This window comes from Cricetulus griseus, chromosome 3 (genome assembly GCF_003668045.3).
Source record: "Cricetulus griseus strain 17A/GY chromosome 3, alternate assembly CriGri-PICRH-1.0, whole genome shotgun sequence".
In the NCBI taxonomy this organism is placed as follows: domain Eukaryota; kingdom Metazoa; phylum Chordata; class Mammalia; order Rodentia; family Cricetidae; genus Cricetulus; species Cricetulus griseus.
This window is the reverse complement of record NC_048596.1, coordinates 218,191-444,940: the sequence shown is the minus strand read 5'-3', so window position 1 is coordinate 444,940 and position 226,750 is coordinate 218,191. Positions and strand designations below refer to the sequence as shown.

At 44.3% G+C, this 226,750-nt stretch overlaps 1 protein-coding gene across 5 annotated transcripts; it reads left to right on the top strand.

Moving 5' to 3' along the window:
* The first annotated feature begins 5,595 nt into the window (after positions 1-5,595).
* Grk5 (G protein-coupled receptor kinase 5) lies at positions 5,596-208,600 on the top strand. 5 transcript variants are annotated; one of them, XM_035441693.1, is made up of 17 exons: positions 5,596-5,804; positions 98,215-98,310; positions 139,069-139,181; positions 147,782-147,814; positions 155,793-155,870; positions 179,824-179,924; positions 180,594-180,686; positions 184,764-184,827; positions 185,777-185,917; positions 187,205-187,395; positions 189,959-189,996; positions 191,926-192,015; positions 193,782-193,990; positions 197,866-198,003; positions 202,446-202,583; positions 203,024-203,155; positions 204,583-208,600. In XM_035441693.1, the coding sequence occupies exons 1-17, from the start codon at positions 5,753-5,755 to the stop codon at positions 204,679-204,681; spliced, it is 1,806 nt and encodes a 601-aa protein (XP_035297584.1). In that variant the 5' UTR covers positions 5,596-5,752; the 3' UTR covers positions 204,682-208,600. The 5 variants fall into 5 exon arrangements, with proteins under 5 accessions (XP_035297584.1, XP_035297585.1, XP_027262643.1 ...); XM_035441694.1 differs by lacking the exon at positions 98,215-98,310; XM_027406842.2 differs by lacking the exon at positions 147,782-147,814.
* Positions 208,601-226,750: the final 18,150 nt, after the last annotated feature.

The window sequence follows — 226,750 nt, the reverse complement described above, 5'->3', positions numbered from 1 at the left end:
AAATCTGCATATCATCTAAACAATATTTAATATTTTCTTTAAACCTGCTCACTTTATAAAACACAAATGATCTTATTTGAAAAGAAATGTTAAACAGGAAAATCATAGAACAGTATAAATAGAAGGTAATAATAAACACACTAAGGCAAAATACTGCAAAGTTCCAGCTAGATACAGTTACCTGCTGAAAGTCTGAGTTTTGTTAAAAAGAGAGAGGTGGTCAGGGCATTCTCTTCCAGACTCACGGAGAACCTTTTCCTTTGTGTGGCCAGGGGACTGAAAGAAAATTCAAAACACACTTTTAACTTTCCCATGCTGAGATTTTATGTTATTATTTATTTATTTTCTCCCCACTATTCCAGAAGGATATTTCATAAAGCTGTCAAAAACAGTTCACTTGTTATTTGTAGTACCAAGAACTTTTTTTTTTTTTTTTTTTTTTTGAGACAGGGTTTCTCTGTGGCTTTGGAGGCTGTCCTGGAACTCACTTTGTAGACCAGGCTGGCCTGGAACTCACAGAGATCCACCTGCCTCTGCCTCCCGAGTGCTGGGATTAAAGAACTCTTAACAGATAGATGTAGCTTAAGAAATATGGCAACTTCTCTGTCATGTTTGGTTTTTACATTTATTGTGTGCATTCATGTGGAAGTCAAAAGACAACTTTCCGGAGTCTTATCTCCAACCACCATTTGAGTTTCAGAGATCAAATTAAGGTGATCAGGCTTGGTAACAAGTACCTTTACCTGCTGAGCCACCTTGCCAACCCTGTTTTTTTTTTTTTTTTTTTTTCTTTTTGGGGACAGGATTTCTTTGTGTAGCTACTCTAGCTGTCCTAGGACTCACTCTGTAGACCAGGCTGGCCTTGAACTCACAGAGATATGCCTGTCTCTGCCTCCCGAGTGCTGGGATTAAAGGTGTACACCACCACTTGCCCAGCTTTTTTTTTTTTTTTTTAATAAGATTTATTTATTATGTACAGTGTTCTGGTGCACAAGACCACCAGACCTCATTATAGATGGTTGTAAGCCGTCATGTGGTTGCTGGGAATTGAACTCAGGACCTCTGGAAGAGCAGCCTCTTAACCTCTGAGCCACGTCTCCAGCCCCCATTGAGTTAAAACCAGTTTGTTTTGATTCCTAGTTTTAAAGTTGGATGACCACAGAACTACTGGCTTGGCAGCAAGAGACACAGGTGCAGCTGGAGAGCTGGAAGTCTGAAGAGAGACTGGCTTTTGCTTTCTAGAAAATAGGGACATTTCTATAACATTGGATTGGGAGGCCAGTGCAGCCCCACCCTTCTCCATTAAAGCCTGATCCACAGGGAGGTAGAGATTTAGATAGCTACGGAGCATGATTTAACTAGTACCCTTCAGGACTCTGAGAGAGCAGAAACTTATCTATATTGGAGCTTCTTACACTTTTCCACTTGGCTCCTTTTGTCCAAGAAATCTTTAGGTAACATGGGTATAAAGGCATATAAAAGTTATATAGCTGGGCGGTGGTGTCGCACACCTTTACTCCCAGCACTCGGGAGAAAGAGGCAGGCAGATCTCTGTGAGTTTGAGGCCAGCCTGGTCTACAGAGTGAGTTCCAGGATAGCCTCCAAAGCCACAGAGAAACCCTGTCTTGAACCTCCTCCCCTTCAAAAAAAAGTTATATAAACCTAATATTTAGGGCTGGAGAGATGGCTCAGAGGTTAAGAACATTGGCTGCTCTTACAAAGGTCCTGAGTTCAATTCCCAGCAACCACATGATGGCTCACAACCATCCAAAATGAGATCTGGTGCCCTCTTCTGGTGTGCAGGGACACATGCAGACAGAACACTGTATACATAATAAATAAATCTTTTTTAAAAAAAGAAATAAACCTAATATTTACTGATAAAAATAATAAAGTAGTTTCTTATTCATGTTTCAAAGCTGTCATTAGTTACTAAGACATTATGAATTATCACCTTCACATCTCCCGGTGAGGACTGAGTATTGTAGCTCAGATGGTAGCGTGCTTGCCTCACACATGCAAAACCCTGGGTTCCTTTTCCAAGACAGGGTTTCTCTGTGTTGCCGTGGCTGTCCTGGAATTTACTCTATAGACCAAGCTGGCCTCGAACTCATAGAGATCCTCCTGCCTCTGCCTCCTGAGTGCTGGGAGTAAAGGCGTGTGCCACCAACGCCCAGCAATCTCAACAATAAATCTTACTCCACAGAGTTTGTAGCCCAACTTGCTTTCCTGCTGGTGAAGGAAGGTGCCTATACTCTCTGTAGTGCTTGGCAAATTAGTAAACATTGAAAGAAGAGACTAAAAAAATGGAATTTCTAATTCCAGCTGTTTCCTGCGGACCTGGAAGTTGAGAGGCCATAAGGATAAGGACTTCAATTTTAGTAGGATCCAGAAAGCATATGTAATTATTGAGGTACAAGGAATGTTTACTTTAGAATGAAGATAGATTGTAGTCTTCCAGAATAGCTCATTTCTGTTTACAAAAACTCTAACCCAACAGCTTTATCCATGGGAGATAGGGGTGCCCCTGGAAGAATAAGAGTCCCTGTTTCTTTTGCATTTTTATTGTGCATGATCCTGTGTGCAGTTTGTCAGCCTTTGTCTTTCCCATTCCTTGCATCCTCACAGGAATCTCATTTGGATTTCCATTCTTGCTCTCATCTCAGCTGGGTGTCAACAATTCCCTAATTAGTTACTGAAACTTGATAGATGACTTTTTCTCAAAACAAACCAATTTTTCACGGGGGACTGTGAGTTGTTATTGCAGCTAACTGAAAGGAACGAAACTATCCCAATGGAATTATGAATGGGAACAGAACACTCCCTAAAGTCTTGACCTGTTAGTCAACTGCCTGCTTTGTCTTCTTACAAGTTCACTCTGGCAACAAAAAAGAATGTTCAGAACCAAGTTGTAGTGTTCAGTCTGTGGCAGGCAGAGATCAATACACAAACTCCAATCTGCTTGTCAGTTTCAAGTCCTAGGACTTTTACTTACTAGTGTGTAATACCAGGCAAATAATAAAACCTCATCTATGTTTCCTATCTCATCCGGATGTTGTGTTCAAGTTGATAATCATGTCAAACAGCTAGCGCAGGCCTGATTCCCCACTGGGTAAATGCTATCATTGTTCCTTTCTTGCATTGGAATGTTCTAATTTCCTCACAGAGGCACAGATAACTTGACCTATAACCATTTATTTTGTAGGAAGGTTGCATCACCCTGTAGTGGACAGAGAACTGGGCAGGGTAAGACCTATTTGCTGTGTCTACTGGGACTTGCTCTTGATGGATCTGTTTCCTATCTATAAAATGGAGACAGGCAGGGCTTTACAGAGTTGCAAACAGGAATGTTTCCATCTACCAGAGAGGTAAAACCCCTACTGACTTGGGCTGGATATAAGAAAGTAGAGGGTGGTGGGGTTTAAAAGTACCAGAGCTTTGCTACTCTAGAGGGTGGTTGTCTGCAGGACTTTTCTTGCAGGACTGACAGAACACTGGAGTCTGTCAGAAACAGAATTTCAGGATCTGTGACAGAGCCATATCCGATTTTTAATCAGAATATGTACTGTTAAAAGATCTCTACGACGGGTAAACACAGAAAGTATGTGAACAGGTTACTATGTGAAAACATCCAAATTACTTCTTAAAAAATGTTATGGAGCTAGGCAGTGATGACACACACCTTTAATCCCAATACTTTGGAAGCAGAGGTAGGCGTATCTCTGTAAATTCGAGGCCAGCCTGGTCTACAGGGCTAGTTCTAGGGCAGTCAGGGTTACACAAAGAAACTATCAGAAAAAACAAAACAAAACAAAACTAAAACCAAGTAAAAATGTTATGGAGTTGAAGAGATGGCTTTGTGGTTGCACTTGATGCTCTTTCAGAAAACCCAGGCAGCAGACCAACCTGGGTTTTTTGAAATCCCCATTTAAAAAAAATAGTGAAAAAATGTCATTGAAATAATAAAACGTTGGGTTGCACCTGGCCTAGGCGCCTGACAAATAGCCACTGTAGTTGGGCTCTATGGTGATGCCTACTTTTAAGAGTTTCTCTTCTTTTTGAGACCCTTTCATCACAGGTTAGGGTTCTGGGCATGAGAGTATGTAACAAAGACTAAGCTTGGGTTGCTTAGAACAGCAATTCCTGTGGCACTTGGTGCTCAAGTTGTTTGCTCAACTCCCTGCCTTCTGACAAGCACTTATAAACTCGCGAGGCCCACTGACCCAAATCTAGACATGAGGAAGTGGTGGTGGCAGTTTTACCCAGCAGGAAAGAAGACATTCTAACACCGGCTGTTAGAAGCAGCATTAGTCGGATGACCACATTCTGGAAACGCCGTTAGTTCCTTTATATTCTGCAATGCTTAATGACTGCTCTCCATTTCTCTCGGCACCTCCCTACTACTTCCTGGCAGCTCTGGGACAGACAGTTTTTCCTTCTTTTGGACACAGAAGCCTCAGACCTGGTTTCAGAACGGATATCCGGCCCTCAAGGCCCAGAGGAGGCAAAGGCCTCATTGTTCCCTGGGGCCTGGCAGCCCCACCCCCAAGTCCTTAGCATTCTCCTCGCAAGACCCCAGGTGACCGAGAGCCAGTTTCCCAGGGTTGGGGGCCTTTGGGTGCAGAGGAGCTGGGACCACATCTGGAGTCCGACGTTCTTAAAGAGTAGGGAGCCAAGTGCTCCAAGATAAACAAGGCTGGAATTGGAATACTTTTCCACGCCGCCTCGGCGCTGGCCTGGCTTGTTACTCCCACAGCGGCCTCACACGGTACCTTACGGGTTTTTAGTAACTCGAACACAACGAGCTTGGCTGTAACGAGAGTCGTGGAGTTGCGGGCCCCGCAGGCTTGCGAAGCTGCTCCGCACGCGGGGATCCCGGGAATCCCAGGCGCCCGCGGCTTGATTCGCGAGACACGCCGCCGCCAGGGGGCGCTCAGACCACACAGCCAGGGACGCGCCGCCGCCGGCTCGCTCGGGCTGGCGAACCCCTTCCTGCCCGGAAACAAAGTGCACCTTTGTCAGCGACCTGGCGCGTGCGAGCGGCGGACGGAGGCAGCGCGGGACCCCGGGGGCGCGCCTTCGCCCGGTCTCAGTGCGCACCTGGGCCTCCCACGCCGGCGTCCGCCGCCGTGGCTTGTGCTCCCCGCCTCCTGGGATCTTGGCGGGCTGAGACTTTCCGCTCCGCCTCGGCTGAGGCGTCTGTGACTCTCCTGCCGGCAAGACTGGGCTGCCTGGGCGCAGCGCCACATCGGCGGCACTCCCGTCCCACAGTCCCCGCTCAGAAGCGCCCCCGCCTCGTCAGGCCCCGGACTACAACTCCCAGCCGCCCTGCGCTCAGAGAGCGCGGTGGGCGGTGCCTCCGAGCAGGCGTCTGCGCGTTCCGGACTCCAGCCTGGAGTACCACACCCCCGGGAGGGGAACGAGGGGAGGCTGAAGCATCCGAGGCATTAAAGCATCCGCGGGAGCCGGAGGGGAGGAGAATGGAGTGACAGAGACACGCGGAGGGTGGGGGGTGGGGGGAGAGTGTTGAGGGAGGGGGGAGGGGGACACAGAGGGAGGAAGACGCGGCGACGGCGGCTCCTCGGTGCAGAGGGGGAAACTCCGCGGGCTCCGACAAGAATAATGCGGTAGCAAGGCGGGCTGCTTGCTCCCGGCTCTGGCATTAGCGGCGTCCGCCCGAGCAGCGGCAGCGGCATCACCCCAGGCGCTGACAGCCCCGCCGGCCGGCTCCCTCGCTGACTGCCGACTGTCAATGGAGCTGGAAAACATCGTGGCCAACACGGTGTTGCTGAAAGCCCGGGAAGGTAAGCTCGGGTGGTCCGGTGCGTGCATGGCGCATTCACCGCGGGCCGGGTTGCGGGTGCCGAGAGTGCAGCGGGCGTGCAAGGATGCTTGCGGTGAGTTGGTGCGAGCGGTACAGCTCGGAGGTCTGTCTGCAAATGTTCGGGGGAGGGGGGGGTCGTGCTTCTGCCCTTGAGCTCAGAAGATTAGGATTGGGGCAGAGACGGTTGCAGGGACGAGTTAAGATGCTAAAATACCCTCTAGTTTCCAGCTGAACCTTAGAGACCGTGCGATCTCTGCAGTTGTTGAAAGGTCAGTTGGGAAAGCATTCTTTCAGGAGAGAGAGGCAAGGAAACGGGCCAATAAAATAGCCTCTCGAGTTGTCCCGGGATGGTTTTGAGAGTGTGAACTCCCCCCGCCCCCGGTGTGTGTGTGTGTGTGTGTGTGTGTGTGTGTGTGTGAGTGTGAACTCCCCCCGCCCCCGGTGTGTGTGTGTGTGTGTGTGTGTGTGTGTGTGTGTGAGTGTGAACTCCCCCCGCCCCGGTGTGTGTGTGTGTGTGTGTGTGTGTGTGTGTGTGAGTGTGAACTCCCCGCCGGTGTGTGTGTGTGTGTGTGTGTGTGTGTGTGTGTGTGTGTGAACTCCCCCGCCCCGTGTGTGTGTGTGTGTGTGTGTTGTGTGTGAGTGTGAACTCCCCCGCCCCCGGTGTGTGTGTGTGTGTGTGTGTGTGTGTGTGTGTGTGTGTGTGTGTGTGTGTTGTATGTTTGGAATTAGCAGAAGCCAAGTCTTTGCGCAGGCTGAGTTGATAAAGACTATTGGTGGGAATCATCCTCTGGGAAAATTTCTTAGGGAAATCCCGTCGTCCTGTGGAAGAAAGCCTTTTAAAGGCAAAGTAAGATGTTGAGGAATTAGCCAGTTTATAGAATAATGAAAGGGTGGCTTTACAAATCACCGAGAGAATAAAAAATGTTCAGGGTGGGTTGTTATTAACCACCCCCACCCCGCGGTAGGTAATTGTTCTGTTTTGGATCAATTAAAGGTAAGTGGGCTGCTGTTTAGATGCATTTTTGTATGCATCTTACTAAATCTCCTGCATTTAACTTTTAGGAAATATCATCCGAGTGGACAAGATCCTTAGGAATACCTGTTACTATGTATTTTGACTGTTTCTTGAGTTGAAAAAGTGTGTGTGGGGTCAAAAACTTAGATGTCCTAAAAGGTTTGCGGTGCATGAATGTAAACATACATATTTAGGAAAACTTGGGTTTTATGTAACATCTCATTTGACGGGGTTTGGAGTCTGGTGTGCAACCTTTTTGTAAGAAGGGGAAATTTTTTCCCTTGCCTGAGAGGAGGCAGTATTTGATATCCAGGACAGACTGAGTAAGGTTTTTCCCTTTACAAGGATTCTCGTAAGCAGCCCATGAAAACGCCATCCCTACTTCTTAATATTTTCATTCACCCATTTTGATGAATGAAGGAAGAATTTCTGGCCGGCAATAAAACGCCTCATGTTTATCCAGCCTTTTCCATCACCCTCTGGCTCCGTACATGGTGTGTAGCCAGTAATTTACAGCCCTCTTTGGGCTAGGTTTCAGCAACTCATCTTGGTCTTCATGATGTACTTTCAAGTCACTTGTCACCCTAAAGCAGCCACCTGGAAGGCTTGTTTTGGAAGTGCCCAAAGGAGGCAGTGCTCTGAAAACTGAGTAGAGTTTCAATATTCAGGTCTCCTCTACTGTCCTTCATTCAACTTTTTTCGGGGGCTGGGAACTATTATTACTATTACTATTATTAAGGTGACTTTATAGGTTTTAAGACCCTGGATTTTAGCCGGGCGTTGGTGGCGCACGCCTTTAATCCCAGCACTCGGGAGGCAGAGGCAGGCGGATCTCTGTGAGTTCGAGGTCAGCCTGGTCTCCAGAGTGCCAGGATAGGCTCCAAAGCTAGACAGAGAAACCCTGTCTCGAAAAACTAAAAAAAGAAAGACCCTGATTTTTATTTTTGTTTGGTTTCCTCACCTCCACTAACTTGATGTTGTAAGTGAAGTAGAGCTAGGTGTGGAGGCTCTTCCTCGGGCCTGGAGGTCGAGAGAGCTCCAGCCTGCAAGCCTTTGTAGCCTGCCTCCTCATGGTGGGATGTGATGGTCCATCTCAGGACAGGGGTTGGGCAAATTGATTCTGAAGTTATTTTGATTGTTTTGATAATTGACCCTCTATTGATTCTGAAATTTCCCCCTCCTCTCTTTGAGAGACAGGGTTTCTCTGTGTAGACTTGGCTGTCCTGGTGAAATTATTTCTTGGGGAATGTCTGGGTATAATGGTCCTGGAGGCATTTGCATGTTTCCTATTGCTCAGGGAGTCAGCTCCCTAAGGATTCAGTAGGCTACACATTTGTTTATTCTATTCTCAGCACTGACGCTTTGAGTTTGGAAAGTTTTCCCTCCTCCTAGTTTTTTTTTTTTAATTTTTTTTAAAGATTTATTTATTATGTATACAGTCTTTTGCCTGCATGTATTCCTGCACACCAGAAGAGGGCACCAGATCTCATTATAGATGGTTGTAAACCACCATGTGGTTGCTGGGAATTGAACTCAGGACCTCTGGAAGAGCAGCCAGTGCTCTTAACCTCTGAGCCATCTCTCCAGCCCCTCCTCCTCCTAGTTTTTATTCCCAGTGTTTTTACTGAAATGAATTTACTGGCTGGTATTTTGTGTCAGGTTAGAATATAGGTTTTTCTGGGGTCTTAGTGAGGGGAGCTGTGGACTGAAAGTGTATGCTGAATGATGGATTACCATTGGGGCTGAATTACTGTGATTGGAAGTGCTCAAGAATGTGCTCTTTGCTTTTTTCCTTTTAAAGTCTTTCAGTTTTTCTGTGAGAGTTCAATAGACATTTCCTGGTGAGAAACAGCTCTTGAGAATGCCTTCCAAATGAGAGATCTTTGCCTGCAAGGAAACAGAGAGATTGACAAGTTAGTGGTAAATTAACAGTGTACATGGGAGCTCATTTTAAAATTTGCATTTAGACCCCCTTTATGTCTAAAGAGAATCAACATTTTTAAGTGCTTCTATCCAAAAAAGGCAGGGACTTTATTAAAGTTTTGAGCTTATCCTCATTAACATGGAGGAGCCTAGAAATAAATGCATGTTCTCTTTAAGTTTTCTACTTAAAGTCGTCATATTGAATTTAGTAATTCTCCAAATAACTGTATTATCTAGGTATTCAGAAATGAATGTTGCAAGATGTAGAATTCTTGCTTAGCATGCAGGAGACCTTGATTTGGTCTCTTGCACTATCTCTTCGTTCACAAAAAAGAAGGAAGAAGCCAGGCGTTGGTGGTGCACACCTTTAATTCCAGCACTCCGGAGGCAGAAACAGGCGGATCTCTTTGAGTTTGAGGCCACCCTGGTCTACAGAGCCAGGTCCAAGACAAGTTCCAAAGCAATACAAAGAAACCCTATCTCAACTCCCCTGCCCCCCCCCCCAAAAAAAAAAGGAAGGAAGAAAGAAAGAAAAGAAGGGGAGGTAGAGGATGGAGAAAGATAGGAAGAGAAATATAAAAAAAAGAAAAAGAAAAGAAAAGCAAGGATATACATAGTGTTTGCCTGGCATACAGCAAGCCCAGAGTTTGATTCCTAGCATGGAATAAACTGGGCATGGTTGTACATGCCTGGTCTCTGAGTTTGAGGCCTCCTTGGTGTACATGGAGGGTTCTAGGCCAGCCAGGACTATGCCTTGTGGGACTTGCTTATTTTATTTTCTCATTTTGCTTCTTCCTTTTCTTCCTCCTCCTTTTCTTCTTCTTTTTAAATTAAAAAAAATTTTTTTTCGAGACATAGTCTCACTGTGTATCCCTGCTAATTGACTTTGTAGCTCAGGCTGGCCTCACAGAGAATTGCCTGCCTCTAAGTCCCACCTTTGTGATAGTTGTTTTGAAATAACAAAATATGGAGATCTAAGTTCAAAGTGCTAAACCTCCTGAATTGTGTTTTGTGACTTATTTGTCCTGATTTTGTGAGAAAGTATTAAGTTGGTTTTGATCTCTCAAAACTTTAGCTTTCCTAAGGAATGGTTAAGTAACAAAGAAATAAGTTGACACAGAATTTATGCCAGTTTATGAAAATGAGCTAAGTGATTAAGCATTTAATGAAAAAGGGACCCAGACCAAGTTCTTCTATCTGTTTACATTTCAGAATCTTGGAAAATTGGCAGTCAATCTCCTGTTGAAATACTGGTAGAGAGTGAGAGTGTTTGCAGAATGCCTTTTTCGTATTTCTTTTTGGTTTATTGCAGTAAAAGTGCTCCCCCCCCATGCAATCTAGATCTGAACAGTACTGGTGAGAGGAACATTTGCAGGAATTACCTGTCTTTTCTTCCCAAGCTATGGCTCATAGTCCTATCTGATCAGTAAAGACCATGATTTGGTCTTTATTTTACACACATTCTTTCCTTTGAGTTCCTAGCAAGTGCTGGAATGTCATGACTATGCTATTTGTCACAATTTCTGAAAACCAGAATGTACAAGAAACTTTTCGTAGATAAGGCTGACTTTTTGCCTGTATCTGTCTGATGATCAAGATTAGGGACCTGGGAGAAGGTGAACCTCAGGGCTGGGAGAGGCTAGGGAGGCTAGCAGGAGGAAATGAGCCAACATCTAGAGCTGGGAGAAGTAGTCTTTGCTTTGATAGGCTTGGCATTCTATGGCAGATTGTGTCCTTAGTTCCTGATGCTAAGTTGGTTGGGCTAAGTTGTCAGAAGATGGGGGTATTTCTGAAGCTTATAGTCCACTACAGTTCTGAGGAGGCACAGTTCTTCTACCCAAAGCTTCTTTCTTTAATCTGAGGATGCAGAAGAGTGACAGCTTTCATCCTGGCAGCTGGCATGTGTGAAAGCAGTCTGGCCTATTAAACACAATACTGTTAAGCTGTTAAATGAAACTGCCTCTTCCTGTAGTTTCCTTTTTAGTACCTTCAGCATAGAGCTAGAGAAACCAAAAGTAACATTCAGAAGGCCTAACTTTTCAGCAGAAGATTTTCAAATGATGATTGTGCTTCATCTAGCTGCCTGTTTTAATAAGCATCAGATAAAGGCCAACAAGACTCTCACCTTTAAGTTGTTTAGTTGCTGCTTGTCAGATTCTAAACTATAAAAGTTAGTGATCTTTTAGTACTCAAACTAATCCTTGATTAAGTTATGTCTTCAAAAGCCAGAACTCTTGTAGTAGCTTGCTAAATGATGGCCTTTTGGTCTCACCGCAGACTTTAAGAAAGCCCACGTGGGTTTCAGAAATGGGTTCTACACTTGACCACATTTGCCTTTTCCAAACATTGTTCAACTCTCAGCCTATGCCTGGGGACTGTCAACATTATGAAATCATCCAGGCCTGTAAGCAATATTCAAGATTAATATTTGTTGCCAGTAAATTTGTGGCTTAAGATAAAACTTAATACCTACACTTTTTTTTTTTTTTTTTTTTTTTTGACATATTTGCCTGTGATTCTCTGAGTAGCCCAGACTGGCCTCAGACTTGCAGCAGTCCTCCTGCCTCAGCCTCTCAAGTGCTGAAATTACACATGTGAGCCACTATACCTGGTTATAACATCTACATATTCCTAATGAAGAAGTGCTATGGTTGAGATTTATTTTTAGAAAATGAAGAGAATGTTGTTCCTTTAACTCTCATTCAGACCCTGGAGGACACATTCCATTTGTATAAATCATGCTACTTAAAAAAAAAGAAAGCAATAACTTCCTGATTGAATTCTATTCCCACTCTCATTTTTAAGAAATCATTCTTGAATTGTCTTCTGAACACTTACAAGAGTAACATTGGTGTGTACATTCATTTGTCAATGGATATTTTATGGATCCTTGGCAAAGGTGAGGCTTTGGATATCAGCCTTGGATAAACACAATTAGGTCTGGGGTGGTCGTGCATACCTTTAATCTCAGCACTCTGGAGGTGGAGGCAGGCAGATCTTTGAGTTAGGCCAGCTTGGTCTTTGTAGTGAGTTTCAGGCCAGCTACATAGTGAGACTCTGTCTCAAAAAAAAAAAAAAAAAAAAAAAAAGACAATTTGAGCACTCCGTTTATTTTATTTTTTTTTTGGTTGTGCTTGGGATTGAACTCAGGGCCTTGCACTTAGGCATGTACTCTACCACTGAGATCTCAACCCTTTTTAGGATCTTTAAACTAGAAAACTAGCTATAAGCAGGACTGGATCTTTTCTTTTACAAAAGATTTGCAGCTGATTAGGGTGCCAGCTCTGCAACTGAGTAGACTGTATGGACGCTGTTGTGTTTAGACTTTGGACAACATCCAGAAGGTCCCACATGTGATTTAAAGATGAATTTAAAATTGTACTTGTACCAGGTGAGGCTCATGTTTATAAGAGACTGCCATGAATTAGAGAGCAGCCTACACTACTAAGTGAGATTCTCTCTAAAAGAAAACCAAAACCAAAATCAAGTTTATGCTTGAGGGATGGGCTTGAATCTGGAAGAAAACTGCTGTTTTTTTCTGGGGTGTAGTGCTTTTGTTAGGATCGGTGGTGGAGCATGTCTTTAATTCTACTACTGGTCTCTTAGAGTTTTCCAGGGCTACACAGAGAAAGCCTATCTCAAACAGGCAGCAAGCAACAATCAAAACCAAAACAAAACAAAAGATCAGTTCTTTTAGATAGAAATCACCAAAAACAAAACAAGAAAACCCATTGGTTGGGGTTGGATAAGGTCTCATGGAAGAGCAGTTTGCAGTTCCTGACTGAAGGTGGAGGCTACCTGGTTCCTTTCTGGATTTCTATTAAGATTGAGTTGTGTGCTCTGACAGTGAACTGAAAGGGACACAAAGGAGAAAGTGGGCTGGCCTGCATCCAGGTGGATATGTGGAGCTTGGGACCAACTCAGTTTATTTATTCAGGAATGGTAGTGGTGAGCCACCGTGTTTCCCCCACTCTTTATATCTTGTTGGGAAATTTATCTAAATTGAGCAACTGTCTTTCCTGATTTAACGAAAAGTATGGTATAAACACATGTAGAACCTCATGTTCCTTTAAAGATTTTTAACTTATTTTCGTTATTGTGATAATATCTAACTATGTAGCTCAGGCTGACCTCAAACTGGTGATCTTCCTTCCTCAGCTTCCTAAGAGCTGGGCTTACTATGTCCTTCGTGTTTCCATGTTCTTTTTTGAGATTTGTATTGTAAGTATATATTGAAATGGTCATTTTTTCAAGAGGAAAAAAGTATGTTGTGTAAGGTGTCTTAGTTACTGTTCTGTTGCTGTGAATTGACACTGTGACCAAGGCAGCTTATGAAAGCATTTGATTGGTGACTTGTTACAGTCTCAGAGGGTGAGTCAATGGCCATCATTTTGGATAGTGCAGTGGTGGCAGGTAGGTGTGGCACTGAAGTAGTACCTAGTAGTTTTTTTTTTTTTTTTTTTTTAATTGAGAAAGGGTCTCACTGAGTAGCTCTGGCTATCCTAGAACTTGCTATGTAGACTAGGCTGGCCTCATACTCCTAGAGATCCGCCTCCAAGTACTGGGAGGCATGTGCCACCATGCCTGCCAAGAGCTTACATTTTATCTACAAACATCAGGCAGAGAGACTGAGCCTGGCCATGGGCTTTTGAAACCTCAAAGTACACCACCAGGGACACACTTTTTCTAACAAGGCCACATTTAATCCTTCCTACCGACTGGGAACCAAGCATTCAAATATATGCGCCTATGGGGGCCATTCTCATTCAGACCACTATGCAAGGACAGAAGAAAAAAGACTTACATAGACTTCAAAGAAGTGACTAAAGTGAGGGTGAAAATGGGGCAAAGCAATTTGAAGTGTTTCTACTTCTTCCCAACAGACTAGACTGAGAAAAGAAAGAAGTCAAAGTCAGGTGGTGATCACCTTTAATCCCAGCCCTCAGGAGGTAGAGTGAGATAAATCTCAGAGTTCAAGGCTAATACGGTCTACTGAGTGAGTTTCAGCACAGCTGAGACTACACAGAAATGCTGCCTTGAAAAAAGCAAAACCAAAACAAAAAAGATGTCAAAGTCAGACTGTGCTTACAACAACTTAACAGTGGTTTTTCCCTAAAGACTGTTTTTGAGACCTTTTTTAACAATAACTCATTTGGGTCATACTCATAAAGGAAGGAAAGCATTTGAAATAGTAAAATAATTGGTTAAATTGTTTTTCTTGTCTGAAGCAAGGAACTCTATTTGAAATGGTGCCAGAGTTAGCCAGAAGATCCTCCTGACAGAGACTCATAAATGTGACCACTTTTGAGAGGGTTCTCTGTGGCTCTAGGAACTTGTAATCTGTGGAAGGTCAGTATTTTTAAAAAGACAAAGATGAAATGAACCTCTAAGGACAGCTTCCAGGGCCTGTTCAGAAAGCAAAAGGAGATAAACAGATAAGAACATTCCAACCTGAGTAAGTGTTGGAGACCTGCCTTCCGTCTGCCTGTTTCCAGAAGAAAGGTCACTACTGGCTTGATGTTTGTGCAAAAGAAGAGGCAAGAAAGGGCCGCACTAGCCCGAAGTCATTTGAGCTGTGGACTTTACAAGTAGACCTACCATATTCCTAAACAAATTTCTCTTATCTTCTGTGAAATAAAGCCAGACTGACTTAGGGTGGAGTGTTTTCTGTGTCCCCCTCCCCACTATGTAGCCCAGGCTGGCCTTGAACTCAGAGATCTACTTGCCTCTGCCTCCTGAGCTCTGGGATTAAAGGTGTTCACCACCACCACTACCACCCCACTGCTTTGTTTTTTTCAGGAGCTCATGCTTGGCTTCATTGATTGAAGAAATTAAAAAAAAAAAAATCACATTTCCTTTAGTGTGTGTATGCACACATGCATGTGCCAGTGTGCACATGTGGAGGTCAGAGAATCAATTCTTTCCTTTTTTTTTTTTTTAAATTTTATTTATTTCTTATGTATACAACATTCTACCTCCATGTTGCCTGCATGCCAGAAGAGGGCGCCAGATCTCATTAAGGATGGTTGTGAGCCACCATGTGGTTGCTGGGAATTGAACTCAGGACCTCTGGAAGAGCAGCCAGTGCTCTTAACCTCTGAGCCATCTCTCCAGCCCCCAATTCTTTCCTTTTACTATGTGGGCCCTGGTGATTGAACTCAGATTGGCAGGCTTGGTGGCCTTTACTGGCCAAGCCATCTTGACACCTCAAGGTTTTTTTTTTTTTTTGAGACAAGGTTTCTCTGTGGTTCTGGCTGTTCTGGAACTAACTTTGTAGACCAGACTGGCCTCAAACTCAGAGATCCACCTGCCTTTGTTTCCCAGATGCTGGGATTAAAGGTGTGTACCAACACTGCCCAGCTTTTTTTTTTTAGTTCTTATTTTATGTGCATGGGTGTTTTGCCTGCATATATGTCTGTATACCATGTGCATGCCTGGTGCTTAAGGAGGTCAGAAGAGGGCATTGTATTCCTTAGAACTGGAGTTACAGATGATTGGGAGGCACTATGTTGGTGCTAAGAATCAAGGCCAGGTCTCTGGGAGAACAGCCAGTGCTCTTAACCGCTAAGCCATCTCTCCAGTCTGTAAGGTATGTTTTTAAAATGTAAATCCCACAAGGTTGTAATGGTAACAGAAAGTAGCCTTCCTGTCAGCCTTCCCAGAGAAAGGGACACCTGGGAATCATAACTTCTCACCTAGACTTTGATGTCAGTTAAGTGCCAATTTAAGATTACCTAGGTTGAGTTATTCATTTTAGGTGGTGAATGGCCCATGGGGAAATCTTTGTAGTAGGTGATTCTAACTGAAAAGTTTAACTGAGGTTAGAGTGGTGGTCTTGTCATTATTCCTGTCATTAAACTTCTTCTTTTGCATGCATGAGTACCAGAGTTCAATTCCCAGAACCCACACAAAAATATCATGTGTGAAGACATGTAGATCTAATGTCAGAGCTGGGAAGTACAGGCAGGTGGAAACTTACTAGCCAGGCAGTCTAGCCTAATTGGTTAGCTCCAGGCTGAGAGAGACCCTGTCTCAAAGGAGGTGGATATTGTTCTGGGGATGACACCTAAGGCTGTCCTCTGGCTTCCATATATACAAGCACATACATGCACTTGCACATAAATAATCAGTAAAACTCCATTCCCTTGCCTGGGGGGGTGGTATCTGTGTTTGAAGTGGGTGGGATATGTACAAGTATGTAAAAACGCACACACACATGAACACATGCATGTCTGTGTCTATGACTCTACCTGTGTTTTTTCTCTGCCTGTGTCCTGCCTAGCGACGCTAAATTATCAATTACACCTGCTTGGTATTTTTTTTTTTTTTTTCTCTTGGTGGGGCTACTTGCTAAAAACTCATCCCTAAAGAACAGGACATCAAAGCAGATGGGGGCTGTAGCATGAGTTCTAATAGGTCTTATTAATAATAAAAACCCAGAGTCATGCTGGGCGGTGGTGGCGCTCGCCTTTAATCCCAGCACTTGGGAGGCAGAGACAGGCGGATCTCTGTGAGTTCGAGACCAGACTGGTCTATAAGAGCTAGTTCCAGGACAGCCTCCAAAGCCACAGAGAAACCCTGTCTCGAAAAACCAAAAAAAAAAAAAAAAAAGGAGTCATATATCGGGGAAAGGTCAGAGAAGTAAAGAGGCCAGCCACAAGAGAGACCTCTTATCTCTACTGAATCTCCAGACCAAAGGGGCAATCCTGTCCCTACGAATCCTCAGACTGAATGTCATCTCCACGAAACCTCAGACTGAATGCAATGAGCTCCTGTTTCCTCCTGCCTTATATTCCTGTCTCTGCCCAGCCATATCACTCATGTCTTCACCTCTCTAGTTCTGGGATTAAAGGCGTGTGATCCCAAGTGCTGGAATCAAATGTGTGACCTCTGTTTCTGTTTTAGACTGGATCAATCTGTTGTAGTCCTGGGTGGCCTTGAACTCATAGAGATCTGCCTCTGCCTCCCAAGTGCTGGGATTGAAGGTGTGTGCTGCTGCTGCCTGGCCTCTATGGCTAACTAGTGGCTGAGCTCAGCACTCTGATCTTCAGGCAAGCTTTATATGTTAGATCACAAACAGAGTATCACCACATCACAGGGGGCAGTGATAAGAGGGCTACGTCATTGGCAGTAGTATGTCCTTGGCAGAGCTGGGAGGTGGGCAGTGGGCAAGCTAGTTGGCTGGTGTGGGCCTACTCTGTCCTGCCTCTGCCCCTCATACCTTTATTGGGTCATGTTTGTCTGTAGACTCTGCCTGAGGGTGACATCTTAGGCACAAGCTCAAGTTCCTGCAGTTTTCTTTAATACAGAATTGAATGAAAGCTAGAGTGGGGTAGGTAGGTAGGTCCCTTCTTCTTCCAGAAATTGGAGCATGACGTGGTTTTTTTCTCCAGCAAAGTTTTTGCAGGGTCAATCCCTTTGTCCTCTTCAACACCAACTTTATGAGTACTTGCATCCAGAGTTCTTGTCAATCTCTCTCCCTCTCTCTCCTTCCCCTCCCTCTCCCTCCTTCCCTTCCTCCTTCCCTTCTCCCTCTCTCTGTCTCTCTGTCTCTCTCTCTCTCTCTCTCTCTCTCTCTCTCTCTCTCTGTGTGTGTGTGTGTGTGTGTGTGTGTATACTTTTTGTTGCCGTCCTTGGGGATCAGCTAGCTATCAGACTTAGACTCCTAGCCAAAAGTAGTATGATGTCACTGCTTAATAATGAGTGATGGGAAGCCTTACCTTTTCCTTTGGTTGGGTATGAAGGAGCTCTGCATTTACCCACCTCAGGCAGGGGAGAGATGAGGGATTACTCAAGCATAGCACAAAGGGAGCCTGGGCAATGCCATTGATAAAAGGTGCTGTGATACATCATATGAATAGAATTCCACTGTGGTTGAGTCTTGGCAGCACTTTTGAAGTGGAAACAGGCTGAGAAGGGTCAGCAAGTGACCAGGAAAAGCAGCTTTCATGGGCTGATGCAGAAACAAGTTTTGCTTTTTCCAAATGCTGTCATTAATGTGGCCAGATCATGCAAACAATATCTGTGAGAAGGAACCAAGCTCTAGGAATAGTGGGGAGTAGAATGAGTGCAAAGAATTGGGATGTTGACTTGATTGGCGTAGGTTACTTAGGTGTCTTCCTTATCCCTGGCTTGAGTGTTGTGGTTAGATGCACACAGGCCTGTGTTCATGGTGTGTGTGTGTGTGTGTGTGTGTGTGTTTTGGGGAGGTGTTAGAGGAGGGTGTGCCTGTAGTGTCATTGGTGTTCAAAAGAATTTCCAGAATAAGTTATGGTGCTGTGCCTTTGTTGTGGAAAGGAGAACTGGAGAGTAGAGTTCCTTAAGGAAGCAGGTGATGGGACGGGGGACCCATGTGAACATGGTGAAAAGCTAGGTGAGTAGTGCTAGGGAGCAGAGACAGGCAGGTCTTGAGCTCACTGGCCAGCTAGCCAGCTTAACCTTGTCTCAAGCAAGCAAGCAAGCAAGCAAGCAAACAAACAAACAAACAAGAAAAAAACAAGGTGTACAGACTAGGCATGGTGGCACACACCTTTAATTGAAGCATTTGGGATGCAGAGGCAGGCAGATTTCTATGAGTTGGTGGCTAGCCTATTCCACATAGAGAGTTCTAGGCCAGCCATAGTGAGACCCTGTCTTAGAAATAACAACAACAACAAAACGAAACAAAACAAAAAAGCAAGGTGGATGGCTCCTAAGGTTGACCTTTGGTTTACACATTCATAGACACACATACACAACGGACACACACAAAAAGACTCCATGTCACAGCACAGTAGATGATAAATTAGGAAATGTTTCACCATGGCAAAGAAAGATTACATAAGGGTAGACAACCAATGGGAAAATGTTTTCCAAATGTTTGTCTTAACTGTGAAAAATGTTTGGCAAACTCACCCTTCCCCCTGAGTTGGAAGTGGTTTGTTTTCGTTGTTTTCACAGAAATAAATATTTGCATTCGACCAAATGTTCAGGGCAAATAGTTGTCCCTGGTTCTGAGTCTGTGTTAGTTGAAGGAGTTGCTTCATCCTGACAACCTCATCCCTCTTTTGGCCAGATCAAAGTTAGCTGAGGATGGGATCTTCACTTGCTTTTCATGTCACTGCTAGAATGAGACTGAGCAGAAAGGAAAGAAAATAGGAAGCTAGGCAGTGATTCTTCTAGACACAGGGTGGCTGAGACCTGGTATTTGAAGGATGGCTTTCGGCTTACAGGCAGTAAGACTGGATCCAATTACAAGGAAAATGTATGCTAACTCAGAGGAAAAGTTTTTAAACAGTCAATTCTGTAACTTCTCTGAAGAGGAGTCCGGCATGATGGAGCTTTATGGATGATGCCAAACCCCATGATATATAATAATTAGTAACCACCATGCACTCATTCCCCAAACCACTAACGATTGCCTGGTTTGGAGTGCACTGGCCCTAGATACTTGCCCTAGATGTCTTCCCATTAGTACTCTCCAATTAGAGGGAACAAACAAACAAACAAACAATAAAGCTGGGCTTAGAGTGTGTAGAAAGGTGTGTAGTACACACCTTTCTAATTCCAGCACCTGGGAGGAAGAGAGAGGCAGGCAGATCTCTGTACTTCTGAGGCCAGCCTGGTCTACGGAGTGAGTTCTGGGTCAGCCGGAGCTACATAGTGAGACCCTGTCTCAAACAAACAAACAAACAAATGGAAAACCTCAGACAAAACAATAGCAACAGAAAGCTTAATTTTTTTTCTTTTTTACAGCAGATAGCAAAATGTCAATTCAGGAATGAAAAGCTGGATGTCCTCAAGTGACTGAATGTGTTACTAAGGTGAGGGTGAGCCTTTGGATACTGTTGAAGCAATCTCTTGGGTTACTCTTTAGTAGTTGTCAGAGAGCTGATGGTTTTATATCATGGTGTTTGGTATTCTTGCTCATTTTTTTTTTTTTTTTTGTCAGTTTAAAAACATTTCAGGAATGATTGCTGAGGAGATAGGGTTTGAAGGGCTCAGGCTGGGTCAAGTCCTTCCTCATTAAGTGCTGATAAGTGAACCGTGACTGCTCTGAGTGGGCCTCTGTACACTGAGTACCTTCCTAGGATAAAAAAGCAGGAGGGTAATGGAAGCAGAGTTTTGTGCACTAGGCATCATCATAGCCACTGAGGGAAGGAGTGGGTGGACAATGGGCTTATGCTTTCTAAGAAGTAAACCCACACATACTACTACTACTACTACTACTACTACTACTACTATTAAATTGTGTGTGTGTACCATGTGGAATTCAAAGGACAACTTAGGGAAGTTCTCTTTCCTTCCACTCTGTGGGTCCTGGTAATTGAACTTAGTTGTCAAGTTTGGTGACCAGTGCCTTTATTCATGGAGCCATCTTGAGAGCCTAGGGTATCTTCTAAAGCAGCCTGTGAGAATCTAGAATCATCTAGGAGACAAATCTCTAAGAATGTCTAGGAGGTTTCTAGGTTAGATTAACTGAGGTGGGAAGACCTGCCCACTCAGGGCTGGAGAAAGTGAGCTAAGTACCAGCATTCCTCTCTCTCTCTGCTCCTGGACTGCAGTGTGATCATCTGCCTCATGTTCTGTCACCATGACTTACTCACCCATGTGCTATTGAACTGTGAGCCAAAATGAACTCTTCTATGGGCTGAGAATGTAGCTCTGTCAGAGTGTTACCTTGACTACACAAGCTCTGTGTTTGATCCCCAGCACCATCTAAAACTGGATGTGGTGGTACACACCTGTAACCCCACTGAGGAGGTGGAGGCAAGAAAATTGGAAGTTCAGTGTCATTCTTAGTTTTACAGCAAGTTTGAAACTAACTTGGACTATTGTAAGGTTCTCAAATTTGAGGCCAACTAGGGCTATGTATGACCCTCTTTTAACAAACAAGCAAACAACAAACTCTAAAAACAACCAACCAACCACCAACAACAAACCACTAAACCCTCCTACCTTAAGTTGACAGGTATTTGATAACATCAGTAAGAAAAGTATTATTTAGCAGGTGGTGGTGGCACATGCCATTAATCCCAGCACTTGGAGGCAGAGGCAGGAGGATCTCTGTGAGTTCGAGGTCACCCTAGTCTACAGAGTGACTTCCAAGACAGCCAGGACTGTTTCACAGAGAAACCCTGTCTCAAAAAAACAGCAAAACAAAACAAAATACCAACAACAACCCCCCCATAAAAATCAAACAACCCCCCCAAACAAAAAAACCCACTAAACAAAAAAAAAACAAACAAAATTACCAAGCCCCTTTTGACCATTGTTTTTGTTCATTTTTCCTGTTTCATGAATCCTTTGATTTATTCTTCTCCATACTACAGATGAAGACTCTGAGGCTCAAGAAATTATTTATACCACAACACCCAGCTAGTTCAGAGCCTGGAGCCTGTGCCTTCAGGTCTGATTCTGTATTGTCACTGCTGCTGTTCTCAGTCACCTGTCTATCTATTCAGGACATCAGTGTTAACCTACATGGGACATTAAACATTGAACTGAGTGAGCAGTTATGACCCGCTATGTAATAGGAGCCATTCCAACTTATTTTTAAGGTTTTAGATAAGACTTGTTTTCTCATGAAAATTTAAATGAGGCCTCACTGAGGAATTATTACTCATCCTATGTACACCTGCTGCCAGTCCCATCAGTCAGGCCACTCAGAGGTGATACTAGGTAGCTTTTCTTTAAAATTTGTTTTGTTTTTAGAGACAGGGTTTCTCTGTGTAGCTTTGGAGCCTGTCCTGGAACTCACTCTGTAGACCAGGTTAGCCTCAAACTCACAGAAATCTGCCTGACTCTCCCTCTCGAGTGCTGGGACTAAAGTGCACCACCACAGCCTGGCCTTATTTAAAATTTTTTGGTATGAATATGTATTTATATATGCCAGGTCAACCTTGGGTGTCATTCCTCAGGCACCATCCACCTCAGATTTTGGAACAGGGTCTCTCAGTAGTTTGGAACTCACTAGGGTAGGCTGGCTGGCCAGAGAACTCTGATAATCCTCTTGTCTCTGTCTCAACAGCTTTGGGGTTACAATTGTTTGCCACTGTTGTTGGCTTCTTCATTTCTTTACTTATTTATTGAGACAGGGTCTCTCTAAACTGTCCCTAGCTGTCCTGGAATTTGCTGGCTTCAAACTCAAAGAGATCTACCTGCCTCTGCCTCTACCTCCTTTGTGCTAGAATTAAACGCATGAGCCACCATGCCTGCCCTTTACTGGCTTTTTTTTTTTTTTAAGATTTTTTAAAAAAGATTTTATTTATTTATTACGTATACAACATTCTGCTTCCATGTGTATCTGCACACCGGAAGAGGGCACCAGATCTCATAACAGATGGCTGTGAGCCACCATGTGGTTGCTGGGAATTGAACTCAGGACCTCTGGAAGAGCAGTCAGTGCTTTTAACCTCTGAGCCATCTCTCCAGCCCTTTACTGGCTTTTTAAATGATGGGATCTGGAGATTGAATGCCAACCCTCATGTTTACAAGGTAAGTACTTTATGGATGAAATTATCTCCCTAGACCCCCTCCCCAAAAGGCAATTTTTAGGTGGTCATGTTCCCAGCTCCTTGTCCATAGATGCATAGAAACATTGAATAAGAACATGGAATTTTTTTTTCATGGTTCCTCTCATTCATGCTGTTCTGCAGCTGTTTTTAGTCAACAGCATGTTGTGGAGACTTCTCATTCTGTGTTTATAATTTCTCACGAAATGAGTGGGTGTGGGAAAAATTGTCTTCAGAATCTGCGTGTTGCAGTGGAGTGCTGGGTATCTTCTAACAGACCCTTAGGAGTCTGTTATCCATTTTTAAAGAAGTGTCTTTGGTTGTCTTTTTTGTCTCTGAGCCCCCATTTGGGCTTTCTAAATTTCAAGTATCAGCAGTGTAGAAATAGCCTACTTATTGTATTTTTTTCTGCATTTATTTTAAAGATTTAGTCTCCCCCCATGGGAATACCTGCCTAATGACATCCTCCCCTGTGGGAAGAATAGCTGTAATTTCTGTAATGGGGTTAAGTGACCTGAGAGTTCTTGAGAGCACATTTTCTTATGCGAAAGGAGAGTGATGCCTGTGATGTGACATTTTTGAGAGCTTTGGGATTTAACATCCCTCACCTCTGTGTAATCAGTCATCTTTCCTTACAGTATTCAAAGCTTGGATTAGAGAAGTCAAGGCTGAATTAAAAGACTACTTGCCCATGACTTTGAATGTGTAAACAGACAGGAAATACAAGCTTGGAAAACAGACCCACAGCATTTAGCATTAGGTGGGGGGTGGGAGGTGGGGGAGGAGGGAGGGAGGAAGAGAGAGGGAGAGCTAGAGAGAACCTGTCACAGCATGTTCATGGAAGATAGGATAATCTACCTTGTTTTTGGGTCAGGGCCTCTTGTTTCTGTTGCTCTGTGTACTCTAGGCTAGCTGGCCCAAGAATTTTTGCCAAGTCTCTTGTCATTGACTCTCATCTTGAAGTAGAAGTACAGGGATTGTAGGTGTGTGCCACTGCAAACATTTTTTTTAAAGTTCTGAGTTCTGAGGATTTGATTGAAATTGTTGGGCTTGAGTTACCTGCTAAGCCATCTCCCTGTCCCTGGATCCACAGCTTTTCATAGTGGTCCATCACACATCCCCTATTTATTTATCTAGGCAGAGTTTTACTGTATAGCCCGGGTGACCTTTAATTCTAATTAGCCCTGGCTGACCTAGAACTGAAGATAGCCTTGCTTCAGCCTTCCAATTGCTGGAATTACAGGCATATGCTATATCCAGTTATTTTTCTCAACTTTGATCATCACTACCATCCTGGGAAGCAGACCTGGGAGCTGTGGTTGGTGTTAAAATTCCAAGCTGGAAGCCAAGTGTGATGGCACATGCTTTTAATTCCAGAATTTGGGAAGCAGAGGAAGGTGGATCTCTGTGAGTTTGAGGTCAGCCTGGTCTACAAAGTGAGTTCTAGGACAGCCAGGGCTATAAGAGAAACACTGTTTCAAAAAAATCCAAACCAAACCAAATCAATCAACCAAACAAAAAACCAAGTTGGGCTTGGTAGTGGCGCATGCCTTTAATCCCCGCACCTGGGGGTGGAGGGGGGGCGGTGGGAGGACAGGGCAGAGGCAGGCAGATCTCAGAGTTTGAGGTTAGCCTGGTCTACAATGCAAGTTCCAGGACATCCAGGACTACACAGAGAATACCTGTCTCAAAACAAAAACAACAACAACAACAAAAATTAGTCTCAAGTAAGGAAGGAAACTAAGCTCAGAGAAGTGCAGTGATTTTTCTAGGATCACACAGCTGGGGCGTCCCCTTCTTCCTCTAAGTATAGTGGTTTGTTCTCCTTTGGGGGTTGAATGACCTTTTAACAGGAGTCTCCTAAATACATTGGAAAACACAGATATTTATATTACAATTCATAACAGTAGCAAAACTATGTTTATGAAATAGCACCAAAAGTAATTTTATGGTTGGTGGTCACCACAACATGAGGAACTGTATTAAAGGGTTGTAGCATTAGGAAGGTTGAGAACCACTGCCCTAGTCCTAACTCACCTCAGGGTTCCCACCTCTCAGGGCTCTTGTTTTTGCTGTATGGTTCAAAACTTTTCCTATCCTAGGGGTAGAGGGATAATAAATACATCACATCTGGATCAGAAACTGTCTTAAGGATTGGGTGCCCTTTCTTAATCCCCTCTGGGATATGTGTGGACTGGTTCTGGCTCCACTTACATCTTTTATGCCTGACTTCATTTGTATAGTATTTTCTTCTATGGGATTTTATGACTCTTCAATTGCTGCTTACTACTTTGGTTGAAAGTTTGCATATGATTTATCCAGGCAAGGGTGATAAGATTTCCACCCAGAGAATTAAAAGCTCAAATTAAAAGCGTGGCATGAGGCAGAGGCCAAAGCCTAGGTCTTTGATAACTCCGTAGCTGTTGGCAGGAGTCACACTTTCTTCCCAGAAACATTTGTAGGCATGTGAGTTAGCATTCTGGCACTCAGCAGACTATGTGGAAAAAGGCCATGGATGCGGTGTGGACCTGATGTCACCAGCATTGCCCCTAGCACCTTTCTTCCCTGGATCTGAAGTATGATGCAGCCCATTAAGATGGCAATGGAAAGACAGAAGCAGGTTCTAAAGCTCAGTATCTGTCACCTAACCAATTCCCGGGCTGGGCTGGTCCCCTGGAGCTTCTGTGACAATGGATATAAACAGGCAACGTAAAAGAACAGAAATGCATTCCTGCACAGTTCTAGAGGCCAGAAGTTCAATATCAAGTACAGGCAGGCTACCCTCTCCCTGGAAGGTGCTAGAAGGATTTGTTGCAGGCCCCTCTCCTTAGCTTGTCATTTTCTCCCTGTGAGTCTTCCTATGACCTCCCTCTTTGTGTGTGTGGTTCTGTGTAAGGATACCAGTCATGTTGGATCACAGCATATCCTGAAGAACTCACTGGAACTCTGTAAAGGCTCATTTTCCAAATAAGGAGACATTCTAATGTTATAGGGGTTAGGACTCAAACACAGGAATCTTGTGGGAACATAGTTGAACCTAGCATGGGTCTTGCCCATGATGTATTATGTTAGAAGCTATTGGAGAAGCCAGGTACCTGTGTTTGACACCTCCTCCCCCAGGGTGGCTCTGTGAGAAGCCACACCACCTTACTGCTTCTCACTTTGAATGTTACCTGAGACCTTCCTGGAGGTCTGGAAGAAGACCTCCAGCCTGGTCCTATAGCAGGCCTCTGCTGTGTATTGAAAGGGCAGCTGGTACCTGCTGTCTGCTTATACCTTGCCAGTGGTGGGAACTACACACTCTCTCAGCAGAATAGCCCTTCCTGAGCTCCTGGGTTAATGCTCCCAGTGCTTTACTAAGGAAATTGCAAAAATTCCCTGAAGGCTGTGACTGAGGATTTAAAAAAATATATATCTTTTAGCCTTACTAGGTACTAAAGATGTTCCAAGTCTGCCTGTAAAGGCCAGCTATACCAGGCATGGCATCAACCATGAGGCTCTGATTTTGTTCTTTGGCGACATGGCAGGTAGTGCTCTATGCTTTGCTGAGGGTACCTTCTAAGATCAGACACCTGCCATGTCTGCTGCAGGGAAGACTGTATTAATTGCTTGTTGCTATGACAAAAAGCAATGCAAAGGGTACGAAGTCTTTATTTTTGTTCAGGGTTTGACTTAGGGTACAATTTGTTAAGATGGGAAAGTTATGACAGAGATCATGCTAGTAAAAGTGTATGACTGGGACTCTACATCATGATGGATCTGGAAGCAGAGAGAAGGAAGCTACACTTACTTGGCTGCCTCCTTTACCCCTTTTTATTCAGCCTGGGGCCCCAACTCATGGAATAATGCCACCAACATTCAAGACAGATTTCCCCCACACCCTGTTCAGCCAATCAATCCCCTTAAGGAAAGGTGTGTCTTTCATTCTCATGCCGTGTGTGTGTGTGTGTGTGTGTGTGTGTGTGTGTGTGTGTGTGTGTGTGTGTGTGTGTGTGGATTCCTAGGAGTTGGAGTGGTTGTAAGCCACCCAATATGGGTGCTGGGAATCAAACTCTGATCTGTAAGAGTAGCAAGTGGTTTTTTTTTTTTTTTTTTTTTTTTTTTTTTTTTTTTTTTCCAAGACAGCGTTTCTCTGTGTAATCCTGGCTGTCCTGGAGATCACTGTATAGATCATTCTGGCCTCAAACTCAGAGATTCACCTGCCTCTGCCTCCTGAGTGCTGGGACTAAAGGTGCCACTATACCTAACCTCTTTTTATTTCTCCTCCTCCTCCTCCTCCTTCTCCTTTTCTTCCTCCCCCTTTTTGAAACAATGTCTTTCTATACAGACTTGGCTGTCCTGGAAATCACAATGTAGTCCAGGTTGGCCTTAAACTCAGTAGACATCTTCCTGCCTCTGCCTCAGGAGTCTGGGATTAAAGATATGTGCCATGGCCAGCTTCAAGCAAATACTCTTAACCACTGAGCTATCTCTCTAGTCCCCACCTGGAATTTTTTAATCCAGTCAAGTTGTCAGTAGAAAATAATTATAGGGACTAAAGCTGGAACACCTGTCCCCAGATGGCCAGGCTGGTTTTGTTGTTGTTGTTGTTGTTGTTGTTTTGTTTTGTTTTGTTTTTTCGAGACAGGGTTTCTCTGTGGCTTTGGAGGCTGTCCTGGAACTAGCTCTTGTGGACCAGGCTGGTCTTGAACTCACAGAGATCTGACTGCCTCTGCCTCCCTACAGGCTGTGGTTTTACTGGGTACTACTGTCCATTAATAGACATTTTCATTTTAGGATCACAATCTGCTGACAGTGGGAATGGTGGTGTCTGGCAAACTCAAGGATGTCAGGGTTTAATAACGGCATAAGTGGGATCTAGACACCCACTGTTTTTCTTTTTGAGGTAACATGGTATTTTTTTTTTCTTGTTAAATATATTCAGCTAATAGGTTTCAATTCCCACCGAAAGTATTATTGATGGTTCTGTGAAACTTTGAAGAAGGGAGAATGTGCTACCAGTTTGATGTTTCCCATAGGCATGCAGCTTAAATTTTCTGAGCCAAACTTAGCCCAGTCCTATAAATGTTCATGTTAGTCCCAGTGGTCTCTGGGGCTCATTTCACTCTGCCAGTCTTGAGAATTTGTTAGTTCAAATTCACTGTGGGCACTTAAAGTAATGCTTTTTAAATTAAATTTTAAAACATTTTTATTTTATGTGTATTTGCCTGGTGTTTTGCCTGCATGTATGTCTGTGGAGGCCAGAATAGGCTATCAGATCCCTATTGGAGTTACTAGCAGATTTGTGCTGCCAAATGGGCCCTGGAGCATTGAAATCCCATTCTTTAGAAGAGCAGCTAGTGCTCTTAACCACTGAGCCATATCTCCATCCCTCTTTGATAGTAATTAAACTGTGGGTTTCTCCTAATAGAATTTGAAGATCAGGCATTATACATGAAAATAAAAATTATCCCTGAGGATGGAGTTAGAGCTAGGAGGGGTTATACGTGTAATAGAAACAAACAGGATAAAAATCTACTGCAGCTAATTTAACTGCCTCCTGCACTCTAAGAAAGGGGCATGCGTAGTTCTTGTATTTTCTTTAGTGGATTGTAGAAGGAAAAATTACACAAAAATAAACAGTTTGATTGTTCTGCACTGTATTATCCTAATAATCTGTCTTCCTGGAAAATTTAAAAATACACAGTCCTTAATCTGGTTAAAGAAAACAGTTAGTAAATATTTTGGAAAAAAATAGAAGAATTTTCCATCCAAACACAAGCAACGGAAATATTGCCATGTGGACTTGAAGACATCCCCAAAACTCAGATAAAACAGTAGTGCCTGCTTTTCTAGTTGTTTGGGGAATCTTGTCACCCACAAGAAAAGGAGCAAGAAATTTGAATGGTACTACAGAATACTCCTGGCATCCTGCTTCACCCCTCTACATGTTGGTCTAGATACTGTCTTATATTGGCAGGTGGTACACTCCTTTAATCCCAGCACTCAGGAGGCAGAGGCAGGAGATCTCTGAGTTCTAGACTAGCTTGGTCTATAGAGCGATTTCCAGGATATCCAGAGTGCACAGAGAAACCCTGTTTCAAAAAAACCAAAACCAAACCAACCAACCAACCAACCAACCAACCAACCAAACAAACAAACAACCAAACCAAACCAAACCAAAACAAAACAAAAATAACCACAAAAAAATCTTGACAGGTGACAGGTGTCCAGGACCTTAGGACAGAATAGTTGGTGCTCTTTTACACAGTTATTTGCAGCTGGAAGTTGTGGTTGGAGTTCACTGTTCAGGCTTTTTTCAATGACATGCCTAAGGAAGGCTACAGGCTGAAGGCACAGCCTCTCTTGTCTTTAATCATCCACTTAGGGATAAGGCCTTGTTGATCATAGACATCCAATAACAGTAAAGATGAAATCATCTGGATTCAGATCCAAGTGGTAGTAAAATATCAGCATAGAGTAACACAAACATTCAAATCTTCAAGATGTGAGCAAGGACTGACTTCAGCATTTCACCATGGGAGTGTTATATGATCATTGCATCTCTGCTAAGCCAAGGATTCAGGAAATCATTCTTTGGTCTCACTGTTAACTAGCTGAGTTGATGCGATATGTGAACAGGCCTTTACACTTCAAGTGTTCACTTGATCTTTGGGAAAATCCTGTAGTTAATGAATGAATATTTTGTGCACAAGTGTGTTGATGGAAAGTTTTCTGGCCTGGAGGGTCGCACAGCCCTTGAGCCCCAAATAAACACACAGACCCTATATTAATTATAAAACTATTAGCTGGTGGCTTGGGCTTCTTATTGGCTATCTCTGTCTTAATTGTTAACCCATTTCTATTAATCTATATATTTCCATGTGGTCTTGGCTTACTGGAGAACACCTAGAGTGTCCTCTTTGCGGGCTCTACATGACGACTCTGTCTGCCTGCGTTTCCTAGAATTCTCCTCATCTCCTAGCTCTGCTTATACTTCCTGCCTGACCAATTAGCCAATCAGTGTTTTATTCATCAACCAATAAGAGAAACATATATATACAGAAGGGCAACCCCCATCACATGTATGTGTGTGTATGACCATGGGTCAGCGTGTGCCACAGCATGCATGTGGGGCTCAAAGGACAACTTTTGGGGAGTTGGTTCTCTTCTTGTTTGAGGTAAAATCTCATTTCTTCTGCTCTAGTAGGTACTCTAGCTGGCCACAAGTTGCTGGTGGGTTCTCCTCCCATCTCTCTGTAAGAGTGCCAGGATTATAGGTGCACAACCCCATATCCAGCTTTTTACGTTGGTCTCTGGAAATCAAATGAAGGTCATTAGACTTATGCAACAAGCATTTTTATACTCACTGTGTCATTTCCCCTAAAATTCTTTTTTTGTCTTTCTTGATGCAAAGGCAGACAGAAAAATTGGAACTGGTGAGTAGAACGCAATAAGGAAGAATGGACGGGACCTCCTCCACAGGGTCAATATTGCCTTCCTGGTACTCATGTGTTAGGCTAGGCTCCACTTGGTGTGCAGGTGCATGCATGCTTTTCTGTACATCACATACTTTATTTTATAACAAAATGACAGTTGGTAGGAGGTGAGCACCAACTCTTTCAGTAAAGCTGGGGAGCTGATGGAGAAAGAGTGACATTTAGAAACTAGAAAGTGCCATCTAGAAAACACAGGAATGACTGATGATCAGAGGTGCTTTGGGATGTTGAAATAAATAAACACTGGGAAAGCACTTCAGGAATGCTAAGACTGATACTGCCCTCCCCTTTAGACATTCCACTCTAATTGGAGGAAAAGCAGCTACTTCACCAAGTCCATCATAGTCTCTAGGCGCAAAGGCTGCCTTGATAAAGGATAGTAGTCAGCAGAGCCTTCATCAGAGAAATGGACACTAATGGCTGGTGGCAATGATGTACCATCTACAGTACTATTACCAGTTGCATGAGCAAGGAAGGCTTCATAGTGATAGGTGTGAATTTCCATACAATTTGATGTATTAGTGGTCATTGAAAATCCATCAGGGGCTGCAGTGCTCTCTCCAGGTTTGTGCTTAAGTGTGGCTCTCCAGCCAGTGAATGGGCAGACTCCAGAGTGAGGTGACTGGATGGAGTGTGGAGGTGACTGGGGGAATAGCTTGAGGCAGCTTTGTTCCCTGGTATGTATAGTTTAGGGGAACAGGCAGTGGGCACACTGGAGAAGATGGTCTTATGGGGAGGCCTTCCGAATGCCAGGCTGAGAAGTTGGGGGTTCCCATTTTAGGCAGAAGGGAATCTTTGAAGGGAGAAGTGTAACATTCCCTAAAATTGAAGACAGGAGACCAGGCAGCAGAGGCTCTGGCTTGTAATGGGCAGTGAGCTCTGAGAAGCACCTGGAGGTCCAGGCTCTGCAAAAGAGGAGTGACCCGGTGAGAGTAGCTTTGGGCTGGTTGAGTCTACAGAACTTGGCACTTTTGGGACATGGAGGCAGATGGAAAGACAAGCTATGAAGAGTGGTTTAGAGATGTTGCTGGCTTTGGGGATAGGTGTAAGCTTGTTCTGGGCCTCTGAGTGACAGGGTTGACTCATGTGGAGCTTGAGGGATGTGGGGTGTTCAGGGCAGAGGCAGGGACATAACAGCAGCTCCAAAGAATCTGTGAGCAGATGGTATTTGCTGTTTTCCTGCACCCAGCCTCCACTACTCTTCTGATAACAGAACCTTCAGGTTTTTTTTTTTTTGGGGGGGATACTGCCCTCTATATACTTAATGCCTAAGATTCAGTAGGGTGATGTCTCATTGGCTCCATCAATGAGCATATGAGCCAACTCTGACCAGTCAGAGCCTTGATTCTTGGTTTTCCTGTAGAGATTGTTTCAGTATGAGGGTGTATGTGATTCCTGGTTCAGGGGGCTACTTTTTTGCTGAGAACACCATACTTTCTTAGGGACATCATAGAATAAAGGCAACACCATACAATGTGGAATCAAAGGTTGAGGAGTTGAGGGAGGAGAGGAAGAGAACAAAGAGATAATGGTGAGATTGAGATTCCTTATCACTGATTGATTTTGGTAGCCAGAGGTGTGTTCCTGGCTTCCTGTTGGGCAAACTGATGATTTGCTTACAACCAAAGAGTCTTGACTCAAGCACAGGCCAAAGTCAGATGAAGAAAAGAGCACCTGAGTCCAGGAAGGCTAAGTGAAAACATGGGTTCTAGGTTTTGTATAGGGACAGCTTTATTTGTTTTCCCAAAGAATTCAGTTCCTACCTGGATACCCTTGTTGGACTTTAGTTATAGAAAAAGAAAAGAAAGAAAAAAAAACCCCAAAAAACAAAACCTAAAACAGGATATAGGTAAACAACATTCCAGTTGCTATGGAAATGTGAACCCAAAGTGTTAGGATTGATAGCTGTGTATAAGTCCGGAAATGGGTTCTGTCCATATATTGATCTGATCCTAAATCTGTTTGCTCACGGAAGTCTGGACATGTCCATATCTCATTGTGTAGCCAGCTCCTCCAGGGCTAGTGACACCTCCAGTCAACTTCAGTTTCATTATCACCACATGAGCCATAAGCCAAATCTGCATTCGAGACTGCTTTCTGCCTCCCTTTGGGCAGATGCTATTTTTGTCCTAACTGTACATGGGAGATAATGGAGCTCATAGAAGTTCCTTAACCTTTCCAAAGCTGCAGTAAGGAACAAATGAGATGGAATTTGAACCCAGGCCCTTATGTCTGTGCCCTTTTACCATCATGGTTGACTACATCATGTTGGTGAGAAAAACATATCAATAAAAGTAGTTCAGGGCTGGGGAGATGACTCAGTGGGCATTGCCATAAAAGCTTGATGACCTAACCTCTGACCCCGAGAACACACAGGAAATCCAAAAGCAGTAACATATGCAACTACTGGGAATAGGAAAGCCATTTACCTACTGGGAAACAGGAAGCTGAGACAGGAGCATCTCTGAAAGCTTGTGGGCTGGCCAGCCTGGCATACCAAGCAGCACGCTAGGAAAGAGTTCTATACACAAGGTGGGAGGTAGGGATCAGGAGATACTTGGTAGTCCTTTGACTCCCCATGTGCCCTGGTGCCCATACTCACACACAGACACACTCATGTACAGATAGACACAGTCGCACACAAACACACTTGAATGCAGTCATACACAGACACTCATATACACACAAATAGCTTTACCTTACATGTTTTTTAAACGTTTAAATGTATTTTTAAATTTATATGTCTATGTCTGTGAGAGTGTGTGCCATTTGTATGGGTGTCCTCAAAGACCAGAAGAGGGAGTCAGATCTCATGGAGCTGGAGTTAGAGGCAGTTGTGAGTTCCCCTGTGTAGGAGCCGGGAACCAAACTTGGGTCCTCTAGAAGAGCAGCAAGTGTTCTTAGCCAATGACATAACTTTTCAGTCCGACCTTTCATGTATGATTTCATTTACTCCCTGCCATAAACCATTTAGGTAGGTTCAACTGGCTAGTCTTCTTTTATAAATGAGGAAACTGAGGCACGGATAGTTTAGGAATCTTCCCAGATTCCACTGTGGGTAGGAAGCAGAAGTTTATTTTAGGATTATCTTTTTTCAGCTGGATTGGAAATGTTGAAGTGTCTTCAGCTTAATTTGGAAGGCTAGGGTGGGTGATAACTGTGATTTCTAAAGCCAGCTCCCATCATTCTTGGTGTCCGTCAAGTGTAGACTCATGGTGGAGCACCAGATTGGCAGTGAGCTGACACTGGATGAAGAATAATGGCAACTTGATTTGTCTGTGTCCTGGAGTTTACCAGTGTGTAAGGGATTGGACAGGGTTGAAAACAAAGGTTTAAGAGCATATTCACACCATTAAGTCTAATGCAAATTGGTTGCTCAGGGAAGAACTAAATGTACTACTGTTTGTGGGCTGTCTGCATGTGTTACAAATGTCTTGCAGTGGGAGTGTGGAATTTTTTTTTTTTTTAATCAAGGGCTTGTTACAATACACACTTCAGATGCTTTAGCTCCTTTAAGCTTATGAATTGATTCTAGAACAAAAAGCATGAATCATTTTAAAGTGAAGATGCTGGGATGTCAGCCCAAATCATTTCTAGTGCTGTTTTTTACTTACTTTTTGAAAACGTGTTATATGTAGGATTTGCTGTTTAAAATAATCTGGGTTTGGGGACTGATGACCTATAAGTTTCGTGAGAACAGTCTGTGTGCTTATTGTTGCTGTTTCTTAAGATTTATTTTTATTTTATGTGTCTGTGTTTGTGTGGGTCTATCCACATATAAGTGCAAGTGCCCATGGAGTCCTAAAGAAGGTGTCAGATGCCCTAGAGCTGGAGTTACAGGAGGCTTTATGTTCCCCAACATGGGTACTGGGAATAGAGCTTGGGTCCTCTGCAAGAGCAAAGCATGTTTTTAATGTTGAACCATTTTTCCAGCCCTTCATTATTTACTTTTTGCCTTTATATAGTAGGCGCAAAATAAATGTTTAAAAAAAATGATGCTGGGAGGTAGTGGTACACACATTGAATCCCAGCACTCAGGAGGCAGAGGCAGGCGGATCTCTGAATTCCAGGCCAGCCTAGTTTACAGAGTGAGTTCCAGGACTGCCAGGTCTACACAGAGAAACCCCATGTCAAAACCAAAAAGAAAAAAAAAAAAAAAGGAAAAAAACAGATAACCCCAATGTCACCTATGTTTTCCCCCATAACAAGTCTTCTGCCTTTCTTGGGAGGCTCTGATTTAGGGGCTAATGAGAGCTGTGGTGAGGATCCAGCTGGTGAAGGCTTTAGTCATCTAGACAAGGTAGCCAGTATGGAGGCCAAACATTTTCTGCCCCCTGAGGCCTGGTTCTTACCATCCAGACAGAAAGACCAAAAGTTCATCTCAGAAAGAGCAGGTTCCAGGGTCAGGAGTTGTCTTCATCATCATCATCATCATCACCATCTCATAGTAGTATTGGGCCTTAGTTCTCCTAGAGCTTTGTGGTATTGAAACACTTCTTTCACTCTGTGAGACCTCTACATCCTCCAGGCCTACACTGTGAAGGGCTGTGTAAATTCAATTCCAATTTTTAATTGTTCTGTGAAGAACATTTGCACAGGTTACTTTGTCCCCCTCGATGGGCTTTCTTATTTATTAAGAGAGGTGTCAGAAGTGCTGCAGTGATTGTCCTACTTTATGTGTTAACAGGACCCTGAAAATGGCTCAGCAGGTAAAGGCACTTGCTAAGGACATCTCTAGACCTGAGTTCAATCCCTGTAGTTCATCTAACAGTGGAAGGAGAGAACTAACTGCACAAAGTTGTCCTCTGATTTCCACATGTACATTCTTGCCCTGTCCACATTGTGCATATACACAATAACATTTAGGTAAAATAATTTAAAGAATGAAAAAAGGAGTGGTGAGAAGGCTGGGTAAAGGCACCTGCCACCAAGGCTGACAGTCTGAGCTCGATTGAGTGGCCCACGTGGTGGAAGGAGAGAACCAATGCCCACATGTTGTCTGCTGATCTCTACATGCATGTTGTGGCTCATGTACCCATAAGAATTTTAAAGCAAAAAAAAAAAAAGTGTTTGAATTACTCCTATTTTATTTCAGAGGAAATTGAGTTCTAGAGATGGCAAATGGCCCAGTAGTGTGAATACTCTCAGTTGTAAAAACCATGTACAGATGTATGATTTTGCCTAAGTTTTTGTTTTAAGACCAGGCGTACCTCTAACTCCTGGTGTTCGTTCTTGCCTTCACCCCTCCAAGTGCTGGCTTTACAGGTGTATGCCACCAAGCCCTGTGGAACATGACTCTTACAAGTCCTTTTCTTTTGCTTTGTTTTTCTTAGCCCTGTCTGGGACCTACATCCTGGTGTCAGATTTGGGAGGAAGGTGTAAGCTTTTGTCTGGTAGTCCAGTCTGCTGGATTACTGGTTTTGCTCAGTCACTGGGGCCTGTGAGCTGCTGGAGGACTTCGTGCTTAGTGTATCTTAGTATTTTTACCGAGAAAAGCCCACTGCCTGTCATATTTCCTAGAGATCTATTTCAAAAGCTGGTTGTGAAGGGAATTTTTGGAAAGTGAATGGGAGTAAAATTAGTTCAAGTGAAGCAAATCCCATTTTTGTATTATTTACAGCCCAAAGAAAATAAGATTGCCCCCAGAAAGGATCCCAGGAGGCTGCAGTCTTCAGAGGAGCTGGTTTGAGATGGGTTGGGGACCAAGGCTTTGCTATTCCCATGACTGTCTTCCTGGGCCATGGACATGCTCTGGGGACAGTATTCACTGTGCAGATGTTCACAGTACCTTGGATGGTAGTAGGGGCTTCTTATTATTGTCTAGCTCAGAGTTTATGAACTTAGAAAATGTAAAATCAGAAAATTTCATATGACCTTTCTGATTTGCAGCGTGTCAGAAAATTGGAGGTTTGGTCAATATGAGGTGATTTTCTTTTTCTTTTTGAGACATACCCTGTTTGTCCTGGAATTCACTATGTATACCAAACTGTCCTTGAACTCACAGAGACCCTCCTGCCTCTTTCGCCCAAATGCTGGAATTAAAGGTGTACACCACTACACCTGGCTTATAATTTTTATTTGTTTAGATTTTTCCTTTCCAATTTTTTCTCTATGCCCCACCCTCACTATTTCTTCCCCACTTTGTGTTTGCTTTTTTAAAACCCACTGAGCCACCTGGGAGGTGGTGGCACATGCCTTTGATCCCAGCACTTGGGAGGCAGGCAGATCTCCATGAGTTTGAGGCTAGCCTGGTCTACAGAGCTAGTTCCAGTACAGCCAGGGCTGTTACACAGAGAAACCCTGTCTTGATAAAACAACAACAACAACAACAATAACAAAACCAAACCAAAAACAACCCCTCCCAAAACAAATAACAACAAAAACCCTATTGAGCCCACTCAGTGCTACATGTATGTACATGAGTGTAGGACAGTCTACTAGGACATGGGCTGCGTCCTTGAAGAAAACCGAGTCTTCTTTCCATAGTAGAGATAGTGCCTCTCCCTGGTTTAGAACTCACTAGGTTATGCTGTCTGGCCAGAAAGTCTCAGGGATTTGCCTCTCCTGCTCAGTGTATTTCCCCAGCCTTGAAAAAGTCATTTCTGTGGTCCTCTAACATGAAGAATAGTTCTAAGCCCCATATGGATGCTTAGAGTCAGGCTATAAGGGTGGAAGGGACACCAGATATCTCCTGGGGCCTTCAGCAGACCTAGGGGAGTAGCTTCCTTGAAGGCTGAGATGCAGAGGCAATGTGTATGTGTACATATGTTTGAACTCCAGGTGTACAGTATATAAGGAGGGAGGAAGTGAGGCTAGAGAGGGTCCTCCCATCAGTTATGATGCCCCCAGTATATTATGGCAAAGGGAGTTGGACACTATCCATATTTACTTAGTTGGAGGGGAGCTCTCTACTGGTCCTTACAGGAAAACCATCACTGTCTGTGAGGAGCACATGGCATGCCAGCCGAGTTAGGGGTAGAAATAGAGCTTTGCTTTTGTATTTCCTGTTTATAGTCTGCACAAGGCTTAGAGGGCTGGGGCCTGGCACATCAGGGAAGGAGAGGGTTTTGTTATATGTACACACAGGTCTGGCTTGGGTTCTGGATTTCTAGGTCCAGAGAGGGCTTTCTGGGCCCAAGCAGAGGACATACCCCAAGATTTCTTAAGGGGAGCATCAAGCTTTGGGGTTTTCTGGGTAAAAGAAGGGTATACCAGAAGGAGGGGACCCTGGCACTGTAGATCTCAATTAAACTTTGGACTAGGTCACTCAAAAAGGTGGTATCATTTCCTCTGGAGGTTTAAAATAAAGAGCTGAGGTTTGATTCCCTCTGGAACCAGGGTTGTGACCCTCATCATGCTGGGGTAGAACCTGTATCTCCAACCTTCTTTGTTCAGATGTTAAACACTCTCTGTATTCCTTACCTGTATGTGTGTGTGTGGGGGGCAGAGGGGGGGCTTCCCAGGACTGAAAGGCTCCTCCTTGGTGCTGGAAAGCCAGCATCCTACCCCGTTGGTATTTAGAGCAGCAGAGTTAGGATATACTCTGCAATCTACAGGAATGCATGCATACTGAGTGCCACTGTTCCATACAGCAAAAAAAATTGTCACTTTCTGCAGCTGCAAGGTGTAGATATATCCCAGACTTGAGAGTCATATACCCTACTCACTGTCTACAGGGATAAGCCACATCTGAGCTAGGGCAAGAGATGACCCCAGAGCAGGTGTGTGGTTTACAACTGCACAAGAATTGACAGTGATGCGGCCGGCGTTGGCGGTGCATGCCTTTAGTCCCAGCACTCAGGAGACAGAGGCAGAGGCAGGCAGATCTCTGTGAGTTCGAGGACAGCCTGGTCTACAAATCGGGTTCCAGGACAGGCTCCAAAGCTACACAGAGAAACCCTGTCTCGAAAAACAAAAACAAAAACCAAAAAAAAAAAAAAAAAAAAAAGAATTGACAGTGAGCCTTTTGCTATTAGAAGAGACCCTGATTAGTACATTATGCAGTCACTCCACTATGAAAGAGCTCAGCAGCAAACTTGATTCCAGTAGATGGGAGACAGTGAAACTGAGGCAAATGGAAAACATCATTTTCCATCTCAGTAGACATATATCTATTTATATATGTTTTCTTTTGTGTAATCTAAATGAACACAGGCAACTTGCAGAACCTCACTCCATACAGAGAAGAAAAGAAATCTTGTTTTGGAGAAGCTCATTTTTAAAAACAAGTAGACTATGAGAGCTGTCCCTGTTGACAGAGACTGGCAGCCTTGAGGATGCAGAGTCAGAGGCTCATGGCTGCATAGCCAGGCCAGAGGCAGGACCCTCAGTCTTTACCTAGGTCCTCCTTGGTCCATTGATGACCTCAGCTGGCTGCAAAATGTCAGTGTTTGGGATTGAAGAAATCCTCTATGTAGTCCCAGATGCCATTTCTTGTGCAACAGTTCTCCTTTGGTATCTTATCTATTAAGACTTGAGGTGCTGACACTTTTTCCCAGTATGTTCAGAAAGGGAAACAAAAGACAGCAGTAGCTGGGGTGAGCTATGCCCTTGGTGGGCTTTCTCCCTTGACCCTCGGGCTTTGTTCCTTATGACTCCCAAGCTCCTTCATGTCTGGGATGTGGGGCAGATGTACTTTAGTGTGCTTTGTTCCTAGCCTAGTCAGCAATTGATGTAAGGCTTAGCCATAGAGTATAGCTTGCATTTTTTAAAAAATTTAAAACACCTGAACAGATTTTTTTTTTTTGGGGGGGAGCAGATGTTAGAGACATATAAAAAACAGTTATATGCCAGCAGTGTAGTGCAAGCCTTTAATCCCAGCACTTGGGAGGCAGAGGCAGGCAGATCTGCAGGTTTGAGGCCAGCCTGGTCTACATAGTGAGCTCTAGGATAGCCAGGGCTACAGAAAGAAACTCTGTCTTGAAAAAAACAAAATTAAAAAAAGAAAACAGTTACATATACATAAGTTCCATTATGTATCATAAGACATAGAGATTGACAGATATCTAGATGATCCCATACATTTAAAGTACACATCTTAGGATGCTAATAAGTTATATCTTATTTCCTATATTTTAAATTCCAGTGCTTTCCAAAAATGTTTCCAAATTAAAGATATGTGTGTATAAACATATATACACACCCTCTCACTTTGATGTATATATATTTGTTTCATTGTATCAAGGTGTTCAGTTGATTTTGTTTTATTGTTCATTTTCTATCTTGGAAGTCTTCTATTTTTCTTACTGGAATAAATATTTGTTCAATGTGTTTTTAAACATTAATGTGCTTTCCCTTCAGTTCATATTAGGGAAAACATGCATTTTCATATATTTATAGTGAGTATAACATCTGTTTAATGGTTTAAATAAGGCTATTTGACAGTATAGAACAAACAGCATTTAAAATTACATATACCTATAGAATCAGTTTGTACTTTTCAACAGGGGCTGCCTTCAGATTTTGCCCTATACTGCTAACCACAGGTTCTCTGAGAGCACATCTCTTGCCAGGATGAAGCTGGCAGAGCTGTGGCAAGCAGCCTTTTGAACATTGTACTGTGGCTGGCTCTTTCACTTACCTAATGAATGTGTATTGAGCCCTCCACTGGACTCAGGCATGGAGACCTGGGAGGTAAGGAAGATGAGCAGAAATGCATGGTATTGGCTTGATCATAGAACAGACCTCCTTGAGGGGAGCCTACAAATGGCAGCATAGAAACTGTCTTCTACCTTCTCAGGTTCAGAGTCTACGGGCTACAAATTAAAATAACTAAAGTCAGATTAAGGGTGGGAAGGGGAGAGGGAGTGGAGGGAGATGTCTATTTAACTCACTTTTAGGCGTCGGAGCTCACAAAGAAACATGGCTCAAAGTGATACTTAGAATTTGGAGTTTATATGCCATTTTAGGATAGGTGAAGCAAGAGGGCTTGGGACTTCTAGGAGGCAAATTGCAGCTCTGTAAGGTCTGTCTAATAAACCAGAGTCACATGAGGTGCTCAGTGTTGACTGGCTCCTTGCTGTGAAAGAGGAGAGAGATCTTTACAAATGGATAGTCATGCTCAGCTTTTAGGAAGAAGGTGGGAGGGCAGAGTGCTAAATCATTTTAGCTCAGAAGAATTCTCAGACAATGTGGAGTGGTGTGTTCTGGTCTCCTGTCTTTGATTTAGCACAGAATAGAAAACTTCACTGCCCCATGGGGAGCAGATCTGTCAGAGGCTCGGCTCTGACGGGTGAAGTCTGGACAGGGGAGAAATGGAGTAGGTTTGATATAGCAAACAGGCATAACTTGTGTCCTTTTGATATTGTATCTTAGCATTGGTGCCTGCCTGACTGCTTATGTGAAGTTTGTTAGGTAGCTGGGTCCTGGTTAGCTGGAGGTGTTGAAGGGCTGGGCAGATAGCATTGCCTGCTGCATACAAGATAGATTGCTTGTGAATGATGGTAGGGGACCAGGTTAGGTTTGTCCCATCTGCCAGGTTTTGTATCCAGTGAAAATGAAAGTTATTAAATATATATTATATAAATATAAAAATGAATTAGTTAAAAATTAAAACAAATTAAAAAATAAATATATTTTTAAAATAGTAAATAAAAATAACGTTAACTTTTAGATGCAAGGAAAGAACATTAAAAAATTTCTTTCTGGGTGTGATAGCTCATGCCTTTGGTCCCAGCACTCGGAAGGCAGAGGCAGGTGGATCTCTGAGTTCGAGGCTAGCCTGGTCTATAGAGCAAGTTCCAGAATAGCCAGGGCTACACAGATAAACCCTGTTTCGAAAAAGGAAAAAAAAATTCTGTCCTGTTGCTCAGAAACCCTTTGGCAGTTCATGATAGAATCCAAATTTAATTAGCTTAAGCAAAGATGAAAATTTGTGAACTTGTATCTGAGAATCTAGTTCATTCCTGGATTTTGCATCCAAGGATTCAGAGAATGTCCAGTTTCTTCTCTCAGCCCTAATTCATTCTTGGTTGGGTAAGGTAACAACTAGCTTAGCGATTCCAAGGCACTTCAAGGGTCTTTTCTGAGGCTAGCAAGACTTAAAAGGGACTTTTTAGTGACATCCCATCATTTGCTTGCCCCTGCTTGGAGTTGGAGATTGGGAAAATAGTTGGGATCATATGGAATGGGTGTGACTGAAGCAAGGGATGATTGAGTGTCACACAGTCTTGCTCTTGTCTGACTCATCATAAAAGAATGAGCTGTGCGGAAGTGGCGCATGCCTTTAATCCCAACACTTGGAAGACAGAGGCAGGCAGATCTCTGTGAGTTCGAGGACAGCCAGGGCTACACAGAGGAACCCTGTTTTTATTTTATTTTATTTTTTTAAAGTGTCCCAACAGACACAGAGATCCACCTGGCTTACCTACTTGGGTGGCAGGAAAGTAAGTGAGTGTGTGTGTGTGTGTGTGTGTGTGTGTGTCTCCCCAGCACTGGGATTACAAGCATGCACCTCCATGTCTGGCTTTTTAGGTGAGTTCTGGTAATCAAACTCAGGTTCTTCTGCTTGCAACCATTTCCCCACCAAAGAATAACATGTTATAAAATTTATTTTACATACATTAGTATAGAGAGTAATTTTAAGTAGTGAGCTCTACCCTCTTAAATCTTGTGACCTGTAGTGTGAAGTTTTTATAGCTAGATACAGCATTGCATCTTCTGTATCTGTGAGTAGGTGACTATCTCGGCACCCTGAATCTTGGGGATCTGTGTGACCATCCTAGGTCATCTAGTTCCAGGCCCAGGAAGGGTGGAAACGCTAAGAACATTCCATTTGAGTAAGATGAATTTAATAAGAGCAATGGAAAATGGCAAACCTGGTCAGCTTAGGGAGAAGGAATGTGCTCTTCGATACAAAACAAACAAACAAAAAATGTGACTGTGAATCTTCCAACATATGAAAGGGCCTGGAGGCTGGATTTAAAAATTGGCACTGAGGGAAATCTCATTTCCACAGGGATCCGTCCAGCAATGCTTGTGTCTGTGGAACAAACCAAAATACTTCCAAAAGGAGAGTTTATGCAGTGGTGATGGTTTTGCCTAAACTGTAACATCCCAGATGAGAACTTTGGCTGCACTTAGAACTAATGACCTTGGTTCTAAGGTTGATGGTGTCTGCAGAAAGCTGGATCACACACAGTGCAATTAAAAATCACTGAAGATAGTAAAAGAGAGTTCTAGCTTAAAAGGAACTTTTTAGTGATATCCCATCATTTGCTTGCCCCTGCCTGGAATTGGAGAGAGGGAAAAATAGTTGGGGTGCTAGGGAATGGATGTGACTAAAGCAAAGGATGACTGAGCGTTCATCTCGTTATACTGCCTCTGTTTATTTTTCCCTCTTGGAAGAATGCGTTGTCCTATTTAATTAATTGTAACCAGCTTTTGTACAGGTTGGGGTATATGCAAAAGGGCTCAGAGTGCTTCAAATATTCCTAGGTTTTATATGGCTAGAAACACTGTTTTTTTTCTCTTACTATGCAAGAAAAAAGGATGCATTTGGGATAGAAGAGACATGAGAGTCAGGGTTGCATCCAAGCACAGATGCAGGCCCCTCTGCCTTCTGTGGTTGTTGAAGTTTGGTGGTGTGCCAAAATATTGAGTGTTTAAATATGTGAGAATATGAATGTACACACACACACACACACACACACACACACACACACACACAATTAGTGTCCATTCATTTGTGCATGCATGTATGCATATAGTACTTGTAGACGGAAGTTTCTGTCCTGCCCAGTCCTGCAGCCGTTTAGTCCCAAATAAACACACAGAGGCTTTTTTAATTATGAACTGTTTGGCCAATGGCTCAGGCTTCTTATTGGCTAGCTCACTCTTAATTATTAACCCATTTCTATTAATTTATGTATCTTCACATGGTCTTGGCTTGTCGGTGATGCCTGGGTCTCTTTCTTCCTTGACAGCTACATGGCAGTCTCCCTTGAGACTCACTCCTCATGCTCTTCTTCCCAGCCTTCTCCTACTCTGGTAGCCCCGCCTATACTTTCTGCCTGACTACATCCTGCCTGTCCATTGTCTGAAACAGCTTTGTTCATCAACCAATAAGAAAAACATATATTCACAGAAGGACATCCCCCATCAAGTACTGGGCATGGAACTAGAGCCTCATACATATCAGAGAAATCTTTTTCTCAGCAAGGTCTCCAGCCCTAGCTTTATTTTTAAAATCATTAACAGGATCCTGAAGTGTGCATTGGTCACAAGCTTGTTTTCTTCACTTGTATGTACAAAACTATCATGTCAGCTTATGTAGTATAGCATTCATAATATGGATTCTATTCGTAATTGACTAAACCATTTCCTTCCTTTTTCTTTTTCACCTACCCACCCCCTTTTTCTTCCTTTCTTCACTGGAGATCAAATCCAGGGCTCTTCTCATGCTAGTGGAGTGTCTTTCATTGTATTACTTGGGCATCTCTATGACTGTAATACTTTTTTCCCCTTTACTCTGTCCCTTTTTATTTATTTACATTTTTTCTTTTATTGAAAATAGATTCCTTTTTTTTTTTTTTTCTTGAGACAGGGTTTCTCTGTTTTGGAGGCTACTTTGGAACTTGCTTGTAGACCAGGCTGGCCTCAAATTCACAGAGATCTGCCTGCCTCTGCTGGGATTAAAGGCGTGCGCCACCAATGCCTGTCTTGAAAGTAGATTCTTTTCTCATACAACATATTCTGATTGTAGTTTCCCCTTCCTCTACTCCTCCCAGTTCCTCCCTACTCCCTTCCCTTCAGGATCCACTCTCTTTCTGTCTTTCATGAGAAAAGAACAGACTTCTAAGATATAACAACCAAAATGACAAAATAAAATGTAAGAAGATGAAACAAGATGGGTGGTGGTGGTGCAGCCCTTTAATCTCAGCACTCCCGAGGCAGAAGCATGTGGATCACTGAGTTCAAGGCCAGCATGGTCTATAGAGGGAGTTCCAGGACAGCCAGGGTCACACAGAGAAACCCTGTCTCAAAAAACTAAAAAGCAAGCAAGCAAACAAACAAACAAACAAAGACAGGAGAAACTATGATATCGTACTGCATCCCAACAGGAGGAAAGAGCCCCAAAGCAGACACAAGGGTCAGAGATCCACTTGTTCTCACAGTCATGAGTCCCATAAACATATTAAGCTAACAGCTATATTGTATATGCTATTAGGACCTGGTGCTGACCTGTGTAGGCGCTGTGCTTGCTGCTGCAGTCTCTGTGAGTTCATGTGCACCTTGCTAACTTGATTTAGAGTGTCTTGTTCTCCTAGTGTCCTCCATCGCCCACCTCTTCTATGGGATTCCCTGAGCTCTGAGGGGAGGGATTTGATAGAGACCTCCACCATATGGACTCTTTCTCTGCATGTCTGGCTGTGGGTCTCTGCATCAGTTTCCGTCTGCTACAGGAAGAGGCTCCCCTGACGGTGACTGAAAAAGGCACAGTCTATGAGTGTAGAGTGTAGCAGAGTATCATTAGGAGTCATTTTACGGATTTTTTTTTAATAGACCAGTAGAATTTGGTTTTAGCATAGTTCTCTGAGCTGCCTAGTTTCTGGTTCTTCGTTACCCAAGCAGTTTCCGTTGTGTGTTCCCTTTTGTGGAGTGGGCCTTAAGTCAAATCAAACATTGGTTGACTACTCCCACAATTTCTGTGCCACCACTGTCCTAGCATATCATGTAGACAGGACAAATTGTAGATCAAAGGTTTTGTGGCTGGGTTGGTGTCCACGTTTTTCTTTTAATAGCCTGCAGAGTACCTTCCTATACTAAAGAGAACATAGGGGTGAGGGTTCCATGTAGGCACCAACTTGACTTCTCCATGTTCAATGAGTTGTATGGGTGTTATCCTCAGCAATGGGGCCCTGCTATCAGTTTGCAGAGAGCAATATTTTGTCCCAGCAACAGCTAGGTTGGGGATTTCTGTAGGACCCTCTTGACCTACTCAACTGAATGCAATCTAGTTCCACTACTAGAAGCCTGGCCTGGCTATGAGAGATGATCAGTGAGGCTCCGTATCCCTCATTAGGAGTCCTCATTAGGATCACCATATAGATTTCAAGAAGTTTCCCTAGGTTTCCACACTGCCTCCAAGTTCCTTCACCCCAGTTCCAGCCATCTTTTCTTTCACTCTCTCCTTTTACCCTATCCTCCCCATTTCCTGATTTTCCCACTCCCATCCCCACTCACCCCCAGTCCACCCATAAAATCTATTCCATTTCTCCCTTCCAGAGAGATCCATGTGTCCCTCTCCCCAAACCCCTTTTCTTTACTTAACCTCTCTGGGTCTATGGATTGTAGCTTGGTTGTTTACTTAATGGCAAATGTCCCCTTATAAGTGAATACATACCATATTTATCTTTTTGGGTTTGGGTTAGCTCACTCAGGATGATTTTTTTCTTTGTGGCCATAATAGTTAACAACTTACATTGGCTCACAGTTTTCAGAGGGTTTTAGCCCATCGTGTTGGAAAGACATGTTAGATTAGAGTTCATGGAGGCAGGAGTACCTGGAGAATGAACAAGACTTCTCATATGACCGTGAACCAGGAACTAGATGTGAATGTAGTGGGGGAGTAATGTCTGATATAAGCTTCAAAGGCCCACAGTTAGTGACCTTCCAGCTGTTCCCCAACACCTAAAGGTTCTACAGCCTACCAAAAATAGTGCCACCATCTGGAGGATAAGCATTCAAAACATAAACCTGTGTTGGGTCATTTCAGATTCAAACCATCACTGAGTCACATCCCTAGCCATATCTGCCAGCAGTCTCCTGTTATTCTTTTCTTTTGCTATTAGATGACTAATGATAAGCAAGAAATGGTACAGGCACCAGTGCAGACTGTTTGGCTTTGAAGCAGGACTTCCAGTGAATGCTCTGAGCAGGGTTTGGCACACTAGCCATGTCTACTCTCCTCATGTTTTTTGTATGTCCTGAAAGTTGAGAATGATTTATTGATTTTTAAATGGTTGTAATGACAACACAAAAACAAATTAAAGACAGTTTTCTGTGCAGGAAATTCAGAATTAAGCCTCATAAGTAGTTTGTTGTGACAGAACCACATTTACTTGTTGAAATGTTGTCTGTGAGTTTCAGGAGAAGGGTTGAGTGGTCAGTATAGAGACTTCATGGTCCACCTGTACCATTTGGTTTATTGTAGAAAATATTTGCTAATTCCTCACCTAGGACAAGTAGTACTTGTAATTTAGTGTTAATTGTCAACTTGACAGAATCTAGAATCACCTGGGAGATGGGCCTCTGGGCACACCTGTAGAGGATTGTCTTAGTGGTATTTGTCTTTGTGGAAGACTTGCTCATTGTGGTTAGGAACATTCCCATAGTGGGAACTGTGGACTGTATAAAGTAGAGAGAGTGAGCTGAACACTAGGACTCATTGCTCTCTTCTTTAGACTGTCAGACATGCCCATCGCTAACACCCAGAAGCAGCCCTGCTGGTGAATGGCATGTTAGTAGGTTCTACAGACCCCCTTCCACAGATCTGTTTCAGAAATGGATCTGGACCTCTGTCTGACTTTTCAGGCCCACAGTTCCTCTCAGAACCTCCTGCCCAGACTTTGGGTGCATCTCCTGAAAATTCTTTCCTCTAGCCATAACTCGATTCTCTTTTTGTTGAGAGAAGATCTCTGCTTAGCGCCCCCCCCCCCTCCAAAATCTTAACATTTACAGATGTACAAACTGATGGGTTCATAGAAAATGAGCTTCATTGAGGTCTGGAAGCTAAATGCAAAAACTGGGTGTGTGGACGAGGGGTTTGTGAGGCTTTCTGCTCCACCCACCCTGCTTCCAGAAAGGTTGGAGAAGGTGTCAGACATGATACATTTCCCATCTGCATAGTTTCCAAATCAGCTTGATTTGGATCTTGATAACTGGGTCAAAGCCACGTGAAAAAGCAGAAGTGAATGTCAGAGGGTGTGGCTTAGTTCCTTTCCCTGGTTCTGAGTCAAGGGTATTTGGAATGGTCATATTGCTGTGTTTTCTGGATCTCCCCAGCCCCCATCACAGTCTGTGCTGCTCAGTCATGCTGAGAATGATGCTGTTGTAATAGATAAGCCTTCTTGAGGGAAAAGCCTATTCTTAGGTTTGTCCCCATGCCCTGTCATGGGCCTTTTTAACAGCCCTTCTCATGCTCCAATGGCATGTCTACAAAACAAATTCCCCCACATTCCTGACCTTGGGTAGGAGGGAAAAATGTTTCTGGGTTTGTGTGTACTTTCAGAGAAGAACATTTGCATTCTTTCCTCCTCTTTCTCTGTCATTTTTTTTTTTTCATGGTGATATTAAGAAAAACAACAAAATGTTATTTGCCCTGACTGAATTTTAAAAATTGGACTCTTAATTTGCATAGACAATAGTTCTCTATGTGAAATGTAAAACATTTGACAGGATTTCCTGGAGGAACAATGTACCGTGATTCCTTGATTAAGACCACATTAAAACAAAAAGCAGAGTACATCCTACACATCCAAGACTGGTGTCTTATTTAACCATATTCTGAGGACAGCCTAAGCTGTGTGTTGATGGCATCATGGTTGTTTGGTTATTTAGGGTGCCCTTGGAATGTCAGTCTAAGCCTGTCTACATGCTTATCTGTTTCCCAAATTGTGAACCTTTCCTTTTATGGAACAGTTACTGTAGCACAAAAGCTAGCACTCCATCAGGTCCTGAGTATTCATTTGCAGTTGTAATTGTTACACTGCTATGTTATTTTCTTTCTTGTTGCACTGGCATAAAGACCTGAGTTTGGATCTCTAGTAGCCATGTAAAGCCTGGTTTCATGGGTCTGTAATTCCAGTGCTGGGAGGCAGAGACAGGCAGATTCCTGGAGCTAATGGGCCAGCTAGCCTAGCCACTTGATGAGTTCCAGGTTTAGTAAGAGTCTCTGTCTCAAAAAATAAGGTGGAGAGCCATGGAGAAAGATGGCTACTATTGATTTTTGGCCTCCATATACATATACACATAGTTCACTTTCATATACACAAACACATATATACACACATACACCAAATACATAACCACATAAAGATACCACAAGACTGCTCTCTAGAGATCATGTGTTGGGAAGGAAAAAATTGGGACAGGGGTCTTTGATTGAGCCTGGCTGATCCAGATAATGTTCAGGTGTTGGCAGTTGATGGATTTTTATACTCCTGACTTCTTGCTGCCCTGGCCTCTATGAAAATATTCCACTTTATCCTTTTCCTGATTCAAGGAAAGAAGCAGGAATGTAGACCTGATGCCTTCACTTTTAGTTCCTGGTTCCTGACTTGGGGCATTGGTGAGGATCAGTCAGTGGCTGTTGCTTCATGGTTGTGGGAACCCTGGATAGCATCCCCCCCCCCCCAAGAACACATCATTAAATGGGACAATGGTGGGAGATATGGGCTAGGAAACCTGCCCAGATTTCCCTGGCTAGTCCTCGTCTTCTTCTGGGACCAGGGTGCCTATCCAGAAACATAGGAGGCCACAAGGAGAGCCTCCAAGGGTTATAACCAATGTAGATTACAGAGACTCCACCCCTCATCCCCCCCCCCCCAGATAGGGTTTCTCTGTGGCTTTGGAGGTTGTCCTGGAACTCACTCTGTAGACCAACCAGGCTGGTCTTGAAATCAGAGATCCACCTGCCTCCTGAGTGCTGGGATTAAAGGTGAGCGCCACCACTGCCTGGTGACTCCACCCCTCATATGTAGTGTTCTGAAGTAGCTTCGACTTCCTTGGCCATGTGAGTCCTGTACCAGCTCAGTGGTGACACCTCGGGTGACACAGTGGTGCCCCTACTCCTAGTACTTTCTGAGCACAGCTCTGGGATGGGGTAGGGGGGCAGTATTGAGATTATGGTAGCCCTGACAAGAATCCTAAACTTCCAAGAGAAATATCCATGGCTGATGTCAAGTTCAGCATCAGTCAGGCCACTGATCTTTGTTTTTCCTTGTACAAGGGCCTTCATGTTCCCTGAACTTGGCTGTGCCTGTGGCTAGGGCTAGGGTTATCTATTTGTCCCCTTTATTTATTTTAATTTTTATCTTTTTTATTTTTAAGCTGGAATCTTGGACACATTGATACAGCTGCCCCCCCCCCCTTTTTTTTTTTAACTTTTAGAAACAGGGTTTCTCAGTGTAGCCCTGGCTGTCCTGGAACTCAATCTGTAGACCAGGCTGGCCTTGAACTCAGAGATCCTCCTCTGCCTTCTGAGTGCTGCTATGCTAGGATTAAAGATATGTGCCACTACTGCCTGGCTAGCAACCACACTATTTTTGTGCCCAGTTGATTGAAGCTAGCCTCAAGGGGCTACATATCCCTACATGTTTTCCATGTACAGCTGTGCTAGGCTGGGCCAGCAGCCTAGGCCCTGTCCTTGTCTAGCCCATCCTTTACTGTGGCCTAAATGTGAATGATGACACAGTTCGAGAAAAATACAACATCTCCCAGAAGCCTCTACAAGTCTTCTGTGATGGGGTGGGTTGGGGGATGGGGTTCCTGGTTCTGGGTGTTTGAGTTCCTGGTGGTTCTTTGCTGTGTAGGTTCATGTGCATCTGTGGGCATGCTTTTTCACGGGAATAATGATTTCTAGATGCAAACATGGGCCCTTTGTAGTGCTTCCTGGAAAAAGGAGAAAGTTCAGGAAGCTAGACACCTGAAAGAAAAATCTTATGGCTTCATTAACTGGGCAGTTTCTCCCAACTTCCTTTAGCTCAGACCAAAGCAGAGTGGGAAAGGATGAGCCACATGTGGGGCCTGCTGAAATGATACTCCTGTAATTCTGAGTGTGTAATTTCACACTCACCTGGTGTCTTGAGTTGGAGGCTCTCAAAGGTCTTTGTGGCTTATAAGCCCATTGTAAAGGAAGGAGAAACTGAGGGAGCAAGAGACCATGACTCATTTAAGTCTTGAGTCAACTCTTGATGCCCAGAAAGGATTGGTCTCCTTTGCCCACCTTTTCTTTGCAGACAGTATATTGTGATGGTTTTAGATAGTTACTTTTTTGTTTGTGAGTTAGGGTCTCAGGGGGCCCAGACAGACCTTGAACTCTCTACCTAGCTGAGGATAACTTTGAACTTCTGACCCTCCTGCCTTTGTCTCCTGAGTGCTGGTATTACAGGCATGCGCTAGCTACCACACGTAGTTGATTTTTTAAAATTGATTTTTGAGTTTGTGATATAATTAATTTCTCCCTTTCCTTTTATCTCTTCAAATCTCTCCCTGCTCTCTTTCATGGCCTCTTTTACTTATTATTATTGCATGCACATATATTCCTAATATAGCCTGTTAAGTCTGTATGATGTTACTTGTATATATGTATGTTTTCAGGGCTGACTATTTGCCACGGAACAACCAAGTGATGTATTCTTCCCTGGGGAAGACCACTTCTCCCACACCCAGCTTTCCTCAGTTGTCTATATAATTCTTTATGTAGTGTTGAGGACGCATGGGCTTTTCCATGTCCAGCTTGGCATGTCTATCTTTATTCAGCTCATGTTTAGGCAGTCATGTTGGTGAGATTTTTTGGATGTAGCTTCTAATGTTACTAGAAGATAGAATCTCACAACCAACTCTCTGATCTCTGGCTCTTAATAATCTTTCTGCTGCCTCTTCTGCAATATTCCTTGAGCCTTGGGTGTGGGAATGTTTTGTTGATCTATCCATTGGGGCTGGACTCTACAACTCTGCATTTTGATTGGTTGTGGTTTTCTGTGATGGTCTCTGTTACAAAGAGCAGTTTCCTTAGTGAGGGGTGAAGAAGACTACACTTGTCTGTGGGTATAAGGACAAATGTTTATAGATTGTTGATAGGGATTATACTCGTTTCATAAATTAGAGGTTGTAGATTCTCATTCAATAACCATGACCTCTCTAGAATTAAGAAATTAGCTAGGTTTCTAGTACCAGACATGGTTTCCCTCTTGTTGAATATCTTAAGTCTGGTTCCTTTCACTCCAGAGAGCATTTGAGGTTGGACCCTATTGCTGTACCCAATCCTTTTGGATACTGAGTGGCAGTCTTTTGTTTCTCTCTTTTCCAGTTGAAAGACATTTGGATTGTTTTCAATTTTTTTGGTGATTATGAAAAACTGTTATAAACATTTGCAAAGAGTATTTTGTGCAAGCATGAGTTTTTATTTTGACTGGGTAAATACCTAGGAGTGGGATGCTTGGTCCGTTAGTAGGTGGATGTTTAACTATGGAAGGAACTTCCAAGCTGTTTCTTTAGGAGTTGTGCAGTCTGCATGCCCATCAGTGATGTATGAACTGTATCTTTTATTATCTTCCTGTTGCCCAAACTCCTTGTATTTGGTTATTTAGTTGCAAGTACAAGGATGCACTCTGCCTACCATACCTGTTTTAGTTTGGGTTTCTCAGAGACAATACTTTGAATATAAGTACTATATTGTTTTGTTTTGTTTTTTTGAGACAGGGTTTCTCTGTGTAGCTTTGGAGCCTATCCTGGCACTCGGAGACCAGGCTGGCCTCAAATTCACAGAGATCCTCCTGCCTCTGCCTCCCGAGTGCTGGAATTATAGGCGTGCACCACCAACGCCCAGCAGAAAATAAGTAGTGTATTTGGAGGTAATATCTCAGGAAATGTAGTAGGGGACTGGAGAGTGAAGGAAAAGAAAGGATGCCAGTAAAGGGGATATACTCAAGTATGTTAACCTTTTGGGTAACTGTCACTTTAGTTCCCTGGGAACTGAGAAATAACTTCAAAGTCTTCTTCCAACCTAGGTCTATGGACCCTTGTCTCTGTAAACCAGTCATCAGCTGAGGCTGCTGTGGGGCTTATTCTTTCTCTTACAAACCCTGTGTAAGGGAAGGATGGCTCTGGCAACTGGTCATGATTGAAGGGTGTTTGCAGGTCTGACTCAGGTGTGGTGGATTAGGTCCTCTTCCTAGGTACTAGATGATTCTCTTCACCTGCTCTTCTCCAGGCTTCCTTTTACGGTGTGGCTCTCTCCACAGGTGCTTCCTCATCATTTTTACTTATGTGTCTCAGCCCATGCTCCCCTGCCAGCCAGTTCACTGTGTCCCATGACTTTCCCAAGGGATTATCAGTGGATGGTAGTCCTTGCTCTTGGCAGAGTCCTTAGTTGATGTCAAATGTAGCTACAGTGGGCCGTTGGCTGTGGGCCGTTGGCTGTGACCAGAGAGCTATGCCATAGAGCTAAGAATAGTGTTGTCTTAATAGAATCTTTAAGGATGATGGACTATTCTGTGTCTACCCTGATTGTTGAGGAAGTAATCACCAGGTAGATCTAATTACTAGATATTTGGAACATGGCACTGAATTTTGATTGACTTACCAGCTAGGGAAAGAAGGATCTGAAATTCATATATATATTTATTTTTTTTAAAGGCAGTCTCACTCTTGAACGGTAGATCCTTCACCCTACAGCCATGTGTTATCAAGACTGGGTCAACTTTTCTAACTCGTTAGGATTAGGCTCTTAACCTTTCTTTGTAACTCTATCTACTTGGTTTTTCAAGACAGGGTTTCTCTGTGGCGTTGGAGGCTGTCCTGGAACTAGCTCTTGTAGACCAGGCTGGTTTCGAACTCAGAGATCCGCCTGCCTCTGCCTCCTGAGTGCTGGCATTAAAGGTTGAGCCACCAACGCCTGGCCTCTTTGTAACTCTTTCTTAACTCTCCTAAAGTATTTAATCTAATGGGGCGAATTAGTATGGATCTTCTCTTCCTTCATGGGCATAGTGAGAGAGAAGACAGATGGCAGGAGGACAGCTCTCTCAAAATTGATAGGCCGGTGGAGGCTCTGTGATGCTGTCACTATGAGTTGCTTTCATACTGCCTCCTGGACTCACTGTGAGCAACTGCATCTTGTTTCTGTGTCAACTCACAGCCTGATTTTTCTGAAGTCCAGCAAGTTGACTGCTGGGTAAAGCTTGTCCCTGTAGAAGTGACAGGAATTCAACTCCAGCTGGCTTCAGTAAACAAACAACTCTAGGGAATTTGGCTCCTGCTTAGCTGTGGGTGGGGCTAGTGATGTCATCTGTTGTCTCTGGTTTCCCCTCTTGTCTCCTGAGAGCTCCTGGCTCTGCTACGCTGTAGTGTTGGCCCCTTTCCCTCCCACTCCACTTTCCTCATCATGGAAAAGATGGCCAGCTGCTGTATGTCCTTAGATCTTGACCTTGGACTCCAGCCTCTGGAATTGAGACCCACAGCTTCCTGTTTTTTAAACCCTGGTGACTAAGGCAGCTGAGAGCTGATGGTCACCACCATTGGAGTGCCTGGGTCCTGCTGAGCTAGAAGTGTGGGGGCCTCTGGTCCATCAGGTAACTGTATCTCTAGCAGACACAACCAGGCATAGATCCCAGTCTGAAGCACTGGCCCGAAGTCCTCCTCGCTGCTTGAACTGCCACGAGGCCTCTGAAGCTGTTTGGGTGTTCCTATCTAGGACTAAAGTCAAGGGCCCTGACCTCAGGGACTTTGTGGTTTTGAGGCCCTTTTCTGGGTCCAGCAGGGAGATCCTTTGAGCCTTTCTGGTCCCTTAATGGGAGTGAGACCACCTAGAGACAGGGTTGTCCTTGGGAAGTGTTTTTGAGGGTGTTGTGTGGCTCCAAACAGTCTGATTTCTTTTGTGGGGAGGTTGGGGTGAGGGATGAGACATGGTCTCATGTAATTCAACCTGGCGCCTGTGTACTGCAGAAGGTGAGCTTGGATTCCTGATTTTTTGTCTTCATCTTCTAAGTGCTGGGATTACACAGCACCTGATTCACAAGTAGTCTGATTTTTACCCTTTGTTAAAAACAATGCTGGTTGTTTCTTACTGAGGAATGCCCTGTAAATGGATTTTTCTTTTGGCCACCAGTTTGCAAAAAAAAAAAAAAAAAAAAAAAAAAGGACACACAGACTTATTAATTATGGAAGCTTGTTCCTAACTAGTTCTTGTAACTTAAATTAACTCATATATTTTATGTGGCTTGGTTACCTTTACTGCCCATCCTGCCCTGCTTCCCCTCCATGTGGCTTCCTTCCTTCCTTCCTTCCTTCCTTCCTTCCTTCCTTCCTTCCTTCCTTCCTTCCTTCCTGGGTTTTTCTCTGTGTAGCTTTGAAGCCTATCCTGGCACCCGCTCTGTAGACCAGGTTGGCCTCGAACTCACAGAGATCTGTCTGCCTCTGCCTCCTGAGTGCCGGGATTAAAGGGACCCACTTGCTTTCTTTTTCCTAGAGTTCTCTCTCTGCCCTGAAGTCCCGCCTATACCCCCTGCCTAGCTATTGGCTGTTAAGCTTTTTAGTACACCAATACCATCCATACATTTTCACAGATCATACAAATATCACACATTCTCCCATTTTATCTAAATAAAATGGAAAAATTTCAATTCTAATACACTAAAATTATATACAATAAGGACAACAATCAAGTAGGAAATACACTTACAAAGTCCAGTCCATTCGTATTTGGCAGATTCAGGGAAACTACTCTATTATCTATCCTATCTTGGTGAGTCCAAAGTTTGGAATCTAATATCTACTTTCTATCCTAACTTGTATTACTAACCCCAAACTATTTTTAGACCTGAAAATTTTTTTTTTAAGACAAACAACTTAAGCTTTTATGTCTCCCAACCTTATGTACTTTATACCTTTTTTTTTTTTTTTTTTTTTTTTGAGACAGGGTTTCTCTGTGGCTTTGGAGGCTAGCCTGGAACTAGCTCTTGTAGACCAGGCTGGTCTCAAACTCACAGAGATCCACCTGCCTCTGCCTCCTGAGTGCTGGGATTAAAGACGTGCGCCACCACTGCCCGGCTTTTATACCTCTTTTGTGAGTTTCGTTTTTGAATATGGTAACAAGGAAAACTGTAACTATAACTATCTCATCTTCAACTCTATCAGAGACCCGAGAGGGATATATTACCTGAGTAAACAGGAAGTGCAGAGCAAACAACTTCTAAAACTAAGAAATGACAGAAAATAGATGGCTGCCAGGAGAGTTGCCCAAGTGCCTCTGCAATGTTGGGCATTCATCTTTAGCCTGCAGGCCTAGAATAACTGACAGACTTTTCTGTGAAGCAGGAATTTTGAAGGACTGTCCCACCTTGTTTTGGCAAAGTTTGGCAGTTGCTTCCTTTTGTGTCCTGCTTGTCCAATTTGGACAGCATGCTGTCAGCACTGGAGGCAAGGGAGGTTTCTTGCCAAGTGGCTCCATATGGAGGTTCTTTGATGCCCGTCATCTTCTCTGAAGTAGATTGGTGCTGCCAGGAACATACGTGTCTCATTGTCATGAAAAGCCTTATGTTATCAAAACATTTTAAATGCCATATTCTGTAGGTCTCTGAAGTGTTTGAATATTGCCTGTCTATCTAAAATGTATCTCTGTTTGACCTTGAAAACATACCCAACAATACTAAGTTTGATTGTTATAGGTGACTATTAACCTGCATATATTGTCCTAAATTGTTTGTAATAACTTTCAAGGACTAAAACTTTACATTAAATTTTTAAATGAGATGCATAGATACAAATACCTTAAACAAGACTAGAAACACACACACACACACACACACACACACACACACACACAGAGTATAACAAAAATAATCTTAAATTTGTATCAGTATACAAAAATCCATAACAATGTAAAGTATTTGAGACTAGTGGTTGTTCATTTTATTAACCCTCTTATCACCTCATTTCTATACTATACCCTCCCTTTCCCTCCAGAAAGAGATTCCCTGAATCTAATTTCCTTTGTTCAGCTTTTTTCCTAACCATGACCAATAACTGTAACTAACCTGACTAAATGAATCCATAACCCACTGAATGATCAAAAACTACCCACGTGTGTATGTCATGTTGTCTAGACTGCTCCTGGTTGTCTGGGGGTGATGGCATCTTTAGGGGTCCCTGAGAAAATTGGGATGATGGTAAAGTCCTGGGAGAGCTAGCTGTATCATTTGTTGTCCCATCCCCAGTGACATACTTCCTCCAACAAGGCCACACCTTCCAATAATGCCACTCCCCATGAGCCTATAGGGGTCATTTTCATTCAAACCACCAGAGGCTATGTGGGCTACAAGAGATCCTGTCTCCAAAACAAACCAACAGGGCTGGAGAGATGGCTAAGAGTGGTTAAGAGCACTGGCTGAGTTCCAGAGGTCCTGTGTTCAATTCCCAGCAACCACATGATGGGTCACAATCATCTGTAATGAGATCTGGTGCCCTCTTCTGGCCTGAAGGCATACATGCAGGCAAAACACTGTATATATAATAAATAAATCTAAAAAAAAAAAAACCAACCAAACAAACAAAAAAACAAAACAAACCAACAAAACCAAACAAAAGTAAAACAAAAACCTGAGCTGCTGCTTAACAAGAAGTGAACCCAGGTAGAATTGCATCCTTTTAGGTCCCAAAGAAACCAGGGACAAGAGGCTGAGATGCCTATTAACATGAAAGCCAAAGCTTGCTTGGCTCTCTGGGAGCAAGTGATTGTTATGGAGCCCTGGCTCCTTTCAGCATCTCTCACTGCTGCCCCCTACTCTAAACCTCTCAAGCCCTGAGTTTCTCTTCTCCTCCCCCAGTTTCTGACTCCTATATAATCCAGCAACTTTGGCCATATACTCTCTTGGTTGGTTCTCTTTGCCCTCTTGGTGTTCTTTTGTCTCTCTCTTTCATCCTCTCTCCCTCCCCAACCCTGAATGGCCTGGTCTATTCTGGCCATGTTCAGTCTGGATCCTTCCAGATGCCTCTGGCTGTTCTTTCCCTCATATCTACAATAAAAACCTTCTCTTCAACCACACCTAGGAGAGGTCAGGCCTTCATTTTTATTCACAGCTGACTTGATTCTGCAGACCTGAGGGAGAGGCTAAATTTTCATCACTGGTACTAATCCAGTTGATTGACCTAAGACCTTGCAAGGTTTTGGACCTGTGGGTATGTCACTTGGTGCTGAAGAGGTGTGGCATCCTTGAAGATTTTGCTCCTGATAGTCTCACCTCTATCCCTGCCCTTTGTCCCTGTGTGCCTCCAGGTATTTTTCTCAGTTGTGTTTTTTCATCACTGGGGGAGTTTTTGCAGGAAATTAGATGACTTGACACGTGCTCCCCATTGTTGAGGTGTTGAAGCATTGTGGCCTCTTCTCTCACAATTAGGGTGACTTGCAAAACAACAAACAATGGGTGGTGTAGCATCCTGTGAAAGGGAAGAATGGGTGCAGGTGGGTGGCCAGAGCCACCGTCCCCAGCACAGTGGTTTCCTGAGAGCATCCTGTGCCCTTAACATATGCTCCAGGGTTGCTCAGCTGATGTAGTGTAGTGCCCTGTACGCTCAGCCTTGTAATAAGCTGATGTTGTGGAGGCTTCCGTGATCTGGCCCTGTTCATATGTTTGGCACTGTACTTTAATTCTGGAGAAGCTGTCAGGCTGACAGGAACTGCCGATTCTGTTCTCCAGATCTCATGTTCTAGCCGGGGTATTGACTGCCAGCTGCCCGATGCCAGCCTTCTGTCTTGTCTGTTCTGCCATTAGCCTTTGAGTTCTTTGAATGTGCTCACTGACCTTCGTGGATTGACACAAATATCCCCATTTCAGGGACACTTACACTGGCATGATAAGTATCCTAGCCTCTTTATTCTTCCTTGTAGCCCCTGTTCCTTTCTTGTCCAATACTCAATTCCGAATTGCACATTCCCTTTTGTACTTGCTTGCCTCTTCCTCCTAACTCCCCAATTCTCAAATAAGTGGGTTATTCACTGCTGGGTGTGGCTTACTCCACACTATCCATAACCTTCTTTACTGAAGATATTTAAATGCCAGGTACTTGGATGTGTGAATTGGTTGGTCTGGGTCTCTAGGAGATTTCAGCAGTTATTGGGACAAATGGGAGGTTAAGTGTGGCTTAGGTCAAACAATAGGCCTTTTCCTGCTAGCAGCGCAAATATCAATGTGATTGGCATAGTTTAAAAAAAAAAAAAGTCCCTTGAGCTTTTAAGAAATCTCTGGAAATTGTATCTGTGTTTGAGTGAACTGGCATGCTGTGCCTCCAGGAGTACAACTCTAGAATTTGAACTCTCCCCTACCTCAGGAGAGCCAGACTGAAGGAGAGGACAAAATCCTTTGAAATGTCACCAGTGTTATTATTAGTCATAATCTTATCTTTGTTAGTAATAATAAGACCCACCTAAATGGTAGACAGAAACTTCCGTAAGCTACACCATCAGGGTCAGATAGCACTGAGGACCTGGGGAGGCGCCAGGGTGAGGGATGGAGTATTTTCAGGAAACCCCACCCTGCCCACACATGTACAGCTACATCCTCCACACCCTTTGGGGCACCGTTCAATTGAAGCCTGGAGCTCCAGCAGCCACTTGCACAGTCTTCTTGAGGCTTTCATCCTTTGCCTGAGATACAATAGGATCTGTAGGTTTGGGAACTCTAGGGTAGTTTCTTGTGCAGAGCTCTCTAAAGCCTTTTCCCTTCTATTGTATGTGGGCCCCAGAGATGCCTGAAACAATGTGTTTCCTACAGATTCTGTTTGCCTGCTCTGGCTTTTTTTGTTTTGCTTTAGTAAACAGACATTTAGCATATACAGATCTGTATACTTGACAAAGAGAAATCTGGAGCCCTGGACAGGCAGCTAAACTGAGTCATTTATTCCTTTAACTTGTAGACTTTGGATGGTCAAGAGTTTGTAAATGACTCATACCATGAGTGCTGAGTTGGGTGTGGGGACTTCTGTTGCCAGCTGCAGCAGCAGGGGGTGACCAGACTCTGATTAGCCTGGGGAGAAAGATTCTTGGGTCCTAGGTTATGATAGGTACAGCTTATAAACCCTGGACTTAACTTTCAAGAGTTCAGGTCTGAGTTCCTGTACTTATAAAGCACACAGTACTTTATAAGCTGTGCGATTTTGCAGAAGCTGCTCATCCATGAGTGTTCTTGGTGAGAACAGAACTAGTCCTGGGGATCTTTGGAGATCATTTGGCACGAGCCTACTCTTCATGCCTGTTACTCTGTCGTATGTGCCTCCTGTGTCTCAGTGATTTTGCTGGGAAGGACTTTTCAGAGGTTCCATTTGACTCAGAATGGAACCTGGCTATCCATCCCTGTAGGCTGATGTGTAGATATAGATATCTGTATAGATATAGTAGTGCTGTCCCATTAATCAGAAATGGTTCCAAATGTTTGGGACTTTGCTTTACCTGGGCGTTTGTGCCTGCTCAACAGGGCAATAGCCAAGGACACAGATGCCAAACTGAATAGACCTGGGTTTTCACACAGGTTTATGACCCCTCTAGCTGTATGAGCTAAAGACTGGCTATTTAACTTCTCAGGGTATTTCTCATAAACACAATCAAAATATCATACAACATCCCCCCTTTTTGTCAAAATAAAAAACGAAGGATTTAACTGAAATAGAAAAACTATATACAATAAGTATAATAACTGTATGCAAATATACACAAGTAAGAATTACATTCTCAATGTTCAGTCCATTTGCATTTGGCAAATTCAGAGAAAATACTCCATTATCTATCCCATCTTGGTCAGTCCAAAGTTTTGTACCTAAATCACTTTATATCCTAACTTGCATTACCAACCTAAAGTTATCCTTTTTTGTCTCTTAACCTTATACACTTTACACCTCTTTAATGAGTTTTTTTGCTGAATATGGTAACAAGGAAAACTATAACTATCTAGTATTCAATTCCATCAGAAGCCTGAGAAGGATATAATATTACCTGAGTAAACAGGCAGTACAGACAAGTGACTGCCAAGACCAGGCGGGGCAGTACTTTAAAAATCCAGCTTTACCTACGAGAGTGAGAAGGGAAGAAAAGAAGGATGCAGAGGTCATGAGGAAGCAGAAATTTTGAGTCAGGTGTAGATTAGAAGAAAGGACATATGATAGGCAGGATTTTAGTTGGGGGGGTGGTAGAGGAGGAAAGGAGGAAGAAGGGAACTGGGATTGCCGTGTAATTCAATCTTGTTTGTAATTCAAATATATAAAAAATAAAAAACTAAAAAAAAAAAAAAATCCAGCTTCACAGAAAAGTCTGTCAGATATTCCAAACCTGTAGGCTAAGATGGATGCCCCAACGTTGCAGTGGAACCTTGGGTGACTGTCCAGGCAGCTAGGTTTTTTTTTTTTTTTTTAAAGATTTATTTATTTTTATATGCATCGGTATCTTGCCTTCATGCATGTCTGTGCAAGGGTGCCAGATACCCTGGAAATGGAATTACAGTTATAAGCTACCATATGGATGCTGGGAATCGAACCTGGATCCTCTAGAAGAGCAGTCAGTGCTCTTAACCGCTGAGTCATTTCTCCAACCCCCTGCAGTTTATTTTTATTGTGAGAAAATTGCTATAGAAATACTAAGATCTTTCAGTAGGGATCAATATTGTGGTTAAAGAGCAGGGATCTGAACTAGGATTTATCCATTTGTTAATTTTCAGACACTCATTCTCAGGGTATTTGCAGTATTGGGCTTCATGGAGTTTTTTCTCCATGGCTTCCAAATATCTTCTCTCCTGTTGTGTCCTTTTGTGTTCATAGATGTCCTTATCTCTTAAACAAGACACCAGTCTTGTTGGATTAGGGCCTACCCTGATGTTCTCATTTTAACAGTTTCTTTGAAGACACAGTTTCCAAGTGCAGTCACATCTTAAGGCACTTGAGATTGTAAACATATGAATTAGGAAGGACACCAAGTCATCCCAGATGCTTGGGCTAGGTACTCATAACAGAAAGATGAACTGGGCAGTGCTGTCATCGGTAGAGCCTGGCATTAGGACAATGGGGATTATGGCGGTGGTGGCATGAGGACCCAATGAGGGACAGGTAGGCTTGGGCAAGTGGGTATGTGGAATGATGGTTAACACAAACTTGGCACTTCAAAGTTCTCAGACCCCTGTGTTTGTTTGTTTTGTTTTGAGACTGTTTTATCCCAGGCTCTAAACACCAAGATGCCTAGTGGATGCAGTGCTGGAGATTAAGCCCAAGGCTGCCCCCCCCCCCTTTTGAGATAGGGCTTCTCTGTGTCACCCTGGCTGTCCTAGAACTCACTCTGTAGATTAGACCTCTCCCTCCCAAGTGCCTGGGCTGTGCCACTACCGCTTAGTGAACCCAAGGCTTCTTAAATGCTGGGCAAACACTCTATCGGCAGAGCTACCTTCTGAGCCGCAAGCCCACTGATGTTCTGTAGCTAAGGCCAGCTTTAGCCTTTGGGGAGAGACTGTGTGACTGTGTGATAGTTCTGGTATACATGCCAGTGTTTTCATGAGCTGTGACCAATGTTTGCATTGGAAAGCATACCCCTTTCTGTGCAGCCATGAAATCTGATTTATTGCTGGAAAAGTTGTTACCTGTCTTGTACATGCCTAGTGGTAGAGCGGATGTTGAGTCCCAGGTTTTTGCTGCACTGGCTCTTTTGGCTGCTGGATTCCTGAGTTTTGTGTTTGAGACAGGGTGGAAAAGCCTTGAATGCATATGTGGGTCATGTTGAAGCTTTACCTACGGGCAACCTTAAGTCTCTGTGTCCACAGTGCTAGAGGCTGTACCCAATTAGTAAAGAATGAAAGGGATTTGAAATTTGGAGGAACAGTTAGGCGGTGGTGGCACCTGCCTCAGTCCCAGCACTCAGGAGGCAGGTGGATCTGTGTCACTTCAGGGCCAGCCTGGTCTACAAAGTGAGTTCTAGGACAGCCAAGACTACTCAGAGAAACCCTGTTTCAAAACAAACAAAACAAAACAAAAGAAATTGATAGAGTGACAAGTCACATTTAGTTTTCCCAGCAGGTTTTGTCTAAGGCAATGCTGCTGCTGCTGAGCTAGCTTACAAATGGGGATTTTCTTGCTGGCTTTGCTACCTATACACATAGGAATGTCAAGCTGGGTGATGGTGGTGCATGTTTTTAATCTGAGCACTTGGGAGGCAAAGGCAGGTGGATCAGTGTCAGTTCAAGGGCAGCCTGGTCTACAAAGTGAGTTCTAGGACAGCCAGGACTTACACAGAGAAACCCTGTCTCAAAAACAAAACAAACAAAAAATAAGAAATATGAAATATGAACATCAGCTTTCTCTGGGTAGCCAAGCTGTTGGAGGGTTGGTCTACCACACACAGAAGAGGGTCTGATAGTTTTGGAATGCTATTACCTCCCATCTAATTCCCTGCCTTTGTAGGGTCACACCTATTCCTCTGCACCCTGCTCGTGTGTGTGTGTGTGTGTGTGTGTGTGTGTGTGTGCTAGAGAGGTCAGCCTCATCTATGCTAGGCAAACATCCCACCACTGAACTACATCCCTACTCCTTGTGTCTTAGAGTTTCTATTGCTGCAACAAAACACCATGACCAAAAGCAAGTTGGGGAGGAAAGGAAGTATTCAGCTTACACTTACACATTGCTGTTCATCACCAAAGGAAGTCAGGACAGGAACTCAAGCAGGGCAGGAGCCTGGAGACAGGAGTTGATGGGGGCCATGAGGAGTGCTGCTTGTTGACTTGTTTCACATGGCTTGCCAAGCCTGCTTTAAATAGAACGCAGGGCTACCAGGCCAGGGATGGCACCACCCACAATGTGCCGGGCCCTCCCCAATTGATCACTAATTAAGAAAATGCTTTACAGCTGGATCTCATGGAGGCCTTTCCTTAACTGAAGCTCCTTCCTCTCTGATGACTATCTTTTGTCAAGTTGACACAAAATCAGCCAGTACACCCTGTTTTATTCTTTTACTAATATCATAGGAGCTTTAGGACTTAAATAGGTGTATACCTATTTAAGTCACAATTTTTAATTCTTTGGACAAACAAAAGACATAAACGTATGATGGGAGACTTGGTGGGAGGAAGATAAGAGAAAGTTTATTAGCTTTCCTACAGCTCCTCCTCCTAACCCCCAGACAGGGTTTCTCTGACTAATCATGACTGTCCTGGAACTTACCTGGAACAGGCTGGCCTCGAACTCAGATCTGTCCTCTTCTGCCTCCCAAGTGCTGGGATAAAGGCATATACCACCACCACCTGGCTTCCTTCAGATTTTAAGAAAATAGAAATATTTCCATGGGCTGGGTATGATGACTCACGTCTTTAATCTCAGCACTTAGGACAGAGGCAGAGGCAGACAAATTTCTGAGTTGGAGCCCAGCCTGGTCCACATACTGAATCCTAGTCAAAGGTACATAGCAAGACCTTGTATCAAAGCAAATCAACAAACAAATAAAAAAACCACCCTCAATATTTTTTTAATGGGTCCCTAAAAGTATGGTGGATCCAGTTTCTGTGCCTAAAGAGCCTGTGGATAGCTTGGCCTTTTCTGTAAAGATTTTGGATGCAGTTTGTCTCTTGAGTGGTTAGTTCTGTCCTTTAGACAGAACCCACTTTTGTATCTTCTAGTTTTCATAGCATTCCATGTTACCAAATAACCACTACACATTTATCTGGCATCCTTAGAACATCTAAGACAGAAAATCAAGGATTCCTGTTTGCCTAGGTTATTAGAGGAGTTCTGTTAAATGAGTTTCTCTAGCCAAATAAAGCAAACATTCCTTCATGTCTCCCTCGAAAGGGGCTCCCCAGAGGAGATCTGTTTTGAGGTGCTACCCTGCCATTTTCTTTTTAGAATGTGGTGTCTGCTGCTTGCCTGCAGAGTGGAACTTCCAGGTTGTCTCTTGAAGTCAGGTCTTCTCCAGATTTGGCTTCAGCACAAGGCTCAGCCCTGTTTAGACTGATTGGTGTCTTCATGTTGCCTGCATTTGGGTCGGGTTATTTGTTTCATCTGGGACACTCCTTCCCTCTGAGGGACTCAGGGCACATCTTTCCTCATGACTCCTTGGGAAGGAGTTGTTCCTTCCTGCCACTCCCAAGCAGATCTTTAATGTCTGGCCACTGGCCTTAAGCCTGGCTTACTAAGTAGCTGGTTGGCTGTAATACATCTTTCTTTAGACTGAAAGCTTGGCCTTAACTTAGGCTTGTTACCACCTAGCTCTTAAATTTTTTTTTTTTTTTTTTTTTTTTTTTTTTTTTTTTTTTGGTTTTTCGAGACAGGGTTTCTCTGTGGCTTTGGAGCCTATCCTGGAACTAGCTCTTGTAGACCAGGCTGGTCTAAAACTCACAGAGATCCGCCTGCCTCTGCCTCCCAAGTGCTGGGATTAAAGGCGTCCGCCACCAACGCCCGGCTCTAGCTCTTAAAACTTAAATTAACCTGTTTATATTATTTTACCGTTTGCCTCATGGCTCGTTACCTCTCCTCATACTGTATGTCCAACTTCTTCCATGTCTTGCTGGTGAATCTCTTGCCTCAAATTTTTTTCCCCAAAGTTCCTATCTCTGCCCAGAAGTCCTGCTTATCCTCTCCTGCCTAGCTATTGGCTATTCAGCTCTTTATTAAACTATTTAGAAGTTGCCTTAGGCAGGTGAGGTAAAAGAGGGGCACGTCTTCATACACTATAGAAAAAGATCATCCCATCAGTTGGCAGTCTCTGCCTTTAGGTATGGAACACCTGCTTACTGTGGTGATGCCAGTGACTGCTACCTGCATACAAGCCTCTGTTTGCCATCACCATCCCCCATGGTGTGGTCTTTTTTACAAAGAGGAATCTGGCTAGCCTCAGGTGTCAGTGTGCTGAGGCTTCCTTGTTGGCAGACTGCTTTGATTCCTGGGGTGGTGATTGGCCACCTCCCCACTTTGGCTCCTGCCTGTTTGGAATCTTGCCTTTGATTGCTGCAACCCCTGATTCAAGTCATCAGGTCATCTGATCCACAGAGACAGTTGAGAAGTCTGCCTGACTGCCCCCACCATGAACTGGTATTGATGGAGAGGCAAGCAGCTGGTCACTGAGCTTTGTGGACAGATTCAACAGAGACTAGTGGGTTGTCTCATCAGAGTCTCTTATTGCCTAAAGCTGGAAACCACAGCCTCTTGTCTTAAGGCCCTGCTTCTTACTCACATTGGTGATCACAGTCCCTGTCCATCCCTGATTTGCCCCTTATCTCTTTATTTCCTTTTCCAGTGTAATGCCCCTACTCTACTCTGTCCCTTAGGATCTGCCTTGTCCTTCAGCACCATTGTTTTCCCAGCAAAAGCTGAGCCTTGTCTCCAAATCATGGACTTCATTAGTGGGAGGATTCAGCTCTGTCTTCTGGTGTAGGAAAGGCTGACCCAGGTAGTCCTTGGGAGCTGTCAGTAGGGTCCCAGAGTCTCTTCAGAGGTTCTGGGGTGGGGCACTTTGGGATGTTTTCTGCAAGCCTATGAGCTCATCTGATAGCTGTGTCCTTATAAGACAGCAGGAAAATGTGAGGCATGGTTATCCTGGATGGGCCCTTCTGTAAAATTGAGATGTATTTTGGGGCCTCTCCAAGATGGTGAGAGGCTTGGCCTGCTTCTGATTTTTTGGTTGGTTTGAGGTCATCATTTTTTTTTTTTAATGCAAGGATAAGGCTGTAATGATACAGTATTTTAAACTAGTAATCTTTACCAATATGAAGCTCTTAAAACAAAAACTACATAGTAATATAATTTATTCTAGCCACAAAGTGATGGTAGGATGTTTAAGAAACCCTAATGTGCTCCAGGCAGGGTGGGGCTGTGATAGGACTGAGTTCCCTGGGCTTGTGGCCTCAGTAGTTCCTCTGTTTGGAGATGATAGGGAATACTCACATCTCCCCCTTCCGACACCTCCACTTTTCTTCCTTCTTTTCCAGAATTCAAGGTAGGGACAAGACACCAGCTGCTGTTTTTTTATTTGTCAAGTCTCAGGAATCCCATCCTTGGGCAGAAATGGTTCATTGAAGCTGGGTATGGTAACTGCATGCTTGTATTCCAGCATTTGAGGAGTAGAGGCAGGAGGATAATACATTAGAGGCCAGCATGGGTTGCTTAGTTAGACCGTTTCTAAAAACAAGTTTTAAAAAAGAAACTAAATAGGGTGGAAAGATGGCTCAGCAGTTTGAGTGCATACTGCTCTTTGCAGAGGATCAGAATACAGTTCCCAGGACTACAGCTAACAACTACCTCTCACTCCAAGGGCTGGAGTGAGAGGTAGAGGTAGGTAGGTGTGTGTGTGTGTGTGTGTGTGTGTGTGTGTGTGTGTGTGTGTGTGTATGTGTGATACTTCTGGCCTTTGTGGGCACCTGAAATCATGCACACATACTCACTCACATAATAAACAAAAATTAAAAATCTGAAAAAACCCCAGAATAGCCCTATTACCACAAAGGCTTGTGCTTGTGGTGGAGCTAGATCAGCTGCCCCCTGGGGTCTGATGCTTTGCTAATGGCTTTTGTGTGACCCAGAGATCATCAAGGCCACTTCAGACTGGAGCATGAGCCTTGCTTCCTAAAACATGGATTGTTCAAGTCACAAAAGGTCATAACAAAGCTAAAATAGGAACCTAGTTCTTCAAGGTCTGGGTTGTTGATGATTCTGTCGGAAAAATGTTTCAAAGAACATCTTTGTGTCCCTAGGATTAAATGGACCTGGATGATCCTCTGGGAAATTGAAGTCTGTGGCAATTGTGCTAATTTATGTGATGTTAGTCCCTTTCCCAAATAAGGTGCTTTGATCCCCAAGAGCCAATGAGAAAGGAAAGCACAGCTAGCTGTCCATTAGTAATTTGGCATAAATCTTTCATTTAAGGATAAGGAAACACCACTGGAGAGTTCCTCATTAAAATGCTGGTGTCCTCTGGCTTGCAGCCTCCATATCTGTTTTTCTTCCTGGAAAGGCTTATTACTATCCTCAGGGCTTTGTTCAAATGACAGATCATTTTTTAGAAGTTCGGGACTTTGGCAAGATGTTCCACTCCTAGCCGGGCGTTGGTGGCACACGCCTTTAATCCCAGCACTCAGGAGGCAGAGGCAGGCGGATCTCTGTGAGTTTGAGACCAGCCTGGTCTACAAGAGCTAGTTCCAGGACAGACTCCAAAGCCACAGAGAAACCCTGTCTCGAACCCCCCCCCCAAAAAAAATGTTCCACTCCTATGTGCATCCTACCCTGGTCCTCTGTTTCAGGTCTGCTCTCTGGTTTGGGTTGTCCTCTTGTGGTAATGGCCTTTTCCTGTGTCTCCTGATCCCAGTGTTTTCTTGGTGCGAGGAGCTGAGTATCTGGTCTGCAGTTGTCAAATGGGGGTGCCTCCTCCAGGGCTGGCTGGTATTATAGTCAGTCATGTGGATCTGTTCCCTGTCTTTGGAGTTTACATACCTGTGGGGGCAAGGGCATGGATTGCCCAGTGCCTCTTTATGGCTCAGAACACATTGGTGGCCAGCAAAGTTGGCAGTAGGGTCTAGTAGGGAAGGGAAGGCAAAGGAAAAAGTGAAAGGTCTCTGAGCATCTGAATATCAGTCTGTTTGTTGGACTTGTCTGTCCGCTTGCTGTACTTCCTGTTTGTTTCAGGGGTTAGAAAAGAGTAGGTACTTAATGTGTTGAATAGATAGATGATCTGCAAACTCTACACCCTACTTCCCCAATGTTGGCCCGGTTGTGGGTTGTCTTATACTGTAGAGAGATGGGTGGGCCAGGCCAAGACCATCCAGGGTCCTTCCTGAAGTGGAAAACCACCCTACTGCCTCTCACTGTGTCATTGCCCTGATGACATGATGCATTTCTGCCTGTTCCTAGTCATGAAGCATCTTTCATCACCGGCAGTGTGCTACTTGCTTCCACTCCTTCTTGGACTCTTTCAGGCACTGGGCTCAGGCTTCTGCATCTCCTAGACACTCAAGTCCAGTCATGGGAGGAGACCACAGTGTTTGTGTTACTAATCCATACTTTGGATGTGCCCTTGACCTTTTTTTAAAAACAAGGCTTTTTGTCCCCCAGCCTTCCTTTGGGTCACATTCCCAGAGAGTCTGAAGCTGAGGGCCAAGGCTATTTGTTCACAAAGCATGCTTTCCCCCACCCCTCTTATGACTTTAACAACCCCCCCCCCCCACTGCCCAACACTTGTATTTTTAACTTCATGAGAAAATATAGGAAGGGAGCAGATTTTATTTTCAGAAACTATCATTTTTCCAAATTCTTTTTACTTACAAAAACAAGTTCTGGGGTGGAGTGAGAAGACTGACTAAAGAATGTATTAATTACTCTTCTTGTTTTTGTGACAAAATACCTAACAAAGCAACTTAAGGAAGGAAGTGTTTGTCTTGATTACTGTTTAAGGGCACAGTCAGTCATGGTAGGAAAGATAGGAACTTGAGGCAGCTGGTCACATGGCATCCACAGTCAGGAAGCAGAGAGATGAACGCTGATGCTCACTTTGCTTCTTCCTTTTATTCGGTCCCAGACTCCAGCCCATGGGATGGTGCCCTTTTCTATGTCTCCTGATCTCAGCTGCCCATATTTAGCTTAAATCTTTCATAGACATACCCAAGAGGCCATATTTTCATAGTGATTCTAAGTCTAATGAAATTGGCAGGGAATATGAACATTCAAAGGTTTTTGGTTCTTATTTTGATGTTGAAAGGCTTACCCAGAGCTGTGCTGTGGGTATATGCCCTGTCTACTGCTCTTCCTCAGCTTCCTGCATGCTGTGTTTGTGGCTGTCATGCTTATTGTCATGATGGAAGATTTCTGAGTTTGTTCATTCATTCATTCATTCATTCATTCATTCATTCATTCATTTGTTCCTTCCTGCTCTCCTTTTTTTTTTTTTTTTTTTTTTTTTTTTTTTGAGACAGGATTTGTATAGCCCTGGCTATCCTGGAACTCACTCTGTAGACCAGGCTGGCCTTGAACCCAGAGCTGCCTGCTCTGCCTCCTGAGTGCTGGGTTTAAAGGCCTAAGCCACCACTGTTCTGGCCTTCCTTTTTTTCTTAAGACCTAGGACTGGACTAGGCCCAGAGGTATCTGGAAGAAAACATTTTTATTCGTAGCATGAAGTATTCATTGTCTTTGTATTAGGGTAGAGTAGAGGAAAGTCTGAGGACCAGAGCGGGCTGGTAACCTGGCCATAGTTTCACATCTGCGTGGGCCATGGTAGATGGAGTGGCAAAGGGAAGGCTTCCTGTGTCCTGGGCCTTCTGGTATTTATCTTCATGGCCTCCCTGAAGGCTGTTTAAGCAGCAACTCCTGTGGCCTGACCCAGGCAGTCTGGGTATGCGCCTTTTTGTGTACCCAGATCCTTGTTTAGCCTTCTCAGGATTTGGGAGGTTACACACGTGTGTTACAGCTTGTTTCCAGCATTTAAAACTTGGAGCTCAGCAAGGGTTCATGGGTGAAGAGTGATGATCTCAGGCAGTGTGTGTTTGCTAGAAAAGGGGGATAATGAGAGATAACTTTGCCAACTCAGCTGTCTCTATAATTGGTGTCTTCCCTCAGTACCGTCTATCCCACGTCTTCTTTGGTCCTGGTTCATGCTTTTTCCACCCATACATTGGACAATGTCCCCAAGGTGCCCTCTTTACTGTGTTTGCCAATACCCTGAGGATTCTGAATCTGCCTTGATCTTGTCTGCCTCCCACACAATGGCTCCATCATCTTCCCCAGTCTTCCTTCTCCTTTCTAGGTTCCCTGAAGACCAGGACTCTCAAGGTCCTTGTGGTACATGTCCTTCAAGCTGTTCTTCAGATGACCCTGAAATTCCCTCTTGTGGGGATGCCAGTTGTCATCCTGGCTCTAATGGGACTTACAGGCTTTGGTTGAGACTTGGCCATCACTCTCTTGTTTGTTTGCTACCTGTACTGAGCCTTTCTGTGTTGGGCAACTTTCTTCCCTCTGTTCATAGCAGTGAGAGTAAGGCTGTTACTTGAAGGATTGCAGGGTAGCAGGGAAGAAGAGAGAGGGTACCTGGCCATAGCAATAGGTGGTTTGCAGAAGGTTGATATTTGGCTTGATTTTTGAAGAATGAGTAGACCTTTGAAGTCCAAAGTGATGGAAACTCCTGGCCTGGCTTTGGGCATATTGGAGTGAGGCAGCTGGGATGGAGCTAGGCACCACTTTGCCTCCATGACTTTCTGGTTTCTCTTGAAGTTTCTGAAACCTGACGTTGGAGGCACAGAAAGGTTCCTTGGAGCTTCTGCAGTATTACCTACATAGCCAGAAGCTCAGTGAAGCCTCTACCCCTTTTTAGCAACAGCAGGGTTGGGTTCTGTGTGGCATCTACATAGTCAGTATCAGGGCACAGGGTTTTCTGAGCTTCTGGAGATGAGAGCAAAGGTTATCTTGTCTACCCTGGAACCTGGCACTGAGCTATACTGGTGGGCCCTGGGGGTCAGGGCTGTTCCTGCCAGGAAGTCAGGAAGCAAGTGTCTGCTCAGGGCATGTCCCCTTCTACTTAGCCTCACCAAGTCACTGGATGTCTTGGCTTCAAGGCACACTCACCACCTCATTGTATTTAGGTTGGTAGCTGTTTGGGAAGTCTTTTAGAGAACTCTTAAAAAACAAAACTAAAACACTACCCTAAATCTACTTACTCTCAGGGAAAAACATTTTGAGCTTGTGCATAAACTTTGGGGCAGCTATTTGTTGGACAGGCTAGGGTTAGAGTACAGTTCTCAAGTGGTGTTGGTGTTACTGTCAACAGGCAGCTTCTGATTGCCTGGTCTGGGCATCCCTGAGTTTCTGGTTACTAGAGCTGTTAGAATCTGGTTAGCACCTGGGCCCCAGCAGCTTTAAACGGCAGACTCTGTGTTTGTCCTCATTAAGGACAATTAGAGACAAGTCATGGTGAAAAGCAGAGAAAGAAGATTATGCAGTTCAGCCACATTGGGAAGAGGAACAAAGAGGTCCAGTGATCCTCAAATCCATCTTTGGGTTCCTGACATGAGGTATAGGTTTATGAGGTAGAGGGCCAGTGGCATACCTAACTGAGAGTCCTGGTCAAGGTGTTGTCCCACCCATCACTGCCCCTTTATTACCTGGCTCTAGTCTGTTTTGTAAGATGGTCTGACAAGTTGACAGACCTGGGTGAAATCTCTTTCTTGGAGACAAATCTCTCCCTGCAGCTGGCACCAGGGCTCAAGGTTTTTCCTTTTCCAGAGTAAAATTCTAATCCCTAGGGACCAATGTCTTCATACTCTGATAGCAAAAGGGAGGACACAGTGTCTTTTTAGAATACCTTCATTCCTTTTGAAATGGTACCACTCAGGCCAGGCTCTGCTCTGGGTCCCAGGGAAGCACCTCTTTTCACCTTCTGGACGTCTCATGGGCAAGGCTGAAGGTGAAGAAGTCATGTTCAGTGTTCAGGACGGTGGCATCACATAGCTTCCTCTCTCTGAACCTTACTTTAACCCTGTGGATTGTGTGGGGATGAGTTTTATGTCCCATTTAGCAGATGAGTATTAGAAGTCAGAAGTACACCCATTTTATACCCAGGCTGTGATTTTCCCTTTTATTCTGTCTTTTCTCCCTCTTCCTGCTTCTTTCTGTCTCCATCCCCCCACCCCATAGAATGTAATTCAGGGCCTTGTGAGTGCTCTCTGTTACTGAGTTGTCCCCCAACCCTAGGCTCCTGTCCTGATCTGATCAGAGGCTATATGTACCCTGCACGTTGCCTATTTCATTGACTGATTACATGCCAAGCTTGTCCTGAAGTAATTCAACAGAGGCACAGTAATGGGTGCCTAACAAACATACTACATAGTCAGTGAGGTTTTCAGCCACTTATCTTCCCCTTATCCTCTTGGTATACTGCCCTCCCAACTGTCTCCTGCATGACCATGGGTATCGTGGGCCAGTGTCAGGTCCCAGGGTTCAGGTGAATCCACCTCCTTGCCTAGAAGGTTTGGTGTTAGTGTCAGATGGGGGTGTGTGATGGCCTAGAAGCTGGGCAGTATATCTTCTGTCTAGAGCAGCATCCAGTGTGTGACACTCATTAGTACTCTGCTGAGTGGTAACCCAGAGAGGGTGGGAACAATACTCTATTGTTACATTCAACCTGAAATAGACAAGAGATGGGGGAGTGCATGGTCAAATGGTGACAGAAGCACTTTTTCTTTTCATGGCTTGACAACCACCTGCTAATCCCCAGGGTCTTACCTGTCTAGGTGGAGCTGGAGCAACTGGAGGCAGTAGTCGCTGTTCCCCTTGCTCTCAGCTTGGATGTAGGGTGGTGTGTTTGCGCTTGACCCTTCCTGGGGGTGGGAAAGGGCAGCTGGGCCTCAGTGACTGTGTGTAGTTCAAATCCTAGCTTTGCCCTCAGGTACATTTCATCACTCATTTTTCTCTAAGTCTCTTGTTTCTTTGAATGGCTAGATCTAGGAGATGCTCTTGGACTCAAGGCCTGTGCACCCCTCCTCTCTACTGGACCAGAAATTGAGGGATGGACTGGGTAGCAAGGAGGCTCTTGAAGGTGAGGGCTGTGAGAGTTGTTTGTTCTTTTTGGCCTCATGGGGGACTAGTTTCCAGTCTGAGAGCCCAAGCTCCAGACTCTGCTCCCTTGTCACTCTTGTTTTTGTAAATTGCCAAGACTCACATGTAGAACATCAATTAGGAACAAAGGGGAGCTGTGTTTCAGACCTGTTAGGGTCCTAGCTGTCACTGTAACTTACAGGGCTCCTGGGTGTGAAGGGGGAGTGTAGAAACTCAGAGAAGTTGAGTTTTGAGAATATAGGTTGGGACCAACTATGGCCCTCAGGCTGTATCTGGCACAAATTTCTGGTTTAATAAATGAAGTTTTATTTTGGCACACAGCTATGCCTTTGTTTATGTATTGTCTGTCATTGATTTACTCTACAGCAGTAGAGGTGAGTCATATTGACAGAGATCATGTGATCTTTAAACAGATGCCCTTTACAGAAAGTTTGCCAACCCTTGATTTGGACTATAACCCTGACAACCAAGAACTTGAGGCTGAGGAAGTAGTTCAGTTGGTACAGTGTTTGCCTAGCATACAAGAAGCTCTGGGTTCAGTGCCCAACATGGCATTACATGGGCCTGGTGGTACATGCATGTAATCCAGGCACTAAGGAAGTGGAGGCAGGAGGATCAGGAGTTCAAGGTCATCCTTGACTGTATATTAGGTTTGAGGCTAGCATGGGCTACATGAAAGCCAATTGAGAAGAAGAGGAAGAAGATGATCATGACAGAGAACACATATTGTTTATAGGGTTCTAGACTCAGCTCTAGACAGGGTATAGTGGACTCCTGAGGTAACAGTTGAAAACGCAGCAGAAAATGCAGCAGAGTGACTTGGGCTTCAAAGAGCAGAGCTGGACTACAAATGATTTAAATAGTAATAAATACTACATACTAATCATCTCTTATAGTGGGGAGCTGAGTGAGCCTGGGACCAGCGCAGCAGTACTATCCAGCCAGCATTATCTTCAAGTCTTTGACTTGGTCTTTAAATGTCTCATCCTGTCATCCAGGCATCACATCTACTTCCATTTGATGTCCAGCTGGAGAAGGGATGCTTTCTCTTCTCTGTTTTTTTGTTTGTTTGTTTTGTTTGTTTGTTTTTTTGAGGACACTCCCCAGATCATCTTCTAGCTTAGTGGCTAAGAACACAGCACAGTCCATGATCTAGTTGCAAAAGAGGCTGGAAAATGAGTGTCGGGCCTTTTCTGATCTATTGCTCGAAGTGGATTCTATACAAGGATGAAAGGCAGATGAAATTCTAGTTTTTGATGTCCCTCATCAGCCAGGAGAGAGAGGCCTCCCTGTTATTGGTGAGTGGCAGAGGAGCCTTTGGGGGGTGAACTGGGATAGGGGGTAGGGGACAGGATAATCCATCTCAGGCCAGATCACCATAGGGACCATGGAAAGATCATAGATTCTGTCAGCTGGTGTAACACAGTTTCCATGTCTAGCCAATTCTGATGAGCTTACCTCACAGGCTTGGCATCTCATAGTATTTTCCTGACCCAACTCACTGTCCCATCCTTCATCCTGTTGGTTCCTCAGAACAACTCTTCAGAGTAGGCAAGTAGGGTTCCAAGAAGTGAAGTGATTGGGTATAGGGTATAAGGCCACCCCAACATACCTCTACCTCCTAAGAGGGAAAGCATCTGTCTTGTGGGCAGCCTGCTGACCTGCAAGAACTGGATTTTTTGTTAGCATCTTGTGACTGTGCTTTCAGCCAAACTAGTGGCAACAAGACATATGCAAGTCACCTGGATTCTGTGTGGAGTAGGTGCAGTCCAGCCTCCTAGGGGAGCCTTATAGGCAGTGCCAGGGGCCCCAGAGGGACTTGGAAGAATATATAGAACTCATTCCTCTAGCATGCTTCATGGTACTTCTGTGGATCCAGCTGTAGGCTTTGAAGTAAAAGCTGCATGGGAGACTTCCTGGTGTGTCACTGTTTGTTTCAAAGATTTATTTTATTTTAAAATCATGTGTATATGTGTATCTGTATGTGAGACTGAGCACATGAGTGTGGAAGAGACTGTCAGATCCGTTGGAGCTGGAGTTAACAAGCACTGGTGAGCCACCTGATGTTGTGGGATAATCTTTTTGTACACTGTGAAGATGTGTCTTCTGCCAAGGCACCTTCTGATTGGTTTAATAAAAAACTGAATGGCCAATAGCTAGGCAGGAGAGCATATATATATATAGAGAGACAGAGACACACAGAGAGAGGAGAGGAACTCGGTGGCAGTGGGCAGGCGGGGTGGGAGGGGGCACAGTGAGAATCTGAGAGACTGAGATTTGCCAGCCAGACATGGAGGAAGTGAGAAGGGGGACCCATGGTACTGAGTAGAGGTAACACACGATGTGGCAGAACAAAGGTTAATGTAAGTGGGATAATTTAAGTTTTAAGAGCTGGTTGGAATAAGCCTAAGATAAGACCAAGCTTTCTTACTCAGTAAGAAGTCTCTGTATCATTATTTGGGAGCTGGTGGCCCAAAGAAATCCTGACTACAACCTGATGTGGGTGATAGGAGCTGGTTAGGTCCTGTGCAAGAGCAGTATGTGTTCTTAATACTAAATTCTCTCTCCATCCCCTTGTGTGTCATTTTAAAGACACAGCAAGCAGGTTAAATGTTTCACTGCTGTGATGTTGGCAGAGAATAGAGCCTAACATCTAGAAAGGGCCTAGTTAACAACAGGGCAGTTACTTCTCTTGTTGTTATTGACACTGCCACCCCAGTGACTTCAGGAGGATCCTGGTGGCCAACAACAACATGAGTGTTTTGGTGTCTCTCCTTTGCAGAAGACAGCCATCTATCTCTTGTGATCCACAGTCTGCTCTGGTGACAAGCATCCTGGTTGAGCCTATAGGAACATCTCATTCTGACTGTGTGCGCTCTCCACAGCATTTGAAAGTGATGAGCTGTCTACAAAAAACCTGCCTGTTTCCTGGGGGCCCCAGTGAGGCATCCCCTTACATCTCTAACAGTGTCTTTCTTTTTCAGATGTTGGCAGCCCTGAGCTTAACTTCTCCTCTATCATGCAGTGCTGCAGGAGATACCTGTGGCTTACATTTATTGATCACTTACTCGATACATGCTATGGGGCATATTGCATCTATCTTGTTTAGCCTCTCACTGCAGCCAAAGGCAGTACCATTTGCTCAGTCATTCACTCATTCTTTCATTCCACAAACTCCTGGTACATGGTGCATGTCAGGCATAATTCCAGAGGACTGAATAAGGCAAGATGTTCATGTGTCTGAGAGCCCGTAGCTAATGGGAATTAAAGGAAAACTACAGAAGAACTGGAGCTTTTTAATTAGTCCCATCTTGTAGGCAGAGAGAAGGGCCTTTCCTACCAGTGAGCATGGAACACTCTACCTCCAGTCTAGACCTAGACTTCTGTCTGTCTGAACATCCTTAGCTTACCCATGTTTCAGGCTTTCTGAGTTTAGCTCTCTCTCTCTCTCTCTCTCTCTCTCTCTCTCTCTCTCTCTCTCTCTCTCTCTTCTGCCTCTCTCTGTCTCTCTCTTCCCTTCCTTGTATGTAGTACATATATGTGTGCATGTGTGGGGTAATACCCAGAGACAGATACTGGGGTTAAAAATAAAGATCAGAAAAGCAAAGCGGCCAGTCACTAGAGAGTTTTCACCCCTACCAATGCTCAGACGGAAAGGGCAATCCTGTCCTCAGACTGCATCTCCAGACTGCACTGCTCCTCAGACTGCACTGAGCTCCTGTCTCCTCCCCGCTTATATTCCTCCCTAGTACTGGGATTAAAGGCATGGGATCCCCAGTGCTGAGATCACCTTAGTGTGAACTGCTTCTCTTTTACACTGGATCAATTTTGTGTAGCCTCTGTCCCCCAAGTGCTGGGATTAAATGTATGTGGCACCACTGCCTGTCCTCTATAGCTAACTAGTGTGTCTCTAGCTTTTTACTGTGATCATCAGGCAAGCTTTATTTGTTAGATCATAAACAAAGTATCACAACTGAATGTGAACCTTTCCATTTTGGCTGATTATCAAACTTCCATGATTTAGTTGTCTGCTCTGCCAGTGCTGGGATTGCAGGGGTGCACTGCCATGCCTCGCTTTTACATGGGTGTTGAGATATGAACTCAGGTCCTCATGTTTGCATAGCAAACACCCATTGAACTATTTTCCTGGCCTAAACTTAACCATTTCTGATGCAGCTTGAGTTTTTTTTTTTTTTTTTTTTTTTTTTTTTTTTTTTTTTTTTTTTTTTTTTTTTGGTTTTTCGAGACAGGGTTTCTCTGTGGCTTTGGAGGCTGTCTTGGAACTAGCTCTTGTAGACCAGGCTGGTCTCAAACTCACAGAGATCCACCTGCCTCTGCCTCCCGAGTGCTGGGATTAAAGGCGTGCACCACCAATGCCCGGCGCAGCTTGGGTTTTGTTCTCTGTATTTTCACTCTTCTTCATTGGCTCTCAACAAATGGCTGGAGGGTAATCCTGATTTTAGCCCTCAATTTAATTATTTCTTGTCATCTACTCCTCCTGGGTGAGTTTGCTTCTTTTTGTTCTAGAGCTTTTAGGTGTGCTATTAAGTTGCTAGTGTAAAATTTCTCCAAATTCTTTATGTAGGCATTTAGTGCTACGAACTTTCCTTTTAGCATTGCTTTCATAGTGTCCCATAGTTTGGAAACGTTGTGCATTCATTTTAGTTGAATACTAGGAAGTCTTTAATTTTTTTCTTTACTTCTTCCTTGACCCAGTGGTAATTCAGCTGAGCATTATTCAATTTCCATGAATTTGTAGGCTTTCTGTAATTTGTGTTGTTGTTGAATTCTAATTTTAAGCTATTTTAACTTTAAGCCAATTCTAACTTTAAGACACAGGAGGTTATGTAGGGAGACACCCTAGCCCCGCCCAATAGTCCTGGGACAGGTACCAGGTGGACCCCGGACTCGCCCATAAGGGCGTGGTGAAGGAAAGCCGGGGTGACGTAAGAGAGCTTTTTAAGGGGCTGCACGTGGGGACCCTGGCCCCTTTTGTTCTGGCCGCGCTGGCTGGGTTCTATAACCTAGCTCTGGCCTGTGTTTTACCTTGGTGTCTTCTGGAATAAAGAGACCTTAATCCTACAAGGTTATTCCATTTTTTTTTTTTTTTTTTTGTATCTGTTGAGATTTGCTTTGTGACTGAGTATGTGATCAGTTTTAGAGAAGGTTCTGTGAGGTGCTGAGAAGGTATATTCTTTTGTCTTTGGGTGAAATGTTCTATAGATATTTGTTAAGTCCATTTGAGTCATAATATCTGTTAGTTCCCTGTTAAGTTTCTCTGTTAAGTTTCTTTCTGACACACCTCTTCACAGACAAGAGGGGGGTGTTGAAGTCTCCCACTATTAGTGTGTGGGGTCTGATGTGTGATTTCAACTTTTAATATTTCTTTTACAAATGTGGGTGCTCTTGTATTTGGGGTATATGTGTTCAGAATTAAGACTTCATCTTGATGGATTTTTCCTGTGATGAATATGAAGTGTCCTTCTCCATCTCTTTTGATTAATTTTGGTTTGAAATCATTTTTTTTTTGATATTAGGATAGCTACACTTGCTTGTTTCTTAGGTCCATTTGATTGGAAAAATGTTTCTCAATCCTTTACTCTGAGGTAATGTTTGTCGTTGCAGTTGAGGAGTATTTCTTGTATGTAGCAGGATGGATCCTGTTTTTGTATCCATTCTGTTGTGTGTGTCTTTTTATAGGCAAATTGAGTACATTGATATTAAGGGATATTAATGACCAGTGATTGTTAATTCCTGTTATTTTTTGGTTTTGTTGGAGAGAGAGAGAGAGAGAGAGAGAGAGAGAGAGAGAGAGAGAGAATGAGTGAGTTTCCCTTCTTTGGGATTTGCTGCCATGAGATTATCTATTGCATGTGTTTGTATGGATTTAGCTAATTTCCTTGGGTTGGAGTTTTTATTCTAGTACTTTCTGAAGGGCTGGATTAATAGATAGGTATTGTTTAAATCTGGTTTGGTCATGGAATATCTTATTTTGTCCATCTATGGTGATTGAAAATTTTTCTGGGTAAAGTGGTCTGAGCTGGCATCTGTGGTCTCTTAGTGTCTGCAAAATGTCTGTCCAGGACCTTCTGGCTTTCAGAGTTTCTATTGAGAAGTGGGGTGTTACTCTGATAGGTTTGCCTTTATATGTTACTTGGCATTTTTTCCTTTGCAGCTCTTAATAATCTTTCTTTATTCTGTATATTTAGTATTTTGATTATTATATGGCAAAGGGACCCCTTTTTTGGGGTTTAGTCTATTTGGTGTTCTGTAAGCTTCTTGTATCTCTAAAGGCATGTTCTTCTTCAGGTTGGTAAAGCTTCCTTCTATGATTTTGTTGAATATATTTTCTGTGCCTTTGAGCTGAACTTCTCCTTCTTTTATCCCTATTATTATTAGGTTTGGTCTTTTCATGGTGTCCCAGATTTCTTGGATATTTTGTGTTAATACTTTGTTGGATTTAATGTTTTCTTTGACCTATGCATGTATTTCCTCTATTGTATCTTCAATGCCCGAGATTCTTTCTTCTATCTCTTGTATTCTGTTGGTTAGGCTTGCATCTGTAGTTCCTGTTCATTTACCCAGATTTTCCATTTCCAGAATTCCCTTGGTTCGTGCTTTCTTTATTCCTTCTATTTCAATTTTAAAACCTTGAACTGTTTCCTTCACCTGTTCGATTGTTTTTTTTTTTTTTTTTCATTCTTGGTTTTCTTTAAGGAATTTATTGATTTTTTTTTCCCCAAGTTTTTTTTGTTTGTCTTTGATTTGTTTAAGGGAATTTTTCATTTCCTCTTTAAGGGCCTCTGTCATCTTCATAAAGTTATTTTTAAGGTCGTTTTCTGCTTCTTCATAGTAGGGATGTTCAGGTCTTGCTGTTGTAGAACCACTAGGTTCTGGTGGAGCCATTTTGCTCTTTTTGCTGTTGGATGTATTCTTACACTGCTGTCTACTCATTTGGGTTTGGGATAATTATATGTATAGGTATTGATTCTTGTGATGTCTTTGTTGGATGGGTCTTTTGTTCCTTTATCTGTTTCCTTTATTGTCTTTTGGCCTGTATGGGCAAGGATTCTGGTGATTGGCTGGTTGTCAGGTCCAGTAGGGTTGTCTTACCTGAGCTTTGTGGGGGATTTGGGTGCCTAGATCCATCTAGGCACCTAGTTCTTCTGGCTGGTGTGGGTTTTACTTTTGCCTATGGGGTCTGTTCTTCCAACTGGTGTAGGTTTTGCTTGTGCCTGTTCTTGTAGCTAGTACGGGTGGTATTTGTGCCTCTGGGGTCTGCTGATGTTGCTGGAGAAGGCTGTTCACAGGGAGGCTCTTCTTTGATTGGTGCAGGTCGTGCTAGTGTCTTTAGGGGCTGCTGGTGTTGTGGGGGATGGTTGACCATGGGGAAGATGATGAGTTCATTGGTTTGGGGCGTGGAATGGGTCTGGTAGGTTATAGAGTCCAGTGGGTGGCGGTGGTGGTGGAGTGGCCTGCCTGCAGGAGTATTACCTGCTGACCGTCAGCCTCACTCCTGGTTTTGGAATCCTTGTATATGCTGGTCCCTCTGCTGGGCATCTCTTTTGCCCCAGCCACTCTCCTTGCCCTGGCACACACCTTTTGTGATTCTCATGGACACTACACTCCCAGACCCTGACCTGCTAGATGCTGGCATGGCTCATTATCAGTGTCTGGAATAGCGGGTGTTTACTGATCAAAGGAACAAATGAATGAAGATCAGAACATTTTTCTGATAGAGGCCAAGGAATGCTGATTATCTTTCATATGGGGTTTGACAAAAGAATCCCTCAGATATAGCTTAGTGATAGAGCACTTGCCTAGCATGTACAAGACCCTGGGTTTAGTTTAGTCCTCAGTATAATACACACACACACACACACACACACACACACACACAGAGAGAGAGAGAGAGAGAGAGAGAGAGAGAGAGAGGAGAGAGAGAGAGAGGGAGAGAGAGAGAGAGAGAGAGAGAGAGAGAGAGAGAGAGAGAGAGAGAGAGAGATCCTAGGGTTCTCTTGCAGATCCTCAAATTCATCTAATTCTGTGTTGCCAAATTTGTATGTTCTATAAACTTGAAATGTCCTGTTTCAGTGGGTTTTAAGGAGTCCCTGGGGATCCCTGCAGGGTCCCAGTGAAGTTTTGTCAAACACTGGCCTAGTTCACACCCTCATGTGCATCTGGGAACACTGCAGCTGGAGAAGAAAAGCATGAGGTGCTTTTGACATCCGAATGACGACCTTGTTCCTGTCCCCTGAGGGTCTTGGTTTAAATAGCCACTGATCTCAGGGTGTAGTGTCATCCTTTTGGTGAGCTCAGCTCCACTGCATTGGACGCCTGCTATAGAGGTTGTTTTTTTTAAAATTTCAAGTGTCATTCCTTGCAAAGAGACAATAAATAGGGAAATGCGCATGCCTTGAGTCCAGTGCTATCAGAGTTCTATAAGAGTTGGAGAATATATTTTTAAATTGAGAGGTAGGGTGAGGAGATGGCTCAGCAGCTAAGAGCACTTGCTACTTTTCAAGAAGACCCTAGTTCTGTTCCTAGCACCCATGTCAGGTGGTTCATAACCTGTGGTAGTTTCAGTTCCAGATGCCTGTGGCCTTTGCAGGTTCCTGCACACACATACATACATACTCCATATATACACATAATTAAAAATAAAAAAATAATTTTTAAAGTGAGAAGTGTGGTTAGGGGTGTAGCTCAGTTGGTACAGTGCTTGCCAGGTATGCAGAAAGCTCTGGGTCCAATCTTCAGGGTCTCTAGACCAGGCTTGGCTTTGAAATAGGTATGTAATGGAGGATGATACTCCTGCTGGGATTAAAATTGTGTGCTACCAGTCACAGTTAATGTGGTGTTCTGTGTGAGTTTATTTTCCTGGCAGGGGTCTGTGGCTACCAGGAACAGGGTGGCTGCCACCTCAGCTGGCAAAAGCTGGTTGTTCGTTTTCTTCCTGAGACATCAGGGTCGGGGAGCCAGGGGAATCAGAATGTCTCCTGTAGCCGGGCTCCCATGATCCATACCTCCATTGTTGCATGGCATCCTTTCCTGGCTCACAGTACCACCCCAGGACTACTGATTCTTAACCTTCCTGGATCCACAGGGCAGGAGGGTGTGGAGTACTGGGACTCTGGGAGCCTTGGAAACTCATGAGTTTCGGCTTTATCTTTTATGTATTTTGATGTGACTGAGAGGAAGGTGTGGGCAGTGGAGACTGATAGGTGAGGCACCAGGTAAGGCTATGGTGCAAGGGAGCTATCATCGGGGAACGTGGAGGAGAACATATAGCTTGGTTTTTTTTTTGCTCATCCCAAGGCCCTGGAAACTTGCAGATACCCACCAAACAGTGCTGAAACATTTCCATGAGTGCTTGTGTGCACTGAATCTTCCCCATGTTTTCTGTTATTCTTACAATTGTGGGTTGTAGAGTAGATGTTTTCTTACCATTTTGTAGATGCAGAAACAGACTTGTTTACTGGCTGGGCAGTGGTGGTGCACACCTTTAATTCCAGCACTTGGAGGCAGAGGCAGGTGGATCTCTGTGAGTTTGAGGCCAGCCTGGTCTACAGAGTTAGTTCCAGGACAGCCAGAGCTGTTACACAGAGAAACCCTGTCTTGAAAAAAAAAGTTGTTTACTCAAAGTTCACCAGCTAGTAAGCAGCTGAGATTACCTGTGCAGCACTTACCCAGCTGCCATGGGGCCTGTTCTCATATTGTTTACCTGGGGCATGAGGTATCGTGCTAGAGACACACAGTGTCCCTGAGGTGCTCATCCCAAGGCCCCTGGAAACTTGCAGAAAGAACAATTTCTTTAGAGAAAAGTGTTTGGAAACTCCTTTTCTCTTTCTCTCCTTTTCCTCATTCCCTTCTTTCTTTCCATCTTTCTCTCTCTATTTTTTGTTGTTGTTATCTCCATTTGGACAAATCTTCTGGAAGGCTTGATAAAGAATCCAGGGCCTGGTGGGAATACTAGGAGCTCTGAAGTCCTGCCTTCTCCATTAGGCGTGGTAGAAAGGCCTGTGGTTGCCTGGTGTAAGGTACAGCTCACCATCTTCCACTTGGGCTTTTCAGTGGGACATTGAACTGGCTCCATCATCCCCTTGTTCTTTCAGTGGCGTGGTGATAGTGAGACTTCTCCACTGTGTTTGGACCAACTCAGTGAACTCAGGGCCCAGGGACAAGCACCATTCTAGGTCACTGTGTTTTTCTTTAGCAGGGAAGAGGAGTAGTGTTTTGTAAGAAGGTATTAAATATCCACATTTTCTATACCTCATATTGGATGTCCTAGCCTGACAGCTAACCACTGTGTCCTTGTGGGGACAGGATGTGGGACACTGGGACTTTGCCAGAGTGGTGTGACCATTCGCCCATATCTCCTACCCTGAATGTCAGCCTGTGGGAGAAGGGGCTGCTTTTGTCTTATTCAAAGTGTGCCTCACTCCAGTCCTTTGCCTCACTTTTTGTAAGTGGTGTAAATACTAGTTGAAAGCTCAAGTGAGCGAATGACTAAATGAGTAAATGACTGAATGAATGGATTAGTTAATCAATAGATGAATGGCTTAGTGAGTGAATGGTAAGTGACCAAAGGGATGGATGTGACTGAATGAATGAGAGACTGATTGAATAAATGAGTTGAATGAAGGAATGAATGGATTAGTATCTGAATGAATGATTGGGTAAGTGAATGACGGGGTGAATGAACGGAGGAGTGTGTGAATGAGTACATGTGCTGCTCTTGGTCTCCTGATGTTTCTCTCGGGCTTAAGGCCTGTACTGTCATAGGAGCTATTGGCACCTGTGGTCAGGGAGTCTGTGCCAGGGTATGTCGAAATACACAATATACTTTAGATTTTAAAGACAGTATAAAAACATGCACAGTGTCTCATTTTTATACTTATTTCATGTTGAAAATGGTAGTGTAACACGATAAATAAAAGACCCAGAGACTGACTGATATTGGGGTTCAAACTTCAAGTTGAAGATCAGAAAAGCAAAGCAGTCTGCCACTAATCCTTACCCCTACCTCAGGCTGAAAGGGTTGATTCATGAGCTCTCCTCAGTGTGCTGGAGACTTCAATGTCTTCCCATCCTCAGTGTGGCTGGAGAATGAATGCCTGATACTGACCACTGAAGACCTGGCTCCTATCTTTTATACCCCTCTAGTGCTGGGATTAAAGGCATGTGATCCCAGGTGCTGAGATCATCTTTGTGTGAGCTGTTTCTCTTTAGAATTGGATCAATCTTGTGTAGATCTGGTGGCCTTGAACTCAGAGATCTATCTACCTCTTTATCCTGAATTCTAGGATTAAGAACCTCCTAGCTTCTGGCTGCTGGGATTAATAGTGTGTGCCTGGCTTCTATGACTTGTGGCTGACTTTGCTTTCTGAATCCTCAGTCAAGCTTTAGTGAATCATAAATAATATATATCACCACATGGTATTATTTTAGAAACATTAGGTTAAATAAATTGTTATTGAAATTAAATTATTTTTCCTTTTTATAATATAGACACCTGTGACCCTGCATTCTATTTTGATTGGACACTGAGGTTTTGGACTATGGTGTTTGCCTTTCAAGGTTAGAGAGACCTGGGTGTAATCCTTGCTTCTCTGTTTCTAATTGTTACAAAAGACAAGATTTTTGAGCCTCAGAATCTTTGTTCAGTCAGATCCCTGTGCTATACTTCAGTGAGCCTGTGTGAAAAGTTCTTACTGTTACTGTAGGAGTTAAGTTGACTCAGGCACAGAGTCTGTCACTGTGACACTGAAATGGGAAGGAGAGAAACTGAAGTAAAGTGACCATGCATCAGGAAGCAAACATGCTACAAGGACAGATTGCACAAAAGGAGGCTTCCTTCAAGGACTGCTGGGCAGGGCAGGAACATGAAGCAGGGATGGAATGATTGCCACCCATCATGGGGATGCTGCCTACTCTTGCTTCAGTCAGTCATGGCCTGGGCTTTTCTGTGGTAGCAGATGGTCACATGGGTGTTTGTCAGCAGCCCCTGTGTCTGAAGAAGCTTCTAAGTGTATGATAGAAAATATGGGTGTGGGAGTGTGCCAACATGTGAATGTGTGGGTATATGCCTGTGTATATGTATACACGTGTGACTGTAAGAATGTAAGGATAATGCTACAAGGCAGTTGAGGCTACTTTAAAAAATAATTTCTGTAATGAGTCTTTCTCTGTCCCACAAGTCACCTCCCAAATAATGACACAGAAACTACTATTAATTATGAAAGCTCAACCTTAGCTTAGTCTTGTCCCACTAGCTCTTATAAATTAAATTAACCCATTTATTTTAATTTACATTCTGTTACATGGCTCATTATTTCATCTCTCCATACTGATCATGCTGTTTCCTTCTTGTCTGGCTGGTGATTCTGCCTTCTTCTTCCAGAGTCATCTCTGTCTCTGGAGGTTCTGCTTAACCTCTTCTTGCCTATTGATTGGCCATTTAACTCTTTATTAAACCAATCACAGCGATATATCTTCACACAGCACACAAATATACCACAGCATCTCCCCTTTTTTGTCTAAATAAAAAGGAAAGGTTTTAATTCTAGCATAGTAAAACTATATACAATAAGAACAATTTTCAGGGGGATGGTGAGATGGCTCAACAATTAAGAGCCCTGGCTGCTCTTTCAAAGGACCCAGGTTCAATTCCCAGCACCCACATGGTGGCTCACAGCTGTCTGTAACCCCAGTTCCAAGGGACCTGACGCCCTCACATAGACATACATGCAGGCAAAACCTCCCAATGTACATCAAATAAGTAAATCTTAAAAAAGAACAATATTCAAGTATGAATTACATTCACAATGTCCAGTCTATTTGTATTTGACATATTCAGAGAAAATATTCTATTATCTGTCTTACCTTGATGAATTTAAAGTTTTATGCCTAAGCATTTTCTATCATAACTTGTATTACTCTCCTAAAACTCAAAACATTTTAGACCTCAAAACATTTTTTAGATAAATACTTTAAGCTTTCTATATTTCAACATTATAAACTTTATACTTCTTTCATGAGTTTCTTTTTGAAATTTGGTAACAAGGAAAATTGTAACTATAAATATCTAGTCTTTGATCCCTATTAGAGACACAAGAAGGGTAAATATTACCCGAGTAAATAGGGAGTGCAGAGCAAACAACTTCCAAAATTAAGAAATGAAAGAAACAGTTGGCCAGGCGTTGGTGGCTCACGCCTTTAATCCCAGCACTCGGGAGGCAGAGGCAGGAGGATCTCTGTGAGTTTGAGGCCAGCCTGGTCTCCAGAGCGAGTGCCAGGATAGGCTCCAAAGCTACACAGAGAAACCCTGTCTCGAAAAACCAAAAAAAAAAAAACCAAACAAACAAACAAAAAAACCGAAAACAGTTGGCTGCTTGGACAGTCACCCCAAGGTTCCCCTGCAATGTTGGGGCATCCATCTTTGGCCTATGGGCCTAGAATGTCTGATAGATTTTTCTGTGAAGCAGGAATTTTGAAGAACTGTCCTACATTGTCTTTGCAAAGTTTGGCAGTTGCCTTCTTTTGTGTCCTGCTCATCCAATTTGGACAGCATACTGTCAGTAGTCAAGGCAAGGGCAGTTTCTCGTCCAGTGGTTAGCTTTGCCATATAGAAAGCAAACTCCCTGTGGAGTTTCTTCAATGCCCATCATCCTTTTCTGAAGTAAATTGCTGTTGCTAGGAGCAGATATGTCTCACTGTCATGAAAAGTCTTTGAAGTATTTGAATACCATCTATTTAAACTATATACCTGTTTGATCTTGAAAACATATCTAACATGACTATAAAAGATTGATTATTATAAGTGACTAACTACTAACCTGTATTTCTTTATTATCCTAAATAGCTTTTAAGGATTAAAACTTTACATTACATTTCTAAATGTAGTGTAAGTTGTATGAGCTTCATAGGTACAACACCTTAAACAAGAGTAGAAATATATGCACAATATAACAAAACCCTCAAATTTATATCAATATACAAAACTCTATACCAGGGTAAAATATTTGAGCCTAGTAGTGACTTTTTTAGTTTACAAGTAGATTCAGTAATCTACCCTTTTATCCTGTTATTTCTATGTCTCCCCTTTTTCTTTTCAGAATGAGATCTCTGGATCTAATTTCCATTGTTCAGCTTTTTTCCTGACCATGACCAATGACAACTGTAACCAACCCCGTAAACCATGACAAACATCCATAACCTACTGAATGACCAAAACTACCTAACCTACCTCTTGGGAATGTGGGCATCATGTTCTCTAGACTACTTCCTGTTGTCTGAAGGCAATGGCATTTTTAGGGGACCGTGAGAAAATTGGGATAATTGTCAAGTCCAGGGAGAGCTAGCTGTATTATTTTTTGTTAGTCTTTGTGCGATGGGAAAGAGCTTATCTGACGTCTTGACTGGGTAGTCTGTGAGTCTGGACCATCTCAGCTAGCAGCTTTGAAGATGTCTGGATCAGAATTTTGAGGAAACTGCAACAGAAGCATTCTGAGAGGCTGGATCACCTGGGCTACTTGTCTTTTTTGGTATCTGGTTCTTTTTTTCTGAAAACACACAAACTTTTAAAGCTAAGCACAAGTATCTGCATCAACACAAATATGGAATTTGCAGTGTGTGCAAGTCAGTTAAAGATACTTTTTTGCTTTATGTTTTAGCAGGTAAATGGCATCTTTTTAAGTCTATTTGGACTGCATAATCAAACCTCTATCCATGCCATAAAAGGATGGCATGTAATAATAAGTCATGAGGACTCTGTAGCCAACAACATTTATCATGTCTCATCCAGTCTCAGAGCTGTTCCCATGTTGAGGGATCAGCATATACGTCACCTGTCCTATAATCTTTCTTGGCTTTTTCCCTCATGCCTGCAGCCAAGATCCTCAGGAGGTCTCCCCCAATTTATTAATTTTGAAGAGAACCATAACTTCTTGTTTCCTAGGGAAGCAAAGACATAACCTTTCCCCCAATACAACATATTTTTTGACTTTCCTTTTGAAGTTAAGACATTTGAAATATATAGGTTGGTTTAATTTAGCAGTTCCCATAATCCAGTGTCCCTGAGCAGCTATTTTTTTATATTAGCATTTAAAAAATTCAAAGTCATCAAAGCACCATACAGGAGCCAGATACCCTTTTAGACTATTTTTTAAAAAATAACTCTATACCCAGTTTTTACTGTACTTGTTTTGAGTTTTTTTTTCCCCCCCAGTCTGGACTGCATTACTGCATGTCTGCAGCCCTCTCTGACCACATGAGCCAATCCTTAAGCTTGCTGCACAGGTCTGCGCTGGCAGCTGACCCCATCCCACTCAGGTCTGTGAGAACTGAGCCTTATGCCCACAGCACCAGCAGCATTTACTTGCTCCAGCTCTGGGAATTTGCTGAGCCCAGGCTGTTTCTACTTAGTGTGCTGGCTGTTGAAGTAATTGCTGTACAGCAGCCACACCTCTGTAAGCTGTAAGGGCAGTGTTTCTAGGAGGCTGTGTCTGATTTTATTTTTTATTTTTTATTTTATTAGTTCAAATTAGGAACAAGCTTGCTTCAGATGTCAATCCCTCCCCCCCCTCCAACATCCCACCTGCCCCTAGCCATCCCCCTGTGTCTGATTTTTTTAAAAAAGATTTCTCAGTCCCTGTGTGGAAATATGTGCCCCATGTTGGGTGCTAACTGTCTTTCCAGCTAGATCCCAAATAATGACTCGGAGAATTATTAATTATGAAAGCTTGGCCTTAGCTTAGGCTTGTCCTACTAACACATATAACTTAAATTAACCCATTTATTTTAATCTGTGTTCTGTTGTGTGGCTCTTTCCCTCATCTCTCTGTAATGCTCACACTGCTTCCTCCTTGCCTGGTCTTCTTCCCAGAGTCCTCTCTGTACCCGAAGTCCTACCTAACCTCTTCCTGCCCAAGTATTGGCCATTCAGCTCTTTATTAAACCGGTTGCAGCAAAGTGTACAAATATCTTCACACAGTGCACAAATATCGCATAACAAATTTGTTTTCAGATTATAATTATAATTACATAGTTTCCTTTTCCCTTTCCCCCCACCAAATCTTTTTATATACTGCTCTTTATTCTTTTTTCAAATATATATATATATATATATATATGTGTGTGTGTGTGTGTGTGTGTGTGTGTGTGTGTGTGTCTATATATTATACACAGACCTGCTCAGTATATATAATGTTACTTGTGTGTATGTTTTTAGGGCTGACCACTGGATCTTAAACTGATGTGTTCTTCCCTGGAGAAATCTAGTTCTCTCACTCTCAGCATTCTTTAGGTACCTGTTGTTTTTTGTGTTGGGTTGAAGCCTCCTGAGCTTTTCCTTACCCATGTTAGTGTGTCTATTGGTGTCATCATTGTTCACCTCATGTCTTGGCAACCATGTTGGTGAGACTTCATGGATGTAGCTTCTGACTACATTGTGTCCTAGAAGACACAATCTTACAGCAAACTCCCTGTTCCTCTGGCTCCTACAGTTTTTTCACCCCCTTTTGCGGCCACTTTTTATAGTTTAAGTTTTCTTGGAATATAGATGGTTTATGTGTTGTCTCTGTGGCTCACACACCCACTGTAACCCTTTATAGAGAAAGTTTACTGACCCCTGAGCCACAGCAGAGTCCTTAGATGCGAGTATCCTCAGAAAACTGAGGAACAGTGAGAAGAAGGTGGTGGGGTGGGGTGATGTGGTGTCTGAGAAGTTGTGGACTGTACTGCACAGTGCCTGCCTGACTTCTGTGATACACCCGGCAGTGCTGGGACAAATTGGACATCATGATGATGGAGTGTGTATGTATTGGGGCAGGGGGTGAATTTGAAGTAGGGATATGGTAAGGTAAAGACATGGGTAAACTTGGATTTAGAAAATTTAATTTGAGATCTAGTGTTTGTCTCATATCAGCTGAGTCCTTGGTTCTGTCATTCACAAATAGCTTGATCAAGTAGTGACAGAAGTGTGGTAGTAATGGTAATTATAATGGGAGCGTGATGGTGATATGGTGGTCATTATGATGCAGACAATAGTGGTAGTGATGGTGATGATCGTAGGAAGGGGTGGTGGTGGAGGTGGAGGAGGTGACGTTGATGGAGATGGTGTTATTGCTGGTAGAGGTGGTGAAGATGGAGATGGTGGTGACTGCCATAGAGTGGCACCTACATTGTGCCAGGTATTTTGAACTTAAGGTGCTGGTTTGCAGCATAGCAGTGCAAGATGATAGCAGCAGTGTCTATGTGCAGGAAAAACACCGAGTGACTTAGCAATGGTAAGCTCAGCACAGTGGGCATCATTCATAATGCAATTTAGAAGCTGTGGGGTAGCTGTTGTGTAACAGCATTAACAGTTGCCCAAGGATGCTGCCTCCATCACCAGCACTGTCCTTGGGTGAAGGTTTCCCGAGGGGCCATCCTCAGTTGTGCATCTCTTCCAGGTTGTTCCGGAATCTTCTCTCAGGCTCAGTGTGCTAGTGCTGAGGAGCCCTGTCTCCATGTCCCCATGGTGACCAGTAACCAGGCCTTGTATTGGTTTGGGTTTTTCTAATTTGAGGTTGTGGGATCCCCTGGTGTGGCTGAGGTTTTTTGCTCTGGAAACCCCAACTGTGGTGGCTATGAGGTGGGGCCTCGGAGATGCTGGAACCTGCTACAAGCCGCAGGCCCCACATGCCCTGGGCAGTATACCATGCCTCTGCATGCGTCTCTCAGGAAGTTTTGGGTTCCTCTAGCTGGAAATTGTGGCACCATGGAATTTTCTGGGGTTAGAACTGTGTGTCTTTGTCTCACCACATCCAGTCCTGCAGAGTCGAGGACTGCTGCTGGGAGGCCTGGGGTGTGCTGAGGCTCCTGGCCCCACCACAGCTTCTGCCTATTCATTAAGTGAGATCTTCTGTTACAACGGAAGCCCCCGATAAAAGTGCCAATAAAAGAGCCAACTACTACACAGATGAATTGGCTCAGAAATAGTTTCTCCTGCCTGTAGCTCCTCCGACTTCTCTCACCACCTGCCCAATCCCTGGCTTATTGAGTTTTGTCAGGCTGCTCTCTGACCTGATTCTTAATATTATCTGAATATCAGGAACATCAATGGAGTGAGACTGATCTAATCTTATGTGACTTGGGTCCCTTCCTCAGTCTCTGAGCTGGTTCTTCTGGATAATCAGGGTGGACTCTGCCATGTGATTCAGTTGGTGGTGGGAACAGACTTGGAAAGACATATTGGGTAGGATGCTGTTATTTGTCCCCAGACCTTTCTACTTCTTTATCCTGCCCATCTCTGGAGTCATATGTCTAGCTGGGAAGGCCCCCAAATTCTCAGACACCAAGATGGTGATAGTTTGAAGGAGAATTGCCCCCATAGGTTCATAGGTTTGACTACTTGATCCCCAGTTGGTGGAAATGTTAAGGAGGGATTTGGAAGTGTGGCCTTGTTGGAGGTCACTGGGTATGGGCTTTGGTATTTCAAAAGACTTGCAACATTCCCAGTGTGATTTTTCTGCCTCATGCTTGTAGATCAAGATGCTAGCTTTAAGCTGTTCCTGCTACCATTTCCTTTGCTCTGCCATCATGGATTTTCACTCCCTGAAACTTAGCCCAATTAAATACTTTCTTTTTTAGGTTGTCTTGGTCATGGTGTTTTATCATAGTAATAGAAAAATAGCTAAGACAAAGGCTATGGCTTCTAAGAGCTCCTGGTAGTCCTTGCCCGAAAGAGAATGGATTTAGCTACTCAGAGTCCCTGGCCTATTCTTGCTTAGGATACTGTGGTACATGCATGCATTTGGCAGCCCCTTCTCTGAGGGTTTCTTCTAAATAGGTTCATCTCGGGTAGTAATGGTATGTGGGTAGCTGAGTCCTGAGAACTCACCTAAGTAGAGTCTAGCTGCACACACTTGTCAGGCAGCATTGTAGCATTGCTGTCTAGGGGTTGGCCAGGTAGGTCATTGCATTGGCCTTTTGTGTCTGGAAATGCAATGAAGTGACTATGGCACAGTCATTAGGGCATGTAAGAACCTCTCAGACCATGGTCAGAATATCATCAGGACATCTCTTATTCCTACAGCTTTCCTCTCTGGTATGTAGTCTGTTATAAAGAATGGCTCAGCATGATGAGAATCTATAACTAACTGGGCCCCTTGTGTAGGCATAGCATAGACCTTACCAAACCATAGGCCTTTAATTCGTGGGTGGGGTCCTGGCAGGAAGTCTTTGGGTCTGTGTACCCTGGGTCTCTATCATCAGTATTCCAAACAACTTTGGAGGATGAGCTGATGGCTTCTGTGGCTCTCCCATGTCACCTCTAGTCACACCTGCAACCACTGGTACCTTTGTTCAAGCTTGCTTGCATGACCTCCTTTCCATCCTATCAGTGATGGAACCTATCAGACTGTCACAGACTTCAGGAAAGACCATGATGCATGGCCTCAAGAGAAGATGAGACAGTAGATTGGATTTGTTCTTCAGGGACGTTACAGCCGGGGCAGGAAGACCAAAAGCTGGTGAAAGGTCGTGAGAACTCTGTGGATTTGATAGTGACCAAGTATCACGTGACACGAGGCAGGGAAGACACAGAAAAATGGGACTGTTGTCATGACAAGTCAAAGTCCTGATTACCAAATTTTGGAATTGGGACGAATATTTTCAGCAGACATGTCCAAGCTCTTGTTTTTCTACAGATCCTCTTTAGAAGTTGGCAGGGTGATAAGAAATCAGAGAACGAGAAGTTTCAGGACGTTCAGGTGGTTTCCCATATCTCTGGAGCTGCTCACGGGTTTGACATCAGCTCACAGGCTTCTGGTCCCTCTGATTTCATCAACGGAAACATTCTTTCTTTTAAATTACTTACTCATTTTTATTTTATATGCATTGGTGTTTGACCTGCATGTATGTCTGTGTGTGTTGGATCCTTTGGAACTGGAGTTACAGACAGTTGTGAACTGCCATGTGGCTGCTCTTCCAGAGGAAAACAGGTCCTCTGGAAGAGCAGCTGGTACTATTAACAACTGAGCTATCTCCCCAACCCTGGAAACATGAATTTCTAACCAGGCCCTTGTGCTGCTGCTCCAACAAGCACTGTAAGAACAATAGAAGAGCAAGAGGAAAGCTCCTTTCCACAAAGCTTTCCTCAGCTTCCCCAGAGGGGAAATAAACATCATCCTGAGAGTAAGTCACCTGAGCCTTTGCTGGAGTTGTGAAAGGCCAAATTGTCTAGTAGCTTGAGGCTCTATTTCCCCATCTGCAAAATGGATTCAAAACCTGGGATCTATCACTAGGGTTAGATGGTAAGGTGCGTAAGAAACATCACATCTATTTAACTTCCAAATCAAACAGGTGGGCGTGGAAGCATGTGCTTTCATGATTCAGTGGCAGGCCCATCTCTGAGTTCAAGACCAACCCATAGAGAGTTCCAGGCCAGCCAAGGCTACATAATGAGGCTCTGCCTATAAAGCAAAACAACCAAAGAAAGGAAAAGAGATAGAAAGGGTGACTGTTACTACTTGGCAAGTCCTGTACTATATTCACTGCTGGGGCATGCCCTCCCATTGAATGGTTCATGTTTTTTGTTGGTCCCATCCCTCTTCCTGCCACTCTCTAATCAGAGGGCGCCTGCAGCAGTGTCTCCAGAGACTGCACCAATGAAGGAGCTGGATGGAACTTGAAATTCCTGACTCAGGAGACACACATACTTTCCTAGTGTTTCTCTTCCCCACTCCCTGTCTTCCTCATTCAAGCTTAAGGTCTATCCCCTTGATCCTTTGGGGCCTTCCCTACAGCCATGAGTGAGCAGAGTTCAGCTGGCACCTTTGCCCTACATCCTGTCCCTTTCTTATTCAGTGGCAGGAGCCATCCTGCCTAGCTCTTGGCCATCCTCCTGTCTGAAGCCACCCTCTTTCATGCTCCCTCTCTGACTCTGACCACTACTATCTGGTGTTCCTTGAGCTTTAATGTTTGGAATTCGCTTTTACCTTCACACCGACAGAGACTGGGTTGTCTTTACAAGCCCTTAAGGCTAGAATGGAGCAGCCCATAAAGCCAGAGAGAGGCTCAAGGTTGCTCGCATTATTAGATGTCTGTGAGCTAGTGGATGCAGTTGTGACAGTGTCAGTTTGATGAGCTTCTCTCACTGAGCCCATAATTTTCATCTGTAAGTGGGACTCAGGGTACAGCTAGTGCAGAGGCCTGCAGCAGAGGAAAGGTTGTTACCAACTCCTAGAAGCAATCATTCATTTTCCTGTTCAGCTGGCATGAAGAAAACTCACCCTTAGCAGGTATTGTTTTAACTAAATCATTGTCTCCCCTCACCTCTTTAAGGTGGCTGAGGGCCAGACAAGGCTTTGCCTTTCAAAGGTACTATGGAAAAGAGGTATTGGCGCTATACTGAGAGGCCAGGTGGGGCTTTGGCAGATAGAGGGGTAGGAAAGTGTATTGCTGGTAGAGACTCTAGTCTGCAAGAAACATGATATGTGCAGGTGCCTAAGACAAAGCACACATTCACATCTAATAACCAGACACTTGAGTATTTACCACAGACTGAGAATGGTGGAAAATGCAAGACTGGGTCTCTTTTACTGTATTCCTGCTGTCAATATGGGCAGGCATACCAATGCATACAATGATATCTATATATTGTGAGCACAGCGCTACCACTAGTGGTCACTTCACTTGTAGTGCTCAAATGGGTCAGTGGAAATGTGCTGAGAGAATGGATGTGTGTTCTGTGAGCTGATATGTGTGTTCAGAAGAAAGACTGAGCAAATAAGCAAAGCTCCTCAAACTCTGCCAAGCCAAGTGGATAAGGTGGAAAACAGATGTCCTTCAGCTGACCAGGTAGAGAAGACTTCCAGGATGGTGGTACAAGTTGAGACTGGAAACAGGAGTGAGAAACACTAAGAAAAGCAGGAAGGGGGTATTCCTGGTAGAACAGTGAAAAAGCCCCAAGATCAGTGGTTCAGAGGGAAATAAGGCTAGGGAGAAGATAATGTAGGATTGAATGTAGCCAAGGAAGATGAGCTGAGCCTGTTGGTTCCCAGGTGGTAAGGTCTGAGAAATAACTAGCTGTTTCTGCCGAGGCCTGTCTGGCCCTATGAAGCAGGAAGGTAGGATGTAGGGTCCTACCCCCCTTGTAGACCTGACATCCCACTAAAGTAGTGCAGCGGGCCTGGGGGCAGCTGTGGCCAGGTGATGGAGGAATTTCTACAGTAATGGGGCTGGGCCTAGCTTTTTATCTCAAGATACAGAGAAACAATCAAGTTCTACTGAAATAATGAACAGTCCCAACACTTTCAGTCATTAAATATGTAATTTAGAAACACAACATCCTTCTTGTGCTATTTGTCTGGAAGTGGTGACCTCTTTGAGACAGGCTTGTTAGTTAAGACATGAGTCGTTGTTGCAGTCTGCCTGAGTTATAGGAGGCTGGGTTTATTGTGGGACTTGTAGCAGAACTAAAGGGCCAGATGTAGGTGTGCAGATCATTTTTGTGGGGGAAGAAGCACTGTGCCCAAAGTATCCTGTATCATTTGCCTATGGTTGCTATGAAAATTATTGACACACACACACACTATTTTTTAGAACTAAGTGGATCAAAACCATGCATATTTATTATCTTACAGTTCTGTAGGCTGGGAGTCTTACCCATGTCTCACCCATGTATGAGCAGGGCTAGTTTCCTCTGGGTCCCCAGAGAAGAATCTCTTACCTTTTCCAGTTTGTACAGGTCTTTTACATTCTTTGGCTTAAGGTTCCTTCCATCTTCAGAGCTCACAAAGGCCAGGCTAGTGTTTTCTCATGTTTCCTTACTCAGATCTGATGCTTCTACCTTCCTTGGTTCCATTGGACCAATTATTGATAGTTTTTGTGTTGCTAAGACAAAATTCCTGCCAGAAATAGCACAAGGAAAGATTTATTGTGGTTCAAGGTTTCAGAGGATCAGTCCCTAGATGGTCTTAAATGTGTTGAAGTTGACAATGATTACCCCTTTGGGTAATTTAAGAAAATGTCTCTTTTGTTGCCTGTAATTCTTTCTTTAATCTTACCCCACTCCATGTTATTTAATATATTCACAGATTCTCAGGATTAGGACATCTTTGAGGAACATTATTCTGTCTTCCACAATTTGTTAGCCTGGTTCTGGAAGCTGAAGATGTAAGGATTAGGAGGAAAGCTACCCAGCTACCCCAGGGGAGCCTCTGCCTGTTCCTGTGCAGCCTTCTGGGGGCAGAGCGTTTTGTCTTAGTTATCTCCTCCTCCCTTTTCTTTTCTTTTCTTTTCTTTTCTTTTCTTTTCTTTTCTTTTTTCTTTTTTCTTTTTTTCTGGTGCCCACTTCTGGTGTGCAGATATACATGGAAGCAGAATGTTGTATACAAAAAAAAAAAAAAAAGGGGTTTCTCTGTGATTAAAGGTGTGAACTATCACTACCTGAGTGTGCCTTCTTTACCTCCTAAACTCCCCTGTTTCTGGGCCCAGCTTCAGTGTTTCTTCCTCCAGGTGGCTTACTTTCCCTTTAATACCCTAGACAGTTGTCCCCATAAGCAGCAAACCTCCCCCAAATCCTGCTCCCTTCCTCAGTGCTGCCATTAGATAAAGCAAGGTTTCCCCACATCGACACACTCTAGAGCAATATTGTATGTCTTGGGATGCTGCCCAGTATATGGTGTGATGTTTATTCACACCCTTGTGCTGTACCCATCAGCTGCCAGTAGGAGGCTGTGACAATTAATTATCTCCAGATATTTTGAGATGTTTCCTAGGAGATAGTCTTGGGGGTTGAAAACCACCAGAGGAACTAAAGTTTGACTTCTGTCTTCTGTGGACATGACTACTTGTCCCAGTACCTGGAGAAGGATCACTACTTAAGAGATGCTCAACATATCCTGTTTGAATGAGTTAATGAATCTGTTGTAAAAGCAGATACCCGATTTCCATAGCTCAGTTACTTGAGAAACACCTGGGGATCCTTGGAGAAGTCACATTCTTAGGTTCCAATCAGAGAGTAGGATCACAATCTGGGAATATTCATTTTTTTTTTTTTTTTTTTGACAGGGAGACAGGGTTTCTCTGTGGCTTTGGAGCCTATCCTGGCACTGGCTCTGTAGACCAGGCTGGCCTCGAACTCACAGAGATCCGACTGCCTCTGCCTCCCGAGTGCTGGGATTAAAGGTGTGCGCCTTTAAGGGTATAGCATCTATTTCTTCAAAGGAACTGACTTGCTGTGTGACCTAGCATATTTTCTCCCTGGAATGTACCTAAAGGGACTAAAAACAGAGCATGAAACAGATGCTTGGATACAAGCATATATTTGTTCCCCATGGAACATATATTTACTACAGCCTTAAATTAGGAGTCACTCCAGTATCCAAAGACAGATGAATGGCGAAAGGTATGTCCAGGGGTCAGGATGTAGTTCAGTTTGTCTGAGTGCTTGTCTGAAATGCTCAGAGCTCTGAGTTCTATTTCCAAGTGCCACATAAACTGGGTGTAGTGTTACATAGTAGGAACAGGAGGATCAAAAGTTCAAAGTCATGTGTGGGTGGGTACACAGAGAATTCAAGGCCCCCCTAGGCTACATGAGACCTGGTTTCAAAACAAAACAGAAATATATCTATATAACCAAATGGTGTTCAGCCCTAAAAAGGAATAAATTTCTGACATGTACTATGTTATGGCTAGACCTTAAAGGCATTGTTCTATGTGAAGTAGGCCAGACACCAAGGGGAAATGATTCTACCAAGTATGTAGAGACAGAAAATAGAAGAGAATAGGGTTAGGGGAGGGAGCATGGGGAAGTATTTTTTTTTAAATCATGTTTACATTTTGGGATGACAAATATGTTCTGGAGATGGCTAGTGGTGACATTTAGACAGCAATATGAGCGTGCTTTATGCTGCTGAATTTTACACTTAAAACTGTCAATTTATGTTATTTTATATAGAAAGAGAGTCTTCATCCCAGCAAGCTCTGGGAATCAGTAGTGTAGGAATGAGAATGGGAGCCATATGGGTCACATGAGTTCTGTTGTCCCTTTCAAGTCCTTAGCAGCTGGGGTGGGCATGCCTAGCCTAGTTCACCTGCTATGCAGGCTGATTTTCCTAGAGGATTGCCTTTCTATGAGGTTGCGTGTATCAACCACTCTCTGTAGCAACCAGGCAAGTGCACATACAGCTTTATAGAGAGTAGACAGGCATCTAAGAGGGCACCTAGCTGGTGGGGACAGTGTGGTGATATTTTGTTTGTGCTCTAACAAATTAAGCTTGTCTGGAGATTAGAGTTCGAAGCTAACCACTAGTTAACTATAGAGGTCAGGCAGTGGTGGCACACACCTTTAATCCCAGCACTGGGGAAGAGGAAACAAAATGATATGGCTGGGCAGAGAGAGGAAGTGATAAGGCAGGGAGGAGACAGGAGCTATTGGCCCCTTTTCTGCTAAGAAGTCGGTGAGGTAAGAGGTGGCTGTAGCTTGCTCCTTTGTCTGTCTGATCTTTCAGCATTTACCCTCATATCTGGCTCCGTGTTTTTATTATTAAGACGAATTAGAACATGTGCTATTGGACAGCTCAACTGGGTCCTGTTCATAGGGCTACTCTTACCTAGTTCTAGCTGGTTCTTGTCATGTGGGAAGCCTGACTATGGATAAGAAGTCCAGAATCTGGGTTTGTATGCAGAGTGTCCTTGTGTTTAAATATTAGCAACCTGTTTGCCAAAGAGCAGGCAATCAAGCCACATGTGTGTCTAATTGAAGGAACTCTGCAGGGGTATGGTGTCTGGTCGTTGGCTTCTGGGAGCTCATAGATGTGGGCCCTCCACTGTACCCACCTACTGCAGGATGCTGACTCCAATGTTCTCCTCTGACCTTCTGAACCTTCAAGAGGATCAAACTTCTTGTTATAGACAGGCCAGTGAGAGGCAGGAGCACTGGCATCTTCAAGCTGGGGTCTTAGCTCTGCCATCTGTGAGGTGTGTGGTCCTAAATGACTTCTTTCTTCCATGTACCTTGGAACAAAATAGTTCCTGCTGTGTAGAATAAGAGAAGAAAGAAAGAGGGGGGGAGGGCAGCGAGGGAGGGAGGAAGAAGGGAGGAGTGGGCTCAGGGCAAGTCACCGGCTTGATATTAAGCCCAGAAGCTGGTGGAAGGCTCATGGGTGTGGGTTGCAGGCTCTGGAGCTTTGGCAGCACCAACATCGTGGCATCTTTCCATCTCTGCAGGGGGTGGAGGAAAGCGCAAAGGGAAAAGCAAGAAGTGGAAGGAAATCCTGAAGTTTCCTCACATCAGCCAGTGTGAAGACCTCCGCAGGACTATAGGTAAGGAGCACGTTCCTTGCCAAAGCCTCTGTGCAGCCATGCCCGGGCGGGCAACTCAACTAGGTAGATACAGGGATTCTGCTCCATCTGACGTCTTTGCTAATGGGCCAAAGATACAACCATTGTTCACTATTTGATGTGTGCCAGGATGAACTGTTACTTCCCCGGTATCTTTGCGGTGGGTGCTGTTATTTTACTCCAGAAGGGGAAACTGAAGCACGATGACTCTTTTAACTGGCCCATAGTATCCCAGATCAAGGGAGAGCAGAGAAGATGGACCAAGCCACTGGAGTCCCCAGGCAAAACTCCCTGCTTTTTCTGGATCGGATCCCATGCATCCTGCTCTTGGGAGGCAACTCTGGTTTAGCCTCACCATCCCTCTCCCTTGGGGGGTTGATAGTCATGATGGAACCAGCAACCCACTGACTCAGCCTAGTTGTCTTTTGTCCCAACATGGCCACCTCCAACAGCAGCCAACGGCTTAGCTCCTGTAGGGACATAGCAAACACACCAAATGTGTCTGCTGAATACAGCATATCTCTGCCATCCAGATGAAAGAAGTCTGCATATTTTGCTTTATTGGGTTCGTGTGCTTCTTCTTCTTCTTCTTCTTCTTCTTCTTCTTCTTCTTCTTCTTCTTCTTCTTCTTCTTCTTCTTCTTCTTCTTCTTCTTCTTCTTCTTCTTTTTTGGTTTTTGAGACAGGGTTTCTCTGTGTAGCTTTGGAGCCTATCCTGGCACTTGCTCTGGAGACCAGGCTGGCCTCGAACTCACAAGAGGTCTGCCTGCCTCTGCCTCCTGAGTTCTGGGATTAAAGGCGTGAGCCACCAACGCCTGGCCATGTGCTTCTTAAGAGTATAAAATATGCAAGGATTTCCCTGTATAAAAAATACAGGGATTTCTGGTATCAAACAAGAAGGAGTAGATATAGTGTTCTCTGTCCCTTCTACCAAGGGCAGTTGAAATCTTCAGGAAACAGAGGATTCTGGAAGGTAGGAAGACAGATGAGTGAGGACTTTGAGATGTGAGAAATAAAAGGTTTTCCTTTTTGCCTTTATTATGTCCTTAACAAGGTGTTGGGGGGAAACAAAACCTGAGATGCAAGTGCATATGGACAAAAAGGCCCTTACTTCTTCACTAGGAAAAAAACAAAAAAACAAAAAAACCATCCTGTCCTTTTTAGAAAGGAGCAGATAGGGCTGGATAGTTGGCCCAGTGGTTAAGAGGGCTGGATAGTTGGCCCAGTGGTTAAGAGCACTGGCGGCTCTTCCAGAGGACTCAGGCTTGATTCCCATTTCCCATATGGTAGCTCATAACCATCTGTAACTCTAGTTCCAGAAAATTCAATGCCCTCTGCTTGCTGCCTTAGATACCAGGCATTCACATGGAACACATACATATGCAGACAAAATGTCCATCACACAAAGTAAACAATTAAAAAGTAAATGTTTCGGAAGGAGCACACAGTACAACTGGGAAGCTGTGAACACAGTACAGACCTGATTCTTTGACTCAGACCTGCACTGACAAACCCACTTAGACTTTGTTCTCATGGGGCCTCTATATGTGTTCTATAGTCAGTGTAGACCACTATTACAGATAACAAGGACTGAAGGGCTTGAACAATTGTGTTCACTTTTGTTGGTTTTAGATGTCTAAGATGAAGGACAATTTCTGCTTTGTAGGTGGTTTCCTTGTGTCCTTCACAGTAGAGAGAAGCACAGTTTGTCATCCCTTTTCCTGTCAGGTTCTGTTCTCGCTCATAGGGCTCCTCTCTTAATCCATTGTGTTGGGTGTTAGGGATCACCACATATACTTTAATGAGGATGTAGACATTCAGTTTATTAGCAACCTGCTCCTGGATTCGAAGGTCAGCATTTCCCTTCTCTCTACTTTTGTTCTCTGGGGGACATACAAATTCTCTTTGAGGCGAACTATCCCCACCCAGACTCCAGCTATACCCAGATATTTCATACAAGTTTAGGGGCTTCGATACCTTCATTGCACGCTTATCTCCTAGGGGGCTCCCTGTTTATCCTTTACCTCCTGCCTCCCCTTTTCTGTTCACTTCTGGTTTGGAGAGCTGGGAGCACAAGAATGTGCTGTCAGAGTCTCCTGGACCATGGACCTTACCCAGCAGTTCCAGCCCTCAGGTCTCTTAGTGGAGCCTATACCCATGAGGCTATACCCATGGGCATGAGGACCGGGCCTGCCGTGGGAGAATGATGTTTCAGTTCTCTGAGAGGGTGTTGAAAAGCCTCTGTGTGTTGATGCAGAGTGGAAGAGGCTGGAAAAAACAGGAAGGCTGATGTAAGCTGAGGGGCTGCCGCATATGGGCCTGGGCCAGGGGTTGGGCCTTCTTGCCTGTTTATAGTCTGTCGCCGTGGTGTTTGCCCAGCCACTGCTGGGGTCCTGCTGGAAGGTTTTCTTACATAAAAATCCCATTTCTTTTCTAGACCAATACACAAACCAAACAGTGGCAAACACCAAGTTTGTTTTTCTTGTGGACACATGAGCTCATTTTCTGAAGCTCCCTGGGAAGATGTCCCGGGACAGGCTCTGAAAAGGGCCCACTGGGCAGTGTGGGGTGGTGTAGGAGAAAGGCTGTGTACATCAGGGAGAGGAGCCAAGTTCACAAAGACCCTGAGATTCTGCTTAGAATCATCTAGAACAGTGGTCACTGAAAGCCACAGCCTTCTCCTGCCTTGAGCATTGCTTTGGGCAGCCACAAATCCTCTCTGCCCAGACCCCCAGATGACTTAAGAAAATGACAATTATTCCTCTGTTGCATCCCCACCCCACACTCACTTTTTTACCTTGCTTGGAATGAACCTCTAACCCTGACCTGTGGGTTGTAGGTCATAGGTGACAAAAAGCTTTGGCTGGAGTGAAGCCTAAGGACCCCCTTTCAGAATAATACTTTTTGCATATGCAAAATGGAATGCACAGAGTTACCAAGGAAATTGATTCCTTTCAAATTAATTACCTTTAAAGGTATCAAATACCTTTAAAATGTAAAATATAGAAATGTATGTTCTTTTTTTGTTAATATTTGAAATAATGAGATCTAACAGCTGGTCAGTAGCTATTGTGATTTTACATCTGTGATGAGCATAAGTATTATTTTTGGATATTTGCAGCAACTACGATACAAGTGAATGTGCAGTTTCTACTGATAACAAGTCCCCGGCACTGCTGATATCATTGTGGGCATTGTCTACCTTTGTAATCCAATAAATTGTGAATTTCTAGGTAGCCTTTGGTGAAAGGCTAGGTGATACCTTCTTCCATAGGAGTCCACAGACTCTTGGCAGCACTGTCTCTACCTTGCCTTCTGCAGGCCACCCTCATTGTCCTTGAGTCACTGCCTCCTCCATTTACAGATGTTCTGGACACTTTGTTGTCCTGTGAATCCCTCAAGCTTGTTTGCAGCTATGGGGCCTTTGCCCTTGCTATTCCCTTCACCTAGAATATTCTTTCCCATACTTTGTTTTGCCGAAGAACTTTAAGATCCCAAGGGAAATATCACCTCCAAGGAGAAGCCATCCAAAGAAGAGCCTGCCATAATTGTGTTTTTTCACATAGAGCTGTTTATTGAATAGTCTGTGCTCCTAACCTCATTTGAAGTCATCTTCATTTGTTCATTTACTTGTATATTTTCTGTCCTCTCTACTGGATCAACTGTTTTGGGTTAGAAGTGGCTGTGTTTTACCTGGTTTACTCCCTAAGTACTGCCTGGCACGCGTACTAGGGCTTATTAAATATTGGCTGGATGAAGATTGACACAAAATATTTTAAATTCGGGCTCTTTTAAAAAAGTTTATGACATGTATTTGCTGTGACTAAATTTAACCTTAGCCATTTTTTTTTTTAAAACTTAAACTAATGAAAGTTTAGACTTAGGAGTTTAAACTTGAAAGCATCTAATACCTTTCCATACTCCTATCCTCAAAGATAAGAAATGTCATCACTATGATAAGACCCAAGCCATGGTCTTTTTTGCACTGTTTAGGAAGGTAAGCCTGGGAGCTTGGCTCCGCTCATGACCCTGTAAAGGTCTAATTTGAGTATGTAGCACAGCAATGTTAATTTTGTAGAGACTCCCTGATGGAAGGAATTGGAGCATGTTGTCTAAAATCCCTTTTCCAGTTTATTTGTGAGTGGGCAGGCTCTCAGAGCTGAAAGACCCACCCAAGACAGTATAATCCCCTGGCTTTGAGCTACAACTTTGTACTGCCTAGCACCATCTAAATGCAAGCATTTGGGTTCTATGCTCCCATAAACACTAAGTCATGGAGACTCATTATGTACTCCAAGGAATAGATGTTTCACCTCTCTCTTTCTTTATTGTGTCTTGTATATTGTGCATTGCACATTTATCTACTTAGTTAATGGTGTTTATTTTGCATTTGGTATGTGCCACCCACAGGGATGCAAAATAGATTCTTGTTCCCTGGGTCTTAATCATGGCTGAGCATAAGACAGTGACTAACACAGAGTGTGATACCTCACTGAGAACATTCTGATGGTAAGGACCAGTTGTTGAGCTGGAGAATAGTGGCAAACTTTTATGTGAGGTTTTCAAGGGTCTGAACCACACTTTCTCTCCATTTGAATCTCCGTTGTGGCAGTCAAGTGGATGGAGAGAAGGACAGATGGGTGAGAGGATGGATAGGTTGATGGACAGATAAAGTGACTGGCTGGATCTTATTCTCTTGGCCTAGACACCAGAACAGTGATTATTAGCAGTAATATTAAGACAGGAATTCCTTCCTGCTTGTATCTGCTTTTCATGTTAGCCCTAGACTTGAGCTAAGTGATTGCAGACACAGCTGAATGAGAGAGAAGGGTGGGTTCCAATTACAACTTTATTAGTTAATAGACTAATTATTCATGTAAGTTTGTTAGAGGACCCAAACCAACAAAGTTCTCAGAATGTCCAAAGATTGGAAGACTGAAAATGTCACCATAAAGATAAAAATTGTTGAGGATTTCAGATATTTCCCAGTGATACAGAAGGTTCTGTTGGGCAAAAATGTGGATTTTTAAAATTTATTTAGCTCAGAATCATTGCACATTTTATTCTTTTATTTAAAACAAAAGGTAAAAGTGGGCTTGGGTAAAACAGTTGATTATTTTACCCTTTGGCAGTATTTCTGTATCCAAAAGCTATATAACAAATCAAAGCCCTTTTGATCCCCTGTAAGAGTGACACTTGTGATGAGGCTATTGGGAAGAGAACGCTGCTATGCCTAGTATGTCACTGTTTGCTCCAGCTCTAATGGGAAGGAAGGCTGGGGGAAATGGAGTAGCTGTGTGGAGAGAGCCCTATACCAAAGTGCTAACTTTTCCAAGGAGCAGATTTGTGACATTCCCAGAGGAAAAGATAGGCTTATTTCAGAAAAGCCCCAAACCATACTGCCTAATTTGAATTAGCCTGTTCATTGGTTATTCATTCTACATCAGTCAACAAATAATGTGAGCTGGGAGTTATAATGCCGGTGCTGGGTCCTTGGCCATCTGATGAAGTGATGTTGCCAGGTGGGATGGTCTCATCAGCTGACAAGGTCAAAGAGTTGCTCTGCTGCTTCCAAAGTTGTGGAGGGTATAGAGCAAGTTGCTGATTTCTTTAAGTTATAGTTTCTTTGTATGGAGGAAGACATTTCTGTCAGCTTGGTAGAGCCTTTACATAGGCAACAGAGCATCACATGTCCACTATTGTCATTTTCATGTCAAATAAGCATCATGATGGTGCTTATTTAATAAAGGACCTTTTGAGAGGACTTGTGAATTTCTCAGAAAAGTTTCACTGTGTCTAAGTGATGAATGGGGCCGTCATTTTCTGACTTATACCAGTGAGTGAGTAAACAGATTCAGTGTCCCAGAGATTGCAATTACCTGAACTATCTTCTTCCCAAAAAATTTTCCCCCATCCATAAGTTCCGAATGTACCTGCCTGCTATCAACTGTACAATATACCCCCAGAAGACTCAGGGTTACCCAGAAACCTCTTCTGGCTAGAAGGTTTCCTTGAAAGGATGTATATGTCTCAGAAGCCTGAGCACTGGTCACTCCCAAGGCAGGGACATGAGTCCTCAATTTTATTTGTAAGGTAATTTTATAGAGAAGAAATGTGATTGGTGTAATTACAAATCAAATAAGTATGGCCAGACTTGATAGCACATAGTTACAATCTCAGAACTTAGGCAATAGAGGCTGGAGAGGATTGCCACAAGTTTGAGGCCAGCTCTGGCTAAGTGTGGAGACACTGTTAAAACAAACTTGATGCTGGAGAGACGGCTCAGTGATTAAGAGCACTGGCTGCTCTTCCAGAGAGACTAGGGTTCAATTACCAGCATCCATGTGGCATCTCACAACTGGCTATAACTCCAGTTCAAGGATATTTGGTAACTTCTTCTGACTTCCTTGGGCATCATGTATGCATGTGACACACAAACATACATGCATGGAAAACATCCATACACATAAATAAGTTAATTAAATTTTTTTTAAAGAAAAAGAAGAGAAAAAAAATCAAGCCAACAGAAAAAAAACAACAAAAGTTCCCTCAAAACTCTAAATCACGCCTGGCATTGGTGGCGCACGCCTTTAATCCCAGCACTCAGGAGGCAGAGGCAGGCAGATCTCTGTGAGTTCGAGGCCAGCCTTGTCTACAAGAGCTAGTTCCAGGACAGCCTCCAAAGCTACAGAGAAACCCTGTCTTGAAAAACCAAAACCAAACCAAACCAAACCAAACCAAACCACCCTAAGTCACTCAGTGACTAGAGACTGGATTCTATAGTTGCTGTAGAAAATTACTGCTTTTCTCCTTGGTGACTTTGTGCTCCCAGAAGGGTTTGTAGGCCAGAGGGGACAGTCACGAGTCTTGCTTGTCCTTGTGACCCAGTGCCTGTCAGACTGGCAGTGACCTCTTAATTTCATTACCAGGGTAATCAAGTGTCTGTGGACGTCACTGCCGACCTTGGGGTGATAAGGGCACATCACGTCTGTCGTTCTGCCACTTAACCACGCTCTGATAAAGCACAGCATCTGCCTGTCTTTGGAGGACAAGATCATTTTAGATGGGGGAGGTCAGGTGACCTGTGTGCAGCTGGTGTATTGTGAGCGTGAAAGTGAATCAGTCCTGGGTTCCAGGCCTTTATTACCTTCATGACTGGTTTGAAGCTCTTCAAGGAACAGCCTGGGCTCAGTATTCCTGAGATGCTTTGTGCTGTTGTCAGTGGGTTTCTTCTGCTTTGCCAATACTTGCAATGGGGTGCTGGCAGGGGTTTCTAGATGATCTGGAGTAAGGGTTTTCAAGGGCTACTCTGCAGGAAGTGTGTGAGTATCGCTTCCTGTAGGGTGGCTGCCTGACCAGGCCTTTGCTACTTTCTATATCTGGGGTTCTGTATAAAACTTTACTTCAGGGCCAAACCTAAAACCAAATTTGAAACTCCAGTGTTTACATTTTCTAGAAAGGTTAACTGAATCCTAGAGAGACAAATGCCTTGCTAAGGCATCTCTGAGGGTCATTTCCCACGCTGTAACAGTTTGCGAGAAATGCTGTAACAAAGCACACATGCCTTTTTCAAATAGGAGCACATCTTGGGTTACTGGGGGCTAGGAATCCAGCCTGTCTTCTTGAGAAGGCTCAATTAAACCCACACCATACTTTCTCTTGGGACCTATGGGGTTCAAGGAAGAGGGTCTGAAAGATCCTGGCTCTGTAGTTCTAGGTGGCACCTTCCTCCTCCTTGCAGGCCCAGGCTGGTATGTCCTCATTGGGCTGCAGGAACATCTGTGGGAGGATTATTTCCCTAGCCATGTTGCATGGTGCTTTCCCAGTTCCTCATTTTATTTTTCCAGTGATAACAACTGGTAAATTTCTTTGCTTAAAAACATTAAACTCACCACTCAGGTCCAGCTGTAGTTAAGACTTTTTGTTTTTTGAGACAGGGTTTCCCTGTGTAGCTTTGGCTGTCCTAGAACTTGCTCTGTAGACTAGGCTGGCCTTGAACTCAGAGATCTGCTTGCCTCTGCCTCCTGAGTGCTGGGATTAAAGGGGTGTGCCATCACTACTGGGTTCATAGTTAAGACTTTTAAGTAATGTCTCCTGTCTTTTTCCTTATGTTTCTCCTTCACGCAGTTTGGTTTACTTATTCCTCTATTATAGTGTTTGATTGAACCAATGGTCTCCTGTGTGAGTACTGGCATTGAGCTACATACTATTTTCTGTGTATTAATTTTCTTTTTTCATTTCTTTCCTCACTCTACTCATTTTTTAGGTATGTGTATATGTATTGTGTGTGTGAGTACGTACGTGCATGCGTGTATGCGTGCATGCGTGTATGCGTGCATGCGTGTATGCGTGCATGCGTGTATGCGTGCATGCGTGTGTGTGTGTGTGTGTGTGTGTGTGTGTGTGTGTGTGTGTGTGTGTGTGTGATTATAAGCAGGTACAACCACCCATGGCTTTCCTCCTTTAAAAAACAAACAAACAAAAACAAGCAAACAAAAAAAGCCATGGACTCTGGTAGGTCAAACCCATGCTTACAAGGTAACCACTCTACTCCAAACCCCTAGCCCTTGTTTCTCATCTTTTTTTCTTACATGACATAAGACTATTTTCCCTGTCATTAAAACCCTTCACCATTTGCCATATTTATTAGGTGTCAGTGGGAACATATTGATGAACAAAGCACAGTCAGTATCCATGTTCTTACAGTGACTTTTCTATAGTTGGGTGACTACATCAGTGGAGTACTGGGAACTTGGCTATTACCCACAGCCCACCATTACCCAGATGCCCCTACTTTCCCTCTCTATCACTTTTATCTTGTATATGTACTTTTCAAGTTTCCTTGGCCATAAATGGTGTGTGTGTGTGTGTGTGTGTGTGTGTGTGTGTGTGTGTGTGTGTGTGCACGTGCGGGCACGCGCACGAGTGTGTGTGTGGACATCTTGAGGAATGGGTTCTCTTGCACCTTTGGGTCTTGAGGATTGGACTCAGGTCATCAGACTTGGTGATAAAGTGCCCTTACTGGCTGAGCTATCTTGATGGCCCTTCCCACACTCATCCCTAGTTTTGACCATTGCAATGTTCAGATGAAGTCTTTGCATTTCAGTGTAGCATTTCAGTTTTCTGCCCGATGTTGAGATTTTATTTTCCCTTGAAGTGCTTGGGATTCAACCCAAGGCCTGTGGATGCTAGGTGAGTACTGTACCATTGAGCCACATCTCTAGCCCTTGGTGCTGTCTTTTTCAAGGCTAAAATACATTTAACTCTATCAAAGCACTCTGTACAACATTTTCTCTGCTGCCCTCACCTCCTCTGGAATGTTCTGTGTCCACCTTCACACTTGTATCTGCAGACACTGTTAACCTGCCCTGAGTTTGGATGTAGGAGGCAGATGACATGTGATCAGCCTCTGTCTCTCCAATTCCCAATTCCCATCCCTATCCCCTGCAGTTAGCAGGTAAGAGAAGGGCCTTCTGTGTGCTTTAGGGCTCAGCACTGAAAAAGGGAAAAACAAGCTGGTTTATGCATCAACAGGGACCTCAAACCAATACCAAGGGCCAGCTGACCTGCAGTGGCCTGAGCATGTCAGGGTTCTGCCCTATAAAGTGATGTTGCACCAACACTTTTAATGGTCTCTTCCCAGATTCTATTTATGGAATATATTTCCCAGGGCTGCATGTATGGCAGTACCTTTGCAGCGAAGTCCAGCAAAGAATTGCTACTGCTTTCCCTTAGTGTCTGCCTCAGTGAATTAAGCACCCCTTGTTTTGAATACCCCAAGCTTGCACCCAGAAGGGAGGGGGCAAGAAAAAGGGTGGACAGACAGATATTTGGGACATGCAGGAACTTCTGAAATTAAAAATGAAATACAACCACAAGATGATCCCCTAAAGAACTGTGGGTGGCCATGGGTGCCTACTAGCTTCCAGCTGCAGCCTTCTCCAGACAGCCAACAGAAAGGAAATCTACAATTCGGAGAGCTCGAGTGCTGTTTTTAAATTTTTTGTTCTTAGTTGTGCCATCCTTGTGTTCTCTTTTAAAATTACTTTTGAATGACCCTTTAATATGTTTTCTTATTATTAAATAAAACTGAGCATGGACTGGGGTTCAGTGGGTAAGAGTGCTAGCTGCTCAATCCTAACAACGTGAGTCTAATCTCTGGAACCCATGAGAAATCTGGATGTGTTGGCATGCACCTGCAATCCCTGAACTCCTAAGGAAGATGGGAATCAGAGACAAAAGAATGGCCCTGAAGCACATGGAGTATACAGTGCAGCAGCAGAAACAAGGGAGACCCTGCTTCAGTTAGAACTCCCCCAAAGTTCTACCTTCCACTGCACTGTGACGTGAATGTGCCTAAGCCTGTGTGTGCCCTCCCCCACAAATGTTAAAACATGTGTCTATGGATGAATTTTCAAAAACAGAATTTAAAAAGAAGAAATTTAAAGTTGCCAAAGCAATAACCACTAGGAGCAGATTGTACTGTGCAATGGGATAGAACAGCCCCCCCCCCCCAACTGTCATGTTTCCTGACCCAGAAACCAGATATTCATTTTTTATTTCATCGATTTTACTTTTTTTTTCAGTGGTGCAGATTGAACCCAGGGCCCTGGTCATGCTAAGTAAATGCTCTACTACCCTTCTTTCCTCCTTTATTATGAGACAGACTCTTGTAAAATTGCCTAGGCTGGTCTTAAACTCACTCTGTAACCCAAATAGGTCTTGTATCTGTCATCCTCTTGCCTGAGCATTCTTTACATTGCCTGGCCAGATGTGTGCTCCCTGCTGTGTGTGTGAGGGGGTCAGAGGATAACTTTGTGAAATCAGTTCTTCCCCTTTTACCTCTTCTTGGGTTGAATGCAGGTCTCCAGGGGTGTGCAGCAAGCACTTTTACCAGCTGAGCCAGCTCCCCAACACAGAATTCTGCTTTTTTTCACTTGAATATCTTTGTTCTCCATAGAGGGAAAGATTACCCCCACCCAGTCCTGGGCTGATTGCTGAAGGATCTTGGTTTCTGTTCTCTATTTTTATAAAAGGTCTGTAAAAGCCGGCTGAAAGAAACAATTGCTTTCAGCTCTGAAGTAGCTGTGTTTGTCAGAAATGGTCTTAGGGAGACGTGTTCAGTTGTACTGCTTGCTCAGGGCACTTGTCTGGTTCTGGGCTTCAACAGGCCTCATGGGGAGGAGTGGGTGAGTTGGAGGAAGGGACATTATGTTAGCACAGTTAGGTTCTGGGGTATCGTTATTGGAGGTCTTTGGGGGAACCCCTGCTTGGAGCATCACAGAATATCCCTACCACTGGGTTTGGGAATGCAGAACAGGAGAAGCACTGCCATGACTCAGGCAGGTTCTTGGAATAAAGGGAATGAGCCAGTGAGCCAGGCCTGGGCAAGGTTGGATGGAGGCAGCAAGGAACAGGGGCTATAGTGTCAGGAGGCTGGGATTGAACAGGCTCTGTCTTCACTGTGACTTTGTGCAAGTCATTAAACTTACCTGAACCTGTCCTCTCTGCTTCTCTGACAAATGGGACCAGGAGTGTTGGGAGAATTAAATGACAGCACCACAGGGGAAGACTAGGCCCAGGCATGGCTAGTTTCATCGTCCACTTCTTCACTATCATGGTCACTGTTTTGGTGAAAAATGATGTTCAACAAAGAGCTGTGTTCTTTGCTCCTCTTGGTTGCTGGTAGCCAAATCTTACTGTAAAGTTTGAGACACATGTACTGATTAATTGGTCTGTTAAGCCCTTCCTTCATTCCAGGGACCCAGGGAGTTACCAGGTGTCAGCCTGGCTTTCAGCAGTGACCCCTGGAAATCTAAATCAGGCGGCATTCTTCCTCTTTAACCCTTAGCCCATTTGACCCCCTCAGATCTCCATTTACTAACTCAGCAGCCTTGGAGGTCCTGGAAGGTGTCTCTAAGCCCATCTCATCAACCTCCTGCCTCCAGGCGGGGCACTCCTCATCTACCACACATACGAACAAAGTTGATAGCCAATCCCACCCACTGGCCTGTCTTCAGCTTTTACTATAGAAATGATGGAGCTGACCCAGGCTGGGAAGATGAGTAGAAAACACACTTGACGCTGGGTCACAGCATGGGTAGTAGGACAGGTAGATGTACAGCCTCGGTACCAAGAGTCAGAGGAATAGCAGGGGAAAGGATCAGAGAGCTTCGAGGGTGCTGGTTGAACAGATGAGAGGACAGGAAACTGCTAGGTCAGTAGTTCAGCATAGTCAGCGTCATCCAACTGGGTGATTCCAATGGACATACCCTCTCCAGTCACCACAAAAACCCATGGTCCTGAGGCCATTTGCCAGTTCTGCCCCCAGGGATAAAGATCTAGAGATTCAGAGAGAATAATAAGTTGCTTAGTCCCAGAGCTCTGCAAAAGCAAGGCCTAGATTCAAATACAGCCCCAAAGCAAAGTCATCTCCATGTTGGCTGTGGTTTCTCCATGGATACATTCAGGAGGTCACTATCCATACTGCTTTGGTGGACTTGATGATTAAAGAGAGACTGAATCAGGCCACAGGCACCAACTGTTTCTCCAGCCTGGAAGATTAGCTCAGGACATAATTCATTTATCTAGACAGGACCACAAGTTTTCCGCTTCCGATGACACTAGCCCCAAGGTTCAGGTGGCAATGCAGGAGGCAGAGCAAATAGAGCTGCTCCCACCTGCAGTCAGGATAGTGAGGATGACACCATTCACAGGATGCCTTGTGGCACCACCTGCCAGAAGTCTCCAGGCTAACAGTTCTTCCTGTTGCCCACCTGTCTCTACACTGTCCTTTCCAGGACTGGCTTCTCACTCCCCTGCTGTTTGTCCTCTCACCTTTTTCTCCCTGAAGGGCCTCTTGGAAGGTGACAGATGGGCTCAGATGTCATACTGTCTTTCTTTGCCTGCACTCTTTGCTACTCCACCCATTTCTTTTCTTCTGTTTCTCACTGTCCTTGTATTCAGAAAGTTTTGACTTCGACTTCTCTCAGAAGATATTAAAGTGGAGACACTTAGCACGCATAGGTCTAATGCTTGTGGTTCCCTTCCTACATATGCTATCCACACTCTGTCTGGTTTTGTCTCAAACCAGTTTGACTACTAAGCACTGGGAACTCAGGTGCAAAGTGGCACCTGGGAAAACTGGTTTGTGTTATGTGTTACTCCTGCCCTTCTAGAAGAGTCTGTAGAATGATATGAAACATCCTGCCCTTCTAGAAGAGTCTGTAGAATGATATGAAACATATCGGCCTCCTCAGCCTGGGTGCTGTTGATGTTCCCCCAGTGAGTATTATGTGGTATGCCAGTATGGCGTTTATGTGTGTGTGTGTCCGTCCGTGTCCGTGTCTGTCCGTGTCCGTGTCCCTGTCCGTGCACACATGCTTGCATGCACATGACCATCACTATACTGAGTGTGCTGCAGGCAAGTTGCTGGCTGCTTTGGGTCCTTCCATTTGCACAGAGGAAAAATGATTAACACTCCAGCTGGTCAGCAAGGGAGGCAGGGGGCATTGTGGAGGGCCTGGGAGAGCCAATCTTTTGACATTTTTAAATGATAGTGTCTTCTATCAATCCCACAGGCCATGGGTTAGACATACTTGGAGATTTTCCAAATATCTATAATATCTGCTTCCTAGCTCTTTATCTCCTACTAGACCACCCTTCCTTGCTGGACAAGGAGGCCCAGCAGTACTCACTAAGAAAAATCTTTCCTCCTAGGACCTAAACTTTCCCTGGGAGGCAGAGACTGCTTGGCAGAAAAAGACAAGGAACCTCATTTGTTCCCTATGTTTGTCTGCTTAGTGTACACGACCCTTTCTACTTTAGTCTCCCCTCCTGTTTTCTCCATGAGGGAGAGTCAAAATGAGGTTCCTTCCTATCTGTCTCCCAGGGTCTTGTAAGATACATGCTGTGCAAACACTTAACCACTGAGTCACATTTAACAACTGAGACCAGTAGGCGGTCCTTTCACGCTTGTTTTTACAAATGAGGCTCTGAAGTTTTGCCTCAGTTGCCCTTTTACTGGCCATGCCTGGCTCACCCCAGTTCCCAGTTGCTTCTCATATCACTGTCAGGCAAGCTGAAGGGTACAGCCTTTTCCTGCCTGGTGGGCCTCCTGCCTAGGTCAGGCTCCATTTGCATGCAGGTCTCCAAATCTCTGCTCGTAAGCAGTTGCCACCTACACACCTGCCTCATTTTTTCAACCTTACATTTGGGCACAGGAAGGTGAGGTGGTGGGAAAAGTGAGTTGCTTTCTTCTCTGAGCTGGTATAAATTTGCCAAATCAAACATTAGTAAATGCCAAAAGCCATTTTACACAGTTCCTTCTTAATGGACCAAATCCATAATTTTCCATCAAAATGATTCCATTGCTCAAAAGTGGCTCCGACACAGAAGCTAGCCACAGCATCCTTGTAGCATATTGCATTTTATTTGAGCTTTGCCACTTGCAGAGAGTCACAGCTCTATGTAAGGAGCATGCTACCTGATGGAAATATTGCCGACAAACATTTTTAGCTGCCCATGTGGCGCAGAGTGCTTTCTGAAGGTTTTCTTTGTTTGGCTGAGAAAAGAATCCTTGTTTTGTGAAGTCCCTGCTGGCTTTGCCAGGGAGTCAGAAATGAATCAGATCTCATCACAGCAAAGTCATTGGGTTTCATAGACGAATTTGTAGAGACAGATGCAGATTCCTCTGTAGACAACTCACTTCTAGCATGTGATTTTGTGTGTGCACATGTGTTTGTATATTCACATATGCACATTTGATGTAGATGTGGAAGACAGAGGACATGCTTAGGAACCTCAGAATCTCTCTCTCTCTCTCTCTCTCTCTCTCTCTCTCTCTCTGGCCTGGAATTCATGGCTATGCTAAGTCATTTGGCCAGTGAGCCCCAGCGATCCTTCTTTCTCTACCTCTCATTCTGGGATTACAAGCATATGGCACCTACACCCAGTATTTTTGTTTTGCTGTTGTTTTTTGAGACAGCGTTTCTCTGTGTAGCTCTGGCTTTCCTGGAACTCACTATGTAGACCAGGCTGGCCTGGACCTCACAGAGATCCACCTGCCTCTGTCTCCCGAGTGCTGGAATTAAAGGTGTGTGCCTTTAAAACCCCCCAAAAACCACTGTCTGGCACTTTTTTTTTTTTTTTTTTGGCTCTTAGCATGTAATTTTTGACTAGAGCATACATCAGACATAGTGGAATAATTTGGGCAGTCTGGAGTGGAATTTGGCTGGGTCTTCTGTCCAGGTCTGTAATATGGGCAAGAACATTCAGGCAGATGTTTAGTGTGCTCCTTGTGTGCCCGAGTCTAGGATATTCACAGAGATAAGTGATGGAACTTGTACAGTTTCCTACTCAATGCCCGTGTTAGAACTATAGAGGTGGCAGTCATACCTCTTGGGGTGTGAGAGGTTTTGAGTGGTTAATAGTGACTGAATATATTATCCATTTGTTTTAATGTATACTGTAAGAAAGAAAATCACAACTATAGCGTGCATCCTATATGTTATATCTGAGGAAGGCTAAGTTGAAGGGTATGAAGGGGTCTTGATTAAAACCCAAAATAAGGAAAGATATCAGGTCAGTACCATTTCATGTTGTTTAACAGGAGACACGTTCTTTAGCCAGATTCATCATTGTGCAAACAAAGAGTATGCTCTCACAAACTGAGAAGACTTGCATATCATGTGGCAGTGTGATCCTTTGGGACCACCCTGTGTGCCACTGCTAGAATCTTTCAATGTAGGACATGACCATAGTGTGACAGTTGCCACAGTTGCAGGTTTTGATTTTGGTAAAGGTGGCTCATGTATGGCTGATGTCTGGAAAAGATGTTCAGGTGTGTCTCATGTGGGTGGAATCTTCACTTGTCGTGGCTGAGCTGAGGAAACTGAAGGTCATAGATGTGACATGATTTGCCTGGTGCAGTGTGATTATTAATTAATTGAGAGCACTTGGACTGAAGTTAGCTTGTCTGACTCCTGATCCTAAACTCTTAACCACTATTCCTCATAGCATCAGTCAAAGAAATGACTCTGTCCTAGGGATTCATCCTGGCATGTTTTCTGGTGAAGTGACTGTGGGTGAATGGTAGGATGTAGTGAGGGGTGTTTGAGGATAACAGAATATTCTCTGGATCCAGACATATGGTGGTTCAAAAGAAAATGGCCCCCAAAGAGAGTGACACTGTTGGCAGGTATGGCTTTGTTGGAGTAGGTATAGTGTTACGATAAATCTTTCTGCCAAAAGCTGCCTGAGCCCCAGGCCATGTGTGAGCTTTACGACAGCTGCCCGCCCGAGTTAGGCCCAAATGAACACACATAGAAACTTGTATTAGGTACAATGCTGCTTGGCCAATGATTAGGATTCCCATCTGTTTGCTCAGTCTTAACTATCATAAACCTATATATTTTGTAAGACTTATCTTATCGGATGCCTTGTTGGCGTTCCTCCTGGTTGGTGGATCACATTGTGCAGGAGCAGAGGGGAAAAGAGGGCCCTTCCTGTTTCTCCTACGTTTAAATATGAGTCTCCTTGCTATGTCACTTCCTGCCTGGATCAGCACTTCTCTACTACACTTCCCAGAATCCTCTTTGACTCCTAGTCCCGTCTACTTGCTGTCTCATTGGCCAAACAGTATTTTATTTAACAATCAATAAGATAAATATACACAGTACATTCCCCATCAGTATAGCCTTGAAGCAAGTGTGTCACTTTGGAGGCAGGCTTTGATGTCTCATATTGAAGGGACCAGCTCCCCATTTCAGCAGCCACAGCAGCCGAACATGTGCTTTTCTGACCTTGCCTTGGACTAGAGGTTAGGTGCCTGCCTCGTGGCAAGGAACCAATCAGAAGTTAGCTGGTGGCACTATGCTTTACGGTTCTGGGTGTGCTTACAGACAAGTGCACAGCAATGACTCGAAGAGCATAGCAACCACCCTGGGAGGGCCTATGGGCCATAACAACCAGTTGGCCAATCAACACAGGGCAAGCCCTCCAAGCCTGGAGGCACACCAATCCTGAGCCTGTGCATACCCCTAGACACTCCCCTTACGCTGCCCTACAAGATCTCTATGCAGCCCCTTCGAGCTGTCTTTGCTAGCCATCCGCCATGGCGGGTGGGTGAAAGACCTGAGCTAACATAGGGTTAGCTCGTTAAACAACAATAAAGCCTCATGCTGTTTGCATCAAGCTTTCGAATCTGCCTGGTGATTAGAGTGACCTCGGTCCTGGGCTGAGAGTTTTCCGGGGGTCTAACAATATATGCTCAAGTTTCACTCAGTATGATACACAGACTATTTCCTGATCAAGATTTACCCAGCACCATGTCTACCTGTATGCCACCATGCTCCCTGCCATGATGATAATGTACTGAACCTGTGAACTGTAAGCTGCCACCTAAATTAAATGTTTTCCTTTATAAGTTTCCTTTATGAGCTGTGGTCTTGGTGTCTCTTTACAGCAATAGAAATCCTAACTAAGACAAGATGTGATAATGCCTATTGGCTGAATAGTTTGAGTGTGAGCACCTTGAACACTCTTTTCATTTAAATCTCCAGTTAGGCTGTTGGTTGCCTCTTCTGTGTCAGTAGGGACTCAGGCTTCTGTGTCTCCCCTCTACAGCATGGTTCCTGGTCTGACTTGGCTGTTGCAGCTCTACCCACCACATCATCTCAGTGAAGCAGAAAAAAAAAGGGGGGGGGGAAGGATACCTTCATTTGTTCTTTCAACAAGCAGCCACTGTGAAAGTTTTTCTGGAAGTTGATCACCGTCTTTTCAGTTCACTGGTCACTGATTGTCAGGGAGTCTGTCCACACAGGACTGTGAGTGTGGAAAACAAAATTCCTGTCCTGAAAGTGCTTTTTGTGGAGTGGCAACTGAAGGATCTAGCAGTTATGTGGAGAGGAAAAGTCTCCTGGGAACCAGGACTGGCTCTATTGAGCTCATGTGTCTGCTTTTATTTCTTTAGGTGTTTTATTGTGTTTAACTAGGTCACATAGCTATGGCCCACCATGTCATCAGCCTCCACCCCCCAAATGACCAGCAACACTCTTGGATCAAAATCAGTTCAGCTTCCCAGATGCCACCCTCTAGAGTAGTAAAGTAGGGCTTAGAGCCAGCCTCTCACCTGCACCCTGGGCCAGCTGCCACCTAGTCCATAGAACCCTGTCTTGAATGGGAGGGTGTCCTTTGCAGCCCATGGCAAGTGTGGGGCCTTGGTAGCTCATCCTCTCTCTCTCTCTCTCTCTCTCTCTCTCTCTCTCTCTCTCTCTCTCTCTCTCTCCTCATGTGCTAAGGCCTGGGTTCACTCTGTGCTTCTCATCTCTCAGGAGTTCTCGATGGCTACTTGCCAGCAATGCCAAGTTCAGAGAGAAAGGTCCCCTCCCTATCAAGACAGGGTTCCTCTGTATAGCCCTTGGTGTCTTCAGACTCAGAGATCCGCCTGCCTCTGCCTCCTGAGTGCTGGGATCAAAGGCTGTGTGTCACCACTGCCTAGCCAGAGAATTCTTAAAACTGATTGATCCTCAGAGCTTCAGCCTTGTTCTGGGGACTGACTAGTCCACCCATCAAAGCTTGCTCCTAGAAAGCCTCTTCTTCTAGAATGAGTGTTTTCAGGGGGGTCTCAAATGAGCTCTTTCCACTTGGAGGGAGTCAGGATTTTGGTCTGTGGGAAGAATGCTAGGAGAATCTTGGGTGGGAAGAAGCTCCTGAAGGGGGTGGGGGAGGTGGGGGCACACACAGCCTCCTCCTGTGCTTTCTTTGTTCTGTGATTACCTCTGGGCCTTTTGGTGAGGAGGTTGGAGAGATTTCTTGGGGTGTTAGAAATCAAATGCTATTAATATGCTAATTAAAGCAGGTTCATTTACGTTAAGCAGGTCCTGCAGAGCCTCCCTTTGGCAACTGCTGATGTTCTACTTTAGAAATAGAAAGCCTGTTTTGACTTTCTTGTGATCAGCCCACCTTCACCTTGGATTTAGCAGGTCCAGCCTGGCCCCTGGCAGTGAAGGCTAGGTGGTGATAGGGTAGATCCCTAAGGACAGGAAGCAGGGTTGATCAGTCTCCTAGCTTTCTGAGGAGCTAGGAGAGCAGAAGTCTGTCCTCTCATTCACTGGCAAGCAAGAGAATGATCCTTTGTTGACCCATGGATTGAGATTGTCTTTTGATGGACATGGGACTTTTTTGAAGAGGCAGCCATAGATGATAGGAGAATAATACATTACTAATATTCTTCACAAGCCAACAGTATTTGTCTCAGGGTTTCTGTTGCTGCAATGAAACACCGTGACCAAAAAGCAAGTTGGGGAGGAAAGGGTTTATTTGTCTTACACTTCCACAATGCTGTTTGTCACTGAAGGAAGTCAAGGACAGGAACTCAAACAGGGCAGGATCCTGGAGGCAGGAGCTAATGCAGTGGCCAGGAGGCAGGGTTGCTGTTTACTGGCTTGTTTCTTCTGGCTTGCTCAGCCTGCTTTCTTATAGACCTAGGACCTCCAGCCCAGGGATAGCACCACCCACAATGGACTGGGCCCTCCCCCATTGATCACTAATTGAGAAAAATGTCTTACAATTGTTTCTCATGGAGGCATTTTCTCAACTGAGGCTCATTCCTCTCTGATGATTCTAGCTTGTGTCAAGTTGACACACAAAACCAGTCAGCGCAGTATTTATTAAACAATGCTATCTGCCAGACCTAAGTTATGTAGATATACTAGGGAGCATTCCAGTTACTACACCTGAATGTTGGGAGGATATAAAACAACCCATTGTATTTGCAGAGTCTCTGGGTTGGGAGTTCAAACATAGTAAAGTCCAAATGTTTGATTTCCCCTACGTAGTGTTTGAAATCTCAGTTTTGAGATTTAAAGCCAAGAACTGAGTCTAACTCACTTGCACATCTGACTGTTGGTGGATCTTCTATACTTTGCCATGTGGCCTTACCGAGTGCCCTAGGCTTCCCCTACAACATGGTGGCTGATTACAGAGGAGCATTCCAAGAGACAAAAACTAGATCTGCTTTGTGGCTTAGCCTCTGAAATCACAGGGGTCTCATTTACCATGTTCCCTTGGTTGGAGTAGTGATGTGCCCCTAGGGTTAGAGAGATAGATCAAAGGTTAATCGAGAATAGCGTTTCAGAGGATCCAGTTGTGATTCCCAGCATCCATGTCAGGGGGTTCACAACAGCCCGTTACTTCAGTTCTCTGGCCTCAGTGGTGCTGTATTCATGTGTACATATCCATGCACACACACACACACACACACACACACATACAATTAAAAATAAAGAAAAATTAAAAGAAATGTAAGAGACTTAAGAAACTGAACAAGAAAAAGTTATTAACAAAGAACAAAGTGTATTTGAAGAATAAAAACTAAAATTTTTTAAAATGAAAATTTAACAAATTGAAATGAAACATGTTAAATAGATTCATATTGCTATATGAAAAAATAGGAAAGTAGATTATATTAAAATAAATAAACTAGAATGTGTTAGGACGCAGCCTGAGATGTTCAGAGATGGAAATAATGAATAACGAGTGAGAGCTGGTGAGATGGCTCAGCAGGTGAGGGCCCCCTACAAGTTATCCTTTAACCTTGACATACATGCTGTGTATGGCACCTGCACCCCTCTTACCCTCAAATGATAAACAAATAAATGTTAAAAAAATATGGAACTTTCAGTCAGGTCTCCAGTAGAGTCTGTAGGGAGACTTACCTTTTTATACAGGAACCCTTCTGAAAGTTGACAAAAGGTTACTTTACCAGAATTTGCTCTGCCAAGCTTCTCTTAAACCACCTACAAATGCTGAGCTATCTTGTGGGTACCTCACTGTCATAGAGGACAGAAAGCAACCATGCCCACCCAAGAATAGTATATGGGTGAGGCCCAGGCTAGGGAAGGAAAAATTCCACATGGTCAGTGAGGTATGAAGGGGCCAGGGCCACCTAGAGCCTTCAGTCCAAGTGGTAAAGTGATGCCAGACCCTTCACCCTCTCAAAGCTCAGAGACTGATCTAGAAGTGGTGCTTTCCTGTTTTAAATAGCAAAATAGGACAGGATAAGACATAGTTATTTGACCATAAATACTGGCTAACCCTGTTTGTACTCCAAAGATAAGTTGCCCAAAAGCAGGCAGTGTGGGCTGTGGCCTTCTACTGTGGAAGTTATTGCTTTGCTCTGGGTGTATTTCCTTGATCTAATTCAGTACTACCTGGAGGAACCTCCAAGGGGACCTGTGTCAAGTCTACAGATCTGTCTCCTGAGAGACAAAGGTTGAGACACCATCATTGAGGCATCTGACAATAGTATCTGGCTGTTAATTTGGCCCTAATGTCTGGGAGATATTTAGATAGACTGTGGTTACTAATCCTGCCTGCCTTGCTGGCTGCCTCCAAAATCCTTGAGCCTCAGGGAAGGCATCACTTTGGATTCTTGTTGCCTTGGCCACCTGCAGAGATCTAAGTCCAGGTAACCACCAACCAGCTGTGTGAGAGTAGATGGGCATGCATGAAGTATGGATACTGCTTTCTTCCTGAGTCAGGCTGGACAGTGTCTGTTGAGCAATCCTGGTCCTCTTGGGGAATTGGGTCATCATACCCAGAGGAGAGGCCTCAGAGTAGGAAGTATATGGACACTGGGTATCATCACAGATGGCTTTTGTGGTGGTTTTCCTTCATTGTCAACTGCATTTAGAATCCTCTAGGAGACAAACTCTGAGCATGTCTGTGAAGGTGTTTCCACCTTCCGCCTGCTCTGAATTGGGCAACACCATGCCATGTGCTAGCTTCTCTCTAAGGAGAAAGAGAGTTGAGCACCAGTGTTTGGCCCTCTTTGCTTCCTGACTGTAGCTGCCTCATTTGCCCACTGTCCTCTTGTCTGCCCATTCTGTTCCTTCTCATGGTTTTCCAACTGTAGACCAAATCATAGATGATGGTCCCTTCACTGGTCACATAGCTCTTAGTTTAATGAGTGGAATCAGACAGTCTGGTTCCTCACAGCTCACTCTTGGCCATATACCTTATGTTAGTCTGCTGAGGCTGTTCTAACAAAATGCCACCAGCAGCTTAATCAACATAAACTTACTGTCTCACAATTCCAGAGGCTGCAGGCCCAACATCAGGGTGTCTTTAGGGATGGTTTCTGGTGAAGACTTTTCCTGACTTGCTGTAGACAAGCCACTTTCTTACTGTATCCTCACATGGCCTTTCCTCTGACTCCCATTGTTACTTCCTCTTCTTATGAGGACACAAGACCACAGATCAGGGCTTCATCCTGATGACCTCAAATATTGTTAATTACTTCCCCAAAGTCTTGTCTCCAAATAGTATCACATTGAGAGTTAAGGCTTTGATGTACGAATGGGAGGGACACAGTTTTAGTCCTTAACATACCCTGTTCCCTTTCACTGTTTTGGACACCCTGATTGTACAAGAAGGTGTAATTAGAGGAAGTATTTAGAAAAAAAAAATTTTTTTTTTACAGGAGCCCAGAGTGAAGCAATCCTGGAAGGCTTCCTAGAGGAATTATGTGTGCATTCACACCTACTAGGATTAGGATTGTGTCTGCACTTAGGATAATCTGATTAATATCTGGTCTGCTCAGATGAACTGGGGCAGTTTTCCCAGAATTGACTTCTCCCCATGGATGGGGAGAGAAGGGACCCTTGGGTCTCTGTCTAGTCTAGCAAAGCTCACAACCGTGTAGCACGTCTATGACTTCAGCATGGAAGGGAATAGGATGCCAGCTGGACAGGGGCAATCCAAGAAACTGAGGATCCTTCCCTTAGCAGTATGATTCTGTTTGTGGTAGCTGTTCTGACCCTGGTTGTGAGGGATAATTGTTTTATTTTATTTTACAACAATGACCTGAGTTGGGACAGCATCTCACCTGGAAATAAATTAATTCACTTGTCTTCCTCACTCAGTGTCTTTCTCTTCTTCTCTTCAGACAGGATAGGGATGTTGAAGGCAAACATTGCCAGGTTGAGAACATTTCCATTTCTGCAGCGTTTTGTGTGATGAAGGTGATGTTCCTGGGACAGTTTGCTTCATACAACATGAGGGGTAGATTCAAGTTCTGCAAATTACAGTGGGTTAACCTGGCTAGTAACTGAAAGGAATGCTGAAGGAGATCTCAGGAGGACAAGAGACTGAAGGAACTAAGAGACTGAAGTGGGCATAGGGAAACAGAGACAAGGAGATTCTGAGAGAAGACTTGAGAGACTGAAAGGCTGAGAAACTTCACTATTTTGTTAGAACTTCCTGTTTTTCCGCCCTTGCTCCCAGAGGGCCAGCCCTGCACCAAAGCTAAGTGTATGAGTTTGTGTTTCTTTCTTGGAGTCTGAGTCTATATCTGGCTTCTCCTTTGTTGGTTTCTTTGCTTGGTATAAACTCCAAGGTGGCCCACTTTTTCTGGTTGGAACAGTGGTTTCCTTTTAAGGGAAGCCTCTGCTCATGGTACACAGTTTCTGGTATATCCATAGGTATTAGGATCTCAAAGATTTGCATCAGTTTGCAGCCCCTCTGGGATATAAGGAGATTTTGCCCAGTCCTTTAGTCCAGCAGGACTGTGTAGTGCTTTCTATCTTTAGTGGGTCCAGGGGTGTGGGATAGAGGAGTATGAGGTTCATGGCAGGTGAGTAGCAGGATATCACAGATAAGCATGTGTGGACACCCATACATACTCATTAGTGTACAGCCTTGTCTGCTCTCTAACTGCCCATATGTGAGATCTTATCTTCTTTCTTATGATTGAAACCTTCTTATTCTTTAGGCTTAAACTACCATCTATTCATCCACCCCTTCGTTCCTAAGAACCTACCATGTGCAGGGCCTTGCTTTTAATCCTGGAAAAGGCAGCCATGAGAGGACAGGCGAGCATTCCACACAAGTTCTAAGTTGAAGATGATTAACAAATAGACATATTTCCCAAGCCACTCATATTTAGTGCCTCTGAGGAAAAGGAAAGGATCACTAGCTAGAGAGGAAGTTAAATGTACTACTGCCCCGAGGAAGTGTAGGTACTAGCCATAGCCTTTCCTTGTTCTCTACGCTATGTTCTTTGGAGGCCATTATGCTATAAGTAGAAACAGTCAATATTTAAAAAGAATAGTAATTTTTAGGAAGCCTTTAGTAGCCCTGTAAAAAAAAAAATAATGCTGTAGCTGGGGTCAGACACCACCCAGCCATCTGTGCTCTTCTGTAAACCTACACTACCTGTCCCTTGTGAGTAAAGTCGATCATGGATGACCAACTGAGCATTGCCTCTTGTGCCCTTGAGAAACACAGCCAGGACAAGACAGTCTTGCACAATTCTGGCATCCTGGGAAAATAAAATTAGGTTCTTGGAACCAGGGTATTTCATTTATTTCCTATACCCCAGAAGCAGTTCTGTTGACTTCAGAACCATCTACATCTCAACTGTAACACTCTCTCTCTCTCTCTCTCTCTCTCTCTCTCTCTCTCTCTCTCTCTCTCTCTTCTTGGTTTTTCTAGACAAGGTTTCTCTGTGTAGCTTTGGAGCCTATCCTGGCACTGGCACTGTAGTCCAGGTTGGCCTCGAACTCACAGAGATCTGCCTGCCTCTGCCTCCCGAGTGCTGGTATTAAAGGTGTGCGCCACCAACGCTCAGCTCATCTATAACTCTCAATAAAATGTTCTTCACTGAAGATGGCCCAGGGGACCTCCAGGAAGGAAACTAAATAGTATCCTATAAGGAAGAAAATGTCTATATTTCTACTATCTTGAGTTGAACACATGCTTTTAGAGATTTGAGGATCACTTGCCAGCTCCAAACAACCAGAGACTTATTAATTATGAAAGCTTGGTTCATAGCTTAGACTTATTTCTAACTAGCTCTTATAACTTAAATTAACCCATTTCTATTAATTTATTTTCTCTCTCGTGGCATTATTACCTTTACTCTGTACTGCTTTCCTGCTTTCTCCATGTCTGGCTGGTGACTCCTCATAACTCTACTTTTTGTCTTCCCAGTGTTCTCTCTGTCCCCCAAATCCTGCCTAGCTAATGGCCATTCAGCTTTTTATTAAACCAATCAGTGACACACATTCACAGTGTACAAGAAGATTATTCCACAACATCTCCCCCTTTTGTCTAAATAAAAAGGAAAGTTTTTAACTCTTAACATAGTAAAACTATAAACAATAAGAACAATTATCAAGTAAGAATTACATTTACAATGTCCAGTCCATTTGTATTGGGCATATTTGGAGAAAATACTCCATTATTCTATCTTGATGAGTCAGAACCTTTTATTATAACTAAGGAAAACTGTAAGTATAACTGCCTACTCTTCAACTCTATCAAAGACCCCAGAAGGATATAATATTACTAGAGTAAATAGGAAGTGTAGTGCAAGCCACTTCCAAAACTAAAAGAAATGACAGAATGGCTGCCTCGACAGTCAGCCAAGGTTTCTCTGCAATATTGGGGCATCCATCTTTGGCCTACAGGCCTAGAATATCTGACAGACTTTTTTGTGAAACAGGAATTTTTGAAGGACTCTCCTACCCTCTCCTGGCAAAGTTCTACAGTTGCTTTTCTTTGTGTCCTGCTGGTCTAGTTTGGACAGCATACTGTTAGTAGTCAAGGCAATGGCTAGCTTTTGCCATAAAGAAAGCAAACTCCATATAGATTTTCTTCAATGCCCATTATCCTTTTTTTTTTTTTTTAAAGTAAATTGGTGCTGCCAGGAGCAAACATATCTCACTGTCATGAAAAGCCTTATGTTATTAAAACATGTTAAATGTCATATTCTGTATGTAGGTCTTTGAAGTGTTTGAAGATCACATATCTAAAATATATGACCTTGAAAACATAACCTAACATGACTATAAGTTTAATAGTTATAGATGATTGTTAACCTGTATTTATTACCCTAAATAACTTTCAAAGACTAAAACATAAATAAGCATAGAAACATATATGCAGTGTAACAAAAATAACCTTAAATTTGTATCAATATATAAAAATCCTTACCAATGTAAAATATTTGAGATTAGTGGTTGTGTTTATTGGAACACCTCTTTTTTGAGACAGGGTTTCTTTGTGTAGCCTTGACTGTCCTGGAACTCACTCTGTAGACTAGGCTGGCCTCAAACTCACAGAGATCTGCCTGCCCCTGCCTCCTGAGTGCTGGAATTAAAGGTGTGTGTCACCACGTTAGGCCACAATGGTGTTTTTGATCAGCCCAACTACTTTCTTCTTTCTCCCATTTAATGCTCATGTTGTCATCCAGGAGGATTCCTTTTAGGTTTCCCATCAGTTAAATATCTGTTTCAAGGCTGTCAAAGGGAAGAAAGGAGCAGAACTAGGGAGCAGGATTCCAGCTGTGAGGAAGCTTGTGAGGTGCAGACGGTTATGAAATATGTGGGACTCTTAAAACAGAAAGATAAAGAGAAGCATGTGCCTGGGGTTCTGCCTGTGTCTATTCAGTGTTTGTATAGCTGAGAAAGCTTTAGTCTAAAATAAGTGGTGTTTGGCAAGAAGTCATACTGCATGCTGACAAATTGATTGTGCTCTTTTACTGAGATGAAAATGAAAATGCATGAGGCATTTTACTTTCTTTGCCTCTGATAATTAACGTGTCTACTTGGCTCCATGCAGAGAAGGCCCTTGAAAATTTATATGAGACACCTGTGTGGCATCCATTACAGGCTTCTTCTGGACTGACAGAGCAGCCCTGCCTTGTGGTGTTCAAAATGTCAAGTCCCAGGGAGGAGGCTAGAAAAGTCTCCAATGGGATCTCCGTAACAGGCTTGGGTGGGGGTCTTTGAGTGAGGATTTTGTAATTTTAAAGAAAGATTTATTTATTCGGGGAGCCAGAGAGATGGCTCAGCTGTTAAGAGCTCGGCTGCTCTTCCAGAGGACCCACTTTCGGTTCCCTCTATACACATAAAAAACAAACAACAACAGCAACAAAAAAAAAAAAACCCAAAAAACAACAAAAAAACCCTTAGTTTTTCAAATAAAGATTTATTTATTTTTATTTTATGAGTATGGTTTTATTTGCCTGTGTGCATGTAAGAACACTGTGTGTATGTCTGGTCCCTGCAAAGGCTAGAAGAGGGAGCTGTATCTCCTGGAAATTGAGTGGTTGTAAGCCTCCATATGGGTGCTGGGAACCAAACCTGGGTCCTCTGTAAGAACAATAAGAACTGCTGAGCCATCTCTCCAGTCCCTGGTTTTTGTTTTTTGTTTTTTTTCCCCAAGTTTTAAAATTACATTTTATTTATGGGTTGGGGTTTGCATATGCAACTCTGCAAGTATAAGATCAGTGGACCACTTGCAGGATCGGTTCTCTCCTTCTGCTACATGGATTCTGGGGATCAGATTCAGGTTGTCAGAGTTGGTAGCAAGTGTCTTTACACTCTGACCATCTTGACAGCCTGGGTGTCTTGGGGTTTTAATAAAGGACTTGTCCTTACTCACCTGCTGCTCACATGGGAAGGACTCGGTTTCCTATAAGGCTGAACCCTAACCCTGGCCTAGCATAGGGAGAAATTTGGAATTACATATATTAAGCCATTCAGTAGCTACTGTTGCATTGGGTTTCATGTAGCCCAGGCTGGACTCAAACTTACTAGCTGAAGATGACCTTGAACTTTTGATTTCTTATTTCTACTTCCCAAGTGCTGGAATTACAGGTGTGGACCATCATGTCTGTTTCATGTTATACTATGGATTGAAGCCAGAGCCTTGTGTGTGCTAGACAAGCATCAACTCAACTAGAACTGCCTCCTGCCCCCCTGTCCCCCCAATACAGGACTTCATACTGTACCCTAGCTGACCTGAAACTCACCATGTAGTCTAGGTTGGCCTTGAACTCATGGTGATTTCCTTCCTCAGCCACATGAGTGTCTGGCCCTGTATTATTAGATTAATCTGTTCATTTACTGGCTGAGCACATGTTATTGCTCATAGCTCCACGCCTGGCTCTGTGCTAGGTGTCTGGATGTGTTAGAAGTGAGGCATCCTAGTCCCCTGCTTGCTCTGAGGCAGGCCAGTCCTGTTTATATTTCTGTCCTGTTGGCTTAAAGACTCTCCTCCATGTAGGTCCCAGCACAGGAATGTGCTGTGAAATGCAATTCCAATACCCCATTAAAGCCAAGCATTGAGTTTGGGACACTGGGGGACTTGAAGACTCCCCCCTTAAAGGAATACTAGATTTGTTTGGACAAAATAAGTGTAAACAGGATCCTTGTGAATAACAGTTCTCTGGGCTGCTACTGCTTTAATCAATCATATATTGGTCATCTCATAAGAATGCAGACTGTCCCAGGCACTACAGGGGAGAGATAGTAAGGCAGAGAGGACTTACAGCTTAGCTGAGGAGGCAAGGCTGCTTCTTAGGGCAAAATGTAAGTTACACAACCCTGTGCAGTGCATGCTGCAGAGCTCAAGGAGGTGATGTCAGGTCCAGCTTTCTGTAGCAAGACTGGAAAGGAACATCCCACATCATTTTTTTAGCCTGTCTGGCCAGTGCATGAAGGTGCCTGTTTGACAGCCAGTCCTGGGCACATGTTTTCTCAGACCTTATCTGCTGGAGGATGGATACTCTGGACTCAGAGGACAGGGGCAGCCTGTACCTAAATGGACCAACCAACATCTGGATTACTTAGTATCTTACTAAGTATTTCACTAACTTTTCCTGTTGTAGTGATAATAATACCCTGACAAAAGCAACTTAAAGGAGAAAGGGTTTATCTTGGCTCATATTCTGAGGGTAGAGCCTGTGATGGCAGAGAAGGCGTGGCAGCAAGAACTTGAGGTAGCTTATCACATTGCATCTTCAGAAGGGAAGCAGAGAAATGGATGCTCCTGCTCAGCTCACTTCTTTTAATTCAGTCTTGAACCCCAACCCATGGAATAGTGCTGTCCCAGTAGGTCTTCCCATCTCAATTAATCTAGACAGTCCCTCATGGACATGTCTAGAGGCTAACCTAATCCAAACACTACCTCACAGGCATACTGAGAGCTTTGTCTCCTAGGTGATTCTAGAGCTTGTCAAGCTGATACATTAATTATCACATTTGGATACCTCTTGTTTCCTATGGAGGTTGCTATCTGGTGTCATTGATGTAATGTCACCTACCTCTTAGACTCCCAGGTCCTTGTCTAGTGTTACTGTGGATCTCAAGAAGCCAAGCTAAATTCAGGTCAATTCCATAGTCAGCAGAACTTTGGTCAAACCCCAGAACTGCCCCTTCCTGGCTCCTTGATCTCACGTTAACACAAATCAGGGCTTCATTTTCTTTTCTTTTCTTTTTTTTTTCCAAGACAGGGTTTCTTTGTGGCTTTGGAGGCTGTCCTGTAACTAATTCTTGTAGATGAGGCTGATCTCGAACTCACAGAGATCTGCCTGCCTCTGCCTTCCAAGTGCTGGGATTAAAGGTGTGTACCACCGACACCCGGCTCTGGACTTCATTTTCAAGCATTTGAAGTACAACTGGTTATAGTACCTGTCTCATAGGCAGTGAGGAAGGCTACATGAGACAGGCATGTGGTGCTTAGCATGGTGCTTAACATATGTAAGGTCTCTGCTTTTTTTTAACCTGTTATTGTTCAGTTATTATTATTATTATTATTATTATTATTATTATTATTCTTTTATATACCTAGTAGAAAATAGGAAGGCCACTGTCTGACCTAAACCATGTCTCTTTCCTAAAAATAGCTCTGCCAAATTCTGTTTTAGAAAAATTTGTATGTAATTCTGATACCAGAGACTGGAGAGATGGCTTCATCAATACAGTGCTTGCTTCACACATGAGGACCTGAATTCAGATTCCCAGCACCCATGCAGAAAGCTGGATGCAGTAGTGCATGTCTCTATTCTTGATACCTAAGAGGCAGAGACAGGTGGGTCCCTGGAGCTTTCTGGCCTGCCAGTCTCGCTGAATTGGTGAGTTCCAGGTTCAGTGAGAATGTATCAGAAAACACAGTGGTGAGTAATTGAGGAAGAAATCCCATGTTGGCCTCTGGCCTCCACACACATGCTCATTCACAATCATGTGAATTCTCTCTCTCTCTCTCTCTCTCTCTCTCTCTCTCTCTCTCTCTCTCTGTCTGTCTCACTCTCTGTCACACATTCACACACTATACACACACATACACATACTCATGCACACACAGTCCCAAACATCAGCAGATGACAACTGTAAGCAAGTTCTAGGTCCCTGCTTGTCTGTACTAGACCCTGGTAAAACACCTTTCTCCCCTGATCCTTGTCTGGAACATGGTCATTGGGTAAGCTCTTGTGCCTGTGAGCTAATTCCCTCTTTAGCACCTCCCAAGTCCTCATGAGACTGAAACCAGGCTAATCACAGATGGAAAGCTTGAAAGGGGTTGATGTAGTTTGAGATTTAATCATGAAAGATCTGGGTTGTATTCCATTAGGCCAAACCCCTGGTAGCCTGCAGGAAGAAATAGAGGCTTACCAGAGAGAAGAGTCTAGAAGGACAAAATAACATCTTCCTCCATTAGTTTTCTCTGCTTACCAAGAATGAGGACTGAGGGGCAGACTGAGTTTCATGCTAAGACTCAAATCTGCACCAGCTTGAGAAAGACTCCTGGACACCCATTTGTGAAATACCTTCCCTGAATGTATAGGCTAAGGCTGTCTGAGTCCAATTGGGAATCATGTTGAGGGTTGAGAGACTGCCATCCCAGAGATATCAGGGCTTTGGGGAAGCCATCATTGCTTCCACCTTTCCAGGCATTCACTTCTCAAGCTGCATTTGGCTGCACAGCTGTTAGCTTCTCTATTCAATGTCCAGTGGCACAGGAAGAAGCAGGGATACCTGGTCAGGAGTGGGGAGGATAGCTTAGTTAGCTTGTGGAGGCTGCTATTTAGTTGGCTGTCCCCACCACTTTCTGGCCTGGCCTTCCTGTATCTTGTGTTATTAGCTCATTGCTCCAGGCGAAGACCGTCTGGGCCCTGGAAAGGCAAAGTGGACCCAGCTTTGGAGGATACATAGCCAGGGGGGTGTTGCCATATTAGAGTAGCAGACATGCTTAGAAGAAGAAGATGCTTCAAGAAGTGCAGTAACCACCTTTGGACTCCACAGGCATCTGTGCAAGGGTCAGGGAAGCTGAGGCCCCTCGACACTCAAGGTCACCAGAAAATATTACCTTGAAGCTCGTGCTTACAGATGGAGGAGGGTAACAGAATGGGCTTAAAGATTCAGGGGTGGTGAACTCTCTTGGGGCTCTGATGTCACACCCATCAAGAAGACAACCTCCCTGTGGCACTGCCAAAACAGGAAAGTCCATGGATGATGGGTTCAAGGTCATATAAGGTCAGAGGTGGGGCCAGAGGCAAAGTCCAGTTCCCTGTTCCAGCACTGTGCCCTGGTGTGCCTTTAAAAAAGCATCAGGCCAGATTGGGCTTGGATCCACTTCTCCTTGATCCTGGGGTCTCTTCACCAGTTTTTTTTTTTTTTTATTGTTGTTGTTTTGTTTTTGTGTCTGTTTTGCACTGGGTTGAGAAAGAGTCTTGGGCACCCATCAGTGAAGTGCCTCAATGCATGGGCTAAGGCTGTCTGAGTCCCAGTAGATGACAGTAGGTACCCAGAGTCTAGTGAACTACCTGGCCCTCTTTCATTGCTGTTGGGTGGGAGGCGTATTAGTAACAATTGCCCATCACTTAGTGCTTTGTGGTGAACATTATTTCCAGCAGATTGACCATGGAGGGGTGCTAGGAAATGGCCTGAGATTTGTAAGTAGTAGTATTGTTATTGCCATTAGTTTGCTGCTCCATTGCTTATTCATTTTATGTATACACCCATGCTGCTGCTTGGGCCAAGTGCTGTTGCAGGCGCACAGTAGTGAGCCAGACCTTATGGGGATATAGTATTGGAACCCGTGGTAAACTTTCACAAAACATTCATTCTGCCGAAGTGTTAATATAGTCTGTCTGGGTGTGCCTAGGCATTGCAGCTTCTAAAACTGTACAGGTTTGAATAGAAATTTCATTTCAAGAAGAGAAAACAAGAAAACAAACAAAAGACAATAGAAGAATGCCCCTGTAAGTGAATGCTATCCTAGGTTAGAGTATGGCCTAAGGGTAGCGAGCAGCAATCACCCTAAGCCAGCCTGTCCCAAATCACTGGAGGTTCTGCCTAAGGCTTGCAAAGTAAAACAGACTTCTGAGCACTGCAAGTTTCCCAGCCCCGAGCAAAATTGGATGGCTGGCAGTCACAGATCTTTGCTTTCCAGGCTTTTCACTGATTTTTCATCTGGGCCTTTAGAAGTGTCGTTTCTCATCTGTGAAAATTTCAATGTTTATAAAAATAGAAGCAAGCACAGGTCATGCATTTGTGTGCTTCCTACTTGCACCCAGTGTTCAAGAGCCAACACTGATGCACCAGGTGACTCTTCTGCCACTGGGTGTCATGTCCTCTGAGAAGTTTGCACAAGTGAGGCTTTCAGTCACTGAGAAGTTTGGGGTAGAGGAAAGCAGTTCAGATCTAGTGCTTACAACATCTCCTTCATGAATTGACAAGAAAGAGAGTCAGACTTGGAACGCAGATCCTGATTCTGTCTCTAGCTCTTCCTAGGATTCTGGGCCCATCATCCCCAGCTGTTCTTCCCATTTCCCTCATCCTACCTCTTGATTTACCAGCTCTTCATCCTATTCCCACTGTGAGAAAATATCAAAAATCTCTGCTTTTCTGTAATTTAAGAATGAGGAGGTCATTGCCTGGTTCTGGGATTGTGGTATTTTAAAGAGGCCTCAGTGGGAATGTCGTATCTCCACACTCTGTCAATCTCAGCTCTAGCCCCTTCCTAGACTTCCAGGTACCTTTCTGATGTACTTGAGAGGAACCTGCCCCTGCAGTCCCGCACCCAGATCCTCTTTCTTCAAAGCCACAAGTAGGCACTCTTCCTTCCCTCCTCCTATTGGTGTCTGAGCTCCAAAAGCTGTTGATTTTGACATGTGGCTTGTCCAAGTGCCACCAACCCTGTAAAACTTAGGCTTTATATTTATGATATTTTTGAAGATATGTGACAAGCACAAGGCATTAGTAAAAAATGAGAGGCTAGACTGAGGGAGTGTTTGGTGAGGGTGTGTTTGTGTAATGTGCCATATGTCATTTTAATTCATGTAAAAACATCATTCTTGAAGTAATCAGAACCTGCTCAGCTGTTGCTGACTAAATACCAAATGTTTCCCTTTTCCTGCTCCTTCCAAGGGGCAGACTGGGTGGAGCTGCCCTTACTCAGGATGCTATCATGCCTCTCCAACGTCATAGACTGTTTTTCCTCAGAGGAAAAGCCAGATTGCTTTTTCCAGCTATGGCAAGAGTTTTTGAAAGAGAAAGCTGACTTCAAATCACTTTTTCTGTTTATTGCATCAGAGCTGTAATATGGCAGAATGGAGGCTTGTGAATTTTAATTCATTCTCCACATGCACATGTATTTCCTACTGTTGTAGGGACTGCAAGGAACTTACCTCCTTGCCAAAAATGTGGTGCTTCAGGAAAACAAAGTTAAATAAAATACAATGACATGGGTATCTAGCTGGTGGAGAGATGGCCGCAGGAATCCCTTTTAGAGGTCCCCCTTCCATTTACCATAACATGTGGTTTCATTTCAGAGGGCTCCGGTGTTAGCATTTCCATTTCCTCAGGAAGCCACATTTCATTCTTGTTCTTATTCCTGAAATGGAACGTACATTTTCCTTGGCCCAAGTTCAAGGAATGCCTGGGGCAACAATGAAAACAGTTATAAGCAGGTTTCAGTCATGGTTGCCCCTCCCCATGCCACCGCCTATGGGTGTTCCTTGCTTGATCCAGAAAGATTGCGGCCAACTCTCTGAGAGCCAAGGAGGGTGTTGGGTGGGCATTGTGTTGCACCCAGGTCTTGTGGCCATCAGAGGGGAGCCCTGCTGTCCTCTATGCCTATGTTCTGGCCTTCTGCTGGGAGATCCGGTTGCCCTCTAAGTGCCCACATACCACAGAGTCTTAATTAAGAAAGTATGTTCCCATTTCATGTAACTGGGAAAAAATGAAAACAATGACAGTATTTATTATCTTCACTATCAATATCATCCCTGTTTCTGAGTCTTAAAGGAATCATCTGGGTTGTAAGTTTTGACCTCAGGCATGAGCTGTTGAGAGAGTGTGGCTTCTTTCAGAGAGAGAGAGAGAGAGAGAGAGAGAGAGAGAGAGAGAGAGAGAGAGAGAAAGTGTTCAGGGCAAGGCAAAGCTGGTAATAGAGCCAGAACTTGGGTTCAGTGGCTCAAGGACAGAGAAGTAACTCAACCTGAGAGCCTGCTTTCATGTTGTCAGGAAGTCAAACCTCTTCATTAGTTTCATTTACTTATCTTTTTGAGCCTTCAAAGCAATAAAAGCCATGATTTCTATCATCTGTCTTCCTGGCTGCTGTTCACACAGGACAGACCATGTTCTGGGACTGGGACTGGGTGGGGTGCTCCTATGTGTTGCTGGTAGCCCTGGTGACAGCAGGTTAACTCTGATTGATGGGATAGCTGAAACACAGGAAAGGGACTTACCGAAGACAACCTAGTTACCCAGGGGCACTTAGTGGCTGTCAGCCTTATTTATGTAGGTTGTTGGGTAATCGTGCTATAGAGGAGCTGTCTCAGGTACTGCGGTCTTTACACACTAATATCATAACTGTTGCTGAGAAAGACAGCTATGATACAGATATGGCCAAATCTACACCCAACTGAGGACCTCTGAGCCAAAGGATAGAGGCAGCACCCAGATCCTAGCATTTCACTAGCACTGTAGCAGTTCTCAGCCAGTCTGCCTCTGGATACAAGAAGGATTGGGAGCTTGGATATCTCTGATCTGTTGACCTAATCAGCAGTGGACACATAGTTCCTAGAATCTCTGTGCAGATTCAGCTTCGTGGTGGAGGAGGAAGCAATACTTGCTTGTGAGTGGTACAGGAGTTTGCTGTAACAGAGCACTTAAGAACATGCAGATTTTGTACATAGCTTTTATTTTGAGCCATCTAAATACTGTTCAGGGCTGAAAGGCTTATTAGTCAGCCCATTTTGTTGCAATAAACTGAAACCTAAAATGAATTAGCTTAAGGGTAAAGGGGAATCTGTTGGTTTATCTAACTAAAAAGATATAAATAGAACACATGGCTTCAGGTATGGCTGGATTAGAACTTGTGTGTTATCTGGGACACTGCTCAACTTGATGCAGCTGCAACTTCATTTTTTTTTTAATCATTTTTCCCCCTTATAAAAGAAGGTGGGCAACAGCTCCAGGTGGGTCTGTTGGTAAGCTTTTAAGATTCAGGAAAAGATGCCCTGTTATGGTGGTGCACACCTTTAAACACAGTACTCCAGAGATAAAGGCAGGCAGATCTGAGTTTGAGTCCAGCCTGGTTTACTATAGAGTTCCATGACAGCCAGGGCTACACAGAGAAACCCTGTCTCGATAACACCCCCCCCCAAAAAAAAAAAAAAAAAAAAGGAAGGAAGGAAGGAAGGAAAAAAAGATTTTAGGAAATGAAGAGACCAAACTGTTCCTTTTAAAAAGAGTAACTGCTGTCTGAGGTAACTACAGACGTGCCTAGATCCGCACAGCCAGTTCACATGGTGCAGATCCAGGTGCATGGTCATGAGACACGACCATGCGGTCATGCGGTCAGGCATTAAAAGTCTTACATGGGAAGTTGTGAGCGGTGTGAATGTATACATGTGTCTTCATATATGACCGGCTAGAAGTTAAGTGTTCTTCCTCTTAGGAGGGAGGAAGTGTTCCATACTAGAGCAGCATGTTGAAACACAGATCTGGGCCCCACCTTGGAATTCAGATCCTATCAGTCTGAATGAGCCTGGGGATCTCCGGTTCCTGGAGGAAGCAGACATATCCTTGCTTGGAGTAACACTGCCCTCGAGTGAGGCCACAGTTAGGATCTGCTCATTTTATGGCTGAAGAAGCAAGCACAGAGAACTCAGGTTGTATGACTAATTTTTTTTCTTTCTTTTGCTTATCTTTATTGAAATGTTACTGCTTACCTACAATCCACTCACCAATTTCAAGTAATAACTAAATGACTTTTATAAACACGTACAGCCATGCAGTCACTTTAGTCATGACCTAGGGCATTGTCGTCCATGCCCAAAGCTCCCTCATGTACCTCTGTCAGGAACTCCCTGCTTTCCTGCCATTGATCTGATTTGGGTCACTGTGGCCTCGAATTCACAGAGATCCACCTGCCTCTGCTAGGATTAAAGTCATGTGCCACCACCACCTGGCATGCATGTGTTTCTTTTGCTTCTAGATCTTGGACCCACACAGGGCCCCTTGGGTTCATTCATGCTGTGTTTGCTGCTTGTTATGTCTGTGTGCTTGACTGTTAAGTGGCATTTGATTGTAGGATTGTGGCACCTCATAGTTTTCCCCATGTTTATTGATGTATATTCTTTCCAGGACTCTGGATGGTCTTGGTTCTACCTGGAATGGACTTGGCGGCCCCCCCCCCCCCCCGAGACAGGGTTTCTCTGTGTGGCTTTGGAGCCTATCCTGGCACTCGCTCTGGAGACCAGGCTGGCTTCGAACTCACAGAGATCTGCCTGCCTCTGCCTCCTGAGTGCTGGGATTAAAGGGGTGCGACACCAACGCCTGGCTTTGAACTTGGCTTTTTTAACTTCAGATCTGCTTTCCTTTATTGTTGGTCATATTGCTCAGGTTACAAGCTCATTTTCAGTACATATTAGCTCCTCAGGGTTTCAAGACATCAGACATTCCCTGGCTTAGGAAGGAAGCAGCTATGTTAGAAGAATCAGGTCAGCATTACATTACATTGCAAAGGGGTTGGAGGCCCAAGGGCTTAGAAACTGGGATTAGCATGTGATCAAATTGTGGCCCTGAACCTGCTTTTGTAAATAGTTTTGTTAGACACAGCCATACCATAGACACTTCATACAGTGCTAGGGGAACTTCCATTACAATTCCATTGTTGAACCACTATGACCCAAACCATATAGCCTTCAAAAGCTAAAATGTTTACTACTGGTCTTTACAAAATTTTGCCATCCTTTGCCTTAGGTTCAGGGAGAGAGACAGACACTAGACTAGGTACTAACACCAGGGGTGGACAAAAGCAGAGTTTTGTAATACTGGGTAAAGTTGAGCTTCAGTGTTGACCTTGAAGTCTGCCCTGAGACCTCTAGTCATTTGTGAAACTGGCAGGCGAGGAGGACTCCAGTCTGTGAAGGGATTCTCAGCAGTTGGTCATTCTGCTGCCTTTATTTAGTAGATGAAGAAACAGAGGCCTAGAAAGGCCTACAAACTCAGACCCATGATTACTTGGAGTGAGAGGTGAGACTGTTCCTGCTAGTACTTTCCCTCTATAGTGTCCTTGGATTATGAGAGGCCCAGGTCAGGGACTCAGGTATTGCTAGGGGTTCTGAGGACAGGGCCTGTGATCTTGTTGCGCCCTCTGTTGGTTGATGTTTTGGCAAATGTTAGTCTGACCTGGGAAGATGGAGAGGGAAGAGGCTTGCTGTGCTGTTTTTGAACACAGGTACTGAGACAGTGACATACGTTTCTCATCAGGTAAATTCATCCTTGTGCTCAACATAACTTGATGATGCTTGTTCCTTTGTTCCATGCCCCATCCCCAAGCACTTTCCCCTTTCTTTAAGCCATATCTTCAAGTCTACTCTGTGGAACCCTGTAGTTGTCACATATTCTGCCCCAAATTCAAGAAGTGGTCTTTAAAATTAAAAGAATCTTCTAGTACAGAGAAGCAAGAAGCCTTAGAAGAGAGTTTTATGGGTGAATAAAGGAAGAAAAGGAGCAAAGGTGGAATGCTTGGGTGGGACATGCCAGTGATGCACAAACACCCAAAGCAAGATTTCAGAGGTAGGTGTGTGTGTGTGTGTGTGTGTGTGTGTGTGTGTATGTATGTATGTATGTATGTATGTATGTATGTATGTGTAGTGCATGTTCAGTGTGCATGTTCCCTACATGTACATCTTCCCAGATTTTCCAGCTGGAAAGACAGAGAGAAAGTCCCCTCTTGACACTTCCAGGCAACACTGAAGACCTGATTGTATAGCACAGCCAGCAACTGCTGTAACAGATCAGAGAGGGTCTACCTCAAGGCTACCCAGCACAGTTCCTGCCCATGCTTCCAACTTGATTATCATCAGACTTTGCAGGAACTATCTCCCCTTCACATTAGTTCTTGCCACACTAAGAACTTTGCTTTGCACTTCTTCCTGTCACTGTGACCATTCCCCTCTCCATATTCTTCCTCCTATGGCCTCATCCATTCCAAAGGAATCTCAGTTCCACTTGCTTTTGCGAATAAGAATAGATAATCCTTATTGGAGGCTGAGAACAAAGCCTGGAAAGACAATTAACTGGTTATGTTGTTCCCTCCTGGCCAGCTAGTCAGTAGCTTTCTTGCTTTGGATCTCCTGTGTGGTTGGGAGAAGCAGTGAAAGGGGTTGGCAGGGTGGTCCTGACAGCTTATGTCAGAATCATATAATGTTTACCGTGCCTGTGTTCATATCAGCCTTGTTTCCATACTGACAGGAAACACTGTATGTAGGGGAAGAAATTCTGTCAGATGAACTCTTTGGGAGTCACAATATGGTACATGGAATCTCTTAATTGCTTTTTGGAAACAGGGGGTTACCTTTGTCAAATCAAATAAGAGGTATTGTGCTCTTTTCCATAATTGAGTAACCCTGAAGGTTGATACATGGTAACTTGCTCCGGTTCCAGGGCTCTTCAGGGAAAACTCCTTGATTGGGGGAACGTGTAAAGGCTTGTTTTCCTTCCCCTGGGTGTGTGTGTGGGAAGCGCTGAGTTGGAGGCAGTGAAGAGTGAGTGGGCTGTGGGCTGGCCCTTGTGCTAACAGGTGCAGGCTACAGACTTGGCATGCACCACGGTGGCCAGGGTTCCTCCTGTGGCTGACGACCACACTTATCTAGCGTGCCATTTCACAACTGTCACTTGGGATCATGTCTCTTCACCCACATGCACCCATGCTGTTCTTCCACCCAAGTAGCTCTTCCCTCTACTCCCTCAGAACTTGGCACATACTGAGGCTAAATGCTTGATGGAGTGGCTGTTTGTGGACCATCTGTGCCTGGAGCCATGGAGCCTGTGCCCACATTGAAGGGCAGAGTTAATGCAAGAGTTCAGTGATGGTCTTGACTGAAGCACCTGGGAAGAGGTCATGAAGAGGTTGGCTAGACATGGGGCTCATTCATGTTGATCAAAGTATCCACTTTATAGAAAGCCACATTTGTGAGTGATTGCTACATATACCCGTCATTATGGCTGGATAACAGGTGACTGTGATTTGCTAGGGATGAGTCACAAACCATCTTCAGAACTTGGGAGGCACCCAGAACCAGGTTTGTTGAGGATTTGTTCAGACTTAGAGAGAGAATTTTTTTTTTCTTTTTCTTTTTCCTTTTTTTTTTTTTTTTTTTTTTTTTTTTTTCTTTTTGGTTTTCAAGACAGGCTTTCCCTGTGTAGCTTTGGAGAATGTCCTGGAACTAGCTTTTGTAGACCAGGCTGGTCTTGCCTCCCAAGTGCTGGTATTAAAGGCATGTGCCACCACCACCCAGCTGAGAGGATGTTCTTTAGAACAGAAGATGGAATAGACTAAAGAAAACTTATATTCAAGCTAATAATAGGTCCCCCTTGCTAGTGAATGATTGTCCCTGCTCCATAATTGCCAGGACTCATCCCTTCCTTTCTGCCAAGTTGCTTCCAAGCTCTATCAGTTTGAGGGACAGATGCAGATGGGCAGGCCGGAGCGTCTGGGACAGCATGCCTCAGTGGCCATTTCCTCCAGTACCCTCTGGCTAGGGAAAGCTGAAAGAAGCTCAAGTGCTATTGCTGGGAAAGAATCCTAGTCCCAGTTCCAAATATGCACTTTGTTTTTCATAGGAGGGAAAACAAAGGGTCAAAGAGAGGGTAGGGTGGGCCATTGAAGTAGCAAACATCCAGTGCTAGCACTCCAGCTCCTGGCCTTGGGGTTGGGTGGCTCACCTTGTTTCTCCTCCAGAACCTCTTGGTGGCTGAGTGGCTGAAGGCTGGTCACTTCCTGTTCTATGCCTGTTCATCTGGGGAATGCAGTTTTTATTTGAAGCATTCAAAAAATGGGCTTTGCTCTAATTGGGTAAAAAATGGAAGAAAAAAAAAAAAGCAAAAAACCCAATGCAAAATTGTATCCACTAGGGTGCTTTGAATTATATAATTTAGGATTGTTTTTTCAAACTGCCCTAAGCAATCAGTTTTTCAGATTACCAGGCACCAACTCTACTTCTCTTCATTTTCTTAAAGTTCTGACCTCCCTGGTTCAGCTTCAAGCTGCTTTCCACACAAGGTCAAGGACACTGTTGTAGGCACTGATTTCCAGAGCAAGAAAGAACACTAGCTGAGTTGGCTTAGGCCATGAGTTTGACACCTTCACCCAGTCACCAGAATCATGTTCTGTTTCATGTTGTCTGGCCAGACATGGAATGGAGCCATAATTGCTAGAACCACTGGTGTTTTCATACAGAAATAAACAGCCGGGTGTGACCTTCATACCATTCGCTGTCCTAGACTTCTCTCTCTGTGTGTGCAGACTCTATGAGATAATGGCCTATGTTATTATTATTATCTTGCCTCATCTATCCAGGATTCTTGACCCAATTGTAGAGTAACAGATTGCCCTGCCTGGTGCTCTCCTGGTCTCATCATATTATTCTTGTCTCCAGACAGAGATTACTGCAGTCTATGCGACAAGCAACCAATTGGGAGACTGCTTTTTCGACAGTTCTGTGAAACCAGGCCTGGGCTGGAGTGCTACATTCAGTTTCTGGACTTAGTGGTAAGTCCCTGCCAAGTGGCCCTTGAGTCTTCTGTGGTCAGCAATTGGTTTTTGTCAGGAGGAAATAAAGATAGACCTGATGGTTTTGAAACCTGAAGAATCTTAATTCTTGTTGCATGAGAAACTGGGAAGATTCTTAATGTTGATGTAGCTGTTGAATGCGGTTGCCCTTCCTCCTGCTGAAATGCTTCAGATAAGATGCACAGCGAGTGTCTTTGTTTACCAGTTCACTATTTCCCCAGGGAATGCAAACTTTTGGCTTTGAGCTTCTTGTTCACCCCACCCAGCAGAGCTCCCTGAGCACACAGGCACCGTCAGTAAACTCCTGTTCAGTGAGTGCCCATTGGCTGTTTCAGGCCAGCCCTCACTGTCTCAGTCAGGTGGCTGTGCCTGATGCTTCCAGGACTTCCCTCAGCTGTTTTGTGTCTCATTTGTTTAACAAAAGCATGAGTTTTTAGAGACAAGAAAATACTCAGTTCATCAGCCTTTGATCAGGATGGTCATGGCCCCTCAAGCTCGTAGCCTAGACAACCACTGTTTGGATTTCTATTTGGAGATGGAGATTAAGAGCTCTTGGTGGCAGGGGAAAGCAATAGAGAAGGGAGTGGGGCCATCTGGGATCTCCTCTCAAGGATAGAACCAAGATGCAATTGTTTCTTATAGACTCACATGGCCTCTGTCTCTCTATTTAGGATGCTTCCCCATGGGGCTCAGAGTTTTATATCTCTTCAGAGTTTCCCTGTTGTCTCTAGACCTATAAGCAAAGCTACTAGGATAGACATCTCCACTGAACTTCTGCCACCTCTACCAAGTCAGCATGCTCAACACATGCAGCCACTTCCCCCAGGTCCCTGAAACTCCCAGCCCCAAGAATGTTCTTCGCTTTCCAGTTACTGGAAGCTGAAGTTTTTGCAGTGTCCTTAACTCTTCCCTCGTTCTCTTTCTTCCCCCATATTCGGGGACCATGTGCTCAGCTCCTTGACCTCTTGAGCCTTTGCAACAGCTGTAGCCTCTGGCACAGGCCCTGGCATCTTTCACTGGTTCTCAACCATGACTGAGGATTGAAAACACCTGGGAGCCTTAAAAACTACCAGCACCTGGCTGAAATGCCAACTAATAAATTTGGATCTCTGAGAGTGGGGCCTGGTGATTTTTTTAATATATTATGGGACGTTTCAGACTATTAAAAAAGTAAAAGTAATCTGTATAATGTGATGAGCCCTCATGTGCCTTTCACCTCACTTCAACCGGGATCAACCCAGACTTCCACCCTCCCCTCAGCAGAGGTAGCCAATATCAGCTATCAAAATTGTTCCATCTGTGAAGTTTTCAGTATGTGTCTTTAAAGAGCAAGGGCTCTTTAAAACAAAATAAAACCAAAAAATGACTAAGGGTTTATGTCTTAGTCAGTGTTCTATTGCTGTGAAGAAACACCATGACCATGACAACTCTTATAAGAGAAAGGATTTAACTGGGGGTTTTCTTAAAGTTTCAGAGATTTAGTCCATTATCTTCATGGTGGGAAGGGAAGCATGGCAGCTTGCAGGCAGGTGTTGGAGTGTAGTTGAGAACTACCTCCTGAAGGGCTGAAGGGAGGGAGGGACACAGAGAGACAGACAGACAGACAGACAGACACACACACACACACACACACACACACACACACACACACACAGAGAGAGAGAGAGAGAGAGAGAGAGAGAGAGAGAGAGAGAGAGAGAGAATGTAGTTGAGAACTACCTCCTGAGAGGGAGGGAGGGACAGAGAGACAGAGAGAGAGACAGAGACAGAGAGACACAGAGAGAGACACACACAGAGAGACATACAGAGAGAGACAGAGAGAAACAGAGAGAGACAGACAGAGACACACACACAGACGGACAGAGAGAGAGAGACAGAGACACACACAGACACAGAGAGACAGAGAGAGAGACACAGAGAGAGACAGAGACACACACACACAGACACACAGAGAGAGACAGAGACACAGAGAGAGACAAAGACAGAGACACAGAGACACACAGAGAGACAGACACACAGAGTCATAGACACACACACACACACACACACAGAGAGAGAGAGAGAGAGAGAGAGACAGACAGACAGACAGACAGACAGACAGACAGACAGACTGACTCTGGGCCTGGCATCCCAAAGACACACTTCCTCCAACAAGGAACACATCTCCTAATCCTCCCCAAGTAATTTCACTCCCTGATGAATAAGCATATGAACCTGTGTGAGCCATTCTTATTCAAACTACAGTTTAGGATGTGGTTCAGTAGTAGAGCTCTGGCCTAGTACATACAAAAAGACCTGGGTTCCACTCCCAGCAATGCATAAAAACAACACATACAAGCAGAAAGAAAGTAGAAAAAACTCACAACAATACTGTTATTATAGCTAAAATTTTCTTTGTTATTGTCAAATATGGAATGTATAAATTTCTAATTCCCTTGTACACTTTATGAGTTTGTGTTTTGCTATCATGGAACTGACCTGCAACAAGGAAAAGCTGGGCATGGCAGTTGTGTGCTTATAATCACAATGCTGGAGAGGCAGAGATAGATGGATTCCTGGGACTCACTAACCAGTTAGCCTAGCCTTTTGGTGATTTCCAGATTCAGTGAAATACTTTCTTAGAATTCAAGGTGGACAACACCCGAGGAACAACACCTGAAGTTGACTTCTGGCCTCCATATGCTTATATACACACATACTCTCATTCCAAAATACAACATATCAAGAGCCCTAAATTGACTCCCTAACATCATCAATAGTGGTAATGCATGAGAATTTTGAACTCATGGCTTTAAATGCGTTGTATGTACCCCGATGCACTGAAGTTCTTATTTCTTCCTGGAGTCACTATTGGCCAGTGGAAACCATCCTCAGGTGGGACTCTGAGCACTTGTGGAGCCAAGAATTCACTAGCAGCTGCTTGCTGTCTGCAGTGACAGTATTCTGGGTTCATCTTGTACTACACCAAGGAGCCTGGTTCCTTTGCCTGGAAAGTGACATTTGGGAACCACAGCGTGGCACTGTAACCAGATAAACCATCATTTCTAGTAGGTAGTAGTGTTTTTTCAAATCTCCAAGGACTTTACTGTATATCTGTGGTTGTGGAGTATTGATATCAAGCTAATAACTATGTTCTGAGGATGGCTTACCAGATTAGCCACCAGCAGACACCTGCTTCTCCTTTAATTCCCAGCCTTCACCAGATATTTTTCAATTTCTGGTTCTGCCCAACCATTTGCTTGTTGGAGCTCTGACATGCTAGACTAAGTTAAGTTCCCTGGTCCTGGCTGTCTGAACCTCCTTTTTCTGAGATGCTACTTGTTAAGTTTTTGCTTAAATTAGAAGTCGAGAGATAGATACGAACTATAGAGATCACATTAACCAGTTTATTATAGGGCGGGAGAGCAAGAGGGGGGGGGAGAGAGAGAGAGAGAGAGAGAGAGAGAGAGAGAGAGAGAGAGAGAAAGAGAGAGAGAAATGGAAGAACAGAGCAGGGCAGAGAGTAAGAGAGAAGAGAGAGAGAGAGTAAGAGAAGAGAAGAAAGAATAAGTGGAGAGGGGTCTGTATTTTAAAGGGATCCTCTACACCTGCCTGCAGACTTAGTTCCCATGGAACCCTGGGCTGACGAGGGTACTGCCTGAGTGGATTCTGTCAGGTAACAGGGGCAGGCCATCATGATGCCTGAGCCTTTCATTCCCACCTTTACTCATTATTAGAAAGGTAGGGTGTTAGACATGACAGATTAAGGAATAAGGTTGTCAGATTCTCACGACTGCTTCCTGCTGACCTAGGGGTGTTGACCATCTTTGGGGAACCTGAGAAAGCTGGGGTGTTGCCACATCCTGGGGTAGCTGGTTGCTCCATCGAAGTCCAGGCTCTATGGAACTCTGGCACCTCTTTAGACCTGGTAAATAACATATTGGCAGAGCAGAGGACAAGGTTAAGTTTAGGAAAAATTTTTTCTTAGGTCCTGATACTTGAGGGGAGGATTGTGAGATGAGGGAGGGGTTCCCCAGGGGTCCCAAGATGAGGGGAGGGAATCTGGGACCAGGGAAAGGTTGAATATTATCTGGAGTGAATCTGACCTGTTTGGGTGGGTCCAATTTGGCTCCCTGGAACTTATAAGAATCCTTAGAGTTTGTGAAAACATAAATTTTAGACACATTAGCAGCATATTCATGTTAGAAGTGACTTGGCTGAAAGCATTAACATTTTAAAATTGACAGATATTTTCTAGGACAATGAAAAGGAGAGTGAGAAATAGAGAAATCTGGAACATATTTCATTCTTTTTAATGTCTCAACTCACTTTATCATCACTTAAGCCTTTTTATCCTCAGACCTTCATAACTTTAATTCATACACCTTACATTACCATCTTAGACCTTCCATTTGCAGACCTTTATACCTTACATTCTCAGACCTTCGTAACTTGCCTTTATCCACCGGGTTAGACCTTTCCATCCTCAGACCTTTGTAACCTGCATTCCCAGATCTTCATACACCTTGCACTTTCATATTTTCACATAGATAAACCCTAAAATACCTGTTCCTGAAATCTGTTTTGCTTTTAGTTGGCAAGACTACCAGTCGTCAAAAGCATCAGAGTTCTTGAGAAGGATAAGATTTTACCTGAGTTAATGATTAAAGAATAACAGAGACTTGCCAGCAGGCTACAGGGACAGCCACCCCCAAGATCCTCCATCCATAGTAGCGGGCTGCAGGACACCTGCCTTCTTGCCGATAGCATGAGACCTATGGATTGGGAACTATAGGCATGGTTATGGTGTCTCAGTGACCAGCCACTGACGCTCGATGAAGTTTCTTCAGTGCCCATCAGTCTTCTTGGAGGAAATGGGGTGGGGCCAGCAGCTGGCCTGTCTCTCTGTTATCAAAAGCTTTTTAATAAAACATTTTAAATGCCATGTTCTCTAGATCTCTGAGCATTTGAGGGGTGTCTGTCTAGTATCTCAGCAGTCAAAAATTTGCCTTTAGTTAGAGAAAAATCCCCTTTTGTAATAAAAAACTGTACCTTTGTAAATGGCTTACAGGATGGACCTTTATGATTTTAAATGTTCATCATCATTTAAAGATACATCAGTTAAATTTAAGTTGTATAGAGTTAGCTTATGTTTTAAATATAAAGTTAAATTAGACCTTTATGACTTTAAATGTTTACCATCATTTAAAGATAAATAGCAATTCAGAAATATGAGACTTAGCACAGTTTAATTTAAATTGCACATAGAGTTAGCTAAGCATAAGGTTAAATTTAAATCACATGTACAGAGACAAGCAGACATATCAGGAGATTTAACGAGACAGTAGAAACTGCCAGTGACAAGAAGGCAGGTCTGCATCAGGAAAAAACAGGGGGACCTGGAAAGGCATAGTATCCTATAAACAAGCCATGGACAACAGGGCCAGTGAAAAAAGAAATCAGAGGCAAAAAATAAAAAGCAAGAAGTAAATAAATTGTTTCTGGAAGCTGGGTTTGCTGGCACAGGTGGCTGAACTGAGTGGGCGTGCCTACAGCTAGGTCACGTGGTCAAGATGGCAGCCCCCAGGCTAGGCCACATGGCAAATATGGCAGCCATAAGTGGCTTTTCGTCTGTTTACCCATCTGCTGGCCACAACTGGAGAGGTCCCGCATGTATTTCCCATGGGTGAGGCAAACAAAAATGGCAAAATTTACTCTTCAGATGCTTGTCAGCCCGAGAGTATTGCCAGGGCAGGGCTGGAAAAGGAGGACTCAGCAGTCTGATACCGAAAAAAGGACCCAGTGGTCTGAAAGGTGGTGAACGCTGAAACGAAGGCTTAACACTGAAATGCACCACTCTGGGAGCGGGATGCTGGACCTGACCCATGGGAAATGTACCCAACCAGAAGGGGTGTCTTACTGGATTGCAGCGAACTGGCAGATGAGTGAATTGATGGTTTGGAGAGAAGGATTGCTCTGTCTCCCTCGGCAATGGGAGAGACCATGGGAAGAGCCTCCCCCAGACGTTGGGTGCCAATGTTAAGATTTTGCTTAAATTAGAAGTTGAGAGATGAACACAAACTATAGAGAGCACATTGACCAGTTTATTATAGGGTGGGAGAGCGAGACGGGGAGAGAGAAATGGAAGAAAAGAGCAGGGCAGAGAGTAAGAGAGAAGAGAGAGAGTGGATTTAGTGCAGATTTAGTTCCCGTGGAACCCTGGGCTGACCAGGGTACTGCCTGAGTGGATTCTGCCAGGTAACAGGGGCAGGCCAGCATAAAGCCTGAACCTTTCACTACTCCATGATCTCATTTCCCTGGCAGGCACCTACTTGTTCTCCTGGCTGTGTTTACAGAGCCTTCCCCACCTCACTTTCCCTCTTCTCTGAATCCTTGCTTCCTTGTACACTTATTATTACACTGTACTGGCAGATTGTTATTGATAGAAATTGTTGGATCCAGAGATGGGCTACCAGGATGGTGCAGGCTCTGTCCCTAACTCTTGTGAAACTGTGGGCAGATGTTAACCTCTTTTTCCAGATCTTTGGTTATGGCCATCAAACCTGAGGACCACTGGTCAAGAATGTACCAGGGCCCTCTTTGTGTACCCACTTACCACAGCAACTTGGACTGTGTCTTGGAGAATCTTCACTTTGGCCTTAGTTGCCTTTCTCCAGAGACCCAGAACACTGTGACCCATAGCAAAGCTTTCATTTGAGCCAGGATGAGAAGCCCTAGTTGAAAGGTTCAGGCTTTTGATGCTGATCGGCTCTACCTCTTTAAGAGACAGACCCCCGCCCCCTGACAATACTCAGGGCAGGCACAAGAAAACGTGCTACATCATTGTCATTGCCCCGTCACCTATGATGACTCTGGACATGCGTGGAACCTCAGTGTGCATGTGCAGTCTTCCCTTTAAAAGCTCCCTCCCTCCCTCCCTCCCTCCCTCCCTCCCTCCCTCCTCCCTCCCCCTCCCTCTCTCCCTCCTTTTCTCTCTCCTCTCTGTTTCTTTCTTGGCTCTCTATGGTGACCGGCCATGGCGGTTCCTCTTCTCTCTCAGTCTCCCTACTCTGTGGGGCCCATATAATAAACTAGTCAACATGTCTCATCCCTCAGGTTTCTCTTTTCCTTTTTTTAAATAAAAACATAACACTAGTACCAAGGTCCTCAATAGTTTTTAGCCTTTCATTAATGTAACAAAATTACTCTTTGGTTGTAGGCGTCTTGTCAGTGAACTTGTAACTGTAGCCACACCTCCTTGGGAGTGGCTTCAGGCAAATGGAAGCTGAAAGAGAGGAGCTTGAGGCTTGGCTTGCCTTTGCACTCTCTTTCTGGTAGGTCAGTGGATCTGGTACGAAGAGCAGGGTAACGATCCAGCGGTTCTCTGTATCTTTCTGTGTAATTGTCCCCAATAAATACCCATTTATCATTTATCTTGGGCCTAGTGATATCACCACATCCTCACCTTCATTTGGTGGGTAGAGTTCTGGACATTTGGGACAAATTGATAGAATAGTCTGAGATGCCTGTACTTGTGATGTCACCTTCTCACCAGGAAAGGGTGCTCTCTGTGCCACAGGAGGACAGTGATTTTTAAGTCCTAGAAAGTGTTAACTGGGATGGAAAAAATAATCAGAGAATATTAGTGTTGGGACTAAGGAAAAGGAAGCCTGGTTGTAGTGTTAAGAGTCGTAAGCAAAGGTATTCTTGCAAAGGTAACATGTGACTGAAGACTAGAAGGAGTTGGAGCTAGTAGGTAGAAAGGGCATTGCAGAAAGAGAACCTTCTGTAAGAAGGCCTGTTGGCAAGAGTGTCCATGGTTAGAGAGGAAGCAGTTGGGGCACAGAGAGGAGGAGAAGCATTGATCACGCATGACCCTATAACCTCTGAAAAACTTTGGCTTTATGTTGCATGAAGTTCAGGAACCAACGGTGGATTTTAGCAAAGCAGTGGGTGGCAGGATCTGGTCTAGGTGGACATGGGTAAAATCTGGTAGATCTGAGAGGAGGACGTTTATAGCAATCCAGGTGAGAGCCATAGTGTTTGGACCAGCATAAAAACAATAGTGACAGGTGGTTGGATTGGCTTAGGGAGCATGTCTTGAAGACAAAATTTCCAGAGTTCCCTGATAGACTGGAGATGACATAGAATTGTTGAGGCTGGTTTCCTTGTTAGTCACTTAGGGAGAATAGAATAACTGATAAAAACAGCTTAAGGAAGCAAGGATTTATTTTGGTTCATCATGGAGGGGAAGTCTTGGTGTTAGGAGCTCGAGGCACACATAGTCAGGAAGCAGAGAATGATGAATTCAGGTTGCCTCTGCCTCTTCCTCATCCTAAAAATGGCTTTCTTACTTTTTAAGTTTTCTTTTTGTGTGTGGGTATTTTGCTTGTATGAATATTTGTATACTATGCACATGCCTGGTACTTTTGGAGGCCAGAAGACAGTGTTGGATCCCCTGGGACTGGAATTACAGACACTTGTGAACAGACACATGGTGGGTACTGAGAATTGAGCTGAGGTTCTCTGGACTAGCAGCCAGTGCTCCTAACCTCTGAGCCATCGCTCCAGTCCCATTTCTTCCTTTCTTTTTTATACAGTTGGAAGACATGAACGGTGCCATTCATATTAGGGTAAGTCTTCTCACTTCAGTTAACCTCATCTAGTTGGCTCCCCATGGGCATGTTCATCTCTTTCATGACTGTAAATCAAGTCAAGTTGACAACAACATTAGCCACCATAGCTTCCAAGCAACTGGGAGAATGAAACAAGGCTAAGGCTCTGGGGAGGTCATGCTGATAGAAGATGAAGAGTTTCATTTCATAGTCTGAGCCTCTTCAGCATTCAGTGGAGAAGTTAAGTAGATACCTGTGTCAAGATGCTTCAGGAGAGATAGGTATCTAGATCTGGATCTCACAAGGAAGGCTTGGGCTGGGAATTGTCAGGAGTTGTCACTATACAGCTGAGGTATAAAACTTTGGGCTGTGGGGGCTGCTTTGCCCAGCAGGTAGAGGCAGCTGGAGAAGCAATGATGACCAAAGTCTGCAAGTACAGGACCAGGGCTTCTCCCCATCTGGAAAGGATGAGGGGGCAGAAGTCATGAGACCTGTCTGAAGAGTTGGTGAGGCAGAGCAGGATCAGGCTGAGCTGAGGAGCTGGTGGAATTTTCCAGCCATGTGTTCTGTTAGGTGCATCTAGTCTACAAGAAGGGGGGAAAAAAACCTTCAATGGATGCCCAGTTTCATTCTGGTTGTGCAGTCCTTTCCTTCTTACTGGGCCTGTACCAAGAGCTGTTTATTAAAATGGAAATGGAGTCTGGCTCATGTATTAACAGGTCAAAAGCTCTAAATATACCTTGACAGAGCCCCCACTTAGAGAGGCTGACCTATCACCTTGGTACTTTTAGCTAGGAACTAGTAAGTTCCTTTCATTGCCACCTGTTGTCATAATTAGCCTCTGGACCTCTCTTTTATATTTGAAGATGTTGCTGAGTTTTCTAGTGCCAGCATAACTTCATCTGAAATTATTATTTTTTCTTTCATTTTGACTGGATGGAGGAGATAGGAAGCAACAGCATCTTTGGCATTGCAGTTAATTACCAATTTGGATACTTAGGGTATAGCCAGTGCCATCCTCAGCATTGTTTTCCCCCCCCACGAGACAGGGCTTCTCTGTGGCTTTAGAGGCTGTCCTGGAACTAGCTCTTGTAGACCAGGCCCGTCTCAAACTCACAGAGATGCTCCTGCCTCTGCCTCCCGAGTGCTGGGATTAAAGGCGTGTGCCACCAATGCTCCGCATCCTCAGCATTCTTACCTCTCTGCTAAATTTTCACTAAGTGGAGCTTATTAAAAATACGTTTTTTTGTTTTGTTTTGTTTTGTTTTGTTTTGTTTTTGCCCACAGGGCTGTGGGCAAAGCCCAGGAATTGCTCTTCTCTGAAGTCTCATCTACATTTCTCAGGTCAAATACAAACTGGCTGGTTTCAAATAAATAGGTCCACTAGTTTTGAGGGTAGAGTTCTTGTGTATGGCTCATCAGGTAGTGCAGATAATTCACCCAAGTCTGGGCTGTCAAGGGGCTTCCACAGTTCTCTCTTTGAGAGGCAGAGTCAGTAACCCAAGTCTGATCTCTGGAGGGCAAAGAAAGGTTTGGTTTCTGTCTAGGGATTGGATGGTGGCTCACGATAGTGTCATCCCCACAGGCTAAGAGGATCTTGCCATGGGCATCTTCAAAATGGATGGGTTGCTCCCTAAACATCCTCTCTGGAGACCTTAACCATTAGCTGGCCACTCATGTGAAACTCATATTTTGACAAGATCCAAAGTTTGCTAGTCTCTTCTTGGGACATGAGGGAAGGTTGGTTGATATTGAGTTGGGTTCCTTGGCATGTTATCAGGTATTTCCTGTGAGTGAGTCTGTCTTCTGCAGTTGGGGGCTGTGCAGTGAATGGAAAAGCCAGTTCTTTGCTGCTGTTTTGCATTGAATATAGTAGCCGCACCTTAAGAAACCACTGTCCCAAATGGCCATTGCAACTCCAAAGCTACCAGCAGTGATTCAGCCACACAGACTGAAGCCAGGCACTGCTAAATCTCTATCCTTCTATAGAACTCAGCATTCAAAGGTTGAGGTGAAATCCTGTTAGGTCAGAGAAGCTAAATAGCAAACAGCTAGCCTTCTCTCCCAAAAAAGAGCTCAGCACCCCCAAGGAACCCTCACTACACTAAGTTCCTCCCTACCACTTCCTGTCAGCTAGTTATTGACTCAGCCTCTGGACTCCCAGGTTAATTTTATTTAATCAAACAAATGTAACAAATCTCTGCATTATTAACAAAAGCAGCAGAAACAATGTAACACACCTTTACATAGTTAAAATAATATTCCACAACACTCTATCACATGAGTAAAGAAAAGATTCAATATCAGCAAAAAAAAAAAAAAAATGCCAGAAGAAGTAAGCAGCACCAGCTGTTAAGTTCAGAGAGGAATCAACATATCAAAGTGGGTCTTTGATTCTTATGCCTGCTCTTGAGGTTCTTTTTCTTCTGTTGGATTGCCTTGACCAGCCTTGATGTGATTTTTTTCTATATATCATTATATTTTATTTTGTCATGTTTGGTTGTCTCATAGAAGCCTGTCCTTTTCTAATGTGAGACAAAAAGGGAGTGGATCCAGAAAGGAGGGGAAGTGGGAAGGAACCGGGAGTAGACAGAGGGAAAACTGTAATTAGAATATATTGTATGAGAAAAGAATCTATTTTCAATAAAAGGAAAAACAATGAAAAGAAAAAGTAAGAATCAGAATCAGTGTGTTAGTGAATAGTCTTGTGGGTCAGGAACTCTGGGATGGTGTAGAAGGTGCACTTGGCTCAAGGATCTGGAAAGGTCACATCAGGTTGTTGGCTGGTTCTGCTTCTCAGTTATTCACATGGCTGACAAATTGGTGCTGGCTGTTGGCAAGAGGGTCCAGTCATTCTCCTGGCTGCTCTTTCCATGGCATGGCTTGAGCATCTTCACATCATGGCTGGCTCTCTCCAGGTTAAGAAATACAATAGCATAGTAGGAGCTGCAACCTAATCCCAGAACATTCATGCTGCTGTTGCCCTGTTGGTAGCAGGTGAGAAGACACTTCTCTAGAAACTGAGACGAGGATTACTGAGCCCATTTTGTTAGCTTTCTTTCTTTCTTTCTTTCTTTCTTTCTTTCTTTCTTTCTTTCTTTCTGGTTTTTAGAGACAGGGTTTCTCTGTGGCTTTGGAGGCTGTCCTGGAACTAGCTCTTGTAGACCGGACTGGTCTCGAACTCACAGAGATCCACCTGCCTCTGCCTCCTGAGTGCTGGTATTAAAGGCGTGTGCCACCATCACCCTTCGAGAGCCAAGTTTTGCCTGAGCTTGTTTAGTCTGACTTTCATTCAGAACTAAGAGTGACAGGGATAGGCTTTTGTGTGGTGGTCTGATGAGCTTGGTTGTGGGGAACTCATTATAGGGGGGAAGAAAAACAGTGGGGCTGAGTCTCAGAAGAGAAATTTGGGACAGGCAGGAGGTAGTATACTAGTGCTCCTCAGCTGTGAGACTCTGATACTGGGACTTCTCACCTCCCTCTTGGGAAAGCCAATGGCTCTCTCCTCCTTCCTTCTTTTCAGCACCTGCTCTAGTTCAGACATTACTCACAGGCTAAGGTCCAAATGTAGTTCCTGGTAGTATCTATACCCTCACCTAGATAGGTAAGAAAAACCTGTTCTTCCCTTCTCTTGATGATCCCATCTCATATGCTGTGCCAAAATGACATAGTAAATCTCTGACCCAGGGGCCTGATTGGGGTGATCAATGAGGAACACATGACAGGCAGGTGCAGTTTTTGGAGTAGGCCAAATCCATCTGACCTGGGACCTCTGAGGGTGTTCCCGTGCAGTGGCTCAGCATTGTAACTGTAGAGCAGAAAGAAAGCTAGGTTGGGGCCTACCTCCTGCAGCATGACACAGAATATCACCTGGGAATTCCCAGGAAATGGACACTCACTTGAAGTGTGAATGTGGTTCATAGCTTAGAAATTTACAGAGTGCACACAAGGTGAGAAGATTAGCTGATGTGTTTCCCTCGTGCTGACATGCTAGGATGGGGGAAGGGACTGACGTGGGGGGCTGGTCTGTGAGAGCTGGGTCTTCAGAAGGCGTGGGGACTGAGATGCCAGGTGGAAGGGAGTTAAGAAAACCACGTCATCTTCACACGGTCTTCCCCATCTACTGGGTGGAAAGGGTTTGGAGGAGCAGTCTCTGTAGTCAGTGCATGCAAATAACTAGGGCCAGTGTGGGTGGACCTTGCTGTTTCTCCAGAAAGGTCTGCTTGAAGTAGGACTGTTCCAGACATGGTACCGGCCTGCATAATACATAGGCTTTGGAATAGCTGACCACACCAATAATTATAGAAGCTGGAGATAGCAAAGTTTCATGGCATGTCTGACATCATATTTCTGCCAGTCCTAGAGAAGGTGACACAAAGTCTGCTGAAGTGAAGCAGAAACTGGTACAAACTCTGGTTCTTTTTGTTTTGTTTTGTTTTTCTTAAAGACAAAACCTTGACTGGTTTGGAGCACAATATGTAGACCAGGATGGCCTCAAACTCACAGAGATCCACCTGACTCTGTATCTCAAATGCTGGAATTAAAGTATATGCTACACATTCAGCTTAGATGCTGCCCTTGATCCAAAGTGGTTCCTTTGAACATGATCCAAAAAAAAAAAAAAAAAAAATCAGCTGAGGTCCCTGCTAGGATCTGCTTTCCATGGCATTTTCTGAGATTGATGATGAAGTATGAGCAGGCCCAGAGCCTGAAATAGCAGGTTTATAAGCTGGGATGTCCAATGATGTTGGTGCTCTCTGGCGGTACAGATAGATGAATAATCCTTTGTTGGCTGAACTCAGTAGAGCATTTTGCTCCTTGTGTCAGGACAGCACTGCTCCCCAAGGCTGTCCTTCGTTTGTTATAAGTCACAGTTTGCTCCTGGAGTGAATCTGAAAGAAGAAATAACCTGAGTTATGAGCAGTGGGAAGGACTCAGGTAGAGTTCAAAGGCCATTCCTTGAATTAGGTTTTCCTTTCTTATCCTTTAGAAATTACAAGACAGGGTCTTCCAGTAGAGAATTGGCTGACTTAGAACTCGAGATTCTCCTGCCTCAACCTCCAAGTACTGGAGTAATGAATTTATTCCACAGCACATAGGTATTTCTCTTCTTTCTCTTTCTCTTTCATCATCTGCTTGCCACTTTTGGAAATTTCTAGGCTTGTCACACAAACTTCTATTTGCTGCTTCCATTTTCTGGTATGAGCTGGTATAAACTGGTTAGAGCTTTCCCTACTACAGGACAGGGATATTGGCAGAGGTAGTTTCTGGGCTAGTCCCAGTCTTGTGTCATGTGATCTGCCTTGAGCCCATCCATCATGGCACCTTCCTTCTCTCTTTAGGTGACCTCTCAGGACTTGTCCCCATGAGCCCCAGCCCTCATTGGGATCATTCAGGAGACAAGGCCTGTCACCCTAGGTGACTTAATCAGTGTGGAAAAACCAGCTGGCATCTTTCTGTTGCTTTTCTGCCTCCCAAAACTAATGTGTCTCAAGTGGTGGTGGCCTGACATAGTCTCGTCAAAAAAAGGCCTTTTGATCCAGGAGTGGGAAGGCCTGTCCCCAAGTGCTCTCAGCTGCCTTCCGGTGGAACTTTGCGCCCATCTGGCCTCTGCTGGGAGACAGCTGACCTGAATGTGATGTTATTTTCTTTTTTAACATGGCTTTTAGAACCCAGAGCAATAATATTTTCAACTGGTCACTGAGACTGATCGGTGAGCCCCAGACCTCCGTCTGGTTAAATAGAACTGCCTTTATAGATGTATTTTGGGACAGTGCAAATTCAGTGTTCAGAGTGGGATTGAGTTACCACAAATGGTGGTCAGCCATTTGCACAGGGACCTGGCCCTATAAAGCAGTCTGGCTATGTCCATGTGCCAGACCACAGGGTGAGGCTTCCAGGAACACAGGATACTGGGTGCTTCCTTGCTCCCCCCCAAAAGGGGGTTGGCCTTAGTGTTGAAGCTCTGTTGCTACCAGCTCTGCTAAATTTGAAGCTTGGAACCTCAGTGTTTCCCTCTGTATATTGGGAATAGTTATACCAGCCATGTTGGGCAAGTCTATCATCAATACTCCATGTGGAATCTCTCTCTCTCTCTCTCTCTCTCTCTCTCTCTCTCTCTCTCTCTGTCTCTGTCTCTGTCTCTCTCTGTCTCTCTCTGTGTGTGTATGTGTGTGTGTTTGTGTACGTACACATGTCCCCATCTGAACTTTAGGGGGATTGTTGTGAATGTAGGGGAAGAAAGTAACGAAGAATCAAGAAGAAAGAGCTACCTTCAAACATCTCAAAATTCACCAGTGAAATCAAGACACCATGTAAGTTTCAATAGGCCAAACCTCCTTTTGCTGGTGAGGAGGAATTGGCTGTAGTAGAGATATACTATGACCTGGTGACAGAGTAGGAATCAAGGCATAATGGGCCAGTCTTACTCTGTTACTATTGCCTCTCTGAGCCTCATTTCTAGCCTATAAATTAAATGGTTGAATGTGTTCTAGAGCAACCACACCATAGTCCAAATGGTCATAGGTTTCATGTTTATACATTGGAGAGTTGTGGCTCTTGGCTGTTTATTAGAAGAGGGACATCAAGGCAAGGGAACTTGCTTGTTTTGGGTAAAACTGTGCTGCTCCCTCTGTGGTTCTTGCACATGCTTCTTGACCTTTCTGTATTTCCAGGAGGGTCTTTTAGCAGGCACAAGGGGACCAGAACTTAGATCCTGAGCTGTGAACTGCATTCAATTTGTCAAGGAGGGCCTAGTATCTATCTACTGTACCATTGAATCCCATGCCTTTTTGGTCCATACTTTGGTGTTGAGGCTGACACCTCAAATTCTCAGGTGGTAGATTTTGAAGTGGTTATACACCATCTGCAATTAGTTGCTTTGACTAAATGAGAAAAGCAAACTCAAGCCTCTTGTTACACACGAGGCCTTTCATCCATGTAGCAAGTGTATTGGATGAGTGAAGGAGCCCCCTTCTTGGCTCAAGGAAAATGTAAAACTTTAATTTTCTGATTTCTTTAGAACTTGGAATTTCCTGGATTAACCATTGACCTGGAGTCCTAAGTTTCTTAATGGTACCAAGAAAGAGTTTTGGTTGTGAATCTTTGGCTCATAAGGGTTAGGCCCTGTGGCTGACATAGTGCTCTAGTGGCAAACCTTGCATGTTACAGCCCAATTCTACTTTCAGCCTGAGTGTTCTGCTTCCTGATCTAAAAAAAAAATGAGTAGCCTGGGCCCCCATTCCTGCTACCATGAACTCTACTACAATGGACTATACCAGTGGTTCTCAATCTTCCTAATGCTGATACCTTTTGATACAGTTCCTCATGTGGTGACCCCCAACCATAAAATTATTTCATTGCTACTTCATAACTGTAATGTTGCTACTGTTACTGGGAGGTGGTGGCACACGCCTTTAATCCCAGCACTTGGGAGGCAGAGGCAGGCAGATTTCTGTGAGCTCCAGGCCAGCCTGGTCTACAGAGTGAGTTCCAGGAGACCCAGGGCTACACAGAGAAACCCTGTTTCAAAACGCAAAACAAAACAATAACAACAAAAAGATTCATAATGTAAATTTCTAATATGCAACCCCAAAGGAGTTGTGACCCACGGGTTGAGAACTGCTAGACTATATCATTTGAAGTTTGTAAACCTATTTTCCCTTAAGGTTTTGGTAAGACCATCTAGAAAAATCACCATGTTTTTTTTTTTTTGTCAAATTTCTATTTCTATTTTCTATTAGAAAAATCAAATTTGTAGCAGAAATCTATTGGGCTCATGGTTTCAGTTCACGGTTGGCTCAATCAATTCCTGTGAAGAGTAGACGTTTTGGTTGGACTTTGAGCTCCCTGGCCAGGTCTTCCTCTCTCTCTGCCACAGTTATTCTGCAGAAGGAGTGGGGTTGGTCAGGTGGTTCCTGACCAAAAGGTTCCAAGGCTCCTTAATTATTCCAACTTCAGTAGCAAAACTAGTTATTCTTTTTTCCTTCTGTTTTAGGCAGAATATGAAGTTACTCCAGATGAAAACCTTGGAGAGAAGGGGAAGGAAATAATAACCAAGTACCTCACTCCAAAGGTAAGAGTCCTCCCGAACTTCCCATGGGGAGAAATGGGAAACCCTGACATGCAGGAATGGTGGCTGCCTGTGGTTTCCAGAGTGCCATAGTTTCCATCTTCACCCAGACCATGCCTCAGCCTCATAAAGTCAGAAGTGGGTGGTCCAGGATAGACCTGGCATAGGGTAGGAAATCTGGTCCCTTCTAAGGATCCTCATACTGCCCACTGCCTACAGATTTAGACAGGAAGTGAGTCTCACCAAAATTGGGGTTGGAAGTGCACAGAAGAGAGGTCTCAGCAGGAGGCAGTTCCAGTAAAATGATATAGAGGGTCAGGCCAGGGAGAGGTCCATCACGCAGTTTGGAACTGGGCCATCTGTGGGATCTTTGAGAGAATATGGGGATTCTGAAGTGTGTTCTAGAGAATAATGAGGGACTGGAGTCTACCCTGACCTTAACACCTTCCCAGTTGTTGAAGAAACCATAATGACACAACCCCCACAGGCCAGGCAACCTGGATTTTCTAGTATCTGCTGCCTTTTGACACAACATTATAGAAAAATGCTCTCTTGAGACTTGTAATTGATCAGTGTTAAGAGTAAGTGACTGTTGAGGAGCACTTATCTATGTTGTTCTCTTCAGGGCTCAGGGTACATCATGGAAGAATGTAATATCGAAGGGAAAGGTTGGGGTGTTATGGAGCATGGTCTTTTGAGCATGACATAGTTCATATAATTGTTGGACTCTTTTTGTTTGTTTTTCGAGACAGGGTTTATCTGTTTATATAGCCCTGGCTGTCCTGGAACTCTATGTAGACTAGGCTGACCCAGAACTCACAGAGATCCATCTGCTTCTGCCTCCCAATGCTGGGATTAAAGACATACACCATCACTATCTGGCAGTTGTTGGACTCTAACTCACAGTCACTGTAGCTACCTACCAAGATGTGCAGTAAGATTGAGCCTGTCACAGAGGAGGAAGGGTTCAAGAGGCCTTACCCACTCCTCCGTAAGTATCTATGGTCAGTTAATGGTTGCTGAAGGAGAGATACCCTCACCCATGTTCCTGTAAGCAACCCTAATTAAATTCACTTGGTAAGTTAGTGGTGGTATGGGACATTGCCTTGACCCATTTAATGGTCTGATCATAGCTGTTCTATTTGATCAAGTTGTTTTGGCTGAGTGAACCTTAGAAATACCCACCCCCCTCCAAATGCCTCTACCACCTTTCCCCCTCCCTCCTTTTTTGAGACAAAATCTCACAGTTCCAGGCTGGCCAAGAAGTCACTGTGTAGTCTAACTTCAAACATTTTGTGTATGTGTATGTGTGTGTGCGCGAGTGTGTGCACATGCATGTGTGTGCATGCACACATATGCCATGACACGCACAGAGGCTAGAGGAGAATTTCATGAGTCAGTTCTCTCTTTCCACCATGTGGGACCTGGGGCTTAAACTCAAGCCATCAGGTTTGGTGGCAAATGACTTTACACACTGAGCCATCTCACCAGTCCTCAAATATTTAATCCTCCTGTTTCAGCATCCTATTTGGTAGGATTATAGATGTGCAACCATAACCAATTTAGGTTTCCTTGCTGAAAAGTAGCTTCCCTACTGAACTCAACTGGTGCGGGCCATCAACTCTAGAGATAAGAGCTGTCTTTGTGAACAGTTCCTTACCCCTTGGGGCCAATGAGCATCTTGTTCAGTCCCCTAGACATTGGGCACAGTTCCTCGAGGATGTCCTAGGTTAATGATAGACCAAGTCACCACACTTTGAGAACAAACTCCTAGCCACCATTCTCTACCAATGCTTAGTACCTGTTCTCAAGCAGGTGTGTTCATCTGCGACTATAATTGACATGGCCATATCCTTTCCATGACAAGCTGAATGTCACAGCCAAATTTGTGACCCATATCATTCTGCTACTCCAATGGCTGACATATTACACCTCTACCAAGGCATCTTCCTACTACAAGTATATTAGGCCTGGTTCTGCTTTTCACCTGTACACACCTATGTGTGTCCACCCAAAACCATGGGAGCTGAAAAGTACTGTTTACTTGCTATGTCACTACTAGCTCAGAGTCCTTTTTATTATATTACTGTAGATACTCCATCCTATAGCTGAAGAAGGGGAGGCTTGCCAGCTGTCACTTCCCAGGTCACACAGCTAGAAAGTGGCAAGGCCAAGACTTGATCCTAATCTTTGTGATTCATGAATTCTGGATCTTTCCCAAGGAACACCATTTACCATTCCTCCCATTCAGTAGCCCCCCCCCCCATACCTCCAATCATCTAGTGAGGGTAGAGAGTTTCTTTTGCTCCAAAGGGAGTAGGCTCTGTGGTCTGTCTCAGTGTAGGGTGTCAGAAAGCACTGGGTCTGCTCCCCTCTCTCACTTTGCAGCCCTCTCTTTTTCTCCAGTCCAGAAGCCTCTGTCAGAAGACCCTCATCTGTGCCTTCAGGTTCCTTACCTCTCTTCATGTTACCTCATCTTCTAAAGGCATAAGGCCTGGATTCCCTCATCAACTCAGATGGTTTTATAAGTGCCTTGATGCCTGCCAACATTCTTTTCCTTAAAATGTCCTCAATTTCTGAAATTTAAACCACACCATCTGCTGCAGTCCAAGGGCCTGGGGGAGGCCATTCCCTGGGTTGAGTGTTTTCCTACAATACATTTTGAACTGCCTTCTCAGCCTTTCCCGAGGACCTTTCTCAAAAGCCTGCTTCACTTCTCAGTGATGCAGAGGCCCAGGTACAGACAGAGGAAGCAAAGGGCTGGGTAAGGACCTGAGCTAGAGGCTGATGGCTTCAATGAAGCCCAACAGCCAATACCCCAAACTAGATCATCCCCATTACAGCCTTTCTTCAAGATGCAACTCAGGCATTATCTTCCACTCTCCCACTGCTGACTAGTTGAGAGACCCCGTGGTCAATACTGTGTAGAAAGCGCTACATTGCATATCTCTTCTGGGTAATGACTTACCTACCCATCATGGGCACATAGCAAAAGCTCCGAGAAGGCTTTGAAATGAAGAAACCTGTTTACCTGTTGATAAAGTGTTTTCTAAACTTAGTTTACCACAGAACTTTCCCGTTTCATGACCTACTGGCATTTCTTAGGCTACAGGGGAACAAGACCCATTCAAGGTCTGTTATGATCCCACCTCTTGGGCTAACTTACCTTTTCCTGTTACCTTTCCTGCAGCTGCACTAGCTCCTACCCTATGGCTTTCCAGGCCCATCTTGATGTGCAGGACCCCTTGGTCTTTGTCCCTGCTGTTTGAAGAATGTATTGCTCTTTGTTCCATCTCTGTCCCTTGTGTCTGTCTTTGCTTTGTTCTCATACCTTCCACTGCCCAAGGCCTCCTATGCCACTGGCCAGTCCATTATTCTGATCTAGTGCTCTAAGTACCGTACTTTTTGCTGGGCCTTCTGTGCCTCAAGGTAGGATTCTCAGAATCCTAGTTGAATGAGCAGTTGGTTGATATAAGTCAATATTGTGTAGAAAGTTCTAGAACCCAGTTGAAAATCTCTCTCTCTCTCTCTCTCTCTCTCTCTCTCTCTCTCTCTCTCACACACACACACACACACACACACACACACACACACACACACACACACACACGGGACCAGCCCCCCCCCCACCTGCCAGAGTTAGCAGCCATGACAGCTAACGTGTTTGCCTGACCTTGTCCCTCCCCTGGTCACTAGGAGGTCAGATGCCCTCCTCATGGCAAGGAACCAATAAGAAATTAGCTGGTGGGACTGTGCCAGCTAATTAGAGCCCATAGTAGGAAAGTGAGTCTCAAGAAGCTGACATCCCAGTCAGTGAACCAGGAGAGCTTCTAGGAGGCCATGTTGCTAAAGCAGATCTGAAAGGGGGAAGTCTGGTGCAAAAGAAGGGAATGGAGAAGACTTTTCATGGGCCTCTGTGAGCCACAGACATACAAGTGGTACACATGCATACATGCAGGGAAAACACTCATACATATAAAATGAAAATGAAATAAATTATATTACATCATGTGACCATCACCTGAAAGTTCTGATTTATCTACAACTTCATCAATATTTTCTCTCTCCCTTTTCTCCCTCCCCCTCCTCACTCTGTGTATGTGTTTTTGTGCCCAAATTCTGAACCCCAAAATCACCAAGAGGCCCATTTTGTTGCAAAAGCAAAGTGTCTTATTGCAGTTGTTTATTAGCTCAGGCCCTTCATCCATCCACCGCATGGATGGCTGGAAAAAGACCCCGAGAAACCACGAGGCAGGGATCTTATAGGGCAGCGTAAGGGGAGTATCTAGGGGTACGTACAGGCTCAGGATTGGTGTGCCTCCAGGCTTGGACAACCTGCCCTGTTTTGATTGGTCAACTGGTTGTTATGGCCCGTAGGCTCTCCCAGGGTGGTTGCTATGCTCTGCAAATCACTGTTATGCACTTGTCTGTAAAGCACACCCAGAGCCATAAAGCACAGCCCCACCAGCTAATTTCTTATTAGTTCCTTGCCATGAGGAGGGCATCTGACCTCCTAGTGACCAGGACAGGAGGGACAAGGTCAGGTGAGCACGTTAGCCTGTCATGGCTGCTAAATCTGTGGCGGGGGGGGGGGGGCAGGGGCTGGTTCCTTCATTGTATGAGTGTGTGGTGTGTGTGTGTGTGTGTGTGTGTGTGTGTGTGTGTTTGTGTATGTGTGAGTGTGTGAGAGAGAGAGGAGGGGACTGTTGAGAATGTTGGTGTGGTGCATTCACATGTCTGTGCACATGTGGAAATGTGTTTGCACATGCGGAATCCATAGGTTGATTTTAGGATTCTTCCTCTATTGCTGAAGACAAGCGTCTCTCATTGAGCCTGGAGTTCACCATCTTGGTTATATTTGCTGGCCACCAGGTCCTTAGAACGCCTGTCTCTGCTTCTTCAGTGTTGCAGTTGTAGGTGTACCATCACACCCAGATTTTATGTGTGTCCTGGGTATCTCAATGCAGGTCCTGCCGCTTATGCACCAAGTACTTTACCCACTGAGCTATTTCCTCAGACCTCAGTTTTCTGTCTTTAATTCTATCAATCTTAGTGGGTATGAGGTGGTTTCTTAGTATGATTTTGATGTGCATTTCCCTGGTCACTGATAATGTCTCATGTTTTCCTGTACTTATTGGCCATTTGTGTATTCTCTTTGAAAAAGATCTACTCAAATCCTCTGCTCATTTTTAAAGCTAGTTGCTTTAAAAATGTCTTTTTGCTGTTGACTTACAAGAATTCTTTGTATGTTCCAGATACAAGTCTCTTCTCAAATATGTGATTTGCAACTATTTTGTCCAATGTGGACCCTTTCTTTTCTTTTCTTTTTAAATGATTTTTTAAAAAGATTTATTTATTTATGATGTGAGTCATAAATAAATGTAGTTGCTGTGAATTGAACTCAGGACTTCTGGAAGAGCAGGCAGTGCTCTTAACTGCTGAGCCATCTCTCCAGTCTGTCTTTTCACTTTCTTGATGGTATTACTTAACACATTTACAATTTTTGATGAAATTAATACTTCATTTCTGTTACTTATTTTCAAATGACTTGTGCTTGCCTTGTCTTATGTGAATTTCTAAGTAGTCCTCTGTTCCTCTGGGAACAGGATGTGTATAGGGACAAAAAGAACAAATCCTGGTGTACATGGTATGTCATGAGCCACTCCTCCTCTGGAGAACCAAAACCTTGATGTCTGTCAGAAACAAGTCAGGGCCTGACTGTTAGGATAAATCTTTCCACCAAAAGCCTGAGCTCTTCTGCCTCGTGGGCAGTCTCCATCAGCCTCCTGAGTTCTGCTCGCCGAGTTAGGGCCCAAATTAATAGACAGAGGCTTCTATTATGTACAAATGCTGCTTGGCCAATGACTAGGATTTCTCATCTGTTAGCTCAGTCTTAATTATCATAAATCTATATATTTTATAAGACTTATCTTATTGGACACCTTCCATTGGCATCCTCCCTTGCTGGTGGATCACATCGCGCTGCTGGAGGACGCGAAGGAGAAAAGGGGCCACTTCCTGTTTGTCCTTCCTTAAATATGAGTCTCCTTGCTATGTCACTTCCTGCTTGTATCACTACTTCTCTACTACATTTCCCAGAATCCTCTTCGACTCCTAGTCCCGCCTAACTTGCTGCCTCATTGGCCAAACAGTACTTTATTCAAAAATCAATAAGAAGAACATACACAGTACATTCCCCATCATCTCCTCTTTTCTGTCTAAATAAAAAGAAGGGTAACATCTTTTATAATAACTGAAGAAAACTATAACCATAACTGTCTGTCTTTAACTCTATCAAAGACCACAGAAGGATAAGATATAAACTTTAGAATTGACAGAGACATCTCACTGCCTGGACAGTCACCCAAAGTTCCTCTGTAACGTTGGGGCATCCATCTTCAGCCTATAGGCCACAGTGTGTCTGGCACATTCTCCATTTCAACAAGAACCCTTCATTACTGTCTTGTTTTGTAAGTTCACCAGTCACTTTCTTGTGGGTGCTGCATGTCCAGTTTATACAACAACAAACAGTCCAGGCAAGAGCAGTTTCTTGCCCAAATGGCTAATCTTGCCATGTTGAAAGCAAACTCAGAGGTTTTTCTTTATCTGGATCTGTCTTTACTGTAAATCTTTACCTTTTTCTGGCCACCAGTCTTTTAACTGTTAAACAACAACGCCAAAATTAAAGTGGCAGCTTTCTTAGCCACTGTTTTCGGTTTTTTTTGCTTTTGCTGAGTCAGGAAATCTCTCTTAAAGCAACCACTCAAGTCTCTGCTTGTCTCTAGCAAAACAGTGAAAATGCTGCTAACAAGAAGTCGTGCTTGTCTCTGATCTTTTGCTGCTAAAATCCCTTTTTAAGCTTTTGTGAAGTTTACATGGAAGCTCGTAACACTACTGCTGCCCAGGTTCTGCTGCTGTTTGACTAGTCTCTGGAAGACAGCTTGTGGCGGTGAGAGCTCAGAATCTTAACCCTAGAACTCTCCAGGGCTGCAGGCCATCTCAGGAGTGCTGAGTCCAACCCCCAAGAGCATGGGGGAAGGCGCGAGCATATAGAAGCTGCTCCGATGCCTCTCAGTGGCCTGACAGGTCAGGCTGTGGCGGCAGGTTTCCCTCTTCCTCTGGGAACCTTGTGGCATGGGGTGATCCCGCTCACTGACACCACCAGACCTGACCCTTCACAACCATTCTGCAACGACATCCTTCTGTTGCTTTCTGTGACAGACTTCATAGCCTTTAGATCACTTAGAGTATGACACTGAACTGCAATGATTTCTTACAGATGTGTACATTTTCCCAGTAACTCTCTCTAAGAGGGCATTCGTGCATCTACTTTACAGGCGAGTCAGCCAAGGTCTGGGAAGAGAAGCTAGTTCAGAGTTGAGTACTGAGTGACTTGCCTCAGCAGTGCTATCTGTAGGACATTTTTCTGTGACTAATTTTAGTTGGGCTCATGAACCATTGTTCTGAGTCTCCTTTATTGAAATATTAATGACTAAGGTCTGGGAGGTGGTTCCCACTTTAGTTGTAATTTTGCCAGAAAGTGGATCTATATGAAGCTCAATGCTAGTGCATAAATGCCCCCTCCCCTAACTTCCCAACACACATATACACATCACTGACTAAAGCAACTTAGAAGAGGAAAGGGTTTGTTTGGTTTACACTTACAGATCACAGTCTATCACTGGGGGAAGTCAGAGTAGGAACTCAAGCAAGGCCTGCATGGGGTTCTTCCTAGACAGGAAGGGTAGACAGGTGGGATAGACAGAGTTGACATGAACCAGTGTAGTATTTCTCTGTGGGATGCTGAGAATGCCCAGCCCAGGCAGTATTTGGAGTTTATTTTTGGTCAAAGGTCCTCAGGCAGGATGTTGTTCTCAGTGCCCTCTGTAGACATAAGGTTGCCTCTTTGTTTCTATAAACAATGACAGGGTAAAACAGGGAAGTTTGTTCCTGTTGTGGGGGAAGCAACCTATCAGCCTACTTTTGCACAAAAGAAATACATCTCTAATGTTTGTTTGGCTCTCTGGGAAAACAGCCACCTTTGAAAAGGAAAAGGGGTTGTAAGAAAAGAAATGATCCCTAGTTTGCTTTCTTAATTTCTCGACCCCCATCTTACTTATTGTATTCTCTCAGTGGTAGTTTTTTTTTTGCTCCAGACATCAGCACCAGGATGTTGAGCAAGGCCCAACAGGCTGGTTGTCAGCTCTGGCTTCAGAGCAGTCAGCTGGCTTCACGCTTTACTGTCAGGTCCACACAGAAGACCAGTCCTGCTAATTTCCAGTCCTGCAAGCTCCTTAGAGCCTGTATTAGTAACTTTGACATCACTGTGATTAAATGCCTTCGAGAAACTTCAGAGAGAAAGGTTTACTTGGTTTTAGAGTATTTCAAAGTCTATCACAGTAGGGAAGGCATAGCAGAACAGTTCCATCTATGGTGGGAGAACCCTGAGATGTGCTCTGATTTGATTTCTTTTCTTTTCCTGTGATAGAACACTCAGAACCAAAAGCAATGTAGAAAAAGTTTTTTTGGGGGTGGGGGCTTATATTTTGAATCTGTTATTGAGGGAAGTTGGGGTAGGAACTCAAGCAGAACTCAGAAGCAAAAACCATGGAGGAATGCTGCTTACTTAGGCTCATGGTCAGGTGGCTTCCTAATACAACCCAGGATCATTTTCTCAGGGAATGGTGCCACCCATAAGTGGGCAGGTCCTCCTACATCAATTAACAGTCAAGGCAGCCCAGCACAGACATGGTTGTGGGGCAGCCTAATAAAGACAATTGATTAGTTGAAACTCTTTTTTTTTTTTTTCAGGTATTTCTAAGCTGTGTCAAGTTGACAATGTTAATTAGCAAATTTCTTATGTGATGGAAGACCAAGTAACAGGGAATGCAGGCTGGCACCAGGTCATGGGTATAACCTTCAAAGGCACTTATAACCTACTTTTTACATCTAGGCTCTATCCTCTAAAGCTTCCATGGCCTTCAAAATATTCATAAACTACAAAACAAGCATTCAAAACATTAAACCCATTTAGGAAATTTCAGATTCAAACAATAGCAACACCTTAATTTACTCATCTGAGTATGGAATTGAAGGGAGTGACAATGACAAGGATCAGAATTTTCTTTTGTGTCAAAGGTAAACCGGTATGCATGTCATAGGGATAACTGGAGAGGAAAACTTTGGACATGATAAACCTTTCTCACTGTATGGGGATTAGTATGTGTCACAGGTGAGCTAATGACATACTAGCTCACTGCTGAGATTTTCTTGATGGGGCTTGAAGAAGAATCGAATGGAATAAACTTTTCCTGCGTGCTTCAGTGTTGTCACCCTTGTTCTCCTAAGGCCATTAATTATCTTTAGAAATGCTCTCTTCTCCCTAGCTAGTGATGCATTATGGGGTGGTGGTTTGACGGTTATGAAGATAGTGGGGCCTGGAATAAGAATCACTGGACCAGGTGACACTGGTACAGGTAGTATAGAATCCACCAGCCCATTTGTATTAGATATTTTTCCTATTGTTATGATCAATTCCTGGTAAAAAACAACTTGATGAAGGAAGGATTTATTTTGGCTCACTGTTTTAGAGGGTTTAGTTCATGGTGTTTGGGCAAGAGCATTGTGGTGATGGGAGTATGTGGTTCTTCCCGTCACATTATGGTGGAGAGGAAGCAACAGGAAGGGACCAGGGAAAGTGATAGCTTGTAAAAAGGGGCTCCTAGTATCAAACTTCGTCTAACCAGGCCCTCCTTCCCACAGATACCCCATCTCCTGGGTAGTCTGATGGGTAAATAGAGTCCATCAACTGATGGCTCTTTAGGTCAGAACCCTCATGGTCCATTTGTTCCTGGAAAAGTACTCACAAAACACTCAGAGGTAGGTTTTCCTATAGATTTCTCAAGTTAATGAGAGAATTACCAATACGGAGTTAGGTAAAGATATTAGGGTATTTATTAGGGAGATGCCTTACTTACAGAGTAACTTAGCCAGCCAGCATGGAACGGAGTAAGTACAGCAAGCCGATGATGAAAAGGAAGAAGGGGCTCCCATGTGTGTGCCCCTCACTCTTAAACCTTCCCCATGTCACCCTGACCATGCCCTCGCAAGTGTGGTCAGGCACACCTGTATCCAGCCCTGAGCAGGTGTGGTTATTGTGTCCCCTACAATTCTCATTTTAGTCTAAAGAGAACTAAAACTTAACAGTGTAAAATATCCATAATTACCAATCATAAGGGTGAAATACAAGAAGATACAATAATCTGCTTATGTCACATCTTATCTATGTCTATTTTAACTAAACCCTAAAGTTATCTGAAAGAGGTGTCCAAGCCTGAACACCTCCTTCCAATCCCAACCATAAACAATAGGAAGCTATCCCTAACTAGGTGTACACTATCCTAAGTGACAACAATGGGGAAAGGGGGCGTAGCATCCTCGAAGTTACTTCCTGCTGAAATGGGATGGTGATTGCTGTCAGGCAGGTCTTTATTGGTTGTGAGGGACTCAAATATAAATGTTAGCAGAGAAATGTTTGCTTGTGTATATATGCATACTGGTAAAGGCAACCATGGGAAAATAAGAAAGAGCCAAGAAAAGACAAAGATGGTCCAAAACTTGTGCTTAATCTGTATTACATCAATTGGCTTCTTGATATAATGCAGAAACTCTGAAGTTTAGTTAAACAACATGCTTGGATTTTACAGAAGGAAAGCCAAATCCACCTCTAAAGCCAGCATTGGTTTACTTGAATAGGGACTAGGAAATAAAGAGAAATAGAATTCTCTGAGAGACAGCTGTAAAGTTAACCATATGGCATATTCCTTTTATTTGAAGGTTATAGCTATCTTCTCTTCTTAAGTATCTACTCATGCAGTGTTCTTTGACTTCTGGAGATGAGTTTTCCTGTGAAGATAGAAGCAAAACACTTCCCTTTCCTTTGGGGGGTTTCTATTTAGTTTATGAGATATACCTTAGTATAATACCTGTCATTTCTCCTCATCGAGAGGTTTTTCCTTTTCAGCTAGAATCTTGATCAACTTTGATGGTATCAAAAGTTTTTCTTCTACTGTGGAAACAAATGCAAAACCCCTACCCAATCATAACACATGTCCTGGTTTCCATACAGAGGTTAGTACATCTTTGACATATACCCGCTGATTCAGTTCAGCAGTTTTTTTGCGTAGTCCAGTGTCTTTCTGCAGCTGTTTGTCCATTGGTATTAAGAAAGTTTAGTGGTAATAAAGCATTATGCAACCCATGTTTGGGGGCAGGGGTTGTTTTCCCAGCCTGTTTATGGAGCATCTCCTTTAGTGTTCTATTAGATCTCTCAACCACTACTTGTCCCGTAGGATTGTGTGGTATGCCGGTGACATGTTTTATGTTATAATATTTGAAAAGCTGTTCCAATTTTGTGGAGACATATGCTGGAGCATTGTCAGTTTTGGAGGCATGGGCTTGTGTCCCACTTCTGACACCAGATAATGAGAGAATTACCAATACGGAGTCTGGTAAACATATTAGGGTATTTATTAGCTCTGCCTTACTTACAGAGCAACCTAGCCAGCCAGCAGGGCATGGAGTAAGTACAGCAAGCTGATGATGAAAAGGAAGAAGGGGCTCCCATGTGTGTGCCCCTCACTCTTAAACCTTCTCCATGTCACCCTGACCATGCCCTCGCAGGCGTGGTCAGGCACACCTGTATCCAGCCCTGAGCAGGTGTTGTTACAGTGTTCCCTACACAAGGCTAGTCAAATTCACCTTCAATATTAGCTATCACACCATCTAGCCAATCTGTATGTAGTCTCCAGGGCAACCAAAGGCATGGAAATTACTCCCACTAAAGTCCCGTCTCCATCCTTCAAAGATGTTGGACTCTAGACACTGGCCCTGAACCTGGCTTTTCTCCTCCTCTGAGATTATTGGACTTGTCTCCCAGCAACAGGAATGGATCTTCACCCTGTTGTCAATGAATGTAATGAGTTCAGAGTCCACCTTTGCCTTAATAAGTGTCTGTCCAGATGACAGGCTGGGGTGGAACCATCAGGGAGCCATGTGCCAGGCTTTTCAGCTTCTTGCCACAGTACTGTGAGGAGACTTGAGGGAAGAAAAACATTGAAAAGAAAGTTTGAGGGTGGGACTTTTGAAGTCACTTTCAATCCAAGTTCCAAGCAGGCTAAGTCTTGTTTACCTTCCAGCATCAGATGGGATTGGGCATTTCATGGGTTATGAGACCCCAGACAGCTGGAATTCTTCAGGCATTGCCAGTGTGAGTAGGTCTCTTCCTCTTCTATTTTGGAGGCAACAGAGAGGAAGGCATAAAGCCATGTTTGTGTTCACTAAGTATCCTGGGACAAAAGAAAGGGGCTAATATTTATTGAGCAACTACTCTATGCCCAGAACCTCACATTCCAAATTTTCTTAATACTTCATGATGGCTGACTGAAGTGAAGGGAAATAGGTCACCTAAGATGGGTGACACTTCTCCAAGGAATCTCAGGGCCTATTCAGCAGGGTCATGGAAATAATTTCTACCTCCTGATTTCCAGTGTACAGACAGACAAAGAAGATTTTCAGTGGTTAACCAGGCTTCCCTTTTGCTTTTCTTTCTCACTCCCTAGGATCTGACTGCAAGAATAGTTAGGGTTCCATTTAACCCAGTTTGAAAATTACTGAGCTAAGCCAGATTGTTCCTACATGAAGAAACTGAGGCCTAGAGAAGAAGGACTGGTCACACAGCTTGAAAGAGGAGACTAGAATCATCCTTGCAGAATTTTGCAAGACCCTGCACTACAAACATGGATAAATAACATCAAAAGGTGTAGTGCTTAACTTTGTTTACATCTTCCACTGTAACTTGCCTGCATCTGGGCTCAGATTCCCCCCCCCCCCAGCTGTTCTTATGTGGACCAGTAAGTGTCTAAATTCTGTGCTATGTGTAGTGCCTGAGCTTGCTAGAGGAGGCACATGGTGCCACACCAGCCACATCTACATATTGGATTATTATCTCTTACCAAAAGCAGGTTTTCGTGTTGGAGGTGAGGAGGAGAAATACATGGGACTTCATGCTTTTAGCTCATTCTGGCTTCCTTTTAATCCTAATCCTAAATGAAAAACAATGGTTGTCTCCATTTTACCCTGGGCCACATTGTTTAGTAATAGTGAAGAAGGGTAAACTGTCAACAGGGACTCAAATTTGTGTCTTCAAATGTCCAGACAGCATTATTTATAATTGGACTAGAAACCAAGTGTCTAGAAACTATCAACATAAGAATGAATAAATACAGCATATACATCCAGTGGCATATTTAATTCCACCAAGTTCTGATACATGCTATAGCATGGATGAAGCTTAAAAACCTTGAGCTAAGTGAAAGATGCCAGATTTAAAGTGTGTGTGTGTGTGTGTGTGTGTGTGTGTGTGTGTGTGTGTGTGTGTGTGCCACAGTATACATATAGAAGTCAGAGGACAACCTGTGGGAGTCAGTTTACAACTTTTATCATGTGGGTCCCAGGGATTGAACTTAACTTGCAGGATTGGTAGCAGGTGCCCTTAGCTGCTGAACCATCTGACCAGCTCAGGATAGGCAAACTTAGAGAAATTAGATTCAGGTTTTCCAGTGCCTCCTGGTAGAAAGAATGTGGAGTGATTATTTAATGGCTACAGTTTGTGTTTAGGGTGACAAAACTTTTTAGGAAAAGGTGATTGAGAGAGTGAACTCAACACCACTGAACTGTACACTTAAAAATGATTAAGGTGTCATGTTTATGTTTTGCCATGTAAAAGTAAAAGAATAACAAACTAAGAGTGAAGCTGGGATATAGTCTTATTCTGCCTAAGTCTAGAGTCTGGTCTCTTCATTGTGTGGTCTTCTCAGAATTTAATAAACAACAAAATTGTCCCCTGAGTCAGTTTCCTGTGTGTAGCTGGAGTGATCAAGTCTCAAAGTGGGGTGGGGCTGTTGTGTCCATGTTGATTGGACTTTCCTGGCCCTAAATATGGACTTCTGATCATTGTAATTTTGCTTGTCGAAGGCTTCCTGCACAAGTTGTCCTTCATACAGATATACCTCTGACTCCTGAACAATTTTTCCTGGAGACAGAATTGTCTTTGTCTACAGCCTTGTTTCACTTTAGCTTCTTGCAGCAAGATAAAACAGACCCCTTATGTCCTTTTTCCTTTCTTGTGACCTTTCAGGTCAGAAAGTTAGACATCCCTTTGATGCCCATAGAGCCAGCTCTGCCTCTGACCTCCTTTATTCTCTGTTGTTTCCTGCCTATATTCTCACTTTGGTATCTGCAGTCAGAGACTAGTCACAGGCTTCTTGGGCATCCCTGCCCCAGGTGTCTTGGTCCCAGTAGTGCTTGTACTTGGCTGACTCCCTGTGTGTCTCACCTTCCCACCCCCATCTGTAGGCCTTTGGCACAGAATGACATCTAATAGGTGTAGGGATTCCTGTTCCTTCTTAATCTCTAACATCCATAGATTAAAGTCTTCACTAGAGAAAAATCTATCCCACTTTCAATGGAGACTGCACTGGGAGCTATGGAACATGAGGGCAGTGAAGGTTCTAGAAGACAGAAAACCAGATGGCTGTGTCTTCACCTCTCACATACAGAGCCTAAGGGACTCTCCTGCAGGAACATTCTTTACTTCAGTCCCTTGGGACCAGAGTGCCAATTGCCAAGAACCTGCGTGTGGTGGCACTGACTCATGTAGAACACAGCTGGCTGGACGCAAACTACAGGGAGAACCCTTTCTCGCCCCAGCGACTTCTCTGGGGTTGTGAGCGCCATGTGCAAAGCCTGTGTAAACATCTCTGGTGCACACTTTGGTTCACAGGTCACGACTGGGTATTATCAAATTGACAGTGCTCAGCTGGCCTCTCATTCCATTTCTGGGCACAGTGCATTTTGTTAATTATCCTCTTCTGCTTCTGACGTAAAGGGTCGAGGTCTGGGTCAGAGTCACTGTGGTTTCCTTTCCTTCTCATTAGAGCTATCCAGCTCCCAGGGCCCCTGGTTAAATTCCAATGCTGATTAAAATGTTCTCTGTCTCTTCCCATTGTTTGAGTATTTTTCATTCTGATTTCTGTGAAGACACTTGAAAAGCCAAGAAAATGTGTGTCTAGATCTGTTGAGTCCAATGAGTGTTCTCCTTCTGAGAGCCATGGCTATTTCCCAGAGGTTCTGTGTTCTTCTTTGCTGATCCAAAGGGACAACTTGGGTCCCTGTGGCCTAGTCAGTAGGGCTTGCTCCAGGCTTGCATTCACTTCATTACCTGCTCTCAGTTAGGATTTTTATAGGCTATCCTATCCTCTGAAAGTTGTCCAGAAATACATCAGGTTTGTCCTGAGGAGAAAATGAATTCTTCCAGAACTTCAGATTTCTTTGAAGACTTCCCAGATCACAGACACTAGAAATGGAAAGATGGAGGGACCTTTTTACTGCCTACTTAACTCCTTCACCTTCAGCTGTAGAGCTACCTCTGTCTGATGAGAATATCTCTGTAGCTCTCCCTGAGGACCAAGAGGCTACCCCATAGTTAGTCATCCACAGTCCTCATTGCTGCTGGATAATTGAGTTGACCTTTAAAAAATTCTTGGGCTGAGTCCTGTAATGTGAGGATAGACATAATGTAACTTTGAGGATAGATACTCAAAGTCTGTGGCTGATGGTTAGACTTGGCTCAGACCCCAGCTGGAGAAGCATCTGATTGATCACACAGTGTCCTCTACCTCTGCTTACTCTTGACCTAGGAGAATCCTCATTTGTCCTCAGGGCCACCATCCAGAAAGTGCAAGAGGTCACCACCTAGAGTCAGTTACCAAAGTGGTAGCCATGTGCCTGCATTGTAGGCCTCATGTAGAATATTATTACTTCCAAACCAGAGTCAGAGTGTTTCCTATGTGCCACTGGTCTTGGGCACAAGTATGACATCGATGTAGGTGGGGAGTTCTGGTTGAATTCCTTTCATATTAGAAGATAACTACCCCTCATTCATCACCACCTCTCATAGATTAAAATCTTCACTGGAGTTGCCAGACATGGTGACAGGCACATGCCTTTAATTCTATTACAGAGGCAGGCAGATCTCTGTTGAGGCTAGCCTGGTCTACAGAGTGAGTTCCAGGACAGCCAGGGCTAAATAGAGAAACTCTGACTTGGAAAGAAACAAAAACAAAAACAAAAAATCAAAACAAACAGAAAATCTTCACTGGAGAGAAATCTAGCCCCTTTTCAGATGGAAAGTAGCAGGATGTTACCTTTCAGTTGTTCAAACACCCAACCACATGATACTCCATAGAGCTCAGACTCTGGGTCTTTGAGATCTTATGAAGTAGAAAGATGGCAGAACAGGCACATCTTCCTAGAGGCCTGGAGGCTTCGGAGGCATGAGTTAGGCCCTGGACAGATCTCTGGAGAAGGGCCTGTGAGACTGAGCATGAGCAGTCTGTGGTGGAAGCAAGGGGAAGTCCAGGTTTCGTGGGGGCTGAGGCTTAAAGAATGTGGGAAATATCTTCACTTAAGAAAATAAATAGCAGTTGGGCATGGTGGTGCACACCTTAGCACTTTGGAGGCTGAGGCAGTAGAAGCATCTTTAGTTTGAGGTCAGCTTGAGCTATAAGCAAGATCCTACCCAATGGAGCTAGGGATGACTAAGCTGTTATGAGCATTTGTTGTTCTTGCAGAGGACCTGAATTTGATTCTCAGCACCCACATGGTGGCTCACACCATCTTAACTCTAGTTCCATGGAATCTGTATGTTCTCTTATGGTGAGAGCACCAAGCATGGTACATATACATACAAGCAGGTGAAACATTCATACACATAAAAATGAAATAAATTTTCAAGAAAAAATTCCTGCCTCAGCGGGAAGGACTGGAGGAAGGTAGGAAGGAGGAAGGAAGGAAGGATGGATGGAAGGAAGGAAGGAAGGAAGGAAGAAAGAAAGAAAGGAAGGAAGGAAGGAAGCACCATATGGGGAGCTAGAAAGATGGCTTAGTGTTGAAGAGCACTTGTTGCCCTTGCAGAGGACGTGGGTTGGGTTCCCAATACCTACATGGTGGCTTACAACCATTATCTGTAACTTCAGTTCCAGGGTGTCGGGCATTCTCCTCTGCTCCACCAGGTACCAGGCATGCACAGAAACATTCATAAAAATAAATCTTAGCTAAGCAGTGGTGCATGCCTTTAATCCTAGAAGTTGGGAGGCAGAGGTAGGTAGATCTTTGTGAGTTTGAGGCCAGCCTGATCTACAGAGCAAGTTCCAGGACAGCCAAGGCTATACAGAGAAACCCCGTCTTGAAAAAACAAAATAAATATTTCTTTTTTAAAAAGAGCACATCATGTACAAAAGTGAATACTGAAAACAAAACAAGAAATCATCAAATTCCTGGAGCCATCTCTGTTTACTGGAAGTGTTTTTGTAGAAATCTTGTCCACTGAAAATTTTCCCTCCCCATCTGGAATATTCTGTAGCTACTCAGGGCAGCAAGTAGAGAGCTTGAAGCTTAAACTTTACTGCAGGTGCTTCTGCTCCTGACTGGAGATTCCTCTTTGGCAAGCAATGAAGTTCTTCCTAGAGAACTGCAGAGGCATGATGAAGCAAACTTACTTTTCTGGACCTCCTCTGCATGGCTGATAGCCTTAAGACACCATGATGGTGCTCAGGGCTTGCAGCTGATCTGCTGGGTTGACCTTGGTGATCCTCAGTGAAGGGAGGGATATCCCTGCCATGGCTACTGGATATCAACCTTAGCCTGAGTGTGCAAGGTGTTTTGCTTGTGAGCTGTACTGATTTATTTCTCCCCAGTGGCCCGGAAAACAAAACCTTTTATTTTCCTTTGATCTGTTCTTGTTTAGGGATTGTGGGTTGTATCTCCTGCCTAACCAAAGACAGAGAGGAACTGCCCCAGATAGACTTGAGGGCAGGTGGCAGCAGCTCTAACATATGGCCCTGGGTATTTGATTAAAAAGGTGAAAGAATGGCTTATTTTCTTCCTCTGTCAGCCAGGCCTTAAATCAGCTCCTAAGCAAGGAAATGCTCTCCATGGGCTGCACTCCACTAACTCTCCCTTTGTCTTCTGGTTGTGGTTTGACAGCATGTGCAGTTTTGAGACAGGTTAGAATAAGTTTCCATCATATGCTCCTATCAATCCCTGCTCTCTCCATCCAGGTCTCGTGCTCCAACCGTGGCTCCTGCTGGTTCTCAGTCCTTCCCTACTCCTGTGGCCACGCTTCCTGTAACTGATGCAAATTCCTTCATGTCAAGGAGCATTCAGGGTATTGTTGCAGGAGTGTTCATTTCTTATTCCCCTCCCTGAGGAGAAATGAGGATCTCCAAAACCAGCTGCCTCCATCCAGGTCCAGCAGGGCAAGCCAATCCTCTTGTTTAAAAAGAAGGAAACCCCTTTGTTCCAGAATCTTGCCTCTCTGCTGCTCCACTTTTCCTGAGAAAGCTAGAGATTGCAAATAGTTTACAAGGGGAATGTCAGCTGCTCACATATGAAAATATACACATCATTAAGACCTAAGTGCTTGTGTCTGGAGATAGAGCCAGCAGTCTCCCCAGCTGACCTTTTGTCCACTAGCAGAACCACTTCTAATAAGCACTAAGCTCCTCAGGGGGCTGTTTCGGTATGCTGAAGCAAAACATATGTTGGACATTATCTTGTGTATTTGCATGCATGTCTTCATATGCACATGCACACACTACATGTGACAGCACCATACAAGCAGCAGTTATCAAAATATGCATAATATGCTATTCTTCCTTTTCTGACATCCATGGGTGTCCTAGCACGGCTTGCTCTTCCAGGTACAGTCACATTTTTGCATGCTAGGAAGGAGCTTGATGTCTTTTACCTCGTGCTGCTGTTTAGGGATGGGGCTCTTTGGCTAAGTTGCCAGGATTTGAAACTTAGTATTTAAACATCAGCTATGTGACCTTAGGCAAATTGCTTACGTTCTGAGCTGTTTCAGTAGCTGTAAACTAGAGATGTCAATAATAAAACTTGCCTTGAGAGAGTTAGACAAGATCATACTATGGACAGCCCCTATACCTGGCATGTGATAAAGTGTTCATCATGCAACTGCCATGAGGGCAATGATCATGGGAGTTACCACTGGGAGGTGAGGTTAGGTGGAAGGCCCTAGTCGCTAAGAGGGCTTTTTTGGATGTGGGTCCTGAAGCCTCTCTTGGGTCATGGGCACCACAATGGGTTAGAAGGCTTCTGTCCATGGGAGCAAGCAAGGGCCCAGTGGCTCACTCAGGAAATGTCCAGGGTGTTGGGAGAGAGGCCAGAAAGGGGAAGCAGGTCTGGAAGGATATTTGAGGGGCGGCTCTAAGAAGATTCATAACTTTATCTGAAGGTATCAAGGATCATAGCTATTGTGATGTATAGGAAGATGGCTTTGAGGGTTATGATGTCAAACCAAGGGACAAGTGATTAGCAAGAATTTATGAGGGGCCTCCTGGGAGAGACTTCTGGAAAGCAGAGTGGTGAGACAGAGATGGAGAGACCCTAGGACTAAGGTGGCTAGGGATGTAAAATGCAGATGGCCTGGTTTTGAATGGAACTGATGAGGTCAAAGTTTTGTCTTTCCCATGGAACTGGGCCAGAACTTAGGAGGTTCATGTCCACAGCCGGCCCAGATGCCCTTTATCTCTACTATAAGCACACTAGGGGTATTTTCTCTGTTTCCTACCTGTGCCATGATGGGTTGAGGAGTGAACACCAAGGGATCCTCCTTCAAGGGCTCTTTCTAAATATCTCACCCCATTTGTAGGGTGTTTATTACCAAGGTGGCTCTGAGAGGGTGCAGAGGACTATTGATGACCACTGAGGAGACATGAGGGTGGAGGAATCTGAAGATCCAAGGATACCTCCTTGTGTAACTGGTTTCCTTTTCACTTCAACTTATTGAAATGAGACTTTGATTCAGGGACAAAGCTTTGGTTATGAGAGCCCTAGACATTCAGGCCTTTTCTGGTATGAAAAAGTCTTTTCCTTCTTTCTGTTGCTCTGGGTCTCTAGGTTTAGTGCTCAGGAGAGCAGATCCATTGAGGTCATCACTGGCTCCACTTCCTCTGCAGGCTCCTGACTCTGCGGTCTCCACCTGCCTACCATTCTTTTTCTGTGTCTACATTTTCTAGATTGGTCTTACTGTGTAGCCTCCGGTCTTCACCATGCATTCCCTCCCTCTTCATACCTACATCCTCTGTCTCCCTTGAGCTCCAGCTCTTATCTTAAACCATTCAAGGTTCCCTTTCCAAATTGATTAGTTTATCCTTCCCTTTCACAGTTGGGGTGAAAGTGATCAAGGGTGACTGTGTGCTCCTCTGGCCTCCCCACACATTAGAACAGAAGGCTGGCCTTGTGGTGTGTCCTGGCCTCCTTCTCATTGGGAAGCAGTTCTGGAGGGGCTCAATAGTGCCACCTTGTGGATCAACTGCTGGACTGATGGCCTTGGCTGGATTGGCAAACGCTGTGTGGCCTGCTAGCTGCCCTTGGGTTTGGATCCATCTCTCCAACTGTAAGGGTGTTATCATCATCAGAGGCCTTGGGTGTCGGGGCGATCTACACATGCTTCCTGGTTGACTGCTGAATAAAGTTTCAGCTGGTAGCCTTATCCCGGGACAGACTCATGCCTCTCTTTCTGCCTTCCTCAGTCTGCCTCAGTTTCCCAAATTTCTAGGCTTATTTCTGTGTTAACAACTGAAGGCTCTGTGACACCATAGGCAGGACTCTGGAGGGCCAAGCATTGCACAGTGCTGTTCCCAGGACACTGGCATGGGGAAAGGTTGCAAGTTTCCACATAGAAGCCACCAAGCCACTCCCAACCAAGCATGCACTTACTCCAGATCCATTGCTTTACCTACACAGCTTCAGGGCCCCCCAACTCTTCCATCCAACCAGACCACTACCTCAACCATATACTCTACACATTCTAAGTCCTGTGGTGCCTGTGTCATGCATGACTGGCTACCAGTGCTACACTTGAGCTTTTCAGTGGCTTTGTACCTAGTTGGCATGTTGAGGCTTAAGGTCACAGACTGGATATCCAAAGGACGAAAGGGAGGAAAGAGGCCCAGACAGAAATGAAGGGACAAGGCCAGCCATTGTTAGGGGCCTGCACTGCTTCAGAATAGCACGGAGGACTTTTTTTTTCTCTGCATGACAGTGCCTAGGAAAACACTTACATGATTTTCTTTTTCTCTCTTTCTGCCTGGAGAGGTATCTTCTGGTAAACGCAGACTTTGGCAGTTGCTAAGATCCACAAGAACAGAATTAGAAGGCTCAGGGAGAGTAATGGACAGGGCAGAAAAGCTAGTGGGGAGCATAGCAGGAAAGGTCCCGAGGAGAGTGGTGCGCTGACCTGGTGTCTTCTGTGTAACTTTTCTGGCAGGCTCAGGGTCCAGTCTAGACTTGTCTCTTCATGGAAAAACTCAGTCCCTGGAGTCACTAGAAAGAGGATTTGGTTTGAATCACTTAATCTCTTTTTGCTGACCCAGAAGCTGAATTTAAACCCATAGTTACTAAATGAAGACATTATTATCTGTCCATTCTGTGGCTGTCCTGCCAGGGCTCTTTGCCTGTGGGCAGCCACCCCCAAGTATGAGAATTGCCCGATGTCATGTGCACAGATGGGTTACCTCTAGACTCATGGCAGCTCTGTTGTCCCTGAGAAGGGAACCCAGTTGGTTGCCCTGACAGGTAAAGGCTGAAGAGGGATGAAGAGGCATCAGGCTAGCTACTGTTTTGTCTCTGACTTCATCTTTCCAAAAGTCTTTTCCAGATGGCTCCAGCCCATTTTGGTCTTTTCTTTCTGTGAACTCATAAGCTTCTGGCAGGCCTCACAGTGTCTTGCTCTCTACTGCAGCAGATAGAGGAGGGGAACAGATGGCCATCACTTCCAGTCACATCTCAACCCAAAATAATCCAACCTAGGTTCAAATTTCTTCTCTGTCATTACTTGGCTAGATGATCTTGGGGAAATTACTTAGCCTTTCTGAACTTTCATCTTCTGCAATGTGGATGACATAGTAGACTCACAGAGCCACAGTATGTATTAAATATAGTGATGTGTGTCATGTGTTCCATTCATTATTGACCAGGATTGGGTTTTATTGTATGTAAAACATTGTTATAGACTGTTTTTTTATTGCTTTCCAGTGTTTTAAGTAAATTTCATTTGTTAGTAAAGAAAAATCAGGGGCTAAGAAAATTTGAAGGCCACCAAGTTCTGGTTTAGTTCTTTTTGTATAATTCCCATATGTACCCAAGGAGCACTGACTTTCTGGTGGGGTGTCCTGTCATTTAAATGTCTAACTGGAGAAAAACACTTGAGGTTACCACCACACTGGCTTTATTTACCTGTTTCACTTGTACCCACCCCATGCTAGCTGTCTGTTGGAATAAGCTGATAAGGAATAAGCTTGGTCTTGTGTAGGTGAAAAACAGACTGTGATGCCTAGTACAGACAGTTTGGCAAGTGGGGCCCCTCCTCTGTGAAGCTGAAAAATGGCTTCCTTCTACCCCACAGCTCTCACACTCAGCATCTCTGTGCCATCTCTGCTGACTCATACTAGATCAAGATCAAACCCCAACACAAGGTGTTCTGTCAGCTTCATGATTGACACTTATGCAGTGAGCGCTGCTGTCTGCCAGTCATAGCACCCTTCCCCCATCCAGGTGGCCTACCAGCCAGCTCTGGTTCTCCTGAGGCCAATTTGCCTACAGCTAATGCCTTGTCCTCCTATTTCATTGCTGGCAGTTATTGGCTCTGAAGAGACTAAATTGCCAGAATCATTCAACAAAATTTATCCACTTCTTAGGGGGAAATTTTAAAAATTCCTGAATTCTCAAAGTTCAAAGGGGCCTTCTTCATCTCTGGAGCACCTCCCTCCTTCCAGAGAAAGATAGATCCACAGGATGGCAAGGTCAGAGGTTAAAAGTATCACAGGCCCTTGGCTCCAGTAGGAGAGTGAACATCTTCTCTTCAGGACACAGTTGGGTGTTCTTAGAGCAGAGAATGGGAAGAGGACAGGAATGGACCAGGCAAAGTTCACAGAAGCAGAGGGAACTGCCATTACCTAAGACAGCTCATGGTGGAAAACGTGCTCTAGCTAGAGCTTGGTGAAAATGGCTTTGCAGCCACACCACAGGCCACCTCCACCAGGACTGGGACCTCTCCAGCCAGCTGAGGACAGAGTCCCCAATGGAGATGAGCCCCCACAGAGGGCAGGTCTGGGAAAGAGTGGATGGGTTCCAGCATTTGAAACCATGTGGAAGAGAAAGTCACCCACTTGCTTTATTCAGTAGGGATATGCCAGCTGCTGCCTCTCTATCCGACTACCCCCAGGATCGACTTCCTGTAGGCACTGCCTAATGGACCTTAGCATGTGTCCCAGCCCTACAGCTCCATCTCTGTAGCTGACAGAGAAAGCAAGCCATTCATAATTCACATTGCAATTTTTTTGGAGTTCATTCCTTGCAGTTTTCTAAAAATTTCCCTATGATTTATTAAACTCCCACTTGAAGTCCAGCTGCTGAGTCAAGTCCTGGGAGCAGCTGGCAAGGGTGAATGGCAGAGAGGGGATGGGTGAAGCTGCGGAAGCGAGACTCTGAAATGCCAAGTGACCTCCATGAAGTCATATGACTAGGAATCTCACACTAAATCTGCATTTATTCACTGCCATCCATTCTATAACTTCCCATCCACACTAAACACAAACATTGTTCATGCATAGTAGGGGTGTGTGTGTGTGTGTGTGTGTGTGTGTGTGTTTAGGGGGGCAGACAGAGGGCAGGTAGTCAAATGCTGGGACATGCATCTACATATTTCTACCATCACCTGGCGTCTGGATTGTCTTTGACCCTGCATCTATGAAGCAGCTCCAACCACCCTGTTCCTTCTTCCTCACTGACAACAATCCTTTCCTTCTTCCAGTCCCCAGTCTTCATTGCCCAAGTTGGTCAGGACCTGGTCTCCCAGACAGAGGCGAAGCTCCTGCAGAGGCCCTGCAAGGAACTCTTCTCTGCTTGTGCTCAGTAAGTGTTCCAATCATCAGGGTCCTCCCATCTAGGAGAGCCCTGTCTACCTGGATAGATCACGCCTACTTGGACAGATCTCTGCCTGCCTGGACTGACCCTTACCTACCTGGACAGACTCCTACCTACATAGGAAAATCATGCCTTCCTGGGCATATCCCTATCTTCCTTGAAAGATAGTGGTTTTGGTTTTACATCAAACCAAAGCTTGGCTTCTTGGGGACTATATCCCACTCTGTCCTTTCCCACCTCTGAATTCTAGCCCCTCCTCTGTCTCAGCAAGTTTGCGTCTAGTCTCACTTCAACTCATGGTCTCTTCAGAGAGTTGTTCCTGAGTTCTAATTTAGTATAGCTTATCTCTGGGATTGTTGACTTGATCTTTGTGATTTACTGTATTATGTCCCCATTTGAGTACCCATCCCACACTCCCTGCTTTGCTACAGGACTTGAAACAAATGCTGGCCTATGGCAGGCACACAGTGAATGCTTGTAAGGTCAGTCTAGTTTAAGCAACCATTGACAGAACAAACAGGCCTCTGGCCAGATATGGAGCATCCATTGCAAGGCCTGGCTTGTTTGCAGTTCTGAAGGCAGTAACCTACTAGACTCTGTCTGGCTTTGTCAAGGTGGAAATTATAACATGTTCCTCTTTTTGTTACTCTGGTCTAGGTCTGTCCATGACTACTTAAAGGGAGACCCCTTCCATGAGTACCTGGACAGCATGTATTTCGACCGTTTTCTGCAGTGGAAATGGTTAGAAAGGTGAGTACCATGCACTCCTCTCATAAAAGTATACAAATGTGAGAGGTAGGGTCAGAGTTCATCTGTATGATAATTTCTATGGAGATAAGACACCTTCCATAAATCCCTGATGACAATTTTGACCATCTCCTTCCACTAAGCTTTTGGGTATTCTAGAAATGCTATGGGCTTATGAAAGCAGGTCCTGACTTGGTTGTGCCCACATACACATCAACTTATTTGTGCTTCTTTGGTTCTCTGTCTATCTCTACTGGATTCTCTTTCTCCCTCTTCCTCTCCCTCTCCTTCCCCCCCCTTCTCCTCCCCTCCCTCTCCCTCTCCACTCCCCCCTCCCCATAAGATCAAGCCCTGCACCTGCTAAATACATGTTGACTATACCCCCAGCCCCAGTCTCAGGTTTTTTTTTTGTGCTACCGTCCATAAAGGATGAATAGCTTTGTACATAAAACTCTGTGTACTTTTGACAATACCCTCTCAAAAGGCACCTGATTGTAACCTGTAAGGGACTGTTCAATTGCCCTCGAAAATAGCCACCTCCAGTTTGCAACACTGCCAGTGCCTGAGCCCCTGCTCCTTGTATTCCATATTGTTCCTATGTTTTCCTCCTACCAGTGAGCAGTGGGGTATCTTTACTCTTTATTTTCCACCTCACTAATTATAAGTGAGATTGGGCACACTTATAATTCTGTAGTTTATTTTCTCCCTCAGTCTCTTCAAAGTTCTCTCATGTGTAGCTCTCTCTGTTGGGCACATGTAGCCTGTCTCTGACTGACAAAAAAGCAAGATTCATGAAAAGGGCATGACTTATCTAGCCTATGACTAGGCCAGGCAATGCTGAGGGGCCAGGGGGGAATATGCCGGCTTCATTTCATGATTGACAGAATGTATACCTGGCTTAAAGCATGCTGGGATAGGCTGGGAATGGAATTGTCCCCTCAGGTCAGGGGTCCCTGTCCACAGAAACTTGGTACCCCAGTGGTGATATGCTCCAAACTCAGAGAAGGAAGCCATTTTATTCTTGTGGACTGAACATGTACAACACTCATGGGTCAAGTCCCTTTCAGATACTTAAAGGCCACAGGGGTTTAAATTGTTAGACCCCCAGAAAACTCAGGTATCCAGGGTCCCAGGCCATGACCTCGGTCACCCCAATCACCAGGCAGATTCAAGAGCTTGCTGCAAACTGCATGAGGCTTTATTGTAATTTAACGAGCTAACCCCATGTTAGCTCGGGTCTTTCACCCACCCGCCATGGCGGATGGCTTGCAAAAGACAGTTTGAACCCGATGCGAGAGATCTTGTAGGGCAGCATAAGGGGAGTGTCTAGGGGTACGCACAGGCTCATGATTGGTGTGCCTCCAGGCTTGGAGGGCTTTCCCTGTGTCGATTGGTCAACTGGTTGTTATGGCCCATAGGCCCTCCCAGGGTGGTTGCTATGCTTTGCGTCATTGCTGTGTGCTGTGTACACCCAGGGTCGTAAAGCATAGCGCCACCAGCTAACTTCTGATTGGTTCCTTGTCACGAGGCAGGTACCTAATCTCTAGTGACTAAGACAAGGTCTTATCGAGCACGTGTTACTGTCGTGGCTGTCGAAATGGGGAGCTGGTTCCTTCAAAATGACTTCACCAGACCCAAGATAAATGATAAATAGGTTTTTATTAGGGAAGAACTTACAAAGATAAGAGTAAATAACCGCTGCCACCTTCCTGCTCCAGAAAATGCAGTCTCTGCTCTTGGAACCCAAGAGAGCAAGAGCCAGCCCCTCCTTTATCTTAATGGGTCATGTCTGCACCTGAAGCCTCGCCCAAAGGATGTGGCCACTACTACAAGTACACTGGCCTAGTTAAGATACCACTATAGCCAGGAGCCATCTCAAGGTCCCAGAGAAGACCCATCTTCTCTGCATACTTCAGTATGCTCTGTAGGAAAGCAGCCTGCTTAAACCAAGTGTCTTTCTGCCCCAACTAGTGAGAATTACCTGAGCAGAGCTCACCTTTATCATAGCAGCATTGGGATCCAATCTTGAACATGCAAACTTTGGGGGCACAGTTTTGCATTCAAGCAACGACAGAGTCCACAAGCAAGGCACATCCAGCAATAGGTGTTGTCAGCTTGAAGATCCTCAAAACTGTTCTTTATTGCAATTAATGACATCTACTACAAAAGCAACTTATGAGAAGCTTTGGCATGCATACATTTGCCTTCTTGTTATATACATTTTACTGAAGACAGAAGGCCTAGACAGTTTGGTAGTTTAGACTCTGAATCCAAAATCTTTCAAGTCCTTGGTCCCCCTTCTACCCAGCAGCCCAATTCTAATTGACTCTTGGCAAAAGAAAAAATAAATTTCTTTTTATTTATCTGCACTAGCTTCATGAAATGGACATTTTTATTACTGCAAAGTTAAGAATATACCCTTTGGAAGGCACTAAGTTGTTAGAGCCAGTAAGATAGGATCCTAGTGTAGCAATCACTGATGGTAACCCACCTCTCCAGCTTTTCCCCCTCAATCATGACATATTTATACTTTGTTACTGAAATATTAAGGGGATTTCCCTCCCAGGGTTAACAAAGAATTCCCTAGGAAATTGCAGGACAATCATTTTTCTAGCAGAGGAGCTCTGCAGTAGTGGTGACTGACTGTTTATTCTCAATGTGTTGTAAATGGTTATGCCAATATAACCTTTTTTGCCTTTATGTAGTGGTTGTAGGAAAGGCTTCTGGCCCTGTGTCAGATGACAGCTCTTGTCAGGCTTCTCTGGGACACCTGAGCTGCCCTGGTGCTATAGTAGGAAGCCAGGTACTGAGGTGTTCTGTGGCATGGTACCCTGTGCATCTGATGATGATCAGCAAAGAGAAAAGTGTGTCAGACACATGAATTGGAGACCTGGAACCTGGAGTTCCCTGAGTTTTCAGGGTTGTCTCAGGGGTAGTTGTAGTGTGAAAAGGCAATTTCACTGAAATCAAAGTCTATCCACTTTTTAGAGGGTATGAATGTTCAAGAGTTGCTGAAGGCTTGTGGGTCCTTCTCATACTGATCCAGTTCTTTGAACCAGTTTAGTCTCCTCTAGCCCCTGTCCTGATCAGGGATTTAATGGCGCATGGTGTGTGTGTGTGTGTGTGTGTGTGTGTGTAAAATAGCCCCTGTGCTCCAAGAGGTGGTCTTCCCACACTACATTGATTAGTCCTTGCCAACCAGGCCAGGAATAAAAAACGAGCTCTTCACCATGGAGTTCTTGGCAAAAGCCAGATGACTTTATTTGTTGACTCCTGGGAATACCATCCATGCCTTTTGATCAGAAATCCTGTCTGATTAGACATGCTAAATGGGTCTTGCTCATTAAACTTGGAAGCTGAAGACAGAAAATGATGGGTATTTTATTACTACCTCTTTGGCTATTCAGGGTATTCTAGTGTCCTGGGTGGATGGAAATGTAACAAAGCAGTGCCTGTAAAGGAAAAGTTAAGAGTTGATGATGACAGATTACCTGGACCCAGACCTGTAGCCAGCAACATTTGCTCTAAGTTAGGTGCCCTCACTCATGAGTGCCCAGAGCAGCAAGTATGGCCATCTGCTGGGTAGGCTGAGCTCTACAGGTGTGGGGAGGGCTTTGTGGTCCTCTGTGGCCTCAGCCCACACGCCACACATGCACTCACATATGAACACACGCCTTCACGCACGTCCTCATGTGCACCATATGTAGCAGAGTTCCCTTTTGGGTCTGGCCACAGACTGAGTTTGGGAGAGAGCATAAGGATGTTGTCAGTGGAAGGGTGGCAGCTAGGGAGCCTTTAGTTGCCTGGGTTGGGCTGAGTTCCTGCAAAGTCCTGACTCAACCTGGTTAAGCACTGTGGGTTTCTTCTTCCAAACCTTTTCCCTGTCCTTCTGAACATGCTGGGGTGGCTCAACCCCTAGCTGCCCATGACCTGGAGCCAGAGGTCTGAGTCTCTAGCACAGCCTCAGAGGAAGGTATTGCATACCCTTGGCTGGTTCCTTGCCAACCACCCTTACTTGTTTCTTATGGTTCTCAAATCTTACCTTCAGGAGACGAATGTCAGATTCTTGATATTTTTCAGGCAACCAGTGACCAAAAACACTTTCCGGCAATACCGAGTGCTGGGCAAAGGGGGCTTTGGAGAGGTGAGTGGACATCTCCATTGAAGGGTCTGGGCTTCTGCTCCCCTTCCCTACACCTTTTAGATCAATAGTGCTTTCAGAAGGATCTTCTTGTTCTGTCCTGGCCCTCTGATAGCAGAGACGGAGGGCAAGGGGTCTGGCTTGGGTACTGACACATTTGTGAGGGAGAAAGAAGGAGGGCAACAGAGTCTTTGCTGCCCTGTGAGGGCAGGTGAAGTGGAGGTTCTTTCCAGCCAGCCTCACGTGGGGGCTTCAAGGGAAGGATGGGTCTCCTGAGTTGTGTTTGAGGAGGGTAACCCAAGGCATGAGGGTACTGAACAACCTTGGCCAATGAGGGGGCCAGGTGATACTGTTAGTGTATCTTGTTACAGGAATAGAGATTTAATGAATACTATCTGGTCTTCTCAATAGTTGAGGTCAGCCTTGTTTCTTTTTTGGAGTCAAGGATAACTTTTCAGAAAAGACTGGTGACTTAGGAAAGGTCACACAACCAGTAAAGAGCAGAACTAGTGCTGAACTCTCAGTGCTTCTTTCCATTTCTCTGAATTATAAAGTTAGGGTTCTTGAAGGTCTTCCTTCACTGTCTCCCCCCCAAATAAAAAAAAAAAAACAGATTCTTCCAGCTGGCAGGAAAAAACTCAGTTGTACCTGATGGGGGTTCGGGGGTAGCACTTGAAGCCTCTAACCAGTCACCTGACTTTATGCTGGGTCATTTCAGTACCTTCAAGGCCAGGAGCCTTCGCAGGGGAGGAGGAGTCTTACAGCTAGTTCATAAAGGCAGGATCCAGGCAGCACTGGGTACAGAGCCAGATGTCCTGAATGCCAGTAACCACAGGCCAAACCTGCTGGCTTTGGCCCCACCAGTTCCAGCTCCAGAGACCTGTCATCCCAGCCTTGGAGTTGGGTAAAACACTTCAGTATCCTATGACAGTACTGTCTGCTTCTACTGCAGGTCTGTGCCTGCCAGGTTCGGGCCACAGGTAAAATGTATGCTTGCAAACGCTTAGAGAAGAAGAGGATCAAAAAGAGGAAAGGAGAGTCCATGGCACTCAATGAGAAGCAGATTCTTGAGAAGGTCAACAGCCAGTTTGTGGTGAGTGTCCCATGCCCAGCCACAGGCCCACTCTTCTGGTGATGGGACTTCCTTCCCTTGCTAGGAATGATGGTCCTCCAGTGAAGCCAGTCCCCACTTCTGGGATCTCTGTTCTCCAAGATCACATTATAAAGTCCAGGGTAAACAAAACAAGGCTCCTCCAGGCCCAGACAAGGATCTCTGGGTTCCACAGATGCTCTTATCTGCTTTCATTATGTTAGAGACCATCATGGTAGAGTTTCCTAGATATTTTGTTTGTATGCTTCCTGGTCATTCTAGACTAGACTCTGCCCAAGTAACCAGTTAGCCCTAACTTTAAGTAGCAGCACACAGCAAAAGCTTATTTGTCAGTCACGTCAAGTCTGGTCAGATTGAGCAAGCCACTCACTTACTGACAACCCTAACTAAAGCCGGGGAAGGATGCTGGGGGTTCTCCACGGACCTCTCACTGCCTCAGCTGGACTAGCATTCCGTACTTCCACCCCTAGTCCACTGGTCACAACTAGTCATACAGGGATACACTTCCTGAGGAGGAGGCTCGGGGATGTGGAGGGGCATGGGTATTTGGTAAGCTCTAAATGTTTCCTTCACATGGTATTATAAAAACTAATGTATATGAGAAGTAAAATTCACATGTCACAGAAAGATACACAATAATAACAAATAGCTCTATGAGCAGTCACTCTATACATGCTTTTTTCATTCACAGGCTTTATTATTTTTAGCTAACAGGACCATCCTATACATATTATGCTATGATGATTTTTTTACCCTGAAGTTGATTTTTTTTCTCTGTCTAGACCTACATTCTAGCTACCCTCCCCCCTTAAAAAAAAGTATACATCCCTGCTTTATATAACCCATCTCTACAAACTGAAATCATTTATCATTTGTAAACCTCTACCAACCATCTGGTGATGCCCACTTTCAAACATCCCCTGATATGCTTCTGTGGATGAAGTCAGGGGCTGTTTCATGGCAGAGTCACTATAATAAGGGCTATGCCCATTATCTGAACGTTGTTTTCAACTGACTGATCCTAGTAGTATGGAAGCCAGAAGGTTAGTGTTCTATCTGTCCATATCCCCTTCAGCCCTTTACTTTGAACCACTTGTCAGAAGATCTGAGCATGAGTTCTTTGCTGGCTATAAGGCAGGGTCACTGAGAGGAGAACTAGAAACAGCATATGGGCTGCTTTGTCCCCTTTACTCCCCTCTACCTCCTAGTGCTAATGATCTAAGAGAAAGGAGTATTAGTCAGTGACAGTTGCTGCTCTTGTGTTCCCAGGTCAACCTGGCCTATGCCTATGAGACCAAAGATGCACTGTGCCTGGTCCTGACCATCATGAATGGGGGTGACCTGAAGTTTCACATCTACAACATGGGGAACCCTGGCTTTGAAGAAGAGCGAGCCTTGTTTTATGCAGCTGAGATCCTCTGTGGCCTGGAAGACTTACACCGTGAGAACACTGTCTATAGGTGAGCAGTGCTCCCAGAGTCTGGCTGTTCCCTTGCACCCCTCCAGCAATAGTCTAGGACTCCCAGGAACCCAAGTGACATAGACCACTCTTCTTATAGCGTCTCTGACCTCTAATGATTAGAGAAGCCAAGCTTATAAAATGATATTCTCCAAATTCCTCCTCTAAGGAGAGACTATGACCACCACCCCATTACCTAGCACCCAGGGATACTCCGTGGATCCTGGTGGCTATCTTGAATCAGTCTCAGTGAGCTGTGGGAATAGTCACTGTCCAAGGGTATCACATTGCCACATGGCCTGTCACTCGGCCTGCCCCACCCAATCCTGAGCCTATTCTAACTTTCGCCTTCATCTTGACACCACAATGGCCTGAACTCTATAGAGCCCTATACAAAGATGCTTCTCACAGTGAGCAGAGCTTCGTGGTCTCCTCATAGTGCAGAGGATATTGAAAAGCTCTCTTGCTTCTCCTGCACTTTTAAAAAAGATTTTTTTTTTTTTTTAATTTACGTGTGTTTGTGTTTGCCTGTGTCAGTGCCTGCTGAGTCCAGAAGGGGCAGTAGCTCCCCTGGAGCTGGGATTATAGATGGTTGTGAACCATGTTGATGTGGATGCTGGAAACCAGACTCTGGTCCTAAGAGTATTAATTACTCTCAACCACTGAACCATCTCTTCTGCTCCCCTCCTGCATTTTGAACACATATTGAATTATTCCCTTCTGTGTTCAGGAGAAAGGGCTGATGTTTTGATATTGGCCAGTTACATCACATTTTTCAAGGGACACACTGAAATCTAATTTTTGTTGCAAATTGATTTCCACCATCATGTGTCTAAAACAAAACAAAACAAAACAAAACAAAAACCAAACAAACAAAAAACTAGCAAGCACCTGAAAGGTAAGGACTGATGATAGGAACTCCACATTGGGCATTGCCAGCATGTGGGACACTGTCAGTCCTCATGGACCGCCAAGCACCCACACAGTCAGTTGATGACCTTACATGGATTTCTGGGTAAAGATTATCTTGGGAGCCCAAGAGGATTTTAGAAACAAGAAAGAATGTTCCTGAGAGCTCCTGCCCCAAATGATAGTCCCTGCCTGTTATTTCTTTCTATTTTTGTTTTTCTTATAGTAAGAAGTCAGAAGAGTTACCCTAAGGGCTAAGAAAAAGAACCTCTTTGATTACATTTCACTTAAAATGTGGTGGGGAGCAGGGTGGAGGGTGGGGGTGGGAGGGGGACAGATTCTGGAGTCCCAAATTATCTTTCTCTAGGGCAGCAAAGACCTAACGCGGTGGTTCTCAACCTTCTAATGCTGCAACCCTTTAATACAGTTCCTCATCTTGTAGTGACCCCAAGCATAAAATTATTTCATTGCTACTTCATAAGTGTAGTTTTGCTACTACTATGAATCATAACATAAATATCTATGTTTTCTGATGGTTTCAACTCTGCTTTCAAAGGATCCTTTTATACCAACAGTGTTGTGACCCCCAGATTGAGAACCACTGGCCTAAGCTATTCCTCCTGTCCTGACTACCTGCCCTAGATTGTCTGTGGATTTGATCCTGTCCAGTGGTTCTTGGCAATCTGTTGTTTCCAACCCATGGCCACTAGTTTATTGAGTTGAGAGTTCTTGCCCTTATTTGGAAATGCTAGCACATCAAAAGAAACCCATGTAAATAATAAAAAGCAGAAAAGCTGGTTTGTAATAAAGAAAGGTATGCAAATACCCATCTCATTTGGTGAGACTGCCCAGGATTTGGGTATATGAACCACTTCCTGCAAGAACAGCTGCCATCAGTTAAACAAACAAAGCTGGCTGGTGCAGAACTGGAGCATCCATCCAGATGCCAGTATTGTTAGCCCTGGGGTGTAAACAACAGGGTACACATCCCAATCTAAGCTACAACTTTACCCAGCTTCCAATGGGAAATTCAGAGTCTTCTGCCTACTCCCCTCTCTGGGTAGGCAGAGGTTCCCCTTTAGGAGCAAGATCCTGTCATGGAGTTGAGGAGACACTGGGGATAAGGTGAAGCAGACCGCCAGCAGCTGTGCCTTCTGCCTAAGCTTCTTCCTGGGCTTTGACAGGACCTAGGAGATGGCCAGCCTCCTGGGACCTCTTCACCATTACAGCTTTCTGGTGCTCTGGTCTTGGTGTCTTCTCTTTGTTTCCAGGACCTGCTCTGCCTACAGGGCATTCTGTGATACCAGGTCTTCTCAGCCCTCCAGGGAGTCTCTGACCATACTAGCCAGTGTCCTCTGCCCCATAGGCCATCTCTGTGAGGACAAGCACTAGAATTGGCCTTTCCTAATCTCCTAGTTACTCTCTAGGAAAGAGAAGAAGCCAGTGGAAAACCTTATCATTTGTGTTAAATTACTGGGAGGAGAGAAATGATCTCACAGATGACCCAGAGAGACCAGACTACCTCAACCCAGAGGTGGGAGGCAGACATCTTGTGGCATCTGGGCCCGATTGGCCCCAGAGGGTCAGCCTAGATGCAGTGTGTCTTTGCTGCCTGGAATGGCCACACTCAGATGCCTGTTGTTTTTACCTTGCAGAGATCTGAAACCAGAAAACATCCTGCTGGATGATTATGGTAAGTCAGGGGCTGGAAGATGGGGGCCTTTTCTGTTACAGTATCTGAGGCTAATGCCCCAAGTTACCCAGAGCAACGACCTGCAGATTCTCAGGAATGGTGGAGGCTGTGCCAGGTCCATGGGAAGGGTTGGAGGTCCAAAGGGCAAAGGATCCTATTCCTGTTTCTTATTCCTGGGCCTGAGGGAGGGTCCTTCTTTGTGAAGGACTCTGACATCAAAAGCCCAGTGTCAGTGACAGAGCGTGATGACCAAAAACAAAGGAGGCAAAGGTTTGGAGGCTTTGGGTAGTGCTGAACATCCATGCCACTTGTCCTGCTCCTTGTCCTGTTTGTGAACCAGAAACCTCAGGACTATACTAGATACCATGAGGAGGACTATGTGTTAGGTTTTTGCTTAAGTTAGAAATGAAGAAGAGGTACAAGATGAGACACGAGACTAAGAGACATATTAACCAGTTTATTATAGGCCTGGCAGAGTACAGCGACTAAGAGAAAAGAGGAACAGGGTTAATGGGTGACCGCCATGGCCAGTCGTGAGAGAAAGAAGCAGAGAGCATAAAAGAAGAGGCAGAGAGAAGCGAATAGGGGCAGAGAGAGCATAAATGGGCAGGGGTCTGTCTTTTAAAGGCGTTCTCTGCACCTTAATTCCCATGGAACCCTGGGCTGACCAGGGTACTGCCTGAATGGACTCTGCCAGGTAACAGGGACAGGCCAGCATAATGCCTGAACCTTTCACTGTGTAGTGGGGATATTTCACTGTGTAGTGGGGATACTACGCGACAGCCCACAGGAAACAGCCTGCTGACTCCAGCCAGCTGTGAACATGTCATTATTTGTGTACTGTCATTGTTACTTGCCCTTGGGCATAAGCATGTGGCTAGTAGTCCCTCATGCAGTTCAGGCCCTCACACATGCAGTGCAGTTGTCTCATGTACCTAACTAGGTCTTCCCATCTCCACAGAGGGACAGGTGGCATTCAAGTGTCCATCTTATATATAATAAGCCAAGCCTCAGGCTCAGAAGAGCCAGCCTGACCATGGCAAAGATACTGTCAAATCTCCTACATGTTCCTGGTATACACAGCCCTCCTCTTCCTTCCCAATTGGTGACCTGGGGAGAGCTGTGTGTGGAGAAACAGGGAGCACCAGGTCCTCCGAGCAGTCCAGGCCACAGTGCATTCTCAGAACTACTCACACTAAGTCCCACAGAGGCAGTCCACTGCTGGTACTCACATACTCCCCTTTCCTGTTAGGTACCACAGAGCTAGAGGCCATCTAAGATACTCAGGCCTAACAAGCATTTATGGGCAAGGGCATATGTTCCATCCTGGGTATGAAATGTAGCCATGACTCTGCCTAGGTAGATATAGGCAGTGCTGCCTGGGCCTTGGGGGCCACTTTGGACTCTGAGCTCAGATTCCAGACCAGGCCCTGCCCTTCTCATTTCTCCATCTCTTTGAAGGGAAAACAAAAACAAAAACAAGAAACAAAAAAAAAACCTAAACCACCTCCAATGATCAATCAGGAAGGCAGGGAGTGGCTTCCCAAATTGCTTTACAATTTTTTCCTCTTAAGCAAACTGTTGCAAAATATCAAGAACCTCATATTTTTCCTGTGAAGCAAGCCCAGAATCAGCCAAGATATTTTAAACTCTGTGACCTCAGCCTTCTAGGAAGCTTGTTGGGACATTAAAAGTGAGAGACCAGCCAGTGGCCAACCTTGTCCAAGTATCCTTCTGAATCTTTATTAATGTTTCCCTCATTATGTGCAATTTCTACACATTTCACCTACACTCTCCAGGATCACATGGTTACCCTGAGAGAGCAGATTAAGGTCACATCTTTATTGGACAGAGGCCTTGTGAGTCTGTGTGTCTGACTAGGGTATCCACATTACCATAGGAACCCATTGACCCTGCTGTCCCCAACAGGACACATTAGGATCTCAGACTTGGGACTGGCCGTGAAGATCCCTGAAGGAGACCTCATCCGTGGCCGGGTGGGCACTGTTGGCTACATGGGTGAGTAATACTTTGTGCTCATTAAAATTGCGTCTTCCCAAGGCCATTACTCATAATTATTCTAGTCTCTTTTTGTTTTGCTGGTCAGAAGTATTGTGCTGATTTTTCCGTAGGGGTGCTTGGTAGAAAGCTCAATCAGGTAGGGTGGTACAATGGGACCCAAGGTGTGACCTAACTTAGTTCTCTGTAACCCCAACCACAAGCCCACCTAGGTCTCAAAGATAAGCCATCCTCAGGGTTTGGACCAAGACCTGGTACTAGCATTTCTAGGGGAGCTCTTGTTGAAGAAGGACCTACCTAGTAGACAGTTATTTGGGGAGACTTGTGAGAAGATGGAGATCATTAAGAAGATCTCTAAAGTTAGAGGAGCCAACCGTGTTTCCAAGCATAGTTCTAAGTAGGGACCACCCTGCCCTCTCTCAACCTGCTCCAAGACTAACATGCTGGGAAGAGACCTGGAGTGAAATTCTTAGAATCTCCTACCAATTAGGAACATCGTTTTTCTTCCTTCTACATTCCTTATGTATATATCCCCAGTTACCCTGGGATGTAGGGGGTCCCTGAAAGCTCTAGATGAGGTACCTGTTGCCCTCTGCCCAGGCCTGCACCTGCCGATCATATGTGGGGTTCAATACATTGTCTCTAGTTCTACATGGTCCTTTTCACACTACGTAACAGTTGGCAACCTGTGGGATATGTGTCTGTGTGAATATGTGAATATGTGACCATGTGAATTCTGATAGATTTGGTAGATCTGAGGGATACATGGAGAATAGATGGATAGGGGATGGATGGATGGATAATGAATAAATGGATTGCTGGATGAATGGATGATAGGTGGCTATATGGGCAGCAAGGTTAAATGGATAGATAAAGATACACCTATTTAGGTACCTGTATGGAAATCTATTTACACATTTGTATCACTCTCCTTTTGGACACTGTTCTGAATGCTTTGTCTATACACAGCCTGTCATGTGTCCACTGGTGCATGTCATGTGCACATGCTTTCCATTCTGGCTGGCCTTAAGACATGTAGCTGTCTCTTTTGTACTTCTGTGGTGAATCTGTGAATCATTTTGTCAAAGTGGTAGGGAAGATACAGTAAAATATTAAAAAATTATTATTTTTATTATTTTATGTGTATGGGTGTTTTGCCTGCATGTGTGTCTGTGCACCCTCTGCATACCTAGTTCCCACAGAGGCCAGAAGAGGGCATTGGCTCCCCTGAAATTGTAATCACCTGTGGTTGTGAGCTGCCATGTAGGTGCTGGGAATCAAACCCAGGTCCTCTAAAACAGCAACCCCATCTCCCACAAAATGATTCGAAGTCTGGGTAGGTTGAATATAATCTTTAATTTAGGTGGGCACCCTTCTCCATTGGAATAAATATGTATTCAGTGCACCCTGTGTGTGGAAGCCATGCCTGTCACTGGGGACAAAGCAGTGGAAACTGGTGTGTATTCTGTCTGAGGAGACATTTCCAACCACCATAATCAGAGTTCTGAGGCCTCTGTTAGAGCCTTGGGTACAGTGAAGCATCATGTCAGGGAAGACTTTCTAGACAAAATGGTATTTGCACACCTACTGAATTGAATGGGGCTTGGAAGGAAGGTAGCCCCCCTCTCCCAGCCCAAAACTCCAGTCCTTCTGTGAGAATGCTTCACCCTTGGGTACTGCTGGGATGAGGAGCAGCATTGGCCTGTATGCTTGGGCTGCATCCTGCTTCCAGTTGTCCCTCATTCTCTCCCCTCCTCTCTCCTCAGCCCCAGAAGTCCTGAACAACCAGCGATATGGCCTGAGCCCTGACTATTGGGGCCTGGGTTGTCTCATCTATGAGATGATTGAAGGCCAGTCACCATTTCGAGGCCGCAAGGAGAAGGTTAAGCGGGAAGAGGTGGATCGCCGGGTGCTGGAGACTGAGGAGGTTTACTCCTCCAAGTTCTCCGAAGAGGCCAAGTCCATCTGCAACATGGTAAGCTCCTGAGGAGCCTAATGTTGCCCATAGGCTACTGTCTGGTGGTGGCTCATCCTATGCCTAGAACATGAGACAGCCTGAAAGGATAGGAACAGTACATACAAAGCTGTGGGTAGCATAGACCTCTACACCAGAATGGCTTGTGCTTCTTGATCTGGATGAGATGGTCAGACAGGCCTTAGGGGAAGCATGGCATATTGGGCAGGAGACCCCATGAACCAAGAAATGGGGATTGAGTGACCACCCATGAAGGTATGTAGCTTTGTGGGGAAGTCAGCAAAGGATAGAGATGATGGCCTAAGTTGGTTCACACACAAGTTCCTGCTCTTGAACTTGGGCCTCCTTTTCTCTCAGCTCTGGATTCTAAACACTGGTTTGAGGGCAAGGACTACAGGAGGGGTGTTGATATCCCTGGGGTCTTTGAACATATTCTCATAGTTTTCCATTCACTATGTGGAAAGGTGGTCACAGCTCAATTTCTATATGACAGCATCTGTGAATGGGTAGGGCATACAAGTGTGGAGGATTAGACTGGCTGGAACTGGGCCAGATATTGGACATACTGAGCAGCCATAAAGAGAAAGGAGTGGTAGGGCCATAAGATCCTCCCTAGAGTGCTGTCCTTCCCCTCAGCCCAGGTGGACACTGTTTCATAGCTGGTCCTTGAGCCCTTCCTTTGACTTTGTGTGAAGTCAGGTACTTCCTGCTCCAGCCTGGCTGTCAGGCTCCCAAGTCTCACCATGAGCAGATGCCCTCTGATGCCAACCGTAGCTGGACCAAAAAGATTTTAGTATCTAGCTCCACATACTTGCAAGCCCATAGCCTACCCTCCCCTGGAGCCACACTGTATGTGGGGTGCAGAGAAGCCCAGCCTGAAGGGGGCCTCTCCTCTTAATTCTCCTGAGTCCTCAAGTGGCCCTGGGATAGGCTTAAGAGTATACACACAAATGGCCCAGGGTGGAGCTTAGTCAGGGCCAGGACTAGAAACCTGAAAAGAAGTAGCTAAGCTTCTGCATTTAGTGGGCTGCTCTGCTGAAACTAACAAAATAAGCCTTGCTGATGACAGTGTCTGCTATGCTACACCAGGCCCCCTGCCACTAAATTGAAAATTCCAAATGTAATCCCTTACCCCTGCTTTAATCCCAGAGCCTGGGTTGGGACTGAAATACCTCACCCTTTTCTGCAACCTGGTCACTTGTATATCATAGAGCTATGGGAAAGATTTGTGGCTGGATCTGCCATCTGATCAAATCCAAAAGAAGAGGAAGTGTCCTTCTGCCCTGCCAGCTGTAAAAGACATGATGAAGAGTGGCATGTAACACACAGATCTTAAGCCCACATCCTGCTAACTAACCTCAGAGAAGCACTGCAGCAGACTGTCTCTGCAGTACCGTCAGCGTGGGTACTACAGGAACAGGCAGCAGAGGTCAGGGTGTAGGGAGAGGGCTGCAGTGATACTCGTTTATGCTATGGTCAGCTGTCTGTGTGGTATGACTAGACTGTAGAAGGTGGTATCACACAGTCTTCTTCCAGGGACAGCAATTTTAAGAAGCAGGTCTCAAGAGACCTCAACAGGGACATGAACATACTGAGAGGATGAGGCAAACATGACCCCTGCTTCTAATACCACTACCACTGTAGCTGGTTTTTTTTTTTTTTCCTTCAGATTGTCAGCTCCTGAATAATGACATGGAGATTTTTTATTTTTATTAATATTATTATTATTATTATTATTATGAAAGTTTAGTCTTAGCTTAGACTTGCTCCCAACTAGTTTTTAAAACTTAAATTATCCTGTTTATATTAATCTATGCTCTGCCTGTGGCTCATTACCTCTCCCAGTACCATACATCTGGCTTCCTCGTGTCTGGCTGACAGATCACCCACCTCAGATTCTTTCCCAGAGTTCCTATCTCTATCTGGAAGTCCCGCTTATCCTCTCCTGCCTAGCTATTGGCCATTCAGCTCTTTATTAAGTCAATCAGAGGGTGCCTTAGACACCCAGTATACAAAAGGATTATCGCAACATATCACCACCACCACCCCCCAGCCTTTCACTTCAACTCCGTGCTTTGAATGGAACTCTTCCTATAACTAGGGACACTGCTGTCCCTCTCCTGCCGCCTTGTGGCCACTTTGGGAAGGATGCTGGCTAAGCTTTACACTCTGGCCTCTAGCTGAAAGGTAACAAATGGTTGAGCCCTCTTCTTTGCCGCCTGGAAGAACCACCAGAAACCTCAAGCCTTGTTCTGTCTTCTCTTGTGGTCTTGGATTCTCGTCTGGACATCCTCTTCTTTGTAATACAATGCTCTACTGCAATGCCTGACCTGTAAGTCATGAGGGCAACTACACAAACAGCAGGGAAAATTGTTCTCCATTCCATCTTGGCAGCCATGCCTCTTGAGATCTAGAAGTTTACACATCTGATTTCCTTCTCCCTGGATCTAATCCAGACATGCACCTTCCTTAGGCTCCTGCTTAGTCCCATCTATGTGTTTTCTCCACCCTCCCTTGAGCCCTCCACCCATTTTAGTCCAGATCACATGTAGTCCTCTACATCCAGGGAAACTATTCTGCCTTCTTCTACTGTAGCCAAATGCTTTTCTCTGTCCTGTCAGGTCCACTAGACCAGTTTCTCTCCTTCCTGGTAGTCCCTGCAGTTGCTTATGAAATAATCACTCAGCGGCTAATATTAATATAATTGGTTGGCTGATGTTTAGGTTTATTATTGGCTAGCTCTTACTTATAAATTAACTCATTTCTAATATTCCCACGATTTACCAGTCTGCTGGCATGTTGTTCTTTGGGCGTCTGGGTGGCGTCTCTCTTGACCCTGCCTTTCTTTTCCTGTATATCTGTTTGGATTTCCCACCTACCTATATATTCTGTCTTGCCAGAGGTCAAAGCAGCTTTATCTGTCAACCAATAAAGGCAATGCATATTTGCAGCTTACGGAAGGACAACCCACCTTCTCTCATGCTAATATACACCTGATAGCACGTTTATAAACCATTGACACCATAGGTGGATGTTTTGTTTTACCTGTATGGAGCATTTTAAAGATTTAAAAAAAAGGTTAACTTAACAGGCAAACTTTTTAAGTGAAGAGATTTCATACTAAAAGCCTGGTTTTCTAGCATTTTTGATTTCTAGCATTTTCTTAGCATAAGTCTTGCTTAGCTGTCATTCCTGCCTGGTAGTAGCTGATAAGAAACCTAACCATACTTCTCATCCTTTTTTCATCTTCTTATCCTTGATGATGCTACTGATCTGCCAGCAGTGTGGGCCTTGGGGCTTATTAACAGGCTCAGCCACTGCACAGCCTTGCTTCTTTGGCGTTTCTTGGAATGGAGAAAGCATAGCTATGTTACACAAGGAAAAGAGAAACTCAGGGCCAGAGAAATGGCTCAGAAGGTAAAACTCTTTTTTGTGCAAGACTGGTGACTTAAATTCAAGTTCTGGAGCTCATGCAAAAGGTAGAGGGACAAAACCGACACAAAGTTGTCCTCTGATCTCCACACATGTGCTGTGACACATATACCCACACACAATAAGTAAACATTGTAAAACAAAATCAATTAGAAAAGAGAAGCCCAGATGTGGGCACTAATGTGAGCCACCAGCCTGATGATGTACCACAGGGTCAGTTAGTTTTTACAAAGATGTCATCTGGTGCCCACTCTGCTGCCGCTTCAATTCTTCTGATTGAGGAGATGTCCCCATGCAAACTGTGAGTTCTTGGAGGTGGCACTGGAGGGGCTAGAAGAGGGACACTTGGGAGAGCTATAGCCACAGATGTTCCCTTGGTCTTCTGTCTTCTGGGCAGACAGAAAGGCCCAACCACATGGCCTCATGGGACTCTCTTGTCACAGCTGCTCACCAAAGACTCGAAGCAGAGGCTGGGTTGCCAGGAGGAAGGGGCTGCTGAGGTCAAGAGGCACCCATTCTTCAGGAACATGAACTTTAAGCGCCTGGAGGCTGGGATGTTGGATCCTCCCTTCGTTCCCGATGTGAGTAGCCACCACTGCTCTTAGGAGCTCTAAAGTCATCTCTCCCAGACATGCTTTCTAGCAGACCCAGAGTTGTGACGCACACAGAGCCTCAGGTCAGCTAATCCAGCTGTGCTCCTGGAGTACTAAAGACTGCCCTCTGTCCCTTCCTATACTTCGGCTATTTTGTGGCAAGGCTGTAGATCATGTTGTCAGAATTTACAGATGGGGTGTGAGCCCTGGGCCTTCACATTGGTTGTCTAGATACTTATGTACTTTCTCCAGTATAGGGGACCTAGACAACCTTCAGTTGTCTGACCTGTCCAGTAAAGTCCAAGACACCTATCTTCCCTGAACCTGCCAGGTACATTGAAGATTGAAATGATCAAAATGGAAAATGCTATAATGAGTATTGAGGACCACCACATTCAGTTCAGTTTAATTGAGCATCTACTGTCCAGTTAAATTAGGATTTTCCTTGAAGATGCTCTTCTGGGTCTGTATACCTAGGCTCACACTTAGCTCATGCTCTCAAAGGAGTCCCACCCAGAAAGGACTTTTTTGCCTCTGTACTTTCAAAGTCTCAGCAGGTTGAGGACCCTTGTTGGGTCTGGGGTTCATGAAAGTTGACAGATGTAGTAGACATCTCTCCCCAGCCCCCTGCTTTAGTCACCTCAGGACAAGAGCCTGCAGTAGACCAGGATGGGAATATTGACATTATAGCAATTGGCAACTAATACAAATCAGAGATTTTCAAGACTCCTTTTCCAGAATCAGTTGTTAACCATTTGTTATCATAGCACTGAGGAAGTGAGGAACAGTCCTTGCATATTTGGCAAGGTAAAGGTTTCCTGATCATCACGGTAGGAGAGCAGCAGCAGATATGGGGAGCTAGGACTAGCAGCTGGATGCTGAACAGTGTCCAAGGTCACCTATGGAGACCTCAGTAACCAGATGTGGCATCCACTAATAGGGAATATTTTTGACATTAGAAAGCTTAAGTCAGTAAGTGCTGCAAATTCCACATGAGAGGAGGTTCAGCATTTGGTTCAGGAAATTCAGAATACAACAGTGACTCTCAAAAGTGGTTGCCCATTTGGAATCACCTAAGGAGGAAGAAAAGACTGGTCCTGTCCTGGAGATGTATCGCAACTGGCAGAATGCTTCCCTAACATGCATGGAGTACTAGATTTGATCCAGCACTATATTAACCAGGTGTGGTGGTGCATACCTTTAATCCCAACACTTAGGAGAGGAAAGCAGAAGGATTAGAAATCCAAGATCATCTTCAGCTATATAGCATGTAGAGAGGCCACCCTGGGCTACATGAGACCCTATCTCAAAAATGAGGGAGAACAGCTGAAGAGATAGTTCATCAATAAAGTCCCTGCATTGCTAGTATGAGGACATGAGTTCAATCCTCAACACCTACATGAAGGTGGATGCATTGATATGTGCTTGTAATCCCATCACTGAGAAGGCAGACTCAGGAAGATCTCTGGCCAGTCTGTCCTGCCTAATTGGGAGCTCCAACCCAATGAGAGGCCTGTCTCAAAGAAAGTATATGGTGTTCCTAAGGATGGCATTCAAAATTGCCCCCTAATAATCCACCCCCCAGGAATTTTTCAGCATTATTCTTTATTTGTGGTGCTGGATCCCACACCTGGGGCCTTGCGTATGCTTGATTAGTGTTCTGAGTACCTAAGGCACCTGAGAAGGAAAATCATACATTACTTCTTTTGACTCTTGATTGTAAAAGGACTGAAATCACACTGGAAAATTTCTACCTTGATGTAGAAATTAACTATGCACATATAAAATCATATAAGGAATCTAGAAGGGGGCGTTAATGAACCAAGTAAAACACCATACATTGGCATGAGGGTAACACTGAAAAAGTACTAAACTTGTACCTAGGTCCCAAATGGTTTTGGGACCAAGCCTGGCCCATCAGAAGTTTTCAGATTTTGTTTGTTGCTTGGTAGATATTTTTAAGTTTGTTGAGAACTATGGTACAGCCCCTGCCCAGCATCCCTAGAGACTGTCTAGAGTAACAGCAAGGACACAGCAGTTCTAAGCTGGGGCTGGCCTTTGGACTACCTGTTGTTTTGGTAATGGGATGAGATCACTTGTGACACAGGATGTATTTCTCAACCTCTCCACATGCTCCACGCTCTGTGCCAGGCTACAAAAGATGCATGATGAATAGTATACTGGGTTATTTCTACCATGAAGTCTCAGTCTGAAGAAGTGAAATGTCAGAAACACTCCTTAAATAAAGTTGGACTAGGAGTCACAGGGAAAGAATGGGGAGGGCAGGGGATGTAGTGGAGGCATGGTCAGAGTGCTGGCTGGGCATGGCCGAAAGAAGAGTCTTCCAGGTCATAGGGTGTTGTATGGAGGCAGAATCTCTGTTAATGCAATGAGCCACCTAGGATTGTTCTTGTGTTAGCACTGTAAGTCTTATGTCCTGAACAAACAGGGACAGTTGATTACCCTGGGTATGCCCCACCAGGCTTCAGGACCCCTCAGTGCACTTGATATAAGTCAACATTCCCTACCCCCAGTTCCATAGTATCCTATGGTCCACATGACATATGTCCTCTATTCTGAGCAGCGAAGGCCCTTGGCATATCATTAGGGTAGGTAGGTGGTGAGGGAAGACTGTAGGCCCCAGTAGGTGAAGCCCCTTATGAACTCCTGAAGATGACCTGCACCCATCCTGTTTGCCCTTTGCCCCCAACCACCCATTCATAATTCTCATATCACCTTCGGGTTGTAGCCACATTCATAACCACAGGCAGTATTACTAGCTTAATCTTTCTCACTTCACTTGACTTTTTGCAAAACCAAAATAAATGTATTTCAAAAGAAAATTCTCTAAGAGAATAATAGCCATAAGATGGTAGGTTTTGGCTCGTTATAAGTTTCTATCAGTATAGTTTTTAAAATTCCTTTTTAAAATATTTATCTGTGTATCTTTTAGGGCCAACATGAATACATCCCAGGGCCAGCCAGATGGGCTTGGCATGTGCAATCATCCTGGTCCTACTTGGCTCAATACCCCATTAATTTCTCTCTTCAAACTCGAGTACTCTGTGAGCAGAGGTCCCTGTGTTTTCATTGCATCTTTGCCTTGTAGATAAAGCAGCTGATCCTGATGCCACATGATGCATTCCCCTCAGCCATGGAGAATGAGAAGGAGATGTACAGCTGTACAGTGAGGTCCCCAAACCTGCCTCTGCTACTGCTCATGTACCCTTTAACTCAGGAGTCTGCTCTGCCTCAGGCTGTGTGGCTTCAAGCTACCTACTCAAGCTTTGAGCAGTAGGCCTCTGTAGATAGAATGAGAAACCTTAGAAAATGCTGAGGCCTCAGCCCAGGACTGGAACCTCCTAAGGGATCACAGTCTGTGCCGAGCTTGTGTGCTAACTTATGACCCTTGAATTAACTAGTGTCTGCATTGGGCCCTGGGCTAGGCCTGAGGAGCCTGCATAGAAGAAGCAGCCTTCATCTCCAGGTAGACACTTTGCTCAATCTGGAGTCACCCCTAAAGCTCACATCTCAATACCCTAGTTTCATTCTACAACCTGCCCTCCTGGAGGGCAGAAGTCAGCCAAGTTGGCTTCTGTGGATATGTGGAATAGGCACCAAGCTGCTGCTGGATGGATAATTGAGGACAGGCAGGGCTACCATTGTCACAGTAGCTCATACTCAGCTCAGCAACACTCAGCAGCACTATGGCCCAGTTGTTTTCATTATCCCCATTTGTAGGGAGAAAACTAAGGCTCTGAAGACAAACTTGGCTTTTTCCAAGTCTCCTAAGTATCACAGTGGAGACTATCTGCTAAAGAGTTTGGGTTAAATACATGGCTTATTGCTCTGCATGGAAAGGAGCTGGAACATATTCCTGCCAGGGCTGTGCCATGCACCCCCAGGCCATCTTCTCTCTATGGCAATATGCTCCAAGGCAGAGTCCCTCTTGTGTCTTTGCTTGGTGCTGGGTTTACAGCATCCCCACAGACCACAGACCCCAAACTATAACCAGTACCACCTATTCCAAAAGATAGCACTTTGCAACAGCACTCTCTTCCTGATGGTGTGGGCTTCCTGGCAGCCAACAAAGCTGATGGGTGAGGTGCCCAGAAGTTCCAGGGATCATGAACTTAGAGACAGGGGTAAACTCTTAGCCTTTTGGGCCTACCTAGAAAGATACCACAAGTCTGTGGTCTATGTGAGTAAGCAGTGGTAAAAAAGAACTCTAGACTGGGGATCCCTAGCTCTCATTTTACTTGAACCAGGTCTCCTGGTGGATCCGAGAGTGAAGCTCAGGTTTGAGAACCCAAAGGACATCAGGACATCAAGAAGATGTCCCCACTGTTCTCTATCAAAACCTAAGGGTCAGGTAGGGACTTGGCAGCCACAGGGAGGGCCCATGTGATGGAGTCCCCTGTCTCTTTTAGCCCCGGGCTGTGTACTGCAAAGATGTGCTGGACATCGAGCAATTCTCCACTGTGAAAGGTGTCAACCTGGACCATACTGACGATGACTTCTACTCTAAGTTCTCCACAGGCTCTGTACCAATCCCATGGCAAAACGAGGTGGGCAGAGCACACCACCAGCTTTTCTCCAAGAGGGATGGGTTGTCAGAGAAGATGGAAGTGCAAGGGCAATGAAAGGCCACTGGGTAGGGCAGCAGAGATGGGCCTGGGTTGGAAGCCAACAAGGCAGCTGAAAGAACAGGTGGTGATGGCAGCCGGGTGCCTCCCCATGAGATCTGCTGGAAATAGGGGGAGATGGGCATTTCCTAAAAGTAGAAGCATTAAAGTAAGGAAGGCAGCTGATAAGATGCAGTAGGGACGATGGTCAAGAAAGCTATAGGAGATGGTTTGGAGGGGGAAGATTGTGTCTCTGGTGGGTTCTGTTCTTAGTGGAGTCCCCCAGAAAGTTACAGAGGAGCCCTGTTAGAGGAGGGGCAGAGCCAGGAGGGCAGGGGGAGGCCCCACAAGGTAACAGTGTTGTTTCTGTTCTGCCTTTCTAGATGATAGAAACAGAATGCTTTAAGGAGCTGAATGTGTTTGGACCCAATGGTACCCTCTCACCAGACCTGAACAGAAATCAGCCTCCGGAACCTCCAAAGAAAGGGCTGTTTCACAGACTCTTCAGGCGTCAGGTGAGAGAGCCAGCCTCACCAGCCTGGCCTTAGCTCTAGGACTCCAGCCCATTTGCACACACCAGAGATTCAGAATGTCCCTCGCCTGTGTGGCCTGGTAGCCTAGAATTACTAGTCCGCCTGTTCAAAGCTCCAATACCCCCTGTTGGTGATGGACCTCCTGGGCGCAGAAGAGACAGGGTCCCATGTCAACATTCTTGATACAGGGAAGCCAATTCTTGTCACAGGGCTGTGCCACATAGTGAAGGATATTGAAAAACATTACCAACCTCTGCTCACTAGACACAGAGGAAGAAAAAGTTCAGCACCTCTTCTCCCAGTGGTCCACTAAATATCCCCTGCAGGGCAATACCACCTCACACAGGGAAGCACTGTTCCATTGTTCAGTCCCCCCACACTAGCTGGCAGCCCAAGGAATTTTCTCCCCTTGGGAACAGACTTTGTTCCCTCAAAGCTTATCCCTGAAGGAAGGATTGATATGGAACAACAGCCTTGGGGAAGATCTGACAATCCAGAGAATGTGAGAACACAGGAGCCCTGCTCCATAGCTACAAAGGCAGCTGCAGTTGTACCTAGTTGGCCTAGCCCTTTAAGAAGATGGAGTCCCAGGATTCCCATCTTAGAACTTGGGAGTCTTATTCTACTTGTCTCTCCTCCCCTACGTCAGCCATGGCCCCTTGACCTGAACTCTTAGCTCTCTCCCTCAGGTAGCAAGGATAAAGATGGTGATTTAAAGAGATGCATTATAGATGAGGCCTGGCCTGTGTACTTGATATCCACACACCCCATCTCCCGTCCAATAACTCATTCATTCTACCACCATATCTTTGGCACACCATATACCAAGAAAGGGGGTCCTGGTGAATGTGGACTTCCATTGCTTTATTTCATTCAGTTAAGGAAACTGAGACTGAGAGAGAAGTCAAAGTACTTAACCCTAGGTCACACATCTGGTGACTTCACAGGATATCTGTTATCTGGGACACAGGGCAGGAAGCATCTTCAGCTCATGGGAAGTGTAGACTGAGCCCCGTCCGCTGCCAAGTTTGTGTGTTTTCCATAAGAACTTCATGTAAGTTTCATATCCTACTCTGTAGTATATTTGTGTTTTTATAATACAATGAAATGTTTAAACATTTCCATCAAGTAAACCTACAAGTTCTAGAAAGAAATTACCTTTTCCCTCTGCTCAGAGATTTAGGCTTTCTTAATTTTATGGGCCTTTCTGGGTACCAGATAAAACTGTCTCTTCAAGAAGCACACTGTAGACTCAGGTCTGCTGGGGAGAATGCAGAAAGCCAAAAAACAAAGAGAGGAAGGTTGGAACATTCTGGATTCTATTGCCCCAACTTCCAGAGCTACCTTGAGTGTGTCATCCATGGACTTTGAATTTACCAAGAACTGATTCTATCCATCTTTCTCCCTAGCATCAGAACAATTCCAAGAGTTCACCCACTCCTAAGACCAGTTGTAACCACCGCATAAATTCAAACCACATCAGTTCAAACTCCACTGGAAGCAGCTAGTTTCAGCTCTGGCCTTGAAGTCCAAGGTGGAACCATCTTAGACCCTTCTACTTGGAAGCAGAACTTGTAGCTGATGGAGCTTCCACTGTGGCTGGGTAGCCAGGAGAGCTTCCCTGGGAACTGGGTTAGGATACTGTTCATCCCAACAACAAGCCTCCAAGTTTCTCAAAGAAATTTCCACTCAGGTCTGTTTTCCAAGGTGGCCCCAAGCTGGGGTGGACTAGAATTTTCCTTGTTGAACATTGCAATAGAAACCCAATGGGATATGACAGCTTATATGGATTTTAATAGCATCCTAACTAGAACTGAATTTTGTCTTTATTATTTTTAAAGGAAAGTTTTGTAAATTTCTCTGTTGTCTCCGTTTACATTTTGTATATTTGTATTTAAATGAAAGTCAGACTTTGAGGGTGTATATTTTCTGTGTAGCCACTGTTAAGCCATGTGTTTTAAGACATTTTAGATGGGGGGGGGGTGTTACAAAAAATGTGACTCTAGACTTCCAGAGCCTCAAAAGAGAAAATGTTTTTATTAAATGTAGAAAATGTTTCACCTTTTACCTTTAAAGACCGGATTACATCTCCCTATATCCATCACTCTAACCTTTTCCTTAGTGTAGCTATCACTCTCCTGTTGACTTGTAACAATGTTAATGAAATGCCAAAATGCACTTGGGACATCCCTCCCCCAAACACTCTCTATGGGGTGGGACATCATTGGTAAGAATACGTCTGTGGGCAGGCATTTGACACTGCAGCTTCTCTTGTCCTCCTGCTGTTGGGTGTCTGGCATACAGTACAGGGAATCCTAAGTCCACTGGGCTGCAGATCTTGGCTGCTAAAGCCAGTGGTTTTCAAGAGGTTTCTTTTGTATTGGGGATTTCTACTCTATATTATTTTTAGTAGTGTGTACTGATGATAAGGATCAGTCATGGAAACCCAAGTGTTCCCAACCATGGGACTATGGAGAAGTGTGAATTGGGGGTCCATCATGAGCGACTACCTCCGTGCCTGTTTAGGCCTTGGCTGGTTAGTAAAGTGATCACTAGGAAATGACACCTTCATGGGGCCCTGAAGATTTGTTGGCTCATGTAACATGAAGGAAGTCATCTTTCCAGGCAAATGGGATGCCTAAGAAAAAACTTGTACTAGTGGAGTGTAAAACAATCTCATTGTCACTTCTCAAGGAGAGCTGGGCATCTCCAAGTCACAGGCAAGTCACTCCTGGAAGACTTGATGGACTTACCTTTCCAGCCCTGGCAAGTTGTTGCCCAGCCCCTGAAATCTGAGGAGGTGGCAAGGTACAGATTTTCTCTCACCTCACCAGGACAGGGTGAGTAGCTAGTCTCAATGCTCTCCTAGGAGAATGAGGCCCTGAGTATGATTCTGCCTCAAAATTTGTCTCAGCCACCAACTACTGGGGTTTCTTACAGGGTGAGCCAGGTGCTACCTGAATCAGCTCCTGTTAAAATGCAGATTTCTGGGCCACACCCCAAGCCTATTACTTGCTGATCTCATTTGTAGTACAGGCTGGTCTCAAATTAAAGATCCTCCTGCCTCAGCCTCCTGAGTGCTAAGATTACAAGTGCATACTACCATGAAATCTGCATCTTTTCTAAGCTACTCAGACCCTTCTGATGCCCCACAGTGTGAGAACCATTTCCCAGGCCTGTGGATATGACCATTCCAAATGTGTTTTTCTGAGGGACCTGATAACTTTGAGACTTGAGCCTATCGGGAAGAGAATCACAATCATGGCAATCTTATATGTTTGACTCTAAGCTCTCCCAGGGCTCACTGCTAGAAAGGAGCCTGGCCTCTGGGACTAATCATCCTGAAGTCAGTTACCCACAAGAGAGGAAACAGCCAGCTCTATGGTTCATGGTTAACCTCAAGCCTGGCCCCCTGGCTGCTTCTAAACCTTTCTTGGGCTGAATGTGAAGCAAATGCAAACAACCATATTCAGGCTCTACTCAGTACTTCCAGATCATCAAGGTATTGCTCATGCTTCTTCCTCAAGGAAAAAAAAAAAAAAAAGAATTGTCATCCTTCTGGGATGGTTACCAGCCCCAGCCACATGCAACCCCTGCCTCCTTTTTACAGGTTTGTTTCTATTTCCCTACCCAAAGCCATTTAACCCTCGCCAAATAGGTAACTAGGAAACAGTTTCTCCTTAGTCCTCAAAATCAAGGCCATGTTCATTTGCAGCAGAGAATCCCCAGGAAGCTAAACAGAACACACAGGTCTGGCTACCATGTGTTCCAATCACAAAGCCCTGAAAGACCTGTGCACTGAAATGTGCCTGAGTGCCTATGGGAGGTGGGGACAGTCTTTCAGTTTGTTTTGGCCTACTTATGGCTTCCTAACAAGAAACAGTGCCTGAAAAGTGTTCCTCCTCCCTGACTGCGTCTTCCTCATGCCCTTGTTTCTATAGCTGCATTTTTTAAAAGGTTTTTGTTTTTAAATGAAAATAAGCCCTCCTCCTTGTCCAGGAGAAAGTGTATATGGACAATGAATGTTGTGCATGTGAACTCTTTGCAGAAGAACCTTTCTTGCTTCAAATGTGGTATGTTTCTCACCAGATATTCATTCACCTGGAGTGAGAAGCTTCTCTGCTTTTGCTCTTTGGGAAATAGGCCTCTGTCTGCAGTAGGTAGGGTGGTCTCTGCTATAATCATTCTGACTTAAAATTGCCTGTTACACCCTTTATCAGGAGAGGTGGGGGAATATCACCCCCAGAATGTCAAGAATTCCTGATCCCCACCTCCCAGGAAGATGGTGTGTATCCTCTACTCGTTTTTTAATCCTGAACTACAAGGCTCCAAGTTCACTCACCTGCCTAGGGACAGGCAGCAGGAGGTCTGCCACTCATACCCAAGCAGGTAGCCCCAGTGATATGCATACCTGTCAGGCACTGGCCTATGATGTTTCTGATCAGTTCATATGCATGGGGACATGTGCATCTTCTTTGAATTAGAGGCACAAGTAAAATGGGAGTCTTCCTCAGAGCTGAGGCCAACCCCTGAGAAAGCCAAGGCTGGGAACTTTCCATGCTTCTCCAAGAAACTTAGCCCCAGTATTGAAATATATTATTTTCTTCTGGACCAAGTACTTTCTTGAAAGGCTGGCTCTACTTTCCAGCAAATTAACTGAGCTACTAACCTCAACACAGAGCAGGCCATGCAGCCCCCTGGCATTCTAAGCCTTGGCAAAGGGGATGGACAACTAAAGGTCCCAAGAGGAAAAGAAAAGGCTGATCTCAACAACACTGGGGTCTTCTCTTGGTCTATTGTGTGCTTGCTTTTCTGGTTGTATCCTTATCCACTCCCAAGTGTCTCCCATCTTCATAACCCAATACTCTGAAATAGGACCTTCTAACTTTGGTCTTACTATGGAAAGGCAGTATAAAGTCTCTTCCTCCAGACTACAGTTGGGAAGCCTCACCCTTTCTGTACCTGTTTGTACAACCAGTCACCCAGCTAGTGAAACTGACAGGTATATAGGCTGGATCCTTCCTCTGGCCCAAACTGAAAAGTCTTGACTCAGGACAATGATTTAACACGTGACAAGCTAGGTCACCCTAGGAAAGGAAGATGCTGGACATTGAGCATCTTTCCAGTTCATCCACCTGCCATTCCTATAATAGATCATAAGTAAATGTCGTCCATTAGAAGGGCATTGTGGCTACTGGCATCGTTATAATAATAACTCTAGTATCCAAAGGTTCCTTTTTTTCCCCAGGGATATTTTAGCATTAATGAATGAACGTGGTTCCATTTTGAAGGTTATTCTTAATGATAACAGCTTCCGTTGTATTGCTATGAACCTCTCATGTTCCATTCACTATGTCACAGTGCCACCATGTCTAGCCACAACCACTGTTGTTTTATAAAGACAAATAAATTCCTTAATGAATATAACATTGCATTTCTTTCCTTCTGTAGAAACAGTGATCTCTTTCATCTGTGTGACAATTGCCTGAAAGATGTTCATACTGACTGCTGTGGCCTCTCAGTTAACCTTTTCTCAAGTCAGTTCCACCCAAACCAAATCTGGCCCTCATACTGACCACACCAAGAACTGCCATCACATGGCTCAGCTCTGGTAGGCAGTACGTAAGAAGACCAGCAAAACTCTTACCAGACCATCAGCTTCGGGACCCAAACCCAGCAGGTTCTAGCCATGGGGACAAAGCAGAATAGGACAGGAATGCCAGGAGGCACCCATACTTGTGGGCTGATGAGCCTTTTACATGAGAGGCAGGCTCTTTAGAGAACATGGTTCAGCTTTCATGTATGGTGGCCAGATCTAAAGCCCAAGACCTTAACTACTATGTGGTCCTGAGGAGGCCATTGTAGGCCTTCTCCTGTCAGGGCTACACCAGGTACACATGGAGTGGAAGGACACATGGAGACAAAAGCTCTGTGTAGCTTCTGTCTGGCAGTGAGGTGGGTGGGACAAGAGGCTCGTTTATAACTGAAAAGGGGTCTTTCCTGGAGCGAGAGAAGAGTTGCTGAACTGCAGTACTGAGGAAACAATTAACAGGCACATGTTGCTGATCATGCGTGAAGACTTCCAAGAGAATGTGGAGGGACCCAGGAGAGGAAGCCCTCCAACTTAGAGATGCGAACCTCAATAGAGATAGTGGGAATCTTCCCTAACCCTTACAATCTAGAAAGCCCACTGCCCCAGCAGCCTCCCAGGCACACAGAAGCTGCCATTCCTCCTGACAGGATCTCAGGGAGAAACGTGGGTGTCATGCTCCTCTGCACCAAGGCTGTCTTCCTCATTATACTACTCTCTCCAGGCAGACAAGGAGAACAGGTGGGAGGAAGTGCTGCTCCACCGCCTCCATCACCCTCGTCACTTCTAACAGCTGTGCACAGTAGACGAGCACACTGAATGTCTCCATTCGTCTATGCCCAGGAAAGGCTGGAGGTGCTCCCCCCTCTCCCCCTGCCCCTCCTGGGACTCCAGGGAGTGCAGGCTCCGGCTGAGATCTACCCAGACCCCTGGAGATGGGGACAAGCAAGAAAGTTTGAGTGTTGAGTGCCTGTGGTGGTATTTTGTTTATGATCTAACAAATAAAGCTTGTCGAAAGATCAGAGTGCAAAGCTAGCCACACTCACTACTCAGCCATAGAGACCATGCAGTGGTGGCACACACTTTTGATCCCAGCAGCCACACTAGCTAACCATAGAGTCCGGGCGGTGGTTTTGCGTGCCTTTAATCCCAGCACTAGGGAGGTGGAGACGGGGTGATACGGCTGGGTGGAGAGAGTAATATAGGTGGAATGAGACAGGAACTCAGGTCTCTTTTTCAGTCTGAAGATTTTGTAGAGATAAGAGCTCTCTAGTGGTTGGCTGCTTTGATTCTCTGGTCTTTCAGTTTTCCCTCCTAATATCTGATTCTGGGTTTTTATTATTAAGAACAATTAGAATTCCTGTTATAGCAACCCTCAAGCCACAGCAAGTGAGGCTCTTGTACCACTGTGAACAGGGCTTCCTTGAGTTAATAATGGCCAGCCTGGGTTTAGTTGCCTTGTGGGTGCATCAGGAAAGAGGTCTGCTCAGCTTCCTGGAGGCAAGCTGTTTTAGGGTAGATACATTAGGGCAAGGAGACAGAGACAGGAAGATCGCTGGGACTGATTGGCCAACATAACTGAATCTTCAAGCTCCAGGTTTAGTGAGAGATCTTATCTCAAAAATAAGGGGAGAGCAAGTGAGGCATATGGCTGATGTCAGCCTCTGGCTCCCACATGCGTTCACACCCATGCTTCAGCACATGAGGAGCCACATGCATTCACACACATGCATTCACACACATGCGTTCACACACATGCATTCACACGCATGCTTCAGCACATAAGGAGCCACATGCATTCACACACATGCATTCACACACATGCTTCAGCACATAAGGAGCCACATGCATTCACACACATGCATTCACACACATGCATTCACACGCATGCATTCACACACATGCATTCACACACATGCATTCACACGCATGCATTCACACGCATGCTTCAGCACATAAGGAGCCACATGCATTCACACACATGCATTCACACGCATGCATTCACACACATGCATTCACACACATGCATTCACACGCATGCTTCAGCACATGAGGAGCCACATGCATTCACACACATGCATTCACACACATGCATTCACACACATGCATTCACACGCATGCTTCAGCACATAAGGAGCCACATACATTCACACACATGCATTCACACACATGCATTCACACGCATGCATTCACACGCATGCATTCACACGCATGCATTCACACGCATGCTTCAGCACATGAGGAGCCACATGCATTCACACACATGCATTCACACGCATGCATTCACACACATGCATTCACGCGCATGCATTCACACGCATGCTTCAGCACATAAGGAGCCACATGCATTCACACACATGCATTCACACACATGCATTCACACACATGCATTCACACGCATGCTTCAGCACATAAGGAGCCACATACATTCACACACATGCATTCACACACATGCATTCACACATGCATCCACACAATGCATTCACACGCATGCTTCAGCACATGAGGAGCCACATGCATTCACACACATGCATTCACACACATGCATTCACACGCATGCGTTCACACGCATGCTTCAGCACATAAGGAACAAACACACTAAACACAAATGACTGAAATTTTTACATAGCTGCTAGTGTTATTATTCCTTTCATTTACATCACATTTCTTCTAGATATTTCCACAGTATACACAAAAGCAGAGGAGGGGGAAAGCTTAGGGATTACTCTAGAGAAGTCTGGGAAAAATCAGCCAGGCTACCCCACCGTCTCAGTCCCCTGGAAAACCCAAGGGATCTGCATCAGGATAGGAGAGGAACCAGCAAAATTCCAGGATCAGGGCATCCCCACCCTGCATCTCATCAACAACAGGGCCAAACATGCAGTGCACTTGCCCTCTGGTAACAGGCAGCCTGTTTATTCAGATGAGGTTCTGCTGAAACCACTGACAAACGTTCTTTCATATTAGCAGAAACTTGGACAACAGAGCCGAGAAGAACTCCACTCCAAAGAGTCCAACCCTGTAATGTAGGTTTCTGGCTTGGCTCATGCCCTTGATCACTTCTGCTACTGCTCTTTAATGGGGTTAAAAATAGGGGATGAAGGAGAAAATAATTCCTTTTAGAATTGTCTACCATAGGCTAGTGCACTTGAGGTAGTAATCCCAATCTCATATTGGAAGTGGCCTCTGGATTTTCTATCAAGTGATGTTATTGGACAAAATCCACAGGCAAAGCCCTGATGAACTTTGAGGTCTGGTATTTCCTCCATAAGCCTTCTGGCTTTCTGAAGTCCTTACCTTTAGTTGATAAGCAAAACATTTCTTTATTTTAGCTCTTTTACTGCTTCACGATCATCAGTTCAGCATGCAAATTCTATAGCTCCAAGGTTCACGTTCAAATCCTAGTTCTTCAATTTATGCATCTGGAACAGCTTAGACAAGTTGCCTACTTGCTCTAAGTCTCACTTTCCTAATTTGTATGGGGTATAGTAATCATTCCTTTTCACCAGCAATAGAAGGACTTCGATAATTCACACAATCTGTCAGTTAAAGGCCAGGGAGATAACCCAGTTGGTAAAGTGCTTTCTGTGCAAACATGATGACCTAAGTTTGAGTTCCAGACCCACCTGGAAAAACTGGTTAGGCAGTGGCATCCACTTATATCCCAGTGGTAAAGAATCAGAGCAGATGAGCATCCTTGATGTTCACTGGCCAGCCAGAGTAGTCTACTTGGTTATTTCCAAGCCAGTAAGAGACTCTGTCTCATAAAACAAGGTGACTGACACATGAGGATGGCATCCAGTGTTGACTTCTGGCCTTCAACATGGATACATTTGTACTTATCCACATACATACAGCATGTATACCCAATAACATGTCTGTCAGTGTTTGGCAGATGGGAAGCATTTCAAATGTGTTCCTTATTACCACACATTAATGTCAGAGTGGGTTAAGCATTTACTGTCAGCATTCTGGAGGCCAAAGCTGGAAGTGAATTAGAGAATCCTGGTACCAGTGTCTGCAGTTCTACAGCCTCTGGGTATTGGGAAGTTCTAGAGCAGAGCTGAGGTCTGGGCTGATGGTCTGCAGAACCTGGGAAGGTGTCTCCTCCTTTAGGAGAAAGGCCTGTCCAGCTAGAGGTCCAGAAAGTGGGCAGGGCAAGCTAGACTGAAGCAGAAGGCCTCCCTTTCTGTGGTCTGGAGGAGGTGCCCGGCTTTCTACTGCCCAGACTACCTTTTGGGAATTTAGGCTCAAAAATATTCAGAGAGAACTTCTACCTTAGTTGAAGTTTTTCCTTTTGTGAGCTTGTTAAAGAAAACAAGCCTCAAACAATTCTTCCATGTAACTTCCCTAGACTTTCTAATGAAGACTGTGAGCTAGATTGAGGAGCGAAAACCATGCACAAGACTACAGGCACATCACATTACACAAAGGAGCACTCAAATGATAACTTAGAACTTGGCTTCAGAAAGCAACTTAACCAGAACACTTAATTTTCAGAGAATTGACAAGACCAGGAAAGGTACTTTGAGGTATGGGAAAGCAAATAAATTAGCAAACTAATGTGGCTAACGCCTGGTTGGCAATGCTACATGGATTCCTCTGGGGATGACCATGGGAGAAGAGAGGGGACATTTTTACAAACCCCATCCTGTGGCAAAATTGAGATTACACAGTGGCACTTACAAACCCAGCCCTACTTTGAGTGGTAAAGCTGTGCTTAGACCTGCTGTTTTTCCATTGCCTTGAGCTCCAAATAACCTTCATGCTAATAGGATACATTCTTCAGTCTGTTCTTACCACTGTGAAATGAGTCTTTCCTCTTCTGCCTCAAGAGTCTGGGCTAATCATCCTCTCACATGGTCTGTATACAGAGATGGGGGCCAGAGTGACAGATGATCCATGATTGATTCTCCTGCCCAACATGAAAGAAAACTTTCATTTCCAGTTCCAGCCAGAGTCAGACTCTGGCTGACGTCCGAAGTGCCATCACTTTGCCTACCTTTGTCATTAGCTGGACTGTGTTCTTGCTCTTTTTACCTGTTATTTGTGGAGCCCTGGCTGGCAACTAGAGCACATAAAGGTGACATTTTCTAAGAATTGTTACATAAGTACCAGTTTTCACCAGGGGGATCCTGGCAAATAGCACTCTTCACTTAGCATTTTTTGAGATAGAACCCCTAGGGTGCCTATGGTCCCTTATCTTAAGATGATAAAACTTGCATATCATTTACACATATTTTTCTTATATTCCTTAAATCTCTATCTTTCTTGCCATATACATTACAATGTATGTGCTTGTGTATAGTTGTTAAACTATGTTGCTTAAGGAATGCAACAAGAAAAGGGGTCTGGCCGGGTGTTGGTGGCGCACACCTTTAATCCTGGCACTCAGGAAGCAGAAGCAGGCAGATCTCTGTGAGTTCGAGGCCAGCCTGGTCTCCAGAGCGAGTGCCAGGATAGGCTCCAAAGCTACAGAGAGAAACCCTGTCTTGAAAAACCAAAAAAAAAAAAAAAAAAAAAAAAGTCCCCTAATGGGGTGGTGGTGACTCATACCTTTAATCCCAGCACTCTGGAGGCAGTGGCAGAGTGAGTACTACAGAGTGAGTTCCAGGACAGCCAGGGCTACACAGAGAAACCCTGGTGACATATTTCTTCCATTAAGGCCACACCTCTTAAAGATTCCATAACCTTCCCAAAGAGTGTCACCACCTGGGAACCACGTCTGTAACTATATAAGCCTATGGGGCACGTTTCTCATTTAAATCACCATAAAGAAGCATTTCATTTTCAAACCAAGAGATGGGTCTATTGTGGTCTCAACCCTGATACTCTACAACACAAAGGGAATGATACCACATGATGCCAATGATGCTGCCAGTACCACATGGTGTCTGTGCTGTTTCCCAAGGCTGTACCATTCAGCATAGCAATGGGCTAGTTCTCAACACTGGCCTATGAATGCTTTTTCATACCTTCTTTTCCTGTATTTCCTCCTGCTCTGTGAAAGCCGGAAAGATTGGTGTGTAGGACCATGCCCACTGAAGGTCTCCTAAAAATAAGCTTATCTTCATTCTTAGTTGTGTTTTATCAGTATAATATATTATAAATAAAAATACTGTAGTTCCCAAGTCACCTCTCAACCTCCCTGTTCTTATTGTTTTTGTTTTATTTAACTTTATTGTATGTGCATTGGTGTAAAGGTGTCAAATTCCCCAGGACCTGGAGTTGCTGACAGTTGTAAACTGCCATGTGGGTACTGGGAACTCTTAACCACTAAGCCATCTCACCAGCTCTCTACCTCCCTGTTCCATTCTACAGCTCTGCTAACATCTTGATTTTAGGTGTCTGACCTCCAGAACAAGAGAATGAGTTTGTGTTTTTTCAAGTCACTGAATTTGTGGTAGTTGTTAGTGCAGCTGTAAGCCAATACAGTATTCCTTTAAAAGAGAAAAGACTATTCTTTGTGAACTCAATACTTCATTATATGTCATCATATTTCCCTTGTTTATTTTTCTTTGGTCTTTGTGAGTTGTCAGTAAAGTTCTGTTTGAAAACCCCAGTCAGTGTCCTGCAAGCCAAGGCCAACACAGAAGCAGGAGCTTTCTTGGTCCACTCTTGGCCAGAGAGAAGAAAGATCAGGGATTTAGTGTGGTGTTGAGGGTGGGGCTTTGAGCCAAGACCAGGTTCTGCAAACCACTGCCTCCATGGACTGAGACAAGTTGTTAATGTCCCTGATGTGTTAGATTTTTTTGTTACTTTAAGGTTCATGTGCTGAATACTTGGTCCCCAGTGTAATAAATGGTATCAAGAAGTGGTAGACCTAGTGAGTGTATATTAGATACCTAGGCTTGGAAGGGACTAATGCCACTCTTTGGCATGTGTTGGGGTTGGGGAGATGGCTCAGCTTATAAAATATTCAGGAAACACATCCATCCATATATAATGATGACGACGACGACGACGACGACGACGACGACGACGATGATGATAATGCAAAAAGAATCCCAAATAAAGGTTTGGTCTCCCTGACTGGATTGGCTACCTCCAGAATAGCTGCTGCAAATAAACTGAACTTTCTCTGCTTATATCTCTTTCTTCTACGTGTGCCACTTTCTACCTATAATGCTCCTCGGCCATTTCATGTGCTCTATTATCAGCTATTTTATGACATAGCATCATGTGGTTCTTCAGCTCGACTTCCTTACCTCCAAAACCATGTCACAACAAACTTTTCTTTATAGTTTACCCAGCTTTAGGCATTTTTCTTATAGCAATACAAAACAGACCAAGACCATTCTCTAAAATCTATTTTCATCTATGATATTTGGTCATTTACTTCAATGTTAAGTTCTGACTATATCTTCCTCACTTACTATTTGTGTAACTTTGGGCAAGTTTCTTAATCTCTGTGTCCTCATCTGTTCAGCTCCTCTCACTACAGCAGCTGTCCCTTTTGATGGCTTGAGAAATGTCAAGCCTTGTGTGTGTGTGTGTGTGTGTGTGTGTGTGTGTGTGTGTGTGTGTGTGTGTGGCAAGGACTCCTACTCCACAGTAGGAAAAGCATTGGTGCAGATGCAGGGCCCTTTAAATCCCCAAGAGAAGCTTTCTGTTTCCTTCTGGGGCCATTCACATGGCCCTGATCCCAAAGAACTCTTACTGTGATTGTAGGCATGGAAGAAATGCAGAAAACCAGCTAGGGCCTGTAGGTTAACACCTGCCTTCCCAAGAGAAACTTCTGTCAGTCAGGTTTGCTTCCTCCTGGGATTCACCGTATTGAGTGGTACAGATGAATATACCAGAAGTGACTGGCACCCCTTCACCTATGAGTGCCTTCATCTCTAGTAACCTCTGGGGAAGATATAAGGTATGCAGGGAGTGTTTCTTTTTCCTGATTTGGACAGCAGTTCATTCCAAGCCGCCCACAAGGAACTCCCAGGGGCAGCTAATTCTAGAAACCTCACTTCTTCATCCCTACCCCTGCCTCCTTAGGCTGCTGTAGGGTAGTGGCTTGGCCCAGAGTGACTGCTGAGGGAGCTGACCCTCAACATCTCCCTTACTGCTCCTTCTTAGCTCACCTGTACTCTTTTCTTCTCATTGCTGGCTGTGTATCATCTCTGTCTCTGTTTCCCTTGTGCTCTCATAGTCCATGTCTTTCTCTCCTGATAAACTTCTCTTTAGCAGCCCTGGGACTTTTCTCTCTGAAAAGACATCCACCCCCATGTGCCAAACCCCAGCCCTCAGGGGTCCCCAGGAACGCAGAGTCTGGGGACCCAGAGGTCAAGCCACAGAAATTGCTAATGAAGTGATATGGTGCTTCCAGTTTCTCCAGCTTTGCCAACTCCTTCATTTGACAGGTGGATTTGCTTCTAATACACACACCAAGTTCAACAACAACTAGTGCTATTCCCTCTCCAGGGAACCTTCTTTCTTGTCTATTCCATCTGAGGGTGGAAAATCAGGCTTTTCGGTCCCCCACCCCAAAAATTCATTCAGCCGAGGTTGGTTTGAAGGCCACCGTGCTTGGCAAATGCAGGTCTTGAATGTGTAATGGGGTGGGGTGCGGGGTGTGTGTGTGTGTGTGTGTGTGTGTGTGTGTGAGTGTGTGTGTGTGTGTGTGTGTGTGTGTGTGTGTGTGTGTGTGTGAAGTATCCAGGAACTTGAAGATGAGGTCCTTCCTTGTGTAAAGAAGACCCTTATCTGTAGCCATGTCCAGATATCTGCAGTACTGGGAGTAAAGAGGTCGTGTCTCAGGCAGGATGCACTGCCCCATCCTGGTCCACATGCCCTGGCAGGCAGCAGTGCAGACTGTAGATTCTGCTGGAGGGCTTTGGACTTGCTCAGCACTGCCCTTGGCACAGAGATATACCTGGCTCACTGGGCCAGCATCTCTCAGCAGTTGCTTGAGACCTTCCAAGCTCACTCCTTTGTGACTGCAAGCTCTGCAGATATCCACACCCTATGTTGACAGGAAGTAAGTTGGCACAAAACAAATCAAGGAGTTCCACCCCCACTGCCTTACCATCTAACATTTTAGTTTATAGTCATCCATATGTCAGGCCCACCAGAGGGAACACTCATCAGCAAGGGAAATAAAGAAAAGAGAACTTGGTAGATTATTAGGCAAGGTTTTTCTTTATGCAAAGATGTTCTTTCATGCACTTCAGCCTTGACCTGTGACAGAGACTGATCATCTTTAACTTTGCTGAGCCACTGGTCCAGCTACTAAGTCCTTGGCAATAGCTGAGGGTCCACTAGCAGTTCCAAAATAAACCAGGGATTTGAAGGTTGGAAAGTGTACTCCAGACATTTTATTCATGGTGTTGCAAAGGACAGCTCAACTATATGAGGAGAGCTTGATAGTTCATACCTGGCAGAGTGACTAAAAGAAAGCTACCACTGCAGCTCAGGTAAGAAAAGACCACTTTTTAAAATGGTTTAGAAGTTAAAAGTTAGGGTCACTTCTAGAGGATAGAGAAAGAATAAAGTCAGGGTCAGAATTATGGTGATATCTTGCTTGTACAAATAAAACCTGTCTAAAGGTCAGAGAAAGGAGCTTGCCATTAGCTAACCATAGAGGTCTGGAGGTCTGTACAGACAGACAGGAAGTGAGGTAGCTGGGTGGAAACAGGATATAAGCAGGAAGGAATGAACTGGCTCTTGTCTGCTGAGACACGAAGGGGGTAAGGTGTGGTTTTCTTCTTCTCTTTGGTCTCTCAGCATTTTCTTCCATCTTACTCTGGGTTTTTATTATCTAGAGCAATTAGGAGCTCAATTTACATTTTGGTGCCTAACGTGGCCAGAACATTAACAGCAGGACAGGGGCAAATCGTCCCACAAGGGTCCCAGTCTGACCCTGAGAAAACTGCCAGCTGCCTTGGGCTCAGTCAGTCAAACGGGCTGCACTTGACTCCCCTCCACCCAGCGCCAGCGGCTTACACAATTCCTATAACCTTTTTATTTGAATTCGGCTTGACCCAGCTTTTATTTGGACACACTCCCAGACCTCAAGACTTCCCAGAGCTGGCACATCCAGTCCGGCCCACGGGTTCAGCCCGCAGTACACAGCTTCAGCGCAAACTTTGCTCCTTTTTTCCCCTTTATCTTTAACAAAACTGTTAGGTTTGGTTTGAGTTTTTGCTTGGTATCCAAAGGATGGACAATATTGGAACAAGTCAGACCAGAGAGCATCAACGTCCTTGGACTTGTTTTGGCGGTACAGCTGCGACACCTGCTGGCCAAACATCATTATTGCAACTTAAAGTTAAGACCTTTGGAAGATTTAATTGGAGGCAAATTACTGGATATTTTTGTATTTTAAGCTAGTAAATAAATTGACTAATAAAATTTTCTCACAATTTGTTAACTACTGCTAAAACAACGAAAGGTAATATTACCATCTAGGAATTTAAAAATCTTTTTGCTTCTACTACGGATGGAATTTTTAAAAGAGGTATAAAACCTACCTGGGACGTATACACTCTTAGTCATAATTGCCATTAGCATGGTAAAATCCATATCACATCCTTAAAGAAATGGTTTGATAATAGAGCTAAGAATGAGGAACTTACAGAAATGATACAGACTTTACATACTTGTAAGGAGAGCTTAGCAAAATAGATTGCATAGTGCTTTCTTAACTTTGAATTTCCTGAATGGAGAACCTCCCAAAATTTAAAGTTGGGGAAGGGTTTTATTCTTTGTCTTCTTCAGGCGAATAAAGGTATCTAGCTAAGGTATCTGAAGACCTCTGAACAAATGAGACATCTGAAATAAAGAAAGGATAAGTCAGCTAGAAAAAATTGTTCCAAGAAAAAGAGTAAATTGGCCTAGTGGTATATCACATTTACAACAGGGTAAAATTTTACAAACCTTCCCAAATGTATCTATCTATCTATCTTTCTTTCTTTCTTTCTTTCTTTCTTTCTTTCTTTCTTTCTTTCTTTTAAAGATTTATGTATTTGTTTATTATGTACAGTGTTCTGGCTGCATGTGTCCCTGCAGGCCAGAAGAGGGCACCGCATCTTATTATAGTTGGTTGGGAGCCACCATGTGGTTGCTGAGACTTGAACTCAGGACCTCCGGAAGAGCAGCCTGTGCTCTTAGCCTCTGAGCCATCTATCCAGCCCCTGTTTCTTTTTTCTATACAGAAACATAATACAAATGGTCTTTTTGTAGTCTCAGTCCAATTAAAGATTAAAAGCTGGCTCCTTCTCTAAACTCAAGCATGATTGTTAAAGTAAAATACAAAATCTCTGTCTCGTGTCAGAAGAGCCACCTGATATGGAACAGAAGAAAAACAAGAATTTAGGACAATTGTATTGCTACTAATCTAATAATTTTTGTCGTGATATTAATGGTCATATAGAGTACTATCCAATTCTAGAAAAGGGTTTTGTCTACCTTCATGCACATGATTTCTGGTTTGGGTCTCATCAGTTTTCTATAGTGAACCATGACCACGCCTAACAGTGACCTTTGAAGTCTCCAAAAGGAGGATGGGGCCCCACAATGACAATTTCTCCAGTACCATGACAATACCATTAAGCTGAACACCACCAACTAAAGATCAGCTTTGGACTACAAACTGCTCATAGCAATTTCAAGGTGACCAGCTGAAGTGATCCATCTCCACAGACACTGCTCAGAACAATTTCTAGGTGGCTAGCTGAGGTGATGCAGCCTCACAGACTACTTTAGCCTGGATTTGATACAAACCCTGTACTTGCTCATTACACAGAAACTGGACAACAAATGATACAGTTTGACAACCCAAATATTCTTTTCAGATCCCCAAAAGATGCTGTTGCCCCCAGACATCAGGAAGTAACATTAACAACATGATGCCCACATTCCCAAGAGGTGGGGTGGGTGGTTTTTGGTCACTCATTGGGTTATGGATATTTGTCATTGTTTAGGGGGATTGGTTACAAAATGTCATTGTTTGTGATCAGGAAAAGTTGTACAAAGGGGATTATATTCAAGGTTTTATTTTGAAACCAAGAACCTAATCCAGATATAATAGGATAAAAAGGGTAGATTATTGAATCTACTCTGAAAAGAATAAATGGAGGGTATGGATATGATAAAACGGTATGTTATTGAATCTACTCTTAAAAAGCACCTACTACATTTTTTAATTTTTATTTTTTTACTTTCACAAAATTATAATTTCACATGTCAATCCCTTTTCCCTCTCCCCCTCCCTCCCAGGCCCCCATCCCCTTCCCCCTCCCCCTCCGCTCCCCATAGAGGGTAGGACCCTCCATGAAGGCTCCCCACATTCCACAACATCTTCCTGGGCAGGGCCTAGGCCCTCCCCCATGTGTCCAGGCTGAGAGTGCATCCCTTCACGTGGGATGGGCTCTCAGAGTCCCTTCTTACAACAGGGAAAAATATTGATCCACTACCAGAGGTCACATAGGGTGCCAAGGCCTCCTTGTTGACATCCACTTTCAGGGGCCTGGATCAGTCCCGTGCTGGCCTCCCAGACAGCAGACTGGGGCCATGTGCTCCCCTTGTTCAGGTCAGCTGCTTCCGTGAGATTCACCAGCCTGGTCCTGACCCCCTTGATCTTCATTCCTCCCTCTCTGCAACTGGGTTCCAGAGTTCAGTTCAGTGTATAGCTGTGGGTGTCTGTCTCTGCTTCCATCAGCCACTGGATGAGGGCTCTAGGATGGCGTATAAAGTAGTCATCAGTCTCATTATAGGGGAAGGGCATTTAGGGTAACCTCTCCACCATTGCCTAGATTGTCAGTTGGTGTCCTCCTTGTAGATCTCTGGAAATCTCCCTAGTGCCAGATCTCTCCTCGGACCTATAATGACTCCCTCTGTTATGGTATCTCTCATCCTGCTCTCCTCTATTCTTCCCCCAACTCAACCTTTCTGCTCCTCCAATTCCTCCTCTTCCCTCCTCTTCTCCTCACATTCTACCAGCTCCCTCTCCCTTACCCTCATGCTCTGAATTAGCTTAGGAGATCCTGGCCCTTCCCATTCTCTGGGGACCATGCATTTTTCTCTTAGAGTCCTTCTTGTTTTCCTAGTTCCTTTGGTGAAGAGGATTATAGGCTCTTTGTTCTATGTCTAAAATTCATATATGAGTGAGTATATACCATGTTTGTCTTTTTGTGTCAGGGTTCCCTCATGCAGGATGGTTTCTTCTAGTTCCATCCATTTGCCTGCAAATTTCAAGATTCCGTTGCTTTTTTCTGCTGAGTAGTACTCCATTGTGTAAATGTACCACATTTTCTCTATCCATTCTTCAGTTGAGGGGCATCTAGGTTGCTTCCAGGTTCTGGCTATTACGAACAACGCTGCTATGAACATGGTTGAACATATGTCCTTGTTGTATGAACATGCATTATTTGTGTATATGCCCAAGAGAGGAATTGCTGGATCTTGAGGTAGACTGATTCCCATTTTCCTAAGCAACCACCAGACTGATTTGCAGAGTGGCCTTACAAGTTTGCACTCCCACCAGCAATGGGGGAGTGTTCCTTTTTCTCCACATCCTCTCCAGCATAGACTGTCATTGGTGTTTTTGATTTTAGCCATTCTGGCCGGTGTAAGATGGTATCTCAGAGTTGTTTTGAGTTGCATTTCTCTGATGGCTAAGGATTTTGAGCACTTTCTTAAATGTCTTTCAGCCATTTTAGCTTCTTCTGTTGAGAATTCTCTATTTAGTTCTGTGCCCCACTTTTTAATTTCATTGGTTGGTGTTTTGGTGGCTAGCTTCTTGAGTTCATTGTATATTTTGGAAATCAGCCCTCTGTCAGATGTGGGGTTGGGTGAAGATCTTTTCCCGTTCTGTGGGCTTGTCATTTTGTCTTACTGACTGTGTCCTTTGCCTTACAGAATCTTCTCAGTGTCAGGAGGTCCCACTTATTAATTGTAGATCTCAGTGTCTGTGCTACCGGTGTTATGTTCAGGAATCAGTCTCCTGTACCAATACGTCCAAGGGTATCTCCCATTTTTCTCTTCTAGAAGGTTCAGTGTGGCTGGATTTATGTTGAGATCTTTGATCCTTTTGGACTTAAAAGTTTTGTGCATGGTGACAGATATGGATCTGTTTGCAGTCCTCTGCAAGTCCGAATCCAGTTGTGCCAGTACCATTTGTTGAAGATGCTTTTTTTCCCATTGTATAGATTTAGCATCTTAGTTGAAAATCAGTTGTTCATAGGTGTGTGGGTTAATACCAGATTTTCAATTTGATTCCATTGGTCTATCTGTCCATTTTTGTGCCAATACCAAGCTGTTTTCAGGACTATGGCTCTATAATAGAGCTTGAAGTCAGGGATGCTTCCAGAGGTTCCTTTATTATACAGGGTTGTTTTGGCTATCCTGGGTTTTTCGTTTTTTCCATATAAAGTTGAGTATTGTTCTTTCAAGGTCTGTGAAGAACTGTTTTGGGATTTTGATGGGGATTGAGTTGAATCTATATATTGTTTTTGGCAAGATTGCCATTTTTAATATGTTTATTCTACCTATCCAAGAGCATGGGAGATCTTTCCATTTTCTGGTATCTTCTTTGATTTCTTTCTTTAAAGACTCAAAGTTCTTGCTGTACAGGTCTTTCACTTTTTTGGTTAGTGTTACCCCAAGATATTTTATGTTGTTTGTGGATATTGTAAAGGGTGATGTTTCTCTGATTTCTTTCTTTTTCTGTTTATCATTTGTATATAGTAGGGCTACAGATTTTTTTGAGGTAATCTTGTATCCTGCCACTTTGCTGAAGGTGTTTATCAGCTGTAGGAGTTCCCTGGTAGAGTTTTTCTGGTCACTAATGTAGACTATCATATCATCTGCATCATCTGCAAATAGTGAAAGTTTGACTTCTTCCTTTCCAATTTGTATCCTCTGATCTCCTGGTATTAGCTGTTCCTTGAATTTCTGGTAGAATTCTGCACTGAAGCCATCTAGCCCTGTTTTTTTTTTTTTTTTTTTTTTTTTTTTTTTTTTTTTTTTTTTGGTTGGGAGACTTCTGATGACTGCTTCTATTTCATTAGGGGTTATAGGTCTATTTAAGTTGCTTATCTGTTCTTGATTTAATTTTGGTAAGTGAAATCTGTCCAGAAAATTGTCCATTTCCTTTAGATTTTCAAATTTTGAGGAATATAGGTTTTCGAAGTATGACCTGATGATTCTCTGGATTTCCTCTGTGTCTGTTGTTATGTCCCCCTTTTCATTCCTGATTTTATTAATTTGCATGTTCACTCTCTGTTGTTTGGTAAGTTTGGATAAAGGTTTGTCTATCTTGTTGATTTTCTCGAAGAACCAACTCTTCATTACATTGATTCCTTGTATTTTTCTCCTAGTTTCCATTTTATTGATTTCAGCCCTCAATTTGATTATTTCCTGGCATCTGCTGCTCTGAGGTGTATGGGTTTCTTTGTGTTCGAAAGCTTTCAGTTGTGCTCTTAATTCTGTAATGTGATTATTCTCCTATTTCTTCACGTGGGCACTTAGTGCTATGACCTTTCCTCTTAGCACTGCTTTCAAAGTGTCCCATAGTTTTGGGTATGTTGTGTCCACATTCTCATTGAATTCTAGGAAATCTTTAATTTCTTTTTTTATTTCTTCCTCTACCCATGAATTGTGCAATTGGGTGTTACTTAATTTCCATGAGTTTGTAGGTTTTCTGTAATTCGTGTTGTTGTTGAATTCTAACTTTAAAGCATGGTAGTTTGATAAGATACAGGGGATTATTTCAATTTTTTTGTACCTGTTGAGGTTTGCTATGTTGCCAAGTATGTGGTTGATTTTAGAGAAGGTTCCATGTGGTGCTGAGAAGAAGGTAAATTGTTTTGTATTTGGATGGAATGTTCTATAGATATCTGTTAAGTCTAATTGTGCCATAACTCCTATTAGTTCCTTTGTTTCTTTGTTAAGTTTCTGTCTGGTGTTCCTGTCCAGTGGTGAGAGTGGGGTGTTGAAGTCTCGCACTATAAGTGTGTGTGGTTTTATGTGTGATTGGAGTTTTTTAGTAATGTTTCTTTTACAAACGTGGATGCCTTTGTATTTGGGGCATAAATGTTCAGAATTGAGACTTCATCCTGATGGATTTCCCCTGTGATGAGTAGGAAGTGACCTCCTTCATCTCTTTTGATTGATTTTAGTTTAAAGTCCAATTTGTTGGATAATAGGATTGCTACCCCTGCTTGATTCTTGGGTCCATTTGATTGGAAAATCTTTCCTCAACTTTTAATTCTTAGGTATCATCTGTTGATGTTGAGGTGTGTTTGTTTGAAGTTGAGGTGTGTTTCTTGTATGTAACAGAAGGATGGATTCTGTCTTCTTATCCATTCTGCTAATCTGTGTCTTTTTATAGGTGAGTTAAGATCATTAATATGTTGATGGATATTAATGACCATTGATTGTTCATTCTTGTTTGTTTTTGATTTGGTGATGGTGGTGAAATTACGTGCAGGATTCTATCCCTTTTTCCTTTTGGCTGTTGGTAAAGTGGGATTATCTATTGCATAGGCAATAGATTTTTCTGGTTGTAGTTAACTTCCTTGGGTTGCATTTTTCCTACCAGAACTACTGTAGGGCTGGATTGATGGATATGTTTTGTTTGAATCTGGTTTTGTCATGGAATATCTTGTTTTCTCCATCTATATTGATTGATAGCTGATGGGGAATGTACTTCTGTGTATGTTTATCTTATTGATTGTTGAATAAAATACTGTTTGGCCAATGGCAGCAAGTTAGGCAGGACTAGGAGTCAAAGAGGATTCTGGGAAATGTAGTAGAGAAGTGGTGATCCAGGCAGGAAGTACATAGGAAGGAGACTCATATTGAGCAAGGAGAAACAGGAAGGGTCCCCTTTTTTCCCCTTCTTTCTCCAGCAGCAGGATGTGAGCCACTGGCAAGAGAGGGTGCCAGCAAAAGGCATCCTCTATAAAGATAAGCCTTATAACATATATGGATTTATGATAATTAAGACTGAGCTAACAGATGAGAAATACTAGTCATTGGCCAAGCAGCTCTGTACCTAATATGTCTCTGTATTATTTTGTCCTTCCATGCGGCAGGCAGAACTTGGGCGGCTGGCGGAGACCTCACACGTGGTGGTGGGGCTTGGGCGGCTTTTGGCGGAAAGATTTATCTTAACAGAATGGTGTCAGTGAGTGGATTGACCCCATGCCCCAAGGTTCCCAGAGAAAGAGGGAAACCTGCCGCCACAGCCTGCCCTGTTGGGTTGCTGAGAGGCATCGGAACAGCTTCCATAGGCTCACACTGTCCAGGCGCTCTTGGGCCTTAGACTTGGCACTCCCGAGATGATAAAGACAGATCCAGATAAAGAAAAGTCTCTAAAGGTTTCCACTGCGTTTAGAAATATATGTAGGCTTATGAGAGAAAAAATAACAGGAGAAAATAGAGTAGCCGGTTATGGTGGTGCACGCTGATAGGATTTACTGAAGGAAGCAGAGGCAGGCGGATTTCCACAGAGAAACCCTGTCTCGGGAAAAAAGAAACAAAAGAAAGTAAAAATAAAGTAATTAAAAAGCCACATAAAGATAAGAAATACACAGAGAATCTGGATACTATATGCGATATAGTTGTCTTTAAATTGTTTGATTGCGAGGAAAGACTGCTGCTAAAATACATTTGATTATAAATGCTGCTAAATTAATCCAAATTATAAATTTTAAAAATGCTTTGACTTCAAAATTTAAGTCTAAGGACAGGCTACTTGGAAAAAGAATTTCTGTTTGTGTTTCCACAGAAAATAAAAAGCTATGGATTCCTTCCAGACTAATATGGTTTGATCAAGCAAGACCCCCTGAAGCTGAGACGATACAGCCTTACAGACTACAAAAACAAGGACTAGGTCGGGTTTCTATGTTTTATCATGATTCCTATGGCATGGACATCGCCCCCAATCAGCAGGAAGCAGTTTAGAATGAACAACGTCCATATTCCCAAATATTGTTTATAAATATTTGTTTTCATCTAAATGGGGTTGGTTATAAATGATTATGAGC

Bases quoted from the DNA above. Each gene is read 5' to 3' on its own strand.
- Grk5 (XM_035441693.1), top strand. From the start codon at position 5,753: ATGGAGCTGGAAAACATCGTGGCCAACACGGTGTTGCTGAAAGCCCGG. The intron at 179,925-180,593 runs GTAAGTGTTCCA...ACTCTGGTCTAG, and splicing joins CTCTTCTCTGCTTGTGCTCA to GTCTGTCCATGACTACTTAA. The intron at 185,918-187,204 runs GTGAGTGTCCCA...TTGTGTTCCCAG, and splicing joins AGGTCAACAGCCAGTTTGTG to GTCAACCTGGCCTATGCCTA.